Genomic DNA, 249,828 nt, shown 5'->3' with positions numbered 1-249,828 from the left:
TCGAGGCACAGCCACGGCTCAGGGCCTTGTAGGACAATCAGGAGCACAGTTGCTTTTTGTCCTTGAATACTTTTCCTTAAAAGTTCACTCTAGACAGAAAAATGAAGCTGCATGTGCCTGTGGTGAGAAGCAGTGCTGGGATGCAGGAAACCCTGCAGTGTGGGGCATTCAGTGGTTTAGAGAAGGACTCCTTCCCTCCCACTCTTCCCCCACATAGGGAGTGCTGCCCTTTGGGGCAAAAAACATCTCAGGAGCCCTTGCAGGAGCTTTGTTACAGGACTTTGATCTGTTGGATGTTTCCAAGTGTTTCCTCTGTGTTACTAAAACAGCATTGCAGGATGCAGCTCCATTAATTACCAATAATTCCTGAGTGAAGGAGTTCTGCTTACATAGAAAAACCTACATGCAAAAACATGCTGAATTCTGCTCACACATCTCCAGCTGTTCTCTGCTACAGCTCTCCAGGCACAGAATCACATAATGGTTTTCATGGAAAGGTTTTCACCTCATTCCTCCCTCTGCCATGGGCAGGGATACCTTCCAGTAACCCAGCTTTCTCCAAACCCTTTCCAGCCTGGCCTTGGGCACTGCCAGGGATCCAGGGGCAGCCACAGCTGCTCTGGGCACCCTGTGCCAGGGCTGCCCACCCTCCCAGGGAACAATTCCTTCCCAATATCCCATCCAGCCCTGCCCTCTGGCAGTGGGAGCCATTCCCTGTGTCCTGTCCCTCCATCCCTTGTCCTAAGTCCCTCCAGGTGTCCTGAAGCCCCTTTGGGTACTGGCAGGGGCTCTGAGCTCTCCCTGGATCCTTCTCTTCCCCAAGTGAATTCCCCCAGCTCTCCCAGCCTGGCTCCAGAGCAGAGGGGCTACAGCCCTTGGAGAGTCTCTGTGGTTTCCTCTGGACTGGCTCCAGCAGCTCCATGTTCTCCTTGTGCTGGGGCTCCTGAGCTGGAGGCAGCTCTGCAGTTGGGGTCACCATGGAAGTTAATCCCCCATCTTCCAGTCCCAGTATCTTCCCTGCCATTAGCTGAAGACTGGATCTTACCCATTGAAGGGAATCACTTGCTGTTGTTCATTCCTCCTGGAGCACACAGTCCCACATCAGCAGAGCTCTGCTGACTCCCAGCTGTGTCCCTGAAGCAGTGAGCTGCTGGGGGACAGCACAGGTAGTTACAAGCTGTGTGTTCTCCTGAAAGCTTGGATCAGCTTCCCATGGTTGGGTCAGTTTTCATCCAAAACCTTTCCCTGATCTGGCTCCCCCCATTGCCAACATGTGACGAGGGTGGAAGGGGAACTATCTGTGGGGCAGGGACCCCAAGGACCTCTTGTTTTGGCACAAACCTCCACATTGACCAAGCTCAAGAGGAGCCAGAACCTGTAGCAGAGCACAAAAATCCCCTGGAAACAATTTGGTGTTATTCCATGGCAAATCAGTGCATGCTTCAGCACCTGGGAGATGCTGGCAAGCAGGACATTCAGGCACAGCTGAGTACAATCAAATATTTCCCATTCCTGATGGTTGTTACCTGGTTTCCCTGCCTAAGCATTGGCATTACACTGAAATAAAAAAGAAATCAGGCCAGTTGCCTGACACCGTGTTCTTTCTATTTCAAAGACCTGCACAGAGTTTAACTGGAAGCTTTAGAGCAAGAATATCCAAAAAAAACCCCAACTCCCAGTATTCCTGCACATTTTAGCTAAGGCCAGATGGGCTCATCCAAATATACTTTGCTGCATGTGTGAATTTTGGGGAAGGGTTTTGTGCTTTAAAGCTTTTGGTGACTTGGAAATCTGACCCACAGTCAACTCAAAGAGTTTCTGTATAGGAGATCCAAGGATTTGACATGGATGTGTCAATTTTCTGCTTTTAAAAAAGACGTCAGCCTGCAAGTAAACTTGCCATGGCAGTGGTGTGTTGGAAGGCCATTACCTACTTATTTCCAAAAATTATTTAGCCGACTGGCTGGCCGCCTTTCCTTTTTCCCAGGCTCTTGGAGAGAAAGTAAGAGCTGAGCTACTTGGCTACAAGAGATTTTCTCCTCTGGAATTGGCAGCTGCTCATTCCGGAAGAGCAGCAGCATATTTGGCCACTGATTGCAAAAGAAAAGGGAAAACCATTATTTTTTCATTTTGCTTTTTTAACTCTCCAGTGGGAGACATTGACTGTATTTGGGTGACCTTCATTGCTACAGCATTGCTAAGGCTTCCCTATTCCTTAAAAGCTAAAAATTAGGATATTCAGTTGTTAAAAATGCATATATTCCCCTTGGCTGTGCTCGGAGCAAGCGGGTGCCAAGTGTCTCATTGTGTCAGGCCTTACACAGCAGCACATTCAACGTCACAGCTTCATGAGTCAGGATTTTCTGTCTGAAAAGGATCACGTCAAGAAAACCAGGACAAAATTTCCCTGAAGCCCAGCAACAGAGCGTGCTGTGTAAGAAGCTGTGTTGGGAAGGAGATGTGCGAGTCAGATCTGCCCGCCTGGGCATCCTTCCACGGCGGGGTGACGGTCAGCGAGGCTCCGTCACTCGAGTGCTTTGATGAGCTCCAGGAGGAGCTCAGCCTGGTCAGACCTGTGCCTCGGCTGATGTCAGGGCACCTGTGCAGCCGCTCAGCCTGGCCAGACCTGTGCCTCGGCTGATGTCAGGGCACCTGTGCAGCCGCTCAGCCTGGCCAGACCTGTGCCTCGGCTGATGTCAGGGCACCTGTGCAGCCGCTCAGCCTGGCCAGACCTGTGCCTCGGCTGATGTCAGGGCACCTGTGCAGCCGCCCCGCCAGCGGCTCGCCGCTGAGCGCCCCGCGGGTGCCGCGCTCCTGCTCAGACCTGCCGGGAGCGCGCCGAGCCGCGGCAGCTCCGGGCGGTGCCCGCCTTACATCACACGGGCTCTGTGTGCATCACTGGGGCAGGAAATGCTGCCCGTGGCCAGGCTGGGGTTTTTCTGCTATTTCCTCTGCTTGCCTTTAGTAATTCCATTAATCCATCAGCGCCTATTGCATCCACAGGTCACAAGGTGCTTTGTGAAAAGGTTGAATATTTCATGTAGGCAGGGCTTCCCACTGCCAGAGGGTAGGGTTAGGTGGGATATTGGGAAGAAAATCCTCCCTGTAAGGGTGGGCAGGCCCTGGCACAGGGTCCCAAAGAAGCTGTGGCTGCCCCTGGATCCCTGGCAGTGTCCAAGGCCAGGCTGGAAGGGGTTTGGAACAATCTGAGCAAGTGGAAGTTGTTCCTGCCCATGGCAGGGAGTGAAACAGGATTAGTTTTAAGGTTCCATCCAACCCTAGTTATTCTACAATTCTGTGATCTTTATGCCCATTATAAAGAGGGAGAAGCTGAAATTCAAAGTGACAGTGACTCTCCTGAGGTCACAACTCTGCCAGCCAGGAGTGATTTGACAGAGCTCAGTTCTTCAAGGTGCTCTCAACAGATGCTTCTCTGCAGTTTCTGATGATGTGTAGATTTCTGGGAGGAATTTGTTAGTCTGGAATATTACTGGAGAGCCTTGTGAAGCAGGATTTGGGGAAATTAATTTTCCCTAAATTCAGCGTTCTGCTGGAGGTCATCACTTTCTCCTGTGATCTGCACCTTACTGGTGACATTTGGCATTTGAGGGAGGCTTCAAGAGAGGTGCCTATGGAGGGATGTTGCTGAAGCTGAAACCCTCTCTGTTGGTGCACCCACTCCAGTGTGAGGTGTTTTGAGAGCTCTCACTGAAGGCCAACGGTCTTAAACTCCGTATTTGGTTGATGAAGAGAGATCAGCTCTTTCCCAGGGTGATTCAGAGTAGAGACATATTCTCCTTTTGAATCACTGAAAGAAGCCTTTCATCTCAGTTATCTGCAGAGGGACATCTTCCCCCTAACAATGGACTTTGAATGAGCTGCTGTGGATCCCCCCTGCATCCCACTGGTCTTGACCAACAAAGCCACTGGACTTGCTTCTGTGCCCTTGTGGGGGATATCAGAAGTCCTGCTCAGGCACTTTATTTGTGTCTGCACTGAGGAGGCTTTGCACCTTCCTCTGGAACATCTGTTGGGAGTTAGTGCTGGAGGCAGGGATGGGCTGGATGGGCTTTGGGTCTGATTCGGCCGTTCCTGTCTTCCTTTGATCTAGAATAATGTTTAGCCATCGCTTACTGCTGCAGGAAGGATTTTGCTGGTTTCGGTATTTCTGCAGATTTTTTGAGAAACAAAGAGGAGTCACTTTCCTTGGGTTTAGTGGGTCTGGAGATTAGCACTGATCCCCGTGAATCTTGCAGCGTGTGCAGCATTCCTGGGAGTTGTGTGTGGAGGGACTCCCTGGGTAAGCACAGCCTGCCTTGGGTGGCCATGAGAGATGGTTTGGTGTATGACAGTGGAGCAAAGATGGAATCACTGGAGGGCTGAGATTTGGCTCCTGTTCAGGTGATTTTGCTGTTTGTTTCCAGTTCCTCTGAAACTTGGTTTTCTGATGAAAAATCTAAATCAGGAGGATTTGTGTGAGGACACTCAGGAGCACACTGAAGTGGGGGACTGTTTTTTGAGCCTTATCTGTGGTATTTTCTGAAGAAGACAACAGGTGAAGGAGGGTGATAAAATTCCCCTGGCTCCAGGCTCTGCATCCAAGACACGGCGAGGACAGCACTGGCCTCCTCAAGCCAAGGCAGGAGGGAAAAACTTCATTCCTGGGAGCCCACCTGCTCTCCTGCTGCTGCTCCCTCAGCCAAGGAACATTCCTTTGCTCAGGAAAGCAGGAGCTCTGTGCCAGGCACTCCCCCCACCTGCGTGGGCTGGGAGGAAGAGGAGGCCAGACATGGCAGCTGCCCCTCGCCAGGCAGGAGCTTACAGGGAAAGCTGGATCCCTTCTGAGTAACAGTGAATTCCTAAGCCAAGCAAGGGTGCAGATTCCCTTTGCTAGGAGCAAGGCAAGTCTGTTCTTGGTGGGAAGTTCCTTGTCAGAGGCTCACCTGGGGAAGGAGGGGGATATGGGAACAGCCAGGCTGCGTGGGACTGCTCTGTGATGGGACAGGGAGCAGTGGAGTGATTTCCCTGCAATGCCGGGATGTCTCACTGTGAACATGAATGAACAAAGGTGGGGGAGGACCTTGGGTTTCCCCTTGCCCAAGCTGCTCTGATTCCTGGTGCTTTCCCACTGAGACTCAAAGAGAAGCTGCCTTGCTCCATCCTCCTCCCAGTGTGGGAAGGATCCTCATGGATTCAGGGACTCAGCTGTCTCCTGCATCAAGGGTGGGCAGCATCAAACAACCTCCTCTGCTCTTTTAATAGTTTGGGTTGAAAGTGACATTAAAGCCCATCCCATCCCACCCCCTGCCATGGACAGGAACACCTTCCACTGTCCCAGGCTGCTCCAAGCCCCATCCAACCTGGCCTTGGACATCCCAGGGATCCAGGGGCAGCCACAGCTGCTCTGGACACCCTGTGCCAGGGCCTCCCCACCCTTACAGGGAGGAGTTTCTGCCCAAAACCCACCTAACCCTACCCTCTGGCAGTGGGAAGCCATTTCCCCTTCTTCTGTCAGCCTTATAAAAGTCTTTTTTGTACATTCCATTTAGGAACTCTGAGGCTAGATTAGGGTGACAATTAGGTCACTCCAAAGGTTTTTTCTTTTCCAGGATGAACAATCCTTTCCTCACAGCAGAGGGGCTCCAGCCCTTGGACCATCTTTGGGGCCTCCTCTGGACTTGCTCCAGCAGCTCCAGGTCCTTCCTGTGCTGAGCCCCAAGGCTGGGGCAACTCTGCAGGTGGGGTCTCACCTGAGTGGGGCAAGACAGGGAGAATCCCCCACCCCCCACTGCCCATGCTGGGGGATCAGCCCAGGGCATGGGAGGTTTCTGGATCCCAGTGCACACATGGCCAACTCTCACCCACCAGCACCCCAAAGTCCTTCTCCTCAGAGCTGCTCTTGATCCCTTCATCCCCAGCCTGAATTGGTCCCGGGAGTTGCCCCAGCCCAGGTGCAGCAACAGCACTTGGTCCTGTTACACCATGTGAGATTCCCATGGACCCACTGCTTGAGCTTGCCCAGGTCCCCGTGGATGGTCCTGTCCTTTGGGTGTGTCACTACACCCTGAGCCCCGTGTCATCTGCAAAGCTGCTGAGCCCTCCATCCCCTCCTTTAGTTATTAATGCAGATACTAAATAACTCTGGTCCCAGTATGGTCTCCAAAAGCAGCTGCAGTTGGGACTGAGAAATGCTTAAGTTCCAGCGAACTGCAGGATTCCATACAGTGCCTCCCTCCTGCCCTTCACCATGTTGGACCAAATTCCTGGGCTGCAGACCAGGCCGAGCACCTGAAGGCTCCGTGTGCCAGCCCCAGCTGGTGGGCAGGGCTGGCTCTCCCCCAGCAGCGGGAGCTGCGGGCTGACCCCGCGGGGTGCGCCTGCCTCTGGCACCCAACACATCCCGGCGGGAATGGCAGGTGGCCACCGGCCAGGATTTCAGGCTGGGATGGAGCCTGTCCGTCCCTGCCAGCTGCCTGCAGTGCCCCGAGGCAGCGGCTTCGCAATTCCGAGCAGAGGAAGCGGCAGCGCACGTCGAACCGCTCCTGGTAGCGCCGCGGGTCACTGCCAGCCCCGCCGGCCGCGCTTCCTTCCCCTGCGGCTCCCGGGAAGGGAAGCTGCCCCAGCAAAGCGCCCATCAGCAAAAAGGCTGCGGGTGCAGCAGGGACACCCAGCTGCCTTTTGGATCAGCGCCCAAGGAACTTGGCAGGAATTGCGCCAGAAGAGTGGAATAGCAGAGTTGGGAGAGTAGGGGGATTTGGGAGATATAAACAGGATGAATCCAGCCACGGGGCTGGGGACAGTTGCTACCTCAGGTTATTTTCTGGAGGTGTTTGGATATTTCTAGGGAACTGCCCTGCCTGTGTTTTCTGCCCAGCTGGCTCTCTCCTCCCCTGTGGTTATGGAAAGATGTTTTTCAGCCAGAAGTGCCTCGGTTCCGCAGCGCTCCCCCGAGCCGTGTGACACTGCCTCCAGCGCTGGGATCGGCTCTCAGCGCTTTCCCACAATAGGCTGGACACCGCTGTGAGGACGCCAAAAACCTTCTGGCTCCAGAAGGGATTTAGCCCAGCAAAGCCTTTCTGCTGCCTGAATTCAACCCCTCATCCTGCCGTGTCCGAGCCACTCTTGCTTCCATCTTCTCTCAACTGAGCTGCCTGCACATCCCAGCTGGGAAGTTGAGGGTGGGAGAAAGTCTGTGGGATTGGGAAGTGAAGCTTGGAGATGCTGCAGTGAGCAGCTCCTGCATGGCAGCGAGGTGCCTGCCCTGCATCCCTGTCCTGTCTCTTCCTGAGGCTCTTCCACGGGCAGCGATCCTGGAAAATCAAGGAAATCTCTCCTGGATGTTTATTGCTGTGGTCAAAGCCCGGACTGTCTTGACCCATCCTCCAGTGATGGACACCAGGTCGCTCTGCCCTGCTCCACCACATCCCCTGCACCTCCCACTCCACCTTTTCAGGCTCAGCAGGCGCTGGGCTTCCCAGCCCCTCTGCCAGGCTGTTTCCCGTGCTGGGTCAGGGCTTTCTCAAAGTGATACCTCATCCATGGTTGGTGGCCAGCAGAAGAGTGGTTCCCATGCTCTGCCAGGAGCTGCCAAAGTTTCTACCAAATCCTGCTCATCCCTGCTCTGAAGCCTGCCTGCACCAGCTCTGCTTCCCAGTGCTCTCCCATCCCATCCTTGAGCACCATTTTGGTGGTCCCCATCCAGACCAGCCCCTAAACTGGTGCTGACGCCATTGCAGGCAAACAGATCTGTGCCCAGCAGTCCCCTCCAGCCGGATTCCACCAGCCATGTGCCCATTGGGAGAGGGTGGCATCTCTCCTCCCACCTCTCTCCAGGCGTTTGCTGCAGGGCTCGCGTGCAGGCAGCTGGAGGGAATCAGAGGAGCCGCTTAGAGAAAATCTGGGCAAAGACAAGGGAAAAAAAAAATCGTGGGACCTGGCAAGATCCTATGCAAGTTTCCATGAGAAATCCAACGTGGCCATCCAGCCCGTCTGTGCTGGAGCGTTCCCAGGCCTCTCCCGGGGTCAGCAGAGTTGCCAATACCCACCCAACTTTCGGCAGAGCCCTGACCAAGCCTGGTCTCCAGCCCATGGCTCCAGCGACTCCCGATCTCCTTCTCCCTCCCCTACTGCCAGTTCCCAGCCGCCCAGGGAGCTGCCTGCCTCCCGTTGCTCCCGTGACATATTTATTGCTATCAGTTTAGTCTTTAATTTCCTTTGTTTCAGAATATCTGACGGCGCAATTAAGAAGGCCCGAAGGGAAGCGTGTGTGTGCTCGGTCATCAGACCTGCGGTTACCGTCTGTCTGGAAGCGGCGCTGGAGCGGGGCTCGGGAACAGCTGCCAGGCTTCCAGGCTTGTTTTCATTTTCTAAGAGGTTAACTGAGAGCCCGACGCGAAGAGACACCCGAACACACCCAGAAACCCCGCCACACACACGGAGCCACACGCACCCCTACGGAAACACACACATAAACACAGATGCGGGCCGGCACGGGGACATGTAAACACAGCCCTGTGCGGAACCATCCCCGGGAGCGTGGGGTGGGACCTGTCCCGTCCCGGCTTTTCACAGCTTGTGCTGCGGCAGGACGGAGCTGCCGCGCGGGGAGCGAGGAGCCGGTCGCGCCCTGCACCTCCGATCCGTGAAGTGCGGTTTGTCCTGCCCCGGCTCCGGCACGGACGGGCAGGTCCCTCCCGCTGCTCGGCCCAGAGCTTGCAGGGGAAGAGCCCGGTCACAGTAGCTGCGAGGAGGCACAGCTGGGGCTTGTTTCCTCCCGGGCTTGGCTGCAAGGCGAGCATGCGAGGATGTGAATGACAGCGGGGTCGGGTTGTGGAGCTCTCCCTGCCAGCACAGGGAGCCGGGCTGGGCCCCTCTGCCCAGGTGTGCTGGAGGGGGCAAAGTAAGCTTTAGTATTAATTACAGCAGGGTTGGGAAAGGAGAGAACCTTTCCCTTTGTCCCTAGGGATTGGTAAATCCTGAGGGGCTGCAGGTCCTGGTGCCCTGGAGACTGGTGGTGATGGGGTGATGGGGGCCCATGGTACTGGGGTGATGGGAACTGATGGTACTGGGGTGGTGGGGAGTGATGGTAATGGGGTGATGGGAACTGATGGTACTGGGGTGGTGGGGAGTCATGGTAATGGGGTGATGGGAATTGATGGTATTGGGGTGGTGGGGACTCATGCTGGAGGTTGCTGGGATGATTTGGACCAGTGTGTCTGGGTGATGGGGACCAGTAGTGTCAGGATAATGGTGACCTGTGGTGCTGAGGTGATGGGACCAAAGGTGTCAGGGTGACTGTGAGCCCAGAGTGACGAACACCTCAGAGAGCCAGTGCTGCCCCACAACAGGCTGACACACAGCAGTACCAAGGTGAGGTGTTTGCCAGAACAATTTGGCAACACCAAGGTGGGGTGTCCACAGCTTCCGTGTGGAAAATCCCATCCCAGAGCCTGGCAGGTATCTCACCAGGGCTGCCAGGAAAAAACAGTCTTCACCCACCCATCACTACCCTTTCTGCCCCAACAGCAGAGCCCATGTGGGAGATGCCAGGCTGGGAAAAAAGCAAGGAGAAATCTTTCTAGGAGCAGGTTCTGCCTCACAGTGCCCAGCTGCAGAGGAGGAAAATCTCCGTTGGCTTTTAAGGGCTGGGTTCATGCTGCTGCCATGGGGCCTCGTTTGGAACTTGCCCCTCTCCTGCTCCTGTCTTCACAAGACGTGTAGGAACTTCCTATCTCTGGAGCCTCGGGCCCTTAGTCAAATTTGGTTGGCAGCCACAGGCGCGCACACGCTCGCCCGGCGGAATTGCACGCACACCTTGTTTTCTTAGGAAACGAGGGGAGCGTGACCCAGGCCGGGTAGTGCTTCATTCTGCTGTAATAAATGAACATGTCAACTCTTCTGGCCCTAAAGCCTGTCCCAGATGCAGTGAAAGCCAGGGGGAGAAGCTTGGCATCCTCGTGGTGAGCTCAGCCAGGTGAGGGAGGTGCAGCCGTGTTCAGTGGGACACCCAAGGTGCCCCTCGAGGCTCAATCCCTGCCTTGCTGTGGACAGGGGCTGGGGTCCCTCAGCAGAGGGGTCCTGCTGGTGTTGAGTGAAGCCCTGAACAGGGAAATAAAGTTTCAACTGGGAGTGTCCCCCTCGTCCCCTTGGTGCCCCTGGGCTGGAAGTGCTGCTGTTCCCTGGGGTCAGAGAGTGTGGGGAGAACAAAGAGCAGGGACAGACCCATCAGTCTCAGTCAGGGCTGTTGTCCATCTCCCCTTAATATCGAGAGTAACTCCTGCTTTCCTTTTCTCTGTTTCTCCAGGAATCTCTATTCCTTTTGCTGACTCTCTGAATTAGTCTTAGTGGGAAAAGGGGCAGCAGAGCTGCACTGATATGCAACAAAGGTGGCACAACGCCCTTGGGCCCCTCAGGGCTGGAGGCCACCAAGTGGAGCAGCAGGAGGGGCACAGGGGGCTTCAGTGGTGTGTGCCCTCTCTGCAACCCTGGCTCCAGGGACCCTGGGGACCTGTCACAGCTCCTGCTTAGTCCCAGGGCTGATCCTTCCCCACCATCCCCGTCATCATGGCGAGTCTTTGCCAGTGTCACCTGCTTTTCTGTGAGCCTGCTCGGGATTTGCTTCCAAGCACTTTTCTTCCCATCTCTTCACCTTTCCCAACCCTCTGCCTCATTCCAAAGTACTCTCCCTTTCCTTAGGTGAGATCTTTCCCTTGAGCCCTGATCTTCCCCTCAGGAATTATGTAGGTTCAGGCCATCTGAAATGCCTTGTTAAGCAGATATGTCTCAAACAGCTTCAACCTCACAGGTCCTGCTGAATTTTGGGATTTGGGCTCAGCCTTCGAGGCAGATTCCACTTCCCACGAGACCCGAGCAGAGCAGGGGTGGAAGATCTATGATGTTCACTCCCTCTTGGGCACTGATGACCGTGTGCTCTGCATGCTGAGGCTCTGGCAAAGCCTCTATCGAGGCTCCTCCATTAGTGCCAAGCGCAGCCGGGGCTGCGGAAGTGCCTCGGTCTCTGGTGGAGGGCGACAGCCGTGCAGAGATAACCTCGCTATCAGATCCCCGGGCTGGCCCCGCCCGTCGCTCTAAGGCAGCCCAAAGCGTTCCCTTCTCGAGGGAGAGGGGCCCCTAACCCCCGTCGGGGGGGCTCCCCAGCCAGCCCCAAGCTGGGGTGCAGCAAGGAGAGGGCTCTCCTGCAGCTGACCCCGCTCCAAAGCTCACTCACCATGAGACTAAACACTTGCTGACCAAAGCTGCCGACAGGGGTCTCGGGGGACCGCTGGGGATGTGTCATCCTGCTCCCGAGCCAGCCCCGAGCTCCAGCGGTGTCACACAGAGTGGCTCTGCCGGGGGGTCCGGATCCTGGCCCCTGCCCTCCCCTGGCTCTGGCGGGCCTGTGCCAAGTCCCCCGCTGGGCACGGGGGCGGCTCTCGGAGCCGGGTCCTGCGGCTGAGGTTGCGTTCGTCTCGCCTCCAGCCCATTGTCTTGTTTATTTGTCACGGTTGGTCCCCAATTAGGAGTTTGAGGCGTTTGGGACAAGGAACTGTTTCTTCCCATGTGAACGTGCGGTTCCCGCTCCGCCGGGCTGTGATGTGGCCGGCGACCCGCAGGAGCATCTGCTATTGCAGCAACAGTGCCCGAATGCGTTTCAGATGGGCTCGGCTCTGCTTTCCGTGCTCGGGCCGGCGGCCAGCGGGAGATGGAGCCTCCAGCCGGCCCTCGGGATGCGATGTTCCTGTCCTCGGGCACCCGGTCTGGGGACCTGCTGGGGAGATCGGCACCAGCCAAACGCGTCTGGCCACTGCCGAGCCTTGTTGGGGGAGCCCTTGTGTGGAGAAGGGGCTCTGCCGTGGGCACCCATGGGTCCGACCCCAGCCTGGGTGCACACAGGGGAGGGCGGGATGCTCCACCTGGCATCTCTCAGATGAGGTGAGCTCAGCCCCGCTGGGGATGCTCCCGCCGGCTCAGCCCGGGGGTGCAGCGCGGGTCACCCCGCGCAGGGGACGCGCAGCCGGCGGTGCCCCGGCCCCGCACCTGCCCCCGCGGACGGCAAGTCCCGTCCGGCCGGTGGCCCCGGGACAGCGCAGGGCCCGTCCGGCCGGGTTCGCGCGGCGTCAGGCAGCACATGATCCGCGCCGCGGGGCCAAGGGCTGAGGTCAGGCAGTCACACCCAGGCAGCGGCACTGACTTCACCGCGGGCAGGAGCGGCTCCTCACGTATCCCGCTCCCCGAAGGCAGCGCTGACCCGCCGCTCGGGGCCCGTGGTCAGGCCGCTCCGTTATCGGGGCGCGGGCATCGCTCCCATCGCAACGGGTGGATCCCCGGAGCCCTTCCTGGCTCTCGTCCCAGCCAGCATAGTTTCTCTGGTCCTGGGGCCGAAGGGGAGTCACTGACAGGGTCCTGCCGGTGCCGCCGGGGAAGCCGCGGCACCGATTCCTTCGCGGGGCTCCGGTCCGGCCCGCAGGCTGGCCCGCTTCCCCGGGGCGCCGGCTGGGTGGGATCAGCCCCTGGCTGAGGTAATTGAAAGCCCTTTCCATCTCTCCCGAGTCCGGGATGAACAGAGCAGCGCGTCCTGCCTCGCTGGGGCGATGGCACGAGCCGGGGGCTCCGACTCCAAAACCTCAGGGGAGAGTAGAGGAAGGGATTTGGGGAATTTTAGGGGCTTGTCCACGCATTTCCAGGGGAGGAAGAGTTAAACCCCCGCCTGCTGTTAATGAGCCTTAACTGGGAATGACCCGACACAGGGGAGAAGTGAACCCATTGTCCTCGCCTGTGTTTGACTGTCTTCCAGGGAGACTCATGAAACGCAGAGCCGGGGCGTGAGTTCCCGATTTATGTCAGGAGGCTGTGATTTATTCTATTTATTTATTTTTGCCATCTGGTTGAGGAGGGATGTTGAACGCAAGCGTGAGAAATCCAGATGTGCACAGCTCCTCGCTCCCGCGCATCCATCGTCCCCAGCCCCGCTCCCGGCCCCGCCGAGCCCGAACCTGCCCCGGGCCCTGACATCCCTCCAGCTGCCCCGGGCGGGTCGGTGGCACCCCACGGCACCTGCCACATCCCTGCGGGGATGAACTGCGGGTGTGGACATGAGGAAGGGCTAAGTTTGGATGTCCAGCACTGGACTTCCCAGCACAGGGAATGTTGGCCATAAAATGCCATGGTAACAATAGCCATGGGGACACCCGTGTGTCCCCAGGTGCAGGGTCAGGGTGACCCTGCTGACAAGGACACATCAGGGTGCCATGGTGACAAGTGCTGCAGGACTTGGCCCTGGGGCATAATGCCCATCTTAACGTGATGATGCCCTGCCCCATGCCTGTGTTTTTCAGGGGTTGTATTGCTTTGAGTACATTGTATACCACAGTACAGGCAGGAAATGGGCCCCACACATGGGTTACATGGGCTGCAACCCCAAAATGGGCATCCTTCAGGGTAGGGACACAAGAGACACCCGAGGTCCCTTCCCTGGTGGCAGGCTGGATGATGAAAGAAAGCTGCATCGTGCATGGGGACACATCATGACATCCAGGGATGTCCCTGGTGCCTCGGCTGTGGGATGGAGGAGCCTATTTTCTTTTGGCATTCACCCCTTCCATAAAGGGACAGCAGGGCCAGGCTGGACATGGGCACCAGTGGCCCTGCTGCTACCACTGGTGCAGCACGAGGCTGCCACTGGCACAGGGTGGTGCCAGTCTGGGGTCAAACCCACACCATGAAACCTCCCAGAGGAGCTGGGGAAGCGCTGGGCAGCACGAGACTGCAGGGCAGAGGAAGATGGGCTTAGGGGGCAACTTCTGAATTTCTGCAATGATCTTTAGGTCGGGGCTCCTCTGAGACACGAGAGATGATCACACAGGATCTTAGCTCATCCGCTTGCTGTCTCATGCCTGGGAGGTTTGGCCAGTGGCCCAAGGGCTCTGGAGGAGGAGGAAAATTTCATCATCCTGCTCCAACGTCTCCTGTATAATCGGCCTCTTGTTAACCGCTGCAGCCCCATGCGAGGCGCTCACTGAGGACCGGGCGCTGATGCAGCCTTAGGTGGTCTTGGCCGTGGCAGAGCTCTGCTGAGCCTCTCCCAGCACAGCCTGGGAAGCGGCTGTGATTTTATCTGGTGTGTCCCCTCCACCTCGCACATGCTCACTCAGCTCCCTCAGCTTCTTCCCAGCCTTTCTCCGTTTCCCCAGGAACTTCCAGTGTTGCCAGAGCGGGGCTCTCCACACCACGGTGCTCCACATGGTCCCCTCACCCTGGTGGTACCCACACCACACCCACACCCACTCCCCATGCCAGGACAATCCCTGCACCACGATGGCCCCTGCACCACTATAGTGTCCCCACATGGTCCCAGCACTTCTGAGCAACTGGTGAGTGTCAATTTTAAAATTCCCCCCACAGAAAAATACATCAGCTATCCAATAGCAGGTGGGAAGGGAGGAAGGAACAAGGTGACAGGGGATTGTGATTCACAGAAATACCCTAAGGGTGCTTTGGGGAAGCAGAGGTGTCTGAGGGTGAGTGGAAAAGGGACCCAATGAAGAGCAGCCAAATGCAGTCTGTTTCTATGGGTTTATTTTAAAAAAAGTAGAACAAGAATTATAAAAAAATAAATATTTAAATAGAATTCGATGAATATATTACCAGAGATCTTATTAATAATTATTAATTATTATTAACAATAACATTATTAAAAGTTAGAGCACTCTGGGCTTTCCACAGAGGCAATAAATAACCCTCACAGCCTGCTCCGGTGCCAGGAGCGAGCCAGCGCCACCTGCCACCGGCCGGGGGCCCATCCCTATGTCACATCCCCCCATGGCAGGGCTGCATTCAGCCTTGCAAAGCCCAGCTCATGGCAGTTAGTACTTTCAGATCCCTTCCAATGGGAAAGCACTTTTCCAAAGGAGCGGACATTCCGTGCCCCGCCGTGCCCGCGCGGGGGGATGATGCTCCACAATGAGGTGACTGTCCCACACAGGTGGCCTCGTCCCAGACGGTGGGACCCAGCCCCAGCCAGCACAGCCACCAGTACCCTCAGTTTGGCTCCTTGCAGGAGAGCCCAGTCTTAAAATGCGCAGGGGGAGCGTGTCCCCATGGCCCCACATCCCTGTCAGCCACTGCATCACAGTGTCCTTCCTCACAGTCCTTTTTCCAGGGAAGTGGCAGCTTTCAGACGGTGCTCGAGGGCATCTGTCCGCTTGCTCCCCTCGGTGTCACCGTCCTTGGGGGACAGAGTCCGGCCCTGCCGCCAGCCCCTACAGCTCCCCGCACCCCACGGGAGCGCGGGGATGGCTGAGGCACATCCTGGGACCAGCCCACGCCCCGGCATCTCCTCGGGGATGCGCTGCCTCGTCCCGCTGGATGCTGGCTCTGCCCTGCCCGGGACACTCCGGGCTGCAGCGTTCACCCCCTCAAGGGGCAATAAATTACCGGAGGGCGGATGAGGCCAGCAGGCTCCGTGCAATAAATAGGGAGGCGGGAACTGGGGAGGCAGCGGCGGGGGCCGGCCAGCAGCAGAGAGGCAGCGCAGCCGGGGCGGGCGCTCATGAGGGGCTGAGATGAGGTAGGAGGACACGTGCCGCCTGCCCGATGACCTGCACGTACTTCCTGAGCACCTGGCAGCCCTGCTGCTTCTTCTTGAAGGCGCTCTTGCCCTTGGAGCTGTCCCCGTACCTGACGTCCACCTGGAAGATGTTGTAGTTCTTGCAGAGGAGGCAAGTGAGGTTGGAGATGAGGCCTCGGGTGGTCTTGGTGGTGTTGTGGAGCCGCTCGAGGAGCTCTTTGGCCATGGGGTTGAGCTCCTCCTGGTCGCGGGTGATGTTGCCCAGCGAGGCGTTGAGGAAGGCGAAGAGCTTGTACATGGCCACCATCACCTCCTTCCTCTCGCTCGTCCGGTTGACGCGGAAAGCGGGGAAGAAGATGCCGGCGGGGTTGCAGAGCTTGTCACTCTCACTGCTGAACGGCTCTCCCTGGCACTTCAGCTGGGAGGAGAGGCCAGCGTCACCCCATGTCCCCTGTGTCCCCCCTGCCGCCGTCCCCGTGGTGTCCCCAGCCCTTCCCCTCCACGCACTTGTGCCTCAAGCTCCCCACGAGCCCCAGGGCCGTCCCCAAGCGCCACTTACGTAGAGGCTGAAGAGTTCCTGGGCGGTGGCGTTGAGCACGGCCACCTGCCTGCGGGTCTGCTCCTGCACGTTGGAGCGGCACAGGCCGTGGCTGGAGCAGCTGGAGCCGGTCACCAGCAGCGCCCGGCCGGCCACGGGCCGCCGCTGCAGCAGGAGCAGCGCCACGAAGGGAACGACACCTGTGTGGGGAGAGAGGCCGGCGTCACGGTGCTGGACAGTCACCGCTGGTGCAGAGCATCCGCCGAGGATGACCCCGCTCCCAGGCACCCAAAGGGAGGGTACGCAGCTGGAGCGGGACCCATCCCGCTCGGGTGAGCGTGCAGCTCAGCTGGAATCCCCAGACCCCCCACTCTGCCGTCCCGGCCGTGCCGCAGCTCCCAGCCCGCTGCCGTCTCCCTCACCTGCCCCCCGGCTCGGGCTCCCCCGCCTCCCTTCCCGGCGGGGGGCCCCGCAGCATTCCCACATTTCGCAACCGGCCCGGTGGCGACCTGGCGGGTTTAATCAAATGTGCAAGACGCTTTTTCCTCCGTTACCCTGGTCCGGGCGCTTCGGGAGCAAGGCCCCACCCCGGCCCGGCTGACTCAGCGGGGCTCCCTCAAGGAAACCTGCTCTCGGCGTGCCCTCCCTCCTCCCTCCCGCCCCCGGCCCCACCGCCTGCCTCAGTTTCCCAGTCTGAGAAGTGGGCGCAGCGCCGAGGAGCCCTGGGGAGAGACGATGCAGCTGCCAGAGACTCCAGCCAGGAAATCCCTGGACGCGGAACAAGGGGACCCTTGAGCCTCCGGCAGCTGGGTCGCCCCGGCGTCCCCTCCTCAGAGCGGGGCTCTGCAGCCCCCAACCCAGCGGAGACTCCCCCAGACCGGGATCCATCCCTGCTCGGGGAGGCCAAACCGCTCCTGGAGCCCGCACTGCGCTGGGCATCCTCGGGGAGGGTGGCCCGGGTGTCCCCGCTGCTGGGTGACCTGGATGCCACCGGCAGTGCCCCGTCAGGGTGGGGGTCCCGTGCCCCGCAGCCGCGGGGGTGCTGCCGGGTGAAGCCCCCGGGCCGTGTGGAGCGCCGAAGTCGCCCGCACTTGTCAGCGCCTCGGACGTGCCGCCGGTGCCGGGTAATCCAAGCCTCGATTTATTTACCCTGCCCAGGTGGGAGAGGACTTACCTGGGCGTGTTCCGATCCCTGCCCCACCGCTCCCCTCCCGCGCGGGACCCTCCTCCCCGCGCCCCCGGGCCCCGGCTGTTCCCACGGGATGCAGATTCCCTGATCCCTCACCAGCCCCTCTCGCTGTGTCCCCCCCGGCCGCTGCTTCTGCCCATTTCACAGCTGGACAGAGCGAGGGTCGGCACCCGCGTGTTCCAGGGGCTGGGTGGGTGGGGGGTCCTGGGTGGGTGCTGCCCCGTGGGACCCCTCAGAACGGCTTCTGGGGTGGGGGCTGCTCCCTCCAACCCCCCTCCTGCACTTGCACTCCTCCCCATCCTTCCAGCGCTCCCGACAGCGGCTCGCGGCATCGGGAGCCCCAGAAGGAGGAAAAGCAGGAGGGGGGGAAAAAAGTATTTTAAAGTACAAAAAAGAAAAAAAAAAAATCCCCCCCTCCTTGAGATTTTTTTCTTTCCTTGGAATCATTTCCAGTTATATAAGTGTCCAGATGTTGGCTGCACCGCGCCAGAGCCGCGCTCCGCTCCCGCTGCCAATTCCCAGAGATGCTCATCCCGGGGGGGACGCAGCGCGGCGGGAGCCCTCGCTCCGTCTCCAGCGGCTGCATCCAGCCGGGAACCGCTTGCACCCGAGCATCCCCGGCAAAAGGAGGGGAGGGGGAGGAAAAAAGGGGGAGGGGGAGAACGGGACATAGTATCCCCAAAGTCGGGTTTTTTTATTTTTTTTACCTGCCGGCACGAACTTCATTGTGAGCCGCGTCCCGGGAGCGACTTAATAGGGATTGGTGTTGGCAGAGGAAGTTTTCAGAAATTCATGTTCATACTGGGGGACTTCTCGGGGTTTATATACCGGTCCGGCAGCCAAGTCTGTGGTGTAAGAGGGGAGGAGAGGGGGGTGGGGGATAATCCACTATGATAACTTCTATTGAAACTGGAAATCAGGAAGTCGGAGAATTTGGAAATCATGAATGATTCTTAGAAATAAACTTCTGAAAAAACTTGATGTCACACGGAATTTGTGTCGTCTTTTATCTCGCGCGGGCTCGGTGAAGTGGGTGGGCTGGGAAGGATGAATTGAAGCCCCTCGAGGGGGGTGCGCGGCCGCACGTGGGGTTCGGGGGTGTCGAGGCGGGGTGGTGAGCGCGGGCGCTGACTCAGGAGCTGCAAGCACTTTCACCCCCAGGTCCCCCTCCCCGGGCTTGGCTTCCCCGCTGGCTGCCGGAGCAGGCAATAAAATGAAGGATGTTAAAAAGTCTGGTTTGGGTTTTTTGGGGGGTTTTGGAGGTATGGAAGGCGCGGGGAAGTGGTGGCGGGGTGCCGCACTCCTCGGACACGGTGGGATGGCAGCGGTGTCCCCCAGCCCGCCTCTGGCTCATCCCTTTGGGCAAAAGTATTATCAGCAAAGGGTGGGTTTTCTGCAGGAAAAAGGACAAACCCACCCAGGGGGAGAGGCCGGACCGGCCCCCCCAGGGTTAACCCTTCCCTCGGCGGGGCTGTCCCCTGCCCGGAGCGGGCAGAGGGTGCTGGAGCAGGCAGGAGGGCGCGGGGTCACAGCCTCGTGGGGATTCCATGGGACCAGGACACTGGGGCTGTTCGCTGTCCGATTTGGGTGAAAAACAGGTTAAAGGGATTTTTTTTTCCTTCTCTGTATTTTTTTCTCACCGGGGCCGAACTGAAACTTTAATCAGGTTTAGCAAGTTTGTGCCCCCGAGGGTGAACCGGTGGTGACAGTCCAGGAACGATGACGCAAGAGCCACCACGACCCCGAGTGTCCTCCCCTGGCGTGGGGGACACTGCGAGAGGGGACACGAAGACCCACCTGTGCTGTCGGGATTGGGCCATAGCTGCTGCGTGCCTTAGTTTCCCTATGCAAGGACCAGCCTGGTTTGCCGGTGGCATTGATGTCCCAGTCCAGTTTAGCCTAGTCTGGTCTTAGTGGGACATCAGGGATGAGCTGGGGACTACGGAGGGCAGGGACCATGAGCTCCATCTCCCTCCCTGCAGCCTCATCCCAGTCTTTTTGGGATACGGGGAGCAGCACATCACATGTTGATGGACATCTGATGGCCTGAGGCATTTAATTAGCTGAGGAATTAATAGCACTTAATTATTAGCATAGGGTACGTCCTGGAAGGGGGGGGGCAGTGTGCAGGGGTTGACATGGATTTGCCCTTTTCCTGGATTTCCCAGGAACGGCTGAGTCCAGGCTGGAGCTGAGCTGGGCTTTGGGACCCCTGGTCATGGTGGGATCATCAAGGTGACACCGGTGTCCCCACCTGCAGCTCGGCCCTTCAAGCAAAAGCTCTAGAATTGAAGGATAGGTTTTCTCTAGGAAAAAAGACAAACCCGCAGGGAGAGGCTGAACCTCTGCAGGGGGGTTGCTCAGATGGGAAAACTCGAATTCCTGGTCCAGACAGGCTGGATAGGGAGATGGCAGAATGGGAGATGGGTCATGCCAGGGTGGGAGGCTCGAGGATGGAAGATGATGCCCAGGAATATCCCCTTTCCCAATCCCTTTGGTTACAGGAATATCCCCGCACGGATGCTGTGCCGATGCCTCAGGGAGACGGGCAGCAGGAACGGGGATGCAGGAGGGTGAAGGGACGGGGGTCCCAGTGTGTCCCGAGGAGGCAGCGGGAAGCAGGGACGGGGAGAGCCAGCCCTCCCTGTCAGAAGAGACGGAGGCTCGGGGACCTGTGGGGTTTGGGGGCCTCAGGAGGAACTGGGGCAGGTTGGTCAGGGCACAGCTGTCCCTACTGTCTCCACTGTCCCCACTGCCCCCTCTATCCCCACCGCCGACCTACCCAGGGACAAGAGGACAAGCCCGGGGTGTTCCGAGGCCACCGTTGCCATGCTGCTGCTCTGTGCCCTCCGAGCGGTCCCCTCCGAGCATCCCTGCCCATCCCTGTCCTCAGCTCCATCGCAGACACCCCTCCCCGTCCCCTTCCCTGTCCCAATGCTGCCCCCCATCCCCATCCCTTTTCCATGCTCGCTCATCCCTGTCCCATCCCTGTCCCCATCCCGGTCCCATCGCTGTCCCCATCCCTGTCCCCGTGCTGCCCCCTGCTGCCCCAGCCCAGAACTGGTCCCTGCCCATCCCATAATTGCCCCCGCCGCCCCATCCCAACTCGGAACTGACCCATCCCCATCCCTCCGGAGCTGCCCCCTGCCCCTTCCCCACCCCAGACCTCTCCTCTCTCCAGCTAGAAGCTGTTCCCTCCTGCCCTTTCCCGTCCCATCATTGTCCCGCCTGCCCCAGCCCCTCTCAGAACTGCCCCCGCTTGCCGCCATTATTGCCCCATCCCATAACTGCCCCCCCCACCCCATCCTTACCCCCCTGGCTCCCCTCCAGATCTCCATTCCACAGTGTCCCGTGCAGAGGGGGCACTCAGATTCCAGAGCCACCAAAAGCTCTGTGTGTCCCCCAGGAGCGGAGATGAGACTGTGATGGGATCAGGGGTGTCTGGGGGCCCCTCCTGGGGGCTGAGCTGGGGCTGGGCTGAGGGAGGTGCTGCTGCCCTGGGGAATTTCCGGGCTGAATAACGGAGGGCACCGAATTCCCCTTTGACTCACGGCGGGTCCCTGCCGGGGCTGCCCCACCCCGTCACTGCCCCACCGGTGCCACCCCACCAGTGCCGCTCCGGCAGTGTCACTCCACAGGTGTCACCCAGAGGCTTTTCCTATGAGCGGGCATTGGGGTCCTCTTGGGGACACCAGAGAAGCCACCACCCCATCAGTGACACTCAGCTGGTGTCACCCCGTTGTTGGGGGCCCCCAGCCTTCCCCAGGTCCCAGGAGGTCACATACCTGCGCCTCCCCTCCGCAGCCCTCTCCAGAGCTGGCTGGGTGGTGGCACGGTCACGGTCACTGTCACGGTCACCCACAGCACGCCGAGCTGGCCCGGGCTGCCTCATGATGACATTGTCCTGGCACAAATGGCCCAGGTGGCCGTGGTGGCTGTGGTGGCCGTGCTGGTGGCCGTGCTGGCTGTGCTGGTGGCCGTGCTGGTGGCCGTGCTCCCGGCACTGAGTCAGGCAGTGCCGGCTGCAGAGCCGGCGGTCCGGGCGCTGCAGGGAACAAGTGACTCCCTGGGGACACATGACCAGGTCTCAGGATTTTTGACTCAGAGGGGCTGGTGCTGGTGGCAGCTGGTGGCCTGGCCAGGCTGCAGGACACTGCACTCAGCGTGGCTGTGTGAATGACCCAGACAGGACTGTGATATGTGGCACAAGGTGTCCTGTGGCCTGTGGCACATTCTTGGCAGTGCCAGGCCCTGTGGTGCCACCACAGCCTGTGGTGTCACATGCCCTGTGCCACATCCCATCGTGTGCCATGCCATGTGTCACACCATGTTGTCCCACATGTCCCACCATGTGCCACACCCCCCCATGTCACATCCCATGTGTCCTGGCATGGACATCAGGCACAACCTGGCCACCAGAACACAGCCTTTCCCTGCCCACAGCCACCAGGACAGACACAGGGACAAAGGGACACGGGGACACAACATTTTAGTGGTTCATGGGCCATGGAACTTTATTTCCTTCTACCATTGTACAAAAATAAAGAAGTGTCACATGGGTGGGGGCACTGCCCTCCTATGTGTACCAAAAATACATAAATAAATCTTTATGATAGTCATAGTTTAACACCATACAAAAAATATAATAAAAATAGATATTTACATATTAGAAGTGTACTTAAATACTTCTGCAAGCTGCAGGAGTTAACTTAAACACCAATAAATACAATGAACACACAAATATTAATGTATAAATTAGGGGGAGGCAGTGGGGGCTGTCACCCACTGTCACAGTGCATGGCCAGAGCCAAGTCCCTGCTGGGCACGGTCAGGGCTGTGGTGGCACGGCCTGAGGGGCTCAGGAGGGGACACAGAGGTAACAGGGATGCTTGGAAACACCCAATGTGCAGGAGTGAGCCTGGGGACACTGAGAGCACAGGGACACCGAGCACAGGGGACACCGAGCATAGAGGGATGAGGACAGGGATGTGCAAAGGGACACAGAGCTTGGGGACACAGAGGGACACAGACTGTGCAGGGACGCAGGATTCCACTCCCAGCTGCTCTCTGGGAGCAGAGCTCGAGCAGGGCAAGGCAGGGGTGACAACACCGGTGACAGTCGCCGGTGGCAGCAGCACTCTCCGTGGGCCCCTGAGTCGGGCGCTGGGTGAGCAGCTCTTAGTCAGGCTGTGTCACCCGACCCATTGAATCACTGGAAAATCCGGCAAGACTCGGGGACAGGGGACAGCTGCGTACCCGGGGGACACCCGGCTCCACTGGGGCCACCTGGATCCACAGGAAAGTGGGGCAGGATGTGGGAAAGCCAACCAGGGCTGTCCTGCAGCCGAGTGGTGGCACGGGGACAACAGCGTCCCCACGAGGAGCCGGAGCGGCTGGAGATGCTGTCAGTGCATCGAGCCCTCGCTCCGGTGAGGTGAGAGCGGCTCCGTGGTGCCATCGGTGCATCCCCATCCTGGGAATGGGGCCGGGATGGCGCCACATGGGATGGAGATGGAGATGATGGAGACGATGGAGATGCAGACGGGATCTCCGGGGCTGCGGGGCTGCCTAGGGGCGCGCAGGCAGCCGTGACCCCCGCTGCGATCTCCCCTTCTCCCGGCGCGTCCGGCGGCTCCCGGCGCTCAGCTCGACGCTGCGCTCGGCCATGAAGCGGGCGTAGCTCCAGAGGATCTGGCACCCCTGCAGCTTCTGTCGGAAGATGTCGAGGGATGTCGCGGGGCTGGGGAGGGGCCGGCGGCCGGGGCGGGGGTTGGGGGTCGGGAACAGCCCCGCCAGGTTGTTGAGGAGCGCTCGCACCTTACGGCGGGTCCTGCTCAAGCGGCGAAGGATTTCGGCCTCGGGGTGGTGGAGGTTGCGCTGGAACTCGATGATGCCCTGCAGCGCCTGGTCCATGTGGATCATGGGCCTCCGCAGCCTCCGCAGCCCCCAGGGCCCCTTCGCCGACCTCTGCAGCCACTCGGGGGCATTGTTGGTGCGGCAGATGTTGTCGATGGCCAGGTGCTGCTCCCTCTCCTGCCCAGAGATTGGAGGGGATCAGGTACGTGGAAGCAGCTCGGGGACCGCCCCCAGCTGCCCTGAGGAGGGGACAGGCGTGACCCCTCGTCCTGGGGAAGGGGACTCACGTAGAAGGTGAAGAGTTCCTGCGCGTCCTCGGCCATGAGCCTCACCAGCGCCTGGGTCTGCTGAACGGTGGGGGCCAGCGGGGACCTGCCCCCCTGGCCCGGCACTGCCCAGAGGATGAGGAGCCCTTTGGCGACAGCTAGGGAGGAAGAGAAGGGGCCATTGGGGCATCGCTGGGCTCAGGGACACAGCCCTCTCTCACAGGGTCACCAGGAATGCTTCCTGCCCCACAGCCCCTGTCCCCGCTCCAGGGGTGACCCAGCCCCTGCGCCAAAAACCTGCTGGGCACCCGGCGGGGAGGAGGATAAGATGCTGGAGGTGCTGTGGAACAGTCAGGATAAGCAGACCAACCACAGCAGCTCCCCCTGCCAGCGCGGGTCAGCGCTAAGGAGGGGACAGCAGCGACAATCCCGGCCGGGCCCAGTCCCGCTATCCAGCTCTGCCCAGTCACTGTCTCAGCGCCGCTGTCACGTACAGGATCTTGGATATGGCACTGGGGTGACACAGCCTTTGCCCCTTTGGACAAGCTGACCCCTGACCTTCTGCATTGGTCCCCAGACTGTCCCCTCCTGCCCACCTCTCCCAGCATCCCCTCTCTCCCAGGCTGCCTATTCCAGTGCTCCCCATGTGCCACAGCGAGCAATGTCCCCGTCCCCGCCAATGCCCGAGGGAGGCGACACTGCCGTGGGACACCCCCGGTGCCACCTGCCCCGGCACTGCTGACTCCAGCGCCCTGGGGGCCCCTCGGCCGCGCTCCCTGCGCTTCGCTCCGCGGTCGGGGCGAGCGAGAGGGGACACGGGGACACGGGGACACGTGGACACGTGGACACGGGCACACACGTACCTGCCAGCACGCCCCAGGGCCGCCCGTCGCACCGCATGGCCGGGGCAGGGTGTCCGCCCCGCGCTGCCGGGCGCGCAAGACACTTCCTTAAGTGCTCGGCGAGGGGGAAGTTCGGCTTTTAAAGCGTACCCGAGACACCCCCTTCTCCGAAGGAGGCACCCAGGCGGAAGGCAAGGAGAAGTGAAGCCATGCCCCGGGGGCCAATGAACAGGGTGACAGAGCAGGGAGGAAACGGGGCGGACGGGATGATGGGGATGTTCTTCGAGTCAGTTCCTCGAGGGAGTCCCGGTGGGTACAGCCTGGGAGGCTGCGGTCCCACTGCTCCTCCCGGATCCGGCAGCACCCTCCAGTCCTGGCTTCTTGGGAAAGAGACTTTTTGAATCACGCTGATGTCTCCGCACAGCACCCAACACTGAACTGAAACCGGCGCCGGCTGCCCCGAAACTACAATGCAAAAGAGGGCAGCGGCGGCTGGCAGCGGGGACAGGGATGTCACCCATGTGCCACCACGGGGTGCTTCGCATCCCAAATCCAGTTGTGAGAGGCAAAAATCTACCCAGGCAAGGAGGGAGGGGGAAGTGGGGGAAGGGCAGGGCACCCCGGCACTGCCTGATGCTCTGGGGATTGTTCTGTCCCCCTGCTCACACCCACCCGCACCTCTGGGGACAAATGTGGGTGCTGAACCAAGTGGAGGACACCAGGCTTAGCCTCTCTGAGCAGCAGCACCCACGGAAGCACCGAGGGCCGGTGTTGCCCAAGGCAGCGCTGCCCCTTGTGCAACACTGCCCTGGGAGAGCCCTGGGGCTCAGCACCGTCAGCAGCACCCAGGGCAGTGCCCCTTGTCACCCCTGTCCCCCTGGGCTCCCCTTCCTGGCAGGCACAGCCCGGCACCGACAGGGTTTTCCCCGTTCCTTAGCCATGAAAGTACCCGATCAGCATTTCGAGGTGTGGCGCAATCCCGTTGATTTTGGTGACCCTCGCCGAATTCACGCATTTGGAGAGTTCGGCTGTGACGCTGGGAGACGACCCAGAAATTAACAGCTCCTTCCAGGAGGAAGGATGCAGCAGTGACTCACAAAGTGCTTTCTTTTCCCAAAATTTCCCTGCCCCGGCCGCGCCACGACCTGCACGGTCTGCTTCCTCCACCAGCTGCTGCTGACGACTCCTCCTCCCGGGGCCTCCCCGGCAGAGGTGGCAGCTGGGGTGGGTTCCATGGGGTCGGGGTGGGCAGGGCTGTGCCCAGAACAGGCCTGGAGAGGTGGAGGAACCAGGACGAGATCTCACTCGTTCCACAGTAGTTTATCCATCCCTCAGCCTAGAAAGGCTGTCCATCCATCTGTAAATCCATCCACCTGTCTATCCACTTATCCATCCATCCAACCATCCATCATCGGTGTACCCATTCAAAAATTCCTCCACGTGTTCAGCTGTGCATTAACCTGTCTATCCCTATGATGAACCATCCATCCATCCATCCATCCATCCATCCATCCATCCATCCATCCATCCATCCATCCATCCATCCATCCATCCATCCCTTCCTCCTGTTCCATTCTTATCCATCCATCCATCCATGCCCCGCCCCGAGGGTGATCAGGGTCCCACCCTCAGCTCTCCCCTAGTCACAGGTGGCCCTGGCCCCTCACATGGCACTGTCACCCCCTGGGCTGGGCCAGCAGGACACTGCAGTGGTGGCCAGGACTGTGCAACACCCAGCAGGGACAGAAATAGCGCTGGTGACCACATGGGCCAGTGGCAATTTCTTCATCGCCAGGAGCACGTCACTAGTGTCCCATGACACAGGAATGAGCCACAGGAAAGTGGCAGGAAGCTGGTGGCTTCAAGTGTGTGGGGCTGACGTGGACGTGCCAGGACAGGGGCACAGTCTTTCCCGGAATGCAGGAGAGCAGGGGACACATTTTGGGGACAGGATGGGAGCAGAGGTTCCCTCCATGCTGGTGCTGGGTCTGGCTGAGGACCATGAATGCTCTGGGGGCACCCAATGGCTGCACCACCCCCAGGAGGGCACAGCCCCCACCCCAAAGTGCATCCCACTTTGTCACAGGATGCCATGCTGCCAGCAAGGGAATAGGATGTGGGGACACATGGGGAGCCAGTGGTAGCATGACAGGGACAGCCCCAGGTCTGGGGTCAAGCTCATACCTCAGTTCCTCCCCAGTCTGGCCCACTGTGGGGCAGGGAGAGGGCATAAATGTGGGCATGGGTTTCCTCAGGGCCAGTGATTACCTGGGGGCTGCAGCTTTAACCCATTTTTTCACCCAAAATACAAAGCAGAGAAATTTGCCATGTCCCAGTCACCTCACAGTGGGACTCTGTCCCTCTGTCCCATCCCAGCCCCTGCCACCAACACAGGGACCAGCTCTGGTCAACCTCCCTAGGCTACACAGATATAAAAATAATAAGAATTTTATTGACTTATCAAAAACTATGTGAAAATACAACTTGTGAGGGGCTGGGTGCCACTGTCACCCCTTGACGACAGGTGACAGCCAGGGCTGGTGGAGAACCAGAGCTCTCCCACTGTTCCCTTGGAGGTTTTTGGGGTGCCAGGGGTAACCCCAGATCCAAGAATGCTCTCCCCTCCATGGGCTTGTCCAGGGGTGTCCCTGAACATGGTGGCCACCCCTCCCTTCCCAAGGGGACACATCCCATAGTTCCCAGGCTGTCCCCTACAGCACCACAGTGGCACATCACTGCTCTTTGGCATGTCCCCTCCCCGCCCCCCTGTGTCCCCTCCACCTGGACACACCCACTCTGCCCTGGGCCACCCACCCCGCACAGGCCGGGCTAGAGGGAGAGGATGGCACACAGGGACTGACCCTCTCCTGTGGCACGAGGCCACCACGTCCCCAAAGCCACCACCTCCCCAGCACAGAGGGAGCCATGCTGTACCCAGCTCTCTCCTGTGCTGGAGGATCATTAAAATGAAAAATTAATGACTGTGGGTGGGGAGGAGGGGACACACCACGCTGGACAGTCAGTGTGGGATGGTCGGCGCTATCTGCCACTCTCCTGCCGCTGCTGCAGCAGCTGGATGACCTCAGCGATGCCCTCCTCGGGGACCTGCGGGGCACAGGGGGTGTCAGCCCCAGGGGACACCCCAGGGCTGCCAGGGGGAGGGGCAGGGCTCACCAAGGCGTGGTCGAAGTTGAAGGTGCTGATGTAATAGGCCGAGATGTCGGCGGCCGCCAGCGGCTCCGCGATCTGCGCCACGATGCCACACTCGTCTGGGGGGACAAAGGGGGGCTGGGGTCACTGCCATGGGGACACATGGGGACAGCAGAGCACCCCCTGGGTGGCAGTGGCACAGGAGGGGACACGCCAGCATGGTGACACTCACCGAAGCCGAGGGGCTGCCCCCCGATCCGCACCATCCGCCACAGCTCCCCTGTGGAGCTGGTCAGCAGGAGGTCACTGGGGAAGCTGAGGGGATGAAGGCAAGTGTCACCCCTTGAGCTCAGTGTCACCTCTGAGTGCTCAGACCCAGGGACAGACAGCCTCAGGATGGCACCTACCGCTTCTGGGTCTCAGCATCCATCACGATGGAGATGTAGCCCTCGATGAGCGAGAAGGAGAAGAAGGTGATGGAGTCGAGGTCCTGGCTGCTGGTGGCTGCATCCCACGGGGGGCTGCTGAGAGGGGACACAGGGAGGGGTTACAACCCTAAATGGGGAGGAGAAGGGCTTGGTGCTGGCTCTGGGTGTCTAAGCATCATGCTGGGGTGCTGTAGGGGGGAGAGAGGGGACAGGAGCAGGTGGTCCCCACAGGATCTGCAGCTCACAGGTGACAGACACAAGGTTTTGGGGAATTCTCAAAAGACCAGAGTCATTCTGGAGCAGGAGCATGCCACCAGAATGGACTCCATCTCAAGGGACATGGGAGGACCCAGTCAGGAGAATTTCATCCCCCAGCACCATCCCCACTGCCTTTTCCAAACCACACCCCCTGGGATTTGGTACAATAGTGGCTTTGTCCCTTGTGTCACCTCGGGGTTCCCACCCCTCACAGTGTAGCTCCCGGGAAGGCAAAACCAGTTTGGAAAACACACCCAGAGTCTGAAAATCCACTGGGACCAATGTCACTGCAGTTCAGGTGGCACCAGGCAAGAAGCCACCTCCCTGTCCCCATCCCCAGGACTCACCCGTGGGAGTAGAAGAGGACGTCGATGAGCATGGTGGCGATGGCAGGCAGCGTGTCGGGGGCCACCGTCAGGACACAGAAGCGGGTCTGGGGGCTCTGCACCGGGTGCAGCGTGGGGCTGGCGGCTGGCAGGGGAACGGCCGCACATCAGGCCTGGGGACAGCTCGGGGACAGTCCCGCAGTGCCACCCTGTGGCCACCGCGCCCACAGCCTCGTCGGGAGCAGAGGGGTGGCCCGGCCCAAAGGATGTGGGTACCACCGGTGGCAGCTGTGACATCTCTGTGGGGACTGGGTGGCCCTGGGTGGCCCCAGATGGGCATCTCCACATATTGGCGGGTACCCCAAATATGTATGTACCACTGATGGGAGCAGGAGCACCTTGGCAGGGACTAGGGTGGTCCTGGGGACAGGGTGACCATGGGGGGTCCCCAGGATATGGGAACCATCCATGGGAGCAGCATCTTGGCAGGGACTGGATGGCTCTGGGACAGGGTGGCCTTGGGGGTCCCCCAAAGATGTGGGTTCCACTGGTGGGAACTGGATCATCATGGTGGGAACTGGGTGGCCCTGGGATGACAGGGTGGCCATGGAGGTCCCTCAGGGTGGCCCTGGAGGTCCCTCAAGGACATGGCTACCACCAGCTGTAGCTGAAGCATCTGGGTAGAACTGGGCAGCCTGAGGGGACACAGAGCCCAGTGTCACTCACGTGGCTTGGGCTTGAGGAAGCCGTTGCTCACATCATCGCAGGTGACAGGGACACACTCGCCACTCTCCTCCCTGTAGATGTCGAACTCTCCAGCCAGCGTGTGGATCACCACGGGCAGGTCCCGCTCCCGCACCTGCCCCAGGGCACAGGGTCACTGCCACCCCTCCTGCAGGGCACAGCCAGCAGGTGCTACCGTGCCCGTCACTCACCAGGATGAAGTCAGTCTGGTATGTGGAGAGCATCAGCACCGAGACGTGGTGCTCAGCCAACGGCGCGATGACCGACCGCGCGATCTTGGTGACGCCGGTGGCCTGGCAGCCAGGGGCTTCCCGCCCGTTGGAGACCACACTGAGCACCAGCCACGTGGAATCCGCCACCTGCATGAACTCGGAGGGCGGCAGCTCTGCGAGGGACAAGGGACACTGAGGCAGGTGGCTCCACAGGGCTCGCCACAGCCAGACACAGAGCCAGTGCCAGCTCAGGCACAGGGTCACACTGTCCCCTGGGGATGAGTGACCCAGCACAGGGTAAGCTCCGGGTGTGAGGACACTGATTTGGTCATCCCATCCACAGGTGGAATGAGCTCAGCTCTTCTACATAGGGATTTGGTCATGGGGATAAGGGGGCCAAGGCTACAGCTTCCCCAAACATTCAGATGTGTCTTTCCTCCCCGTGCCAGCACCCCAGGCTGGGTGCATTGGGCTGTCGGCATTGCACACCAAAAACAGCACCACCAGGCCCTGGGGCTGCCCAGCTCATCCTCTGCCCCCCAGGAGCCCCCAGCCCAGTGCCCACCATCAGGGATGCTCAGGGATGCACAGGGGGCACTGGAGGGAATAAGGAGAGGGTCATCCCACTGTCCTGAGGGTCCCAGCACCTGGTGCCAGCCTGGTGGGGAGAGCCCAGGCTGGCAGAGGGCCACAGGTGTTTCCCAAAAATCTGCTGGTGTTGGCAGAGTGGGCATATGCCAGCTGTTCCAGCCTCCCACCCTCCTGCCCAGCAGAGGGGCTGGCACTGCTGGGGCACCCCAGGACTCAGCCAGGCTGCTCCCTCCTCTCTGGGCTCTCCTTCCCAGCAAGGGATGGGCCAGGGGACTCAGGAGGTCTCCAATCCACTCCTCCCATCCAGGAAAGGTGGGAGCAGTTCCCATGGGAGTCCACACAAGCCCCCAGCCCTTTGGGGGGCACCCAGTGCCCAAGCCCAGCTGGGACCCCAGACTCACCACAGCAGTGGTGGAGGGGAGGTGGCACGGGGCAAGGGTCCAGCACCCACTGAGGGGACCCCTTCACGAGCCAGGCTCTGTGTGCACCCTGCTCCCGAACTCGGCCCGGGCAGGGCGGGAGCGGGGCCGGATCCTCGGCGGGTGTTCCCAGCGCCTGTTCCTGTGCAGGAAGCGCCAGAACAGCCTCGGCTCCAGCCCAGGGCTCAGCGCTGGGAACAGAGGGGCGGGACAGGGACTCGGGGACATGGGGATCTGTCCCAGAGCTCAGTGTTTAATTGCTTTTCAACACCACCCTGGGCGAGGCTGAACGCAAGGGGACCCCGCTGTCCCTTTGTCACCCAGCCCAGGGCTCAATCCTGATCCCCAAGGGAAGAGGGGGTGCAGCTCTCCTCTGTTGGGGGTCCCCTTCCATCCCGGCAGCGGGGGGACACTGGCAGCCCCTCAGCCGAGGGGGGTTCACAGAGCACTGCAGGCTCACAGCACTATTGTTCAGCACTTCCCGCCCTCCCCTCGGGATCGAGGAATATTTGTCCGCAGGCCCCGAAATAAAACAATACATGGGGAACAGCTCTGGCTCTGGGAGCGGGCAGAGCCCGGGACGCGGGCCCGTTCCACAGCAAAGGGAGGCGAGCCTGGACCTGGCCCTGAGTGGCCGTGGCAGGAGCCCTGACCCTTGTTCCTTGGGTCACGGCCAAGGATCCGCGGGCGGCCTCGGCAGGAAGGTTTGGGCGTGGGCAGCCGGGCCGGGACCCGGACCCTCCGGCTCAGCCCGTTGGGCCGGTACCGCCGGAGCAGCGCGGTGAGGGCCATGCACAGCACGAGCCGTGTCACCAGCGGCGGGGCCGTCACCAAATGGCACATCCCTGGAAGACGGACTGGCTTGGAAGGGATCAAACCTTCCCAGGACACCCCAAAACCTGGACCCTGCTGCCGGACAGGTCTCACCCCTGCCAGCCTGGCTGGGCCTGTGCTTTGCCCTCTGCTGCCAAAACTCCAGCTGGCCCTCACAGGGCGGAGGGACGGGATGAAACTGGACACGGGAATGATGACAGGAGGACTGCGAGAGCCTGGAGCGCTGCCCGCGGGCATCTCGGGAGGTGCCTGCGCCCTGCCGGGAGCACCCGGGCTCCGTGCTGGCATCGGGCTCTCCGCAGCTCTGCCCGGAGCAGCGCTCGGAGCGAGGGCAGCCACGCCGGGAGAGCCCGTCCGGGCAAGCCGGCACATCCTCGGCGCAGGCGCCCAGGGACGGGATGGGCACGTTCCGAGGGAGCCAAGCACAAGCCGGGACTCGCTCCCTGCGGCCCAGGCGTGCAGCGTGGCTGGGGACGCGCACAGCCCGTGCCCGCCCTGCCAAGGGACACGGCCCCGTACCTTTGAAGCCCTCCTCGTCCAGCATGACTGTGTAGTCCTCGGGGGTCTCCGTCAGGCTGAAGAACTTGCACCTGAAGAAGAAGAAATTGGTGGCGCTGATCCCAAAACCGCCGCCGTCTCCCGAGGCCGGGAGTTGGGGGAAGAAGAGGAGGAGGAGGGTGGTGGGAGAAAGGCCGGTACCGGCAGCGCTGGGGCAGGAAGAGCAGCTTGAGCAGCGGGTGGGTGTAGAGCCAGAGCCCGCGGCGGGCCAGGCTCAGCACCCGCACCCGGTGCTCCAGGATGTGCAGGTCCATGGCGGCCGCGCCGCCCCGGGAGCTGCCGCCGTCGCCGCTATAAGGGCGGACACGGGACCGCCCCGGAACCGCCCCGGAACCGCCCCACATAGCCCCGGGACCGGCCCGGGACCGCCCTGCACTGCCCCGGCACCGCCCCGGGACCGGCCCGGGACCGCCCTGCACTGCCCCGGCCCCGCCCCGCATCGCCCCGGGACCGGCTCAGGACCGCCCTGCACTGCCCCGGCACCGCCCCGCATCGCCCCGGGACCGGCCCGGGACCGCCCTGCACTGCCCCGGCACCGCCCCGGGACCGGCCCGGGACCGCCCTGCACTGCCCCGGCACCGCCCCGCATCGCCCCGGGACCGGCCCGGGACCGCCCTGCACTGCCCCGGCACCGCCCCGCATCGCCCCGGGACCGGCCCAGCACCGCCCCACACTGCCCCGGTACCGCCCCGGCACCGCTCCGCATCGCTCCGGGACCGCTCCAGAACCGCCCCGCATCGCTTCGTCAACGCCCTGTGACCGCCCTCATCGCCCAAGGACCGAGCCAGGAACGCCCTGCATCTCTTTGGGACCGCCCTGTGACCGCCTGCCTGGCCCCGGGACCGCTCCGCATCGCTTCGGGACCTGACCCGGCGCCGATCCGCACCGCCCCGGGACAGCCCCGCACCGCCAGAAGCGCAACGAGCCGGGCCCGGCAGCCTCAGTTCAGAGCCCCGGAATGCCCGCGCTGGAAACCCGGGCTATTCGCACTGGAGCTTCGGAACCAGCCCCAGTACAGAATTTCATGCCTAAAACCAGCCCAAATTCAGCTCCCCGGCGTGCCTGGAGCAGCTCCAACTCAGCGTGCCGGGGTACCCCCGAACTGCAGCCCTGGGGGTGCCCAAATTAGCCTTAGTTCAGCAGCCCGGGGGCCCAACCAAAGGGAGATCCTCCGGGAGCCACTGTCAAAGCCCACCCTACCCTCCACCCCAGCACCCAACCAGATCCCACATGCTCAGCCCCAACACCCCTCTCCCCTTGGAGAGGGGATTCACCAAACCAGGGCCACCCCCGGGAAAAAAGGGTTTCTGGGGGGAGAAATGGAGGTTTGGGCAGAAGTCCTGCTTGCAGGAAGGAGAAGAGAGATGGCCTGGGCACCATTTTGAGATGGGAAGGCGAGTTCTGGCGTGCCATGGGATTAATTAGGGGTCCCCTGGCTCTTTTCAGCCACAGGAGCTGTGACAGTGGCAGAAGGGGAAAGGCCCGGGTGCTGGGATGGGAGTGCACCCCATGGCACCCGCCAGGGGCTGGTAGCCACCACTATCACAAACAGGGGCGGGTCTCAGCCTCCTCCCATTCCACTTCAAACGAGCAGCCCCAAGGCTGGGTGAGACAGTGGGGCTGGGCCACCCTCTGCGGTGATAGAGCAGTGACAGAGCAGTGACACAGCAGTGACAGCAGTGTGGCCCTTCCCAGGACACTGCCTTGCACCTGCCCCCCAGAACAAGGGCAGCCAAGGGGGATGGGACCCAGGGGAGGGTGCATGCCAGGGTCAGTGTCCAGTGCAAATGGGATGCAGGAGGGGTGCTCCCCAGGGACAGAGAACCGTGGGCAGGCTCCAGGTCAGGGTGACCCCCAAAGCTGGTACTGGTGCAGCAAATAGGAGGTGACACCCTTGCCTCCTGCCACCCTCCACCTCCCCATTCCAGACCAAGAGATGGGAGCCAGCACTGCGCCTTTACACACTCGCTTTATTGACCCCTTTGTACAAAACTGCTTTTCCCACTTTATTTTACAAACCCACCACCTGCCCTTGGGGAGGGCAGGGGGGGGCAGAGGGGACCCCACAACCAGGGAGCACCTGGCTACCGCTCACCCACCCCATCTCACCTGCCCTGGGGCCTGGGGGGGCGGCGGCAGTGGGAGTGAGCCCTGGCAGGGTAAACACTTCCCCTGAGCTGTGGGGAGCTTGGGGATGGGAGGGGATGGGATGGGGGGGCTTGGGCCCCAAAACTCGGCATCAAATCCCGCTGCCTCTAACGCATCCTGCCTCGGTCCCTGTCCTGCCTTGGAGGAATAATAAATAGGCTCAGTGAGTAGGTAAGTTGGGTACTACATATAGGGCTACATTTTGATATATCCTCACTAGATAAGGGGGGGCGAGGGGTGCCCGGCTCCTCGCGTGCCCCCAGTGCCCTGCGCCAGGCCTAAGTGCTCGGGAACCGGGGCTGGGGCTGCCCAGCTGGCGCAGGGTGGGGGCTACAGGAGGGACCCGGGGGGTGATGGGTTGAGGGGCTCTGGGACAGGGAGAAGGGCCCGAGGGGCAGCCCAGCCCCCCAGTGGGGGGAGGGAGATCGGGTGGCTCAGCCACCCTCTGCCCGGGCTCCCACCGCTCGCGGTGCCAGCACCCAGCGCAGACCCACGGTGTCCCCTTTGGTCACCACACCTGGCCAAGCTCCACGGATGCCCCGAGAGGGCCACGCTGTTCTCACGGAGCCACAGAGTCCCCCTGTCCCATCCCTCCAGCTCAGAGCCCCCAGCGCCGGGTGCCGGGGTCCCCTGGGTGTCCTGGCGCCCGGGTCCGTGCGCAGCCCTGCTGAGCCCGGCTGCCCGGGCTGTCGGCCGGGCCCTACAAGTACGTGTCCTCGCTCTCCCGGGAGCTCAGGCTCTCCTTGGACTGGTGGTGGGGGGAGGCCTGGGGCTGCAGCAGCTCCCGGGTGGTACCGGGCGCGCCGTTGCCCTCGGCCCCGGGCCCGTTGGCAGGACTGGCCGGGCCCTTCTCCCGGCTCTTCTCCTTGCTCTTGCGGGCCTTGGGCACGGGGGCGGGCCCGGGGGAGACGAAGATGGAGGGGACGGACTCGAGTGCCTTGCGCGGCGCAGGCTCCGCCTCGCTGATGGCCTTGGCGCCGTGCAGGCGCGGGGGCGACTTGCACTGCAGCTCCCCGTGCGTCTCCCGCCACTTCTTCAGCTGGATCAGGTGCTCCCGCTCGATCTGACGCTCCGTCACCGGCAGCTCGATGACCTGTGGGGACACTTGTGCCATCAGCGACAGTGCCAGCAGGGCTGGTGTGGGATCCCCTCAGGGCAGAGGCAAACGCTAACAAAGCTTTTTGGGGGCTGCTCCCCTTGCTCCGCCCACCTGGGGACAGCCCAGTCTGGCAGCACTGGCCAGCACGGCCCCCCGACCATCCCCAGCACCTCACCTCCTGCACCAGGAAGGCTTCCTGCATGATTTTGGGGCTGAGGGCCCTCAGCCTCTCCATGGTCTCATACTGGCCCTGGCAGGATTTGAGCTTGTCCGAGGAGCCCAGGGTGTGTTTGAGCAGCACCAGGCCCACCCGGAAGATGATCTTCACTCCTGCAAGAGATGTGAGGCAGTGAGTACCAGGCAGAACAGGGTGCTGCTGTCACCATATCCCTCAAATGCTGTGGGGCAGCAGATCCCAGGCCCACTAACAGTCAGGACATGCAAGAGGGTGAATTTGGGATATACATGCCTCCTAAAGCCCAGAAAGACAGCCTATCTCCACCCCAGGCATGTGGCTGCCCCAATCCTGCCCTGCTACAGGTCCCATGGCTGTGGGGAGCAGAAGGAGGATGGTGGGAGCTCCTACCTTCACAGAAGAACATGTCCCAGACACGCAGGACGGAGCTCCAGGGCAGCGTGCGGGAGAAGGCGCACATGAACCACTCCGTCATGTACAGGATGGGGTCGATCTTCTGCTTGCTCAGGTGCTTGTAGGCCACAGGTGAGACCTTGTGCAGCAGTGAGAAGAGGATCTGTCCATCCAGCTGGATGGCTTCCTGCAGGGACAGGGACCAGCATCCCAGTGAATACCCCAGCTCTGTAATCACCCCCAATGCCTGGCCCTGGTAGGGGCAGCCAACCCTCAACACCTGGTATGAGAGCAGAGCTGTGTCCCATGGATGCTACACTGAGAACCCCATCCCAGACTGTGGAATGTTTCTGGGAGCCACAGCACAACATGGAGACTGTGGGAATACCCAGCACCTCCCCAGACAACTTCTCTTCCCGGGGTGAGGGGCTGGACAAGTTTTTGACCTGGATGTGCAGAATCACAGAATGGTTTGGGTTGGAAGGGACCTTAAAACTCATCTCATTCCACTCCACTGCCATGTGGCACCTTCCATAATCCCAGCTTGCTCCAAGCCCTGTCCAACCTGGCCTGGAACACTTCCAGGGAACTAGGGTGCCACAACTGCCCTGGGCACCCTGTGCCAGGGTCTCCCCATCCTCCCAGGGAACAATTCCTTCCCAATATCCCATCCAGCCCTGCCCTCTGGCAGTAGGAAGCCATTCCCTGTGTCCTGTCCCTCCATCCCTTATCCCCATTCCCTCTCCAGCTGTCCTGGGGCACCTTTAGGCCACGAAAGGGACTCTGAGGTCTCCCTGAGCCTTCTCTTCTCCAGGTGAACATCCTTAGCTCTCCTAGCCTGGCTCCAGAGCAGAGGGGCTCCAGCCCTCAGAGCAGCTCCATGGTTTCCTCTGGACTTGCTCCAGAAGCTCCAGGTCCTACCTGTGCTGGGCCCCAGGGCTGGAGGCAGCTCTGCAGTAAGGTCTCAGCTGGGCAGGGTAGAGGGGCAGAATCCTCCCCTCCCCTCATGCCCAGAATGGGGGTTCAGCCCAGGATATACGGCCAGGGCATGGCCAACCCTGATCAACCAGCATCTTCAAGCCCTCCTTCCCAGGGCTGATCTTGATCCCTTCACCCCAGTCTGCATTGATCCTGGGCACAGCACCTTGCAGGTCCCTGCCACTGCTGAAAGCACCACGAGCCCTTTACTCACCAGTTTCTCGCTGTAGTAGCCAGGGAGGTACTTCTCACAGATCTGCACCAGGCACCAGAATGCTTGCTGCAAGGCAAGGGACAGCAGGTGAGCACCCAGAGGACATCCCTGCGGTCCCCTCTCTGCTCCCAGGGACCAGAGGAGAGGGTGGGAAGCAGCACTGGGGCACTCTGGGCTGCCCTGAGCCAGGCATCTCCCCCAGCAGCACCCCCCGAGGCTCCAGGAGGTGCAGCTGTGCCAGGGGGGCCCGTACCTCGGCCGGCATGTGCATGAGCAGGACGGCGGCGATGGGCGCCTGGGCCTGGCAGTATCCCTCCTCCGGCCGGTACAGCGTGTAGGCCTTCAGCACCCGGAACAGGTCCTGCTGCCTGCAGGGACACGCCACGCACTGCTGGCCACGCTGCACCCAGCTGGCCCTGCAGCCCTCCTCCAGCACACCAGGCACCAGCCTGCCTCAGTCCCCAGCTGGGATCCCTTTTCCACACAAACCCACAACAGCTCTGGGAAGCTCTGCCCAATGAGTACAGATCCTGCCTGGGTCTGGGAGTTGAGGCATGGAGACAACCATCTAGCCCAGAGAGAGTCACGGGGCACAGATGCTCCCCAACATCTTGGGAGCAGCATTGTTCTGATGAAATGGAGGCTGCAGGCTGCCACCTCCTCTCTCTGCTCTCCTGTCATGGCAATTCCCACCCCACTGGGTGTCAGAGCTGGTCTGAGCCACCCTGTATTTAGTCAGTGGATGCTTTGTGGTTGTGGGAGTATAGGGAATGTTGGAGGAATGGTGACGTGAGTGTGGCTCCATGAGCTGGGATAGACAGTGCCCACCCCATCCATAGCTGCTGAGGGCTGCACACACAGTAGCTCCACATACCCATGGCCTCCACGTGAGACAAACATCTCATGGAAGGGGAACTGCCGATGGAGATCCCGCTCGATCACATCCAGCCACTTTGGATCTCCTGTGAGGAGGTCCAGTTCCTGGGGAGGGGAAGACTGTGATGAGCAACACCCTTGATATCCCCCCAAGGTGTCTGAGATCCCAACATACATCCATGCCTGAGCAGGAGCAGAAGCCACCCCAGCACTGCCCCCTCCCTGGTGGTGCAGGAGGGTCCCCAGCAGGACTCACATCAAACTTGCCCATGTTCTGCTCCAGCTTGACCTTGCTCCCAGAGAGGTACTGCCAGGCACGGCCCCGCAGCGAGGGCGGGATCCCCTTCTGGCACCGCAGCCGGATCTGCGGGAGAGACACAGAGCACTGGGAAACACAGAGACTCCTGGGCCAAGGTGGAGCCAGGCCAGCACCACGGCCACAGGCTGCTCCCCTGCTGCATCCCAAACAAGGAGAAGTGTCCCTGAGCCCCTGGGAAGCAGGGATGCCAGCTGGAATGACAGTCAAGGCTGCACCAGAAGCACAGGGGAGCTGCCAGAGGCCCAGCAGAGGCTTGGTGGCTTGCAAACAGCTCCAAACAAGCCTGGCACTGCCTCAAAGCCAGATCCTGCTGGGAGCTGGAAAAGCAAACATTGGAGCCAAGGTGAGGAGCGGGTGGCCCTGTCCACATGGGAAGCACTGAGGACACAGGGGAGGCTCCCAGCTCCCAGTCCAGCCCCCTACTCCCCTGTGGGGCTATGGAAAGCAGGGATGGGCACCCTAACAGTTGTCTCAGCCCTCACACCTGCTCATCCTGGGCAGGAGGGCAGGTCTGGTCCTATCTCCACGCATGGCCAGATCCTGAGGCCCCTGGGGCCTGCTCCATGCCCAGACTTTCTTGTGCTCCTGGTTTCCTTGGCACTGGACACTAGCCAGGACCAAAGTCCAGGCGAGGCAGTTGGTGCCTGCTCTGTGTGGGGAGCTGAGCCAGCTTAGCCCTGGTGCTGCCTGCACCAGCAGGGACTAAAACAGAGCCCCAGCATCCCACTCTAACTCCTCACACAGCAGCAGCTGCTGTCACAGAATGACAGAATGGTTTGGGTGGGCAGGGACATTAAAGACCATCTCATTCCATGGGCAGGAACACCTTTCACTATCCCAGGCTGCTCTAAGCCCTGTCCAACCTGGCCTTGGACATTCCAGGGATCCAGGGGCAGCCACAGCTGCTCTGGGCACCCTCTGCCAGGGCCTGCCCACCCTGCCAGGGAACAATTCCTTCCCAATATCCCATCCAGCCCTGCCCTCTGGCAGTGGGAGCCATTCCCTGTGTCCTGTCCCTCCATCCCTTGTCCCCAGTCCCTCTCCAGCTCTCCTGGAGCCCCTTCAGACCCTGGCAGGGGCTCTGAGCTCTCCCTGGATCCTTCTCCTCTCCAGGTGAGCACCCCCAGCTCTCCCCAGCCTGGCTCCAGAGCAGAGGGGCTCCAGCCCTCAGAACATCTCAGTGGCCTCCTCTGGACTTGCTCCAGCAGCTCCATATCCTTATGTGTCCTTCTCCCCACAGTCTTTAGCCAGGGCATACAGTGAGGTGGGCCCCACAAGTCTGGTGTTTTCAGCACAGTCACCCTCCACAACACCCTGCAAAACCCCAGCACAGCCTCCACGCCTCATGTCCCTGCTCGGGTGGCACATGCCAGCTGTGCCAGGACTCTGAGAGCAGTGGCCAAAAGCTCCCAAATTGTCCCCTGGCCTGTCCTGCCTGACCAGGGCTGTGTTTCCCTGTTTGCTGGAGCAACTGGGGAGCAGATGGTTGTTTCCAAGCACAGTACCATCACTCCCCAGGGGGTTTGCTGCTCCCTTACTGGTTGTTTACACGGGCAGGTCCCTTTGTGCTGGCAGGAAACACAGTGAACGATGCCCAGGGCTGCTGTGGGCAGCTCCATGGCTGCTGACAGCTCCCATTTCCAGGCAGCTCCCCTTCCTGCCCACTGAGCTGCCAGGAAGGAAACCACCTCACTGGGTTTTGGTTCAGCAGCCCCTCCAGCTGGCCGGGCCAGCACTCCAGGGCAAGCAGCTCATCATCTTGGTCCCACACGGGGTCCTGCCATCAACCCCACGATCCCACTGTGATCTCCCAGGGGCTGGGAGCATGTCTGGGCTGAGGGATGTTGAAAGCAAGGTGAAGTCAGAGTGCTGTCCACGCCAGGAGAGCAGTGGGAACTGCCCACCCACAGCTCTGCCCTCCTTCCAGCACGCAGTGCTGGCAGTGCTGAGCACCATGAAGGATGTGGGGTCAGGCTCTGCTGGGATGGGGGCCAGGCAGGGAGCGGTGCAGGTGTGAGCAAGCCTGACAGGAGCCGGCCCAGGGATCCCTGGGCTGCCTGCCAACCCTGGTGAGGCAGCCAGAAAAGTACTGGGGTTTTTCAGAGGCTCAGGGAGCTCCCCCAGAGCAGCAGGGACTTGCACCAAGCAGGCTCCTGCCAGACCAAGGATAGTTGACAGCATCCAAGGCCAGGCCTGGCAGCCTTCCCTGAGCAGCCCAGGGATCCAGGCACAGAGCAGCATTCCGGAGCAGCCTCTCCAAAGCTCCAGGCATGGAATTTTGCTGCAGGACAGACTATACAGCACATCAGCCCCACCGAGACTCTCAGAGGCTCGACCCAAGCACAAGTGAGCTGCAGTGCCAGGCCCAGGGCTGCTGGGGCACTCACCCCATCCCAGAGGGCACCTGTGGCACACGGCCGGAGAGTGGTGGAAACTGTCTGTGGAACAAAGCACCCGCCTGCTGCAGCCCAGAAAACTCTCCCAAACCCTTTAAGAGCAGCCAAGAAACAGATGAGGGATTCCGGTGTCATTCACCAGGCAATGAGTAGGGACACTGGGCACACTGAGGGGTGCCAGGAGACTCTGCCAGCATGAAGAGGAGGAGAAGGCCCTTTGGCCACTCTCTGGCACTGCTGTCCCATGCCAGCAGTCTCACTACTCCCAGCAGACACACAGCAGCAACCCTGGACATGCTGCATCCAAGTTCCCACCTCATCTGCAAGCTCAGGGGATCAGGGAGCACTGCAAACCAAGCCACGGAGCCAGCACACCAAGAGTCTCCCAGGGACCCCAGTTGGCAGACCAGTGTCACGCGCATCAGGCTCAAACATTTCCTACACGGAGCTTTTTTTGGTCTGCAAGATGCTCAGAACAGAAGTTTCCATGAGCAAACAATTCCCATGGCTGCCTGCAGGCAGCCAGAGAAGCCCTAGGAAGGCTCCAGCCTGGCAGGGAAGAGTTGGAGGCAGAAGTGAGCTGGCTCAGAACCACTCAGCCCCCCCAGGCTCCAGTTTCCAAAGGGAATGAATAGCCCATTCAAGCCAACAGCATCATCCAGAAGCATACAAATACCTGTCTGCAGGGAACCAGTGACACCAGGCTGCCCCAAAGGGACACTGCTATGCCTGGCTGTCCCTTGCTGCCACCTCCCAGAGTGGACACAGCTGTCACTTACCTTCTTGTGTTTCTTGGCCATCCACTTGTCCCAGTTGTTGAGCATATCCAGCCACTTGGACTCCCGCTGCCGGAGCACCTCCAAGGGCACCTCCTCCAGCCTGCAGGACCAGGAGGGAGAGGCCGGTCAGTGGGTGCCTGGCCCTCCATAAGGTGCTGAGCCCGTGGCCTCCCGAGCACCCTGGGTGCCCCCACACCCAGGTGGCTGCACCCCTCAAAGCACAGGGCTCAGGACACGCTCGGCAGAGCCGCTGTTTCGGCAGCTGCCGGAAGCGCTCGCCACCCGTGAGTGAAGTCACTGCACCAGCAGAGCAGCTCAGAGCTCTCGGGAGCAGCCTGCACTGCACACACCACGTGCCACAGCATCCCCAGAGACCACCAGGAAGGTGAGGGATGAGCAAGACCTGGTCCCTGTGGCAGGGGCCAGCTGCACACGGAGAGAGCTGGGGCCATAAGCATCGTGTCATCTGCACAGCTCCAGCCACGCTGTGCTCCCAGCGCCTGGCGCTGCTCCAGGCCCGGCGCAGAGCCCGGACCAGGGTCCCTTAGGAGGGAGGGGAGTGTTTTCCAGAAACGGCTCAGCCTAGGCAGGGAATCCGATTTAACCCTGCTGAAGCAGGGGGGATGCTGCTGCAACGCTGAGGCACCACAGCCTCCAACCCCCCCATGGCACCGCATCTGCGCAAAAATGGGTGACAGGGAGCTTAGGCAGGCCCAGACAGGGACACCCAAGGAGAGCAGACACTCCTTCCAGCCATCAGTGAAGACTCGATGCCTTCCCAGGCTCTGCTCCACACTGTCCTGTGGCCATGCCAGTCTCAGGAAGAGTCGGATCCTTCCTGAGGACCCGAGGACAGTGGCCTGGTGCTGAGCATCCTGCAGCACCCAGCCCCACTACAGGACATGCAGGCCCTGCTCCTCTCCCCACATTCCGAGCCGGAAAGCGAGCGGCACGCCGAGTCCAGGGCCGCATCCAGCTGGCAGCGCTGCCCTGCGCCCTGCCCAGCCCTTCCCCGCCGAGTCCCACCCACCGCAGCGGGTGGGACGGGGCGAGCGCGATTGTTCCGAGAGCAAACCCGCTCCCAAAGGATCTGCTTTGCTTGGCTCCCCACCCTCCCCGGCACGGCCAGGCATAGCCGGCAGCTCCACAGCCCGGCACAGGGATGGAGGCAGCGCTGGCCTCCAGCCGGGGCTCCGAGAGGCGTGGGAAGCTCGGGAGCGCGGGACGCTGGATACAGGAGCTGGCTGTGGGCCTGCTGGAGCTCTGCCAGCACAGACTGGAAGCTGTTCCCAGCTGATGGCTGCTTGGCAGCGGGCAGGGAGCGAGGACCGGCTGCATTTCATATGGCCCAGGCGGGAGGGTGGGGGCACTCCGGGCAGGGAAGTGATGGGATGCTCTGTGCCAGGAATGTGCTCCTCTGCATCCACACTGTGGCTGACATCCCCACAGCTCGGCCCTTGGCGCTGCCCTCAGACCCTCCATGGATTCTGGGACACCCTGTTTGCCCTTCCTGTGCTTCCCCTCCCAGCAGGGCAATCCCAACTCTGCCAGCCACAGCAGGAGGTCATGCATTCCTCTTCATCCCCTGCTCGACACTCAGTGAGCCAATAAAGCCCTGGAGCAGGGCAGGATTGGGCCCCAGCACATCTGTGGGGTGCTTCAAGAGGCTCAGTCCCCAGTGACTGCAGCCACCACACTGTCAGCACCCTTGGGAGCAGCCACTGCCTCCAGCATCATGACCTTCATCCAGAGTTGCTGCTGCCTGCTGCAAGGACAGGGACATCCACCCCAGGGACAGCCACAGCAATGACAGCCAGGGCAAGTGTCCCCTGAATGTGGTGTGTGGCCCGGACAGGGTGCAGCACCACAGGAAGGAGAGGTCACACCACTCCCACAGTGCTGAGGGACAAGGTTTATAAGACGGAGTGATGCACCTTGCCCAGCAACAACATTCCAACCTAAAGCACCTTTTCACCCCATAGACTCACCCAGTAACACCCTCAGGGTATGGAGGGTGAGCACTCTGCTCCTCATAGACAGGGAAACTGAGGCACAGCTGGCACCAGAGCACTCAGTTGGACAAAACCCAGGGAGCTTGCTCCAGGCGATGTCCCAGCAGGAGAGGAGCTGGCTGCCACACACTGTCCCCACTGTCATCCCGACTTTCTCTGGGCGTTGCTGTGAAAGCAGGGCCAGGAAGGCAAACACCAAACACGCTGCCGAACCAGCTCGACGGCAACAGCACATTCCTGGGTGTCAGCACCGCCCTGGGGCCCAGCGCCTCGGGCTAGCCTCACTTCCTCCGAGGGTTTCCTCCGCGGAGCTGAGCGGGGTGACCACCGCGCCTCTGCCAGCACTACCAACACGGGACCCTTGGAGGGACACCACGGCCTGGCCTCCTTGGCTTGAGAGAGGCCAAAAGTCCACTGGAATCAGTGCCTGGAGCTGACCAGACACTGACCTGGGTGTGCTGGCAGCTTCTGGATCCCAAATGGGGTGGACACCCTTCTCAGCCAATCCCCCTCTTCAGAGGGAGATCTAACATCTGGAACAGCTTTTGGGGCTCTGTAAGAGCCATCACAACATCATGGAATGGTTTGGGGTGGAAGAGACCTTAAAGCCCATCCAGTGCCACCCCTGCCATGGGCAGGGACACCTCCCACTGTCCCAGGCTGCTCCAAGCTCTGTCCAGCCTAGGCTTGGACACTGCCAGGGATCCAGGGGCAGCCACAGCTGCTCTGGGCACCCTGTGCCAGGGGCTCAGCACCCTCACGGGGAACGATTTCCAGTATTCCATCTAACGATTCCCCAGTATTCCATCTAACCCTGTGCTCTGACAGAAGGAAACCAATCCTCCTTATCCTGTCCCTCCATTCCTTGTCCACAGTCAGGAGCCCAGCTTCCCTTGCAGCGCCTTTAGGCAATGGAAGGGGCTCTAAGCTCTGCTCGGAGCCTTCTCCTCTCCAGGCTGAACAGCCGCAGCTCTCCCAGCCTTACTCCCTTGTTCACATCCCGGCCGCTGCGGCCTCAGCCACGGGCACGAACGATGCTTGACAGCGGTGCCGGGCGGCCCCGCGCCCAGCCCGGGGGCGGCGGGGACAATCCCCCCGGGCGGGGAGAGCCGCGGCCGGCCCGGCCCAGCCCCAGGCCCGGCCCTGCGGGGGCCGAGCGGCCGGAGCAGACTGCGCCGGGCCTGGGGCGGCTCCTCTGCTCCTCGATGCCCCACTGCCCCCGCTCGGCCCCTCACGGCCACAGCCCCGGCCCCCCCTCAAGGCCCCAACTCACGTCCCCTCAGCGCCGCGGCTGCCCACGATGAAGCCGAACTTATCGACGCGCCGCTCCTCGGGGCCGCCGCCGTTGATTTCGGAGTCGGAGCCGAGCGAACTAAGCTCATCGCCGCCAGGGTCGGCGAGGCTCTCGCGGGTGCCCGCCAGGCTGCGCCCGCCGGGCGAGCTGGGCCCGCCGCCCCCGCGGCTCTTGGCCATGGCGGCGCCTCAGCGGCGGCGCGGCCGCTCCGCCATGCCGGGACACGGCGGCGGCCCCGCCCCGCCCCGGCCACGCCCCCTCCCCGCACTGCCATTGGGCGGGAGCAGGGACTCGACCAATCAACAGCAAGGGTTGCGGAAAGGAGAGCCCGCCCCCAACGCTGATTGGTCAAGAGCACAGGGCGAGCTGTCCGTCAAGTGCCGGCGGATGGCGGTGAGGGGCGGGGCTCCGTGCGCCGGCAGTGGGGCAGCGCTGGGCTGGGAGGTACTGGGAGCAGTACGAAACATAATGGGATGGACTGGAACAGTATGAGACATAACGGGGCTGTATTGGGACCGTTCGAGACATAATGGGACGGACTGGGACCAGTACGGGCCATGTTATGCTGTACTGGGATCTGTATGAGGTACAAGAGAGCTGTACTGGGATGTGGATGAGATATAATAGGGCTATACTGGGACCAGTGTGAGATAAAATGGGCTATACTGGGACCAATATGGGCCATAGCAGAGCTGTACTGGGACCTGTATAAGGGGGCTGTAGTGAGACCAGACTGAACCACAGTGGGGCTGTGCTGGGCTGTACTGGTATTCCAGGAAGGCTGGACACTGGGACTGCAAGAGGCTTGTGCTGGGAAGCACTGGGGCATACACTGCAACGGGGCAGTGGTGGGATCTGTTTCCCTTTCAGAAGGGAAAGTCTCCCAGCCCTACAAATCCCACAGCCAGACCACTGCTGTGTCACCACAAAGTCCCAATCCACAGCACTCCAGACAGGTAAAACCAGCCCAGCTCTCCCAAAAATAACACACCAAAGCATCTGTAGGAGACTGGGATGTGCTGGGACCTGTCCCAGGTAAAACCTTCTGGGGCAGGTCCACCCAACCTCCAGACACTTCTCCAGAGCCCAGAGCTCCATTTCCTCCCTCTTACAGCAGAGAAAAGGGGGAATTGGAAGGATCCCTTTCAAGGTGGTACCGTGCCAAAGGAAGAGGGAATGAGGCTCCTTAAAATCAGCAACTCAACCTACTTCCAGATTTTTCTGGCAGCTGGGTCCCAGCAGTCCTTGCCACTGAAGTGGAAGGCTCCGATGGCGCTTGTTTTGTACCAGATCTCCACACACAGAGTCTGTTGCAGTATTCATCCCTCGGATTTAGATGGAAACAGGCTGGCAAGGCTCCATGCAAGTGATTTCCAGGGGGAAGTTTTCTTGCTGGAGTGCTGGTAAAGGGGTTTGAAAGTGTTACTGAGGGAAGAGAGGGAACAGCTCCCACCGGGAAGCTCTGTGGGCACAGCGGGAGGAGGAACACAGGGTGACCTTCAGCACAGCTGGGCCCAGCCCCGGATACAAACACAACTTCTCCATTTCAGACTCTCTTGGCAGTTTTTTTTTTTTCTATCCGCTCTGGAAAACCCCACTCACTGGCTGTTTTCTCCAGGACTGTACCTATTGTCTGGTTTTGGAGAGCAAAGGGAAGTGACTATCCCGCCTTCCTGCAGGGCAGGAGCACCCTGCATCCACCATCCAGCCATTCCTGCAGCAGGGAGGGGAGCAGGCTGTGACAGGGACACGTGGGGACCTGTCAGAGACAACAGCTGGACACTGTGGCCAAGGAACACTGGCCACCTGGGCTGGGCCAGTGCCAGCCACCTTCCCCACAGCTACAGGGCTTCCTCCAGATCCCAGGGGAGCACACCAGAGGCAGGAGGATCTGGCTCTTCCCTCCTGCTTCATCCCTCTCTCCTCTCCTAAGCACAGAGTAAGGTAAACAGGATGTTCCTGCACTGCCTGCCCATGAGTAAAAATATATATATAATAATAAATCTATGGCTTTGGGTTACCCAAAAAACAAGGTACCCAAACCCCAGACACCTGCCTCTTCCTGGGCACCTAATTCCATGGATTACCTTTACTGTGTTGTGTTTCTATCAAACCTGACTTGAAGGCCCAGGAATCATCTGTTTTCCAGACCCAGATGCTCTCTAGGAACATGACATTCCAGCTATAGGATATAATTGTTAAATCACATTTTCCAACAAAATTCTTGCTAAGTTCAAAGTATTTTCCCCCCGCCTCACACACAGACATAAGCATTCCTTTAGGAATGACTGAGGAACACCAGGGAAATTTCAACAAGCCCCTTTTCTTGCAGCTTTTCTCAGAAAATAAGAGGATTTCCTATTGTAAACTGCTTAATTACAAATCCTGATGTATTTCCCCATCTGAGTGCTCCAAAACCAGGCACATCTCCATTTAAAACCCCAAATCCAAGGAAGGAGAGCTGCATGTTTATTAGAACCAAGGAAGGAGAGCTGCATGTTTATTAGAACAAATCATTAAAACAAATCATAGTCTGTCCAGAGCAGATCTAGACCTCCTTTATCACAGGAACAGCAACACAAGCTCATGCTAAGGGAGGAAAAACCTCCAAGTCAGGGTCAGTACAAGAACCAAGACAGGGAAAGAACAAGAACAAGGGGGTTAAATAAGTGTGTGGAGAAGAAGTTTTCAATTAGCAGGAGGTTAAATGAAGCAGTGAGTGCTGAGGGCAGACAGATGATGCTCCTGGCCACCATAAATCCCTCAAAGATGGATCTAAACTAAGCTGGGCATGACCTTGATGATGTCTTTTCCCGAGGGGATTCAAGGGAGAGCCTGCACTCAAGCAAAGCATTGATCACTACAGACTACTCACTACACTGACACATTTCAGAGCTATATCAGCTTCTCCCCTCTCCTCAGTGGGGGTCAGAGTCCTTCTGTTCAAACTACTGCTGGGGGGCAGTGGATGCAGCCCCAAAAAGGCCAGAATGGAAACAGAATTGGGAGGGTTGGGGGCACAACACAGACACTTTACATCTCAGGGCTCCACAGCTCCTATTTCTTCCTGCCTCCTCTCTCTTTGAGTGCCAGGTGAATCAGAGAGCCACTCGTCATGTTGTAATAAGCCAGGGAGTTGGAATCCTTGATGAAGATGCCCTAAGGGGAGGAAAGAACACAGAGCATAAACCTCAGTGTTGTCTTCCCACACAATCCCACCCAGATCCCAACCCTCCTGGCTGTACACTGCAGGCTTTGAAGACCTCAGAGAGATTCCAGTGTCCAAGATGGACACTGGGGGTGGGTACAGAATCCTAGAATGGTTTGGGTTGGAAGGGACCCTAAAGATTCCCCCATTCCAGCCTTCTTGCCATGGGCAGGGACACTTTACACTAAACCAGCCAATACAGACAACATGGATCCTACAACACAGAGTCACCATAAGGGGAGTTATTCAGGATCCACTCTCCCCACACCTTTTCTTTTCCCCCTGAAAAATTATCAGCTCAGCTCCTTTTCTTGTTAAGGGTTAACAGAGTATCTGCCCACAGATGAACTCTGAGGAGTTAAGTGCACAAAGTTCACTGCTTAGGCAGCAGGTTGTGCCTGCCTGGGCACATGCATGACTAGAAATAAGTCATTAAAAAGGAACGGGGCCTTTCTCACAGCTCTAGATTCGAGAGGAAGAGAGAGAAGAGAGAGTGAGCTCTTCCCTTCCCTGTTTTGGAGAGTCTTCCCTGAGCTGCCAGGGTTCCAAAGCATGCCCGCCCACCTCCACAGCAGAGCTGTGGGAGCAGGCTGCTGCAGCTAAATGTCAAAAAAAAACCCCAAAAAAAACCCCAACTGTAATAAAACAAGAGGCTAATTTCAGAAAAAGCCACATCAAGTTTGGAGGACTCATCTGCAGCAGCAATGATGTGAAAATCCACTGATTTAATCACCTACTAAAAGCCTCTCCTGCTGTAACAGAGGGTAGTTCTGTCACAGCTGTGCTGTGCAGGCAGGAAAAACATTCCCTTTGCTCTTCCAGTATCTCATTGTGCATTAAATTATACACTATAGCTTTTTGTTGCAAAAAAGTCATGTGAGAGAAGGCACTGAAGAAACCACCAGCATTTGAAGGGCTTATACCCACCTCATACTGCAGCTTCTGCTTCCCAGCTGGCATCCCTGTGGCCTCGTGGATCTTAACCTTTATAACAGACACCTGGGGAGGATCAAAGGGCTCCTTCAGTACTTTTGTCCCAGTCCTGCTCCCCAGCCCCGTGGAGCTGCAGTGTGGGGAACAGGCTGAGCTCCCAGCTGCTTTCTCACAGGCAGCACATGGAGCAGGGCAGGGCAGGAGATGAGCTACATGCCTGGTCTGACAGGGGCAGGGTGAACACCAGCACTTGGCCATTCAGCTTCCATTCTGTCTTGTCCTGCATGTTGGGAACCTGGACTTTGACCGTGACCGGGCCCTATGGGAAAACACAGATAAAGTCTCTCAGGGCTGTGATAACACACTACCAGACTAAGTATTTATTTCCATATCTTGGCTCCTCAGTAAACACGCTGAAATGTGTTTACAGGTTACTCCACTGCTCCCACAATAAAACATTTAGTTGGATTTCTCTTCCCTTCGTGTGCCATCTATTGAGCACCACATGCACTGACGGCGTCACAGGGTGAAGGTGTGAAGCACTGAACAGGAGACAGCTTCTCTGAGCACATGAAATCACAGAATCACAGACTGTTTGGGGTTGGAAAGGACCTTAAAGTCCATCCAGTGCAACCCCCCTGCCATGGGCAGGGACACTTCCCACTGTCCCAGGGTGCTCCAAGCCCCAGTGTCCAGCCTGGCCTTGGACACTGTCAGGGATCCAGGGGCAGCCACAGCTTCTCTGGGCACCCTGTGCCAGGGCCTGCCCACCCTCACAGGGAACAACTCCTTCCCAATATCCCATCTAAATCTCCTCTTTTACTTTTAATATTCCCAGAAAAACCATACAGCCCTTCCTAAGAATTTATAACTCCTCCGGTGATGCTGGCACTCCTCAGGAAGGAACTGAGGCTCACATTTAGCTCACCTTGTTATGGAATACACCACATTACCCTACTATCATGCTGGCATTGATACTCTAATCTCTTTGCATCTCCAGCTTAGCCCTCCTCTCCTTAAAAGCTCATTAGCAACTTTAGTTCTTCTCTGCATTATAACCTACCTCTCACTGCCCTTAATTACAGAAGAGCACAATCCCACTCTGTGTAGCTCTCCCCAATAAGAGACAAATGAGCTTGGTTTGCTCAGGAATGACAGAAGAAAGAAAATACCTCAGGAAAGCCCTTTTTTGGCAGGTATTTCTGCCCCTCTGTGGAGGGAATTGGCTTTACAGCCCCTCTGGAGCTGGAGTGGAGCAGCCCAGGACTCTGACCCACACATGTACCTTGTTCCTGCGCAGGAACTCCTCCTCTGGAATCAGGCTGTCCTCACTCTTCAGTTTCTTGGAGACAGGCTCATCCTCCATGGGCGGCGGGGGGTGAACCGGAGGCATCGGCGCCGGCGACGGGACCGGAGCCACGGGAGGAGCAGGGACAAAGGCTGCAATGGATGGGGGACACACAGCACAGCCCACAGTCACCCCCTGAGTGCACAGCAAACACCCCCTCACAACAAAAACACTTGGAGTACAGTGGCACAGGCTGAAAATAAATGCCACAATACATGGAGGAAGTTACAACCGACAGCAACATGCAAACTTCAAACATTCAGAGAGCTCTTATGTTGGGAAGCATTCCAGGAAGAGATAACAAGGCATGAGAGCTTCCTGCAGATCTTGCAAAAAAAGAACACGCTCTCAGTTTGGCAGGCAGCGGTGCCAGCTCCTCCAGTTAGGGAAGAAAAGATGAAAAAAAGGAAGAATTGCCTCTTACATCATGCTTTTTAACTTCAAAGCATCTAATGAGGAAAAGGGCCAGCAAACAGCTTTTTCTCCAGCAGCAGCAGCTTCTGTAAGGAGCTGTAACCCCCCACTGAGGTGCTGGCAGCTTCTTTTTACCCTGCATTCTTAATTTTCACCTGGGCAGGCTCCTGGGACCACAGGATTCCCTGCATTTCATAGTGCAGGAAGAGCCTTGAGCCCAAAAGCAGGACTAGATAAGCCATACCAAACACCACAACTTAAGGTCTGCAGTCCCCGTTACACACCAGTACCAGGACACAGGGGGAAAAAGACTCCAAGCTGAAGCCCACTAGAAAGGAATTGCAGAATTCCCCAGAAAAGCTGAAGTCACTGACCTGTGGGGACGATCATGGGGGGCGGGCGGGGGCTCATGATGGGGGGCGCCGAGGGGGGCATGGGCACCACGTTGATGCGCGGGGTGTGGATGATGGGAGGCATGGGCGTGGCAATGACGGAGCCCGGGGGCAGCCGCACCACCGACGTCATGGGGGGACGCGGCATCACCGGCACGGCCGAAACCACGGCGGCACGGACCGGAGGGGGCATCTGGGGAGAGAGGCTCAATTTCCTCAGCAGGAATGCCCAGGGCTGGCCACAACCCCAGTTAAAGTAACAGGGAGAAACAACCACGGGTTCTGCTGCCCAGAGACTTGCAGGGCGTCTTAGTGGCCCCACCATATGGGCAACCCAAGCTGCTCTGAGCAGGCACAGAAGCCTCATTAACAGATTAAAGGGGTCCTCCTTCCCTCCCCACTTCGGGATCACACCTCCCAGGCACTTAATTCCTTTGCTAAATTGCTGTTTGGGACCCACAGCAAATCGCTTCTAATCTTGGGCTGCTTTTGTCCAACATCACTCTACATCTACAAAGGCCCCCAGCCACCCCTTTCTTAGCCATATTCTCTGCCTCCAAGATCCCACTGCCCAGCTGATCCCAGTCTTTTTGGTACCTCCACCTAAGTATTACACTCCATTTTTAACAGGAAGTTCAATAAGGTTATCCTAATATTTCCAAACTACTCTTAAACAACAAAGTTTCCACAAAATCCTCTTCTGTGCCAGCACCCTTGCCCTCCATCAGGACCCCTCCTAATTAACTACAGCCCCAGTAATTGGCTTCTGAGAGCCCAAACACTCACGGTGGGTGGACGAGGTACAGATGTGATGGGCTGGGCACTGGCAGGGGGGTTGGAGGCTGAGGAAGGAGGGGGTGGCTGGGGTATCTCATTGGGTTTGCTGGGCCCGATCTTCTCCTTGCTGTCATCCTCTGGCACCAGTCCCTTGGCCTTGTGGATGGCTTCAATTTGCTCTTGCAGAGTGATATTGGCCTGAGCAGCCTGCTGTGTGCGGGCCATGCTGCCTGAGTGGCCATCCCAGGTCACCTGAGAGAGTAAAATAAATCAGATTAATCCAACCTGGCCAGACTGCACAGAAATCCAGAGAGCAACTTGATAGAAATTTAAAAATTCAAGACTTTTGAGTCTCTGAGCATTCACAATGCTACAGGGAGCTATTATTAAAAAAAACCCCAATCAAACAAAAATTCCCAATTTCTACTCTACCTTTTCCTCTGGTTTCTGGATCTCTTCTTCACCAATCTTTTTACCAATGGCAGTCTCTTCTACACCAAAGATATCAGTACGACGCTCAGCCAGCTGCTTCAGGCTGCTCTCAATATCCAAACCTGAGGGGAAAAGAGCAATTCTTATCTCAAGGAATATATCCAAGCCCCTCTTACTGATCTCTCTATTATTGGATACCCAGTGGTTGAGTGATGCTCTTTTTACATGGAATATTCTGAGTTAGAAGGGACCACAAGGACCATCAAAATCCAACTTGTGTCCCCTTTCTTTTTTTTTTTTGAAAGATACTGGCCAGCAACAGCTGACAAACATACCCATGCCATAATCACAGAAAGGGCATCACACAGAGCTACATTTCAGACAGCCCTGGTCAGTGAGGGACTGTGCAATCAATGCTCAGGCTGACCTGGGGCATAGACCTCGTCATCACTCTGCTTCTCCCGGATGGATCGATCCCGCTGCTCCAGCCACCGTGGGTCCAGGAGCCCAATCCTCATGTGCTCCTGCATTTTACTGGCAGGAATCTTTTCTCCAGTGATGGGAGACACCAGGTACTCATCCGGAGCCGGGGCGGGCGGTAACGGTTTTGAGGCTAGAAGAACAAAACCACACTGTTGGCTCAGCCTGGAAACAAATGGTTTGGGATTCTTCAGGAAGAAATCAAGGTGGTTTTTTAGTTTGGTTTACCTTTGGGATCGTAATCTTTCCGCACAATGACCTGATCTGGTGTGGGAGGGAGTGGGGGAGGCATCGGAGTTTCTGGAGGAGGAGGAACCTTCTGGCCTTCATCTTCATCATCTGACCCCTTTTTGAAAAGGAAACAAAAATCATAACCAAGTGCCAGTGGTCAAATTCCTTTGAGAGACATTAAACCCTACACAGTGCTGGAAGAATGGATTATGCAGCTTCAAAGCAATGGAGCTGTTTTGGACACCTATGGCATAGTGGCTCCTCTGGACCATGATTCAGAAATTCAGCAGAAGAGGAAGCAAATATTCCTCAGCTTCCACATTACAGCAGCCTTGCATGCAGGGGCTTACAGTTAACCACACTCTTGTTCCCTGTTACCAGAAAACAGCTCACAGTGGGCAGAGCCTAAGATGAGTCATCTTTCAGTGCTCCAGACTCTGGGCACAAAAAAGCCTGAAAAATTTAAAACCACAGAAATATAAAATCCACACCACTGGGTGCCAAAATTACTAGATTTCTCTCTTTGAACATGCATTGTCATGGCAAACATTTTTAAAAACAGCAATATTACAGCAGTAACAGATTGTTTGGAGATTTCATCAGAGCGAAATTTCATTTCCTCAAGAAATTGAAGAACTATTTACAGTGAAAGTGGGGACCATCACAAACCACAGGAATTTTAGGAGACAAAATCCTATTGTCCAGTTACCTCATCCATATCCTGCACTTGTGTGTCTTGATCCAGCTGGGCTGGAGGCTCATCTGTTTTCTCTTGCTTTTCATCTTCCTCATCTGATTCCACCTCCATCTCCACCTCCTCACTTTCCCCAAACTTCTCATAGCGCTCCTGGATCAGGATTCGAGCTCCCAGCTCTTCTGGAGTGGTGGGAGGAGGGAAATTCCCTACAATGCAGAAAACAAAGCTTCTGTTTCTCTATCCCATGTCATTACTCATCACACACTGACAGATATACCAATTCTTGAAGAAAAAGCAGTGGCAACAAAATCCTTGGCAGCCAGAGGATGTGGAAGGGAATGGATGGAATCTATACAAACACCAGCATGACACATGGAGATAAACTGACTTATAAATGGAAGCACTACTAGAAAGTGGCACAAGCTCTGCTGTCCTGGTGGAAGAGGAGAAGTGGACACTACTGCAGTCCTGGACTTCCTTCAAGGAGAACATCAGTGACTCCAGAAAAAAAGAACAGCCCTGCAAAATGTCACTGTAAGGCTTTTCCCTTCAAGGACAAAAGGCTGTAAACCCCAATGTTTGCCTAAAAATGGCACTTTGAGACACATTTCCTGCACAAAGGAGGCAGTTCCATAGAACATCAGTACCTTGCTCATTGGGCTGGAAGTCAACTGTTTCCACAACCACAAAGTCGTGCCAGTCAATCTGGGCATAAGCAACACGCTCCTTCTCCTTCTCCTCCTCTTCCTTCTTTCTCTCTCGCTCCTGGAACTTGGCCCACTCCACTCTGTAATAGACCTGCAGGAGCAGACAGAGCACAAATGAAAGGAAGAACAGCTGGAGCAATGTCAGGCTGGAGCTCAGGGAAAGGTTCTTCCCTGCAAAGGGTGCTGGCACTGCCCAGGCTCCCCAGCAAATGGGCACAGCCCTGAAGCTCACAGAGCTCCAGGAGCATTTGGACAGTGCTACCAGGGATGCTCAGGGTGGGATTGTTGGGATACTGTGGAGAACCAGGGGCTGGACTGGATGGTGGGATCCTTCCCACTCAGGATATTCCAGGATTCCACCTTGTAAGCACTTGGAAAAGGTGCTGTGTAGTATCTCTGTGCTGCCACAAACCACCCTCAATATAAGCAACTTTGAGTCCCCTGTACTCAGATGACAGCAAGTGACACATTCACTTTATTCTCTATTTGCTGCCAACAAGCCAAAAACATGGCAAGAAAAGAAATTCAAAACATAATTAAAATGCTTCAGCATTTTTTCAAATGTTTTTTCTGGAATACCTGATCCAGGACTTCCTTGGGATTTTCTGCCTCCTTCTTGAGCTTGAGGAGTAAACCCTTCGGTGGGATCAAGATCTGAAACACATTTTGCACGACAGTTGGTGACAATTCTTTGTGCCAAAGCCTCTTTCAGAGCAATTATTCTCTTTCGACACTGCTAAAAATACCAGCAGACCCCCAGGGCTATATCCCATTTACTCTACTGCAGCACTCTCATTACTTACTGCTCATCCCTGCACATCAAAACATTCACTTGTGGCCTTCCAATTATCCTCCAGATTAAAAAAACCCAACCTTTACTGAGATTACAATAGTGTGTGGTACATTTAGGTGACAGCCCACTGTGCTCAGCACAAAATCCACTCTGAAGAGTAGGATTCAAAGGATGGATTCCTGGATCTGTATTTCCAGCCCTCCAAGCTCATTCCTGCTGTGGAAGCAATCACCCTGCCCGGAGTACCTTTGTGTACTGCTCCACCAGCTTGGTGAAGTAGTTGAACAGGCTGTGCTGGGGGCGAAGGAAATCAAACTGGTAATTCCTCTGCTCCTTCTGCATGAGCTGGGTGAGGAACTGCCTCCCGTTGCGGGCCACGAACTGCGCCGTGAGCTTCACCACGTCCAGGTCGAAGGCCGAGATGGACGGAGGGTCGGCGATGAACTCGAACTCGGGCGGGGGCTCCTTGGGAACCACGGTCTCCTGGATCACCTGCGCCTGCACCTGCACCACAAGGACACAGCCTCAGGGACTTCCTGCAAGGAATGCTCACCAAACACTCAGTCTGTCATCCTGGCAGGTGCAAGGATGAGAAACCATCAGGTATAAAAATATTGCTCCAACAGCAAACAAATCTGGGAAATATCAGGACTTTGCTATAGCCCTCCCAGGGCCACCAATACCACAGTGTGGCTGCTGGCCATGCCAAGCATGGAAAAACCCTGGATTCACTCCATGCCCTTTTCCCACACAGTATGTTTAAAGGCACAGCTGAACAAGGTGAGCAGCATTTTGTATCCCATATTTTAAGGGATCCTTCTGGCAGAAAAAGTTTATACAGAACAGAACTCCAGGGGATTTCCAAGGCTTGCCTCTGCCACATCCAGTCCAAGTGATCCTTAGTGTAAGTATTTTGTCAGTCAATACAGAGCTAAATTTAATTAAAATGGGCCAATTACACTGTATACTGGCAGTTTCAAACAACTTTGAGTTACCAGCTCCTGGGAGATGCACATCTGCATCAAAACAAAGCCCCAGACACCCAACTCCAAGCCTGTCACTGATGGCATTTTGACAAGTGTATAACCAACTGCTCATTCTTGGCTTTAGAACTTCCTTCCTTCTCTACCCCAGGCCGTGACACCACTCCAAAGGGACCAAATCCTTCCCCAAAGTGATGAAAAGGAAGACTCACCTTCTGTGGGAGCTGCTGCTGGGCACTCTGCTGCTGCTGCATGACCTTGGGGATGGCAGCTGAGGGCTCCTGGGCTTTGCCCTCCTTGAACTCGCTGACCTTGTGCCGGTAGTAGGCATGGTAAGGGTCGTTGGGGTTCAAGAAGTTGAACTTGGGGTTATTGATCTCATTCTGACGAATTCGGGCTTCAAATTCTGGACCATTTCTGGGGAGCAACAGGAAAAATTGTTTAGGTCACCAGCTTAAATGTAAATGTCTGTTTCAGCAGTGTTGAGGTATCAGACTCTTGGAAGATCATTTTCTCTCACATGGGAGGAGTTTCTCTCAGTAGCTCACACCCAGCTGGACACACACAAGTTAAAGGCAATTGTCACCCTAATTTTGTCTTTAATGTGAATATTAAAAATTCACACTCACAAGTATTTGACAGTCACATCTATCTGCACTCAAAGATCATTTTCATCACTGACTGAAGTTTATGAAACATGAAATTCACAAGTTACTACATCAATTTTACCTGTTCTATTAACAAGTTTTCAAGATTAATTTTAGTTCCAGAATGATCATATAAGGAAAAAAAGCAGGTAACCATCAGCCTGTGCAGGGACTGACCATCCCAGCAGAGTGCTGCACTCAGGAGCCCAAGGCCAGGTAACATCCCCTCCCCCCACCTAAAACACGAGCCATTTATTTCAAGGCAGTTTGAGAAAATTCCCAGCTGCCACAGGGTGTTCCTCTTCATATTCTCTGGGTATCTCCCAGTCTCATTTAAACATTCCATCTCCTCCAAAAGAGGAGGTCTCTACAATCCCAAAGGATAAACACAGTCCCTTCCTTATGCTCAGAAGCAGCCAACACTCCTTGGCAGCACTTTAGAGATGAGTTACACAATAAGGATTTGACTGGAGCAGGATTTAGTAATTCTCTAAAACCCACCACATTTTAGCACTAAAATACAGCCATGACTCCTGTACCAAGGCTCCCTTTGCACCTGGAATTTGGTTTCCCTTCAGATCATTCAGAACAGGCCCTGTTACCCCATTACTGCAGCACCCACTGCACATTTGAACAAGGATTTCATTTATTTACTACCAGTTTCTCTACCAAAGAGTGTCTTACACCCTCTTCAGTAGAATATTGTTGTTTCTTTCCCAGTCTCACTGGTACAGCCTCAATCCTTAAAATTCTTCATGTAAAACCACAAAACTGGGACCTGCTTCAGCTTCTGGAGCTGCACTGAACAGCAGAAGCATGAAAATCCCAGGAAAGAGAGACACCACCAGTGTCACTTACCTGGCTACAAAGCTGGCAGTCTTGTCCACAATATTCCTGACCTCTGGAGGAGGGTAAATAATTCCCACCACAGGCTTGGCTGGTGCTGCTTCCTCTTTTGGCTCCTCTTCTGGCTGTAATAAAGATGGTTTCATTATAAAAAGTGAAGGGGTGTCAGGATTAGGCATTCCAAACACAATGCCAATGGCACGCAGGAACATTTAGCCATCCTCCTCCTCAGCCCCTCCATCACTGAACTGGTTGAAAAACCTGGAGCATCCATCCCACCAATTCCTTGGTTTCTTAGGGTGAAAGACAACCTTCTGCCTCTCAGGGGCACCTGCTGCAGGGGCAGGGACAGCAGAACAACAAGGAAACCTTCATGGGAACCAAAACAACTCTCACTATATCAGCTTTGACCCCAAGTATGTTTTCATCATTCCTCACCAGGTGTGGAAGCTCTGAATGTTCCTAGGAGCCTATAGGATCTGAACTATTAACACCACATGAAGTAAAACACAGCTTTTAATGCCAAAGTAGTTGCAACAGATGTTTTGAAGAGAAAATCTCCAACAGAATCCTCCCTGTGGAAGGCTCTAATTCAGTAAAACCAAAAACTGCTTTTGCAGAATACTACAGATGCTGTTTCTCTTTCCTCAGTAAGCAGCTTCCAAGAAAAGGTGCTATAAACCAGGACATATCTGCTAGAAATGTTTATAATCCAAACAGGGACAGTCAGGGATAACTTAAAATCCAGGTAAAGCTTCCAGCTCTACCAAATCCATGGAGAATCCAAGCCAGAAAATCTTCTCAAGTCAAACTTATCCCTGGCAGTGTCCAAGGCCAGGCTAGACAAGGCTTGGAGCACGCCAGGACAGTGGAAGGTGTCCCTGCCCATGGCAGGGGTGGGATGAGATGGACTTTGAGGTCCCTTCCAATGCAAACCATTCCACAAAATACAACCTTAATAAAGTGTGTTAAGAGAAAGGCACCATGAACATTTTTAGTTTTTATTCCCATCATTTTGAGCTGAAAGATGAGGCAACACTACACTTGAGATATTTTATTTAACAGTGATGCTGAGTTGCCTTGGTAACACTGGTGCATAAAAGTCACTGGGTTTTTGGGGGAGGAATCACAATTTTCCAAGGTTCTCAGTGGGATCAGCTCCAAGAGTGTTGATGTTGCTGTATGAGAGTCAAGACAGCAGCTCCAGCCCCGTGGGAGCTGCAGTCCCATTAGCAGGAAGGCTGTGAAGAACATGAAAGTGGCCAAGAGAGAGAGGATCTGGGAGGGTACTGGGATACACAGTACTGCCACACTCCCTCAGACTTGTAATGCTAACACACATCACTCCTGGAGCCAGGGCAGCTCCCACAGCTCCTGGCACCCTGCCATACTCACTGGAGTCACAGCCTGGGGCACTGCCAAGGAAGAGCTCTGCTCCTACCAGCCCCAGCAGGAAGGAATCCTGGAATGGTTGGGTGGGAAGGAAACCTAAAACTCATCTCATCCCACCCCACTGCCATGGGCAGGGACACCTGCCACTGCCCCAGGCTCCTGGCCTTGGGCACTGCCAGGGATCCAGGGGCAGCCACAGCTGCTCTGGGCACCCTGTGCCAGCCCTGCCCACCCTGCCAGGGAACAATTCCTTCCCAATATCCCATCCAGCCCTGCCCTCTGGCAGTGGGAGCCATTCCCTGTGTCCTGTCCCTCCATCCCTTGTCCCCAGTCCCTCTCCAGCTCTCCTGGAGCCCCTTTAGGCCCTGGCAGGGGCTCTGAGCTCTCCCTGGATCCTTCTCCTCTCCAGGTGAGCACCCCCAGCTCTCCCAGCCTGGCTCCAGAGCAGAGGAGCTCCAGCCCTTGCAGTGTCTCTGTGGCTCCTCTGGGCTCTCTCAGCAGCTCCAGGTCCCTCCTGTGCTGGGGCAGCTCTGCAGGTGCGCTCTCACCTGAGCGGGCACAGGGGTCAATGCCGCGCACCTGACAAAACTGCAGCTCCCCCAAGCCCAGCCCAGCCCGGTCCGTGAGGGCCACACTCCCAAATCCCGCGGTTCGCGCGATTCCCCGCTCCGCTTCGCTCCCTCACCACCACCTCCCCCCCGGCCCGCACCGGTTTGCTCTCGGCGGGGGGCGCTGGCTGCGCCGGAGGCACAGCCTGCACGGGTCCGGCGGGCATGGCTCCGCTGCGGCCAGGGGCTCCGCGCCGGGCGGGGCCGATCGGAAGGCGGGCGAGGCTCGGTCCGCACCAGACGCGGCGCCGGCACCGACTGGGGCGAAATGGCGGCGGCGGGCGCTGTGCCGCGCGTGCGCGCCGGAAGTGACGCAAGACAGCGGACAGCGCAGGCGCAGATTGGCGGGAACTGGGTGGCACTGGGAGCGCTGCGGGATGTACCATTAGCGCCCCGCGTGGGGGGGTCCCGAGGCAGGAATGCACCACTGCAGCCACTGTGGGAGGGGCGTGGTTGCCACGGCGACAGGGCCGGGACGCCGAGGCCTAGCACAGGCTTCGGGCCCGCGGCTTCTCCGCGGTTCCCTCCGGTTCCCCAGAGCGCCGGGCTCGGGGGTACCGTGCTGGTCCCTTGCCAGCAGCGCGTTCACTCCACCCCAGGCTTGGTGGCCCCATCGGTCTCTCGGTGGCCCCGTTGTCCCCAGGCCGCGTCCCCCCCGCAGCATGGCGCACCTCCTGGGCCACCGCGGCTGCATGGAGAGCCTGCGGGCCGACCTCCGCGACCTGCAGGCCGCCATCGCCGACGTGTGCTCCCGGGCCGGCGCCGTGCGCTTCCCCTCCTGGAAGTTCCCCGACAAGGTGTCCTGCGAGCTGGACATACCGCTGCTGCTGCAGCGCTACCGGCACAGCGACAGCGACCCCGAGTTCAGCCAGCACGCACACGTGGTGCTGCTGGAGCTGCTCATAGACAGGTGAGAGCCCCAGGCACCCGCAGCGGCTCCTGCCCGCGGGAAAGGGGAGCTGTGTGTGTCTGACGTGCTGAGCTTATCCCAGTTTTGGGCACCTCAGCACAGAAAGAACTTAAAGATGTTAGAGAGTGTCCAAGTGAAGGCTGAGAGGGTGGTGAAGGGCTGAGGGTGAGAGCTCTTGGTCTGTTCAGACCTCACTGGGGCTGCAGCTCCTGCCCGGGGACAGCGCTGATCTCTAGGATGGCTGGAGCTGTGCCAGGGAGGTTTAGGCTGGATATCAGGACAAGGTTCTGTCCCCAGAAGGTGCTGAGTACTGAACAGGTTCCCCAGTGAACAATCGCAGAATCAGCTAAGTTGGAAAAGACCTTGGAGATATCAGGTCCAACCTGTGACATAACACCACCTTATCAATTAAACCATGGCACCAGTGCCACATCACGGCCCCAGGGCTGCCAGAGCCCCAGGAGCCTTTGGACAATGCTCTCAGGCACAGGGTGGGATTGCTGGGGTGTCTGTGCAGGGCCAGCAGTTGGACTGGATAAACCCTGGATCACTTCCAGCTCAGGATATCCCATGATTTTATTAAGTAGTTTGGATGCTTTGTTGCCCATGTATTTCCATGGTCAACACCTCGGCCTCATGCCCTGCTGAGCTTTCAAACCCAACTCCTTTCCCTGCTTAGAGGTCCCAGCACAAACTGGCCATGAAAAAGCAGAGCCAGACATGCTCCACCCAGGAGCTGAGCTGGAGCAAATGGGACAGGCTTGTTAAACTGCCCCCGCAAAATCTTGGAAACACTTGGACACAGCTGTATCGACTGCCCTGGAAGGTCAAAACCCCTTTTGCAGTCTGGGTGAAATAAGTACAGCTCTGGTTGGAAACATGAACCATTCCCACTGTGCTCTTGGCCCTTAAAGTCAGGATTTGCAGTAGCATGAGTGCCCCAAATCTTTGTGGGGAGCTAAATCACAGCCTTTTGGAAGTGGCTGCTGCTGCATGCCTGGGGAGCCCCGGGAGCACCAATCCCACCTTCCTGCATCACCCGGCTTTGTCTGGGTGATGGGAGGGGCCGCATTCCCGGCTGCCTTGCTCCAAGCCGTGTTTTCCCGCCGGGACAGGCTGCTGCTGCTGCTGCAGAGCTTCACGGGCTTCGCAGAGACGCTGCTGAGCGGGCGCAGGGTGCCGCCAGCCCGGGGGCTGGGGCCCTGCATGTCAGCGGGGCTCACGGCCAGGACCTTCTGGAGCACCATGCTGAAACTCGGCGCCTTCTGCCAGCAGCTCCGGGACAAGGTGGGACATTTGGGGACGTCCCGTGAGCTGAGTCACTCCCCTTCCCCCAGGATTTGGATCGTGGTCCTTCTCAGCACCCTGTGGCCACACCAGATGTGCGTGCAGCCTTTGAGTGCTGATCCCTGTGTCACACATCTGTCCCCTCCCAGCCCGAGTCCCTGCCCTCCACCCCACCTCTCCCAGCTGTGCCACTGCATCCATCCTGCTCTAGGATCTTGGGATGAGTGAGCTGGGCTGCCTCTAGAGCTTGGAAAATATTCTCCTGCTGCTAAAATGCTGCAGCTCTGCTGATCCTGCTGCAGATCTGAGCTGCCTCAAGACAGTGAAATAATTGGTGGTAAAACAAACCTCTCCTGCGTTTTATTTTCCCCAAAATAATCTTTCTCATGGAAAAGTCTCAGAACAATCTATGTGGCAAAACCAGGAGGCAGTGCAGGGGGTGGGAAAGAAGGGATGGTGGGGAATTGGGGTGTAGGTTTTGCTGCTGAGGCTTGCCCTTGGTCACTGTCCCTTGGCTGCATTGCTGTCCTATCTCCACACCTGATTTAGGCTTTTATGGTCATTTCCACTTTGATCTGGGCTCTGGTTTTGTTCTGTGCTCTCTCTCTCTCTCAGGAGAACAACTGCAGGTGGGAGATCCCCCCACTGCAATCCACACTACCCTCTGCTGCCCAGGCTGGGAAATACCAGAAGGAGCACCCAAAAAGCTTCTTGCCCGATGTTTTGGAATCAGGAACTGCCCCAGAGGGTGCCCAGTGCAGTTCTGTGTGCCTGTGTCCGAATGTCCATGTGCTGGGCAGCTCAGGCAGCTCCCAGCCCAGGGCTGGCTCTGGCCAGGCTCGGAGCACCTGCAGTGTCCCCACACAGACCCCGGGGTCACCTCTGGGCTCCTGTGACACCTGCTCCAGTGCCCAGGCCAGCCTCCACGAGGTGGGCAAAGCCATCACCAGCATCTGCCAGAGCCAGAACATCCCTTCAGCTCTCAGCAAATTCCAGGAGGCGCTGGAGGATGGCACAGGGAGAAGGAACCTCTCTGCAGCAGACATGAGCTACTGGGCCACAGAGCAGAGCAAGGACCTCTCCCGGATCAACAAACACCTCCAGGGGCTGCTGCAGCAGCTGAACCCCGTGAAGGCTGAGCTGGAAAAGATGGGCAAACAGAAGGAGAAGCTGCAGAAACAGGTTGATGACTTTTCCAGGAAGCTGCAGGCAGAGAAGGACAGACAAGCAGAGCAGCAGAGCAAGGCTGAGCAGAGCCTGAAAGCCAAGGAAAAGGAGCATTCCGAGGCTGTGGCCAGGCTGGAGCAGGACAAGGACGACCTCAGGAGAGGTACAGAGCTGTTCCAGCATCCCCTCCCATGCCTGGGGGCATTTTCAGGAGAAGAACAGAGTCTCTGGGTGAATTTTGTCCCCACCACAACCAGCAGGGTGTTTTGTAGGTTCTGGGGGATTTTCCCTGCTGTGAGGCTAATCCTGGGAAGTGAGAGCTGGTTGGCTGTGTGCTATCACTGCCTCATCCCTGGCAGCACAACACAATCACTGGATGAAAACACTTTGGTGTGGCTTTAGTTTATTTTTTTTTTTTTTTTGTTTTGAGGAACTGATTAATGAGAGGGTTTTTGTGCTGGTTTAGGAGCTGCTCTGCTGGAGGAGCGACTCTCAGCCCTGAAGGAGGAGCTGGCAGCAAAGCAGGTTGCTGTGCAGGAGCTGGGTAAGGAGCTCACCCAGGGGCTCACCTAGCTCACACATCTCCCCCCTCACCCCAGTGTTTCACACCCATGTAGGCCCTAGCACCCCCAAATTGGGCTGTACAGCTCATGTAGAGCTCAGAGCATCAGTCTCTTTCACAGCAGCACCCTAACATCATCCAGTGCCAGAGTGGGCTGATGCTGGTGGAGGTTTAGGGGGTTCACAGGCCTCCTGTCAAGACCTGCCTCCCTTTGCCAGGGCCTGTGGAGGGCATGGAGTGCCCCTGAACCACAGAATCATGGACTGGTTTGGATCTGCAGGGACATTAAAGCCCATCCCATTCCACCCTGCTGTGGGCAGGGACACCTCCCACTATCCCAGGCTGCTCCAAGCCCTGTCCAGCCTGGCCTTGGACACTTCCAGGGATCCAGGGGCAGCCACAGCTTCTCTGGACATCCTGTGCCAGGGCCTCAACACCCTTACAGGGAATAATCTCATCCCCTATCCCATCTAATCCCACTCTCTGGCAGTGGAAAGCCATTTCCCGTTGTTTTGTCACTCCAGGCCCTTGTCCCAAGTCCTTCTCCAGCTCTTTTGGAGTGCCTCTAGGCACTAGAAAAGGTTCTTAACTTCTCTCTGGAGCCTTCTCTTCTTCAGGTTGAACACCCCCATCCCTCTCATCACCTCCATGGTGCTCCAGCTTCTCGCCCCTGCCCAGCCTGGGCCATGCTGGCTGTGTCTTCCCAGAGCTCTCCAAGACCACCTTGCTGGAGGAGATGAGGACCACAATGGTGGCCCGGAGCCAGGTGCTGGAGTTGGAGAAGAAGGTGCAGGTGCTCACAGGCCAGAGGGACAGCCTGGAGCAGAAGCTGAGTGCCAGCAGCATGCAGCTGGAAAAGGAGAAGGTCCGTGTGGAGAGCATGTTCCGGCACCAGGAGGTACGGCCGCTCCGGAGGGCTGAGCTGCTGCCCGGTGCCAGGGCTGTGGGGAGCGGCTGCCACAGCCCCACAGGGGCTCACCCCCACCACAGTCCCTGCAGGCTAAGCAGAGGGCCCTGCTGCAGCAGCTGGACTGCCTGGACCAGGAGCGGGAGGAGCTGCAGGCCAGCCTGGGAGAGGCTGAGGAGGACAAGGCCCGGCTGGAGGAGCAGCTGGAGCAGAGCCAGGAGCAGAGTGGGAAACAGCTCCAGGCACAGCAGGTGAGTGCTGCTACCCAGGAGTGTGTCAGGAGCCACAAACTGCCTTGTCCCACACCCACAGCCAGAATTTTCCCAGGAGGGATGCTCTGGGGCCTAGGGTGACATTGTCACATGGCCACATCCTCGTGGGACACCTTCTCCCTCCACCCTGTGCCAGACAAATCTCTGGGTGAGTCAGGGCAGAGGGGAGCAGCAGGAAGGGACATCTTGAAGTGCTTCCACATCTCCAGTGTTCTGTTCTTGAACACCTGGATACATTCCACACTTCATGGCTGGTGCTCCTGCTTCCAGCACACACAGGGATCTCACAGCTAAAATCCTGCACGTTGTCACTGTCCATTTCCCACTGTCATAGGACATCCTTATCATCAGGGTGGGAGCTTTCCATGAGGGGCTGAGTCCTCACTCTTCCAAACTTCATCTCTTTCTTGCTGTGCCATGCAGGAGCTGCTGGACACACTGCAGCAGGAGAAGCTGGCACTGGAGCAATCCATCCTGGAGCTGCAGGCAAACACATCCCGGCTGGAGGAACAGGCACAGGAGCTGAAGGAACGGGAAAAGCTCCTGGTGTTCTTCCCTGATCTCCACGTCCCCACTGAGATGCAGTTTGAGAGTAAGGGAGCAGATGGCAGCACAGTGGGTTTGTGCCTTGGGGTCTCCAGAGCTCCTAGGGCATCCTGCTTGTCTCAAACACTCCCACTGATAATCCAGGAAGGGCTCAGACCCCATGCAAAGCTGTGACCACCCCAACATGCTTCCCTGCATGGGTGCTCTGTGTCCCATGTCTGGGCCAGGATACACAGCAAGAGCAGGGCATGGCAGAGCTTCCTTTGCCCACAGGGCTTGAGGTCCCAGCTGCCACTTCCTGGGCTGTGCTGGTGCTCCCTGCCCAGGGCAGGCTCCTTTCCTTGGGAGGCAGGAGGAATGCCCACACCTCTGAGCAGCCAGGCAGCAGCAGCAGCTGAGCTCTCTTGGATTTTGTCTGCAGGCAGCGGGAACTTGACAGAGGACATGGAGAGTCAGCTGCAGGCCAACAACATCCGGATCCAGGTGCTGGAGCGGGAGAACGCGCAGCTCGAGGCTCTGCTCGCCAAGGTGAAGGCAGCAGCTGAGCAGGGCGTGCTCAAGGTGAGCTGGGTGCCACAGGGCTGGGTGCTGTGTACCCCAAAACCACAGGGCTGGGTGCTGTGTACCCCAAAACCACCCCATGGCCCCCAGACATCCTCTGGGGACCCCAGGAGGGCCAAGCCCAGGCTCATGCAGCTGAGAGGCCGCTCTGGTTTAACTGGTGTTGTCTGAGGTACCCGAGGCTGGTTCCAGCTCCTTTCCATCACTGGAAGGAAACCATTGTGGTGGCCAAGGGATGTGACTGGAGCTGAAGCTCATGGGGGCAAATTTCACTTCCCCTTCCCTAGCTTGTCCCACAGGATCAGCTGGGGTCCCAGCTCCACAGGGAGGCCAGCAGGCAGGACACTCCTGGGTGAGTAGGAACACAGAGGAAGGGGCTGGGGGCGGGTTCCCTGCTCTTCCTCCCCTTTACCTGCTCCCACCCCACAGGAAGCTCAGCAGTGGAAGCAGCAGGACCAGCCCAGGGACGCTGGGATGCATTGACAAGGCCTGGCACAGAGCTCCCAGCAGCCAGCACTCCAAGCAGCTCCAGGCAGAGCCCACATTCCAGGCCAAACCCTGCCTAACGCTCCCAGTGCAACACTTGGGGCTCAGCCTCCCCTCACACTACACCAGGGCTCACCGCAAATAAACAGATCAGTCTGAATTTCCTAACAGAGAAACTGTGTTCCACCAGCAGCCACCTGCCCGGCCCAGGGGACCTTGTTACTGGTTCTTTGTGCATCAGGAAGGCAAATTCCCTCAGGAAACCTGGGCTCTGCCTTGTTCCTTGGGGAGCTGCTCTAGGGACGTTCCTGAGCTCTGGAGCTCAGTTACCCATGGCTACGCTGCTGATGGAGTCCCCAGAAGAGCCCTGGGGCTGATGCCAGGGCACAGCGTGTGCTAGCTCCTGCTAGGAACCATTCCCAAGAGGAGATTGGGATGTGGCCACACTTGAACGAGGAAAGCAGAGCTGCCCTTAGCACAGCCACAACCTGGAAAAGTCCCCCCTCCATGAACACTCAGAAGGACTAGGAACCACCAAGTCACTGCCACAGGCTGGCCCTGAACTATGAGCTGCCTCCCCAGCACTGTGAGCCCCATGCAAGACCACACAAACCACACAGTCAGTCCTTGCTCCATGTTTAATATGAATGGACACGTGCCATGTTGCAGCCTGTGGGGCAGGATCCGGGCAGGGCCCATGGCGTGTCCCCAGGCACTGTGCTGGCTCTGCAGCCAACTTGTGTCACCCTTTCTAATAACTTACTATAAATAAAGCGTCTGACCCCTGCCCTCCCATGGTGAGGCCATGAGTCTCCTCACAGCCCTGCCATCCCTGGCAGGTCTGTCACCCACTTCCCAGAGGGGCTGGCACCGCAGCCAGGCTCTGCTTACCCTGCCATGGCCACTAGCAAATAGACAAAAAAGACAAGACTTAGAAAAATTGCTGTGAGCAGGGCAAGAGCGCAGCAGGACCAGGGCTCTCCCTGCCCCAGCCCCCCCATCCCATTACACCCATGAGTGCCCCAAATCTTCCCTCCCCAACACTGCCCATCTGGACCCCCCACCCCTCTACTCACACCCGGCAGGAGAGCCCCGAGTCCTTCCCTCTCCAAAGTCTGGGCACTGTGAGGGCACAGCCACACCAACTCTGCTCCAACAGCAAGCACTGCTTGCTGGGCAGCCCCTGCCCCCCTCCCTGTCCCTGGAGCAGCCGTGGGTCTGTGCCTGCAGTGTGTCCTCGGGCCAGCTAGCTGTCTGTGCAGCAGTTCCCTGCAGGGGAGGACAGAGAGCCTTGGCACTCCTCCCCAGCCAGTGCCCCAGGGTCAGCGGGGCTCGGCTGGGTGTCAGGGCGGTTCTCACCCAGGATGTTGCGTTTGCAGAGAGGGCAGGTCTGCTGCAGCAGGAGCCAGGGATCCACACAGTCCCGGTGGAACTCATGGGAGCAGGGCAGCACCCGCAGCCACTGCCAGCAGGGAAGTGAGGGCACACGTGAGCACAGCTGGGTGCCAGCAGGGACACAGCCCAGACCCTGGCAGGGACACCCTGGCCCTGGCCAGCAACTGGAGGCTTGGCCTAGGGGGGGCTCCAGTCCGCCCAGTCCCACCTGGCTCTTGTGGAACTGGTCCAGGCAGACAGCACAGCTGTCGATCTCACAGGCCTGGGTCCGGGGCGGCTTCCCAGGATGGAACCGCCGGGTCTTCAGTGCCAGCAGCCGCCGCCTGATGTGCTGCTTCAGGTCCAGCTGCGGGGCAGAGCCGAGGGTCAGAGCCCACCCACAGCCCCCAGCACAGCACACAGTGCAGATATTCCCACCTCGGGTCAGAGCCCACCCACAGCCCCCTGCATGGCACACAGTGCAGATATTCCCACCTCGGGTCAGAGCCCACCCACAGCCCCCAGCATGGCACACAGTGCAGACATTCCCACCTCGGGTCAGAGCCCACCCACAGCCCCCAGCATGGCACACAGTGCAGATATTCCCACCTCGGGTCAGAGCCCACCCACAGCCCCCAGCATAGCACACAGTGCAGATACTCCTACGTTCCCACCTCAGCATCCCGCTCCGGCAGGTCCTGCCGCGACTGGCGCTGGGCCTGCACCATGACGCCGGTGCAGAGCAGCAGGGCAATCAGCAGGATGGTGTTCCACAGCTGCTGCAGGTACTTCTGTGGGGACAGTGCACTGGGGACCCGGCCCCGCTGCCAGCCCTGCTCCCGGCCCCACCCAAACCCCCGCACCGTACCTGGACCTGCGAGCTGCTCTCCCCAGGGCAGATGACCCCCTGCCACTCCCCATAGAGGCCCCCTCGGGACAGGCCGCAGGTGGACCACAGTGTGAGGGTCACTCCCTGCAAGGCAGGACACGGCATTGCTGATGGCCGCAGGCAATACGAGCACACGTGTCCCAGGAGGAGGGACTGCTGCTGCCAGCTGCCCTGTTCCCATGGGTTCCCTTCCCTTCCTTTCCCTTCCCTTCCCTTCCCTTCCCTTCCCTTCCCTTCCCTTCCCTTCCCTTCCCTTCCCTTCCCTTCCCTTCCCTTCCCTTCCCTTCCCTTCCCTTCCCTTCCCTTCCCTTCCCTTCCATTCTCATGCATCAGGGAAGTTTGGCTGGGCACAGTCATGCCCTGCTCTCCCACTGGCAGAATGAGAAAGAGGAGGACAGACAAATATACCAGGTTCTCCAGCAGCACGGCTTGGTATGTGACCTTTGCTGTAGCCCGGAGACCACTGTGAGCAAAGAGAAAAGTGTCAATTCCAAGGACACAGCAGGATCCACGCACAGCTCCCCTCCTTACAGGGATGGGCAGTGACCAAAGGGGACCAGAGGAACACACAGGGGAGGTGACAGCAAGACACTTCCTTCCCAGCTGTGCCCAGCCCTCAGAGACCCTGCACAGGGCTCCTCCTCCCGACCTCATGCTTCAGTTTCCCCATGTGTTACACCATGGTGGCAATCCCAATGGCCCACATGTCAGGAGGATCGACAGGGTCCCACTGCTGCTGGTGGTGAGAACAAGCATTCTCAGAGGTTGTGGGGATGCCAGTGCCATGATGAGAACCAACTGTCTAGATAATTTCTAGAGAGTCCTAAAGCTCTTGGCTGAGGCCACCTGCCCCCACATGGGGACCCATGGTAGGGCTCCAGCCCTAGGGGAGGGCTGGATCTGACCCAGATCTCCCCTGGAAATGTATCCCAGCCCCAGCTGGCCTTGGCATGATGCAAGACCACCCCAACAACCATGATGGGCTGTGTGAGAGACCCCCAGGGTGGTCCCCGGGTGTCACAGCCTGCTGGGGGACAAGGCAAGGACAAGGTAGGGACAAGGCAGGGTCCAGCCCCTCCCACAGCCCAGCCCGTACCGCAGCAGTGCTCCCAGCAGCCTGGTGACATTGTCTGAGGACTGGATGACGATGACAGGCTTGGCAAGCAGCTGGGACACATCCAGCTGCACCGGGAGGGAAAGGAGCCATCAGTGGGGCACAATCCCCCCCGGCCCCGCCGCCAGCACTGTCCTACCTCACGGATGGCGTTCTGGTTCAGCGCCAGGATCAGAAGGGCAGAGGCCCCCAGCACCAGGGCTCGCTTCATCTGCAGGGGCAGTGGGGACACCATCAGGGGACTTGTTCCCAACAAACTCCTGTCCTGCTGCAGGAGGCACTCAGCAAAGGAACCCAAGAGGGGTCAGAAGCTGTCAGAACCCCCTGGCTACCACCCAGATCTGGCCAGGAGACCCCTGCAGGTGACACCCCTGCAGGTTTGTGACCTGCGAACACCACAGTGGCCCTCAGGCCAGGCAGGGGACAGGGTCAGACAGAGGTTCACCTTGGTGACAACAGCGGTGGTGAAGGACTCCTCCTTGGCACCCCGGGGGCCCTCGGCCGGCTCCTCGGCGCCCACGGGCACCACCCCAATCCAGCTGTCAGCAGCACTCAGGTCCGGCTCCACGTCACCCACCTGGGGACATGGCAAGGAGAGGGAGCTGGGATGGACCCCAAGGTTCAGGGCACCCCCAAAGCACCCCCATGCCCCCAGGGGTGCCGGGGAGCTGGGCACTGTGAGGGGAGGGACAGTAGCTGGGGTAACACAGGGCACACAGCCCGGCCCCACTGCCTCTGTGCCCCTGGCTGCATCTCCTCTCTGCTGCTGGCCACACCAGCAGTGGGCTGCCTGCCCTGCTCAGTCCCCTGCTGTCTCTGGCCTCCCCACCAATCCCCCGGTGCCTCCCAGTGCCCTTCAGTTCCCACTGCTCCCCTCCTCATCCCTTTCCCAATGCCCAAGGACTCACCCCACAGCCCCTGGCCCACAGTGCCCACCGACCCCCCCTCCCTCCCACACCCCAATGTCTCCCACTGCCCCCCCGTCCCCACTGTTCCCCTCCCTCCCTTACTGCCCCCCGCCCCCCCAGTATCTCCCAGTGCCTTCCAGTTCCCACTTCTCCCCTCCCAATCCCCCGCCAGTGCCAACAGCACCCCCAGCCCCACTCCCGGTTTCCCCGCGCTCACCAGCACCAGGCGCCCTTGGATCTCCGTCTGCTCCCGCTCCCCCCGCGGGCCCCCCCGGCCCGGCCCGGCCCGGCCGCCCCCCGCTCCCAGCACGGCCCCGCGCAGAGTGTACGAGCCGCCGGGCACCGCGCCCGCGCAGCCAGCCCCGCTGCCGGCCCCATCCCCGTCCGGCCCCGCCGCCCCGGGCCCCGACACGGCCACCTCGACCCGCGCAGGGGTCGCGGGCCCCGAGCCGGCCCGGCCGAGCGCCAGCAGCGGGGCGAGCAGCGCCGCCCGCACCGCCGCCATGGCTGCGCGCCCCGCGGCCCGCAGCGCCCCCTGCCGGATGGGAGGACCCGCCGCGCTCTCACCGCCCGCAGGGGGCGCCCGAGAGCCCGGACCGGGACCGGGATCGGGACAAGGGTCGGGATGGGGATCGGGACAGGGACAAGGGTCTGGATAAAGACAGGAACAGGTATCGGGATGGGGACCGGGACAGGGACAAGGGTCGGGATAAAGACAGGAACAGGTATCGGGATGGGGACGGGGACAAGGGTCGGGATGGGGACCGGGACAGGGACAGGGACAAGGGTCGGGATAAAGACAGGAACAGGTACCGGGATGGGGACTGGGACAGGGATCGGGACAAGGGTCGGGATAAAGATAGGGAGTAGGATCGGGATGGGGACCAGGATAAATAAAAGGACAGGGATAGGGGCGCGGGGGAGGGGGATGGGGATGCAGACCACGATGAGGACAGAGAGCAGGAGAGGTACAGCAACAGGGAGCGGGGACCAAGACTGAGACAGGGACAAGGATCATGATCAAGCTGGACACTGGAGCACAGCCAGAGATTCAAAATAAAGTGATGGGGACAGGGACGAGGATGGGGACCAGGAGAGGGACAGGGACAGCAAATGGGGACCAGGATAGAGATTGAGACAGGGACAAGGGCTGAGACTGGGATGGAAACCATCACTGGGACAGGATGGGGCAGGGAAAAGGACAAGAATGAGACCAGGGTGGGAACAGAAGCAGGAACCAGGTGGAAGACAGGAACACGGAGAGGCACTGGAAAAACAACAGGGAGTAGGACCAACACAGGGACAAAAGCCAGGACCAGGAGGATGATGGGAATCAGGAGAGAAATGGAAGCAGGCACTGGGAGCAGGAGCAAGACAGGGACAAGGGCTGGGACCACAACGGGTACTGCCAGCAGCAGCAGGACAGGGACAGGGATGGATGTAGCGACCACGAAACCAACTGTGACCAGAAGAGTGTCAGGGACAGGAGCAGGCATGGGGACACAGATACCGTGTCCACCATATCCCCACATGTGGATACAGGGACACATGGGGACACAGGGACATGGGCACCCAGAGCCACAGCACAGGCAGGGACGTGGGCACCCCCCCCACCCCAAGGTAACACGGACACACACCAACACCTGAGTACCACAAAACCCAACTGCCCCCTGCACTGGACACCCCTCAACACCCCCAGCCTGGTGGGTGCCAGGCAGCCTCCAGTGCCCCATCCTGGCCCCACTCCGGCCACGTGTGGCTGGCACATGTGCCTCCAGGGGATTTGCTGGCTGGATTAGCTGCAGCATGGGCCCAGGCTGACCTGCTTTTGGCAGGGGCCATGCTGGGGACGGGACCTGTGGCTGTAGGACCCAGTCCCCATGGCTGCAGGGTGCTGTGGGATGGGTCTGGGTGTGTCCCTGTGTCCCTCATGTCCCCATCCATGTTGTAAGTGTGGGGGTGTAATCACAGGGTGGGCATGGTCCCTCCTCCCACGGCTGCAGCCAGAGCCGGTTTAACCACATGGTGAAACATCCCGATTGCAACGGGTCTGGATGTGCCATAAACAACAGCCAGGAGCATGGCTGGCTCAGGAACCAGCCTGGAATGGCAAGGACACATGCAGGATTGTGTGGATTTAGAGGGGGGACACATAAGGGGTGTGAATGGCTCCATAGAACATCCATAGGTACATGGGATATGGATGGCTTCCTGGATATCTGCAGCTCCAGGGGACACTTCTGGGTCCACAGAACATGGATGGCTCCATGAGACATCTATGGGTCCCAATTCCAAGGGACACACACGACTCCATGGCACATAAATGGCTCCTTGGGACATGCACAGATGGGACACAGATGGCTCTGTGGGACATCCACAGCCCCCAGGTATATGTATGGTTTCAGGGGATGTTTCCACGGGTTATCCATGGACATATATAGCTTCACAGGAAACCAAGGGACATCCATAGCTTCATGGGACAAATATGGTTCTATAGCACGCGTGGAGCTCTCTGGGACAACCCTGTGTCCACTGGGGACATGGGCTCTGTAGGACATCCATGGTTACATTGGACACGCACAGCCCCATGGGCCCCCTGCTCCTGATCCCCATCTTCCAACCACTGCACCTGAGCTCTCAATCTGTCCCTGTCACCATCTCCCATCCCTGTCCCTGTCTCTTCTATCTGGAATCCTGCCCCAGTCCCTGCCCCCTCCACTCTCACCCTGTCCCTGCCCCACTTTCGATCTCTGTCACCACCTCCCATCCCTGTCACTGTCCTCATCACTGTCCCCTCCCCCTGACACCTGCCCCATATCACCATCTCCCACCCCACGGCAACATCTCCCTTCATACCCCAGTGTCCTCCCACACCCCCTACCCCACTGTGCCTCCCAAACACTCATAGGGCTCCCCACCCTCCTGTACACTACATAACCCCCAGAGCCCCCTATGCTCATCTCTCCCTTGCCCCCCCAAATCCCTATGTTCCCCATGCCCCCCAACGCCCCCTGTGTCCCCATAGCCCCTGTTCCCCATATTCCCCATGCACCCCTATCCCACATGTCCCCTGTAGACCCCAAGTCTCTCATACCCCCCACGCCCCCCCATAGCCCCCATGCCCCCGCACCCTCCATGCCCGCGGCCGGGGCGGCGGCGGCCGCTGACCGGGCGGACAGGGGTCGGGCAGGGTCCAAGGCCGCGGGGGTGGGCGGGGGGCCGGGCCGGGCGGGGCCGGGGGCGGTGCCGGTCCCGGGGAGGTGCTCGAAGCCATCCCGGCCGCCGGGGCCGTGCAGAGCCGCCCGCAGCGCACCATGAGCGGCCGCGTCGGGGACCTGAGCCCGCGCCAGGCGGAGGTGCTGGCCCAGGTGAGCCGCGGGGACCGGGGCGCTGCGGGGGGACCGGGGCCGGGCTGTCCTTCCCGATGTGCGTCCGCGTCCGCCGCGGCACCGGCATCACCCCCACCCCGCACCCCAAACCCACCGGCATCGTCCCCACCCCGCACCCCAAACCCACCGGCAGCACTTCTGCTTCCGGCCCCGGGGGATTCTGCAGCCCCCCTCCGCACCCCAAACACACCGGCATCTCCCCCGCTCCCGGGGCTCCCGCCGCTTCCTCCAGCCCCCCCATCCCTGGCTCCGAACCCACCGGCATCACCCCCGCTCCGGAGGGCTCCGCATCCCAAACATACCGCCTTCACCCCGATTCCTGGCCCCGGGGACGTCCCATCGCTTTCAGCCTCCACCCTGCCCCCTAAATCCGGCCCCAGGATGCCTCCATCCGTCATCCCGGACCCCAAACACACGGGCCGAGCCCCACTGTGGTGCTGCCCACAGGGTGGGTGTTGGGGGTCCCACTGGCTGTACCATCCCGCTGGTGGGCCCCCATCCCTCTCCCATCCTCCCCGGGACTCGGGAACCTCCTGCCTCACTGCAGGGCCCTTGGGACGGCGGTCTTGTGCCACCTCCATCCCACCCTGGACCCCAAGCCCCCGGGCTGAGCCCCCGAGGTGCTGCCCACCAAGCAGGGAAGGACCATCCCCGATGTCCCAGCAGACTGACACCGCCGAGCCCCATAATCTTCTTCCGCCCTTCCCAAGGGACTGGCAAACTTCCTCCCCTCAGCGCCGGGATTGCGGGCTCGGGGACACGCAGAACCCGTGATTGTCACCCACCACGGCCACCCCCGCTGGCCCTCCGGGTGCCAGCCGTTATCGGGGTTCAGCGCACCCCAGCCACAAGGGCACCCTCGTGCATTTATCTTATCGCTGCCTTTCAGACCCAGCCAAATTCCACGGGCGGGCGATGACCCCGCCGGGTGCTAGCACGGGGGGCAGGGGCAGGCGTGGGGCACCGAGCCCAAACCGTGCCCGGTGCCAGCCGTGCCCTGGGCGGGCGAGGGAGGCGAGTGGCCGAACCCGTTTGTCCACCACCACCGGCTTTGTCCCAGGGTGAAGGAGCTAATCCCGGGTTTAATTACCCCTAAATTCAGCGGGAGATAAGCTAATCAGGCTCATTAAGGGGAGGGCCTCGGCTGGTACGGATATTTGAACCGTAGCCTGGTTGGGGTGAGCAGGGCCACATGGAGAGGGGACCCTGGGTCCCCCTAACCTCAGTCCTGCACCCCAACACCTTCCTGTCTGTGCTGGGGGGCTGGGACCCACTGGAGTGTCACTGAAACTGGGGGATGTGGTGATCTGCTGGTGTCTGGCTTCATCCCAAGGATGGGAAGGGTGAGACCTGGTCTGCCTGGTACCTGCAGGACCCCCTCTGAGGGGCCCCAACTTTCCCATCCCCCCCAGTTTGCACCCCAACACCCTCCTGCCTGTGCCAGGGGAGCTGTGACCTACTGGAGCAGGGGTACACACAGTGACCGCATTAATCCATCCCAAAGGACCCCCCTGGAGGGGACTGGTTCACCCTGTCCCCGTGGGACACCCTGGGAGGAGTGGGGTGGTGACACACACTCACATCTTATGCAAAGACTTGGGGACACCCAGAGCATGGCAGCTGCCCTGGGGACATTCCCCTGACAGGTGACTGCTGGTCCTGGCTGCACGTGGGACAGGGAGGGGACACAGGATGACCCTTCTCCCCTGGGAATGTCCCAGTCCTGGTTGGCATGTTTTTAGGGGGACAAGAAAGGGACGACCCTCCAGCCTTGAGATTTTTGGGGAGGATCAGGGATCCCTTCACCAACTGTCCCTCTTGTTTGTCCCTGCAGTTCCGGGAGAAGCTGCAGGACGTGCTGCCCTCCCTACCCTCCCAGGACGACTATTTCCTCCTGAAATGGCTCCGAGGTAACCCCAAGTGGGGGCAGCCCTGGCGGGGTGGGAGCCCCCGTGGGGCTGGCAGGGGGCTGAGCTCTCTGCTTTCTTGCAGCACGCTCCTTCGACCTGCCCAAGGCAGAGGCCATGGTCCGCAAGGTGAGAGGGGCATCCTGCTTTTGGGGGGACCCTGCTGTGCTGGGACATACCTGGCATGGGACCCCCTGCCCTGGGGGACCCACCCATGGGGTTCACCTTGTCCTAAATCTCACCCTGGCCTGCTCTGCCACTCTACAGCACATCGAGGTCCGCAAGCACATGGATGCCGACAACATTATCGCCTGGGAGCCACCTGAGGTGAGTGTCCCTGGCCTCCCAGGGGTGGCCCTGGAGGGGACTGTCCCCCTGAGTCCCCTGGGCCGTGTGTGAGGTGGCTGACCCCCCGTGCCCCCGCAGGTGATTCGGAAGTACATGTCCGGCGGCATGTGCGGCTACGACCGGGAGGGCAGCCCCGTGTGGTACGAGATCATCGGGCCCATGGACGCCAAGGGGCTGCTGTTCTCTGCCTCCAAGCAGGACCTGATCAAGAACAAGTTCCGGGACTGTGAACTGCTCCGGCACGAGTGTGAGCAGCAGACTGAGAAGGTGGGAACCTGCCTGCACTCTGCTGGCCCCAACAGGCCTGTGGGACCGTGTCCCTGCCAGCTCCACGTGTCCACAGCTGATCTGCCCCTACCAGTCATCATCTTCCCCTGCCCTATGTGTCCCTGTCCTGTCCATGTCCCTGCTAGCCCCATAAGCCCATGTCCATTCCCACAACTCCAAGTCCTCCCCAGCCCCGTATGTCCATCTCTGGTCCATCCCTACCAGACAATGCCCTTGACAGCCCTGTATATTTACAGGTCCACCCCCCTCAGCCTGTCCTTGCCAGCCCATGTCCTGTCCATCCCCACCACCCAATGTCTTCCCCAGCCCCATATGTCCATCTCTGGTCCATCTCTCCCAGCCAATGTCCTCACTCACCAGCCCTACAGGTCCATGCCCAGTTCATCTCTGTCAGCCCCACAAATCCATGTCCTGTCCACCCCACCAAGATCCATGGCCCTGCCAACCCCCGATGTCCATCTCTGGTTCATCCTCTCACCCCATAACTCTGCATCCTGCCCATCTCCACCACTCCATATTCCCGATGTCCCTGTATCCCTGTCCCAGCTCCTGTGATGCCCCTTCTCCCCACATCAACACTAAGAGGAGGCTCTGGCTGGGGTGACCAGCCTCCTGGGGCCACCCCATCCCTGGACCTCCCTGTGGGTCCTGTCTGATTCCCCCATCCTCCCATCCCAGCTGGGCAAGAAGATTGAGATGGTGATGATGGTGTATGACTGTGAGGGCCTGGGCCTGAAGCACCTCTGGAAGCCAGCTGTGGACACGTATGGGGAGGTGAGGCCTCCTACCCGCCCCTCTTCCTGCTGGACCACAGGGCTGATCCCTGGGATGATGCAAGAGCAGGTCCCTGTAGTGCCCTGCAGTGTTCTGGGTGGGGTCATGGCATGGGTGACCTGAACTCCCCCCATCCTGCAGATCCTGTCCATGTTTGAGGAGAATTACCCCGAGTCCCTCAAGCGCCTCTTTATTGTCAAGGGTGAGTTCAGCCCCAGGGCCCTGCTCCCCTTACCCATGTGCTGACACCCCCCTAATGCCCCCTTTGCCCCCAGCCCCCAAGCTCTTCCCAGTGGCCTACAACCTGGTCAAGCACTTCCTGAGCGAGGACACACGCAAGAAGGTCGTGGTGCTGGGATGTGAGTTCCAACCCTCTCCGGGGTGTCCCAAATGGGGTGACACGCCCCCTCTGCTGTCACCCCACCCAGGGGGATATTCCAACTCACAGCCCCCCCAAACCTGTTCTCCCCCCCCAGCCAACTGGAAGGAGGTCCTGCAGAAGTACATTGACCCCTCGCAGATCCCGGTGGAGTACGGGGGGACGCTGACAGACCCTGATGGGGACCCCAAGTGCTCCAGCAAGGTAGGAGGAGCCCCCACTGGGTTCTTCAGGGCTGCTGGGCAGTTCCCCCACCCCACATCCTCCATCCCTTCCAGATAAATTACGGGGGGGACGTGCCCCAGCATTACTACGTGCGGGACCAGCTGGCGCAGAAGTATGAGCACTCGGTGGTGGTGAACCGGGGCTCATCCCACCAGGTCGAATATGAGATCCTCTTCCCCGGCTGCGTGCTCAGGTGAGCGGTGGCTCCGTGCCACGTGGGGGACAGCAGCAGTGTCCCCACCTGCTACAGCACCAGCCCCTGTGCCCCACAGGTGGCAGTTCCGCTCCGAGGGCGCCGACATCGGCTTCGGGGTGTACCTGAAAACCAAGGTCGGGGAGCGGCAGCGGGCGGGCGACATGACCGAGGTGCTGCCCAACCAGCGGTACAACGCACACATGGTGCCCGAGGACGGCTCTCTCACCTGCTCCACGCCCGGCATTTGTGAGTGCCCAGCCCTCCCCGGGCATCCCCCGTGTCCCTAACCCACCGTGTCCTTAACACCCCTGTCCCCGGCAGATGTCCTGCGCTTCGACAACACCTACAGCTTCCTCCACTCCAAGAAGGTGAGCTACAGCGTGGAGGTGCTGCTGCCTGACACCGCCTCAGCCCAGCAGATCCAGGGGGAGTCCCCCAACCACAGCCCCTGAGCCCCCCGGGCTGCACCGCGCCCCCAGGACACCCCGCAGGAAGATGGAGCCGGGGTTGAGCCCCGGGGCTGCCGGACTGAGGCAGGGACCGAGCGGCGCCCCCAAACTCTGTGCCTTATGTGGGTCCCGCACCCACCGCTGCTGCTGCCTGGGCTGGGGAGTAAAGGGATGGACTGAGCAGGGTCTGCTCCGCTTTGTGGCTCCCCGCACCCAGAACTGTTCCTGTTGCCCCCCCAGCCCCCAAACTGCCCCCTCAGACTCATAACTGCTCCCCCAGCCCCACAATTATCCCAGAACTGCCCCTGCTGCCCCCACAACTGCCCCCTAGTGCCATAACCACCCCAGCTGCCCCCAGCCACATAACTGCCCCCCCCAGTCTCACAGTTGTCCTCCCAGCCTTCTAACTGTTCCTCCGGACCGTAACTGCCCCCAGCCCCATAATTTCTCCCCCCGCCCCACAGCTGCCCCCGTGACCGCCGGTGACGCAAGGCTGCGGTGTCACGTGCGCGAGCAGGCCCCGCCCCTGCCGCCATGCGCGGCCCCGAGGGGTGGGATCATGTAAATCAACTCGAGTGGGCGTGGTCTTGTGACGTAAGAGGGGCGGGGCATGCGGCGGGAGCGGTGGCGCGCGCCATGGGGCTGGAGGAGCCCGACCTGTACCGGGACACGTGGGTCCGTTACCTGGGTGAGCACCGGAACCGGGCACTGACACTGAGCCTGACACCGCGAACCGGGCGCTGACATTGAGCGCTGACACTGAGAAGCGGTTACCGGCACTGGGCACTGACATTGAGCGCTGACACCGGGAAATGGGTCACACGGGACACCGGGCACAGGCACGGGGTCCTGAGCATTGACATTGGGCACTAATATCAAATACCGGCACCGGGACCTGGGCACTGATATGGGGTACTGTGGAAACGGGGCAGTGATACCGGGCACCGGCCCCTGTTACAGGGTACCGACACCGTGACCTGGGCAGTGGTACTGATCTCAGGAGCTGGGCTGCGGTGTTGGGCACCGAACACGGCACTGGCCACTGCTACCGGGTACCGACATCAGGCACCGCACCAGGAACCAGGCACTGACACCCCGCACTGCTTTAGGAGCGTGACACCGGACACTGTCGTGTGCTGAGTGCCAGCACCAGGCACCGAGCACTGATACCCCGCACTGGTCCCACAGAGTGCACTGGCTACTGCACTGCACCAGGCGCTGATAGGGGGTTCTGGTACCAGATACCAGCAGCACACAGTGGGCACTAGCACAGCACAGCGCACAGGGCAACAGTGCTGCACACCAACAATGGGCTCCTGTCACCCTCACCAGCACTGACACTGGCTAGTGGCATCATTCACCAGCACCAAGCACGGGCACTGGGCACCAGAAGCAGTGACAGGCACTGGGCACGGACACAGAGAGCAGAAGTGGGCACTGTCATTAGCACTGGGCAGCCACAGACACCAGCACTGGCAATGGTCACCCCAACCCAGCTGTGCTGGTGGCAGAGGGTCCAAGGAGACCCAGGCACTCCAAACACCCCCTGTGCAAGATCCATCCTGTGACACTGGGATACCCTGGAGAGGTGACATGGGGATAGTCGGTCTCTGACCCTACCATCCCCTCAGGTTATGCCAATGAGGTGGGCGAGTCCTTCCGCCCCCTGGTGCCAGTGCCGGTGGTGTGGGCCAGCTACGGCGTGGCCACCGCCTACGTGACCGCCGACGCCATCGACAAGGGTCGCAAAGCTGCCACCGTGAGTGCCACCCCCTCCTCACCCCCCGGCCTCTCTGTCCCCGCCCTCCCTCTGAACCCTGTGTCCCCCCAGGCCCACCCGCAGGACCCCACACGCGTGGGGGTGGCCGTGGTGGACACCTTCGTGTGGCAGAGCCTGGCCTCGGTGGCCATCCCCGGCTTCACCATCAACCGGCTCTGCGCTGCCTCGCTGGCCCTGCTGGGCTCTCTCACCCGCTGGCCCCTGCCCGTGCGCCGCTGGACCACCACTGCCCTGGGGCTGGCTGCCATCCCCCTCATCATCACCCCCATCGACAGGTAACGGGGACACCCCTGGGGCACGGGGACAGTGGGTGGCACCGCCCCATCCGCACAGCCCGGGGGGATGGAGCACGTTTGTGTCCTTGGAGACCGGTCCCAGTATGGACTGGGAGCAGAAGGTGGTGACGGGCTGTCTCCACTCTAAAAGGGGCTTTGCTGGGGTCCAGCCAGGGCATGTCCCTGCCAGGATGGGGATTATCTGGAGTTGAGCCGGGATTAGCACAGTGAGGCTGTGCTAAGCCTGGTTCTGGTGGCACTGCTGTCTCAGGGAATATTAAGGGCAGCCCCACCCATCCCACGTCACATGCACTGCCCCAGAGTGACCAGGACCCCGCTGACAGCCTCTCCTGCCGCAGGACTGTGGATTTCCTGATGGATTCCAGCCTCCGCAAGCTGTACAGGACACCAGGAGAGCCCCCGACGTCCCACTGAGCACCACCCCACGCATTGGGAAAACTGAGGCATGCTGCTGTGACCCACCTACTGTGACCTCTCACTCTGGTGACCCCCAGAGTGGCCACCCTGGTCCTAATAAACCATTTCAACCATGACCCCTGATGGGTGATTCTGAGATGTCACCATGGCCAGGCCATGTCCTCTCTTGGGGGACACATGGGTCTGGGTGGGTCCCAATCCGTCAGGGGTCTCCACCTGGGAGAGGGGGTCTCTGCCTGCCCAGAGCAGCCCTGCTGTCCCCACCCTGGAACCTCTCCACCTCCACAGCCTCATGTGCCATCCTGGGGACTGGCCCTAAGGAGCTGCCACCATGTCCATGGTCTTTAAGGACACCTAGCCAGGACATCTCCAGCACCACAGGCTGGGACAATGCCACAACACCTGGAAGCCACATGTTGAGGAACCTGGAGGAGTGGCTTGCCAGTGTATGGGCACATCTCCATCCCTTGGTGGCACCCACACACTACCAACCAGGAGAAGCTTTAGAGAAAGCAAAACCACATTTATTGGTGAGAAAGAGGCTCTGGTCCCATCTGGCCCTGTTTCTCCGTCTCCCTGAGGAGCAGGGCCCCCACCACGCTCTGCAGCTCAGCCTGGAAGGGACACCTCTGCCTCGGTGGCCGCTGTCCCTGCCGGGGTCTGCCCGAGTGCCGGGTGGCCAGGGCCAGCAGCCCCCCCAGCACGGCCACCACCAGCACAGCACTGCCGACCAGGGCCAGCCCAGCCAGCAGGAGCCTCTCTGCTGTCTGGCACAGTGCTGGGAATGGCAAAAAACACACCTGGGAGTCAGAGGGGGCTCAGCACAGGAGGTGGGGGTTTTGGGGACATGGGAGAGGGTTGGGGTGCTCCTCACCTTTGTACCATGGCACCTTCTCCTTCTGCACCAGCACTGGTCCAACTGTCTCCCAGTGGAGTGTCCCCTCTCCTGGGAATGCTATGGGAGGATATGTCCAGTGCAGTCCAGCCCAGGTCTAGGAGCCCTCTCAAGACCCCAGAATAACATGGGGCCACCCTGTCCCACCCCTGGTACCTGGCATGTCTCCAGAGAGGGTGTCAGGAGTGGGACAACCACTGTCACAGCAGTGGCATGGGGTGCTCTGGACAGGGTCCTCTGCATTGTGCCAGCTGGAAGAGAGCAGACAAGATGGGAACAGGTGGGGCACGACTCTAGGGGTCCCCAGACTCTACTATGAGACTCACATGGTGCCACCCCAGAGGAGATGTCTCCAAGCACCTTCCCAACACATCTGCAGCATGAGGGAGTTGGGGTCTGTGGCAATGCCACCAGCTGCCATCAAATAAGAGGGGAAATTCAGACCACAGTCTGGTCTTCCCAGAGGTGGGTTCTGCCCCCAGCACACCCATGGGGTGCTCATGTGCCCAGCATACCTGGCTGTGGTGTGGCTGTAGAAGCAGGACCTGGTGGCACGTCCCTGTCCCCATGCCATCAGCAGACAGTGCACATAGACCTGCTGAGACACCACATCCTTCCTCAGGGACCCTGCTCTCCTTCCACACCACCTTGTGGGGCTGAGCCCACCCCAGCAGGAGCACCATCTCAGGATGGACAATGTTTTGGGACATCCAGGCCACCCCCCTCCCTGGGACCTGCATCCCACTACAGGAGCATCTTCCCCCCCTCACCTGCTCTTCCTGGGGCTCACCCTCCAGCATGGGGGCCAGGATGGAGAGCTGGAGGACAGACCTCCCTCTCTGGTGCTGGACAGACACATTCCCCAGCTTCTCCCCATGCAAGCATCTGTGGCAGAAGAGTGACACAGGACATTCCAGGGCTGTCTCCAGGCTCTGCACATCCCTTTCCATCAGGAGGTGTTGCAGGACCCCAGGGGGGCTGGAGAAGGAGCCCCTACTTCCTGCCCCACGAGCACTGACCCACGGCTGTTCACCACCATGAAGATCCTCCTGGGGTGTGCTGGCTGCTCCATGGTGGTCCCGTAGCACTGATCCACATGGATCCTCATGGAGATGCTGGGGCTGAAGTGGACACTGGCTTCCAGGTGCATCATAGAGCCAGGGCTGAGCACTGGCAGCTTCTCTGGAGTGGCACTGGAGTCCTCTGAGATGTGTGGGCTCACCCCCAAACCTGTCCCACCAGAGATGGGGACACCAGACACATCCCAGACCACCCTCCACCACTGTCTTGCCCCTCATCATTACAGCTTCCCCCTTTCAGGGCCCACCCCCTGTCCTGGCTCTGCCCCCCAGGCCTGCCTTCCCTGCTCTCCAGAGTCCAGCACCTTCCTGGACACAGCAGGGAGCTGAGAGGGACCATGTCACCCATCAGGGCAGAGCTGACCCCAAACCCCACTGTGGTAACAGGCACAGGATTGGGAACATCTCAAAGCCCTACACCCCCCACAAGGACAGGGGGGAGTTCCTGCAGGGACAGATCCTGGTGGTCCTAGTACTGGGGCCAGCCAGGAGAAGGCACTGACTGCTGCTGATTGAACCCAAGGATTTGGGCTGGCACCATCCCATGGTCTCACCCCCCCAGAGCACTCACCATCCAGGAGCCTCAAGGTGAAGTTCATGATGGGCTCCTCAGAGTGGGGGTGAGCAGGAACCCTCCCTGTCCCCGTGCCTGAGGACATCCCTGGAGCTGTCACCCTGTGACCAGGGGGCTCTGAGGCAACTGGAGCCATGGTGGTGCCTGCAAGGGGAGGGCTGAGCCAGCACTAGCATGTCCCAGACACAACAGGGACATCCAGGTCTTCAGGTGTCCCCAGGACTTGTTGGGGAGAGATGGCAGCAGCACAAAGGCAGGGAGAGCACCCAGGAGCACATCAGGGGCTCCTCTGCCCCCAGCCCCACCCCAGCCAGAGCTCACCTACACTAGAGGAATACATCAGGAGCATTCCCAGTACTATGACCCTGCCCTAAAGGAATTACATCAGGAGCATTCCCAGCACTGTGACCCTGCCCAGGGCTGAGGACAGACCAGGAGATGCTCATGACCAGTCAGCTGCCACAGACCCCACCAGTGCCTCTGATTCCCCACCCACCAAAGGTCCCACCAGCCCTGCTGGGGCTTTGGAGGAGTCCCTGGCAGCCCCTTGCCCCAACCCTCAGAGCTTGGAATGATTTTAGGAAGGCTCTTCTAGCTCAGGACAGCCCTCAGATGGCCATCAGGAACCAGCACTGGGCAAAGTAAGGGGCACCCACCACCCCCTCCCCCAGTACAACCAGTGGGAGGGCTGAAGGTGGCCCCCAGCCTCACTTACCTGCCACCTCCAGCACAGCCCCACACACCAGCACCAACAAGCACAGCTCCATCCTCAGTGAGCAGCATCCCCACCCCACCAGCTGGGGCTCTTTAAGGACTTGGGGCTGGGTGTTAGGAGGTCCCAGCTGGCACGGATGAGGTTGGGGGTTTTGCTTGGTCTCTGCAGCCATCAGCAGCCCCACACCTGGGGCTGGTCCCACCTCTCACACCTTCCCATTCCCACCACAAGAGCCTGTGCCCATCTTGCAGTCCCCATTCCATCCCACAGTCCCAGTGCCACCACTCAGACCACTCCTGCAGGTGGTTCTGAGCCCATACCCACCAGTTAGTTCTAGTCCCATACTCACCAACCAGTGCTGTTCCTAGGTGTGATGTTGGGCCTCCTATGTCACTGTTGTGGTCCTGGTCCTGCAAATTGCAGATCCCACCACAAGGTCCCATTCCCACCAGTTAGTCCTGGTCCTGTGCATAGTACAGTTCTATGTCCTTTTACTCCTGCACATGGTCCTGATTCAATCAGTTTGCCCTGATCCCAGTTCACCACATGGCCTGGTCCCATCACTCAGCTTTGGTCCCACCTCATGTTTCCTAAGCCCACCACAGTTTTGACCCCACTCTTGCCATGATCCTGCTCCCACCAGAGTCCCAGTACCCCTCCTTGTCCCATCATAGCTCTGCTTCCAGCTCTGCTAGAGAGGAAAACCACCTGGGAGCAGCAGTTTGGTCACAGCCAGACATGGTGAAGTGCCTGTGTCCCTGGGTCCTCCCATCACAGTCCCAGTACCTCACCCAGTCCTCTGAGTGGGGACAGTGGTGGGAGCTCACAGAAGGAGCAGGGATTGCCTGAGCATCCTGCTGTGGCTGTAAGAACATCCTCACCCCATCCATCCCATATTGGAGAAGAAGGAGATGTCTGCAGACCAGCTGGGCCATCCTTATATCAAAAACTACCAAATATACAATTATATTACAAAAGTAAATAGTTTTTTTTTATTTCTGGTTTTTACAGAAGGAGTTGAACACAGGTGGGGGGAACAAGGGGGTCCCTTTGCTGGGGGTGTGGCTCAGCCACAGGTGCCACCTCTGTGCCCAGCCAGGGCTACTCTCAGTGGGACTCAGTGTCACCAGTGTCATCCAGCCCAGCTGGGATGCACGAGGTTTGTCCCCAAGGCAGGGTGGGGACTGGGGATGGCCCCTGCCCTCAGCATCCCCACCGTGCACAGGATGGCATCACTGGGACAGTCCCACTGCACCCACTCCCATCTCCTGCCTGTGCCAGTTGTCACCAGACCCTGTTGGCCTTTCAGGATGTCCCCTGTGGGGACCAGGGCCATGGGTCCCTCTAACTGGGATGATGGGGGGCAGGGAGAGGGTGTCCTTTGCCTCGGGGACCTGTTGGCTTTTGGGGTGGGTTTTCCAATCTCCAAATGGCTCCAGATGGCCCTGGGTCACAGCCTGGCATGGAGTGATGGCTGTGGATGGGCTGAGAACAAGCTGCACTCATCCCACCCATGGGCTGAGCTAGTGCAGCAGGTTCTGACATTCTCACACCCCAAAAACAGGGCTCAGCAGGGTGATTTGAGGAGCCTGTGAAGGGTTGGGTTCCCTGTGGGCATCTCTGCCCACCCCGGGCAAGGGAGACCCTCTACCACTGCTGTCCCAGCACATCCCTGCCTGCACCCAGCAACCTGGGGATCACTCAGCAACCCGCTGTGACAAGCCACATCCTTCACAAATCCCTCCTCCAGCTTTTCCATGCGGAAGGAAGAAGTGGATCCTGCAGGAAAGCACCACCCCTGAGCCCCCAGCCCATGACCCCGCTGACGGAGACAGAGTCTCCGCTCTTCTACCCAAGCTGGGGCTCTGCAGGAAGGACCCCCCAAAAGTTCCTGGGCTTCAGAGCCTCCAGCCAGTTCCAAACCAAGAGAACCGTGAGTAACAAAAACGAAAGCACCTGGTTCTTCCCCAGGGAAGTGGGGCACCTGCCAGCCCCTACCACTTGAGGAAGTCCCGCACGTAGCTCCACAGCTTGGTGATCCAGAGGTTGGCCCCCAGGTCAGTCAGGTACTGGATTTCGGGCGTCAGCATCTTGCGGCACAGCTTCTGGTGCTTCTTGCTGATCTTCTTCTTCAAGTTGTACCCTAGGATGGTCTTCTCCCCCAAGGGCTGCCAGGGCTGCATGGAGGACTCCTGGATGGCGCTGGCATCCACGGCGTGTCCCCCATCGATGCAGATGCTGGTCATCTTCTCATTCTCCCTCTGCAGCTCGGCCACGTCCCTGGCCATCCTCTCCCTCCCGTAGGCCTCCACCTTGCGCCAGAAGGTGGCATTGAAGTAGCGGTAGAGCTTGGCGTCGATGAGGTTCCAGGCAGTGGCCTGCTCGTACAGCTCAGGGGTCAGCCGGGACACGGTGGAGCCCTTGCGGGCGTTGAGCTTGAAGTAGAGGACGTCCTCCAGCTGCCAACACAGCAGGTCCTTGAGCAGCACCAGCGACTCATCGAAGTACTCGAGCAACATGACGAGGTGGAAGCGGCGGTCAATCTCCTGGATGTGCTCCTCCACCAGCGGGCTGTTGGCGTCCATGCTGCTGTCGTAGCCGAAGTCAAAGAACAGCAGGTTTTGGAGGTAGTGAGCGTTGAACCCGTTGGGGTCGTAGTAGTGCTGGGGGTCCCGCAGGAACTGGTCCAGCTTATCCTCCCCCGTGATCTTCCATGTGAGGGGGATGACGGGCCCGAAGTAGTGGAAGGAGGACTCGAAGAGGTAGGCGGGGTCCCGCAGCACGGTGACGAAGGTGGTGTCGGGCGGCAGGAGCTTGCGCACCTCCTCGTAGTGGAAGCGCATGTGGTTGCAGATGATGTTGAAGCACACCCCGGGCCGGTAGTGCTGCACCTGGCTGCGCTCGAAGAAGGACGGGTAGTAGAAGTCGTTGCGGCCGTTGGGGAAGGCGAATTTCAGGCGATGCTTCTCCCCAAAGCGGAAGAGGATGTTGAGGATGGTGCTGCTGGCGGTCTTGTGGGTCTTCATGAACATGACGTTGAGCTTGGGCCGGCAGCTCCACCCCGAGGCGCTGCCCGTGCCATTGGATGGGGACGGAGCCTGGACGGGGGACAGGTGGGAGGAGCAGGAGACAGGGATGGGGATCCTGGGGGAGAGAAGAGGTGGAGCGCCATGGTGAGAGTGGTATTGGCACTTTGAAGGCTTAGGGATATTCTGTGCTGGAGGAGCTGGATCTGGGCATGAGTTCTGGACCTGAGAATAGGAGCTGGACCTTAGGAATATATGCTGAACCTGGGAATGGGTGTTGGACCTGGGGGACAGGTGCTGGACCTGGGAAGAGGAGCTGGAAATGGAAATAGAGGAGGGGGTCTCCATGGCCATGGCTATGGTGGTCCTGGTGGAGGTGGTGCCATAAAGTGCATTAAGGGGAGTTCTCCATGGCCACAACTTCCTGGAGAGGAGCTGATAACATTTTTATGGGGTCTAAGACCTCTCAACCCCTTGTAGGATCCATGGAGGGAGGCCAGAGAGCTCTCAGCCTTTTGCAGGATCCATGGGAGGAGGCCAAGGACCTCTCAACCCCTTATAGGAGTAATTAACTCCGCATGGGGTTCATGGAAGAGGTCTAGGAGCTCTCAATGTTCTGTAGGAGTCACAAACACCTCATGAGATTTGTGGAGGTCTGGGACCTCTCAACACCTTGTTGGATCCATGAAGGATGCAGCCCCCAGCAAAGAGGGAGATAATTCCAGAGCCTGGCCCCACAGATGAGTTCATGGGCCCTGGAGGAGCACATGTTGACACATGGGACATTGTTGCCTAGGGCAACAAGCAAAGCCCACAAAGAGTGACTTTGGACACCTGTAACCAATTTGCCAAACTGATCCTTGATAAGGATCCCATCCAACAGCACTAGGTTATTGTAAGGCACGTGGACTTTGTTTGCAAGCTTGGAGGTTAATTTGATGATAGGTGGCACAGCTGGGAGCTGAGCCCTGTTAAGCACCGCAAGCGAAACGATCCGAGTCCTCTCCTCTCCTCTCCTCTCCTCTCCTCTCCTCTCCTCTCCTCTCCTCTCCTCTCCTCTCCTCTCCTCTCCTCTCCTCTCCTCTCCTCTCCTCTCCTCTCCTCTCCTCTCCTCTCCTCTCCTCTCCTCTCCTCTCCTCTCCTCTCCTCTCCTCTCCTCTCCTCTCCTCTCCTCTCCTCTCCTCTCCTCTCCGCAGTGAATGCCCCAGGGTGCCCTCAGCCCCACAGAGAGTTGGGGACAACTTCCCCCAGCCTGTAGGACAGGGTGCAGCCTCCAGCAGGAAGGGGACATCTTGTGGTGAGCCCACCAGGGCCCGGAAAGCCCCAGGGCCATCTCAATGTCCCCACCTCCAGCTGGGGGTTCCTGGTGTGGAGCAGGGAGGCTGAGCTGTGGAAGGGACACGTAGGGGACCCCAGACTCACTCAGTGACGCTGACTTGCAGCGGGGGCACGGCGTAGGAGTAGAGCAGCAACATGAAGCTGGTCAGGAGGGTCCCCAGGACCAGCCCCTTGCACATGGACTTCCAGGGCTTCCCATGCCGCAGCATCCTGGTCACCTGCAGCAGAGAAGAGAGATGCTGGTGCCAGGGACACGGGGACTAGGGGGTGTGTGGCTCACAGCAGGCGCGAGGCACGTGTACATTTCACGGGCACGGCAATTCCCAGGCAAGCATCTCGCTGGCGCCTGGCGTGACCCAGCCATGGGCACCACAGAGCCGTGGCTCAGCCCCAGCAGCGCTGTCCGCCCAGCCAACCTTTGCCCGCCCTGGGAAAACGGGCGACTCCCAGGGCGGGAGAGGCTGCAGGGCCAGGATTGGGGGAAGGGGAAGCTGGGCCACGGACAGCCCAGGACCAGAGTGGGCAACTGCGGGACAGAGTGGCCATTCTCCACTGGGACACCACCAGCACCAGCAGGAGGGCACTGGGATCCATTTTCCCAGGAAAGTCTGCAGGCTGGAGCAGGAGCTGCAGCAGCTCAAGATGGTTTGGGTGCTGCAATACCTTCTCAGTGCAGCCTCTCCAGGCCTTGGGGGGCCCTCTGGCAGCTTGGGCTGGCCCAGGGTGGGGGCCAGGGACACACAACTGGGGATAGAGAGGTGCAGGCAGGACTGCACCCCCAAACACACAAAACACACACACTCACACAGAGCACACACAGACACCCCTGTCCCCTCATGTGCTGGTATGTGCACCACGTTCAATGCATGTTCATATACACACACGTGCACACACAAAACGTGCACGCACAAAATATGAACATCAGTGTTGATACACACACACACTCATAGACACAGACACACACAGAAATAGACACACACACACTCACAGACACATACAGACGCACTCACAGGGCCCCTGTTCCCGCTGCCCCCTCCCCAGCGGTCCCCTCGTGTCCCCCATCCCTGTCCCCTCCCTCCTCCCGGGACACAGCGGGCACCCTCACTGTGGCACCGCATTGCAGCAGGGCCGTCCCCTGCGGCAGGACACGGGGACACGGGAACAAGGGGACACGGGACGCGCCACCCGTGACCGCAGCCCTCCACAGCAGAGCTCCGCGCCCAGGAGCCCCCCCCCCCCCCCCCCCCCCCGCGAGCTGGGGACTGAGCGCCCCCGGCCCTGCACCCCCATTTAGCGGCAGCAGCAGCATCACCTGCCTGCCCCAGCTCCCGCTGCTCCCGCAGCTCCACATCCTCCGGAATCCTTCGGCCAAGGCTGGCGGCACTCCCACTGAACAACACCCCCAAAAATACCCCCCCGGCCCCCCGCCTCGCATCACCCCCTCAGCGCCGCAGACCCCCCGCGGATATTGCGGCGGGATGAAATTGAGCTGAGCCGTGGGTCGCAGCCCGGCACATGCACCCCGAGCCCCGAGCAGAGCCCCCCCGGTTCCCGGTTCCCCGCTCACCCCCCACGCCGCGGCTCCCGCCGAGCCCGGGGTGCCGCTGCTGCCGCCGCTCCCCAGCTCCGGCCCCCCCGGCTCGGATCGCCTCGTGCTGCCGAGATTTCCAGCTCGATGAATAATGAATGGAAAATGCAACCGGAGCCCCGGGCTGCGGCCGGGTGCTGGGCACAGCCGCGGACAGGGGGGGAGCTGGCAGAGGAACACCTGCAGCACCCGAAAAGCTCATCCAAGTGCCCCCCACTTCCCCTGGAGCCGGGACCACTGGATCAGGCAGGGCTGGTGCATCCAGCCTCTTCCCGAGTGGTTTTCATGTGGGTGTGGGGGGGCACGGTGTCAGCGCGGAGGGAGCAGGTGGCTCTGACTGTATCCCAAAACCACCGTGTGGGTGGGAATGCCAGAGGGTCCCCATGTGCCCAGGAGCAGCTGGAGTTCGGTTTTAAGCGGTGGCTGTGATTCCATCACAGTCACCACCTGGAAAAGCCACCGGAGAGGGCTGGGGAGACACCCACTTTTGTGGGTGCTGCCAGGCAGGAGTGGAGCTGGCACCAGCTCAGGAGTGGGTGAAATGGTACCATGAACCCCTCTGATGTGTCCCAATGGATCCCAGTGAGTCCAGATGGGTCCCAGTGGATCCTGACAGATCCCTGTGGGATCCTACTAGGCGCCCAGGACCACACAACACCCCACTCTGGAGCTCTGGGATGCCAAGGGGATGCTTCGCTCCACCCTTTCTTCCTCCCTGGGGTGGTTCTGGCAAACACGTCCCAGCCAAATACTCTATTGACTTTGCCTTCAGTGAGCAGCTTAATTATTAATAGTTCGTTAGGAGAAACCTGGAGCGCTGGGTGCTCTCCTGGGGCTCCCACGGGTGGGGGCTGGCTGCGGCGCCAGCCGGCTGAGATGCCCAGCTGGAGAACACGGCTGCACCCACCATTTCCTCAAGAGTTACCCCCAGCCCACGCAGCTCCGTGTCCCAGCAGCTCCCCATCTCCCTGGGGGCATCCCAGATGCTGCTTCTGGGTTTTCCCTACGGGATCATTTTTTTAGGGCCAAGTCCCTGCCATACACCTGCTTGCTCTTGGTCCCACAAATCCATGGACACACTGTTTTCCACAGGCCCCCTCCCACACAGGCATGGTACTTCCTACCCCCCTGTCCCCTCTGTGCCCCATAGGTGTGCAACTCCCCCATCATTCTGCTCCACAGAGCTGCTTCCTGAACATCCCACTGCCACCCCAGCATCCCAACACCCTGCAGGCATCCCAACACCCCCTCAAGCATCCCACTACCTCGTTATCATCCTGCTGCCCCTCTAGCATCCCACTGTGTCCCAAGCAATCCAACAAGCATCCCGCAGTCCCCTTACCATCCTGCCACCCTCCAAGCACCCCACCACCTCTCCCAAGCATCTCGACCCCCCCACTCGCCCAGCACCCATCACCTTTTCCTCTGCCTGCACCGCTGGCTCTGGGCCGTGCCTCTGCTCTCCTGTGCTGACCGGGCTGCCAGGGGAGCGGGCGGCACGGGGCGGGGGTGCCGATGCTGCTCCGACATGGAATAAGCTCTTCCCGGGCAGCTCCCCTCAAATGCCGGCTTTTCCAAAGCCTCCCCACTGCACCGCGGTGTTTACGGCATCACCGGGATCGCCGGCCTGGGAAGGGGGAACGGGACAGGAGTGGGAGCGGCTGGCGGGGGGACGCGGGGCTGCGGCCGGGCACTGCCCGGCTCCCCGGGGCCGGCCCTGGGTGCCTGCGGCCACCCCGAGCCGCCCGGCCCCCACCCACTGCCGGGCACAGAGGAGCCATTCAGCCCGCGCCGGGAACAACGGGGACGTTTGTCTTCATCTGTGACCGCGGCCTCAACGGGGACATTGTCCCCGCGGGCCCCGCTTGCCGGCCCCTCGGCTCCTCGCCACCAGCCCGGCTCGGCCCCGCAGCCCTGCGCACGGTGGCTGTCCCTGGGCGGTGGCACCCACCTCTGGCCAGCCGCCGACCTCCTCCCGCAGCCAGAGCTCACCTGGGGTCTGGGGAGCTCGCTCACTCCGTGCACGGTCAGCTCTTCATTCTCCTGCAGCTTCCCCGCCCTCCTTCCTCCCTCCCACTAGGTTTCCATGGATTTATGGCCTTTATGACAGCAATATTCTGGCATCTCTAACCTTGGTGTGACAACTGTGCCATAGTGCCACCAGCCTCTCCACTCTCCTCTAATCCCAGCAGCCAACTGCTCTGTCTGCAGCAGGAGGGCTCAGCCCTGTCGCTGGCCCATCACCCTGAATGTGGCAGGGTGAAAAAGGGGCTCTTGTGCTCCTGGATCCAGCCTTGGCTCTTCCTGCTGCCCCCAGATCCAGGGCTCTGTCACTAAAGGGGTGGGTCAGCGTTGGGTCCCCAAGCTTGGCCATGCCTGGAACTTACCACCAATGTTGGAGGTGTTTGGGGTTCAGAGCTTGTCCCTACAGGATTTAGGGACATCACTTTGCAGTGAGCTGGCAGCTCTTGCCTTATCCCTCACAGCTGCCCCATCCTGCCTGACCTCATCAGGACCAGTTCCCACACCAGGGTAACCTGCACAACCCTCCAGGATCAGGAAAAGCCAGAACACCTCAGTTTTCATCATCATCATCACCATCACCATCACCATCATCATTGCAACAGAGGGGTGAAGACAAGTGATTACAGTCACAGGAATTGTGGAATTGGTGGTGTGGGAGCAAGGAGCTGTCCCACCCCTTCTCTGCAGGGCACCTCTCCCTGACTCCAGGTTTCTCCCTCTTTTTTGGGATGGGTGACAAAAAGATTCCAGGTTTCCCCTTTTATGGGGGTGAGTTATGAAGAGATTCCAGGTTTCCCCCTTGTTTTGTTTTTTGGAATGGGTCACAAAGTGTTTCCAGGTTTCCTGTATTTTGGGGAACGGGTTGTAAAGGGTTTCCAGGCAGAAGCAAGCTGCAGTGGCCGGAAAGTGGCAGCTCAACCATGGAATGCTGACAGCCTGGGGACAGCCATGACAGAACCAGGAACCACAACACCCCATTTCCCGCTTGCACCATGTCCCAATCCCACGGGGGGGGTGACCAGGAGGGCTCCACCACCTCATCCCCACCCGAGCTGGGGGCACAAAGCAGCACTCACTGAAAGGCGGGAGGGCCGGAACCGGGGATCCTGAGGGAGCTCCGGATCCTGAGGCAGCTCTGAGGGGAGGTGGCGGCTCTGAGGGGTCACACTTGGCTGGACACGCGCCTTGATCGGCCACAGGAGCCCCGGGCGGCCGGACCGGTCTGTGGCCACCAGCCCCGGCCCTGCCCGGCCCGTGAGGGAGGCCTGGAGCTCGGCTTTGCTTGGAGCCCGGCTTTGCTGGTAGGGAGCCGGGGTTTTTGGGAGCCGGGGTTGCTTTGTTTGGAGCTGCAGTTTGTTTGTTTGGAGCTGCGGTTTGTTTGTTTGGAGCTGCAGTTTGTTTGTTTGGAGCTGGGGTTGAGGCCCTGCTCGGGGCCTCCTGCTCTGAGGGGAGCCCCGGCCCTGCGGCTGCACCAGGGGCGGCTGCTCCTCTGGGGAGAGGAGAAAGGAAAAGAGGGGGAAAGGAAAAAAAAAAAGAGGGGGATGAGTGAAGGGGAAAAATAAAATGAAAAAAAAAAAGGAAATAAGAAATAAAAAGAAAAATGGAAAAGGGAAAAACTCAAAGAGAAAAGGGGAAAACGGGAAAAAAAAAGGGAAAGAAAGAAGGGAAAGAAAGCAAAGAAAATAAGGAAAGGGAAAAAAGAAAGAAGGGAAAAAAGAAAGAAGGGAAAAAAGAAAGAAGGGAAAAAAAATGGAAAACAAAGGGGGAGAATGGAAACAGTAACAAGAAACAAGCCAAAAAAAAAAAAAAAAAAGATCTAGGAAAAGAAACTAAATCTGCAAGGCCTTTGAGCTGGGTGTCCCCAGCTGTTCCCTGTCTGAGCTCACTCCCTTCCAGGGGCTGTCACTCCCCAGATCCTCTCTGTGTCACCACAGCAGTGCCAGGGCTGTCCTCCAAAAATTCCTCAGTGTGAGAGAGCCTTCACCATGTTTGGGGGCAAAGGTGTGCCCATGAACTCCATGAGACACCTTGTCCCAGCTGTGCTGTCTCCAGGGTGTTTTTGGGGGAAAACCCAGCACTGACAGATAACTGCTGATGCCAGGAACACATCCAGCAGATCAGCAGCCCTGGATCTGCACATCCATCCACATGACCCCCTGAGGAGCCTCCCCCAACCCAGGCAGAAGGAGCAGACAACAACCACCAGCAGGAAAACATCACATCCTTTACTTAAAAAAAAAAAATACAAGGAAATATGGTTTTCTTGTGGATACTGGGAAGCAGCTCCAGGCTCTGCACTCCTCTGCCCCAGGGAGCTCCTGGAGCCAGGGCTGTGCAAATCCACACGGACCCATCCCACAGCTCTCCTTGGCCTCTCCTTCCTCACACATGCGGCAGCAGCACGGACAGGACAGTCCTTGTAACACCCATTCTGCAGAGGGGAGCAGGGGAAAGGCAGAGCAGCAGGTGTATTTACAGATGGGAGATCTCTCAAATACAGCATTTATGTCCCAGGAGCAAAGCCAAAGGTTTTTCACCCAAAATCAAGTGGAAAACCATCCAGGAGCCACCGGGCTCATCACACTTGTCGTGCCTTCTTGCTCTTCTTCTTCTGCTCCTTGAGGGCTGCATCGTGGGCTTTCCTCTTCTCAGCCAGCTTGTTGGCCTGAGGAGAGACTCCCAGTCAGAGCAGGACAGGGGCTGCAAGCCCTCAGTGCCACCCAAGCTCCAGGTGCATGTGGAGGATGGACCCGGGACCAGGGGTGGGATATGGATAAAGGCCCGCAGGAGCCATGGCCCTGAGGGGGCACAGGGAGCTCTGCCCCAGCCTGGGGACAATGGGAGGGACCTCCACACCTTCACCAGGGACAGGGAAGAGTGGAGGGAGCGGGTGGGTTTGGGAAGAGCCCATCCCAGGATGCAGGTGGGGGCCCAGTCTCCGTACCTCACGGATTTTACGCTTCTTCCCAAACATGATCTTCTTGTAGAGGTACTTCTCCCTCTTCTTCATCATCATGATGGCCAAACGCTTCTCCTCACTCTGCTGCTCCTGCTCCAGGCGCTGCTTGTCCTCCACTCGCACCTTCCCTGCTGTCACCTTCACAGGAAGGGCCTGTGGGGAGCCAGGGAGCTCAGGATCCCAGGAACCCACTCTCCTTCCACAGGGACAGAGGCATTTCCAGCCCTTTCCCTGCAGGCTAGGGAGAGCCACAGCTCCAGGCCCTGACAGGGATGGGAGCTGCAGCTCATCATGTGGGGCCAGGAGCAGCCCTGGAAGTGTCCAAGGCCAGGCTGGACAGGGCTTGGAGCAGCCTGGGACAGTGGGAGGTGTCCCTGCCCATGGCAGAGGGTGGAACAAGATGAGCCTTAAGACCCCTCCCAAGCCAAACCATTCCATGACTGTTTTAATTTTCCACTGGTCCCAGGACAGGAGCACCCCTCAGCAGGGACAGGGACACTGAAGCTGCCTTCATGGGCTCCCACCTTGTTGCTCTGAGTGCTCTGAGTCTTCTGCTCTTCCATCTTCTGTAATTTCATCTCCTCTTCCTTTTCAGACTCATCTTCCTCTTCCTCCTCTTTGTCATTGTCACCTTCCTCTTCCTCCTCTTCTTCTTCCTCCTCCTCTTCACTCTCTTCATCTACAAGGAGACACCACGGTTACCCTTGGGATGCTCTGGAGCAGGCACAGCCCAGCTCCCAAACCCCTCCAAGATCTCCCAGCACCTGGATTCTCTCCCCTCTGCAGGGCCAGCAGCTTCAGCTTCTCAGGAGGAATGTAGTCACCCTCCTTCTCCGTCACGAAGGGCGAAAGGTGCGGGGGCAGCAGCACCCCAGGGAAATAATCGGCCACGGGCAGGCACAGCTTGGCATTGACTGAGTCAAACACCCACTGGGGCTGCAGGTAGTACCTGGGAAAGGCAGAGGGGTCCCACCTCAGGCTCTGGAGCCCATGGGACAGCTCTGGGATGGCTGTTCTGGGGAGGGCCCCCCTGCCTCACCCACCTGCCAACCACCTGCTTGTCCAGGCGGGGCCGGTCGATGATGTGGTGGGTGATGGATGCATCGGTGGCGTCGTAGGTGGCACCGATGCACAGGGACTTGTCCCAGGACACCTGGCCACCAAAGCACCTGTGGGCAATGCCATTGAGGGGTCAGGGAGCAGGACACCCACAGGACATCGGGTGGGCTGCCCCCAAAATTCCTGCCAGAGGGGGAGGCCAGGGCTGCCGAGGCTCTCTGGCCCACACGCACCGGATGACGAAGGCAAGCGGCTCCCGGGGCACCTCCCTGTTGAGGAAGAAGCGCAACCCCTCAAAGAGCTTCTTGTGCTTCTCCAGATCCTCCTGCTCCTTCTTCTTGGCATCCATCAGCTCTGCTGTCTCCTGCTCAGAGCAAAGCCCTCAGCCTCCTCCCCACACACAGCTCTTGCCAAGTCCCTCTTGGCAAAGGAGAGTCTCAGGAGCTGTCCCCAAACCTGGGGACACGACAGGATCCACTAAGGATCCCAGGGATGAGCCCCCCAACCAGGGTCTTACCCCCTCCACAGGGAATTCATCCATCTCCACCTCATCCTCGTGGGTTGGAGCCACTGCCCGGGCCAGGCTGGCGCTCAGACCTGAGAGTTTCTGCAGGCAGAGAACACAGAGTCACATCCAGGGGGTGGGAAAATGGGCAGCCCCATGGGGGAAGGGGATTTCTCACAGCAAGAGGCCAGAAGAAACAAGGGACTAGACAGAATTCAGCCTCCTCCCAGCACTACTCCCAGTATGGGACTCTGGGGGGCCCCTGTCCATGCAGGGGGAGGCTGGTGGTGCCCAAGGCCAAGCCCAGATCTGCCTTACAAGAGTTTGGATCAGCCCCCTCCACCCTGTAGGGATCTGGTTCTGTCCTTCAGTGCCACACCAGGAGGGCTGTGAGCAGAACACGAAGGCCACAGTGTCCCCATGGGTCACAATGCCAGCAGCGTCCCTCACCTCCAGGTAGCTCTCTGAATCCATGGCATACTCCTTGCCCTCTGCAGGCTTCAGCTCATCCTCAGCCTGGCTGTCAATCTGGGAAGGAAAAGGGAAGTGGAGGCAGCTCCCATAAATAGACATCCCAAAAATCCCTCATTTCCACCCTCCCTCCCACCAATCCAGGCTGTCACCACCCGGGGGGGGCACATGAGCCCGGGGTGGTGGCCTCACCTTGGGGGGGTACACCAGGTTCAGGGATTGGTAGAGGCGGAAGTTGACGAAGCCCAGGAGAGTGGTGTAGAACTCAGTGAAGGTGGCCATGACCCGGTAATCCACATCTGTGGGGTGCTGCCAGCACACGGGATGGGGCGACACAGAGATAAAGGACCGCCCTCTACCCAGCCCATCCCATCCCCAGGGAGGAGAATCACGTAATATCCCCATTTAGGAAGGCACCCCCAGGATCATCCAGCCCCTGTCCCTGCCCTGTCCATCCCTGGCAGCGCTGTCCAAACGCTCCTGGAGCTCTGGCACATCTGGGGGAAGAACCTTTTCCTAAAATCCAACCTAGACATGCCCCAATTGCAGAGCTGTCACAGCCACCACCAGTCCCTGGGCAGGGAGAACCCTGCAGGCTTCCCCCAGTGCCCTGCTGCCACCCCTTCCTATGCCTGGGTACATGGAACACTTGATCCCATCATGGATGAGGACCTTGGAGTTTGGTCCAGGGATTCCAACTCTGCAAGATGAAGAGTGCAGGGTATGGCAGAGATGGGCAAAAGCAGGACAAGGACAATGGGCAATAGCTTCCCCCTGACAGATGGCAGGGTTGGGTGAGATATTGGGAAGGAATTCCTCCCTGTGAGGGTAGAGGAGGCCCTGGCACAGGGAAGCTGTAGCTGCCCCAATCCTGAAGTGTCCAAGACCAGGCTGGATGGGGCTTGAAGCCACCTGGTACAGAAAAGGTGTCCTTGCCCATGGCAGTGATGGAATGGGATGGGCTTTAAGGTTCCTTCTCAAAACATTCTGATTCAGAACCATAAAACCATAAAGCCTCAACCCAACTGTGCCCAGCCCTGGAAATCCCAGGAGTGAATGGAGAGGACCCCGTTGTGCCTGTGATCTCCTGCAAAGGCTCAGGGAAGTTGACCCAGCAGAGTGGGGAATCTACCCTTGCCCTGCTGCCTGAGGTACACAGCAGAATCCCCTTGGGGAGGCTGCAGAATCTGACTCATCCCTTCCCTTCCCTCCACCAGCCTCGCTCCCACAGGTTAATCTTTAATGGCTGATAAAGGAGCACATTAATGATTGAGGATATGAGGGACTGGGGAGACTGGTACAGACAGCCCCAGGGGATCCCGAGGTGACAGACGGCTGTGTCCCCACGTGCCTCTGCAGCCAGGCCCTGTGCTCTCTCCACAGGCTGGGCACAGCCTCATCTGCCCCAGGATGGTTCCTCACCCCTTCCCTGGTGATTCCCCAGGCTCTTCCCAGGTACTCACGTCGTGGGCAAAGGCATAGGGGGTGATCCAGGTGATGGGCTGTCCCTGCACCTCTGCCTGGTAGTAGATGCCTTTGATGGAGAGGAACACCTGGCAGGACAGAGCAAAGGCTCAGTGGGAGGATGGCTGCTGTTCCCATCACTGTCACCCTCCCCCCTGGCAGGAGGCTCCTCAGGGAGTGCCAGACCCCAGTGGGATCTGTGATGTGCCATCCCAATGCCCAGCCCCAGTGCCCAGAGCTCCAGGCACACCATCCTAGTGGCTCCCAGTACCCAGCCCCAGTGCCCAGAGCCGCAGGCACACCATCCAATGGCTCCCAGTGGCCACCCCAGGCACACCATCCCAATGCTCCCAGTGGCCAGCCCCAGGCACACCATCCCAGTGGCTCCCAGTGGGCAGCCCCAGGCACACCATCCCAGTGGCTCCCAGTGGCCAGCCCCAGGCACACCATCCCAGTGGCTCCCAGTGGCCAGCCCCAGGCACACCATCCCATTGGCTCCCAGTGGCCAGCCCCAGGCACACCATCCCAGTGGCTCCCAGTGGCCAGCCCCAGGCACACCACCCCAGTGGCTCCCAGTGGCCAGCCCCAGGCACACCATCCCAGTGGCTCCCAGTGGGCAGCCCCAGGCACACCATCCCAGTGGCTCCCAGTGGCCAGCCCCAGGCACACCATCCCAGTGGCTCCCAGTGGGCAGCCCCAGTGCCCCAGGCAGGCTCACCTTGCGCAGGGAGCGGGAGGCAATGACGTAGTTCTGGAACTCCACGGCCAGGCGCCGGCACAGCTGGATGGTCTGCACGTGGCACTTGCCCGTGCGGGGGAAGGTGGAGAACAGGAAGCACATGGACAGGGCATCGTCCAGGTCCCGCAGGGCGTCTATGAACGTGGGGTACCTGTGCCCGGGGGGGGACAAGGGGGGGTCACAGCCAGCCACAGAGTCCTGCAAAAGCTGCTGGGGCTGGGGGAGACGCCAGCTGAGAATCCATCTCCACATTCCAGCAGAGCTGGTCAGAAAATGATGGAATATCCTGATTTAGGAACAGACCCAAAAGGATTATGGGGTTTTCTCCCTCCTGTGTCCCGTCCTTACTCACTGTCACCAAACTCACTAAAGCCTTGGCAGCATTAATCCCTCACCAGCCCTCTGAGGAAAATACCCCACAGAAAGAGCAGGAGAGTTCACTGTGTTTTCCTGGAGCTATCCAGGATGGCTAAGCATTCCCTGCTCCCATTCCTTCTTCTCCAGCCCAGAAACACAAAATTCCACCAATAACCCCAGAAATTACACACAGTGGTGAATCCCCAAAGACGAACAGATGTGATGAAAGATCAGAGAATCCCAGGATGGTTTGGGTTGGCAGGGACCTTAAAGCTCATGGCCAGGGACACATCCCACTACCCCAGGTTGCTCCAAGCCCCAACATCCAGCCTGGCCTTGGGCACTGCCAGGGATCCAGGGGCAGCCACAGCTTCTCTGGCACCCTGTGCCAGGGCCTGCCACCCTCCCAGGGAACAATTCTTTCCCAATATCTTTTCTATCCATAGGGAAGCCATTCCCTGTGTTCTGTCCCCAGTCCCTCTCCAGCTCTCCTGGAGCCCCTTCAGGCCCTGGCAGGGGCTCTGAGCTCTCCCTGGATCCTTCTCCTCTCCAGGTGAGCACCCCCAGCTCTCCCAGCCTGGCTCCAGAGCAGAGGGGCTCCAGCCCTTGCAGTGTCTCTGTGGCCTCCTCTGGACTCTCTCAGCAGCTCCAGGCCCCTCCTGTGCTGTGGTAGATGCTCCAGGAAGCTCAGCCAGGGCTGCCTCACCTCTCCTTGACAATGTGGTCGAGTTTGTAGGTGGGTTTGTTGTCCTTCAGCCTCTCCACAGTGCCCCACTCGCTCTTGCCGTACGCCTTGCGCAGCTTCCGCACGAACACCTGGGGCAGGACAGGAGCACGTGGGGGCTCTGGGGCACAGGCTGAGCCCCAGGGGCCCCTCGCCTGGGATACTCACCTTGTACTCCCGGAATTTGTTGACAATGGGCTCATGGAGCAGGAATTTGATGTCCTTGAGCAGATAGAAGGTCCTGGGGGCGGTGGAGCCCTTGTTCACCTTCTTCTTGTGCTTGGGCTCGTGGGGGTAAATCCCCTTGAGGATGCAGAGGCGCCTGGGGATGGGGACAGGGCTGGGACAGGGGGACCACGGCCCCTCTGTGTCCCCTGGCACAGCCCAGGCCCTGCCCTTGCAGGGGGAACCCCAAACTTGGCAGCCTGAAATCCAGGACACACAGGACAGTGTTCCATGACCCCAAGGGTGTGCCACGGCCACCCCAAATCCCCAGCACAGAGCTCAGTCCCTCGGCTCCCCCAGGGGGGTTCTGGGGCTCCCAGGAGGCTGAGGAGGTGATCAGTGGATGGACAGAGTTCAGGGGTTCTGGGGCGCCTCGGGAGAGGCAGGAATGCTGTGGGGTCCCAGGGTAGTTCACGAGTCCCCCTGGGGGGTCCTGGGGACGGGGAGCAGGGGTGGGGGGGCTTAGGCTGTCCCGGGGGGAGTTCAGGGGCGCCGGGGATCCCGGGGGAGCGGTTTAGGGAGGCCCGGGGCCACTCCACAGACCAAGCACGGGATCCACCTCCCATTGCTCCCCTGGGGGGGTCCCGGGGGAGTTGAAGGGGAGCGGAGTTTAGGGTGCAGGGGCACCTGAAGGGGGAGGGGCGGTCTCAGGGGGTCCCGGGCGCACCTGAAGTCGGGCAGGCTCAGCTGCAGCTTCTTCCGCGCCCGGTTCCGGGTGATGTAGTTGGTGGCGGCTCCGCGCTCGTACTGCAGAGAGACGGAGGCGTCGGGGGGAGCTCAGGGGTGCCGAGGGGGCCCCGCAACCGCCCCGGGACCCCTGGAAATGGACAGGGAGGAGAAACGGAAGCCGGGGATGGAAGGGGAGACCGTGCACGGACAGCACGGGGGGCAGGAGCGGAATCGGGCACCGGGAGAGAGGGCGAGCACCACTACCAGAAAGGGCTGCAGGGGCACGACACCGGCACCGGAACGGGGAAGCAGGCACGGAGCGACACCGGGAGGGGGCAGGGAGGAGGGGGAGGAACGGCACGGGAGGACACCGGGCGGCAGGTACAGTCCCCAGGAGCGGGACCGCGGCCAAAAGGAGCGGCCGGGAAGGGGCCGGTACCTTCTTCTTCTCCAGCCCACCCATGGTTCCTCCACCGCCGCCGCCGCCACGTGCCCCGCTCTACGCAGGACCCCGCGCTGCCCGACTCCCGCCTGCGCCCGCCACCGGGCCTGCGCACACCGGAGCGGCCCCGCGCGCGGCACGAGGGCAGCGCGGACACCGAGAACAACGCGGGAAGAACGAGCGGTGCGGGAAGAGCGAGCGGCGCGGGGGGGCCGGGGCAAGCGACAGGAGGCGACTCAGTCAGGCGCGCCGCAGGCAGCCCAGAGTCCTTGAAGCAGGGGTCCTGAGGCGCAGAGCGCACTGGGATACTGCGCTGCCGCGTAGGGCATGCCGGGATATAGCGAGGCGAGGATGGCGCGAAGTACGCTGGGATATACCGAGGCCTAGTAGCGTAGGAGGTGGCGGGGCTGCGCAGGGCATGCTGGGACATAATGAGGCAGTGTGGCACAGAGCACGCCGGGATATAGCGAGGCAGATATGGCGCGGACCATGCCGGCATACACCCTGGAGGGGCTGCGCGTGGCATGCCGGGATCTAGCGAGGCAGGAGGGGCGGGCCTGGGTCGGGGGCCGGTCTCATACCGGAGTCGCGGCCGCGGATCCCTGCACTCGTGTGGTCCCTGGCGCCGCAGCACCGACCGCAGGCACCGCCCTGGGGGTGCCCGTCCTGCGAGGCCCACAGCCGGAGGTGTTTGGGGAACACCCGGGCACGGGGGGGTCTCGGTGGCTGCGGATTCCCCGGGCCCGCCCCCGGTGCTCGGGTGCCCCCAGGCTGAGGGGAGCTGAGCCCCAGCGCTGCCCGGGATCCCTTCATGGCATCGGGGATCCGCTGCTGGGGCTCAGGACTCCTCGTCCCTCCTGGCAGGGGTTTTACCCCGTGAGGCTCAGGACCCCCACACCACCCCAGGCTTTAGGGGTTTATTTTTTGGGGTTTGTGCCTCCTCTCCCCCTGTTCCTCGGCTCCTGGGTGGGGCTGATCGATCCTCTTTTTCTCAATTAAATTATAGTCGAGGTGAGCGTGGGAATTCCCGTTTCCAAAGGGCCGGGTTTGGCCGGGTTTCACCTCTGTCTGCTTTCGGGCAGTGACCGCCGGCTTTGACCCCAGCAGCGGCAGCGAGGGTCGGGCTGTCCCGGGCGGGGTGTCCCGGGCTGGCCGGGGGTGCAAAGCTCTCGGCCGAAGTTCTGCCCCGTTTGTGCTGACTCGGCCCCGGCGTGCGGAAGCGGCCTCTCGCCACACCTTCCTTCCCGTGCTGTCCCCGCTCCCAGGCTCATCCTGCCGCTCCCGGCTGCCCGGCGGGGCTGTGCCGAGCTGTGTCCCCCCCGTGTCCCCACCCTGTCCCCCCTGTCCCGCTCCAGCATGCGGCTGCCGCTCGTCCTGCTGCTGTTGCTGCCCGCGGTCCTGCCCGCCCGGTGCTGCGGTGAGTGCGGCCCCGGCCCCCAAAGCTGCCCGGGACCCCCTGAGCCCGGGGGGTACCCGAGCAACGGGGCTGGGAGTGATGAGCCCCATCTCCAGACCCTCGGACGGTGACTCGGTGGCAAATTCTCCGGGGTTCAGATCCCCCCAAGCCCTGCCCGGAGCCAGCCCGTGCCCCCCCACCCCTCCACGGGTCCCTGGCGACAGGGGTGTCACCCCAGACCCTGCCACCCCCTCGAGTTCTTTGTGCTCCTGCTCCATGTCACGTCTCTTTGTTTCTTCCTCTTTGCTTTGCTGGATGTTATGGGATTTGGGGGGGACGCGGAGGGGTGGGTGCCGGGGCCCCGCACAGCTCTGGGGGGCTGTGGAGCTGCAGGGCCGTGCCTGGGGGTGTCCCGGCCCCCTGGTGCCCCTGACCTGCGCCGCCTCTCCGGGCCGGGGCAGGGGTCCCGGAGGGCTCGGCGGGCGCCGTGCGGGCGCTGGGTGCGCGGCTGCTGGGGCTGGCGGGGGACCCAGCGCGGGACCCCGACCCCGCCGTGTACCTGGCCCTGCGGCTGGCCCGCGAGCACGACCCGCGGCTGGAGCAGCGCTACCTGGAGCGGCTGCAGGACGCCTTCCAGCACCCCTACGGCAGGTGGGTCCCCGGGGGTTCCCCCACGGGCATTTGGGGCCGCCCCTGTTCCCCGTGCTGACCCCCTGTCCCCGCAGGAGCCTGCAGGCCCACGGCCACTCCCGGTGGGATGCTGAGCACAGCACGTACGTGTGGGTGTCCCGGGGTCCCCTCAGGGCAGGTGACACCTCAGGCAGTGTCCTGGGAGGTGACCGGTGCCTTGCAGGAGCGTGGCAGAACCCCCGCAGACGGGCAGGCTGGCACTGTACCTGCTGGGGCTGCGGGCTGCCTGTCTCCCACCCCGTTCCCATCGCACGTTGGTGACCTGGCTCAAGCACCATCTGGAGGAGGACTGGATAGGTGAGCATGTCCCTGCGGGGTGAGCGCCCATTTGGACCTACACGTCCAGCTGTGGGGCACCGGCTCAGCCCGGTGACACCACGTGTTGTCCCCAGGCTCCTGGCAGGACGGCCACCCCCTCACCAGTTACTACCAGTACGGGCTGGGCGTGCTGGCGCTGTGTGTGCACCACAAGCGGGTGCGGGAGGGGGTGATCCGGCGGCTCCTCACGGCCCAGAACTATGGAAGACTCGGGCACCATGGCAGTCTTGTGGGTAAGGGCCCGTGGGCACAGGTGGTGGCACCCTGGCATGCGTGTGACTCCAGGGTGACACCGGCGTGTCCCTGCAGACACCAGAGCCGTGGTGGCACTGGCCTTCACCTGCCTGGAGCAGAGGAAGTTGGTGGGGACCGAGCTGGCGGCCGAGCTCCGGGAGGCTGCACGCGTTATCAGTTGGGACATTGCCGAGCTCCAGGGCTCCGACGGCATCATCGGCAACATCTACAGCACCCCGTGGGCCCTGCAGGTGGGTGCCACCTGAGGGGATATCCGGGCTGGCACTGGCAATGGGCGTGGCAGGAACTGGGTGCAGATGTGGGTGCCCAGGCAGGGGCGGCTGCCTCGGGGCAAGTGATGCTCAGCAGTGCAGTGCCCAGGTGCCCAACCCTTCTCCTTCTTCCCGCCACCTCCATCTCTCCTGTCCCAGGTGTTCCTGGCCACAGGCGCGTGCCAGGAGTCGGAGTTCAGCCGGGGCATGGCTGCACTGCTGGAGAACCTGGAGGCCTTCGGCACTGCCGCCACCATGGCCCAGGTGCTGCCGGTGCTGCACGGCCGCTCCTACCTGGACATTGCCTCCATGCACTGCCGGGAGGAGCCAGGTAGGAGTGGGGGTAGCAGCACTGGGGTCAGCGCTGGTGTCACCACAGCGGCTGGGTGCCACCAGCGCCGTGGTGGCCTCTCACAGACACGCTGACACCGCTGGACATGGAGCCCCTGGCTGAGGTGCCGGGGAACAAGACGGTGCAGCTGGTGGTGGAGTGTCCCCTGCCCTGGTGCTACGAGCTCCGGCTCTACGACCGTCCCGTGCCCGTGCCCGCCTCCGCCTCCCTGCTGGGCGTGCTCCAGGCGGCTGCTGCGCTGGAGCCCCACGTCTTCAAGTATGTGGGGGTCGCGCTGTGATGGCCTGTGCCCTGCACTGTGCCCTGTGCCGGGCTCACTCCAGTCCCACCGCACAGCACCCTTGGGAGTAGCTCTGGGCCAGTGCCAGCGGTGTGGAGGCCAGACCCTCAGCACCCTGACCCCGCTGTCCCACCCGCAGGTTCCACACCCAGGACACGCCCCACGGCCCCTTCCTGACCCAGGTGCTGGGGCTGGAGGCCCGGCTGGAGAAGCGGAACTACTGGCAGCTCCTGCGTGCGCCTGACACCCCCCTGCAGATGGGTGAGTGGTGGGTGGGGTCCCTGGGGAGCTGGCAGGGGTCCCCTGCATACCCATAGCTGCCGTCTCACCCCAAACTGTTGTCCCTCTCCCTACAGGTATTGCTGACTACAGACCCAAAGATGGGGAGACCCTCATTCTGCGCCTCAGCGAGTGGTAGAGGGTGGGGGGTGATGGCAATGAAACCCCAACTGTGGGCACACGACCAGCCGGCTCCATGCCTCCTGCTTTCCACGGGCCAGCACTCCAAATCTGCCAGAGGCAGAAGGAGGGGACATACACTATGCCCTTTGTCCTGCAGGTGCAGTGGGGTGGGAGAACCAAAACCAGCAGCTCCTCCAGTCCTGGTCTCACTCGGGAATGGGGCAGGTGGCCGCTGGAACAGCCGTTTTTGGGGGTGTCCAAAGCATTTTTGGGACGGCCAAAGATCTGGGGAGTCCGAGTCAGTGCTGTTCATCCCCAGCACGGGGTGAACTGGGATCCTTCTCTCTTGTAACCCCCCGGGGGGTACTGAGCCCCCATTGTCCTGGGGATCGGGAACCGCGGTGCCCAAGGGAGACCCTCAGGCGTGCCCAGATCTGCATGGTTCCCCCGGGAGTTTAATCCAGCCCCCAAAATCACCGGGGCAGCGGCGGGTTGGGCTCGGGGGCGATGACGGCGGGGTCCGGGCGGGGTCTTGGAGGCGGCCCCGCTGTCGGCACGGAGCCCCCGCCCGGTGAGAGGGCCGGGGTGCCCGGCGGCACGGCGGGCTGTGTCCGGTGTCCCGGTGCCACCGAGCCCCGCCCGCCCGGCAGTGACGCGCTGCCTTCGCAGGGAGGAGCCTCCGCCCTCCTCCCGCCATCGCCAAACTTTCCCCGGGCTCTGGCCGCCGCCGCCGCCTCCCCGGCACATGGCGCCGCCTCCCCGGCGCTGAGCCCCGGAGCACCCCCGGCCGGGCCCGCCGCACAGGGAACGGGGACAGCGCGGCCGCCACCGCCCAGCGCCGCTGTCGCCGCCGCTGTCACCGCCGCTGTCACCGGCAGCCATCGCGGGGCTCTCGGGAGGACGGGGCAGAGCGGCGAGGGGCGGCCGCAGGCGGCGGAGCCGGCGCCCATGTGCCCGCGGTCGCGGCGGGGCGATGAAGCCGCGATGAGCGCGGCGGGCGGGGGCGGCCTGCGGCCCTGGAAGCCCGACCCGGGGCAGGCGGGCGGGGGGCGGCCCGGGCCGGGCCCGGGGCTGCCGCTGACCCTCAGCGTGCTGGCCTGGCTGGGCACCGGCAACCACCATGGCCGGCCTCAACAAGTGGATCTTCGCGGCGCACGGGTTCCGCTACCCGCTGCTGCTCTCGGCGCTGCACATGCTGTCCGGCGCGGCCGTGGGATACCCGCTGGGCTGGGCGCGGCCCCCGGGCCCGCGGCCCCGCGCCAGGATCTACCTGCTCAGCCTCACCTTCTGCACCAGCGTGGCCCTGGGCAACCTGGGCCTCAGCTACGTGCAGCTGGACGTGGCCCAGGCCGTGGCCACCACCACGCCGCTGGTGACGCTGGTGCTGGGGGTGCTGTGGGGCCGGCGGCCGCGCCCGCTGCAGTTCTGGGCCATGGGGCCGGTGTGTGGCCGGGGCCGCCTGCAGCATTCGCCGGCGGCCTCTGCTTCTCCCAGCCCGGCTGCGGCTTCCTCCTGGCCGCCACCGTGCTCCGCGCCCTCAAGTCCATCCAGCAGAGTAAGTGCCACCTGTCCCTGTCCCTGTCCTGCATGTCCGCCTGCCCCTGGCACGGCCCCTGGGGCACGGGAGTGCAGGGGGTTCTCCCTGCTCGCCCTGCCACCCACTGTGCACCCTGGTGTCACCCCAGCCCCACTGCCACCCTATCCGATCACTGGTGTCACCCCAGTGCCACCTTTGTGCTGGTGACACTCCCTGGCCACAGTGTCACCCCAGCCATGGTGGCACTTGGGCTCCCAGTTTCACCCCAGTCCTGGTGCCACCTGCTGTCCCTGTTGGCCCTGGTGCCACCCCTTACCCACTCTGTTCCTTTTGCCACCCTTGCCCTTCTTGGGGCTGTGTCGTGCTTGTGGCCCTGAGGTGGCGTGACTTTGGTTTGTCAGTGATGACACCAGTAGTGTCCCTGTGGTGTCCTTGGGCCATAGGGGGTAGAAGCGCCCTGGCTTGGCACAGGGTCACCCAGCCTGTCCCATCCCTGTGGCTGCTGGACTCCCTGTGAATCCCCCCCTTCCTGGGGACTCAAGTGATCTGGTGCCACCTGGCCATGGTATCCTTGGCAAATGGCAGTGAGGAGTCAGCTGGAATGGTTTTGGCTGGGAAGGAGGATTTCCTCTGGAGCCTGTGAGATATGGGGCCCTGTGCCCACCCCAAGGTCTCCAGGCTGTACTGGGGTGCTGTGACCCCCCCCCTTCAAGGGACACCACTGGTTATCATGCCACTGCCCTGTCACCTTTCCACCCCCAGTGGGACATGGGCAGTGTCCCCGAGGAGGGTGGAGGCATGTCTGTGTGTGGCAGCCAGCCCTGCTGTGCCTGCTGTCCCCACTGTCCCTCAGATGACCTGGAGGGGGGTGACAGCTGGGAGGAATGCCCTGTCCAACTCTCCCTGTGACGCTCTGACCCCAAACACAGGCACCCTTGAAGCGGACACCCTCTGAATCAGGGCATCCCCAGAACGGGATACCCCGTGAACCAGGGCACCCCTAAACCAAGGAATCCCAGTAATGAAGGACTCCTGAATTCCTGAACAGATGCATGCAAACCAGGGAGCCTCTAAACTGGGACTCCCCAGAGCAGGGCAACCCAGCCCATGGAAGGAACTGCCCACCCTCCTCATTTTCCCCCTTCCCAGTGACGTTTGGGGATTTCTCTCCTGCTTGGTTTGGTGTTGGTGGGTGTCCCTGCGGCAGGTGGGTGTTTCCCCGTGGGACGTCCCCCTGACTGGTCCCCTGTCCCCCAGGTGTGCTGCTGGCAGGAGGATGTCTGGACGCGCTGTCCCTGCTGGGCCTGACGTCTCTGGCCCAGCTTCGTGCTGCTGTTCGGGGCGGCCGTGGCGCTGGAGCTGGGCCCCTCGTGGCAGGGCGTGCTTCGCCCGACGCCGCGCTCTGGGGCTGCGTCCTGCTCAGCTGCCTGGGCTCCGTGCTCTACAACCTGGCCACCTCCTGCCTGCTGTCCCTCACCTCGGCCCTCACGCTGCACCTGCTGGGCAGCCTCACCGTGGTGGGCAACCTGCTGCTGTCGCGGCTGCTGTTCGGCACGCGGCTGGGTGCGCTGGGCTACGCCGGCGTGGCGCTGACGCTGGCCGGGATGGTGCTGTACCACCAGCCCCGGCTCCTGGCCGCCTGCTGGGGGCTGCGGCGGCACCCGCGCCACGAGTAGGGACCCGCGGGGGTCGGGGCCGGGGGGCTCTGGGGGAGTGCTGTGCCTGGGTGTGAGTTTGCACGTGCTTGCCAGGGTGTGTCTGGCATGTGTGTCAGTGTGCACGGCTCTGTGCACACAGGAGCACACACGTGTCAGTGTGCACACACAGGTAGCACACATATTAGTGTGCACAGCTCTGTGTGCACACCCAGGTGCTGAGGGGCACACACGTGTCTGTGCACAGCTGTGTGCACATGTGGTTTTTGGTGTGCCCAGATGTGGAGTGGACACGTCCTGCTTTGCACAAGTTGCATGTGTGCTGGTGTGCACAGCTGTATGCATGTGTGTTGAATTGCACATGGTGTGAGTGGCAACCACAGTGCAGCTCTGTGCTTTGGGGTATGCACAGGCTCTGCCAGTGTGGCCAGTGGCTCTGTAGGACATGCGTTGGTGATGTGTATGACGCTGCACACATTGGTGTGGCATAGCTCTGTATGCACATATTGGTGTGCACAGGTTCTAATTGCAGCAGGTCAGTGCTTGTGGCAACGTGTGCATTGGTACAGACTGTCCATAGGTGGGTGTCTGTGTGGCACAGGTGTGCCTCAGAGTGTATGTGTGCAGGTGTGTGCTGCTGACAGGCACTGCTGTAGCCAGGGCTCTGTGCAGGTGAGCAGGTACCTGTGTGTGTGCACTGGCTCTGCACGTGGCACACCCAGGGTTGTGGCTCTGGATACACAGTTCTGTGCATCCAGCTGCTGTCCCACCTGGGAAAACAGGTGTGTCTGTGTGTGTCTGTGTGTGTGTGTGTGTGTGTGTGTGTCTGTGTGTCACTAGTGAGCTCTGCTGGCTGGAGTGGCCCCTGGCTCTCTGTGTACACTCTGTTCTTGTGGATGAACTGAATGCCCAGGACAGGGCGGGCACATGTCCCCTCTCCTGTTCCCGTCCCCACCGTGTCATGACAATCCCATGGGGCTGCTGGTGGTGCTGCCAGTGTTGTCTTTGTCCCCACCATGCCCCTCAGCCCCCACAGCTGTCTCCCCACCCCTCCCAGCTCGCTGCAGACTGGCATCCATGGCAGAGATGGTGAGAGCCCAGCCGAGGGGACAGGAGCATCCTGGACCAGCTGCCATCGCTCCAGGACAGTGCTGGGCTGTGCCACAGGACAGTGCTGGGCTGTGACACAGCACATGCTCACCATGGCAAAGGGACAGCCAGTGTGTGTGCCTGGCACCGCTGCTGGGCTCCGGGGTGGCTGTTGCCACACTTGTATCTCCACACCAGGGCCGAAGGACCCAGCTCTGATTGCACTTGTCCCAAAAATAAGCTCTATTTTGTTGTACTCCACCCTACGGCTCCCAGTGGATCTCCTGGCCAAGAATGAAGGAAGGGAGGAACACCCAGCGCGGGATAGGAAACTGAGGCACAGAACTGTCTCAGGATGTTCCAGCTCCTGGGAAGAAGCTGTGTCCAGCATCTCCAGGTGCAGCAGGGTCAGCTTGCTGACACTGGGACACCCCACAGCACACGGGAGGGATGCAGTGACGTGGAGAGCAGTCACTGACCACAATTGTCTGGAACAGGGCTGGGAGCTTTGCCCTGCCCTGGGGTGGTATGACGGTGGAGCTTCCTGTCCCTTGACTCATGGAATCATGGAATATCCTGGGTAGGAATGGACCCACAAGGATCATGGAGTGCAGCTCCTTGCCCTGCATAGGACAGCCCCAAAAGTCACACCATGTGTTGCTTGTCCCGTCCCTCTCCAGCCTAGTGACTCACTTGAACACACAAGCACAACCTCACTTCCCCTGGAAAATCCCTACTGGTTCCCGCCCTCTTTCCCAAACAGTGATTTTTTTTCATTGTTAGGGCAGTGATTTGAGGGCTGTTTGCAGCAGCACTGAGGAACAGCCCCTTCCCAGCACTCAGGTGAGGGGCGGGGCAGCTCTCCGCTTTTGCCAGCTGCCGCCTTTGCCAAGGTGCCCCAGGTGTGCCTGGAGCGGTGCCCATCCCAAATGGACACAAAGGGCCCGCAGTTATCAGCCAACGGCCCCTGCTCTAGCCGGGAGCCTGTTTGCTTTCTGGGCTCACATTCCAGAGGCTTTTTCATAGTGAGGAGTGTTGGAAGGAAGGAGTGGAACCTGCAAACCTGCCACCTGCAGCAGAGCTGGCCCAGGGCGCCTCCCCCGGGACTCCCAGCCTTTCCCAGCCCCCTGACTCATTTGCTGGCACTGGGTCTGCCTGGCCCTGGCTCCATCCATGGCTTTGCCTTTCCTTGGATTCAGTGCCCTGTGGTGCTGCCGGTGCCCTGCAGCTCCAGGGAGTGTGGCTGTGGTGGCCGGGTGTGTCCCTGTGCAGTGTGACAGTAGCTGGGGGCTCCCGAGGGCAGCACTCCTGTGGGATTGGGGCTGGTGTTGCCCATGGAAAGCCCAGCAAGTGGTGGGAGGAGTGCTGGGTGTGGTGACCCTCTCTCCTGGTATTCCAGGCCATGATCTCAGCCTGGTGTTATCCCTCTGCTCTGGCCCCAGGAAGGATTTGGTTTCCCACCCCACTGACAGCTGCCCATGTGCTGAGTCCAATGCTGCTCCAGCCAAGCTGGATGAGGGAAAGGCATTCCAGCTCTGGGGTTTTTTGGAAGGGGAGAAGATGGGACACCCTCCTGGAGAGCAGCCCCTGGCACAGGGGAGAAGCAGCCCAGCTGGAGCAGGGAAAAACAGGCACAGCCCTCATGTGGGCATGGGGAGGGATGGCCCCTTGTGAGGAGGGGTCACAGCTCTGAGGGATGGGTGGCATAGCCACATGCTTGGAGGTGCTGGCTGACAAAGAATCATGGAATCACAAGATGGTTTGGGTGAGAAAGGAGCCTTAAGGTCATCTCATCCCACCCCCTGCCATGGGCAGGGACAGACACTTTCCACTGTCCCAGGCTGCTGCAAGCCCTGTCCAGCCTGGCCTTGGGCACTGCCAGGGATCCAGAAGCAGCCACAGCTGCTCTGGGCACCCTGTGGCAGCCCCTCCCCACCCTCCCAGGGAACAATTCCTTCCCAATATCCCATCCATCCTTGCCCTCTGGCAGTGGGAGCCATTCCCTGTCCTTGCTCAAAGGTCCTTGCTCAAAGTCCCTCTCCATCAGGGAGCTCCAGGTGAAGTGTGAAGGTCCAAGGTGGGGAAATAAGTGGGACAGTGTAGTTACGACATTGGGCAGACAGTTTTCTGTGCATCTGCAGCTGAACCCTTCCTTGGAAGAGGGGATGGAACGTGCTGGGATGGTGCTGCAGCAGGAGCAGCATGAGCCCACATGTGCAGGGGAGAGGAAATCCAGGGTGGATTTGCTGTGTGCCTGGAGCACAGGGTGGAAATGATCTCTGTTTCAGGACAGGGATTAACTGTTGCCCTGGGGCCGTCGGGAGCTCACTGCACTGGCACACTGGGATTTGGGATCTGCCACAGGGACAAAATGCTTGTTAAGCTGGGGTAGCCTGAGCCAGGAAATTATATCCTTCCAGGATATGCTGGGCTGTGCTATCAAACTACCACATCCCAGTCCTTAAGCAGTGTCAGGGACTGTCCTGGGCAAGGAGCTGGAATTATGACAAAGCCATTTTTCAGGCAGATTTCAGGAAGATTGCATATTTCCTTGTAGGACAGCCTAGCCCAGAGAGCTGAGGGCATTTGAAGCTGGCCAAATGAGACTGGAGGCCAGGAGATGGACAGGATGACCCCTTCTAGCCCCACAGCCTCTGCTCCAGCACCCAAAAATCCTCTTCAGGCTTTGTCCTTAACCATTTGGTGGCTTCACTGCTGGTTTCACTGCTGGCTCTCTGTGTCACAGGCTTCTGCCCTGTGCTGAGCAGGCTCTTGGCTGAGTAGCTGAGTTTCTAAAAGATGAAATCACAGAATCTGAAAAAGATGGAGTGGTTAAGGTTGGATATGCTCTCTAAGATCACCAAGTCAAACTGTTCCCTCAGCACTGTCAAGGTCAGCACTAACCATGTTCCCAAGTGCCACATACTCACTTTTTTTTAAAACATTTACAGGGATGGGGACTTCACCACAGCCCTGGTCAGCCTGTTCCAATGCCTTACTATCCTTTCTGTGAAGAATATTTCCCTAATATCCAACCCAAACCTCCCTTGGTGCAACTTGAGACTATCTCCCTTGTCCTGTCTCTTATTCCCTGGAAGAGCCTGATTCCCCACCTGGCTCCAGCCCCTCACATCTACTGGGGCTCTGGGGCCCCACCAAGGAATGGGTTTCTTCATGATCAAGGAGTAGCTTGCTCAAATCATAAGACATGGAATGATTTGGGTTGGAAGGGACCTTAAAGTTCATCTCTTTCCAACACCCTGTCATGGGCAGGGACAATAACCAAGGATCTCCCAGGGCATCTCCTGGGAAAGAGTTGTGGCAATCAGGTTGGGGAAGACAAAGGGTTGTGACATCTTTGGGTCTCTCCCAGCCAGAGATGCTGGAGGCTGTGCTCTTCCTTCCCTCTCTGGAAGGCAGCAGATGATGGGCTTTGAGTTGCTGTCTCAAAACCCAAAGCTGTATCCCAGTTAGGAAAAACAAGTGTCAGTGACATTCCAAGTCTTCTGACTCACAGCAAGTTGCTGTCCTGCCTCAGCAGCACATTGTGTGCTGGGATAAAACAACACTCCCTGAGCACGTGGTGGTTTGGAGTCCCTGTCAAGGGCTGGTACAAATGAGATGTGAAAACTGTGCTGATTTTATTAATAGTAAAATTCACTACTTGCTGGGGTATCTCAAACCCTCTGTACTTTCAGCAGCACAGACTTCATGTTCAGCTCCTCAGATGTGAGTTTATTTTCAGTGCTTCAGCATGGATCTGGAAGAACTGCTGCTGGCTTTCCCTGGAGTTCTTGCCAAGAGGTCACAACAGCTCATTTGTCCTTGAAGCAGCAGTGTTTCTCCTACTTGTTTCCATAAACATGGGGCACCACCCTGGCTGGAGAGCTGAGCATCTGGGTCTGTGGGTGCTGAACTCTGCTGCCAGGAGCTGCTGATGGGCTCTGTGCTGGACTGCAGGATCTGACCATGGAAAAAGCCACTGTGTGTTGGGCTGATGCTCCAGTGTGGGCAGCAGGGGAGAGGGGATTCTGCACCTCTGCCCCCCACAGGTGAGACCCCTCCAGCGGACCTGGAGCTGCTGGAGAGAGTCCAGAGGAGGCACCAAGATGATTAGAGGGATGGAGCAGGAGGAAAGGCTGAGAGAATTGGGATAGCTTGGCCTGAAGAATAAAAGGCTTTTGGGTGACCTAATTACAGCCTTGCAGTAACTGAAGGGAGCCAACAAGAAAGATGGAGAGAGACTTAGGATAAGGGTGTGAAGGGACAAGATGAAAAATGGCTTCAAACTGAAGGAGAGTAGGTTTAGACAGTGTATTTTGAAGAAATTGTTCCGTGGGAGGGTGGGCAGGCCCTGGCACAGGGTGTCCAGAGCAGCTGTGGCTGCCCCATGCCTGGCAGTGTCCAAGGCCAGGCTGGACGGGGCTTGGAGCAGCCTGGGACAGTGGAAGGTGTCCCTGCCCATGGCAGAGGGTGGAACAAGATGAGCTTTAAGGCCCCTTTCAATCCAAACCGTTCCATGATTCCATCATTCCATCATTCCATGATTCTATTCCCATAGGGGACATGAATGGTGCCCCACCAGGCCAAGTAGCCAGTGGGGACTGACTCATCCCTGTGTCCCCACTGTGGATCCTGGCTGTCCCTGAGCCCAGCAGCTGCAGGTGCAGGCTGGGGTGTCCATCATGGGGACACTCAGGAGCTCCATGTCGGAACAGAGCCTGGTCACTGCTCCAGGCAGACAGCAAGGATGGCACTGGTGTGGTGGGTGAAGGGCAGGAGAAGCTGTTGGGGCTACTGTGTCACTGGGGGAGCATTCAGAGGTGTCAAGGTCACCATGACAACCCACCACCAACAGCACAGGCCGGGGACATGGAGGAGCAAGGCCAAGCATGGCCTCGTGTCACCATCTTCCCTCCACCCCAGAGCCACCAGAGCAGCAGGCCCCGGTGCAGGGCTGGGGAACCCTCACACTGCCCTGGGGAACACTCACCCTGCCCTGGGGAACCCTCACCCTGCCCTGGGGAACCCTCACACTGCCCTGGGGAACCCTGACCCTGCCCTGGGGAACCCTCACCCTGCCCTGGGGAACACTCACACTGCCCTGGGGAACCCTCACCCTGCCCTGGGGAACACTCACCCTGCCCTGGGGAACCCTGACCCTGCCTTGGGGAACCCTCACCCTGCCCTGGGGAACCCTGACCCTGCCTTGGGGAACCCTCACACTGCCCTGGGGAACCCTGACACTGCCTTGGGGAACCCTCACACTGCCCTGGGGAACACTCACACTGGACTGGGGGCCCCTCACTCTCCAGGAGCAGCTCCTTGGGCTCTGACACAAATCCCTTTCTCCCAGAGCAGCCCTGCAGATTGGGACCTTGACTTGGACTATCCCCTGCCCACCTCCAGCAGCCTCACCAGTGCCCAAGAGATGCAGCTCCTGGAGGAGAAGGTGAGGCCTTCTCTTCCCTGGGACAAAGCTCATGGCTCCCTGTGGCACAAGAAGACCTTTAGGTCTTCAGCCTGCTGGATCAGGAGGGGGTGCCAAGGCTCTCCCCAATGATGGGAGAGGCAGTTTTTGGATTTGGGCCACCTTTGACACGAGTGGCTGTGCCTCCATCCTAATCTCAAGACACAGCCCTGTCTCCCAAGTCACCTGTGGTTTGAGATAAGATAAAGGCATCATGGCCATGGGCTTAACCTGGACTCAGATGTTGTTCCAATGATACCAATGTTCCAGTGGAAGAGAATACATTTAGATTGGATATTGGGAAGAGATTCTTCCTGTGAGGGTGGGCACGCCCTGTCACAGAGTGCCCAGAGTTATGGCTGCCCCGGAATCCCTGGCAGTGTCCAAGGCCGGGTTGGATGGGACTTGGAGCAATTTGGTCTGGTGAAAGGTGGATTGAAGCAAGATGAGCTTCCAGCCCTGCCAGCCCAAAACATTCTGTGATTCTGTGTTTCTGTGTTTCTGTGTTTCTGTGTTTCTGTGATTCTGTGTTTCTGTGATTCTGTGTTTCTGTGATTCCGTGATTCTGTGTTTCTGTTATTCTGTATTTCTGTGATTCTGTTATTCTGTGGTTCTGCATACTGGAGCTTTTTGCTCAGAGATCACCTTGGCCATAGTGAGGGATGTGGTGGGATCTGTCTCTTCCTGAAGACAAGCACCACTTTGGAGCTCTTTATTTTATGGTAGGAGATTGGCAATAAGATCTTGTGTTTGCTCTCCCAAAGATAAAAAGCTTTGATAAGGCCAAAAAGAAAATCCGTTGTATGCACAAACAGTTACAGCAGCAGTTTCTGAAAGAACAGGAGAGAAAGATGACGTTGAGAAAGAAGAAGGCCGAAGAGTTTCAAAAGTGCCTGGAAGCGTTCTACCGCAGGAACGCGAAGGTGCCAGGGGCCAGCCCCGCTCTGCCTGCGGGCCAGGCGGAGCCCGAGGAACAGGCAGCAGCTGCTGACCATAAAAACAACCAAGAGCCGCGTCCGGAGAGCTCCTCCTGCAGGCCGAGCCGGACCCGGCCACGGCTCAAAGCACATAGAGAATTTAGGGAGCCAACGCTCCTTTCACAGCAATAAACCAGGGCAATCCCTCTGGTGTCGCTGCCTTTAAATCCATGGGAATGGGGTCGCTGGAGAGGCTGGGCTGGGAGGGAGCAGTGAGGCAGCTGCAGGAGTGAAACACCTGTCAGGAAAATTAATCCACAAACATCAGACGTTTATGTCCAGAAAGGAGACAGAGGAGTCCTTTTTTGCTTTATTTGAATAAAGGGAGAGGCCATGGGACATTCCCCTGGGATCTCTCACATTTTTGGAGGACACAGCCTCCTTTTTATCCCAATTTCCATCTCTCTTTCCCCATGAGCTGAGGTACTTGAGACGTCCAGACTTCCCTGAACACTTGATACCTGAGATCTCCCTATAATGTATAACCCTCCCTTTTAATTTTTAATTCTTATGGAATTCATGGCTTTTCCTCATTGCTCTTTTCATCTTTCAATATCCAGTTTCATTTATCAGCAAACCTGCAGTTTGTTTGTAAAGGCAAATATCTTTTCCATTCATCAATCAGTGGAATCCATCCCATTGTTTCTTTTATCTCTCAGTGCTAACCTTATCTACCAGCAAACCCACAGCTTGTTTGGAAAGACAAATCCATCATTCCTCTCCCACCTCTTCAAGGGACTGCTTTCCTGTGAGGGAGTGGGAGAGTGATGTGGAAGGGATGGAGTTTTTCCTTGGCTGTGGCTTTGGGGATGGCTGGGCCAGGGCAGGCTCAGGGTGGAGCTCAGGGAAAGGTTCTTCCCTCCCCCAGAGGGTGCTGGCACTGCCCAGGCTCCCCAGGGAATGGGCACAGCCCGAGGCTGCCAGAGCTCCAGGAGCTGCCAGGGATGGACAGGCTGGGAGTGCTGGGGGGTCTGGGCAGGGACAGGGATGAGATGGATGAGCCTGTGGGTCCCTTCTAACTCAGGATATTCCATGATTCTGTGTCCTGGTTTTCCAGCCATCATTGCAGTGTTTGGATTTCATAACATAAACCTTTTCTGCTTGAAATGAAGCTGGTTATTTTTATGCTTCCCAGTGACCTTGAGGGGATAATTGGACCTTGGAAGATATCTTCCACGTCCTCAATCATGTCATGTCCTCAGTCAAGTGTTTCCTTCCACTGGATTAAAAAAATGCTCAGTGCCTTCAAGCTGTGCCCCTCAGCTGGGATTTCTGAAGGGAATTCTCAAAACTGGCAGGAGAGGTGTAGCTCAGGCACCAGGACAGCACAGGTAAGTCACACCTCAGTGCTCAAAAATCAGGAGCCATCAGGCCCTGACAATAAATTGTCTATTTACTGTTAAAAATGTTATTTAAAGAAGCACAAAACTTTCCCCTAACTTCTCCATAGACATAATTCAGGTGCTGCAAGGCTGTAGAAATACTGCATGGAAAATTAGAGTTTGGCATCTGAATTGGTTTTAAAGCAGATCTACCAATTCTTGCTTTGCCAGAGTATTTAAGGTATGTTCCTGTCTTTTCTCCTCCCATTTGTGATAAATCTGCTCTGAATCCTTTCCTCTCTATGGGCAGACCCTTCTTTCTTGATCTCAGTTTTTGGCTGCTGGGTTTGATGAACTGGAGGATCTTTAAGGTCCTTTCCAACCCAAACCATTCCATGATTCACTGTGACAGCTGCTGGACAGGACAGACAGGGAACATCTCTGGTCATGCAGGCACCAGTGCCAGGCTGGTGTCTACCTACACCAGCTGGTGACTGAGACCAAAGAAGAAATGTATTGAGATGAATAAAAATGAAATGCAAAAAGCAAATAATGCCAGAAGTTTTTAGAGCCAGGGAGCAGCTGGCTTTGCCTGGGAGATGGGAACTTGTGACTTGCTGCAGACTCAGGGAATCACAGAATCATTAAAGTTGGAAAAGCCCTCTGAGAACATCAAGTCCAACCATTCTCCCAGCACTGCCAAGGCCACCACTGACCCACGTCCCCAAATGCCACATCCACACAACTGTTAAATCCTCCAGGGATGGGGACTCCAGCACTGTCCTGGGCAGCTGTGCCAGTGCCTGACCACCCTTTCCATGATGTAATTTTCCCAAAATCCACCCTGAGCCTCCCCTGGCCCAGTCTGAGGCCGTTCCCTCTCCTCCTGTCCCTGTTCCCTGTTCCCAGAGCCTGACCCCCCCGGCTGTCCCCTCCTGTCAGGGAGTTGTGCAGAGCCACAAGGGCCCCCTGAGCCTCCTTTGCTCCAGGCTGAGCCCCTTCCCAGCTCCCTCAGCCTCTCCTGGGGCTGCAGCCCCTTCCCCAGCTCTGTCCCTGTCCTGGACACGCTGCAGCCCCTCCAGGTCTCTGCTGTCATAAAGGGCCCAGAACTGGACACAGGATTTGAGGTTGGGCATCAGCAAACTCACCCACTCTGGTCTCAGTGCCCTGACAGCTCCAGGAACATTTTCCTGTGCCACAGCTGGCTGTGTCCCTCTGCACTCCTGCTCCTGGCACCCATCTCCAGCCTGGTGCTGTCAGAGCCAGCCCAGCACCTCCAGCCCTCCCATTTTCCTACTGGGTCCTTTATCTCAGAGCTTACACCAGCCTCACTACACTCATTCCTTTGGCAAACTCTGCAGGGACTCCCTGGTTTCTCTGTGCCCTGTGTGGGTCTCCCTGACAAGCTCTGGGGATCAGGGAAGTACAAACTCCTTCCCACCTGTTCAGGATATGAATGCTGTCATCCCACTGACAGCATGACATGGGAATGAGGGAACAGGCAGCCAAAGCTGCAGGAGGGATGTGGTCAGGGATCAGTTTGCCCTGTGGAGTCCTCCAGGGCTTGGTGTGGTGCCAGAGCTCCATGTTCCCAGCAGAGCACAATGTAAGGCTACAGCCAAAGGACCATGGCAGGGGCAGACTGTCCCTGCAGTGACAAGGTGGGGTGCTGCTGCCTGCAGCAAGGCTTCATTGTGTGCTTCAGCTCTTTCACATCATTTCACAATCAGTTCAAATCATCTCCCTCCTTAATGTCCCTTCCTAGGTCCCACAAAAGGTGGGTTGTAGCAGGAGCAGGGTAATTATTTGGGCAAACCAGGCTGGGGTGAATGATGGTTTTCCAAGCAGATCAGTCAGCCCGCTCCCATGCACTGAGTTGTGCTTCCCTTTGCTGCAGAGGAGCAGGATTCAGCACCTGGAGAGGGGTTTGGGTGGTGGGTGAAGCCAACTGGGGCCAGGGAAGCCTCTGGCCTTCAGGTATCTGTCACAGAGTCCTGCTGTTGGAGCACAGCTGGACTCAAACTGTGGGGGACAGTGTGCCCAGGCTGTACCAGGGGCTCTCCTTCCCTGCTTGGACATGCCCCACATACTTCGGATTCTTGGGCACCTCTGGCTCAGGCAGTGATGCAATCTGGTGGGTTTGGGTGCAGAGAATTGTTTGACAATAGATCTGAGGCTTTTCTACATCCTGGATGAGGTGGGATTGACGCAGGTGATGTTTCATCCAGCTCTCAAAGTGACTCTGTTTTCTTCCAGGCTGAAGAGCTGCTGGCCTGGAGCAGTGTGTGGAGCTGCAGGACGAGTCAGGGCTGCTCTGGACATGTGTCATCACCCCCATCTCCTCCTGCAAGATGGGAATGTCTGTAATTACCCAGATCCAGGAGGGAGCAGCAGTGATCCACAGTCTTCCATCCTCTAGAGGAGGTGTGGATGTGACCCACAGCTCCACCCCTTTCCTTCCTCTTTGCCTGGATGTTACAAGGACTTGCTGTCCCTTCGTGCAGGCTGTGCACACCAGGACACAGGGGACTCTGCTGACAGTCACTGGCCTGTTGATGCCATCTCCAGGTCATGGTTGTCAGGAAGTCCAAGTCTGCACTTCTTGGAGAGCAGTGGCACATTTCAAATAAATCTATCAGGACACTCCTCGGTTTTTGGAAAGACATTCTTTTCCTGATGGATTTCATTCCAAAATATCTGCAGGGCATGTGGCAGCATTTCAGGCGGGTCAGGATCCCTTCTGGAGTCCTTGTCAAGAAAAGCAGCAGTTCTCCATGTCTCAAGGGCTGTTCTCTGTTATGTGATGGGCTCCATGAGGACACATCCAACTGACAGCACACCCCTCTGGTGCCTCAAACCACAGCTCTGCTGTGCTCTCAATCATAGTGCAGCCAGGGACTCCAGAAGATTTAGATGCAGTGTGATCCCAGTTGCCAAATTAGAGCCTGAGAAGGTGTTCCTGGGCAGGTCAGTGCTTCCCTGGAGGTTACAGGACAGCCTGGCCCAGACTCCCAGTTCCAGCTGCCCCTTCTTCCCACAGTGGGCTGGGCATGTCCAAACCCAGACTCGCTCAATCCCATTCTTGATTCAAATCAGTCCCTTGGCTGAGCCACATGGAGGTCACTGCTCCAGGTAAGGAGCCTGGAGGAAAATGACTTGTGGGTGCTGGAGATGGTATGAGAATTGCCCAGGGGGCAGGAAGGCCAAGTGTCCCCTCATCCATCCTCACCAGTGCCACAGCAGAGAGCCCAGCATGCTGATCCCACTGCATCTCCCAGCACCAGCCCCTCATTTGCTCTGTGTGGGAGGCAGTTGGGACTGCAGATTTATTCACGGCCTTGGACAATCCCTGCACAGCAATAGAGCAGCTGCTCAGGCTGGGATCCAGGACAAGGCTGCCCGTGAGGGCACAGCCACTCCATCACTGTGCTGTGCTGTTCCTGTGAGGGACAGAGCATCACTGTGAGCACGGCCTGAGTTCAGCATTTTCCATGTTTCCTGCTGGAAACCAAATCCTGCTCTCCCGAGGGCATCCGTGTCACTGCCCGGGCACAGGGTGAGGGAACTGCTGGTGCAGCATTCAAGGGCCATCATGTTCTTTGCAGACACCATCAACTCACAAGTAACCAATTAACTCAGCCTGTACAGCATCTTCATCAGCTGAGGTTCACTATGGCTTTTATGGCCCCGTAAAACCCATCACGTTAACAGCGCGGCTTAGGGGAACTCCCTTGTGTTTTAAAACAGCCACCTCGGGGCTCCTGGGCTGACCTGCGCCTGGCAGATGTGAACTCGGGGAAATAGAGTTTATTCTTCAGGTTACTTGTTGTGCTTTCAGGAACACAGATCTGGGCAGCCCAGAAGAGACCCCACCTCCCTCAGCCCCCACAGCCCGCTGGGCGCCATGACGGACCCAGCCCCGGGCAGCCACCGCCGCGGGACTCTTCATTGGACAGCAGCGCTGCCAATCAAGCGATGGGGGCGGGGCCAGCGCAGTTTGCCATAAATTACTTTGAGGCCCCCCCCCCCCCCCCGCCCCCTCTGGTTACCTGGCAACAGGAGGCGCTACGAGCTGGATCGGGATCGGGACCGGGATCGGGATCGGGATTGGGATCGGGATCGGGATCGGAACCAGCACAGAGATTGGAACTGAGTGCGCTGCAGGGGGTGGAGGCCGCCTGGGGCCAGCATCCCCCAGTAACCCCGAGACACCCCCGGGGTCCCACAGAGCCTCGGATCCTCCCGCACCGGCCCCGAGCCCTCGCCCCTCACACGGGCTACTCCCCACCCGGAATCACCCCCGGTCCCTGGGCTCCTCCTGCTGTCCCAAACCCGCAGCCGAGGGGACTCTGCACACCCTGTCGGCCCGCCCGCCACAGCTGTCCCCACCCCCTCCCTCCTGCTCTTTCCTCGGTCCCTGCCAGTCCTGCCAGACCCCCTCTCCCACCTCCTCCCTGACAGGGACATGCCGGAAGGATACAAGTTTTTCCATAGAAAAGGTTCCCACTTGGAACCTTACCCTCCCCCCAGGGTGGCCTAGGGCTCTCCAAGCCCCTCTCCAACACCGCTGGGGACTGCAGAGCTGCACCTTGTGCTGCTCTACCTCAGCTCCTACTCAGAAGCTGTTGGGGGCTTTCTCTGCACCACCCTTCAAAGCCAGGAATCCATCCTCTCCTTCCCATGGGTGTTTGGCAGCTTCTCTGGGACAGGGATCAGCTTTAATCCACAGCCCCATATCCTGACCCCCTGCCCAGACTGGTAGAGACCTGCGGGGTAATCTCTGACTCTAGTGTTTCCCCAATTTATATTGTTTCTCTAATGCTGTCACCATGTTTTCCTCTTAGAGAGAAAACCCAAGAGGGGAGATTGACAGCAGCAGCACAGGGACGTCGATTTTCTTCCAGTCTCATCTTGTGTAAGAGCTGCCTCTAGACCTCAAACCACCCAAGCCACTGGTGTTTAACTGAATCCATGGCAACAGGGCATTCCAAGCATCCTCATGAAGAAAAGAACCTTGGTGAACAGGGCATGGCAACTCCAAGGAAGGCAGAGATCCCATTAGGTGTCATGAAGGTGTTAGATCCACGCCAGTTAAAGCCTGATAACACGGAGACAGAAAGAATCCTGACTGTCTTGGATGAGACCATTGTTAAGCTGGAGATCACCAGGCTGATCCTACGAATTATTGGCATCCTGGAGAGGTATGCTAAGATGCTGGGACCTGAAATCACCAGCAGCCTTCTGGAGCATCAGAAGCTTTCAATGGAACTACAGCAGCTGCTCTCCAGCCCTGGAGATGAGAAGAGCAGGATAGCTGTGGAGCAACAGCTGAAACGTTCCCTGAGAAATATCCTGAGGCTCTTCCTGGCCAACCCCTTGCTCTACCATGGCCTGAAATACGAAGTTCGGCTGCGAGAGTCAGCAGCTGATGTGTTCATCAAAGCCTTTGTGGAGTTCCGGGATTTCACACTCGAGAGGCTCCTGACCAGTCCTGAAGAGGAGAAGGAAAAGATTCGATTCATGGAAGACATTTCCCTCCAGGTGGAGAAAAACACAGAAATGATCTCAGCTCTACAGGAAGAGCTCGCAGCAGCCATCCAGACTCGAGATGAGGAGGTATGATCTTGTGGGAATGTGTTTTCCAACCAAGTGTTACTGGAGCAAAACCTTGGGAAATATAAACGGATCCCTTTATTGCAGTTCCTAAAGAGCAAGTTCCAGAAATCCTTTCTAAACCAGATCTAAAACTTAAAAATATTTTTATTGTAAAATACAATGAAAAATGCTTATTGCATACTTGTTTGATTTTTTAAAAAACTTTAATTTGGCTTGTTTTGAACCTGTCATCACCAGCCAACTTAACCAACATAAGTCCCTGAATTCCAGAGGAGTGGCAGGACAGGCACAAACTGCTGTGTTGGTATCCTGGCAGTGACAGTGCCAGCTGCATCATTCCCTGCTGCTGAAAGAATGAAAAATCATTACAGAGAGAGATTGCTCTGATTAAAATCCATTTTTAATATCTGCTCTGTCTTCACTCTTGTTAAAATGAACATTTCAGTGAATCCCAACAGCTGCCTTGGAGCATTTGTGATTAATCAGTGATTATACAAATTACATGAATCTTTAATTTTATCTGCAGCTGAGGTGCAAATAATTGACTGGGCATTTCCCAGGCACTTTCCCAGCCTGTGTGCCAGACCCAGAGCTCCTGACAACAATCCTTTGTTTTCTACCTGTGCTTCTCTTTCTCCTCCCTGCAAGAGGGGTTGGCTGAGAAGGTTTTGCCCTGTGCTCACTGCTGGCAGAGCCAAGGGTGTGCTTTCCCCTTTCCCCCTGCTCCATGGAGTTCTGGGAATAGAGATTTTTATGTGCAATTTGGCAGCTGGTCCAAGACATGGTGAATAAATCTGCTTCACTGATCCCTGCTGGGGATTCCCCTCTCTGAGCTGTGTCCCCCAGAGAGTCACTCAGAGCCTCATCCAGCCCCTGAAGCAGCCACAGGGTTACTCCAGGGAATGTCTTGACTGCTCCTCAGGTGGCAGTGCCAGTGGGGCTTGGGATGGTTTGTTCACTCTGTGCCCTTACTAACAGATTCCCAGAGGAGCCAGGGGAAGGCTTCCAAAGCTCCTGTGTAAATGTAACTCTTCCCTCAGCCAGCAGTGGCAGGTCCTTGGTGCTACCTGAGCCAGCCCCTGAGAGTCTCTTCTTGGATCTCCTCCATCTTTGCAATGTTTTTTCTTCTCCTGCCCACCATCCTTATGCCTCAGGGGCATTTCCCAAGGGTATTCCTCTTGTTTTCTGGTCTAGATTAAGAGGAAGGACGAAACAATCGAAAACCTCAAAACCAGCATAGAAAATCTGGCCAAGGGCTGCAAGGCTGAAATCCAGCAGATCAAGATGGAAGCTGAAAAGCAGCAAAAAGAGGATGAGGAAGCCTCCCAGGACAGGTGTTCCAGGCTGAAGCAGGACATTCAGCGGCTGAGAGCACACTACAATGCACTGGTGCTGAAGCATCGAGCCTCAGAGATGGTTCTCAGGAAGGTAAAGGGCTCTGGGAGAGGAGGTTGAAGGCTGTTTGCAGAGCTGTCAGCTCTGGCTGCTGCCTGCTGCAAGGAGCTCCTTGGTCCCTGCTGGATGCTGGCAGGATGCACATGGTGTTTGTCAGGGCACACCCGCCCTGTCCTCATGCTCTGCTGATTGTAGGGACAGCAGGGACAGCCTGTCACAGGTCCTGCTCCTGGGCTCTGGGAACACCTGCACACGGTGCTGTGACACTGGGCAGAGCTCAGGGCAGCAAGGCTGGAGCAGGAAAGCTGTGGGGTAGTGAGAAACCAGGGATCTGCAGCAGGGGGAGCAGAGCAAACAATACTGGTTTGGTAGAAGGCATCTCCTAGAACTGATTTAGTGTTCAAGGTGGAATGGGGCTGATGCTGAGGGCTCAGCAGGTCCTGCTCTGCCCTGCTTGGCAGAACAGACAAATCAAGGAGTCAGGCTGGGCTACATGAGGAGGAAATGTGATTTCATAGAATCATTCCAGAAGAGTTTGGGTGGGAAGGAACCTTTAAGCCCATCCAGTCCAATCCCCCTGTCATGGGCAGGGACACCTGCCACTGTCCCAGGCTGCTCCAAGTCCTGTCCAGCCTGGCCTTGGGCACTGCCAGGGATCCAGGGGCAGCCACAGCTGCTCTGGGCACCCTGTGCCAGGGCCTGCCCACCCTGCCAGGGAACAATTCCTTCCCAATATCCCATCCAGCCCTGCCCTCTGGCAGTGGGAATCCATTCCCTGTGTCCTGTACCTCCATCCCTTGTCCCCAGTCCCTCTCCAGCTCTCCTGGAACCCCTTTAGGCCCTGGCAGGGGCTCTGAGCTCTCCCTGGATCCTTCTCCTCTCCAGGTGAGCACCCCCAGCTCTCCCAGCCTGGCTCCAGAGCAGAGGGGCTCCAGCCCTTGCAGTGTCTCTGTGGCTCCTCTGGACTCTCCCCAGCAGCTCCAGGTCCCTCCTGTGCTGGCCCCAGGCCTGGGGCAGCTCTGCAGGTGGGGCAGAGGGGCAGAATTGCCCCCTCCCCTGCTGCTCACACCAGGGGCTCAGCCCAGGGCATGGGGTTGGGGCAGGTGCAGCCTCACCCACCAGCACCCCAAAGTCCTTGCCCCAGAGATGAGCAGATACAGGAGGAGGAACAGAAGCAGCAGGCAGGCTCAGGCCCCTGCAGCAGCAGCCCTGCCCTGAGCAGAATACACTGGTGACACAGAGAACTGAGAACTGGAAAAAGGGTATTTTCCTTCTCATTTTGCTCATCGTGGCTATCCTCTCTAATCCAGCACAGCCTCCCATGGGCAGGAAGGCCCCATGGTGATGGGGCATCTGTCACTCTTGCATTGGGTGGTGCAGCATGAAGGGCTGGCCACTGACAAACATCAAACCCAAGTCAGAGCTGCAGTACAACCCCCAAAAATCTTTGGCAGAGTGGCTGTGTCAGGCAGTTCCTGCCACAGCAGGACTGCTTGTGGAAAGCTCAGCTCATTCCAGCAGCCCAGCAGATGCATTTACTGACCACAGAGGCCTCCTTTCCTCAGCAAGTACAAGTTGTACTTGTGGTCTAAATAACTCAGGTGGGACCTCGTGATGGCCTGGGAGCCCTTGGGACATCCTGGGGCAGTGCCACACAGGAAATGGAGCAGGAATGATTGCACAGAGCACACATCCAGGGCTGGAGGTAAACTGCCCCAGGCTGTGCACCAGTACAGCCACTGCTAAACTGTTTTACAGCCAGAAATATCTCTTTATTTGAAAAGGCACCATCTTCTGAGTACTTTCTGCCCCACATTCATGTTTTGCTGTTCTCTCTTGCTTCAGTTTTAAGCTGGTTGCCTCAGTTTGTTGATGACTTGCCACATTCCATCAGACACCTTCATTTCCTCCTGCAGAAAGCAACTTCCAGGTGCTGTTCAGTCTCCCAGCTCCATGCTGTAAAGCAAATAAAGCCCTTTGGGAATGTCTCAGGAGAATCCTCAAACCAGGGCAAACCACATATGTGTCAGCTGGAGGAAGCTTGTCACAGGGAGGAGGTGAAATACTCCTCCCTGATATAATAATAAGATATAATGATGCTGTGGCTCAAAGTTTCCCTGTTTTCTCACTCAGGATACTTCTTACCAGGCCTCAGATGTCTGCAAGGATGTGATCTTGTTTTGTGTTTCAGGAAAAGTGCAAAACTGAGAGGGAAATTCAGAAATGGGTCCAGAAATACGACACAGACATGTCAGAAAAACAGGTATTGGTTTTAAGTGCTTTGCTCTGCCATGAGGTGATTTGCTCAGGTAGATTCGTGTCCAAAGGGACACAGGGCTCTTACCCAGGAGGCCATGGAAGTGAGAGGCAGTTCTGCATTCAGGTGAACTACAGGAAAGGGATCTTTGTCCTGCCTTGTGTCCAGGAGTCCTCTGCTGCTTTGACTTTAGGAAAAGTTACATCCACTGCTAAATCTCACAGTATCTGGAGGCAAATGGGTCACTTTGTTCTGTCTGGGATGCCCACCTGATGCCAGAAAACAGGTTTTTCAGTTTTGCTCCAATCCTCAATCCTCACAGCCCTACCTGGTGTCCAAATCCTGCTCCTGTTCCTGCTGAATCCTTGGGGGTTGTAGTGGGTGTTAGGAAACCCAACAACCTGCACCCAGCTCAACTATAACAGGCTGAGGGTCACATCAACACCCTAAAACTTGCCTCTGGAAAGGCCTATTCTTGCAGTATTTATGGGGGTTGGATAAAAGCTACTGGATTCCTTACAGAGCAAAATGCAGGGAGGGGCCTAAAAGCTGCTACTAATGGTAAGGAATGATCACCCTGTCAGATGTTTAATAATGGGATTATTTTGGTTTCCTGTCCATGGAGAGGCAGGTGATTCCTGGTGATTTCCCCCCCATGTTTGGGGCAGAATTTGTCAAGGCAGACCCACCTCCCCACTGCTGATTCTCCAAATCTTCCATTGTGGGAGCATTTTTCAGGGCAGCATCAAAGCACCCAGCATCTCATTAAATTCCCTGAGTACTGGGCAGAATCCCTTTGGAAAGTCTCCAAGCTGTTGAAGTTCTGTGACTTAGTGCTGGGTTCCAGGAGCCTCAGGTGGGGATGTGAGGAGGAGCTGCTGGCCTGCTGCTGATGGCTGTGTCCTGCCAGGCTGCCTACGAGGAGCTGCAGGCTGCCCACAAGGAGGAGAAGGAGCAGCTGGCGGTGCTGCTGGAGAAGCACGCGCTGCTGCAGCAGGAGTACGCCGAGATCCAGGAGGAGCGCAGGCTGCTGAAGGAGAAGGAGGAGGAGGCTGCACGGCTGCAGGCCAGGAGGAACCAGGCTGCCACCTGCATCCAGGCCTACTGGAAAGGCTACTTGGTGCGCTCCATCTACAAGTCAAAACTGAAGAAGGCCAAGGGCAAGGGTAAAGGCAAGGGCAAGGGCAAGAAATAAAATCTCAAATTCCTTTTCTCTCCCTGGGAAAGCTGCTGTGTCTGAGCTCTTCCAGATAAAAACATTTAATTTTTGACTTTTAAGGTCATCAAATCCCATCATGTTGACCACTAACCCATATCCTCAAGTGCCCCAACCATATGTTTTATGAATACTTCCAGGGATGGTGACTCTACCACTTCCCTTGGCAGTGTGTCCCAGGGCTTTAGGACCCTTTCCATGGAAAAAAGTTTTGTTAATATTTAATATAAATATCCTCTGGCAGAACTTAAGGCCATTTCCCCTCATCCTGTCATGTCCTGCTTGTGTGGATTTGACAGCCCACTCCTGACTTTAGGGCCCTTCCTTGCAGCCTCCCTTCCCAGGAGGGCATTGGTGAGGCCCCTCTCCTCAGACATGGCCAAGGAAGGTGTGTTCCCTTCTCGGCAGCCACAAGAGATACTAGGATCCATGAGACTTTGAGAATTTGGTACCCATGTGGATAGTTTGGGGTGTAGTTACATCAAGGACATTCCCTGTCCAGACAGGCTTCAGTCCCCAAACCCTAACAGGCTACAGGGAGACCTTAAAGCCCTTTCCAATGCCTGAAGGGGCTTCAGGAGAGTGGGAGAGGGACTTGGGACAAGGGGGAATGGCTTCCACTGGCAGAGGGCAGGAATGGATGGGATATTGGGAAGGAATTGTTCCCTGGGAGTGTGGGCAGGGCTGGCACAGGGTGCCCAGAGCAGCTGTGGCTGCCCCTGGATCCCTGGCAGTGCCCAAGGCCAGGCTGGACAGGGCTTGGAGCAGCCTGGATGGTGGAAGGTGTCCCTGCCCATGGCAGTGAGCAGAACTGGGATGGACTTTAAAGTCTCTTCTAGCCCAGCCCATTCCATGGCTCTCTGAAAGCAGCCTTCGGAGTCCAAAGCACTTTCAGGCTGTTGTGGACCCAGGAGTGGCCCCACAGAGTGCAGGTCCTTGTTGCTCCTGGCTGAAGCACTCCCCAGGGAGGGATCACTCAGCCAGCTCCAGAGGGCAGAGCATGGAGCATCCCTCACCCTTGAACTGCCCAGCCCGGACCCCGAGGCTCTGAGCCCAGTGCCCTCTGCAGAGAATTCCCAGGGCTGGGGGAGCCTCCTGAGGCTGGGACAAGGCTGGGACAGTGTGTGAAGGTGATGGGTGAGGATAATGGGATCAGGGGGATCAGAGTGGATCAGGCGGATGAGTGAGATGTGATCTATGATGGGGGGGGGGGGGAATGAAGGGGAGATGACAAAAGGGGAAGAAGGAAGGGGAAAGGGAACAAGGAAAGGGCAAAAAAGGCTGAGAGGAGAAAGTGGAATGGGTAAAGGGAAGAACCCTCAGGAGATGTGGGGACACCTGGCCAGGTAGCAGCTGCCACAGGCCTCCACACTGCCTGCGGGCAGGCTCGTCCTCAGGCACAAAGCCCAGGAGGGAGCGTGTGAGCGGGACAGTACGATGGGGCTTCTCCTCCGAGCAAGGGCAGGCGGCACGCAGAAGGATTTTCTACGGGAAGATTTACACGCAACAATTTCCAAGCTCCCCCCGGCACGAAATGGCGGCAGGGGGCCAAAATGGCGGGGGAGGGGGGAGAGGGCGGGGGCGGCGCGCGCTGCTCCCGCCCCGCTGCCGCCCCGCCGCCGGGGGGCGCGCGCCGCCCCCGCCCTCGCCCCCCCGCCCTGCCCGTGGCGGTCACGTGGCGGCGGCGCCGCCCCCGGTCGGTGTGGACGGGCCGGGGCCGCCCCGGGAGCGGCGGAGCCTCGGCTGGGCCCCGCGGGGTCTATGGGGAAGGCAGCCGCGCTCTGCGCCGGCGGCACCCGCGGGCTGATCTCGCTCCTTAGCGCCGTCCCCTGCCTGGCTTGCCACGAGCTGCCGGCCATGAGCGCCGATCCCGGTGGCCGCGGTGGCGGGGGCCCGGCGGGGGGGCCGCCCGCCGCTCCCCCGGGCTCCGACACCTACAAGGGGTGGCTCTTCAAGTGGACCAACTACCTGAAGGGCTACCAGCGCCGCTGGTTCGTGCTCAGCAATGGGTTGCTCAGCTACTACAGGTACCGGGGCTGGGGGCCGGGCAGGGGCCGCCGGGAGGGGGGACACACAGCGCAAATCGCCTCGTGTTGCATAGTTTGGGCTTTTTTTCCTCTTTTAAAGCCAAACTGAGATTTTGATGCTACAGAGCCGCGGCGGGGTCCGCTGCGGGTCCCCGGGATGATGGAGCGCGTTGGATCTCCCATCCTTCTCTGTCTCCATCCCTCCGCTCCTGCCGCAGCGGCTCCGGCTGCTCCAGCTGCCCGGATCACAACCCTGCAGCCAAAGAGCCCAAACCTCCTCCCTCAGCTGGGTCACCTGCTCCTGCTGAGCCGGGGGATCCTGCCCCAGCAGCGGCACTGGCTGCGGGCGCTGCGGTGGCGGTGGGAGCTCGGCCTGGCAGGTTGTGCTGGGAATGTCGGGCTCGGGAAGGGGCTGCGCTCCGGGGCCGGGGGGAAGCTCCAGCAGCGGTGCCGAGCCGTGCCTGGCTCCCTGCGCACTGCAGACGGGCTGTGCGCTCGGCCGCCAGCGTGTCAGACACCCCGCGGCCGCATCCGAGGCGGTGTCATCGTGTGGAGCTTCCCTTGTGCTGCTTGTCTCACTGGTGGTGAGAATACAAACAGGGATGTTGGTGTTTTTATCCTGCGGGCAGGTGTCCCTGTGTATGGCAGGGGGTGGAACGAGAGGAGCTTTAAGGTCCTTTCCCACTCAGACCATTCTGTGATTTGGATCATGTTTATTCTTCTCACTCGGAACACAAGTGTTCTGTCACCCTCAGTGTTGTGCAGCAGATGTTGGCCGTACTTCAGGACACAGAAACAATCCTGGCTATTAGAGATGATTGAGCTTTATAAAATAATAAGTCTTCAAAGTGCCAAATCCCCTGAGACAGGAATTCTCTGTAAAGGTTGTATGTCAAAGCTGTTTTTCCTCCCGACATAAAGTTCATCAGTTGATTTCCTCTCACCTCCAGCTGCTGACATGTAGCCTGAAGTAGATTGTAGAACTCCAGCTCCCTGTCAGATGGGAATATAAACTCTTCCAGCTCTAAGAGAGACCTGGGTCCTGGGGTAGGACCCCAGCAGGTAGCAGTGCAGGAAGTAAATAATGTGTTCATCTACTTGGCGTTGTTGAAAATCCTCAAAGAACTTAAACCAAACAACCTCCCCCCAAAAAAATGTAATTACCTCTCAGTAATTCACCTAATTTACTGTAATCCTTTCTGGAATGCCTTAACTCTGCTCAAAAATGCTGTTGGAGTTTAACACCTTATTTGTAACCATGTCAGAATATTATTTTTGCGTGTTGATGCAGAGTCTGTCATGAGCGAACAAGCAGTTTTCTTCAACAATTATTTTGGATGGGAACAACCAGCTTTATTTTAAGACCATTTGATCTGTTTTAGGCTGAAACAACAAACAGAAACACCCAAGGAAATTATTCTGAGCAGCATGTGAAGGAGTTGAAACTTTTTGAAGCTTTCAGGCAGGGCGGACCTTCAGCAGCTGCTTAGGGAAAGGGATGCTGGAGGGTTTTGTGCTTCTTTTCATCACTGGGCTTGATGACAACTGAATTAATTTGGTTGTGAGTCAGGAGTACAAAAATACAGTGCAGGACACGTGGTGAAATGTTTCTTAAATGGAGAAAAGCCTCCATGATACTCTTCAAAACCAGCGCTCTGAAATAGTGGCTGTGTCAGCTTGAATGAGTGCTCATCTGGGAGCACTCCTTGGAGACAGTCTGGGGTAAAAACTGGCAGTTCTGTTTTGGTATGAATTGCAGCTCCATGACAGGAGCCAGGCAGGTGTCAGGCTGCAGCCTGTTCACTGATAAAGAGCATGTATCTATATTTGTCTGTCTCCGTTCTACAGAGGTCTGTGGCATTCTGAGAGTCACGGGTCTTGCCTTCTGCTGTCTCTTTGTGCTCATCCCAGCTCAGCAGCTCCACACCTGAAGTCTCCTTTCCTGCCCTTGCAGGTGAACTGCTGTGCTCTCCTTGTGTTGTCACCTTTGTAGCTGCACAGCACCCCTGATTTAGTGGCTGCTCAGGAGTAGCTTTGTAGAAACCTCGTTTTGCTTGTCTGCTGAGATCACCTAAGCTGGGAAAGCTGTCCCTGGTGCCTAAGCTGCCTCCTTGCGTGGATTGATTTCGTTCCAGCTTGAAGCTTTTTGTTCCATTTGGATTTCCTGCTGCTGGCTCTTTAGCTTTAAACCCCAGGCTGTCACGTTGCCTGGGAGGATTTTGGTTTGCAGAGTTGAGCTGCTGGAATCTCGGGTGTCCCCTTGGTGTCCCTGGTGGTGCTGGTGCGTGGGTGGGTGCTGTGCCATCCTTTGGAGCTGCTCTGAGGGGTTTGCTCCAGCAGCCTGTTTGCTGCCCAGTTGGTTTCACAGGGACAGTTTGCTGAATTAAAGCTTCTAATTACAGCATTTTCCCCAAATGGAGCATTTAAAGCCTCCTGTAACTTGGCTACATCAATGAAGACATCAAGTCTTGCTGCCAGGGAAACTTCATGTGCCTTTGCTTTGTATTCCCTGCTCTGAACCTGTGAAAAATAACAACTGCTGAGGAATTCTTGAGGAGTTCCTGTGTAATACCCTCCTCTGGAGCGAGGTGTGTGGGTTTAGGAAGTTCCTAAATCCACAGCAGTATGGTTAGACCATTTTGCTTGCCCTTGATTGTTATTCCTGGGTTGTTTTTTGACCAAGTTTTTTGGCTGATTCAGTGATGCTGGCGTGGGAAGGCAGTTTGGGGATGCAGGACTAGTCTGCTTGACTTGCTAATGATCCAAACTCTCTGAACTCCTCTTGCAGGCTGCCACTCAGATTAATCATTATCTATAATTAGCAGCTCTGTATGGGAGAATCTAATCACCTTGAACAGATAAGTGTTTTCAAGGAGATTAGAGAGGATCTTCAGGTGAGTATTAATTCATGGAAGATTGGTGTTGGCTCATGTGACCATGGATGCTCCAAGAGTGTTGTGTTCTCCCAGCAGCTCGCTGACCTTTCTTCAGGGCTCTGGGCTGTTGGCTCCTCTGTGGGATGGGCTGGAGCTGGGTACCTGTGAGTTGAGTGTCTGGAGAGCCTGAAGCAGTGCTTTGTGTGGGCACAGGGTCTAAGAATGAAGGCAATGGCAAGAGGAGAGGGGAAAACCATGTCATTGTTGGGCAGGGAAAAGCTTCTCCATCCGGCAGCATTAGATCCTCTCTTAGAGCAGTGATGGGTGCCTGGGGCATTTCAGCTGTCTTGTCTGGGTCATCCTGCAGCTATTTCCCTGGAAAAGCTTCTTTTCACAGAGCAGCATTCTTCACCAGCTCTGTTTATCCAGCAGTTAACTCTTGGTTGGCATCATAAGGGCTTGACCACAACCCAGAGGTTTTTTTCCTGTTTCTTGTGCTGAGACTCCCCTGAAAGCTGAGGAGGGGACTTCAGGAAGGAGCTTGAAAACCACTGCTGATGGTAGAGATGTGGGGGGATTGAGGGGGCCCAGGGGAGACCTCTGGAAGCTTATGATCCCCCAGCACTGCCAAAGCCACCACTGCCCCATGTCCCCAAGTGCCACATCCACGTGGCTGTTAAATCCCTCCAGGGATGGGGACTCCAGCACTGCCCTGGACAGTTGTGCCACCCTCACCACCCTTTCCATGAAGAAATCTTCCCAATATCCAACCTGAACATCCCCTGTGCCTGTTCCCTGGGAACAGAGGCTGACCCCCCCCCCCCCCTCCTGGCTGTCCCCTCTTGTCAGGGAGTTGTGCAGAGCTACAAGGTCCTTGTTGAGCCCCTCCAGATCCCTCTGCTGCTCCTCATCACACTTGTGCTCCAGCCCCTGAAATCTCCAATGTATGAGCTTGCAGAGCCTCTCCAGGCCCCTCTTCCAGTGTTGGACCACCCTTGGAGGGGAAAACTTTTCCTTACCTTTAGCTTGTACATGATAGAATGTGCCAACATGCTCTCCTGGAATAGTTTTTGTGACACCCTGTCCTTCTGCAGACAAATCCTGGAGTGTTTGGGTGCTGGAGCACACAGGTTTCCAGGAGAGCTCTGCAGTTCTCCTGACTTTCAGCTACTTGTTTTTAAACAGTGATGAGTAATTGGTGTTCCCAGTCAGCTTGTTTGCCCATGGCACTCTCTGGATCCATATGCTGCTTTGCTGTTGCTCCTTGTTATTTGCCCATTCTGGAGGCAGCTCCTTGCTGTGCTCTGTTGCTGGGGACACGGTGCTGCCACAGCTCTGTGGGGACACTTCATGTCCAGATGGCACTTGAGGGGTGCTGTGGGGGTGGAGGGGATGCTCTTTGGGCTGCTGGTTCCAGGCTGGGTTGCTCTGTTCTCAGCTGAGTGCTGTGGAGGAGGTCAGGCTCACTTGAGTCCAAACAGCAACTGCTGCTGACTCTGCAGGGGGTGTGAGACACGGATCTTTTCCTTGGGGATGTTTCCATCATGGCTTGGTTGTAAGTGCTGGGTGAGGGGATTTACAGCTGTTGCCTGATTCTGCTTGATGGTTGCAAACTGTGACAAGAGCCATGGCCCATCTTTTTGCTTTATTTCTATCCATCTCATCTTCATTTGGCTAGATGGGATTGATGCCATCCCTTGTCCCATCCTTGCAAGTTCCAGGCTGAGTTGGACTGGGCTTGGAGCAGCCTGGTCTTGTGGAAGATGTCCCTGTCCACTGCAGGGGAGTGGAGCCTTTAAGATCCCTTCCCACCCAAACCATTCCGTGATTCTATCCTGGCCAAATACTTAATTTGATGTAATTGTCAAAGAAATAACTGGTTTGTCTTGTGCAGAACCAAACTTTGAGGGGGCAGAGCACTCTGGATTTGTGTGGAAGCACAGCAGCCTGTGCTGCTGTCTCAATGTTGTTCACATGGGGATCCCTCAGGTAGCTTGGCTCCCATGGCAGTTTTCACTCCTGGAGCTGTTTGTAGGTGTGGAGGGTGTTTATGGGCTCAGCTGCCTGGGTCCTTACTGAGTGAGGTCTCTCTTACCCCTTCCTGGTGTGCCCTGGTCCAGCTTCCATTGCTGGAGCACACGCTGGTGTAGTTCTGCTCTGCTGTCCCAGGCAAGGGCAGAGGGTCACTGTGCAGCCCTGCATCTCTCCCACATGCTGCTGTGGGAGTGGGGCAGCTGGGGCTGTGCTGGCCTTTAGGAGCAAGGTGGGTGTGGACTGGCTCCTGCTCCAGAACATCATCCAGGACTGTGTTTATCCCTGAAAAACCCTTACCAGCCCTTGGTCTTTCTGCTGTCGTGTTGCTCCAGGGGCAGGATGGCTGTCCTTTGCCTGCAGAGGTGACTGGCATCACCTGCCTCATCCTGCAGCTCCCTTGCCTGTCTTTTTCCAGGGAAATATGTATTCAGCTCTGACTTGGCTTGCTCCAATTACAGGTTTAAGTTGGTGCTTGTGTGGCCTGTCATCCTTTGTACCCACAGTGAGTCACGGGGAAGGAGCTGATCGTTTTTGTTGGGAGTATTGTGAGGAACCTGCTGTGCTTTTCCATGCAGTATGTCTTGTATCCTGCCTCATTTTCCCCTGAAAAGGAGTTTCCAATAAGTGCAGTGTGCTCTGAACTCACCTCTGAACAACGATGACATTCATATCTGTAGGTTGAGTTATGCTGCAGCAGGTCATACTACTGAGTTTCTCTGTTTTGTGCTTGCATATCAATTATTGTAGCTGGGTAACTCAGCCTGGTAATTTTAGGTGCCTGAACTCTTATCAGTGATATCAGAGCCCTCTGCTCCCTGTAGGTCTGTTCAGCTGATGACCAGCAGCTCAGGTTGTCTCCCTGAAATGTGAGTTGTCTCAGCCTGCTGTCAGGAGGGCAGGCAGCATCCTAAATAAAGATAATGCTTTCAAACCTGAGCTAACTGGAGGTGTTAAATATCCCTTCTGGTCCTCATTATACTGTTCAATTATTGTGGTAGTTCCTACAGCACCGTGACAGGGATCTTTCTGCACTTTGCATCAGCCTTTGTTTGGTTTCGATCAAAAAGCTTGTTTAATAATTAATGACATAATATTCCCGTGTCTGCTGGCTGGGCAGGCAGAGCTGAAGCTGGAGGAAAACAGAGCAGGATGTGTGTGTGGTGCTGGGGCCGTGGCTGCTGACTCACAGCCGTGTGTGCAGAGCCTTGGGCTGCGAAGGGATCAGCGCTGGAATGAAACATACAGATGGGGAGCGTGGGACTGCGTGTCAGCGGGGCTGGGCCGTGAAAGCAGAGCAAACGGCAGCACATCTCCTCTTTGGACCCTTCCAGGCACTTGGGATTCTCTTTCCTCTCTGCAAGCCAGGGCTCCTGGCAGGGCTGCTCTGTACCTGGCCTGTGCTGTCCCCAGGTGATGCTGCTCCCTGCTGTGAGCATCGCCGTGGGGCTGGAGCTGCTCGCAGGTCACATTGTGACAGGGGCACTGAGAGAGCTGCTGCTGTGTCAGCACTGACTGTGGCCAAACCCCTTGTCACCTCTGTTTTCCCTGCCCTTCCTTTCACACCAAGCTGTGTTAGTATCTGCTTTCCTGACTTTTTTTAAATTTTATTTTTATCTAACTCTTCAAGGCTATTTCTGCTTTGAATCACGACCGGATAGATGTATGTCCCTGCAGTGACTCGGGGGAGGTGCTTCATTCCCTAAAAATAGTCTTAATTCTCCAAATCTTTCTGGATGAGAGCACTGTCTGGGCACGCGTGGCTGTTTAAAGTGTCTTCTGCAATGCATGTGGGGGTAAATATGGTGAAGTGGGAGTCAGAGCCTTTCTCTTTTCCTTCTTTAACACAGAGCAGTGATTCTTAATCTGTTATTAATAGCTGGAGCAGGTTTCTTCTAGGAACTTTGTAAGAAACAGAGCAGGAAAGTGTTGTCCTTGGGGCTTGCTGATTGTGTATTGCTGTTGTGATTAAGTTGCTCTCACTTCAGGCTGGTTGGTTGGCACAGGCAGCTAAACACTGTGCCTGGGTGGGCTCTCAAAGAACAGTGAATTCTCCTTCCCATGGCACAGCCATGGATGTGACAGCAGGGCTGGGTAGCCTGGATGGGAGCAAAGCTCCTTTGGGGAGTCACTTGGCCTCCTGGTGCTGGTGATGTTCAGGTGCAGGGCTTAGTTTCCTCAGGGATGCTCCCAGAGACGTGGGGCTGTGTGTGCTGTGTTCCAGCCGTGCTGTGTTGCTGTTCCCAGCTGACTTGGTGCTTTGTGCCTGTCACTCACCCCAGCACGGAATTAGAGTATTTGTCACAGCAGCAAATATCCATGGCAACTAATTCCCCAGCTCTGGAAATCTTCATGATTTTTGAAGTTTCTCTTTTGCTGTGAAATGCACAGGGGTGGTTCCACAAACTTTTTTTTTCAGGTCTTCTGCAACTGTCAGGAGTGGTGGCTCTTCTTGGAAGCGCTTGAAAAATACACCGGTCCCAATTCGGAAGATGGGGTGAGTTTGGGTGGATTTGGCTGGAGCATGGACATGGGTGACTGGGATGTGCTCGTGGCAGTGGGGACACAGACATGCCCCTCCTCTCCAGGACTATGCAGGAGTGCAGACCACAAGATTAAAGAGGCAGATTTTTGTCTTTGAGGTGTGGAGATGCTGCGCAGCAGGTGGGGGTGGCATCTGTGCCCACAGCTCGTGAGGAGTCAGTGAAGTTGTATCAGGGGAGGTTTAGGTTGGATTTTAGGAAAAATAAAGTACCAAGGGGTGCTGGGCACTGGCCAGGCTCAGGCTGGAGCTCAGGGAAAGGTTCTTCCCTCTCCCAGAGGGTGCTGGCACTGCCCAGGCTCAGGCTGGAGCTCAGGGAAAGGTTCTTCCCTCCCCCAGAGGGTGCTGGCACTGCCCAGGCTCCCCAGGGAATGGGCACAGCCCGAGGCTGCCAGAGCTCCAGGAGCATTTGGACAGCACTGCAGGGATGGACAGGGTGGGATTGTTGGGGGGTCTGGGCAGGGACAGGAGTGGGACTGGATGGGGGCCTCTCTACTCAGGAGATTCCATGATTCTGTGATTCAGTATTCAGTTTCAGCCTTTGGTTTGAAGCCCTTTTTGGCAAGCTCTGTCCAGGAGTGCTTGGGTGGTGCCTGGTATCAGGGCTATGCTCCTCAGCAGCCCCGTGCCTTGTTTTTGGAAGACTGAGACCTTCCATCTTTTCTGTTTCCAAGCATGCACATTTCTGTGACTGATGCTGCATGCTGTTTATCTGCTGTTTATTATTCCCAAGTTGCCACTGTGGTGTTTCCCAGCAGGGCATGTGGAGCAGAAGGTGCTGCAGGTTTATGGTGTGTGGTCAGGTGGAATTGCTCCATGGCTTCATTTAACCCCAGCAGTGTTCTGCATTCCTTGTCAGTTGTGTCTATGTGGTCTGTACTGGGGAGAGTCTGCTTAAGGCTCCCTGGCTTTCCATCACTGATGGAATTTTTATATAAGCAGGAGGAAGAGAGTGTTCAAACCAAAAGTAATTTTGTGCTGGTACAATGGTGACAATCATCTTAATACCTCATGATTTACATTTGGTACACATGACACACTATCAGCTCCCACTTTGAATTGTACACAGTGTGCAGGAATCCCTTTGGGAGCTGGGGGGGTGGTGGTGCTCCAGTTAGCTGTATCCTCTCAGGCATTGATTAGGAGCACATATAATTTGATTGGTTTTTGGTAGCTGTGATAAGATCACAGTTGATTAGTTGCAGTATTTGCTGTGTAATGTGGTTATTAACGGGTGAGTGCTATTGCAGCTCAGCTGTGGGTGATGCCAAGTGAGCAGAGAGGTCACAGGTCTGGATTTCAGAGGGACCTGACAGGCTGGAGCAGCAGGGTGATGGCAGCCCTGTGATGTTCAGCACAGGCAAACACAGCCCTGCCCTGGGGCTGCTGCTTGAAGCAGCTTTGCAGAGGAGCCCCTGGGGACAAGAAGGTGGCCAGGAGAGACCAGAGGTCAATGGTGGCTTTGGCTGTGTTAGCAGAAGTGTTGAGGGAAGGGACTGTCCTCTCTGCTCAGCAGAGGAGGGCCCTGGCTGGGCCATCAGTCTGGGGTTTGCCAGGATGAGGCTGGAGCAGAGGAGACAGGAGACCACAGCTCCATGGTGGAGGGGATGAGAGAGGGGACAGAGCCTGGCTCTGCTCCTGGCAGGGTGAGGCACAGGGCTGGGAGAGCACAGGGAAATCCTGCATGGACACATGGCAGCAAGTTCACTTGGGAGTGAGGACTGAATACTGGCATAGGGATCTGGAGAGGTGCAGGAAACTGGAGGCTGTTGCAGCTGTGGATAGGCAGGGTCATGGGCAGCCTTGGCTGGCTGCAGAGCAGGGGACTGGACCTGAGGCCTCCTGAGGTGACTTCCAGACACATTTCATGGACCATTCTGTGGTTATTCCTGATACTTCTTGTGAGTTTGCCTTCAGCTGTCTGGGTGCTGATGGGGGATGAGGAAAAGCCATGTCCTGCCTATGGCTTGTCCTGTCAGTCAGGGGAGTCCTGGTGGTTTGTGTGTCTGAACCCTTCAGGCTGTTCCACAGACCATCCTCCACATCCATGCACTCTGAATTGAGGGGGGACATGCCTGACACTGGGACAGCCTGAGGATTAGCAAGCCAAATTTATGGCATTAAGCTGTGCTTTCCTTCTCTATCAGGCTTTTATCTGTTACAGCTTATTTTAAGTACAGTGTTTTGCTGGAACACTTGGGAGGCAGACCCAGTGGTATTTCTGATCCTTTTAGGAGTGGGATTTGCTTAGGAGCTGATGGACAGGAATTTTCCTATTTTTTTGCCTGTGCAGTCTCTGGGATGACCCAGCTGGGTGCTTCCCTGGAACTGTTTTCCCAGGAACCTGCATTTTTTTTGTGGGCAAACACTGAGTATGTGCTGGGTGAGGCATCTGCCTCTCCCTTTCTGTCCTCTTCCTTTTCACCACAAGGAAGGAAGTAAAAATTTCTGCTTCAAAGTGTAGAAACCTATGGATGCAAGCTCCTTGAAAATTTAGTTTTACATTTGAAAGTTGACTTGTAAAGGTCTGGAAATTTGTGCTTTGTTGCTCTGTAACAAGCCCATTTTTTCCTCCTTACAGTTGCAGACATCCAGCCCGGAATTGTTCCTTGTAAGTACCTTGAGAGGCTGCAGCTCTGTATCCCAGCACAGATAAGGTCTGTAATTACTGGATTGGATTGAGTTCTGCTGCACAATTGCAGCCCTAAGGTGCCTTTGCAGTGCAGGAATGAAACCTCTGGCTGTCCATAGCTGGTATTCCCTATTTTTGGAGTGTTGTAGGTTAATTGAAACACAAAGCACAGGCCGTGAGAATGGGATTGATTCCATCAAGATTTGTGCAATTGATTTCCAAGTGCCCAATACCTGAACAGGCTTCATGGTTGTGAGAGTCACATTCTGCAGGCAGTGGAGACTGAGAGCTGTAGGAGGAATCCCTGTGGATGCTGCAGGGGGGCACTGATGTGTTTGTAGGAAGCAGTGGGATCGTGGATGGAGCTGGAGCTTCTCTCTGTTATGAAGCTAAGGTGTGTCACAGGGTCAGGCTTGGGGGGGGAACAAAACCTTTAATCATAGAATCATGGAACCCAGGCTGCTCCATGCCCCATCCAGCCTGGCCTTGGGCACTGCCAGGGATCCAGGGGCAGCCACAGCTGCTCTGGGCACCCTGTGCCAGGGCCTGCCCACCCTGCCAGAGAACAATTCCTTCCCAATATCCCATCCAGCCCTGCCCTCTGGCAATGGGAGCCATTCCCTGTGTCCTGTCCCTCCATCCCTTGTCCCCAGTCCCTCTCCAGCTCTCCTGGAGCCTTTGGGCACTGGCAGGGGCTCTGAGCTTTCCCTGGATCCTTCTTTCCTTGAGGTTGAACAATCCTAATTCTTTCAGCTTTAATAGAGTGAGGTTAATGTTGGCAATTTGGTCCAAGGTGTTTCCATGAAGATTTACAATTTCTAGGGTTTTAGGAAGGATGAATTTGTAAAGTAACTAAACATCAATATGAAGTCAGGCATTACCCTGAAGTGAGGCATCCTTGTGGGTACAGAGGGAATTAGAGTTTTGTTTGACATTCAAGATACCATCCTCCAAATATTTCTGCTGTTTTCCATTTGCCTTGTAAAGGAAGTAAGTAGTGAGCCCTTTGTCCCATGGGACAGATACATGAACTCCACTATTAGCATTAGGTGTGGCTTTGATTTCCAAATTCAAAATGTATCATTGCCATTCTACCATATAATAGACCATTAGGTGTAGTTTTAATTTACAAATTGGTTTATTTATAGAATTGCTGGTTTGATGCAGAGGTGCTTGAAGTCCCTGTGTGGGATTAGTGCAGTCCTGTGCTGGCAGTTTGTGGGGACACATCCTGCTGCTTCACCTTTATCCCTTAACACAACCCCATGAGAAGTGTTTGTGCTGTGCCAGGTCTCTATAAAAAGAATCTGCTCCCATGTGGAAGTGTTGGGAGTCAGAACAGCTTAGCTTAAGTGAGCCTGGATGTGATGTGATCTGCTCCCACATTTGGGAAAAGGGCACTGTGCTGCTTTTCACTGCTCTGTGCTCCTTAATATCAGAGAGTCATGGAATATCCTGAGTTGGAAGGGACCCACAAGGATCATTGAAGTCTTACTCCTGGGTTATGTTCCTATGAGAGAATTCCTTACAGTGGCCTGGCTTCTGTCCCCTCTTACACAGTTTTTAGAAATCTCTGATAATGTAAAAGGATACAAAGTTGAATGTTTAAACCTGCTTTTCTTCCTGCAGAAGATTAAAGAAATAAAAATGGGTAGAAAAGGTAGAAAAAAAAGAGTTTTCAAGCAGTTTGGATCCTGGGAAGAAAGGAGGTGGATGGTCATAGCTTTATTTGTCCTCTACTTGAAGTCCTGCTTGGGAAAACCAGCTGAGCACTGTTCTGTTCCTCTGCAGCTCAGCTGGCCTCTTCCTCTCTAGACATATTTCCTATGTCCTCTCTTGTGTGCTTGGGCTCACTTGGTGGAATCCTTCCAGCTGCTGAACCTGCCAGGGTGAGACCCCCAGGGCTGAGGGTCCTGCTGAGGAGAAGGGCCATGAGCCACTTCTTGGAGCATTCAAGGAGCACATGGATGCACAGAGTGACTTCCAGGCCAGCCTTGGCCTTTTATCTGTTAAAAAACTTGTATAAATAGGTACTCTTCACCACGTGGGAGTTGAAAACTGGAGAGCAACGTTTCATCTCCCTGCTGTTGGCTGGAGAAGATGAAAAGCTCTGGAGAGCTGGATTGCTTGTGGTGCTGGCTGCACTTGTGGTGTTTGTTTGTTGTCTCACACCTCACTGGGAGCGAGGATCACTGCACAGATCCTGCTGGCACATATGGCAAGTGTCTCTCCGCTTCTCCCATTTTCCTGTTTTCCTTTACTGGCAGTGCACCCAGACTGTGTGTGGTACCTCTCTGCTTCCTTCCTTGGATGGGATTTGTCCAACAGAGCAGCCAGAGCCCTGCATTCTGTCCCAGCAGTCTGGTTTTGCAGTTGTTGCAGAAGCAGGGAGGAGGTGTTCTGTGGAAGGGAGCATTGGCTGCTGCCCCTATGGAAATGAAAGATGCTGAGGACTAAAAATAAATAATTCCCAGCCTTGTCCCTATCACAGGAACTGCTGGATATGAGCTCCAGGGGATGGAGGCTTTCAGTGTCCTCCATGAAGCACCAGGGCCTGGGCTGCAGGGATTTTGGGACCTCCTGGCACAATCCTGCTGCTACCCAGGAGTCTGAGCAGCTGAGGGGGTTGTGGTGTTGTCTGGCCAAGCATTGTGTAAAATTGGGGTTTTTCTCATGAAGAAACAATAGCTAAAGGGGCTCCAAAAGAGCTGGAGGGAGTTCAGACAAGGCTCTGGAAGGACAGGACAAGGGGGAATGGCTTAAAGCTGAAAGAGGGTCGATTTAGATTGGATATTAAAAGGAAATTGTTCCCTGTGAAGATGGGGAGGCCCTGGATCCCTGGCAGTGTTCCAGGCCAGGTTGGATGGGGCTTGGAGCAAGCTGGGATAGTGAAAAACCCTGTCCATGGCAGAGGGTGGAACTGGATGAGCATTAAGGTCCCTTCTGACCTATTGCATGATCCTATGGATTCCTTGGTTGCCTTTGTGTGTACAGCAGGCTGCTTTGGAAGCCCCTTGGCTTCCAGTGGGAAGGAGTGCCTTTGGGTAAAGTGCTGGTGCTGCTTTTGTGGATGTGAACCTCTCCTGTGTGGAGCAGAGGGGTGGGATGGTGTCTGTGCAGGGAGATGATGGCCAGGCTTGGGGAGCCAGGGGAGCACGAAGGGGTGAGAGTGAAGGACTCAGGTTGTCCTGAAACAACTGAAATGTTTCTGCATTAAACCCTCTGAGCATTTATTGCACCACACAAGTTGTCTTGCAACACAGTGCACTGAAATGACACAGAGAGTCTGGTCTGGGCAGTTGGGAAATTCACTCTTGTCTATGTGTGAGAGCAATCCCCCCTGAAAGTCAATGACTTTGCCTTCCCTCTTGGCTGTTCCTGATAACCCACAGTCAGTATCTGTAGGGTGCTTGCAGAAAATGTGCAGCCCTGAACACTGATCCCCCAGAGCATGTCTTGGATTAGAGATTCATGGAGTGATTTGGTTTGGAAAGGAATTGAAATAGCATCTTGTCCAACCCTGCCATGGGCAGAGACACCTCCCACTGTCCCAGGCTGCTCCATGCCCCATCCAGCCTGGCCTTGGGCACTGCCAGGGATCCAGGGGCAGCCACAGCTGCTCTGGGCACCCTGTGCCAGGGCCTGCCCACCCTCCCAGGAACAATTCCTTCCCAATATCCCATCCAGCCCTGCCCTCTGGCAGTGGGAGCCATTCCCCTTGTGCTGGCACAGAGACTCAGTGCAGAAGGATGTTGGGTCTCACAGTGAAGCAGCTGGGATGTGCCAGGCATGTCCCCAAGTTGGTCAAAATCACTTGATGCACCTGCAGGATTTGATTTAAAAGCACCCTCAGTCCCAGTCATGGCCCAGAAAATGGTTAACTCTTGATTTCTATTTTAAATGAAACTCTTGGCATTTCCAGCATCTGGAATGCCAGCTGCCAACATTTTTTATTTTATGGCTGGTGTTGTAAGGGCTGGGAAAGGTTTTGCACTGTGCCACACTGCCCCTTGCTCAGACTCACACTGCTACCATATTTGCTGTGCTGCTTGCATTTCCCTCTGTTTCCTCAGTTCTCATGGGAAACCTGCTCTTCCCAGGGTTGCTGACCTCCACACTCCTCAGGAGCATGTCCTGCAAGGATCATTTCCTGGGTAGTGGAGGTCACAAAGGCACCTTGCATGCAATACTCAAGTTCATGCTTCTTCCTTCTGCTCTCAAGTAGTGATTTCCTGCCCACTGGAATCTGTTCTGTTCATGAGCTGCCTGCACTGACCACTTCCCCAGGGGTGACTGCTCCAGAAGGAGGATGTGCTGATTGTAGAGCTGAGCATGGATTTGTCACAGAATAAAGTTCTGGGTGGTCACAGGAGGCTGCAGAAATTGCTGCTGTTGGCTGATGTTGGGTGTTTGCCTTGAGCAGAGGCAGCTGTGTGTCATGTTCAGGGAGAAGATGGAACTGAAGGAACCTCTGTCTGTCCTGGACACACAACTGAAACCTGCCTCTACATAAACATGTAGGAAAGTGCTTTTGAACTGAGGAATTCATAGTCAAGGGCTCAGAAGCAACAGTTCTGCTTTTAAAGATGAATTTTCATCTTTCTTCTCATGCCTTAAAATAGAGGAAAACATATATTTATGCACCCATGTGGGCTTTGCATCCGGATATCTGTCCTTAAGGAATATTTCATCCAGAAGGAAATTCTGCATCTAGATATCTGTCCCTAAGAAATATCTCTTCCACACAGAGATCCTGAGCTATAATTGAGCATTGTTTGAAAGCTGGCAAGAAGTCAGGAGTGTGATGACTTTAGAGTGATGTTTGAGGTCACAGACTGTAATTCATGTGCTGTCTCTGAGGGAAATTTATTGGGTACTGAAAACATTAACATTGACAGTAACTTGCAGAAAAGAGAGATGCTTGCAGCATGGAAAAATTTTTGGAAGTGAGCTCTTCTACCCACCCTCAATCTCAGAAAGATGGGATAAGTCTTGTGCTTGAAGCAAACACATTCCTAAAGTCTGTAGTCTGGAGAACAAGGATTTTTTTAAACAGTCTGAATATTGCAAATGAGATAGGAATTGATGGGATAGGAATAAAAATTGGGTTTTAATGTTGACTCTGTGTGCCCTGTGTCCTCTTATGTCCTTGGCTGGGGTGGTGAGAAAAGACAAACATGAGTTGACTATGGCTGGTCTTTATGATGATCATTTAACACAATTCCCAAGGGCTGAAGCACCAGTAAAAACTTGAAAGCAGAGGCTGGACTGAGAAAAATGACTGCTTGAGCCTCTCATCTGCTGCAGTGTGTGTATTTCTTGTGTAGAAAAGAGCATTTGTCAAATGACCCTTGTATATGGTCACTCCTTGTTTGTTCTTGACTGCAATTGAGCCACTGAGCTCATTAGTCAGGCCTGGCCCCAGCCTTGGATTATCCTGCTAGCTTTGGAGGAGACAGGATTTGCACCAGAACATGCATGATTGGTGTGATATCACTGATGCAATAAACTCAGCAGCAACTGAAACTACTGGTGGCCTTTTGTGCCAAAGTTGTGGTGAGAATTTCCATCTCTGGATCTCTAGTATTTTTGGAAAATCTGTGTGCCCAGCCTGGCTCCCACAGCCATTCCCAGCTCCGTGTGCCCAGCCTGGCTCCCCACAGCCATTCCCAGCTCCATGCTCAGGATGTGGCTCCCACAGCCATTCCCAGCTCCATGCTCAGGATGTGGCTCCCACAGCCATTCCCAGCTCCATGCTCAGGATGTGGCTCCCACAGCCATTCCCAGCTCCTTGCTCAGGATCTGGCTCCCACAGCCATTCCCAGCTCCATGCTCAGGATGTGGCTCCCCACAGCCATTCCCAGCTCCATGCTCAGGATGTGGCTCCCCACAGCCATTCCCAGCTCCTTGCTCAGGATGTGGCTCCCACAGCCATTCCCAGCTCCATGCTCAGGATGTGGCTCCCACAGCCATTCCCAGCTCCATGCTCAGGATGTGGCTCCCACAGCCATTCCCAGCTCCATGCTCAGGATGTGGCTCCCACAGCCATTCCCAGCTCCATGCTCAGGATCTGGCTGCCACAGCCATTCCCAGCTCCATGCTCAGGATGTGGCTCCCACAGCCATTCCCAGCTCCATGCTCAGGATCTGGCTCCCACAGCCATTCCCAGCTCCATGCTCAGGATGTGGCTCCCACAGCCCATTCCCAGCTCCATGCTCAGGATCTGGCTCCCACAGCCATTCCCAGCTCCATGCTCAGGATGTGGCTCCCACAGCCATTCCCAGCTCCATGCTCAGGATCTGGCTCCCACAGCTATGCCCAGCTCCATGCTCAGGATGTGGCTCCCCACAGCCATTCCCAGCTCCATGCTCAGGATGTGGCTCCCACAGCCATTCCCAGCTCCATGCTCAGGATGTGGCTCCCACAGCCATTCCCAGCTCCATGCTCAGGATGTGGCTCCCACAGCCATTCCCAGCTCCATGCTCAGGATCTGGCTCCCACAGCCCTGCTCAGTGGTTTTGCTGAATCCACTCAGCTGGTGTTGTGGTTTGAGGCACAGCATTGTCTCTGTGCTGGGTCAGCTGAGAGCCACTGGCCACCAAGAATATTTTCTTCTGGTCACGTACTGAGATGCTTTCCTCAACTCCCACTTCTCTAATTCTGCTCTTGTGGGAAGGGAAGCAGGGAAAGCCCTTTTTGGGTGGTAGTGGGGCTGGGGTCATTCTGTGTCACAGCAGCTCAGGGAGCAGCCCGTGCCCTGCAGAGCTGGGAGATGGTGGAGCAGGTGAGCCCCAAACCAGTGCCTCCAGCAGCTTCTTGGGTGCCCATGTTTGTAGGGCTGATATCCTTATCAGCCAGGGCCACACAGGTCCCTGCAGAGGTGCAGAGGAGATAGCACCATGTGCTGGGAGGAGTGGGAGTGCTTGTTAGTAAGTTTTGTAAGATTAGGTTTTTTGCTTTTTTTTTTTTTTTTTTTTTCCTTTCCTTTATTTTTTTCCCATAAAATCTCCAACACAAAGTCTCTATGCTAACCATATCTGCTGATATCTGCACTATGGCTTAGCTTATCTCCTGGCAACTGCTGAGGTGTCCTGGTGGAAAACCTGCACCATGCACGAGAGAGGCAGAAATGTGATATAAAAAACAATCCCAGAGGTGTGCAGCAGGATGGGCTGACTTCAGAGTATCTTTGCATTTGGGTGGGAGTCTTGTCAGTGAGAGCACTGCAGAAACAGCATTGAGGAACGAGGGGAAGGGAGCTGTGCCTTTTGCTGTGATTCTGATTTTGGCAGGGAAAGCATTTGGGGGTCTGAGTGCATATTTGCAGGTTTTACACAGCTTTTCAGTAATGAGCCCCTGTACTTGGCACCCAGCTTGGATATGTTGTATATTGGGAGGAGCTTGCTCTGTGATCCTCAGCCACCCAGCAGCTCTACCTCAGTTTTATTTAGAAAAAGAGGTGAGGGGTGGTAGCTGGGTGTTATTTTCAGAGTCCTTTCAGCTTGGCAGTGTTGTTTTCCTGCCCTGAGCACATCTTACACTCTTGCACTTCCCCAGCAGATGTTCTGATGGAACTCTCTCACACTGAAGATGCTTCTGAGCAGGAGGTGCTGGTGTTGGCAGAGTGTCCCATTCTCTTACATAGAACCTTCCTGGCAGGCTGTGCCAGGTCCTGCACTGTGGCTCTGAGGGAATTTGTCTGACAAATTGCCTGTCCTGAGGTCCTCTGGAGGTTTTTTTCCCCTCTCTGATGCACAGAGAGACAAGGGCTGTTAGTGAATGATCTGGAGCAGAAGTTCCTTGCTTGTCTCTTTGCTGGGGTGGGTATTGCAGCCAAATTAAAGTGGAAAAGCCCTGGAGAAAGGAGTGTGAATTCCAGATTGCTGTGCTTATTGTCTGCTTACAGAAGAGCTGTATGGCCAAATCTTCCTTAAATCCATGCTTGGGTGGTGTTGCTGAGGCTCTCTGGTGTTGGGTCCTAGTGTGAGCAGGAGTTTGTCCTGGAAACCAGCTTGGGAAGCTGCTGGATAGGTTGTTGGGGAATATTCCCATCATCTGTGGAGCTGATGAGTACCTGAACTGCAGACATCCCTCAGGCTGGTGAGGATTGCAGCCTGGATTGCATCCCTTAGGTTGGTGAGGATTGCAGCCTGGATTGCAGCCTTTCCTTTAACCCTGATTATTCCCAATCTGTGCCCATCCTGACTGGAGTTACAGATTAGATGGCCTTTAAATAGATCTAAATCCTATGTTTTTGCAGCAGTCTCAGCCCAACACTTGCCATGTGCTTGTTTGGGGTTGGTTTGTGCTTCCTTGGTTTTGGGGAAGAGGAAAAGAAGCAGCAAAGAGGAAATCTGAGCTGTTTGTCACATGGACCTTGTGGCTTGTGAGAGCCCTGCTAACTAGCTGTGGTGTGTTGAACTCACTGGGAAAATACCTCTGGAGCCACACGCCTGCATCCCCTTGGGTATTTGAGTTCTGGGATTGAGTTGTCATAAACTCCCTTTTTCCTTGAACCCAGGGAGAGCAATAACCCCAAGAGGGCTGGTTTCAGTGTTCCATGCCCTGACTTCAGGCGTGTGAGCTCAAATTCAAGTGTTTTTTGGGTTTTCTCATGCCTAAAAGGGAAGCAGAGATTTCAGTGGTTTTACACCCCCAAAAATGGGACAAAGGACATGGGAAATCTCAGTTTATTGGGAAATGTACCTTGGAGCACTTGTGCAGATGGGCTCATCTAATATTTCAAGGATGGAGTGTGGGCTGGGGTTGACAGGGAATTCAAGCTCCAGATGTGGGCATGGATGCTCTGAAGTGGGAGCTGAGCCATGAGGAGCTGTTGTCCCTCATGGTGTGGGTGATGCTGGGAGGGGGTGGTGATACAACAGCCTTTTGTTGGCACTGAGCAATGGGGAGTGCAGCTCCTGTCCCTGCAGCCTGTGAGAATGCTGTGAGGAGTGGGTGAGCTCTGCCTAACCCAGGGAGCCCTGTAGACTCCAAATTCCACATGGAAATCCTTGTGCCTTGCCTGCATCCTGTGGGAAGAGTGAGCTCTGCTGCTCAGGCACAGCAGGGACTCAGGACTGTGGCATCTCTTGTGCTGCCTCCCACTCTTGGGAAGGAAATAAAATACTGTCCCCAGCCATTGAATTGTCCAATTCTGCCTGGTTTGTTCTCTGTCCTTGATTTATCTCCTTCCCTCTGTTGCAGCAGTCCTTGCACCTGATTCCAAAGAGCATTTCCCAGTTGGTCATGGGTATAAATATTTCTTTATGGCTGCAGAGCCCTTACTGTTGCAGTATTTTCCAGTATGGTGAAGAAATAAATTTTGTAAACTGGTTTCTACTTAATCCATAAAAGAAACAGTAGAAAAAACAGGTCTTAATCTTTGAGTCTGGAGAGGTGAGTGGTGTAAGAAGCAGTGAGGGTGTCACAGAATGATGGAATAGATTGGGGTGGATGAGACTCTAAATAGCATCTTGTTCCACCTCCTGCCATGGGCAGGGACACCTCCCACTGTCCCAGGCTACTCCAAGCCCCATCCAGCCTGACCTTGGACACTTCAGGGATCCAGGGGCAGCCACAGTTTCTCTGTGGGAGGGATTCTGCCCCTCTGCCCCACCTGCAGAGCTGCCCCGGCCCTGGGGCCAGCACAGGAGGGACCTGGAGCTGCTGGAGAGAGTCCAGAGGAGCCACAGAGACACTGCAAGGGCTGGAGCCCCTCTGCTCTGGAGCCAGGCTGGGAGAGCTGGGGGTGCTCACCTGGAGAGGAGAAGGATCCAGGGAGAGCTCAGAGCCCCTGCCAGGGTCTGAAGGGGCTCCAGGAGAGCTGGAGAGGGACTGGGGACAAGGGATGGAGGGACAGGACACAGGGAATGGCTCCCACTGCCAGAGGGCAGGGCTGGATGGGATATTGGGAAGGAATTGTTCCCTGGGAGGGTGGGCAGGGCTGGCACAGGGTGCCCAGAGCAGCTGTGGCTGCCCCTGGATCCCTGACAGTGCCCAAGGCCAGGCTGGACATTGGGGCTGGAGCAGCCTGGGGCAGTGGCAGGTGTCCCTGCCCATGGAATGAGATGAGATGGTCTTTAATGTCTCTGCCAACCCAAACCGTTGCATGATTCTATGATGTAGAATCAGGTGTGCTGATTTCTGAGGCTGATAGCAAAGTAATGGCTTTGAGATAATCAGGGAAACCTGTAGGATGAGAGTATGAACATTTTTCAGGATGTAACTGAAACTGTATTTGGATTTCCCTGTGGAGGTGCTTTAGGACACGGGTGATATTGGAGACTGGCCTTGCCAGCTTTGGAAGGGACCCTCAGCCCAGTGTTTGTGTGGCTCCATGCTGGGTTTCAGGTGGACAATCCAATTTGGAAACCTGAGTGTTTCTGGCCCCTCATGATGCCAGATGCTCCCAGCCAGGACAGAATGTCACAAGGGCCCTGCAGGTGTCACTCCTGCCCTGCTTGGCTGACCCGGGGCAGCTGGAGCTGCCAGGATTGCAGGAATGCCTCTGGTCCTAGGGTTGGGCTGCTGGGAGCTCCCTGACCTCCTGTGGATGCTCAGGCTGGAATTCTGCTGTGCTTGGGACACCAGGACAGTCTCAGCTCCCTGCTGGGTTCCTCTGCCTGATTCTGTCAGACAAAAAGTCGAGTTTTAGGAGGGACAAGGCTACCCAGAATGGGGCAGAGCCTTGTTGGTGGAAAGAAAATGGTAAGAGAAATTCCATGGGCATCCCTTGTGCTTGTCAAGTGTTGGGAGCAGAGTGAGCTGGGTTTTTTATTCCTTGCTGTGTCCTGTTAATTTCCAGCAGAGCCACACAGTTATAATTACAGATTCTGTGTAAACACCATCTTCCCAGCATCCAGAGCTCAATATTTGACTGTTGGGATAGCACCAAAGCCACAGGTGTGGAGCTGGCAGGCAAAAGCCATTTTATTATCTCCTTTTTCACCTTCTCTTTGCTCTGTAGATAAACATGTCCTGTGAGCCCTTACAGGGAGATTTGTTGTTTCTATCCAGGGAGATTTGGTACAGTTGTTAAAAATTGGGAGCATCTTTCTCTTGCAGAGCACTAGCATGCTGAGAAGCCTCCTGGAGCTCAAGTGTCCCTTCAGAAGTATGAAGCAGGTCTTTAAATTATAATTTGCTGCTCTTTTATGGCACTGCAGTGTGTCAGGTTGTAGAATCCAAGTCACTGAAAATCAGACTCCAGGAGTTTTAGACTGGAACCCTTTTAAGGAACTGATGCTGTAAATTGTCTTGTCAAGCTCTCTGTGTTTAGATTTGTGGTGTTAAGGAGCTGAAGCAGCTTTTTAGTCAAAAAAGGGGTGAAGTGCTATAAATAATATTTTAAAAAGAAAATCTTTCAAGATTTTTGCAGAACCTGTCATTGTGAGTGGCTGGGATACAAGAGCTGTTCTGGGCTGGTAGGTAGGGTGGGTGATGGATATGCCAGAATTTTCACCAGTCTGAAATTTCTATGATTCTGTTGAAATAAAAAAGGAAAGTATATATTCTGAGCAGCAGCATCTGTTGGCTTAGACAAAACCCACGTGGGAATTGGGACCTGTGTGTCCAGAAGAGGTTGGAGAGGAGGTTGAAATAGGGTCTTGCTGGCATTGTAGTAAATGATATCCATGGTTTTAGAGTAAGGAATCTCCTCTCTGATGGTCTTTGCACATCCATAACAGCACTGGTCTTGCCACAGGCCTGATTTTGGGGATAAGCCATGACACCTGTCAGTGATTCCTGTCCTGCCCTGGAGCTGGGTGCCTGGGCTGATCACTCAAGGCTTCCATGCAGTGTGTCCTGGTGCTTTGGCATTTTGCTGCTGGGAGAAGGGACATTCTGATGTTGATATGATGATGTTTGCTGTCCCCTGGCTGGGTGGGTGGGTGCTGTTGTCCTCCCTGTGGTATTTTGGGATATTTTTTCTCTCTGGTGTGTCCTGGCCAGGACTCTCTCCAAGGCTGTCATTCCCCCCAGCCTCCCATGCACAGCTCTAATTCTGGCTCTCCGAGGGCGAATCCCAGCAGTTTTTGTTCCCTCACAGAGCTAAAAAATCCTGGAGGCTCAGCTGTCTCCACCTCTGTGTGCTCCATGTCCATGTTTAACCTCCCTCAGCCAGGTGTTTTCCAAATGCAGCACTCCAATTGCTGTGGGAAGGGGAGGACTGGGAGACCTGCTGGGATCACGTTATGTAAGAGCGAGTGATGGATAGGCAGATCCAGCTGTCCACGAGGGCTCTGAAGGGCACCTCTGCTTCTTTCCCCATGTGTGGACACAGGAGATTGCTGTTGGCTCCAGGCTGGGTCAAGTGCTTGCCTCGTGTGTGGGTGCTGATTGATAGGAATTGATTTCCTGTGCAGATTGGCAGGGAAGGGAGTGGAGGGAACAGTTTCCTTGGGTGGGAGAAAGTCTGCAGTTGATTTAGTGCAGTCACCTCGGAGACCTTTGCTTTGTGGAGAAGAGAAAATGATTTTAGCAGCTCTCTCAAGGTGGGAAGGGATCCCTCCTGGGAACACAGTATGTGCTGCAGTGTGAAGGGATGACTTGGGAATGAAAATTGAGGCTTGATTCCTTTGGGGCCAACTCATCCCCTGCAAAAAGTGTAACCACAGTGTGCACTGGGTCTGAACTTATCCTGTGGTGCTGAGAGACACAAACTGTAAGTCTTTAGGAGGCACCTGGAAGAATTCATGTCCTCATGTCAAGCTTGGATATGGCCCTGGGATAAACCTGTCCCACAAAGCAGCATCAGTCAGGTCTGAGCAGGTGAGAGATGTACTTGAGATGTTTAGGGGCTTTGGGGACTTGAGTTCCTGGTCAGGCAGAGTGGCTTCCTTCAGTGTAACAAGCAACCTCAGGAATCAGGTTGGCAGTGGGTATCCCTGGATTGCTGCCCATTCTTCCCTGGGAGGGACCACATCTCCATCCCATAGTGAACTTGCTCACCAACACTTTCTGAGAGCAGCTCTAGGCTGTGCCTGTAAAACCTCCCTACTCCCATGTTCTTGTGGATTTACAGAGTCTTTGAGGTTGGAAAAACTCTCTGAGATCACTGAGCTCAAACATTAACCTGCCACTGGCAAGGCTGCCACTAATCCATGTCCCCCAGTGCCACACAACTGTTAAATCCTTCCAAGGATGGGAACTCCAGCACTGCCCTGGGCAGCTGTGCCAGGGCTGAAAAACCCTTTCCATGAAGAAATGCTCCCAATATCCTCCCCTGGCCCAGCCTGAGGCCGTTCCCTCTCCTCCTGTCCCTGTTCCCTGTTCCCAGAGCCCGACCCCCCCTGGCTGTCTCCTCCTGTCAGGGAGTTGTGCAGAGCCACAAGGGCCCCCTGAGCCTCCTTTGCTCCAGGCTGAGCCCCTTCCCAGCTCCCTCAGCCTCTCCTGGGGCTGCAGCCCCTTCCCCAGCTCTGTCCCTGCCCTGGACACGCTGCAGCCCCTCCAGGTCTCTGCTGTCAGGAGGGTTCCAGAGCTGCCCCAGCACTGGAGGTGCCCCAGCAGGGCCAGACCAAGGCAGGGGCACTGCCCTGCTCCTGCTGCCACCCAGGGCTGGCACATATGAGATCTAAGCACATTTGGACTAAAACAACGATGGAAGGGAGAGGGTAAAGAGAGCCACGAAATGCTGGATTCTGCTGGAGGTGGGACAGCTGGGAGAAGGGAGAGAAGCAGCAGTAAAATGAGATGAGAAAGACAGTTTTGTGTGCAGTAAGCTGTAACTCCTTCCTAGCTGTCTTTAAGAAGGAGTTAGGCACTGCATAGGATGAACAAAAGATCAAAAGAGGCTTCTTGCCTTTCTCAATGTTCGTAGTTTATTTTATGGTGGTCCCAGGGCAAAAGAGGAGGAGGATCTCAGATAATGGTCTTTTCTAGGAAAGGGTCAGGGAGGGGAATTTGGCTCTCTGCCAATAGGATAGGGACAGGAGGGAAGGGTTAAAGCATTCCTTATACCCCTGGTATTGGGTTACAACAGTTGTGTATTTGGTAACTTAGCTTTTAGAGCAGCCAGAAGCAGCGCACACAGTGGGATGTGAGTGTGTAAGGAATGTGTAAGGGAGCAAGCTCCATCTAAACACAGCCTGTCCTTACTTCTCTGTTTGAGGATCTTTTCCATCTTTAGTGGATAGCATGTGAGTGTTGCCAGCTTGTGATGTCCCCACAGGTCTGTGCTGTGCAGCAGGATGCCCGGGAGGTGATTTGGGGTCAGGTACAGGGGCACTGACACTTCCTTGTCCCTCTGTTCCCCTGCAGGACACAGGCAGAGATGGCCCACACGTGCAGGGGCACCATCAACCTGTCCACAGCCCACATCGACACGGAGGACTCGTGCAACATCGTGCTGTCCAACGGGGGGCAGGACCTACCACCTGAAGGCCAACTCGGAGGTGGAGAGGCAGCGCTGGGTCACGGCCCTGGAGCTGGCCAAGGCCAAGGCCATCCGCATGCGCAACAACCAGTCAGGTACTGCCCGGGCCAGGCACGCCAGGCATGGCCAGGAAACCTTGCAAACAGGATGGCCCAGGGATTGTGAGGGTATGGAAAACAGCAGGGAGATGGAGGTGAAAGCGGTTTTTGAGTGGGTGAAAGCTGCAATGTGGATGCTGGTCAGATAATGCTGCAAATACCACAGAGCAGCAGAGATCCCCTCCTGGCATGACAGGAAGGGTCCCAGATAAGGTTTAGAGATAAGAAAGCAGTAAAACATGGTAATGTAGCAATTCCTATGTTGTATGTAAATGTTAGGGAATTTGCTTCTTGTATTAGATTGGTTAGTAGAAATTAGAATATTCAACATAGAATATTCAACATTGATTGTGTTAACGGGAAAATCGCTCTCTTACTTTGCTCTCTTACTTAATTCTCTTACTCTCCCCTCTCTTATGTCATAGAACTCCTGCCCCCCCACTCTCTTTCTGCCCTGCTCAGAACTGCAGCTGGCAGCTCCCAGCAGGGCCCTTGTTACTCACACTCTATGCAATAAACTGCAAACTGCAAGACCAGAATATAGAGAGCACCCGAGTTTGTCCTGACCACCATCCCCCACCAAGGCTCCCACACTGCTGGGCACCCAGCACCCAGCTCCTCTGTGCCTGGTCAGTGGTGCAGGACCCACCCAGATAGGGGCTCATGCATAGCTGGAAGTTGCTGGAAGGCAGAATGACCTGGAGACTTTGTGCTGGGAATGCTGTGGTCAGAGGCCTGGGTACCACATGGGATGTGTTCCATAGTTTGAGGAGGTTTGCTGGATGAATGACACAGATATTTAGTTGGGCTGTTTCTGTGTGCATCTCCCTTTCTGCCCCTTTGTTGGGGTGTTTATTGGAGTAGGTTTGGGACAGCTGCATTTTGTAAAACTGTCAGAGCCCTCTGCCTGGTCCACAGCTCCTCCCCAGGGTGACATTGGTCTGCTATGTAATCGGTCAGTAAGGCTTGACAAACAGAATATTTTAGAAATATTTCAGTGATTCTATGAGTCTGTATTTCAATGTTTATAACTCTGCTGGGATTAACATTAGGTTTTCTTCTGCAAGCAAGCACAGCTTCAAGCTGCAGTAAACAAACTTCAGAAATGGAAGAGAGAAGGCTCCAGAGAGACCTTAAAGCACCTTGCAGTGCCTAAAGGAGCTCTAAGAGAGAGGGAGAAGGACCTGGGACAGGAGTGCCAGGACAAGGGGGAATGGCTCCCACTGCCAGAGGGCAGGGCTGGATGGGTTATTGGGAAGGAATTGTTCCCTGGGAGGGTGGGCAGGCCCTGGCACAGGATCCCTGCCAGGATCCCTGGCAGTGCCCAAGGCCAGGCTGGACATTGGGGTTTGGAGCAGCCTGGGGCAGTGGGAGGTGTCCCTGCCATGGCAGGGGGTGGGACTACATGATACTTAAAGTCCCAACCCAAACCATTCTGTGATTGCTGTGAACTTTCTGTCCCTTAAAATTCCAGCTCTGGAATATACAAATACTGTCAGAGAGCCCAGCTGATACAGGAGAAGGGGGAAGTTTTTGGGCACATTATTTTAGCTGGGCAGGGTGGGACACTCTGCTGGTCCTGGCTGCACTGAGGTGGCTGTGGGGCTGTTGAGTCCTTCAGCTGGGTGGGTGTGGGGGAAAGGATCTCCTGGAGAGGTTGTGTGTGGGTTTACCTCCCTTGGGATCTGTGGGGCTGTGGCAGTGGTGGCTCAGGGTGCAGTGGTCACAGGGGCTGTCAGCCACGCTGCCTCCTGAGTCAGGCACAGCTATTTTGGTTTGTATCTGCCTGTAAAAATAGCAAATGCAGAGCCTGGCTGTGCTGAGCTCCTGGCTCTTGCTTCAGGGTTTCCAGGCTGAGGGCAGTGAATGTGGCTGCAGCTCTGCTGACTCAGCTCTGATCCAGGCCACAGAGCTGATGGGAGAGACAATCCACACCAGATTCCTGCTTTTCCAAGCTTCCCTGATCTGATCAGAGGGGATAAGACACTCTGTAAATGGGTTCTGGATCCTTGTGCTGTGGAGGTAGAGCTGAGCACATCAGTGAATTACTTTATGCCTTAGTGTTCACCTGGCTGATAGTTTGTCCCAACTGGAGATCTTTTTAATTATGGTAAAGAGTGACTGTGTGTTTGGCTTGAATCAAAATAGAATTCCTGATGTTGTGCCCCTATGAGCACTGGGTGGATGTTTACAAGTAAAGGGAAGAGGTTCTGGATTTGCTGGAAGTCCCCAGTCCTTCAAATCTGCTCATGTGCAGAATTGTCTGAATTGCTGCCTCTTGCCCTGAGGGATTCTCAGAACCTGTGTGATCCCCAAGGGCTGCTCTGCAGAGCCCAGGTGGCCTTCAGTGACTGCAAGGGATGGTGAGCAGCTGAAGGGATTTGTGTCCTCAAGGAGGAGCATCCATGGCTCTGGGAGGCCAGAAGGTGAGGAGAGGGAGGCAGAGGGGGCTGGTAACGTGGGCAGAGGAGCAAGTTTGTGTCTGATGTTGTCTGTCCTTCTGGGAAAGGATAGAAAGAGCATCCTTGTGGCCATCTGTGCTCATGGGCACTGCCTGCTTCAGAGGCCAGGGCCTGCCCACCCTGCCAGGGAACAATTCCTTCCCAATATCCCATCCATCCCTGCCCTCTGGCAGTGGGAGCCATTCCCTGTGTCCTGTCCCTCCATCCCTTGTCCCCAGTCCCTCTCCAGCTCTCCTGGAGCCCCTTTAGGCCCTGGCAGGGGCTCTGAGCTCTCCCTGGATCCTTCTCCTCTCCAGGTGAGCACCCCCAGCTCTCCCAGCCTGGCTCCAGAGCAGAGGGGCTCCAGCCCTTGCAGTGTCTCTGTGGCTCCTCTGGACTCTCTCCAGCAGCTCCAGGTCCCTCCTGTGCTGGCCCCAGGCCTGGGGCAGCTCTGCAGGTGGGGCAGAGGGGCAGAATCCCCCCTCCCCTGCTGCTCACACCAGGGGCTCAGCCCAGAGCATGGGGGTTTCAGGGTTGGGGTAGGTGCAGCCTCACCCACCAGCACCCCAAATCCTTCTCCCAGGGTTGCTTTCAAGGAGTTCCTCTCCCAGTCTGTGCTCATGGCTGGGATTGTCCTGACCTGGATGCAAGATCTGCACTTGGACCTGTTGAACCTTGTGAGGTTCTCCTGGGCCCTCTCCAGCTCTCCACCCCCCTGGATGCTCCCTGTCCTTCTGTTGTGTCGTCTGCCACGCTCAGCCTTGAATCACTCACAAACCTCCTGCAGCCTGAGCTGGGATTCCATTCACTGTTCCTGCAGGAGTCAGTGATCCCTCAGTGCTCTCAGGGTCTTTGAGATTTGATGGGAAATTTGATGGGTTGAAGGACTGGAGAATTGTTGCCACTGCTGGGTCACCATTTTGGGGTGGATGAAAAGGGTCTTTGCCCCAGGAGTTCTTCTGAACTGAACAGCTGTGGAAGTGTTTTTAACTGGGCTGCTGGCTGGAGCTCTGCAACCAGGAGCCATTTCACAGAACTGCTTTTCACGTCTGTTTTTAACAGCAAAACCAAGTATGGAACAGGAGACTTTGCTGTTCTGTGCATGGGAGAGCTCTGGTTTCCCCTGTGCAGTCAGGAGAGCTTTAGAGTGAGCTGTGACCTGGGACTGTCCTGGGAGATGTGAGCTGACTCCCTGTGCTCATCCTGCTCTGCAGGGAGAGCCTGCCTGGGGATTAGCGGCAGAAAGTGAGAGCGGGGCTGAGCTGCTGGCTTAGCTCTCCTCAATTAGCACAGGGCTTAATTCTCTCAAACACATCTGAGTGTCACAGGAGGACAGGACAGTCCCAGACCAAGCTCTGCTCAGCTGAACCTGACATTCCTCTTCTAGGTGGGATTGCAAAGTGTTGGTGAAGTTGTAGCTAACTCAGTTTGTCCTCATCCAGCTCCATCACCTGACTGTGGCCCTGTGATCTTTCCTGGCCTGAAAATCAGATTTCTGTATTCATCCTCTGTGTTTGGTGACTGTGGATAAATAGATATAAAACTATCTTTTCTTTTTAGAGCAGTATCATGACATCCAGGAATTGTATGAGTGCTGAATATATGAGGATTGTTTTCTTGGCTCTGTAATAAGGGGGTCTTTGCAAAAGTGTGCATGGGAAGGGTGGAAATATGTTGTTGATATTTTAAACACTAGGAAAACTCCCCAAAATGGACTTGGGAGTGAGTTGGTGACTCCTTTTGGTTCCCTGCTCAGGGATCCCCAGCAGGAGAGGGAGTGAAAGCCGTGCTGTGATTCCAGTGCTCGCCTGATCCAGAGCAGATTCCAGGCTGACAGAAAGTGATTTTGGTGTTCATGGGACTGAAATCCAGTTCACTGGACAGGTCAGTGCTGGTGTCTGTGCCAAGAACAGCTCACCTGCCAACCACTCTCAGAGGCATCTGGTTCCTTTGGCTGAGGCTGGAGTCAGTGCAGCAGAAAAGCTGGGAGTTGATAATCAGAGTGGAAGAGAAGGACTGCAGCTTTGCTCTGTGTGCTGCTGGGATCTCCTTTCTGGAGATGCCCTGTCTCTCCCCACAGTGACTCACAGGGTTTTCAGCAGAACTTGAAAAGAAAAACCAAAGAACCAAACAGGCACAAGATTAACCAGAGAAATAAAATCGCTGACAAGGGAGGGAGGATGATGGCAAGTAAATTTTTCATCTGGAAGGACAGCTGAAGGTGCCACATGGATGATGGTCAGTGGTGCAGAAAATGTGCTGGAGCCCCAGGAGAGGCTGAGGGAGCTGGAAAGGGGCTCAGCCTGGAGCAAAGGAGGCTCAGGGGGCCCTTGTGGCTCTGCACAACTCCCTGACAAGAGGGGACAGCCGGGGGGGGTCGGGCTCTGGGAACAGGGAACAGGGAACAGGAGGAGAGGGAACGGCCTCAGGCTGGGCCAGGGGAGGCTCAGGGTGGATTTTGGGAACATTTCTTCATGGAAAGAGCTGTCCAGCCCTGGCACAACTGCCCAGGGCAGTGCTGGAGTCCCCTTCCCTGGCGGGCTTTAACAGCCATGTGTATGTGGCACTTGGGGATGTTGGTCACTGGTGGCCTTGGCAGTGCTGGATTAATGGTTGGAATTGATCTTAAAGGTCTTTTCCAACCTCAACAATTCTGTGACTGTCTGAGTGTAGGAAAAGTTGGGCACAAGTGCTTGTAACAAGAAAAAAGGAAGGAATTATCAGGTCATAGGTTTAAATGGAGCAGGAATAATTAATATTTTGTATAACCTCCAATTAAATGGTGGCATTTGCTGCCAGGAGCCAGAAAATCCAGGGAGACTCAAGAGATTTGGGCAGAGTTTCATCCCTTGGGGTACAAGCTGTAACTATCTGGGTGTGGAATGTGACCTGGGGGCTCCTTGTGCAGCACAGCTGTGACAGTGAAGGATCAGTGCCCAGAGGAACCTTTGCCTGTGCCCTGTCCCAGTATCCTGTTTTCAAAATACCAACTGCAGTTTGCTTGCTGGGGAGGAGATGGAATTTCCTGGGGGGAATTCACTTTGAAACCAGCACCCTGTGGTGTGGGTCAGTGATCTGGGATAATGGGGGTCGATTAGTTAGGTTACCTGGTCATTCTTCCTGCCTTAATCCATTGTTTTCCAAGAGGAAAACAGGGAGGGATTGCTTTTGGGGGCTTTCTGTGCACTGCAGGAGGGTGGGAGCTCTGGACATGGGGAAGGAAGATCCTTGGTTGTGCTGGTTTTGCCCTCTACTCTGATTCTGGGGTGAATTCCTGTTGCAATAGAGTGGAAAGGGCAAATCCAGCTCTGGAGAGGGACACTGCAGCCATAGAGATCCCACTGCAGGGTTGGGGTGCAGCTGAGTGGGTGGAAGCCAAGGGGCAGCTCAAGCCAGCAAGGAGTTCCCCTCTGACATCCCAGGTCCAGACTTTATGGCAGCATTAAAAAATAGCCATAATTAAATATTCCTCAGCTTTGCCTTTAATCACTCCACTGATTAAGTCACTTTTGTTGCTCAACTCATTTTAGCTGTTTTTTGTCCTTTTTCCAAGGCAGGTGTTTGTTTGAAAAAGCCATTTTGATTTGGGCCTGTGACACTGCAAAGCATCTGGCACCTTCCCTGTCCCATTCCATGAACTATCCCCTTGTTGCTCCCCCAGCCTCACAGAGGCTCCTGGCCAGGTGGCCTTGGCTTGTGGCTCTGCTGGGGTTGTGGCAGGACAGGACAATCCCTATCATTGTTGTCCCAGCTCATGCTGGCTGTAACAGTCCAGCTATTCCCAGCTCTTTTGACAAGAGCATTCCCTTTTCCCCTCCTCCCAGTGAGTTCCCCAGCACTGAGAGCTCCTTTCCCTGTGCTGGAGGCTCGTGCCTGGAGGCACTGGCTGCCAGTGCTGTCACCTTGCTCTTCTAATTGTCTTTTTATCCTTGGAACTCTGATTTTCCCAGGATAGCCAGCTGCTGTTAGCTATGCCAGGAGCTGCTGCCTTGAGAAATAGAATTGGCAGTGCTGCTGATGGAGTTGTTTGCTTGGATTTCCCATTCCTAATGACTCCTGTCTCCTCTCAGTGCCTCCTGCTCTCACTCGTGTTCCCTCCTGCAGCTGGCAGGATGCTCTGGCTCCCCAGTTTCCTGATGGATTGGGGTGGGCTAGTCCATCTCAGCCATCCCCAGTGAGCTGCAGCTAACACTTCAGCTCATCCTGCCACAGCCACAGGGATGCTGAAGGGCAGGAAGGGTTTGCAGAGGGATCTGGACAGGCTGGATCCTGGGAACCTGTGCCAGGGAGAGGGGCTTTGGACAAAGGCCTGGAGTGACAGATTAGATGGGGTACTGGGAAGAAATTTTTCCCTGTAAGTGTGCTGGGGGCTTAGCACAGGGTGCCCAGAGAAGCTGTGGCTGCCCCTGGATCCCTCCAAGTGTCCAAGGCCAGGCTGGATGGGGCTTGGAACAGCCTGGTCTAATGAAAGGTGTCCCTGCCCATGGCAGGGAGTGGGACTGATGAGCTTTAAGGTCCCTTTCCACCCCAAACCAGTGTAGGGTTCTCTCATGTACACAGCCTCCAACTTCTCCCTTCTCCTGGCTGCTGCCTGCTGGTGCAAACATGAGGAGGATGGGAGGAATCGTTGGATTTTTCTATTTCACAAGCCAGGAACCACTTCCCTCCCCTCCCTCCCCCGCCTTGTTATTTTTCTAATCTGTTTTTAATTCCCTTGCTGCTGTTTTCCTCTCCTCTTGCATGTGGGGATGGAGTAACCCCAGGGCTGAGCTCCCCTCCTGGCTGTGGTGCTGCTCATCCCATGGTTCCCAGGTACCACTCCACATTCACTCCTGTTGTTTTGCAGATGTAATCCGTGATAATCACTCCCAGCAAAGGAGCCCAGAAAACAGTACTTACATAACAGCAGGAATTAAACATTCCAGCAGGAGCTCAGAGCAGCCAGCAGTATTTAGGCCATTCCTGCTGCTCCTGCCTCATCCTCCAGTGTGAGCAAAGGAGCCCTGGCTGCTCCTCAGCACTGGATGGTGAACATGCTCCAGTGCAAGGTGTCCCTGCCCATGGCAGGGGTTGGAACAAGAGGAGCTTTAAGGTCCCTTCCAACCTAAACTATTCCATGATTCTGTGACAGGACACAGGGAATGGCTCCCCACTGCCAGAGGGCAGGGCTGGATGGGATATTGGGAAGGAATTGTTCCCTGGGAGGGTGGGGAGAAGCTGTGGCTGCCCCTGGATCCCTGGAATGTCCAAGGCCAGGCTGGATGGGGCTTGGAGCAGCCTGGGATGGTGGAAGGTGTCCCTGCCCATGGCAGGGAAACTGGATGAGATTTAAGTTCCTTTCCCACCCAACCCATTCTGGGATTCAGAAGTGGGATGGGAATTGATGTCACAGCCCCTGCTGCTGTCCAGTGCTGTCCCAAGGGCAGAGGCACATCCCCCCTGCCTCCACTGCCCTGTGCCACTGCCCAGGGAATCCTGGTGCTCCATTCTCTGGGCAGTCACCCTGTCCTTTCACCCTCTTGGCATGTTTTAGGGCTCCTGAAGTGTCTCAGCAGGGTTGGTGTGTGGTGAGCCAGGCCCTGTGGCAGTTTCTCCGTGGAGCTTTTTGGGCTCCTGTGTTTTCAGCATTCCAGGTGAGGCTGCAGCAATACCCCCCTGGGAGCAAACACAGGAATGTGACAGAGCAGAGGAGGGGTGGGGGTGAGGCTCTGGGCAGGGCTGGCCCAGCAGGGGTGGGCAGGAGGCTCTGTGCCCACGCCAGAGCTTGGGAAAACACTCCTGCCTGAGGAGGGGGTGGGATGTGCAGCACGAGGATCCTGGGGGAGGTTCAGATTGCATGTTGGGGAAAATTCCTGCATGAAAAGGGGGGTCAGGCTTAGGAACAAGCTGCTCAGGTGGTGGAATTGCCATTCCTGGGGGATTTAGCACTTGGGTATGTGGGTGGCCTTGGCAGTGCTGGGGAACAGTTGGAGTCGATGATCTCAAGAGGGCTTTTCCAGCCTGAGTGATTCCACGATTCTCTGAGCTCTGCTGGCACACCAGGCTCCTTCTTTCCTCACCAGGGTGACCTGGGACAGCTGTGGTGAAGGAAAAGCTCTTTTTTTGGCTGAGCTGGTGCAGGAACACCAGGAGGAGAAATCATTCTGGGTCCTTGCTCAGTCCTGCCGGGTGCCTGTGGGAGCTGGGAGGGTGGGCAGAACCCAGGGGCTAAAATATCATATTGTACACAGGGCTCAGTTCACTGTGTGGCAAATTGGAGAGCAGATTCTTCTCCAGCAAAAATGGGAGGGAGAGAATAAATTCCTGTGGTGAGGACTGTGCTACTCCTGGAGTTGATAGCAGGGAAAAACTGGTTATAAATTGATAAAGTGATAAATACCAGGGCAGAATGGTCTCTGCTGTGCCATGTTTGTAGGTAGCACAAATCCATTTTTATTTCCAAAAATGCTGTGGATTGTGTTACCAGTTTGTGTTTCTCCCATGTCCATCTCCTCTGTTTCTTTAAGTCTGTATTTTTCCCTCATTTAATTATTTATGGCCCTTTCCCCCTGTGCCCTGCACAACAGTGTGAGTGTGTGGCCTGAGTAAGGGGATTTCCATATTTTCCAGCTGTGAGTGAGTATAAGTGAGTGTTTCCTTTCTCCTTCTCAGTACCTTTTTTGTTGTTGTTTCCACAGGATCTCCTTTCCATACATCTTTTTGACTACAAAATTTCCCAAGGTCATTTGGCAAGTCTGCAAAGCCCAAACCAGTGACCCCTGGGCAGCTGTGCCCACATTTCACCTTAACTCAAGGCTAGTTATCTCCCTTGGGGGAATTGCAAGTGGTGCTTTGTGACCTCCATCCAAAGGGGGTGGAAGAACCTTTGCAGGGTCATAGAAGGGACCTTAAAGCTCATCTTGTCCCACCCCCTGCCATGGGCACCTTTATCCCAAGCAGGCAGAGCATTCCCATTCCCAGTGCCCAACTGGTGCCCAGCAAGGAGGGACCATCTGTGCTGAGTTCATCCCAACCCAGATGAAAAGTTCCCAAAATGACAAACCCAGTCAATATTAGCAAGTGCAGCAGGGAAGGAACAACAAGGATCATCCTTCCCACTTCTGCACCCACACAAGAAGCGGGGTTTTTAAAATCCCAGGGAATACACAATGCTTGCTTGCCTGGCAGGGAACCAGGAGAGACTCACCCTTGGTGACAAGGCTTTGGTGTTTGAGCAAAAAAGCACTTTTATATACTACTAACTTGTTATTTTTCACAACAGGCAAAAAAACGTGGTTTCCCTAAGTACCAGTGACATACCAGGTTTAGCTTGGGAAGAATTTCAAAAATATTTGTGCTAAAAATAATAGCAAAACTTTCAAGCACTTCTAGTGCTGTCTAAAATGGGAGCATGCATTGTATTAATATACTGGAAAACCTTATCCCCACACTAAGATTCACAAGTTTCTGGAAAAATGGCACAGGGGAAGGGACTGGAATCACAGAACCAAAGGATGAGAGTACCTGAATGTAGAGTGCAAAAAAGATGGAGAGGGACTGAGGACAAGGGATGGAGGGACAGGACACAGGGAATGGCTCCCACTGCCAGAGGGCAGGGCTGGATGGGATATTGGGAAGGAATTGTTCCCTGGCAGGGTGGGCAGGGCTGGCACAGGGTGCCCAGAGCAGCTGTGGCTGCCCCTGGATCCCTGGGGGTGTCCAAGGCCAGGCTGGATGGGGATTGAAGCAGCCTGGGATGGTGGAAGGTGTCCTTCCCCATGGGATGAACAATTCCAGTGCAGGGGTTCCTGGTGTAGTCAGAGTCCTCATGGACATGGGGCTGCAGGGAGGGGACAAACCCAGGTCCTTGCTCACCCTGGCACTTGTGCCCTGAACTCTCTCTCAGTGCTGGGAACAGACTCTGGTTGCTGATTTTTAAGGCAAGTTTCACCTGCAAGTATTTAATGCCACATTTATCAGCACAACAGGGATTTACATACAATTGGGAGCACCAAGGGGGCGATTCCCAGCTCAGGGAGTCAGTTCAGTATCTCACTGTTATTGTCAGTCATTCAGAATTCCCACGGGCTTTTTTCTTTACCTGGCACAGGAAAAGGCTCTTGGAGGTAAATCAAGTGTAACTCTGGAAACAAACAGTCCTTGCTAATTAGAAATGAGTCACTGAGTGAAAAGTGATCCTTCAGTGGGTCTGAAGGCATCTCTGGAGGTTGTGCTGGGGCAGAGGGGAAGGTGCAGAGTTGTTGGACACTGAGGAATGAGGGACTGGCAGGAAACCTTGTGGTGTTTGTGTCTAATGAGGCCCAACAGCTCCTGCTCCTGGACACAGAAGGGAAGAGAGGATTTGGATTGGTGGTGGGACACAACAGCTCTGTGCAGCTCTACTGGGCACAGGGAGTCCCTCAGGGTTCTCCCTGCACTTAAAGGAATTTGGGGAGGATGTTCATTTCTTACTCAGGTGTCAGGGACTCATAGCTTGAGGGAGAAGAGCACCTGCAGAGCCACGTGTGGCTTTCACCCCCTGGGACTTCTGACATCCCTCTGGACAAGGTGCATGGCATATCTGAGCATCCTGCAGTTACAGAATCACAGAATTGTTTGGGTGGGGAAAGCCCTCAAAGATCACCCAAATCCCTCCCTTAACCTTGCAATGACCCACGTCCCCAAGTGCCACATCCACATGGCTGTTAAAGCCCTCCAGGGATGGGGACTCCAGCACTGCCCTGGGCAGTTGTGCCAGGGCTGGACAGCTCTTTCCATGAAGAAATGTTCCCAAAATCCACCCTGAGCCTCCCCTGGCCCAGCCTGAGGCCGTTCCCTCTCCTCCTGTCCCTGTTCCCAGAGCCCGACCCCCCCGGCTGTCCCCTCCTGTCAGGGAGTTGTGCAGAGCCACAAGGGCCCCCTGAGCCTCCTTTGCTCCAGGCTGAGCCCCTTTCCAGCTCCCTCAGCCTCTCCTGGGGCTGCAGCCCCTTCCCCAGCTCTGTCCCTGCCCTGGACACGCTGCAGCCCCTCCAGGTCTCTGCTGTCAGGAGGGTTCCAGAGCTGCCCCAGCACTGGAGGTGCCCCAGCAAGGCCAGCCCAGGGCAGGGGCACTGCCCTGCTCCTGCTGCCACCCAGGGCTGGCACAGCCCAGCTGCCCTTGGCCTCTGGGCCACCTGGGCACACCTGGGCTCCTGTCCTGCCCCTGTCACCAGCACCCCCAGGTCCCTTTCCTGCTGGGCACTCCCCAGCTCTGTGCTCTCCCTGCTCCCATCCCAGGCCATGCAGCAGGAGCAGGATGCCCTCTCCTGGCTCGCTGCTTCCATGAATCCCTGGCTGCCTGTGGAGTTTTCCCAGCTCTTACATAAGCCCTGTCCAAGCCCTTGTCCAAGGCCAAGCCTGGCCTTGGAGGTGCTGAGATTATTTGCTGCCTGTGCTTGACTTTGCAACTGGCCTTTAATGGATATCTTGGGGAACAGGGATTTACCAGCCAGACCTTGCTTGGACACTCCAGTAGGGCAGGGGAGTCACCTTTCCCGTGTAGAACAGCTGCTCCTCCCCTCCCAGCATTCCAGCCCCTTTCCCTGCCCCTGACAGAGCCCTCAGGCTGCTCACAGCATGTGGAGCTCCCCAAATTGCCCTCACCCACACTCCAGGCTGGCAGGGGCTCATCCAGCTGGGCTGTGCTGGCACCTGGTGGTGCCTGTGAGTGTCTCTTCAATTCAGCTTTGTCAGCTCCTCTGCTCCTCCCAGTGTTGGAATCGGATGCCAGCAGAGGCTCCTTTGGGCTATTTCCCCCAATCCACCTGGGAAATTTAGAATTCTTGTGGAGTTTTAGGAGTCTTTAAGCTAAAATTGTCACTCTTAAGGAGAGAAGATCAACTTGCAGAGGATATAATGTCACTTTTATACTGCTCAGCTTTTTATTTCATTTGAGGAAAATCTCTGTTGTGTAATAACCTGGAGCTTCCCCCAGAGGCTGTGCTGGGGGTGAAACACAAACCTAGTGTGGAGTGCAGAGCCACTTCTCCAAGGATGGACACAGCACCACAGCCTGCCTTTTCCCATGGAAAATTACCTCTTGTGGTGCTGTAATAGCATCATATTGGCAGGGATGCTGCTCCTGAAGATGGATAACCAGGGGGTTTTGACCTCAGTTATTAGATTTGTAGCTTGAACTAAAAATTTAGCTCTAAGGAGTGTTTCCAATTTAAAATGAATCTCCTCAGGGAACAGCTCTCCCTCTGGCAGTAACTCATTCATGAGGAACTCAAGTATTCATTTACAGTTAAATGAAGGCAAGGGAAGGGAAGACAAAGAGAACTGAAAACATGACAAGATGATAAACACCCAGTTTGGGATTCTCCCTGAAATGTGCTGGTGGGAGTTTAAACTGCTGCCAGAGCTTCACTGAGGGGTGTGGTGGGTGTTGGATTTGGGAGCAGAGTGGTGGCAATGGCACACTGGACTATCCCTCAGCTCCTGACAGGATGGAGGGAGGAAGGGCTGAACCCTCGGATGCAGAGAGCAGCAGCAAAAAGGATCTGATGGTGTCAGGTGGTGACACTGACATGGGAGAGGATGGAGGGGTACAAAAGCTGTTAATCCTTTATAAACAGATCCTTAAAGAAGGATCTGATGGTATCAGGTGGTAACACTGACATGGGAGAGGATGGAGGGGTACAAAAGCTGTTAATCCTTTATAGGCAGGGTCCTGGGTGCTGCAGATGGAGGTTTTGCAGCCATGGAGGTTGGTTTATGAAGAGGAAATTCAGGCTGGACATCAGGAAAAACTTCTTTCATGGAAAGTGTTATGAAGCACTGGCAGAGGCTGCCTAGGGAGGTTTGGAGTCCCCATCCCTGGGGTGTCCCAGGAAGGGCTGGATGTGGCACTCAGTGCTCTGGGCTGGGCACAAGGTGGGCATCAGGCACACCCTGGACTCTGTGGATCTCTGTCCCTGTCCGTGTGACTGGCTCTGGAATTCCCAGCTTCCCTTCTCCTTCTGTAGCTCTGTCTTAAGGCAGCTCCTCCCTGCCCTGGGGAGCCTGACCCAGAGGAGCATTTTCCTTCTCCCTTTCCCTCCTTGGCATCTTGTTAGTAAGCAGTTCAGAAGAAATGTGCTGGAGGGTGAATATCTAGCTTTACACAAGGAAAGGAGTGAAAAATTTCCCTCCAGGTTCTGCCTCTGCTCTCCAGCCCCTGGCTGCAGGATGGAGCTCCTGGATGAACCAAGTTTCTCAGCAGTCTGGGGGCAGAATATGTGATGGAAAACTTCTGTATGAGCTCTTCCAACTGCCTATTAAAACAAGGATATTTTGATTACTCCACTGATTTCCTTCTCAAGGATGAATTGTGTAACTGAAGAATCCAAGATTTCCATAGCACACAAACCCAATGGGATTCAGTGTCACAAGGATGGGGCAGGTGGGAGTTTCTTGCACTCCAGCAGCACTTTTGAGAGGAATAAAATAAATGGAGTCAGGAGCAAACTGTTAAAAACATCCAGTTGTTGGGCAAAGCTGTTGAAGAGTCTTCAGGGAGCTGTTCCTCTGGAGAGAACCTTTGTGGTTGACCTTGGACCACGCTGGATTCTGGCATCCCTGGGCTGAGATCTGCAGCCTGGCTTAAACTGCCCAGGACCTGCAGAGGTGTTTCCTGGTGGTACCCAGGGGCTGGAGTTCTTCTCAGGTAGGGAGGAAAATCTCCCCAGTTTAACTGGTAGGTTTTTTTCTTTACTTTGTGAATAATTCTTTTTCTTAGTTCACACAGAGCAAGAGAGTTCATGCAGTGTTACCTCCTTTCCCAGAGAAGGTTTAAAAGGCTGAATGGGTTTCCTTTTGGGAAGTCCTAGAAGTTTTCTGACAGTGCAGGCACTGGGAGACTGGCTTTTCCTGGGAGGGAGGAGAGGACCAGGAAGGGCTAGGGAAGAGGCCCTGGCACAGGTTGCCCAGGGAATTTGTGGATTCCCCTGGATCCCTGGCAGTGTCCCTGGACAGGGTTTGGAGCAGCCTGGGATAATGGAAAGTGTCCCTGCCCATGGCAGGGGTGGCACTGGATGGGCTTTAAGGTCCCTTCCCACCCAAACCATTCCATGAGTCTGTGATATTTAAGACATTCACTTCACTCCTGTGCATGTGAATTTACATGGGGTGGTTTTGGGAATCATACTTAAAAAAGACAGCAGGAATTTGGGGAGTTGAGGGACACCCACCCCTCTAGGAAATACTTAAAAGAATCAAATTGTGTTAAAAGCCACAAAAGCAGCAGAGGATGAAGATGTGTTGAATGTTTTCCAATGCAATGAAGGTTTTTGCAGAAGGAAGTTCCACTTCTCCTTTGTGTCTGCAGGGGGCAGGGACAATCTCTGCAGTTGGAGCAGGGAAATAATTTGAATGTTGGGAATAACTCTGCCTACAAAACTCAACAATGCCAAAGCAGGAACACCTGGAATCAGCCCAGCTGTTTTATTTTGGGATATTTGGGCATTTCTGAAAAGAGCATTTCAAAGAATATCGGGAAGAGTATTTCAAGGCAATATTGAGAGGGAGGAGGAGGAGGAGGAGGCACTCCCAGCCCTGAGCACGGGGAATGAGAGCTGTGGAGAGGGGGAGAAATGAGGATATGGAGCCTGCAGAGAGCAGCCCGGGGGAAGACTGATCCCACACCCCCTGTCCCTGTCCCTGCCTCCCCTCTGGAGTGCTGGATGAGGAAGAGGTGCTGTGGGAAATGCAGTATGTAATTCCCTAAAAGCAGCCTGGGGAAGCAAGAGAGGGGCTGAGCATTCTGGGTGCAGCATGTGGGGCCCTTTTGGGGTGCTCAGTGGGTCTGGCAGTGTTTGGAGAGCCCCTGGAGTCTGTGAGACACTTGAGTTGATGATAAATGGATGAAGTGATGGGTGCTCCCATGTGTGAGGGGTCCTCCAGTGGGGCAGCCCTTCCTGCCACCCTGCCCCTTGCTTGGGCTGGATGGGGCTTGCAGCAGCCCCATGGGGCTGGAAGGAGATGGGATTTAGGGTCCCTTCCCACCCAAGCCATTCCATGATTCTGCCTGGTGCAGGGAACCTCAGAGCCAGGGAGAAGTTACTGTAACTGCTCCAGGTAAAGCATTTCCAATCTATTTTAATGGATGAGCTGGAGATTGGGGTGATTTGGTCCCACTAGTCCTAGCAGGGTTTTGTAACAATGACCTGATGTTTTTGTAAGGTGGTTTGGGAGGTGGATGTGGCAGAGCTGTAAAGATACTAGAAAATTAGGGATTATGGGGGATTTCAAGATGAACTAGATAATGATAGAAGAGATGCCAGGTGAAGAGTGCAGTGACTGCAGCTGAGAATGCTGTAGGGAACACTTGGGAATGGGAAAACAGAATTCTTGAAGTCCACCAGTTTGTTTTGGAATTTCATCAAACTTAGAAAAGAAGTCAGATCAAACTCAGACTGTAGTCATCCTCTGACCTACCTGCCTTGTTTTCTTCCAGGCAAAATATTTGGAAGGTAGAAGTTATATTTTTTAATGGCTTTTAAAATTTGGTAGAGTTTCTGGAAGTTGAATGACTGGTGTTGCTGGGGGACCCGTGGTCTGGGAGTGTGTTCTGGGATGCTGTGTGTGCCATGAGGAGATGGATTGTCTCCTCCTGGTTCCCCTCATTCCCTGTATTTATCCCAGCCTTTCCCTGGCCCCTCATCCAGCCCTGGCTGTTCCACCCTCACCCCTGTTGCCATCTGAGCCACCTCCTGAGTTTCAGTTGCTCAGCAAGAAGTAACATCTTGATTCCAGCAGTTCCCTTGGAAAGAAATGGGAAATCTCATCTCCTGACACAGAGCAACAGGGCAGGGAGCCTTTCCCAGGCACCTTCTTCTGTTCCTGGGACCCAGGTAACCCCTGATTTGCAGCAGAATGAGCTAAATCCAGGGACATACCTGCAATCTGTTGATAAACAGGGAACTACAGGACTGATTTCTAAAAATTAAGATGACTGGGGGTGTGACTTAAATATTAGCAGGAGGAAGCTGGGGTCAGATGGCAGAAAAGATGCAGAGCTGTGTCAGTTTGGGAATGTGATCCTTATGGAGAGAGGATCTTAGGGGTTTTGGGTTTTTTTTTCCATGATCCTGCCTTGGTTTCCTTGCAGCAGGAGTGGAGCTGAGTTTTGTGACCTCCATCCCTGCTGATCAGGGGGTGGGAATGAGAACATAATACAGAATATAAATGTGTGTGTGTGTGTGTGTATGTATTGCCCTGTATAGGTATTTATCAACTCTGGTCTCTGTGTCAAAACCCAGATCCTTCCTCCAGCTGGTCCTTGGATCTGACATCAAAGCAGGAAATGTTTGTTTTGAGCTAAATCCCATCAAGACCTACCTCTCCTCTCCAATTAAAAATCCAATCCCTTGTGGTGATAATTTTCCCCTTAAGAAATGCTGATTCTTACCCAAGGCATCAGTAAATGTGCCAGTAATTTAATAAAATCTTTGTGTGTATGTGCACTGCTAGCATTAGTTCCCCTGGCTTTAATGCACTGAGTAAAGATAGTGTGATCTGGCTGAATTTCTCCTTTTTCCACACGGAATTCTTGCACAGTCCCTGCCTTTTTATTTCAATGTGTCCACAGAAAGTGGTTCCAACTTAAAAGCTGGAATTAAAAAATTTCCTTCTTGCTGTAAAATCCTCATAATCCAGCTGGAGTTGGGAAAAAAAAGATCATATGCAAACTCTTAATCCATGTGAGTCCTGGAGATTCCCAATTCCCACTCCATGCTCTGGATCCCAGTGCACACATGCAGCAGCTGCTGGGCTCTGAATTGGGATTCATGCCGCATTTTTCCTCAGGAATTACTCATTCCCTCGAGACCGGGAAAATTAAAGCTGGGAAAATCCAATGTTTTTGGAGTGGAGGGGTGAGAAAATGGATCCGAGGGAGGACAGGGCGGGAGGAGCCTCCGGGCTCTGTTACTGTTGGAGCTTTGGGATGTAAAATGTGACCGAGTGACTAAGGTGCATAATGGACTTTCTGATTTAAAAAAAAAAAAAAAAAAAGGAATTCTGATCTTTATTTTAAGCCAATGTCCTAAAAATAACCTCCAGCAGCATTTAAAGGGACAAGCTTCCACATCTCCCGCTCCCTCCCTCCCCAAAAAGCAGCATCGCTGTGTGTTTGGGGCGGGTGTCCCAGCGCAGCGGTGCCAGCCGAAGCTCCCCGGGCTGGGGCCGCTGGTGCCGCCCTGCATCCCGTGTTTTGGGCAGGACGGGGAGATTCCCGGCAGGGATGGAGTTAAGCCGCTCCGTGGTGCATGCTGGTACGAGGCTGGTGTGCTGATGGAGCCCTGGTGCCCCGCTGCCGGGGATGGAGGATGGAATAAGGACAGTGCCCCGGGCTGCTGTCTCCATCCCGGAGCCATGTAGGATCCCGCGCTGGGGATGAAGGGGAGGGGCTGCTGGGACACTGGATCCCTCCGCTCCTTCTGCAACGCCGCCTGCCTCAATCAATTCCACAAGGGTCAGTGGCCTTCCCACGGGTCCCCGGGCTTCCCCACGGATCCCCGGGCTTCCCTTGGGGCTGCTCTGCTGGGGTGTCTGCCCGGGATGGGGAGGGGCTCTTCCACCCCACCAGGAATATTCCTGTGCAGTCTGCCCTGCAGGCATCACTGTGCTGCATCCCTGCTGGGCTTGCCTGGAGGTGGACAAAGAATGGACTTCCTCCTTTATTTAAAAAATACAGATTGACTCAGTTTTAATATAAAAACCACCTAAATTTGCTGGTAATTTGTTCTTTTTGAGCACCTTTAATTGCACAGGTTATTGGTCTGTCATAGGTAAGTCAGTCCCTGTGTTGGTGGCAGGATGTATTTTTTTAGTTCTATGCCAAATTCCTTTGGAGTTGAGATGGAATGAGGTTATTGTTGTTGCCCTGTTCTCCAGGAACACTGAGCTGTGATTTAAGGTGTGCATTAAAATATCCTGTCTGTTCCTGCCCTCTGTGTTATTCCAGGTGTTTCCCAGTAGAGCTCAGTGCTGGGTGTGCAGGAGTGCTGTCCTTTATGGGATAAAGGGTGCTCTGCCCAATTCTGCACTGGTTTGGGACAGAAATCCCCATTTTGGTGGTTTTTTCTGAGTGGGATGAAGCAGGAAGAGGCTGGGGATGGGTTCTGGCTTTCAGTGCAACTTCTGTGTTGCTTCGTGGCAGCACAACAATTCATGGAAGTGTTCCAGGCCAGGCTGGACAGGGCTTGGAGCAGCCTGGGATAGTGGAAGGTACCCCTGACAGTGGCAGGGAATGGGACTGGGTGAGCTTTAAGGTCATTCCCAGCCCAACCCAGCCCATGATTGATCAGTGGAGGGGCTGAGCAAAATCCAGTGTCTCACAGTGAAGACTGATGGTGAGAAATGAGGATTTGCAGGATGCTCTTTGCTTCCCTTGCAGACCAGAGACAGATTCCCTGATCCTGGGCACTGGCAGCTCATCACATCCCATGTTTTATTTCTATCCCTGCTGTGTTCCAAGGGTCTGCCTGCAGGGACCTGGGAACACTTGGTGATTCACACCTAGGCCTTGTGATGGTGAAATCCAAATGTTGCTTCTTTGATGTAATTTGGGATAATGGCAGGACACAGGGAATGGCTCCCACTGCCAGAGGGCAGGGCTGGATGGGATATTGGGAAGGAATTGTTCCCTGGAAGGGTGGGCAGGATATTGAGGCTTGGAACAGCCTGGGACAGTGGAAGGTGACCCTGCCATGGCAGGGGTGGCACTGGATGGGCTTTAAGGTCCCTTCCCACCCAGCCCATTCCATGATCCCATGGTCCTGTGTCATTCCACTATCTGCTATGGTCCTGTCCTGCTCTCAAGCTTCACTTCACAATAAATTATTTTGTCTAAATGCAATTTCCTTCCCCCAGAAAAGGGTGAAGAGAGGAGGAATGCAAATAGGTCAAATCAAAATTCAAGCAATTGAGGATTTACATCTGGCTTCGGATGACTAAAAAAAAATAAAATCTTTTTTATCAAATCCAGATTGCCCCCTTCCCTTTGCTTTGCTTCTGGAGCTGTTTTTCCAGCTGGGTGACGTAAGGACATGTGTGTTCCAGGAGTTCTGCACAGAGCTTTACATAACGAGGCTTCAGTGGAGAACAAAATGCCCCAAACCAGAATTATTCTCATCAAAAGCTGAAACCAGCCTTGTGTGAAAATTCGGGGGAAGGTGAGTGGTGAGCACTGGAGAAACAGGGAGTGAGTTTGGGAACTGCAGGGAGGAACATGGGGAGATGTTTCCAAGGGGTTCTGAGGTGAGTTTGGGGTCTCTCTCTGTCCCCAAAGCATCTTTCCCCCCGTTTTATGGTGGTATTTTTGGAAAGCTTTGCAGTGACATGGAACACCCTGTCTGGTGGGAGAACATCCATTTCACACATGTGGAACAAATTTGACAAACCCAGAGGCTTTGGCCCTGCAACATGACAAGCAAATATTTGTCATGTTTCAACAGCAAACTGAACACCAAAGCTGGGAAAGTGTTGGCTTTAAAAACCAGTTTACTGTAAAAACAGTGATGTGCAAAGTGTGTTGCTCTGGTAAGCACATTCCCCTTTGGAAATGCAATATTTTGGATGGGAAAATACATCCCAAGGAGGCTTTGCTTTTCATTTGGAAATCCTCACGCTGTGATTTTTTCTTTCCCCTACCAAAATTTTGTCCTTAAATTCACTTATGTCCTCAAAAGGAGCTGTCTGAAGCATGTTTAAAATGCTGATGACTTTTAATGAGCAGCCCAGGGAAAAGCTGGGCCTGGCTCTGCTCAGCAGGAGATTCCTTGGGAACAGAAGAGCTCAGCCTGGAGGCTTTGGGTGGCTTTAGGAGTTCCTTTTGTGCTCATAAGATAAAACCAATTATTGAATCTTTGAGTTGAATGATTCAATATTCCACAGTGATTGGGTTGGAAGGGTCCTTAAAGCTTCTCCAGTGCCACCCCTGCCATGGGCAGGGACACCTTCCACTATCCCAGGCTGCTCCAAGCCCTGTCCAGCCTGGCCTGGGACAATTCCAGTGTCCAAATTGTGCCAGTGCTCTTTAGATTATACAGAGACAAAGGGAGGTGAAGGTGGATTTAAGGAGATGTTTTATTCTTTGTGTGTTGAGGGGCTGATCTGGCTCAGTCAGAGCTGACTGGATCTTGGGTTTTGGGCTCATGGCCAAATTGAGGAAGGACTGGTGCTGAGGTCTTTGGAGAAAGAGCAATGCAGCCACTTCACTTGCTGTGCACAGAAAGGTCTGTGGGTAGCTTACAGATAAAGATAATTAGCTTATCATTAGTTAATTTTGAGGATCTCAAAGCTCTTGCCAGTAGCAGCAGCACTGTTCCTGCTTTCAGAGGGCATTTCCATCAGGAATTTCCCTCTCCAGCTCCATGCTGTGTGTTTGGTGCTTAGTTTCTTAGCATGCCTAAATGCAACCTGTCATTAATATTTGATGGTAACATGGATGATTATCCTCAAAGGAATGTCAGATCCTGGGCTGCACCTGGCCCACGGCTTCAGCACACAGAGGGGACCATCAAATAGAGGGAAAAATGCATTTCTCTCCCTGCAGACATGCAGAGTGTATTTATTTCATGGCCCAGCTAGGAACCATTTAAATGAGTGTTTAAAGTCTGCTCAGGAATGAGCTGGATTAAATTTCCAGCAGGACCAAGCACAGGTGGCTGCTGGAGCATTGATGATGGACAGGCTGTATCCTGCTCCCAAAGCAAATATGTTAGTTCAGCCTTTCTCCAGATGTATTTAGGAATTTCTTGAGTTGGGGAGCTCTTTCCTGAGAGTTTTGGCACAGGGAGGTGTTGAATCCATCCATGGCATCCTGGTTGTTCAGCTCCTGGGTTAAGGGTCTGGAGTTTGGGCTGGGGCTGTGCCTGGCTGGAGCTCCTGGGGAATTTGAGGTGTTTTGTTGCAGCTTTAGCAGTTGATTTATTTGTGAAAAGCACTTAAAATCTGTAATCAGGGCTGGTGGTTTCACCTCATTTAAAATGAAGCTGTGGCTGAGTCATGGGTCACACAGGGTCCATTGAATGGGTCCTGCCTGGTTTCCTCAGCTGTGGGTGGTTTTTCCAGGTGAAATAATAATGTGGGAATGTCCATGGCGATTTTTGGAGATGTTTCACATTGTGGAATCCTCTCTCTTCAAGCAGTGGGAGCTCAGGGAGCTCAGTGTAAGGTGGGCTGGGTGATGCTGGGGGTCAGCTCAGGGTATTCCATGGTTCTATTCCATGATTCTCACTGGGATGGGCAGTGAGTGTCCGTGGGGCCAGCTGGGAATGTCACAGTGCCCCGAGCTGGCCAAGCCCATCCTTGGCAGCAGGGAGCCCTCAGTGCTCAGCCAGGCAGCAGATCATGTGCTGAGGGCAGAGCATGTTCATTTTCTTCCCAAATGATGCCCTGTCTGCCCTGTTCCCTCTCACTTTTAGCAGTTGTGAAGGTGGATCCCTGCCCAGGAGCACACCTGGCTTGCCTGTGAGAGGATGCATCCCACGGATGTGCAGGTGCCATGGAAAGGGGTCAGGACATGGTTTGGAGTTGGACCAGCAGGTGTTGAGGGGTTAAGGGTTGGACTCAATGACCTTAAAGGGCTTTTCCAACCCAAATCATGTGGGATTCCATGACATGGATGCACTGCCTAGGAGCTCCTGGTGCAGGCACAAGGCAGGAGCTGCTCTGCACCTCAGAGCTGATCAGCAGCAATCACTAATAACAGGAGTTTATTAGCTGTATCTTAATTACAAAGCACAGTAATTAGGGAGGAAGTGGCCATCTTGACAGCCTGATGGTGTTAATTAGAGACCAGAAATGCTCTTATAGGATTGGAAGGGAGATGAACTCCCAGCTCCATCAAAGGGCTCTGCAAATAGAGACCCTGGCTGCAGCAGGAGTGGATTTCTTTCTTTTCCTTTTTTCCCTGATCTGTCTGCACTGACAGCCAGCACAGCACTTCCTGGGGGGACTGGGCAACATAGAGTGCCCTTCTCCCTCTCTGTGCTGACCTCCTGAGACATTCCAGGGATTAACTGGTTGTTCTGAGGGGCTTTTGGCAGTAAATCTTTGACAGGACCTGCTGTGCAGGGAGCAGAGCATGGCCTGGCCTCAGCCCTGCCTGCTCTGTGTCCTGCTGCTGGAGCAGCTGTCAGTGCAGCCAGTGCTGCTGTGCTGCTGCTTCCTGCAGGGATCAAACCTGGATTTGCAAGTGTTCCCACAGCAGGACCTGGAGGGGGCTTGGGGTTGTCCTGGCTGTAAAGGAGGTGGTGCCAGGTATGGGGCCCATGTGGGATGGTCCATGGCTCACCACAGGCAGTGGAACTGTGATTTTGTGCTCTTACCTGGGATATGTGACAGTGTCCTGGCCTTGGGGACAGGTCTGTTATCCTGTGACACCCTTAAAATCACCTGTCCTTGCAGGGAGGTGATCTGGGGACAGAGGGGCTGGAAAGCTGCTGGTGGGGAAAGCCCTGGGGGTGCTGGTGACAGGGGCAGGACAGGAGCCCAGAGGCCAAGGGCAGCTGGGCTGTGCCAGCCCTGGGTGGCAGCAGGAGCAGGGCAGTGCCCCTGCCCTGTGCTGGCCCTGCTGGGGCACCTCCAGTGCTGGGGCAGCTCTGGAACCCTCCTGACAGCAGAGACCTGGAGGGGCTGCAGCGTGTCCAGGGCAGGGACAGAGCTGGGGAAGGGGCTGCAGCCCCAGGAGAGGCTGAGGGAGCTGGAAAGGGGCTCAGCCTGGAGCAAAGGAGGCTCAGGGGGCCCTTGTGGCTCTGCACAACTCCCTGACAGGAGGGGACAGCCGGGGGGGGTCGGGCTCTGGGAACAGGGAACAGGGACAGGAGGAGAGGGAACGGCCTCAGGGTGGGCCAGGGGAGGCTCAAGGTGGATTTTGGGAAAATTTCTTCATGGAAAGAGCAGTCAGGCATTGAAAGGTTTGGAGTCTCCATCCCTGGAGTGTCCAGGGGGGCCAGGATGTGGCACTCAGTGCTCTGGGCTGGTGACAGGATGTGGATCAGGCACAGTTTGGACTTTATGGGCTTGGAGGCTTTCCCTGCCTGTGGGTTCTGAGGGAGCAGGATTGAAATCCAGAGGTAAAAGGGATGGAAATTGGATGCCCTTTTTGGGGTGCTGCTGCCCTGCTGCCATCCTGCCTGAGGCTCTGAGCAGAGCAGGGGGCTGGGAGACTCCCAAGTCCTGCACATCTCTGCATGTCCTGACCTTTGGGAATGGGAACAGGGTGGATATCTGACACCCTGGATCCTCTTACCCCGGGTAAGCTGAGCCCTGGCAGCTCAGGAGGGTTTCAGTGCCCATCAGGATGTGTCTCCATCTCCATGGCTCAGCCTGGCTGCTTCTCCAAAGGCTGGGGTGTGCTGAGCCCTGATCCTGAGGCAAGGGACACTGCTGGGTGTGGGAGGAGGGAGGCTGAGGTGCTGTCTTTGAGGTGCTCTGTGTGGTTTGGGATGGCTGCCCATGTCCCAGCACACCATCACTGCTGTTGTCCTGGTGCTGCTGGGCTCTGCTGATCCCCTGTGACCCTGCACAGCTGTGGGTGTGACAGGGACAGGGCCATCACAGCCTGTCCCTTCCCTGCCTCCCTCTCCCTCTGCTCCCCCTCCCTGGGAGTGAGGGCCCTTGTCATCCCCCTCCTTGTCCACAGGCTCAGTGAGCAGGGAGGGAGCTGGCAGGGGTGTCCTTGTGTCCTTTGCACATCTCCCACTGCTTTCTGGGAGCAGGAGGAAGCCTAGGGCTGGACATGTGTTCCCTGCTGCTGGGAGACTTCCAGAAAAAAAAGCTCCTGGTAAAAAACATAAAATAAAGAAATCCTGAGCCAGATTGACTGTGGTGAGCCCCTGGGAGTGGTGCTGGGTACACCAAGGATGATGTTATCCTCAGGGATGGCAGCTCCTGGAGCTCTCCAAGGCTTCCACATCTCCTTCCCTGATGGATGTCAGGGGGAGAGGCCAGCCCATCTGTGAGCTCCCCTCCTCACCCTGCTGACACTGGAGATGGACCTAGGGCTGGAAAATGTTTAAACATCATGAAAAATGGATGTTCAGTGATGCAAGAGGAGACATCCAAGACCTGTGATGGTTTTGGTGGCAGCAGCCAGGGCTTGCTGTTATCTGGGTAAGAACAGGGTGTCACCCCCATCTGTGACAGAGCTCACTTCTGTGAGTTTCTGCTCTGAAAAAACCTCATTTCCTCTGAAATATTTGAATTGTAGTTATTTTTGGGCTTGTTCCTGGCTAAGGAAGCTGCTTGTGCCTGGCCTGGTGTCCTGCCTGTCACCTCTTCAGGGACTCAGGGACTTCTTGTCCCCAAGCTCATGGTGCCACCAGACTGTGGCAGCTGCTCCATTTCAGTGTGGGGGAGTGATGCAAATCCAGAGTAATCACTGGATACTGAAGGATTCAGGGACTCAACGAACAGAAACAATTAATTAACAAGTTTTGTACATTTTCTGACGTGCTTTGGACAAGAACAAGTGACTGAATTATTTATGATGTCACTTGTGTCCATGGGCTAAATATTCCCTTGGAGATGGTCCTGGAGCTGCAGGCAGGGCAAGTCCTCCCTGCTGGGGTATGTTGGATGAGATGTGGGCTGTGAGTTCAGGGGGTACAGGGACAAAGGAGCAAGGGTGGTTTAGTGCAGGGCAGATGGGAGATGTTCAGGTTGATGTGGATTTTTGAGAGGCTCAGAAAGGGACCCAGAGGTGTCTGTGCCTCTGTCCTGCTGGTGTGGGTCTATCCAGGGATGAGAAATGCTTTCACAGGCAGCTTTGGGAGGGGCTGGTGGGGAGGGTAAGTGGATATCCAGGCTGACTGCAGGATTTTGGAGTGATGGGGCCTCCTGCAAGGTCACCACAGCTCAGAGTCATGGAGTGGGTTGGGGTGGAAGGGACCTTAAAGCTCATCCAGTGCCACCCTTGCCATGGGCAGGGACACCTGCCACCATCCCAGGCTGCTCCAGCCCCAATGTCCAGCCTGGCCTTGGACACCCCCAGGGATCCAGGGGCAGCCACAGCTGCTCTGGGCACCCTGTGCCAGCCCTGCCCACCCTGCCAGGGAACAATTCCTTCCCAATATCCCATCCAGCCCTGCCCTCTGGCAGTGGGAGCCATTCCCTGTGTCCTGTCCCTCCATCCCTTGTCCCCAGTCCCTCTCCAGCTCTCCTGGAGCCCGTTTGGGCTCTGGCAGGGGCTCTGCTGGTGTCCCTGGGCACTTCCTGAGGAGCTGGAGGTGGTGCTGCAGGCCCTGGGGCTGTGTGCTTGCCTCCTGCCAGTGGAGCCAGGTGCAGCTTCTCTGCAGGGATTCCTGGCAGGGAAGCATTTTCCAGGTGTGACAAGAGGCAGTCACTGTCCCTGGCCCCAGCTCTGCATCCCAGCTTTTTCTGGAGTTCAGCACTTTGTGTGTCACTGCTTTTCTGAGCTGCAGAATGAAGAATTTTCTATTTTTATCAAACCATTATTTAATTTTTTTTATTTTCTCTCCTGGCAATGAGCTGTGCTGCTGAGCCCCCAATTATCTGCTAATGAGCTGTTATTTCCCTGTAATCACTCCTTCCCCACCACGTTTTTGGCCATTGCTATTCACAAGTGCCCAGAGGGGACAGGGGGGACATTTGGCCATGTCCAGCAGGACTAACTGTGACTCCCAGTGCTCCCACAAAAGCATCAGCTGGGTTCATTTTATCTCCTCTCAAGTTCCCTGCTAGCTCTGCTCCTCATTCTCTGAGATTCCTCTTCAGGAGGTTCCAGGGCTGGATCCATATTTTCCATAGGGCTTCCCAACTTCTTATCCTGTTGGAAATAGAGAACAGAGTATTGTAGTCAAAAGGCAGAGCAGAAAACCAACCACCAATCTTCCACCTCCTCCAAAAGCCAGCAAAGTGGTATCTTGAAAAGTTCTCTTGGCTCATCCTGAGAAGAGTTTTGGAAAGATAGTGAAGAAACTCACTGGGAAGAATTGTGGAAGTGTTACTGATGCCTGCCTGTGTTTCAGCCCACACACATACATACATATATATATATGTAGGTATTTATGGAATCACAGAATGGTTTTGAGGTTGGAAAAGACCCCTGAGAGCATCAAGTCCAACTATTCCCCCAGCACTGCCAAGGCCACCCCTGCCCCATGTCCCCAAGTGCCACATCCACGTGGCTGTTAAACCCCTCCAGGGATGGGGGCTCCAGCACTGCCCTGGGCAGCTGTGCCAGTGCCTGACCATCCTTTACATGAGGGAATTTTTCCAAAATCCACCCTGAGCCTCCCCTGGCCCAGCCTGAGGCCGTTCCCTCTCCTCCTGTCCCTGATCCCTGGAGCAGAGCCCGACCCCCCTCCTCCAGAGCTGCTCCATTTTCCAGCTTTGCTTCCCCAGTATCTCGAGTTGTTCCTTGTGGATTGTCAAAATCTCTCCAGTGGACTTCTCCCCCTTGTGCCCAGCCCTGTCCTCCCAGTCACTGTCCCTTTGGGATGTGTTTCCCAGCCCCAGTGCCATCAGGGGTGTCCTTTCCTGGGACACTTTGGGAGTTCAGGGTCCCAAAGCAGCCATGGGCTGGGGAGGACTTAACAGAAACCACCTCATGTCTCAAATTTGCCTTCTCTGTTTCTGTAACCCTGACTTCCTCTGCTCTTTTTAAGTTTTTTAAAGTTCCATTGGGATTTGTATGGATTTAGAAGTAGCCATGACCAGTGGCTCCCAGGGCTGCCTGTTGGGTTGGATCTCTACACTCCCACCTCATGGAGTTTTGGATTGATCACATCCTGCATTTCATCTCCATTTCTTTGGTGTGTCCATCCTATTTGTAGTTTAAACCTTGCCTTTTGGTGTGTTTTAAATTCAATCTGTGTGACTCTGTAGCCTGAATTTCGACTCACAGGGGTTGTTCAGGTGTTTGGGTGTTGGGAAAATCCCATTTGTGCTGGGAGCTGCATGACTGCAGTCCAGACAAAGTGCAGGATTATTGACCAGGAACATCATCATTTTGCAATTGCAGCAATAAAATGTTCAATAGCCAGGCTGGGAATGCTGCAGTGGTGGGAATGGAGATGCTTTGTGCTTTCCCACATTTTTGTATCCTGCTTATTTTTTCAGAATCATGGAAAAGTTTGGGTTGGATGGGCTTCAAGCCCATTTCCTTGCACCCCTGCCATGGGCAGGGACACCTCCCACCATCCCAGGCTGCTCCAACCTCAGTGTCCAGCCTGACCTTGGGCACTGCCAGGGATCCAGGGGCATCCACAGCTGCTCTGGGCACCCTGTGCCAGCCCTGCCCACCCTGCCAGGGAACAATTCCTTCCCAATATCCCATCCAGCCCTGCCCTCTGGCAATGGGAGCCATTCCCTGTGTCCTGTCCCTCCATCCCTTGTCCCCAGTCCCTCTCCAGCTCTCCTGGAGCCCCTTTAGGCCCTGGCAGGGGCTCTGAGCTCTCCCTGGATCCTTCTCCAGATGAGCACCCCTAGGAGCAGTGACCTTTGATCTCTGGGTTTGCTCTGCTCCCGCTGAATATGACTTCAGGATATGTCACAGCTTGTCACAAGCAGCCAAGTTTCCCTATTTTTAGGCTCCAATTTGCCTGTGCAGCTTTCCCTTTGCATTAGCAGGAAGAAGCAACAGCCCTGCCAGGTTGGTGGTAATTGCTGAGCGATCGCCCGGATTTGGAGTGATTTATGAATGATTATTTTCCCTACTATTTTGATGATTAATTCTCAGTGTAATTCTTTCTAACCACCAAAATTCTGCCTGTTCCTGCATCTGCAGCTGCTATAAACCTCATCCATCTCCCTGGCAGCCGGGCCAGGCTATTAAATATAGATCCCTGCTCCATTTAATATTCATAGCGATTAAAAGTGATGAAAGCAGCTGGGTCTGCCAGAGCCAGGGTGGAAATTGCTCTGCTTCAGGAACCATGGGTGAGCAGCACATCCCAGAGATCTGGATAATTCCACACAGGAAGGGCTGGTGATTCTGAATCATATAGCCTTGCTTGGTGTTGGGATATCTGGAAGGGAGGTGGGATTGATTTCTGTGGATTTACTGTGAGGAGAAAGAGCCTGGAATTTTGGCTGGGATGGATGCAGGATTTGCTGCTGGCTAAACCTTGTGGACATCCTCCACTCTGTGGGAGGAGAAAAGGCTTTTCCCAGTCAGTGGGATACTTCTCATGCTTCTAGATCCAAAATTCCCAGACAAGTGTGGGAAAAGGCAGTTCCACAAGAGGTGGAATTGGGAATAGAGGGATAATCTGTGCTGTGCTGGTGGTTGGATGATCTGGGCACCTGAAGGCTGCTTGTTCCAGGGATTGGGAACAGCCAGGGTTGGGGCTTCCATGCTTCCAAGCACAGCTCCCCCTGCTTCTGATGGAAAAATCAGCTGCTGAGATGCCCCATTGTCACTGCTGTGATCTCTGGTGGCTTTGGGGCAGCCCAGGAGTGCTGGATTTGAATTAGTCACCAGCATTGCTTCTATCCCATCAGAGCTTTCCCTGTGGGCAGCACTCAGGGATCTCTGCCCTGGCTCAGCTTCACTCCTGCAGTATTGATCCCACACTTCCAGCTCCCCCATCAGCTCATCCCAGCTGCCTCCAGGAGAAAGCTGGGTTTAATTTCCAGCACAGGGCACTCCTGCCTTTGGGAGGCTCCAGTGGAGTGGGAGGGAAGCAGCTCAGGCTTGCAGGAGGACTGGGGAGAGGTTCAGGATGATGTAAGAAGGACAGGAACTGTTGCTGAAAATGAGGATACTGGGAAGGGAAGGTTTTCCACTCACAGGGAGAAGAAAGGTGAGGGATGGAAGGTGAGGGGAGCTGTGCTGGACCTGGAGAGGAAGATTAGTAGGGGTGAGCTCCCTGCCCCAGCCACGGTGTGGGACTGAGGAGCTGTGGTGCTTTGGGCTGGAGACATCACAGCCAGATCCTGGATGCAGTTTGGGAATTTTGGAATAAAAGGTCTGATGCTGAACCCTTCAATCCCTTCTCCTCCTCCTGGTTTATCCCAGCTCTGCTCATCCACAGGCAGCACTGGAACAGCCCAGCCACGAGCAGCAGCAACCTGGGATTGCTCCCAGGTGTTTTGGGGTGGGAGCTCAGCGTGGCAGTGCCTCCTGTGGGGTCCCTGTCCCTGGGATCCCCATGCACTGCACTGCAGAGCCCCAGCCTGTCCCCAGAGCATGGGGATGCTCTGCTGTTGTGCCTCCAGCCAGCAGCTCTCCCACCAGCTCTGGAGAAATTTCAGGCAATGCAAAACATTTATCTGAGGGAAGATTTCAAGCTGGAAAAAGGGGGTGTGAAGGGAGCTCTGCCTTGGTGGCTCTGGCAGGATGCTGCTCCAGGCACTGAGGTTTGTGTTTTCTGGGCTGAGAAACAAGCCAGAGGAGGCTTATGGACAGTGGCTGCTGATCCATTTCCCATAGATTAAATTGCATCACAGCTCCAAAAATAATCTGCCCAGTTTACAGTGAGGCTGCCTGTTCCTATAGCAACACTGCCAGCCGGTGCCCTACAAACCAAACCCAGGGCTGCTCCCCAGTCCACACACAGCATGAAGGGCTGGGCTTGGGGAGCCCTTGGCTTTGGGGGTGCTGTAAGGCAGGGCCTGGAGTGTTCCTGGAGAGGGGATATATGAGAATCTGCTGTGCTTTGTGTCTCTGGGATGTGAGCCTGTGCTTGCAAATGTTCCCCAAGTGCATGAGAGGAGAGCAGGAAGCTGCATTTGTGGAGCCTTCCTGGAGTGAGGGGGAAAGGAGGAGGAGGAGGGGGAGGGGGTGTTATGTGGGTTACTGCAGCTCCTGGGGCCAGTCCTGCTGTGCCACACTTGTGTTGTGGCATGAGGAAGAGGGATGGGTTGGGCTTGGGTGGTGATGGCTGCTCCCACTCTGCTCAGCCCAAAGGCACTGCTCCAGCCCAGGGTCCTGGAGGTGTTGGCACCAAGCCCTGCACAAGGCCAGGACAAGGCTTGGCTGTAGGATGGAGAGGAGGATGAATTAAAATCCAGGCGAGCACAGGGAGGTCTCCAGTGCACATTGGGAGTGCAGGAATCCTTAGGAGGATGCTGTGGAGGCTGGGCTGCCTCATCCACAGCACAGGAGCCAGAGGAACTTGGCAATTTGTTGTCAGATTTTTCCTGCCAGCCTTTCATGTTTGTTTTCTTGAGGAGCTTTTGTTCCCTGGGGAAGAGTGACAGGAATTCCTGCTGAATGTCTGCCTTTCATTCTGAGCAGGAGGAGCTCTGAGGAGGAGCAGGGTGAGCTGGGGTGAAGCTCCTGAGCCAGAGATGTGCTGCTTCCTGAGGGGATCCAGGCCCACCTGCATCCCAGGCTGGGACTGGGAGCCCCCCACCACCCCTGAGGGTTTGCTGCTCTAGGGAGGCTCTTCATTCCATGGAGAGCAGAGGGCAGAGCTGGAGCACCACTGTATGTCCTATGTGGAAAGAGGGAATCCATCACTGAGCCCATCCCTCTGCAGGGCCAGGGTGTGCTGAGGGCTGGGAACCATGGAGTAAAATACCTCCAGGAATAGGGACTCCCACGCTGCCCTGGGCTGCTGTGCCACCCTGACAGCTCTTTCCATGAAGGGATTTTCCCAAAATCCACCCTGAGCCTCCCCTGGCCCACCCTGAGGCCGTTCCCTCTCCTCCTGTCCCTGTTCCCTGTTCCCAGAGCCCGACCCCCCCGGCTGTCCCCTCCTGTCAGGGAGTTGTGCAGAGCCACAAGGGCCCCCTGAGCCTCCTTTGCTCCAGGCTGAGCCCCTTTCCAGCTCCCTCAGCCTCTCCTGGGGCTGCAGCCCCTTCCCCAGCTCTGTCCCTGCCCTGGCTGTGCTCCAGCCCCTGAGCATCCTCACCTCAGCCAGTCCTCACTTCCCCTGTTCTGGTTCCTTCTCATTCCCTGCATGTTTGGAATTCCCATCCCTAAAACTCCTGGGCTGTGCTGGAAAATGTTTCAGTCAGATTCTGCTGGGTGCCCCTCACCATCACTCTGTGGGAGTCATGTTTCCCCTCTCCCCCTCCTCCCTCTCCTAAATCCTCCCAGGTATTGAGGAATCTGTGTTTCTGCAGCTTCCAGGAGGTTCTGGGACCCCGAGCAGGTGCCTTTAGGAATCCCCCACTCAGGCTGAAGTCCCAGTGCTGTGATCTTGCTGGGCCTGCTGCACTTTGGCTTCTTCAAATCTCCTGTGATCCATCCTCAAATGATGAGCCCTGGATAGACTCTCTCTGGGTATTTCCTGACCTTCAGGCAGTTTCCCAGCCTTAGCAAAGCCAAATCATTTTTTCCCTGTCTGAGCTGATACAAAAGCTGGAATAAAGGCAGGATCCTCAAAGCTGTGGTGTTTGGCTGGGCTCCAAGCAAAGACCTCCAGGCAGAGGCTTGCTGCTTTTCCACCTTTCTGGATGAGTGAATCCTTCATCCTCAGAAATAGGATAAGTATTTCTGCAGCTCTGTCCTGCAGCCCTTCATGATAATCTTCAGCTGTGACTACAGGAGTTGTTGTGTCATGTGCAAAGGTTGGTCAGAGGTGGGACATGATGGTCTTGGAGGTCTTCTCCTGCCTAAATGATCCTGAGAGTAGCCCTGATGGGGAGTGAGGGATGCCAGAGCCCAGAGCCCCTGTCCTGTGCTGTGTCACAACATTCCCATGGCAGTTTGTCCTGCTGAGAGCTGCTGGGGATGGCCTGGGGGAGCAGGGCTGCTCTGCTGGGACCTGGGGCTGCTGCTCTGAGTGGCTGCTGCTTGCTGCAGGAAACAGAAGGATTCCTGTTTCTGTGGATTGGGGATTTGGTCAGCTTTCCCAGGAGCTCCCAGGAGAAAGGTAGGAGCACCTTCAGAGCCAGTGTCAGAGCTGCACCTTGGGAATGGCAGTGAGGAGGTTTGGGTGCTCTGTGTGATCATTTGTACTTTCAGCTGCTCTGATTTATTTGACTGTAGCTGTGACATTGGATTTCCTTCTTCCCATGCTTTGATTTAATTGCAACAAATTATGTTGCTTGAGATATTTATATTTTAAAAATATTATATAATTGGTTCCTACTCTAGTGGAAGGTGTCCCTGCCCATCTCAAGAAGATGGAAGAAGGTGAGCTTTAAGTTCCCAACCCAAACCATTCCATGATTCTATGATTGCAGTTGCCCAGGCAGGAGGAGGAAGGTGGGGTCCTGCTGCCCACCCTGGCAGCATTCCAGCATCCCACAGCAGCAGCTTTGGGACAGCAGGAGCTGCTGAGGGATGCTCAGCTGGAATGAACAGCATCACTGGGCTGACCCAGGTTCCTTCCCCCTTTTCCTGGGTTGTGAGGCATTTATATAATTCTGCACAGTGATAAAAAATTAGGCCATGCTTCATTCCTGCCTCAAGCTGAGCACTTGGGCAGGAATTGTTCCCACAGCCTCAATCAATGGGCAGGAAATAATGTCCTGGCAAAGTGCAGAGCCCGTCCCTCTCCGTGCTCTGCCATCCCTGTGCTGGCACTGCCCAGGCTCAGGCTGGAGCTCAGGGAAAGGTTCTTCTCTCCCCCAGAGGGTGCTGGCACTGCCCAGGCTCAGGCTGGAGCTCAGGGAAAGGTTCTTCCCTCCCCCAGAGGGTGCTGGCACTGCCCAGGCTCCCCAGGGAATGGGCACAGCCCTGATGCTCCAGGAGCGTTTGGACAATGCTGCCAGGGACAGGGTGGGAGTGTTGGGGTGTCTGGGTGATCCTTGTGAGTCCTTCCCAGTTTAGGAAGAATCACTCACCTGTGGTTCCCCTGGCTGTAGTCTGGGATTGCACCTGGGCAAGGTGATCCAGGCTTTGCTATGGAAATCCCAGAGCACCGACAGCCCACGGGAGCCAGGAGTTTGGGACAGCATTTTGTGTAAGGCAGGATGGGGGAAAAATGAAAAGGAGGGATTTGGGGGTTAAATGTTGCCTAGGGATTGGCAGAGAAGCACTTTCTCTTGCTTGGCACAATTTTTGCATCACTTGTAAGCAGATAAAATTGTCTTTGTGAATTATTTTTGATGTCTGCAAACAGAGAATTGGGAAATTTGGATTGTCCCCTGGAGTCCCTCAGAGATGGGTTTTGCCATGTTCAGGCTCCTGTCGGCAATGGCAGCTGAGCCAGCAGGGTTGGCTTCTGCTCCTGGGAGCTGTATAAAACATGAGAGTTTATTATGAATTGGCTGTTAAAGTCCATCCTCGTTAGTGATCAGATCCCAGAGCTGTGTAGGAGAGGCTCTGCATTCTGGAGTGAAGGCCCAGCCTGCAGAGACTGCTGGGCTGCTGGTGGGAAGAGCACAGCTTCTCACCTGGAGAGAGATGGTGAGGGAGGGCCCTGGACAGCCCCAGGACACAGCTCAGAGCAGCAGGAGCAGCTGGTGCCCCTCTGCCAGTGGGTGTCCGGGGTGTGGAGTGCTCTGTCTGTGGCAGCCCTGCCTCAGGACAGGTGCAGAGACAATATCCAAGGCCAGGGAATGTGCCCACACTGCTGGAGAGCCTCTGTGTGCCCCAGCACAGGTGGAATACTTGAGACTTTTGTATCCAAAAATGGACCTTGAGGAGGTTTGGTTGTTTTCTGTATTAGTAGAAAAGTGGCTTTGATTTTCTGACCAGGTCTTTGGAGTTGTCCTGTGTTGTGAGCCTGTGCCATGGCTGTGGTGCCTCTGCACCCTCCTGGGATGGAGTCCTTGGAATCCTGCCTGTTCCTATTCCCATTTCCCTACCAGCTGTTCTGGACACTTCCCTGATCCCGGGTGTGTTGTCAGACCTCTGGTGCTGTCCCCTGTCCAGGCTCAGCAGCTCCCCAGCCTGTCTCAAACTCCTCAGCTGGCAGCTCCCCTTGCCTGGGTAGCTCTCAGCTAGTTTCTCTGGGAGCTCTGATTGTCCTTGGTGGCCTCTTCCTCTCCTGGCTCCAGCAGCTGCTGCTTGTGTTTGTCACAAGGGACCAAGTGGTGGCATTGGGGAATGCTGTCCTGGTGCTTCATGAGCCACTTGTGGTTTGCTCTGTGCCCTGTTTCCCTTGGGTTTTCTCTGTTGTCATTGGGCAGTGAGGCTGGTCCTGCTGTGGAGGATCAGTGCTGTCCCTGAGCTGTGCCTCCTGTCCCATCACTTCCATTCTGGGGAGGTTCACCCTGAGTGCAGGTGTGACACTGTGCTGTGCTCTGCTCCTGCTTCCACTCTGGGTTAATGATCCTGTCACAGTTATCCAGATCCTTCCCTTTGGGTCACAGTAATCAAAGGGTGCTCTGCCTCTGGTTTCCTTGCTGTGGATTCAGTCTGAGCAGTGCCTGAACACCTCTCCCAATACCCACAGCATTTCCAGAGCTTCTATCAAGGAGCCAGGAATAGCAGCCAAACACCCACCTGCTGGGGAATCACGGGTTTCCTTCTTCCCTCACAGCCCTGAGAGGGAATGTGCTGCTCCCCCATTACACCAGAGCCATGCCTGAGCTCCGTGCCTGGATTGTTTGGAGGATGTTCTCACTCCCCCAACTCCCCCAGACCTGGCAGAGAAGCTGCAGCCAGGTTTTGCTGGTGCCCATCTGTCTGAAATCCAGGAACAGAAGATTGAGGGGAGATACAGGAGCTGCTCCGTGCTCTGCTGCCTCAGTGGGTTTTGGGAGCACCTGAAAAGCTCTCAGCTAAACTTTGGAACATAAGGATGGGGCACAGCCCCTGCCCAGGACCTGCTGCTCTCTGTGTTTGCTTTGGGTGCTGCTTTTGGGGGAGCCGTGGGGTGCTCAGAAATGCTGTTAACCCCACTGAGTGCATTTGGGTTACTTTCCTAGTTTTAAATGTTCTGGAGCTGCAGGGCCTTTTGCTGTAGCTGAGGTGCTGATGGTGGAGTTTTCTCCCCTCTGAAGATGTGGTGGTTTTGGGTAAAGTGTCACAGTGATTTTGGTGTCTGTGACCTTTATCTCAGGTGGCACAGTTCACCCTGCCCTGAGCAGAGCTGGCAGAGCCCCCAGTGCAGGGTGGATCCACCCCAGTGAGCTGGGAAGGGTGGGTTTGGTGTGTGGCACCCCCTGTGCCACCCCACCACCCAGCTCTGAACCAGATCTTGGTGACAGCCACAGCAGCAGCTGCTCAGGGCCCTGGGTGCCACCCCCACCACACTGTGCTCCGGGGGCACCACGGTGGCAGGAGGCAGGAGGGGAGGTCCCTGCTCCCTGATTCCTAGTCCTGGTTCTGGTCCCTAGTCTCTGCTTCCTGATCCCTGGTCTCTTGTCCCTGGTCTGGTCTGGTCTCTCTCTTCTCCCTTCTTTCTCCCTTCTTTCTCCCTTCTCCTTTCTCTCTTCTCCCTGGTCCCTGGTCCCTTCTCCTTTCTCCCTTCTCCCTTCTCCCTGGTCTCTGTTTCCTGTTCCATTGTCCCTTGTCCCTTGTCCCCGCTCCCTTGTCCCCGCTCTCTTGTCCCTGGTCTCCCTTGTCCCTTGTCCCTGTCCCTGCTTCCTTGTCCCTGTTTCCTTGTCCCTTGTCCCTGCTCCTTGTCCCTGCTCCCTGCTCCCTGTTCCCTTGTCCCTTGTCCCTGTCCCTGCTCCCTGCTCCCTTGTCCCTGTCCCTGCTCCCTATCCCTGCTCCCTGTTCCCTTGTCCCTTGTCCCTGTTGCCTTGTCCCTTGTCCCTGTCCCTGTCCCTGCTCCCTGCCCGTGGCGCTGTAGCCATGGAAACGCTGTTCTCTCCATCCCTCCCCGTGCAGATGACTCGGGTGACGAGGAGCCCGCCTCGCAGTCAGACAAGAGCGAGCTGCACGGCCCCCTGAAGACGCTGTCGAGTAAGCTGGAGGACCTGAGCACCTGCAATGAGCTGATCGCCAAGCACGGCGCGGCCCTGCAGCGCTCGCTCAGCGAGCTGGAGAACCTGCGCCTGCCGGCCGACAGCGGCGAGAAGATCAAGGCGGTGAACGAGCGCGCCACGCTCTTCCGGATCACCTCCAATGCTATGATCAACGTGAGTGCCGCCTCCCCTGCCCCTCCTCCTCCTGTTCCTCCGTCCTGCTGCCCTCCCGGGTTGCTCCCCTGGCTCGTGTTACCGCGGGGATCGGGCTCGGCACCGCGGTGCGGGCGTGGGAAGGTGGGAGGGTGCAGCTGGGCATGGCTATGGGCTGCACTGAGACACGGATCGGCTGCGTCCCTACAGAATGGCATAGGTCGGTTTGTAAAGCTGGAAATGTGGCTGTTGGGGATGTTGAGGGGCTTCTCCTGCTCCATGGGGGGAATTCTGCCTGGCACAGCACTTCAGAGCCCGCTGCAGGTTGAGACCCACATCCCACATGCCTCACATCCTCACTGCTTCCATGAAGCTGCTGATGTTCCACACAGCTGTGGGATTTAACCCCCTTGGGGTCTCACGCTGGCTCTGCTCTTCAGCTGGCTTCTTGGAGGTCAGGAAGTGGTGCTGGTACTGCTGCAGCTCCTGCCCTGTGCAGCTCCTGCCCTGTGCAGCTCCTTGTGCTGCTCCTGCCCTGTGCAGCTCCCAGTGCTGCTCCTGCCCTGTGCAGCCTCCCAGTGCTGCTCCTGCCCTGTGCAGCTCCCAGTGCTGCTCCTGCCCTGTCTGCCCTGTGCAGCTCCCAGTGCTGCTCCTGCCCTGTGCAGCCTCACAGTGCTGCTCCTGCCCTGTGCATCTCCCAGTGCTGCTCCTGCCCTGTCTGCCCTGTGCAGCCTCACAGTGCTGCTCCTGCCCTGTGCAGCTCCCAGTGCTGCTCCTGCCCTGTGCAGCTCCTTGTGCTGCTCCTGCCCTGTGCAGCTCCCAGTGCTGCTCCTGCCCTGTGCAGCCTCCCAGTGCTGCTCCTGCCCTGTGCAGCTCCCAGTGCTGCTCCTGCCCTGTCTGCCCTGTGCAGCTCCCAGTGCTGCTCCTGCCCTGTGCAGCCTCACAGTGCTGCTCCTGCCCTGTGCATCTCCCAGTGCTGCTCCTGCCCTGTCTGCCCTGTGCAGCTCCCAGTGCTGCTCCTGCCCTGTGCAGCCTCACAGTGCTGCTCCTGCCCTGTGCATCTCCCAGTGCTGCTCCTGCCCTGTGCAGCCTCACAGTGCTGCTCCTGCCCTGTGCAGCTCCCAGTGCTGCTCCTGCCCTGTGCAGCTCCCAGTGCTGCTCCTGCCCTGTCTGCCCTGTGCAGCCTCAGTGCTGCTCCTGCCCTGTGCAGCCTCAGTGCTGCTCCTGCCCTGTGCATCTCCCAGTGCTGCTCCTGCCCTGTGCAGCCTCAGTGCTGCTCCTGCCCTGTGCATCTCCCAGTGCTGTTCCTGCCCTGTACAGCTCCCAGTGTTGCTCCTGCCCTGTGCATCTCCCAGTGCTGCTCCTGCCCTGTGCAGCCTCAGTGCTGCTCCTGCCCTGTACAGCTCCCAGTGCTGCTCCTGCCCTGTGCAGCTCCCAGTGCTGCTCCTGCCCTGTGCATATCCCAGTGCTGCTCCTGCCCTGTGCAGCCTCAGTGCTGCTCCTGCCCTGTACAGCTCCCAGTGCTGCTCCTGCCCTGTGCATCTCCCAGTGCTGCTCCTGCCCTGTGCAGCTCCCAGTGCTGCTCCTGCCCTGTGCAGCCTCAGTGCTGCTCCTGCCCTGTGCAGCTCCCAGTGCTGCTCCTGCCCTGTCTGCCCTGTGCATCTCCCAGTGCTGCTCCTGCCCTGTGCAGCTCCCAGTGCTGCTCCTGCCCTGTGCATCTCCCAGTGCTGCTCCTGCCCTGTGCAGCTCCCAGTGCTGCTCCTGCCCTGTGCATATCCCAGTGCTGCTCCTGCCCTGTGCATTTCCCAGTGCTGCTCCTGCCCTGTGCAGCTCCCAGTGCTGCTCCTGCCCTGTGCATCTCCCAGTGCTGCTCCTGCCCTGTGCAGCTCCCAGTGCTGCTCCTGCCCTGTGCAGCCTCACAGTGCTTTCCAGTTGTTTTTTTGAGACAGCTTGTGTTTGGAGTGTGGCTGTGCCTCCATGGAAGTGAGATAACCCTTCCTGAGAAGCTTGGTTTACTCCAGGATGCTCTGAGAGAGAACACAACTGAATAAAATATTTAAAGGAAATTTAAAAAAAGCCAATCCCAGAGCTTTACTGTCCTGGAATAATGTATGAGGGCAGAGCTCAGGGAATTGTGAATGGAGCAGTGCTGTCACCGTGCTGTCCCAGCCCTGAGCAGAAGGAGGTTGGGTGCTGTTTGATTTAGGCTTTAAGAAATAACAATAATTCCCAGCAGGAGCTGGAGGGTGCTCAGAGCCCCACGGTCACAGCATCATCCTCTCTTTTGGGATTCTGTAATCACGGGGGAAGGGGCTTCCTGAGTATCTCTTTTGTGTTTCAGAGCAGTTTGGGGATGCTTGTGCAGCACTCTCCCCACAAAGAATTTGTCTAAGTTTTGGGAATGGGGTTGGCAGAGTGGTGGGAGGTGCCAGCAGACCCTTGGTGCTGCCCAAGTTTGCTGTCAGGAGCCAGAACAGCAATGGGATGTGGGCAGAGAATTGCCAGGGAGAGGATTCTCCAGCAGCATTTTTCCTCTTTGGGAATGGATAAGCAGAGCAGTATTTGCTGTGTCCAGCCCAGAGAGGAGGAGGAAGAGAAGGAGGAGGTTGTGGTGATTGCAACGTGATAAAAGCTTGAGCAGGACTGTGTGGAGGGTGGGAAATTCCACAAAAACCATTGTGCCGGGATAGAACAGCAGGAACATGTCCTGTCCAAAATCCCAAGCAGGTAAGAGGGGCTGAGGGGTGACAGGGCATGTTCTCACGTGGATGCTGTGGATCTGTGTCCAGCAGCATCCTTGGTACTTGGGCTCTGGATGGGCATCCTGAAGAGATGCCTGAGGGCAGGGCTGTGCCCTGAGGGGCAGGATTGGAAAGAGCAGGGTGGGAGATGCCCGAGGGAAAGGCTGTGCCCTAGAGGGCAGGATTGGAAGGAGCAGGGTGGGAGATGCCCGAGGGAAAGGCTGTGCCCCAGAGGGGCAGGACTGGAAGGAGCAGGGTGGGAGATGCCCGAGGGAAAGGCTGTGCCCTGGGGGGCAGGATTGGAAGGAGCAGGGTGGGAGATGCCCGAGGGAAAGGCTGTGCCCTGGGGGGCAGGATTGGAAGGAGCAGGGTGGGAGATGCCCGAGGGAAAGGCTGTGCCCCAGAGGGGCAGGACTGAAGGAGCAGGGTGGGAGATGCCCGAGGGAAAGGCTGTGCCCTGGGGGGCAGGACTGAAGGAGCAGGGTGGGAGCAGCATGGCAGCTCCGGGAGGAGGTTGTTGCTCTCCCAGATCCCTGCTGAGCTGGTTGTTTTGGGAGGAGGTGATGGAGCTGTGGGCAGGGGGACAGTTGAGGGGCTGGTTTAGAAAGGCAGGAGAGGGACAAGCAGTGTCACAGGGAATGGTGGCTCCAAGCCACACTGTCACCGTTTCCAGCACGGATCCCTTTCTGTGCCTTGATTACTCCTTTTAGATGGGCTGATGCCTTCTGGAGCTGTCAGGAGCCTCTTGTGGGGGCTTGGGGGGAGCCCTGTGCAGTGCAAAGGTCCCAAAATCTTCTGTAGAGAACATGAAACATTGCTCCAGGGAGGCACGTGGAGCTTCCTGGTAAAAACACACCGTGCTCATGCCCACCTCCATCCCTGAGCACATATCCCATGGGAACACAGGGTGCTTTTGCCAGGCCAGGAGTTCGTTGCAGGAGAAATTAAATTGTCCTTGCTCATCAAGTTTCTCCTGGGGAGATCCCAGCTGGCAGCACTGGGCTGGTGGATGCTCTGTGTCCTGGCTCTGCCCTGGCTGCAGCACCAAAGCTCATGGATCTGCTCCAGGGGAGTGGATTTGGATCTGTGAGGTTTGGTGCTGGGGCTGTGAGTGGAAAGGGTGGCTGCTCCTGGGAAGAAGGGATGGGTGCTCTGGGGAAGGATCAGGGAAGAAGGGATGAGTGCTTCAGGGAAGAGAGGAGGGCTAGGGGAGGAAAGGATGGGTGCTCCACAGTGAAGGAATGGGTGCTGTTGGGAAGGAATGGGTGCTGTAGGGAAGGAATGGGTGCTGTTGGGAAGGAATGGGTGCTGTAGGGAAGGAATGGGTGCTCCGGGGAAGGAATGGGTGCTCCGGGGAAGGAATGGGTGCTCTGGGAAAGGAATGGGTGCTCCGGAGAAGGAATGGGTGCTTGGGGAAAGGAATGGGTGCTGTAGGGAAGGAATGGGTGCTCCAGGGAAGGAATGGGTGCTCCGGGGAAGGAATGGGTGCTCCGGGGAAGGAATGGGCGCTCCAGGGAAGGAATGGGTGCTCCAGGGAAGGAATGGGTGCTCCGGGGAAGGAATGGGTGCTCTGGGAAAGGAATGGGTGCTCTGGGGAAGGAATGGGTGCTTCAGGGAAGGAATGGGTGCTCTGGGGAAGGAATGGGTGCTCCGGAGAAGGAATGGGTGCTTGGGGAAAGGAATGGGTGCTGTAGGGAAGGAATGGGTGCTGTAGGGAAGGAATGGGTGCTCCAGGGAAGGAATGGGTGCTCCGGGGAAGGAATGGGTGCTCTGGGAAAGGAATGGGTGCTCCGGGGAAGGAATGGGTGCTCCGGAGAAGGAATGGGTGCTTGGGGAAAGGAATGGGTGCTTGGGGAAGGAATGGGTGCTGTAGGGAAGGAATGGGTGCTCCAGGGAAGGAATGGGTGCTCTGGGAAAGGAATGGGTGCTCCAGGGAAGGAATGGGTGCTGTAGGGAAGGAATGGGTGCTCCGGGGAAGGAATGGGTGCTCTGGGAAAGGAATGGGTGCTCTGGGAAAGGAATGGGTGCTGTAGGGAAGGAATGGGTGTCCCAGGGAAGGGAAGGGAAGGGAAGGGAAGGGAAGGGAAGGGAAGGGAAGGGAAGGGAAGGGAAGGGAAGGGAAGGGAAGGGAAGGGAAGGGAAGGGAAGGGAAGGGAAGGGAAGGGAAGGGAAGGGAAGCAGGCTGGGGGCTCTGGCTGGCGTGTGCAGTTCTGTGCAGCTGCCTCTGATCCGATTATGTAAATGGCCCCGGAGCCGCAGGGAGTGCAGCAAGCACAGGAAATAAATAAATAGAGATGGAAATGCAAGAGCTTTGCTGCCAAGGTGACCTTCCCTCTGTGGTCTGGGTGCTCCTCTCCAGAGGCTGGGGGCATCACCTGGACAGGTGGTGCTGGGAGTGATGGGAAAAGGTTTGGGTGGGACAGAGCAGGATGTGCTGGGCTGTTGTGCTGCAGGTGAGGATTTCAGACGTGCTGGGTTTCACACTGGCTGTTGCAGCTCATAAACTGAAGCCCAGAGCTCTCTGAGCCTCCTGTTGGCTCTGCTCCCTATTGGAATCTCACCAGGCAGAGTCCAGGCTCGCTGGGATGGAGGAGCCTGGTGTCAGCAGGGCTGGGCAGCAGACAGGAAAGCCAAGGCACAATCTGCCACGGGGGAGGAGTGGGAGATGTGTAAAAATAAGAAGTAACAAATTACCAGGATGAGAGGCCCCGAGGATCCAGAGCAGTGCACTGAGTTGTGCACACTCATCCAGGAGTGGGGAAACTCTGTCTCATCATTCAGCAGGAGACAGCAGGCAGGAGGGACGTGTGGATGCTCTGAGGAAGCCAGTTTGGGCGTTGGGAAGAGCTCACAGGGCTGTGGGTGGTGATAGAAATAGGTTTTTAATGGGAATGGGGATGCTGTGGCAGAGGTTTGTGCTTCCTCAAGGAACTGGAGCGTGGAGAGCAGCAGGGCTTGGACTTGCCTGTGTCATTCCTGGGCTGGTTTGTGTTTTCTCTTGAGGTTTTGGAGGAGCAAGGGTGCAGGAAGGCTCTGCCATGCCAGTGCAGCCCAGACAGGGAAGGGTGGGAGGAGCAGGGGTGTGTTGTTGGGTGGGAGATGCTGGCTCCATCAGGATTTGGTGAGAAGGGACTGCCTGGAGCAGGCAGTCCCAGGAACAAGGGGCTCACTTGCCCTTGAGAGGCACTGCTGGCCACCCCAGCCTGTCCTGCAGGGCTGCCAGCACGTGCTTTGAGGCAGGCTGATTTCCCATCCAGATTTTCTTTTCCCATGGGAATGAACCTGTCTGGAGCAGCAGCACCTGAGACAGCACAGAGCACCCTCCATCCTTCAGGCCTGCCAGGAGGGTTTCTGAGACTGGAGCTGGAGCCAGAGTGAGGTGGACAGCATGTACTGTCTCTCTTCCAGGAAAGGGCCCCCAGGTTGCCAGTTTAAGCCCCTCCAGGACACCCAGCAGCACCCCAGAGGCTGCATCCTCCAGTCCTGGCAGGATTTCTATGGATCTCTCCAGGGCAGTGCTCTGGTTCAGCAGCACTTTTGGGGTAGCCCCATGCCATCTGCCAGTGGCTCAGGGAGCCTCTGGCCTCTCCCTGCAGCCACACTGGGCTCCTTGGGGACTTTGAGTGGCATCTGCATAGTGGAGTTGATTTATCTGGAGCCTTTCGGGTGCCTGTGCTGGAATGAGCTGCCTGGGCACAAGATGTACTTCCCCAGAGCTGCTCCTCTGCCTGCAGCTTCCCTGTGGAGCACTGAGCCCCCTCTGCCCCATGGAGATGCTGCTGTGATTGATCCATACTCCCCAAACTGTTTCCATGTTCACTCTGGTGATGCTGAGCACCTGCTCTGAGCAGCCTCAGGTTGCCCAGCACAGCCTTTAGCCTGGTGTGTGTGTTCTGGGTTTATCCACTGGTAGATGATGGATACACCCTGTGAGTGTCTGTGTCTGCTTGGGGAGCTGCTCAAAGCTGGGAGGCCCAGAGTCCCTGGGGTCACCTGGCTGGGGTGATGCTGTTGGTCCCTCCCTTGGGCATGTCACTGTGCTGAACTGCTTCCTATGAGGATGGATATGTGGTCTGTCCCTTGGCGTCCCCAAACCCATTGTGGCACAGACAGACTGGTGGGACTGACCTCCTCCCTCTGGGCAGCAAGGAGGGACCAGCAGCCTGCTGGCTGCTCCCAGTTCAGCCCAGTCCAGCCCTGTCCATTCCGGGGTTAATTCCAGCATGCAGTGACAAAACTCCCTCTTTAACCCCTGGATTTGCTTCTTCAGAGCAGGGATTCCCTGTGAGCCCAGCAGCTGCTGTGCTGTGCAGAGCCCCAGGCAGACCCCACCAGACAGGGCTCATCCCTGCCCCTGTGAGCAGGTGATGGTGCAGCCGCTCTCCCGGGCTGTGTTAATTATCCCTGCTGTGTTAATTATCCCTGCTGTGTTAATTATCCCTGCTGCGTTAATTATCCCTGCTGCGCTAACGACGCGCACTAATCAGCGCCTGCAAACCATGTCAGTGACCCAGAAAAGCCCCGGCAGTGGGATTAAATCCTAACCCAGCCCTAATCCCCCGGTGAGAGGGCTGCAGCCGGGCTGGGCTGTGCTGCGCCATCCTGCTGCGGAGGGGCCGGCCAGGAAATCACCGGTGGGTGCTTTGTCCTTACCCGGGGGGAGGGAGGGTGACAGTGACACCCTGGGCTGTGTCCCTCCTCTGTGGGGCTGGGGGAGTGGAAATGGGGAGATGGGGAGATGGGGAGCCTGGCCCCTGCTCTCGGAGCTGCTGTGCCTTTCCTGGAGCATCCTGTGATGTTTTTAAATGTAGAAGTGTGAGGATATCTCTGATCAGATCTGTTCAGACAAGCAATGCCTTCCTTCCACTCCCTCCTCATCTTCACTCCCTGAGTGCTTCCAGCTGGATTTTATCAGGTGTGTGGGTACTCAGCCTCTGTGCTGCCTGGGCTTTCAGTGGGTGCTCCTGCTCACCCTGCTGCAGGGGTTTTCACCTTTCTTCCCCCTCTTCTGTTTCCTTCTCCTCCTCCGTCTGTCCATGTCACCCCCAGGAGGTTTCAGACAGTCCCAGGCTCCCCTCAGAACCTCATGCAGGCGTAGGGAGGATGTATCTGTCCCCAGCATCTGAGGGTGCCTCTTGCAGCTCTTCCCTCGTGGATGTTTCTGGCTGAGAGGGATGAGTGTTCCCCTGAGGAGAGCTGGGAGTGTTTGTGCCATGCTGCTGGGTCAGCAGGGCTGTGACAGTGGGCCCAGCACGGCCCTGCAGCGTCAGCAGTGCCTGGGGTTGAGCAGCTGCTCTGCTGAGCTGGGAGCCAGCCCAGCCAGGCACCACCTCTGCCATTAACCTGTGCCCAGGGATCCTCCTGGCAGCCCTCACCCCTGCCTGGAGGCTGGGGCAGGATGGGGCTGTGGGAGAGGCACTGTCAAAGCGTTGCTGGGTGATCCCTCTGGGCTGTGTTTGCTCTTCCCTGGGCTGCTGCCCCGAGATGCTTCACTCCAGCTCCTTCCTCCAGCTGAGGGAAAAAGTGGAATGGCAGCTCTGCTGTCCTGTGGATTTACCCAGGAAGAAGCTGGGAGATGAGGGGATTGTGGACACTAACCTGCAGCCCCTCTCAGGCGTGGGGAGGTTTGCATGATGCTGAGTGCAGGGGACAATCCGAGGCAGCTTCTGCAGATCCCGGGGCTGGAGCTGCTCACGGGCAGTGCCAGCTGCTCCTGCTGCCGAGTGCTTGGACAGATGCTCCTCCAGCCTGAGATCTGCTCCATCAGGGGGTGAGGGAAGCAGCCAGGGAGAGCCTCAGGAAATCTGTCATCCTGGAGCCATTGGCAGGACAGAGCTCTCTGGGCACACCAGCACCAGGGCTCCAGGGGCCTGGGGTGGAGATTGGAGCTGCTCTCCTCGTGTGCAGACCCTGGGAGGGTCCCCCACTACTGGGGTGGGTTTGAGGGCTTGGGCAAGCAACCAGAATGAAGAGTGTGCAGCAGCCACCTGGGGGTACCTCCGTGCAGGGAAAGAGCCAGTGCTGGAAGCTTCCCAGGGAGGGGATTTTTGGCACAGGTGGCTGTGGAGAGGCCCTGCAGGGACACAGTTCTGTGATGGCCACTCTGCAGCAGGAGGTCCCAGCACAGTCTCAGCTCCCAGGATATCTTCTGTACTGGTTGCAGCATGTCCTTGGCACCCTCTGGCATGGCCAGTGGAGGCTGCTGGGTGTTACTCAGTGAGGTTTGGGGTGAAAGGGTCAGCACCCCTGAGTATCCAGCAAATTCTTTTGTTGTTTTCCCACCAAAACCCAGACCCAGATCCTTCTTGTGGCACAGTTCCAGGCTGGCATTGCCTTGGTGTGTAACCCATGGGCAGTGTTGGCTGGTTCCCCTTCCCAGAGCCTCACTGAACAGGTCCTGCTCTCCTGCCTAGTGCTGCTGGTTGTGGAGCAGTCTGTGATTCCTCCTGTGTGGAGGCCATGTGGGGCTGGGATTAGAGCTCTTTGCACAGCCAGCCCGGCGGATTTGCCACTGTTTCCCACTAATCCCTCTTTATTGCATGGGGGGAATTCCACAGTGCTGACAGTGGTGCTGCAGCGGGTTCTGGATGCTGTGCCAGCCCTGGTGGTCAGGGTGAGCTCGGCTCTGAGGAGCCCCTGAGCAGGGTGGATGTGGTTGGAGCACTGGTGTGTCTGTGGCCTTTAGGCAGGTGGCCCAAAATAACATGGTAAGGTGGAAAAATTCCCAGATTCACAACCAGGATATAAGATCTGGCCCCACTGCAGTGTGGGTGTCTCCATCATGGACATACCTATCCCAGTCTTGGCCATCTCCATCGTGGACATCTCTGACTCCCAGGGAATCCATGAACCCCAGAGAGAAGCAGGCACTGCTGGGGCACAAGGTGCCACGTGGGATGGGACTGTCAGGGATTTTGGGAGCACCTTGTTCAAGCACTGAGGGTGTGGCTGAGCTGCTGTCAGTGGCATTGAGGGTGGGCTGGAGCCTTCTCATTTCCCCTTGGGTCACTGAGGATCTTTTCCATGTCTGTGCTTTTTTGTAGCACCCATTCCCCGTGGGTGCAGAGGGAGTGGGCTGATTTTCCATGTTGAACTCACAGGGTTTTACGCCATGTCACCTTGGTTTCTCAGGGTGTCAGGACATGCTGAAGCTCAGCCCAGCTCTCCCCACCAGCCCTGCCCCAGGGAGGAGCAGTTCCTGCTCCTGCATCCTGCTTCAGACAGCTGGGATGCTGGCTGAGGGTCACTGCAAGGATTTGGGACAGACTTGCTCATTTTAGCAGGCTGTGTTGGTGTGGCTGAGCAGCAGCTTGGCCTTGGGCCCTGGCATGGCTGTGGGTGCCATCGCTGTCGAGCAGATGACCACACTCCAGACCATGTCTCGTGTCCATCTGACTGTGTGGGGGATGATTTGGGATTCAGATTGGCTCTATCCCTGTATTTCCCCTTTGCTTGCTGCTCCAAGTGCTTTTTGGGGGAGGAAGGACAAATGAACCCTCCCTGGGTGCAGTGGCAGATTGTGACTGTCTCACCACTCTGAACCCAAATGGCTTCAGCCCCATCCCTGGGAGTGTTGAAGGTTGGACAGGGCTTGGAGCAGTCTCCATTCCCACGGAGGGGGTGGAATGAGACAGCTCCAAGGTCCCTCCCCACCCAGCCCATGATGCTGTGACTCTGGTTTCCTGCTGTGCCTCGCTGTGTTCAGAGCCCAGCAGAGGCTGTGCAGTCGCCCTTCCCTCGGGGGGCTGTTCTGCAGCAAGCAGCAGCCAGCTGTGTCCCAGGCTTTTGATGACTCCAGGAAGGAAGGGAGCACTTATCTCCCAGGCAGGCACTCCAACGCAGAGCTCTGTCCCTGCTGAGTGCAGTGACAGCTCCTGCTCTGTGATTCACCCAAGAAAAGGAGATGATTGAACACATCTGCCTCTTGCCTCCTCTCGTGTCACTCCTGGGTCATGAAGTGGTCCTTGTCCCATCCTTGAGGAGCAGGAGGTGTTGGTCCCACAACAGCAGGCACTTCCCTACTGGATTTTTCCTGCCCAAAGGTTGGATTTGTGTGGCTGATCCTCTGGGACTGAGGTGTGAGCCTGTTCCCTCGGCATCCATCAGTTATGCTGGAGACTGGGAATGCTCAGCTGTGCTGGGGCTGCCCCAGAGATTGTCACCCTGTGGTGACCCCAGGCAGAAATTGTTCCCTGTGAGGGTGGGCAGGCCCTGGTACAGGGTGCCCAGAGCAGCTGTGGCTGCCCCTGGATCCCTGGCAGTGCCCAAGGCCAGGCTGGATGGGGCTTGGAGCAGCCTGGGACAGTGGGAGGTGTCCCTGCCCAAGGCAGGGAGTTGAGACAAAATGAGCTTTAAGGTCCCTTCCAGCCAAACCATTCCATGATTCCACGAAGTCTGGCAGGTCTTGCTGTAATCATTTACCCTTTCAAGCTAATTAACCTCATCTCTTTGTCCCTTGCATCCGATTGTGACTGTTAGCTCCACTGAGGAAGCAGAGATCCCCGCGGGTGTGTGACACCACCACCTTGGGAGGACATGGGTGACCTCGGGTGATGGTTTCCCTTTGCAGGAATAATCTGGGGGCTGTTAACGACGTTCCCATTAGCCAGCAGCAAGCTGTGAAATTGGGATATTTGCCGTGACAAATGTGTGAAAGGTGTTAAATATGCCCTTGGCAGCGGCAGCTGCTGGGCTCAGGGAGGGGCCGCAGAGCTGATGGCACCAAGTCTCCTGCTCCTGGGCAGGATCTCGATGGCACTTTGCCTCTTCCTCCACGGGAATTTGCAGGAGCCTGGGTGGTGTTTTTCCATTTCTTTTGGCCACCTTGGCTGTGCCTCCCTGTCTTGGCTGGGATTTACAGTTCCTTAGTCAGTGCTGGATTAGGACTGACCACAAGATTTTCCAGCCATGGAGAGGAAGAGAACCCACCTGTCCCCCCTGCCACATGGCTGCAGGTAACACTGGGCTTCCCGGAGGTCAGGGGCTGCACATGGATGGAGCTTGCTTTTATCTCAGGTCACTGGTGACCTGTGAGCCTGGCTGCTGCTCTCCTGCCCTGTCTGTGTGGTGATGCTGAGGCAGAACAGCCTTCAGAACTTCAGGATTTGATCCAGCTCTGGACCTGGGGCAAAACCCAGGTCATGTTCTGTCACCTCCTGTACCTGCTGCCCCTCTGTGAGCAGGAGGCAGCAGTTTGGATGCTGTGAAGGATACACCCAGTCTCCTGGTGGGATGAGAAGCACGTGGGCATGGGCACAGCATCCTCTGCCCTTTCCTCTTCTCCCCTCTCCAGAGGAGGGATCCTGGGAGAGCTTTGAGAAGGGTGGTGCCTCTCAAGGTTTCATGGCCTCAACTCCTCAGCCCTACATCTCACTGGGGAATCACTTTTCCTGTACTTTATCCTTCAGCCTGGGCTCTGTGCTCCCCTTTGGGTGTATTTTACAAGGAGTCTCTTCCCACTGTCCTGTGTCCCTGTGCCAGCCTCGTGTGGATCTGTGGCTGAGTCTTGCTTACATCCCTGAGCAAGTTCAGCTGGAACTAAATTTAGCCACCTCTCCATGAGAATTTTATAAGCTGGATTTTGAGGTGTTGCTCCTGCTCAGTGGCTGGGATGGTTTGTGCCTTGGGAGCACCAAGGTAGGGGATTAATGCTAGGAATAAGTGGTGAGCTGGGATATTCCTGTCTGAGCTCCTCACCCCAATGCCCTGCAGCCCTTGTTCCATACAGGGAAGAGTTTTGGCTCAGGACTGAGCTCAGTCAACAGAGACTGTAAGAAAATATTCCCTGATGTCTGTTTGGTGCTGCTGCCACCTCCAGTGAGCATCCCTGTGGAACTTGGCACTGTCTGGCTGTAGGGGGTGTAAACCCAAATTAATCAGTTTAATTTTCTTGGCTGCTGGTGGCAGCCATGGGGGCTGAGTTTGGCAGATCCCCCTTGCAGGATATCCTCCCCTCTCCACCCTTGACATCACAAGGAGCAAACAGGATTGTTGTTTGGGTTATCCTGGATCCTTTGATCCGGTTTGGATCAAGCCATTGTCTGAATTACAGAGGAAGAGGCTGCAGAGAGGGGCCCCTACAGCCTTTCAAAACCAGGGAATAATCCCTGTACATATCCCAGCTCCTAAATCCACATTGTGGGATGCATTGTGGACTGTGCATTGTCCTGACCTGCCCCTGGAAGCTCCACAGTCCATGGTGGGGTCTGTGGCCTCATGAGGATTATCCTGCTCCTCTGCCCAAAACTTCCCCATGCTCTGCAATGCTGACAGCTATTCTTCATCACTTGGATTTCTTTATATGGCTGTAAATGAAGCTCAGTGGTGCAGATTTCCCTTTGGGATACAGCATGGAATCCTCCTTGAAGATTTGGGGTGAGAGATTACCTGCTGTTTTTCTTTAGATGTTGATTCCCATCAGCTGCTGGAGTAAGTTACCCTCCCAGCTCCCAGCCCTGCACCTCCATGGCTCCTACATAATTACTTCCTTTCCCCCTAATTCCCTGTTACACCTTCCAGCCTTCCTTCCAGTGGTTAATTGCAATGGGATAATTACAGGTGATCTCATTTAAAGTGCTCAGACCCTGAGCTGGGAGCAGCCAGCAATTCCCACCCTTGGTGCCAAACTAGGCATTTTTTTTGCCTGCTGCCTGTGGAACTGGACCTTTGGAGCAAATAATGAGCTTTGCTGGGATGGGAAGGTCATGGCCATATCTCATTATTTGCCCTGGTTTCATCCTCTTAGCCCAGTGCACTCGTGGGACACAGAGCCAGTGGCCAGCCTGGGATGGTGTCACTGGGAAGGGCCAGGGCAGGGTCCCCGTGGGCTTTGGGCCATGGGTGGCTCCCAGAAGGATTTTGGGGTGGGGAGGAGCTGAGCTGTTTCCAGAGGAGGAGGTAAAAGCATGGCCTGAGAATGTGGGATCTGGTGTGGCCCTCTGAGAGCAGAGTCCAGCCATTCCCCAGCACTGTCCCTGTCTCCTGGTGCCACGTGGCTGGGAAATCCCTCCAGGGATGGGCACCTACCCCTGCCCTGGGCTGCTGTGTCATTGCCTGATCACCCTTTCAGTGAAGGAATCTTCCCTAATACCCACTCTGAGCCTCCCCTGGCCCACCCTGAGGCCGTTCCCTCTCCTCCTGTCCCTGTTCCCTGTTCCCTGAGCCCGACCCCCCCGGCTGTCCCCTCCTGTCAGGGAGTTGTGCAGAGCCACAAGGGCCCCCTGAGCCTTCTTTGCTCCAGGCTGAGCCCCTTTCCAGCTCCCTCAGCCTCTCCTGGGGCTGCAGCCCCTTCCCCAGCTCTGTCCCTGCCCTGGACACGCTGCAGCCCCTCCAGGTCTCTGCTGTCAGGAGGGTTCCAGAGCTGATCCCAGTTTTGAACACGTGTAAGATGGAAGCACAGCCAGGAATTCTGGGGGGACAGAATCCTGAGCTCTCCCTGCCTTCAGTGGGAAAAGCATCCAAGGAATGAAGGAGGGGACACATGTATGGTCTGGTCACTCCATATTCCAGGTGTATGTGAAGCAAAACCTTAAAGGAAAAGCTTCTTTCCCTGGATGAGTCTCAAATCCTGCTCCTATCCAAAGGAAAGGTTTGATGAAGTGATGAATTGGAGCTTTTCTTGGACAAATCCTGGTAAAATAAGAGCAAGTCATGGAAGCTGAAACCCTGAATCTTCTGCTTGACCAGGAGTTACCTTGATCCTCAGGTGCCACCTGCAGCCCAAATACTGAGTAACCAAGCCAAGAGCTGGATGAATCATCTGTGGAATCCAAATAGCTGCAGACAGAAAATAAGCAAGTCCTGGGAATGCTGAAAGTCTGTCAGACATCCAAAACTCCCTGGTTTGAATAGGTTTGAGTTTTTCAGTTAGCATTTATTCATTGGACTTCCTTGGTATGACAAGGAGTTGCACAAGCACAGTTGATTTCCCTTCACGTTGCCAGCTCCTGGAGAATAAGCCATAAAAATCCTGTTTTGAAACATAAGAAGAAGTTCAGTGTGTTGCATCTGGCAGAGATTTGGGGTGGGAGGAGCAGCCCTGTCTCCGTGCTCAGCTGCACGTGGGGCTGATGGCAACGGAAGCAGCAAGGTCAGGGTTTCATCCAAGATGGAAAATATGCTAAAAATAGAGCTGTGAGGGCAGGGCTGTGCTGAGAGAGCATTGTCTGGGATGAGGCAGTGTGGGACAGCCAGCAGTGTCCTGCTGTCCTGGCCCTGGAGGATGTCCTGCTCCCAGAAATCTCCTGCTGGGAATCTGGTGCAGCTGGGGCTGGGTCCTACCCGTCCTGGGGGGCTTTGGGAACGGGGCTGGCACCAAGGGGTGCTCCTGCCAGCCTGGATTGTGGTGTACCAGCTGTGCCCTGCCTGGTGGCACAGGATGGGGGTGCTGTGTATACTGCAAGGCTTCACTTGGAGCACTCCCTGAGCCCTCCTTCCCTGTGCCCAGTGGGTGGGTGGGGTCCCCATGGCTGGGGGGTCTGCTGGAGGGGAATGGGGGGTTCTGGCCATTGTGGATGTGCTGCAGGGGCCAGGCCAGGCCCTGTGCTGTGCACTTCTGGGGAGGAGCTGGGCATCCTTCCTGTGTGCCTGGCTTCTGGCTCCTGGCTTGAGTGGCCCAGAGCAGCTGTGGCTGCCCCTGGGTCCCTGGAAGTGTCCCAAGCCAGGTCAGACACTGGGGCAAGGAGCACCCTGGGCAAGTGGAAGGTGTCCCTGCCCATGGAACCAGATGATCTTTAGGTCCCTTCCCACCCAAACCATTCCACGATTCTATGATCCTCTCCTGCCTGTGGCTGTCACCCCAGGCACCACTGCCCCATCCAGCTGTTCCTTATTTGCTGAATTTGGGCGTGCAGGTGCCACTCAAAAGCTGTGGGCTCGGCTGAGGGCTGTGAGAGCCCAGCCTGGGCTCCTGGGGACCACAGTGGGCTGGGGACAGGCTGTGGCAGGCTGTGGCAGGTGTCCGTGCTGCGGCCGCCTCCTTGGGGACGGTTCAGCGCTGCACGGCCCCAGCCGGACAGGGAGAGCAGCGGGGCGGGTGTCACCGCCTGCCGCGCCCGCTCCCCGCCGAGCCCGCCCTTCCCTCCGCAGGCCTGCCGCGATTTCCTGGAGCTGGCCGAGAGCCACAGCCGGAAATGGCAGCGGCTGCTGCAGCATGAGCGGGAGCAGCGGATCCGGCTGGAGGAGACCATCGAGCAGCTGGCCAAGCAGCACAACAGCTTGGAGCGCGCCTGCCGCGGGGCGCCCGGGCTGGCCCCGGGCAGCGCCAGCAGCGCCGCCGCCAGCAAGGGTCAGGGGACGGGGACGGGGGATGGGGGTACTTGGGGCCTGGGGGGATGGGGATCCTGGGGTGGGGATGGGATGGGATGGGATGCTGGGGTGGGACGGGGCTGTTCTGGAATCCTGGGGATTGGACAGAGCTGTTCAGGAATCCTGGGATGGGATGGGGCTGCTCAGGGATCCTGGGATGGGATGGGGCTGCTCAGGGATCCGGGGTGGGGGGACGGGACAGGGCTGGTCAGGGATCCTGGGTGGGGGGGGGGAGGGGCTGGTCAGGGATCCTGGGATGGGACGGGACTGCTAAGGGATCCTGGGGTGGGACGGGGCTGTTCTGGGATCCTGGGGGAGGACAGGGCTGTTCTGGGATCCTGGGCTGGGAGGGGGCTGTTCTGGGATCCTGGGATGGGATGGGGTTGTTCTGGGATCCTGGGGTGGGATGGGGCTGCTCAGGGATCCCAGGGGGAGATGGGGCTGCTGGGGATGCCTGGGGTGGGATGGGACTGCTCAGGCATTAGGATGGGACACCACAGCTTGGAGGCTCCGGGATTGACCAGGACTGCTCAGGGCCCTCCTGGATGGATCAGGGTGTTCCATTTGAGGGCCTATGGGATGGGACACAGCTGCTTGGGGAGCCCTGGGATGAACCAGGATCTTCCACTTGGGGACCCCTGGGATGGGACAGGACTGCTCTGGGACCTCTGGAATGGGATGGATGTGCTCAGGCCTCCCAGGATGAACTGAGGTGTTCCACTCAGGGACCCCCAAGGTGGGACAGAGCTCCTTGGGGACTCTTGGGTTGGACCAGGGCTGTTGAGTGACCCCTGGGATGGGACAGGGCTGTTCAGGCACCTCTGGGGTGGATCAGAGCATTTTGTCTGGTTGCCCCCAGCAATGGAAGGATGCCCAAGGTAATGCCCTGTATCCCCATGATATTGTTTTGATGGATCTCATTACACCATAATTTTTCCTAATGGTCCTTGTTTGGATGTCCCCAAGATTCAGATGAGAGAGGGCTGTGTCCCCAGATCATGCTATTGCAGGCTATTTTGGGAGCTTTAACCATTGTGGGTGGGCACGTTTCTGGGTGTTGGAGGGCAGCATGGCACTGGGAAAGGGCTCAGGGTCCCCTGGCATTACTGAGTTGGCTGCATGGGGTGGCAGTGGAGCAGCCAGGGCTCCTTTGCAATAAGATCCAACAGCTTTGCAGATTCTTGCCAAATGTCCTTCCCCCAGGGAAGCATTAGTTACAGCCACAAAAACTGCTAATAGTGCTGGGTTTTATTTTTAAAGAAAATGCAGACTCGAGGGAGAGAGCAGTGGCTGCTGGAGGCGGGTGATGTTGGTGCCCTCATTCCTCCATGGCCTCAGCAGAGGTTTAATTTGGATTTTGGGGAATATTTCTTCATGGAAAGGGTTGTCCCGCTGTGTCCCCATCCATGGAGAGATTTAACAGCTGTATGGATGTGGCACTTGGGGACACAGGTTGGTGGTGGCTGGGCAGTGCTGGGAGAATGGCTGGGCTTGATGTGATCCGAGGGATTTCACAGCCTGAACAATTCTGAGGTGCAGCTGGCTGGAAATCGCTGCAGGGACAGGCACAAATCTGCCTGAGGTGGTGACCCTGCTGCTCTGCAGAGGGGGAGGAATTGGGATTGGCAGGGAATGGGATTGGGACTGGCAGGGAATGGGATTGGGATTGGCAGGGAATGGGATTGTCGGGGATGGGCTGGGAGCAGGGAAGCTGCACCGGGGTTCAGCCATCGATCCCTCACTCCCACCATGGAATTTTTGGGAATGCGGGGCTGGGAAGCCTCTCCCGGCATCACCTGAAACACGTGGCTTTACTGTCCTGCGTTAATGCAAAGCGGATTTCCCGGCGCACGGGGCGGGGCTGGATCAGCGTCAGCGGGGTGGGCACGCCCGTGTCACCCTGGGGCGCCTGGGGACATTCTGGGGCTGCTCTCGGGCGTGGCAGGGTCCGGGCGGCCTGGGGACATTTTGGAGGGGACAGCAGCACAGATCTCAAAGTGTCTGTGCCAGCAGGGACTGTGCAGTCTGCCAAAGGAGAGGCCAGTGATGAAGATGAGGAGACGGAATACTTTGACGCCATGGAGGATGCACCAGCTTTTATCACTGTAACTGCAGACCCCAAGCACCACAGGTACACCCCCTGCCTGCCTGGGAATGGGGAAGGGCTGGGAAGAGCTGGTTTTCCTGCAGCAGCCCCTCCCGTGGGCTCACTATGTGGCTGTGTCCTCCTAAACTTTCTCAGCCTCTGTCCAGAGGTCCATCCTGGTCTGGCTGCTCCTGCATTCCTGCAGCAAGGCTGAGGATGGCCCCCAGTTGTAGTGGAGCAGGCGAGGAAGGGCAGGTGTCAGCCAGGGCTGTGGGAGAGCTGAGTCCTCTGCCCCTCAGCTGATGGGAGCAGGGCCTTGGAGGGAAATCCTTCAGTATTGGGCAGAGCAGGGAGCACCTTGGATTGACAGCCATGGGATGGGTAGGGCTGGAAGGGGTCTTAAAGCTCCTCTCATTCCTTACCCTGCCATAGACCTTCCACTGTCCCAGGCTGCTCCAGACCCTGTCCAGCCAGGGCTTGGACACTGCCAGGGATCCAGAGGTTGCCACAGCTTCTGTGAGCAACCTGTGCCAGAGCCTGCCCACCCTCACAAGAAAGAATTTTTTCCCAATATCCTATCAAACCCTGCCCTCTGTCTGCTGTCACCTGCTCTTATTCCTCCATGGACATCTGGGCTGGAGGAACCTGTGGTCTGACCTACATCACTGGGCTTGGTGACAAAAGCAGAATATCTCTGTGTCCCCAGGGCTGCAGCTGAGAATCCCCTTCTGGAGCATCCTGTCCTTAGAATCCCCTCCTGACACCCATGCATAGCCCCTTTTCTTTCCTGGCAGTGGTCTGGGGTGGTGCAGGGAGATGCTGTGGGGTGATGCAGCAGCAGCCCTGGGTGTTCCCTGCCCTGAGCTGCTCAGCAGCTGCTGTTCCCTTCCACAGGCGTTCAGGCAGCAACCTGAGCGGGGCCAGCGAGGGCCACCCCGAAGACTGGAACCTGGAGGACAGTGTGAGTTGTCAGGGCACAGTGGGAGGGGTGGTCCTGCTGGGGTGGGGCCAGGGAGGGGGGATGGGTGTGAAGGGACCCTCCACCTGGTTCCAGGTGCTCTGTGGTGGTTCCTCTGTGAGCCATTTCCCTGGTGAACAGCTTCCAGCAGTGCTCCTCAGGTGTCTCCTGAGCTGTGGTTGCTGTTCCTGCTGGGTCTGGTTGAGTCCAGCTTAAACCTGAGTTCCTTCTGTTGCTTCCACAGGTCTTTGAGAGCTCAAATCAAAGCAGCTACAGCGAGTCCATGGGCAGAGATCTCCTGCCCAGGAAAAGGAGGCGGAGCCGCATTCCTGACAAACCCAACTACAGCCTTAACCTCTGGAGCATCATGAAGAACTGCATTGGCAAAGAGCTCTCCAAGATCCCCATGCCCGTGAGTCTGAGTGTCCCTGGCAGCCAGGGCTGCCCCAGGGGCTGTGTTTGGGCTGTGCACAGGCTTTGGGTTACAGCTCTGGATGGTGCTGTGGTGGCACAGAAGCCCCAGCAGGGACAGGAGATTGTCACCAGGGGCTGGGTTTTGTGCTCAAAGAGCCCTCTGCAACTGCTGCATGCTTATCATGGAACTGTGGAATGGTTTGGGTGGGAAAGGACCTTAAAGCTCATGGGCAGGGTCACCTTCCACTATCCCAGGCTCCTGGCCTTGGGCACTGCCAGGGATCCAGGGGCAGCCACAGCTGCTCTGGGCACCCTGTGCCAGGGCCTGCCCACCCTCCCAGGGAACAATTCCTTCCCAATATCCCATCCAGCCCTGCCTCTGGCAGTGGGAGCCATTCCCTGTGTCCTGTCCCTCCATCCCTTGTCCCCAGTCCCTCTCCAGCTCTCCTGGAGCCCCTTTAGGCCCTGGCAGGGGCTCTGAGCTCTCCCTGGATCCTTCTCTAGGTGAATAGTCCCAGCTCTTCCAGCCTGGTTCCAGCCCTTGGGGATCTCCATGGCCTTCTCTGGACTGGCTCCAGCACATGATGATGAGCTGTCTCTTCCTTGTGCTATTTCCAGCTGGGATGGACAGCCCAGCACCATCCAGTTCTGCAGCAGCAGCAGATCATGGTGTGATGGGCACAGGAATAAGCTCAGGATGTGAAATCCTAGAAGCTGCTGGTGTCTAGAGAGAGAAATTTGTACTTGTCCTATCAATCAAATCATCCTGGGAGCTGCTTAAGTCCAAACCTGAGGGCAGTGTGGAAGAGAGGAGGTTTAGATAAAATATTTAAAGAAAAAATTGTTCCTCATGAGGGTCTGAGGTCCTGGCACAGAGAAACTGTGGCTGCCCCTGGATCCCTGGAATTGTTCAAGGCCAGGCTGGACAGGGCTTGGAGCAGCTTGGGACAGTGGAAGGTGTGCCTGCCTGTGGGACTGGATGGGCTTTAATGTCCCTTCATCCCACAGCATTCTGGGATTCTGTGAAATTTTGAAGGATTCCACAGTCACTATGAAATGAGAAGGAAAGTCCTGTCAGAGATGCACCAGGATCCACCCCACAAGCATGTGGACATTCTTTGGGGAGATTCCCAATGAATTAAGAGCATTTCTGAGGCACTCTGAGGTGTTATGAGATCCATCCCACTCCTGGGGGTGTTATGGACTGACAAACCTCTTGTGCAAGCAGCTCCTTGATTTTCCCTCTGGATGAACAAACCTGCAGCACAGAAAAGAAGGAAAACAGTTGCAGGAATTTGGAATTTGGGTGGATTCATCTTCTTCCCCCATGAAAGGGTTTTGCTCCCTGTTGCCTGAATAGTGCTGAGGATGTAGCTGCTGACTTTGTTCTCTGCATCTTTCCTGAGATTTATCCCAAGTGATTTGCTCTTTATGTGGATTTGATGCTGCTTTTTCTCCCCAGCTCTCTCTTTCTCTGATGCTGTAAGATCCCTGCCACTTACAGGTTAAATCCCTGAGTGGAGAATCTCAAAAAAGCTAAATCCTGGTATCCGGAGTTAGTTTTTTTTCTACTATGAAATATTTAACTTGGCTTACAGAAGTGGTTCTTCAGCCATCTGCTCCTCTTCAAATACATTTCTTTGTTTTGAACTGAAGTTAAAAAGGCAGAAGACCTTTCACAGCTCTGTCTTGTTTTCAATTATTTTTTAATTGCAGTATTTTCAGAGTGAAAGCTAAGGTGTTGCCATGGCACTGGAGTGCCAAGAGTGGGGAGACCCCAAAATGGGTCTTGGCTTTCACAGCTCCGTCTTGTTTTCAATTATTTTTTAATTTAAGTATTTTCAGAATGAAAGCTAAGGTGTTGTCATGGGACTGGGGACCCCAAAATGGGTCTTGGCTTTCATGGCTCTGTCTTGTTTTCAATTATTTTTTAATTTCAGTGTTTTTAGAGTGAAAGCTAAGGTGTTGCCATGGGACTGGGGACCCCAAAATGGGTGTTTTCCAGGTTTTCTGGGCAGCTGTGTCACCTGGCACAGGGATGGCTTTCCCTGGGCTGGCTGGGGAGCAGCAGATCCTGTCCTGTGGCTGGTGGGGTGCTGGCTGGCAGGCAGCAGGGGCTGATCTCATTGCTGAGGCTCATTCTGTGCTCAGGTGATAACCTGGGGTGATCCCTGGTGATCCCACAGGCCCACCCCGAGCCTTGGTGCTGGCTGGCAGGGGTCAGGCAGCAGAGCACACACTCCCTGTCCTTTGCCCCTTGTGGATCCCTGCTGCTTTCTCACCCTGCAGGTGAACTTCAACGAGCCCCTGTCCATGCTGCAGCGGCTGACCGAGGACCTGGAGTACCACGAGCTGCTGGACAAGGCGGTGAAGTGCGAGAGCTCCACGGAGCAGATGTGCTTTGTGGCCGCCTTCTCCGTCTCCTCCTACTCCACCACCGTGCACCGCACTGCCAAGCCCTTCAACCCCCTGCTGGGGGAGACCTACGAGCTGGACCGCCTGGAGGAGCTGGGCTTCAGGTCCCTCTGCGAGCAGGTCAGCTGGGGGCTGGCAGCACCTCATCACTGCTTCAGCTCCTCTGGAGGGTCCTCACACACAGCAGGGTTTAGCAGCACACTGATTGTCTCGTGTTCAGGCTTGGTTGTTTATTAAATCTTATCAGGAGTACACAAAGTTCAGCTGGAAGTGAGTAAAATGGAGACATCCTGCTGCTACAGGGTGTCTTAAACATAGACAGTCCAATAGGGAATTAACAGCTGTGTTATATATACTGTTAACCCGTGTCCCTCAGAGCAGCACTGACTGTCCAATCAAAAATTACCACCTGAAACCCATGGAGAAGGAGGAGGAAGGACACTGAAGGAGACACCACACAAAATCCTCCATCTTGTCCCATACCTATTACTACACTATAAAAACCTCAAATTCAAAACTCTTCACCATGTGAAATCACCCACTTCTATTTAACTACACACCTGTGATTTTAACTCCATCACTCAAATTTGGAAGCTTCTCCAAGGCCTCAGGTCAAAAGCAGTGTTCTCCTGGGGCTCAGTGCCAGAAAGCTCAACAAACTCAGGTTTCTGGGATCCACCACTGGTGCTGCTGGCCTGCTGGGGGGAACCAGCACCTCCCTGAACCTTCCATGGACTCTTCTCCCAGCAATGGCATCAGGACAAGGTGGTGGAGTCGCCACCCCTGGGGGTGTCCCAGGAAGGACTCAGTGCTCTGGGCTGGGTGACAAGGTGGGGATGGGTCACAGGTTTCACTGGATTGGCTTGGCCCCTTGTCCCCAGGTTTGGAGCAGTTGCTGCAGTGGTGCCAGGCTCTGCCACCAGCTCCTTGCAGAACAGCCAGGGGTTGGCAAAGCCTTCCCTGGCAGTGAGTGCCCAAACTTGTTAGACACCTGTGGAGTGCTGGCTTGAGGCAGGACATCCCCATTCCATCCCATCCCCATCCCCAGCCCAGCCCAGCCCAGCCCTGGGCCACTGGAAGGGATGATTCCTGGCCAGGATCCATCCCTTAGCCAGTTGCAACCTTCACCTTCCTGGGGTGCAGTTGGAACTCCTGGGTGGATTTATCAGCCTCATCCCAGCTGTGGTGCCCAGCCCAGGGCTACCTGTTGGGTGCCTCTGGATACCTCAGGCCACAGCAGTCCCAGTACTGCTGGACAGCCCTGACTGTATCGTTCCCAAACTCATCCCTCTTCTCATTCTTCCATCCCTTTTTCACAATGGTTCTTTGTCCATCCCTATTCTCTCCCCAGTAAATAACTTGCCTGGAATTAATTTCTTTGGTTGGTCCTCGTTTTCCTCTCTTTTTACCCAAATATGATATTCCTGACCAATTCCAGACTCCTTTCCCAGTGCTCTGAATTTTCCTTGGGTGCTGCCTGTGCTGCTCAGCCCACCAACACACCCAGCCAAGCAGTGATAATCCAGTGCCTGAAATCCAGTTATCCAAATAGGATTTCTGCTGCTGGTGACTGGGATTTAATGGCAAGGCCTTGGCCCTGCCTGTGTGTGTAATCCAGAGCTTGGGGTGCTCAGCCTGTAATTACAGCAGGAAATCATCTTGGAGCTCTGGGGATCGCTGGGTGCCTGTGCCAGGCTGTGCCACAGCTGAGAGCCTGCCTGGGGACAGATATCTCTGGGATATTCCTGCTCCCACCTTTGTTTGGGACAGCTTTTCCAGGGCAGGGTGGTGTGAGACACTCAGGATTTAGGATGCTGTGTCCACTTTTGCAGCCTGGTGTGTGAGAGAGGGAAAAGCCAAAGTCTTGCTGTGTGTTTTGGACAACTCTGTGTCCTCTGGGATTTCCCAGGTGCTGTTCCACTGGAGTGCCAGCACATCCAGGTTTCTCAGGCAGGATCCAAGGAAAGCAGGGCTGTGATCTGGGATCACAAAACAACAGGATCTCACAGCAGTGGTTGCTCAAGTGAAGATTTCATGGATCATGCTTTGAAAAGAGCCTTAGCAAATCCTGGCTGCCAGGGCACCATGGGGGGGTCCCAGGGGTGTCCAGAGCCTGGAGCATCCCTAGTGCTGGGCTGATGTGGAGCTGTCCCCTGCCTGAGCTGTCAGCTGGGCTCTGGTGGCCATGTCCTGACGGGCTGTGTGTCCTGTCCCCAGGTGAGCCACCACCCCCCAGCAGCTGCCCACCACGTGTACTCCAGGCGAGGCTGGACCCTGTGGCAGGAGATCACCATTGCCAGCAAGTTCAGGGGCAAATACCTCTCCATCATGCCACTGGGTAGGTGATGGATTCTGGCATTTTCTGGGATTGATGGCCTTGCACTGTTCATGCAAACCCCAGCAGTTAAAGAAACTGCTTCCTTAGCCTTTGGGATTCCTGAGGTTCACCTGGGGCACTGAGAATCCCCTGGGCTTCCCTGGGACTCTGGGAGTTCCTAGGGTTCACCTGGGGCACAGAGATCCATCCCCTGGGACTCTGTGAACCCCGGGAACTCCCAGAGAATCCCCTGGACTCCCCTGGGACTCTGGGAATTCCTGGGGTTCACCTGGGGCACAGAGAATCCCCTGGGATTCTGGGAATTCCTGGGGTTCACCTGGGACACAGAGAATCCCCTGGGCTCCCCTGGGACTCTGGGAATTCCTGGGGTTCACTTGGGGCACTGAGAATCCCCTGAGCTCCCCTGGGACTCTGGGAATTCCACCCCAAGCAATTAAGGAGCCCAAATTTGTGCTGCTGATCCAATGATCCAACAATAACCTGTCTGCCCTGGAAGTGGAAATGATGCCAGCTGCAAAGGCTCCTTTCCTTTGGAAATACCTTGCTGGCCCAGGAACTGATTTCTCTTTCCATTTTATTAAAAGTTAACTTGCTGCCTGTTTTAACCCTCTTCCTGCCAGGCAAGTGCAATAAGCTGCCTTCTTCCAGCATTTTATTTTCCTTTTGCCTGTCCCTGGGCTGGGCAGAGTGGTGCCAGTGCCTGAATCAACCAGGCAGCACATTTCTGACCTGCTTTTAAAATGAGTACTTTGGCAGAGGGCCTGGCAGGAGCTGCAGCTCCCTTCCTGGAGCACACAGAGGGAGGGATGAATGCAGAGCCAGAGCTGGCTTGGGGATGCAGGGGAGGGATGAGCACAGTGCTGGGGTGGTGGTGGTGGGCTCTGGGGAGCATCTGCCCCTGCTGAGCTCAGATCATTGCTGTCTCTGCAGGAGCCATCCACCTGGAGTTCCACTCCAGTGGCAATCACTATGTCTGGAGGAAAGTCACCTCCACTGTGCACAACATCATCGTGGGCAAGCTCTGGATTGACCAGGTGGGTGAGGGGACAGTTCTGCCTGGCTCTGGGGGCTGGAGGAGCATTGCCCTCCTGGGGTGCATGCTCCTGCCACAGACCTTCCCTGGCTCTTCCCCAGCCAGCAGGTGGGGGTGGCTGGTGAGGGGAGCAGCAACTGGTGCTGCTGTGCCCAGGGGTTACTGGTACCTGCACTGCAACTAACCTCCTCTGTCTCTCCCTGCTGTGGTTCTGTGTCTTTTATCCAGTCTGGTGAAATAGAGATTGTTAACCATAAGTCCAAAGATAAATGCCAGCTGAAATTTACCCCCTACAGCTACTTCTCCAGGGATGTTCCCCGCAAGGTGAGTATCCAGCAGGGACTCTGCTCCTTCAGGGGCACACCCGGCTCTTCCAGGCTCCCAGCAGCACTGGGATGAGCCCCAGCATGGGCCAGGCACCTCTAATGTGGGTCACCAGGGAGGGCTGGGTGGCACCTCCATGTCCTGTGGTTTGATGTGCTGGAGCTGCAGCACTGACACCTGGGTGGGGTTTGGTGGGTTGGACACCCGCCTGCAAGGTCAGGGATGTTTCAGAGGACACAGCACCACCTCCAGCTGGGCACCTGGAGGCTGTGGTGTCCTCCTGGGCATTCCCAAAGCCCAGCAGAACCGTGTCCTCCTGGCAGGTGACAGGGGTGGTGAGTGATGCTGATGGCAAAGCCCACTATGTCATGTCTGGCACATGGGATGAGAAGATGGAGTGCTCCAAGATCATCCACAGCAGCCATGGCAGCACCAGCACCGAGGGCAAGCAGAAAACTGTGTACCAGACACTGTCCCCAAAGGTGCTGTGGAGGAAATACCCACTGCCGTGAGTCCCTGGGACTGGAATGGATGGGATGGGATGGGATGGGGATGGGGATGGGGATGGGGATGGGGATGGGGATGGGGATGGGGATGGGATGGGGAGGGATGGGGATGGGATGGGGATGGGGATGGGGAGGGATGGGGATGGGGAGGGGATGGGATGGGGATGGAATGGGGATGGGATGGGGATGGGATGGGATGGGGATGGGGATGGGGAGGGATGGGGATGGGGAGGGGATGGGATGGGATGGGGATGGGGATGGGGAGGGATGGGGATGGGGAGGGGATGGGATGGGGATGGAATGGGGATGGGGAGGGGATGGGGATGGGGAGGGGATGGGGATGGGGATGGGGATGGGATGGGGATGGGGAGAGGATGGGATGGGGATGGGGAGGGGATGGATGGGGATTAGATGGGGATGGGGATTAGATGGGGATGGGGATGGGATGGAGATGGGGATTGGGATGGGGATGGGGATGGGGAGGGGATGGGATTTCCCAGAGCCTTGTAGAATGGGAGCCTCATGTGCCCAGGCCTGAGGAGTTGAGGGGCTGAGTGGCTTTTTCTGAGGTGGGAGAATAGGTCCCTGCAAGGGCAGGGTGGCTTTGGGTACTCTCTAGGGTGGGTTTGGATCACTTGTGGGGGCTGGTTGGTTTTTTGGGGCTGTGGGATCTGGCAGGGAGGGCTGTTGAGGTCATTGTGTCCCTGGCCATCATGTCCCACCAGTGACTTTGTCCCATGGAGACAGTCCCCTCTTGTCACTCATGACCACAGCAGGGCTGGGCTCAAATCAGTCCCTGAGCTCTGGGAGCACCAAAGCAGTCACTGCTTTGGGCATATTCTGTTGGGATGGAGACTCCACCAGTGGTCTGGGCCGCCTGTTCCAACACCTGACCACCCTTTCCAGCAAGGAATTTTCCCTAATATCCAATCTAAAACAGCTGTGGTGCAACATGGGGCCATTTCCCCCCATCCTGTCCCTGTTCCCTGGAGCAGAGCCCGACTCCCTGTCAGGGAGTTGTGCAGAGCCACAAGGGTCCCCTGAGGCTCCTTTGCTCCAGGCTGAGCCCCTTTCCAGCTCCCTCAGCCCCTCCTGGGGCTCCAGCCCCTTCCCTGGACACGCCCCAGCCCCTCCAGGTCTGCTGTCAGGAGTTCCCAGCGCTGCCCCAGCAGCGCCAGCACAGCAGGAGTGGGTCAGTGGGGCTGCAGTGTGCTGAGCTGCCCCAGCCCCGTGCTGAGCAGGCTCTGTGGCTCAGGGAGAACGCAGAGAACATGTATTTCTTCTCGGAGCTGGCGCTGACGCTGAACGAGCCCGAGGAGCGCGTGGCGCCCACGGACAGCCGGCTGCGCCCCGACCAGCGGCTGATGGAGAGCGGCCGCTGGGACGAGGCCAACGCCGAGAAACAGCGCCTGGAGGAGAAGCAGAGAGCCGTGCGCAGGCGCAGGGAGGCCGAGGCCGTGGAGGCCCTGGAGGAGGGTGAGCGCTGGGGCTGGCCTGGGGTGGTTCAGGGTGGTTCAGGGTGATTCAGAATGGTTCAGAATGGTCCAGGATGGTTTGGGATGGTTCAGGATGTAGGGACTACACTTTGGGATGGTTCAGGATTATTTAGGATGGTTCAGGATGGTCTGGGATGGTTCAGGATGATTCAGGATGGCTCAGGGTGATTCAGAATGATTCAGGATGGTTCAGAATGGTCCAGGATGGTTTGGGATGGTTCAGGATGTAGGGACTGCACTGTGGGATGGTTCAGGATGATTTAGGAAGGTTCAGGATGGTCTGGGATGGTTCAGGATGGTTCAGGGTGGTCCAGGGTGATTCAGAATGGTTCAGGATGGTTCAGGATAGTTCAGGATGCAGGGACTGCACTGTGGGATGGTCCAGGATGGCCCAGGATGGTTCAGCGTGAGTCATGATAGTTCAGGATGATCCAGGATGGTTCAGGATGGTTTGGGATGGTTCAGGATGTAGGGACTGCACTGTGGGATGGTTCAAGATGGTTCAGAATAATTCAGGATGGTTTAGGATGTTTCAGAATGGTCCAGGATGGTCCAGGATGCAGGGACTGCACTGTGGGATGGTCCAGGATGGTTTGGGATGGTTCCTGGTGGTTTGGGATGGTTCAAGATGCAGGAACTGCACTGTGGGATGGTCCAGGATGGTTTGGGATGGTTCCTGGTGGTTTGGGATGGTTCAAGATGCAGGGACTGCACTGTGGGATGGTCCAGGATGGTTCAGGATAGTTCATGGTGGTTTGGGATGGTTCAAGATGCAGGGACTGCACTGTGGGATGGTCCAGGATGGTTTGGGATGGTTCCTGGTGGTTTGGGATGGTTCAAGATGCAGGGACTGCACTGTGGGATGGTCCAGGATGGTTCAGGATAGTTCATGGTGGTTTGGGATGGTTCAGGATGATTCAGGATGGTACAGGGTGATCCAGGATGGTTCAGGATGATTCAGGATGGTTCAGGGTGATTCAGGATAGTTCAGGATGGTTCAGGATAGTTCAGGATGGTCCAGGATGGTTCAGGATGGTTCAGGATGCAGGGACTGCACTGTGGGATGGTTCAGGGTGGTCCAGGATGTTTCAGGATGCAGGGACTGCTCTGTGGGATGGTTCAGGATGGTTCAGGATGCAGGGACTGCACTGTGGGATTGTTCAGGATGGTTTGGGATGGTTCAGGATGCAGGGACTGCTCTGTGGGATGGTTCAGGATGGTTCAGGATGCAGGGAGTGTGTTGCCATTGCTGTGAGATGGTAATGGAATACCGTGCAAGGGGAGGTGGCTCTGAGGGACCCTTGTGGGTGGGTTTGGGTCACTTGTGGGGATTGGTTGGATTTTTGGGGCTGTGGGCTCTGGCAGGGATGGCTGTTGACCGCTTTACCTTGCTGGTCATCGTGTCCCTGCCCATCATGTCCCACCAGTCACTTTGTCCCCTGGAGACCATCCTGCCTTGGCACTCATGACCACGGCAGGGCTGGGCTCAAATCAGTCCCCGAGCCCTGGGAGCACCAAGAGACCCTCCCAGCTCGTGGGGCAGCTGTGGGGCTGCGTGGCTGTGGTAGGAGAAGCCCCCTGACCCGCTGTGTGCCCCCAGGGAAGGACTACGAGGGGTACAGCCCGCTGTGGTTCGAGCGCAAGGTGGACGCGCTCACCGGGGAGCTGCTCTGCGTCTACAAGGGCGGCTACTGGGAGGCCAAGGACAGGCAGGACTGGAGCGTGTGCCCCGACATCTTCTGAGCCCCCCTGCTCCAGGGACACCCTGGGACACCCTGGGACACGGCACAGCCCGAGGGACACCCTGGCACAGCCTGAGGGACAGCGAGGACACGCTGGCAGCGTCCTGCGGGCCGACACAGTCAGCACATGAGAGATCCAAACAGGGATTCCAAACCTATTTTTTTATGCACTAATAAATAGCACCCTTTTTTTTTTTTTTTTTTTTTTTTTTTGGGTTTTGTTTTGTTTTGTTTTGTTTTTAATGCTGGCTTTTCCAGAGCCTGCTTAGGAGTGAGGACACGTGGAGCTGGGTTGGGTTTAGGATGCTCATCTCTGTCTTGGCTCTGCCGAGACGTCGACTTCCAAAGATGTCCAGGATGTGGGAATGCCGTGCTTGTGTGAGCTCTTCTCTTTGCCATTTTTATTTTTTTGGGACCCCATTTCTGTGTGGACTTGATGGAATTATTTTTTTAAAAAACCAAATCCTGCTCCTGGTTCAGGTTTCCTTCAAAGACGGACACAAAGAGCTCTGCTTGGAAAGCTGTCCCCAGGAGCCATGGCACTTGATCCTGGAGGCTCTTGGTGGTTCCACCAGTCATCCCAGTAACACCAAGTAGGATATTTCAGCTGGTGACTTTGCGGTTTTTGACCTGGTTTTTGTTCTTTTCAAGAGCGTTGGAGGTGCTTCCCCCACAGTCTGATGTGTTCAGGCAAAGCTTGGGCCTGTCTTTGTTGTGTGGGAGTGGTTTGAGTGAGGTTAGCTTTGGTTTTCCTGCAACCACATCCGAAGGGGGCAATGGCCTCAGCGAGGCTGGGAGTGCCAGGCTGATGCAGTGAAGAGTTTTCATCCCAGTGATGCTACTGGCTCCATGTCCCTGCTCCATATCCCTGTACACAGGGGCTGGGTCTCAATCCCAGCTTCTCCATCAGTGTCTCCCTGCTGAGCCTGGTGCTGGGTGGGAGAGGAGGGGAGAGATGCCATGGTGCTGCTGGGATGGAGCCTTGGTCCTGTTCAGCCACACAAGCCTGGCCACGGGCTGAGGCTGGAGGGTCCCTGCCTCCCAGCACCTGCTCCAGCTGCCATCCCTCTCCTCTGTCATGCTGGGCTCTCCCTGGAGCAGCTGCAGTTTTTCAGGGCAGGGAACCCCTTGTCCCCCTCACCCCTCCTGGGTGCCATCACCCTGCCTGGCCCTGGATGCAGCGGGAGAAGTGGAGCAAGCGCTGCTGGTGACAGATGAGCGCTGGGAGCACCGAGGGCAAGCAGGAGGTGGCAGCATCCCAAAGATGGGATCTGCTGGGCCAGGGAGTAGCAGGGAACACCTGGAGACGTGCACTGACCCTGCTGGATCTCGTTTTTGCTGTCTCCTTCTCTGGCTCTCCATCATATCACACTGATCCTGCCTCCAGGCCACCCCGAGCTAGGTCTGTCACACCCACGTGGAAATTAATTAGCAATAACGAATCTTGAGGCAATGGTAACTGGAATATCCAGGCTGCACACGGGACACTTATGCAATCAGGTTCCTCATCCATCAGTCTCCTCCTGATCAGCTTCCAGCACTTCCATCCCTGTGATCCCCACAGTGTACAGTCCCGGACGGCATCACCGTGCTGCGGGGCAGCCCCCACTGCTCTCTGTGCACCCTTTCATCTTATTTATTTGCTTCTAATTTATACATATATATATAAATATATATAAAATTATTTTGCTTAAATTTCTATGGTACACAATAGATGTAAAATGATGAAGACAGAAATGTCTGAGTTTTTACAGCACGAGTACGATTCCCCTCGGCTCGTCCCTGAGCTCGGGTGATAGTGATGGAATGATTCCCATTGCAGGGAAGTGAGTTTGCTCCAAAGCTGGATTCTGTAGCGTGGAAAAGGTGTTCCAGAGACATTCCCACCTGGAAATGATGTGTTAGGGGTTGGAGGAGCAGCACCAGGGATTCCTGGGAGTGCGATGCTCCAAGCTGCTTCCCAGTGTCCCAGGAGTTGCAGCAGCTGCTCTGGAATGTTCACTCCTTCCTGGAGCTTTGCCCTGGCTCTGGAAAGCTGATCTTAAATGATCCAGCCTGGGATGTGGCCTGTGCAGAGCTGGCCCCAGGTGTCCTGCCTGGGGAGGGAGAGTGCTCCCCTCTGATCCCTGCTGCTGCTGCCTTGGGTTGTGGCAGCACCAGAGTGTCCCGGGGGATTTGTCCTGCTCGAGGGCTGAGTCGGGTCTGTCAGTGGCTGAAATGGAGCTCTTCAGAATGCCTTATTTTCCTTTTTGCTGTGTCAATGCAAGTGTCACCTGGGAGCTTGGAGCAGGGAGAGGCTCCAGCACAGGCTGTTCCCAGCTGGATTGGGGTGTTCCAGGTGGAGCAGAGCAGGGAGTGGGATGCTGCTCCCTAAGCGCTGGCACCGAGGGTCCTGCTGGGCTCTGGGGCCCCGAGGGGTCCCCTCTGCTGTGACCCCATGGCCTCATCAGTCTGGGAACCCCTATCACAGACCCTGCACAGCTCCACGGAGTGTGGGGAGCACAAGGAGCACCCCAACCCAGGAATCCCCTGGATTTTAGGCTAATGGAAAAAATTGCTCCATCTTCCAGAGATCATCTTATCAGCAGCACTTAACCAGAGCACCATCTCCTGGTCCTTCTGTTCCTCCTCGAGGATTTTAATGCCATTCCACTATAAATGCTGTTGAATGTATTTTCTTTTTGAACAATAATATATTGTGAGTGATCCCTCTTCTCCTACACAGAAATAAAACTTGGATTCGGGAGTTTTAAAAGCTGTGGTGCTGAGATGGTCACTGGCTCCAGGCTGCAGGTCCTGGAGGAGCTCTGGGTGTGAGAGGGGACAGGGACACGGGCTGGGGGACAGGGAGAGATCCTGGAAGGAAGGAGGAGATCCAGGGCATGTTGCTTAGAGGAGGAGGTTGCCCAGAGGGAAGTGGTGACTCAGGGAAGGAGAAACATGCGGGGGAGAAGCTGCCAAGGGGAGGAGATGGTGCAGGGAGGGTGGCTTGAGGGGCAGGAGGGGAGGTGATCCAGGGGAAGTTATCCAAGACAGGAGGTGTCCAAGGGCAGGAGGACCAGGGAAGCAGGAGCATGGAAGGAGATTATCTGCGAGCAACAGCCTGAAGGAGGAGAACCAGGGCAGGGTTTGGCCCAGGAGGGAGAGGGACCAGGAGAGGAGATGACTGGAGTGGAGATGCCCAGGGGAGTGTGGCCCAGAGGAGGAGGAACAGGGAATGAGGAGCAGCAGATGGGGCTCAGGGGGAAGGCAGCAGACACGGAGATTCCCCGGGGATGGCGGGGAGGAGCTGGAGCAGGGTCCGGGCGATCCGGGCAGGCTGAGACCCGTCCCGGGATGTTGCCGGGAGACAGGGACACACAGCCCAGCCCTTGCGGCTCTGCCTGCCCTCACAAATCACCCTCACCTGCCGGCCCCAGGTGAGTCGGGGCTGCTCTGGGGGGACCCCGGCACTGGGACCCTCCTGTGCGCTGGGCACGGGGACCTGCAGCTCCCGAGGGCAGCTCCAGGGCCGATGTCCCGGTTCTAAGGACAAACAAGCCCCGGGCTCCATCACCCGCTGGCACCGCGGCTCCGGAGTTGGCCGGGCTGGGCTGGGCTGGGTCGGGCTGTGTCGGTCTCAGCGCCTTCACTGAGCCCTGGCTCAGCACACCTGGACCAGCACACCTGGACCAGCTCACCTTTGCCCCGGCACGGACTTGCCCCATTCCCCCATCCCAGCGTGCAGCGCTTTGGGAGCCCAGGGTGGTTCCTGCCCTGCCCGGCCCCACTGGAGAACCCCCTGAGGATTTCTGGCTCACTCACTTTGAGACCCTCGGCACTTCTCTCCTCCTCTCTGCAGCCCTGGACCCCGGCGTTTTCAGGATCCTGGATCTGGACCCTGCTGGTGCCCGGCAGATCCAGGTGTGGGGTGTGGGGTGTGGGAAGGGGGGGGTTCCTTTGCAGGGCTGCAGATGCAGATGCAGCACCAACACTGGGGCGCTGCTGCCTTGTCCCTCCCGGTGAACACATCTGGCAGTGTCCCATTCCCTGTTCCACCCCCCGCAGCACCCAGGTGCGGCTGTGTGAGCGCTGGTGGCAGTGGGGACAGTGACGGTGACATCCCTCCCAGCAGTGTCCCGGATGGCCGGTGAGTGGGGACGGGGCGCGTTGGGGCTTTCTCAGCTCTGCTTGGACCCAGCCCCCTCTGCCAGTTCTGCAGAGCAATTCCTGGCTGGGAATGATGGGGGGAGCTGGAAAGGGGCTCAGCCTGGAGCAAAGGACGCTCAGGGGCCCTTGTGGCTCTGCACAACTCCCTGACAGGAGGGGACAGCCGGGGTGGTCGGGCTCTGGGAACAGGGAACAGGGACAGGAGGAGAGGGAACGGCCTCAGGCTGGGCCAGGGGAAGTTTAGATTGGATATTAGAGAACATTTTTTCCTGGGGAGAGCTGACAGCATCCCTGCCCCATCCTGGATGCTGCCAGCCCTCCCTGGCACTGCCCCCCCCCACCAAGCTGTGCCGACCCTGGGAGCATCAAGGTCAAAAACGACCTTGGTTTTAAATGAAAACAAGGATGATATTGTGGCTTTTCCTGCTGGAAGCAGCTGAGGATCTTGCAGGAGAGGGTGGCATGTGTTCAGTGTTGGTGCTTTGGTGCACCCTGATAAGAACGGGAATTGCCAGCCCCTTCAAGGGCGTTCAGATCCAGCAGGATGGGATGGCTCCTGGGTGGGCTCATGGCTCTGCTGTGCCCCACAGCGCTGTCAGGACGTGGTGCTGGGTGTGCCCGGGGTGACAGCCCTGCTCCAGGGGAAGAGCAGCACTCCTGGGCTCAGCTCCTGCCCTCCCAGCCCAGCCCCGGGCACTGGAGCAGCTCCAGCTCCATCTGCACCGAGGACTTTGCTGCCAGCTTCTGGGAGCGAATGGTGGAGCCGCTGCTGTGCCAGCAGGAGCCTGCAGGGGATGTCCCTACGGAAGGAGCTCGTCCTGGGCAGGATGAGTCCTTGTTCCCCACAGGGAGAAGCCTGGACACGCAGCCACAGCTGGACAGACGCCCCTGGCAGGACAGATCTCCGTCCTGGAGCAGGAGGGAGAGTCTGGAGTCCCTGGGAGCGAGGATCTCCCGCCTGAGCCAGAGCCATGAGGGGGTGGCCTGGGGGGTCCCCTGGGCACCCCCCTCTGCCCAGCCAGCCCTGGGCTACAGGGACTCTCCCTGTGGGCACCTGGTGGCCACAGCCTTGCCGGGGCATTCCTGGAGAGCTCCAGGGATCTCTGCTGGCAGGAGCAGGGCTGGGACAAGGACAAGCAGCAGTTTGCACAGGGCCAGCAGTGCCAGAACCACGGGCCACCCCACCCTGGGCATGAGGCGACAGGAGCCACCAGCTCTCTGGGGACGTGGAGGGAATGTCACCTTGGTCATGGATGGCAAGGACAGGGAAGGAGCAGACAGCAGCAGGAGTGAGTCTGACTGGCTCTGGGGCACTGGGAGGGGCTGGAGGAAGCAGGGGAAGGGATGTGGAAGGGAACAGCCCCAGTTGCCTGTGGGGTTTTTTGGGTTTGTGGGACCCCCTCCCTCAAATGCCATTTTCCCCACAGGAGCTGGAACAGCCATGGGAGCCCCCGGGCAGTGGGGGTCACCTCTGTCCCCAGGGCTGCCTGGGGACCAGAAAAGGGGGCTGCCCTGCAAGGTACAGCCCTGGAGTCTGGGGTTTGGGCTCTGCCACAGGCACAGCCCCAGCTGGGACTGGATGCTTTGGTGGGGGCAGGGATGGATACAGAAATGCTCCTGGCTCTGCTTCCTGCTGGGATCTGGAGAGCAGCAGGACAAGGCCAGGAAACCAAGCTTGGCCCTGGTCCTTGTGTCCCATGGAAATGCATGAGGAAATGCAGTGGAAAAGGGGAAATGGGTTTGTAACCCGAATGCTGGATGCCAGGGGGTGGCAGGGCAGCCAGTGCCACCATGCTGGAGGAGCCAGGAGGGGACACGAGAGCTGGGAGCTGCTGCCAAGCCTTGGAGCCAAGGGGACAGAGCCAGGTAAGGGGGCTCAGGGATGGGTCCTGCACTGGGGCTGGAGAGAAGGTGGCACTGGAAGCCCAAGAGGAGATGGGCACCCTGAGGGCAGAGCCGGGCTGTGGCGTGTCTGGGGATGTGGGTGATGGTGTCCCTGGCACAGGACTGGCCTGGCACTGCTGGGACACACCTGGGACAGCCACCACCGGTGCCACAGGGACCTGCAGAGCACGGTGAGGTGACCCTGAGGTGGCCCAAGCAGGGGGGGCCTGGCTCTGCTGTGGGTGGCAGGGACAGGCTGGGGCTCTGCTTTGCTGCTCCTGGCTGTGGTGGGAGGGCCAGAGGGCTCCTGGAAGAGACAAAGATGTGGGAATGGGAAAAGAGGGGCTTTTCCAGTCTTGGCAGGGGCAGGGAGCTTGTGTGGGCCAGGAGTGGATGAACAAAGAGAGGAGGAGAACAGGATCTTCATTCGAAGAGAAGCTGGAGCTGCTGGAGGTCAGTGCACTCCTGGCTTCCCAGAGGGACTGTGGGAATGAGCACACATATCACTCCCCTGTCAGCAGCTCAGCCCCTTTTCCAGCCACACACATCCCATGGGAAACATTCCCTGCTGCACAAATTCCTAAAGAGACAGACTGGATTTATCCACAGGGACGTTTTATTGAGGGACTGAGGCTTTTAGAGAACTACCCTTGCAGCTGTGGGCAGTCTGCAGGGCAGAAGGTCCCTGGGGGGCACTGACAGAGGCAGGGAGGGCTGGATTTGGGAAGGGCAGAGGAGCAGGGAGGGCTTGAGGCCGGGATGAGAATTCCTGGGCACTGCCCACAAACCTCAGCACTTTCCCAAGGGGCATCGAGGCTGGGTAGTGCCACCCTGGCAGGAGGGACCTGGGCACCCTGCCTGGACGCTGCCCTTGGGAAGAGCCCCCGGGAGCTGCGGGGTGCCCCGGCAGCCCGAGGTGACTGTGGCTGTCCCGCAGAGGCTGCGGGAGCTGGAGCGGGGCAGCCGCTCCCTGCTGCAGCAGCGGCTGCGGGTGATGCGGCGGCTGCGGGGGCTGCTGCAGAGGGACGCGGCCGAGACCCTGCGGCAGCTCCGGGAGGCCCTGGAGCAGGTCAGGGAAGGCAGCGGGGCACGGGGGATGTGCGGGAGCTGCCGGGACACAGCCAGCCCCAGGGAGCCCGCAGGGAGCACAGCAGCCCAGATGTGCTGCTCCTCTAAGGCCACCCCCGGGTTTTGTCCCCTCCAGGCTGGCGGGGATGGGACTGCGCTGGGGGTGGCGCGGGGGTCACAGCAGCGCTCCCGGGTGTTTCTGTGCTCGTTCCGCTCCTGCCAAGCCTCTGCCCAGCCCTGGCGGCTCCAAGTGTTCCAGATGTTCCCTGGCAGCTGTGACCCGGCTCCGGAGCTTTCCGAGGGGAGGCTGAGCGGGCCGGGGGGCAGAGCTGGCGCTGCTCTGAACTCTCTCTCCCTGCTCCTGCAGGATGGGCCCGGCAGGAGCGCCGGGCGGGAGCATCTCCCGAGCCGCCCGCGGGACCCGGCGGGGCCGGCCCTGGGGACCCCCCCGTGGGGACACGGCCCCCGCCCCAGCCGTGCCCTGGCCCCGGGCCCCTCGCCGGCTGCTCTCGGGTGGGTCCCAGGAGCTGCCCGGGGGGACACGGAGGTCCCACTGGTGCCACCCCCCCCTCCGTGCCTGTCTCCCCAGCTCATCGCTGCGCTCCCCCAACCGCGCTCTGCTCATCCTGCGGGGGCTCCGGCAGCAAATCCAGCGGCGCCTCGGGCACTGGCAGCGGCTGCAGGGAGCCCTGGGCGCCGCTGGACTGAGGAAGGAGGTGATTTGGGGGCTGGGAGGGGGACACGGGGTCTGTGACAGCATCATTCCTCAGCATCCCTCCGTTGCGGCGCAGGGTGGAGTGCCAGCCCCTCTCAGCCTGTGCTGACAGGGGTGGGCTCTGTGTCTGTCCCCTCAGGAGGGCGGGCAGAGGCAGCAGCCGGAGAAGGGCCCGGCCCCAGGAGCCCAGAGGGAGCCCCCGGCCCGGGTGAGCGCCCCAGCTCCTGCTCCGAGCCTGGGCGGGGTTCAGGTGGGTTTGGGGTCTCAGAGAGCCTGGGGGACCCGCAGATCAGCTGCAGCACAGTGTCCAGCACTGTCCATCAGTGACGGGATGTGTGTCCTGCACCTGGAGCTGCCCCGTGCCCCTGGCGGATCAGCCAGAGCAGCCAGGATCCTCCTGGAGCCCCCAAACCAGGGCTGAGCTGACCTTTGCCTCTCTCGTGCAGGGACAGAGGGGCCATCCCCATCCCTCCCCATCCCTGAGCTCCGTGCCCGGGCTCTGCCAGCGTGCCCGGCGCTCCCCGGGGCTCCTGCGCCGCCTCCAGGAGCTGCAGCTGGAGAAGGCAGGGGGGAACCCGCCTGCCCTGGGGGGACGGCTGGGCACCAGGGGCAGAGGGGAGGGACAGGGACAGCCCGGGGTGGGGACTGCCCCTCTGCCACTGCCCTGGCGCTGATCCCGCGGGAGGCAGGGGCAGAGCCCAGCAGGGAGCACAGTTCCTGCTGGAACAGCCCTGCAGCGGGGCTGGGAGCTCAGGCGGGTCCCGCCACCATGGAGCCCCAGTGAGCCCGGGGGGGTGTGTGGGTCCCGAGGGAACCGGCTGGGATGGCCGTGCAATGCCAGGAACCCTCTCCAGAGCCCGCCTGGATCAGGCACAGGGCTCCCACTTCCTCTTCCCACATTCTCTGCAGCTCCTCCTCTGCTCAGTCTCCCCTTTCCCACTCTGGGATAGAGCCAGGGGCAGGTGACGTTTCCTCTTCCACCCATTGGATATTTGGGGAAAATTCCAAGCTGAAAAGGAGGTTAAACACTGGTCTAGGCTGCCCAGGGCAGTGGTGGAATCACCATCCCTGGATGTGTCAAAAAAATGGGTCTGTGTGGCACTTTGGGATGGATTTAGTGGGATTTGGTCAAAGGGACTTGGTGATCTTGGAGGTGTTTTCCACCCTTAATGATTCCAATATTCTGAGTTTTCTCCCTGGACACTGGGGTCCCAGGTATGAACAGAACAAAGCTCCTGCAAACTCATCCTTAAAAAGCACCACGAGGTTGTGACAGATCTTGAAGCTGCCAAGTGCCCTTGGACAAATGGGATCTGCCCACAGAGCCAGGCTGGGATTGCTGACCCTGGGATGGAAAGGTTTAATGGAAAAAAACCCAGGGAATTGTTCTGTTTGGGTGCTTTAATTTAATTTGGAAAAGGAGAAACCCATTCCTCCATCTCTGCACGTCTTGGGAAATGCTGGTTTTAATTTGTAGGAGAATATCCAATGAAAATTTCTCCATGTGCAAAGGAGAAAATGGGAGTTTGCAGGATTTTATTGCTGTGCCTCATTCCAGGGGGAGGGAGGGGATGAGGATTGAAATATATGTGTGCTTTCTTTCCAATGAAAATAAAAGTGGGTTTTATTATGTTTCTCTGCAGTGTGGGATCAGGGAAAATCTGGAATCCCTCAGGATGCTTGGCCAGTCCTTGGCTGAAGTTCAGGATTTATTATTTTCCTTTTAAGTTTCACAACCAGAACAGAGCCACAAACACATTTTTATACAGAGCTTTTAATTAAACCCCAAATGTTTGCAAGGCTCCAGGAATGTCTCTGCCAAGCTCAGGGCTCCTGGGCACGTGGATGACACCAAGGGACACCAAACTGATCCCCCAGCTGGAGAAATGTCTCCCAAATCCCTGAATGGTCACAGCCAGGACTTCATCCTGGGGGATTTCCCACCCTGTCCCAGTCCCAGGAGATCCCTTGTGGTGTCACAGAGCCAGGGAATGCTGGGGACACCTCTGGGGCACAGCCTGGGGTGCTGGGGCAGGGACCCAGAGCTGGGGTCCCAAACAGTGCAGGAACCCAGTGCTGGGGTGCAGGGTCCACTATTGGGGTGCAGAGCCTCAGATAGTGCTGGGACCCCATTTTGGGGTGCAGACACCCAGTTTTGGGCTGTAGGGCCCTGGTGCAGGGTCCTGGTGCTGGTGCCCTGTGCATGGTCCCAGATCCTTTGGAGTCTTCCCACTGCCACAAGAACCTGAGATGATTCCCCAGGGGAAAGGAAAAAAATGTAATAAAAAGGATGTGATTTAATGGAGGTTTTGGTTGGGTTTGATGCTGGAGTGGGATGTGTCCTTTCCAATGGGAAGTGAGCTGGGAGGGCTCTTGGGATGGATCTTTACAGCTCAGTGCTGCCATTGGGATTTTGGAATCAATTGAACTCTTTCCTGGGAGGAACCTCTAAAAGAGGCATGAGGCAGCAGATGGAGTCAGACTTCTAAAAATATCCATTATTCACCTTTCCCCATCCCTATTTTGGCCTTTTTTTTCCATCCTGGGATGGAATTGGAATGTGCTCAGGATGGACACCCACAGCCACTCCAGAGCATCCCAGGGATTGCTTTGCCCCCTGGCCAAGTGAAGTGTTCCTGCTGCTGTTAAACAAAACAGCTGGGAATTCTCATCCTCTGCTCTGGAGCCAGGCTGGGAGAGCTGGGGGTGCTCACCTGGAGAGGAGAAGGATCCAGGGAGAGCTCAGAGCCCCTGCCAGGGCCTAAAGGGGCTCCAGGAGAGCTGGAGAGGGACTGGGGACAAGGGATGGAGGGACAGGACACAGGGAATGGCTCCCACTGCCAGAGGGCAGGGCTGGATGGGATATTGGGAAGGAATTGTTCTCTGGCACAGGGTGCCCAGAGCAGCTGTGGCTGCCCCTGGATCCCTGGCAGTGCCCAAGGCCAGGCTGGATGGTCTTGAGCCACCTCATCAGCCCCAAATGAAAATGAACCTCCCAAATTCCCACTTTTCCTGGACAATCCTGGCTGATCCCCTGGATTCCTTTGGTGGTGATGATGCACTCCAGCCATGCCACAGGGAACAGGGAGGGATATTGACCACCTGCTGATTAATTCCTACGATTCCAAGGCTATATCAGCCTGGAAAAGACATTTTTATTCTCCTGGTTAATTATTACCCACAGTAATGAGGTGCAGCAGTGCTGAACTGAAGGTGCATTTGCTGTCTCTTTCCTAATTCCAGGAATTCCTGTAGGATGCTGCTCCAGCAGGGCTTTTATTCCCATTTTAAGATATTTTGTAACTAAACCATCTGAAAGGCACAAGTGGCCACGAGTCTCTCACTACAGAGGGTAACTGGAAAAATTCCCACCCAACCTGGAGAATTCCACTCCTCCCCCTCCTCCCCAAGGAGTGCTGCTCCATCAGGTGTGTGCTTTGTCAAATTCCCATCATTTCCATGGAATGGCTGGGATTGCTTGTCCATTATTCTCCATTAAGCAGGGCCAATTAATCCTCTTAATTTCGGTGTAATTAAATTTATTAGGTGCATTTTATACTCCCACTGAGCAAGCCCTGCCATCATTTATGGCTCTGGCAGCCAATTCTTGGGTTTTCTTCTCATTCCCACCCTCTGGATGCTCCCAGCTGATTGTGCCCATGGTGAGAATTCCCACATTTTATCACTGGGCTAATGAGGGTGGAAAAGGAGAAATTTGCCATTGTCTGATCCTGGAATCCCTGGAAGTGTCCCAGGCCAGGCTGGATTTGGCTTGGAGCAGCCTGGGACAGTGGGAGGTGTCCCTGATGGGATTCCTCCCATCAGGAATGTTCTTTCATCCCTTTTGGAAAGAGAATAAAAAAGGGAAAAAAAACCAACAAAAACCAAAACAAACCAAAGCAAACCCACCCACTCAAGCAGGAGCAAAGAAAATCTTTTTCCACTTGGGTGATGTGAGAAACTGGATGGAAAATTGAATGGGAAAAGGAAATGAAAACAAAAGGAAAGCACTGAAATCAACACAAAAAGATGGAAAATGATGGGAAAGAAATGAGAAAAACAAAAAGCAATATGTGCCACCATTTTGTCAGGGGATAAATGATAAGGAAGGAGATGAAAGCTCTGCTGCCCTGCTGGGATTTAGGATTTTGACAGCCAGGGAGCAGCAGAGCAGGGAAATTGCCCCATTTCCCAATTCTAGAGGGGAAAAATTCCTTCACTTCCTCTCCTCCTGGAAAAAGTAAAGCAGAAAAAAAATAAAAAAGGGAAAATCTGGTGAAAAAACTTTTCCACACTTTACTGAAACAAAGGGAGAAAGTCTGAAGAAGATGAGGGAACAAATGGGAGAATCAATTAGAAAAGCTGTGGAAATAAGAAAAAAATTCATTTCATGGAATGAATTCCATGGAGAGAATTCCAGATGCTTACTGGACACAGATCAGCAAATTGTAACACCTGCCAAACCTTTTCAAAATGTAGGATTCTCACAGAAAGGCAGAGCTGTGGGATTCCCATCAGGAATTGCAGCCTGAGCATCTCTGGGGGTGTTTGGGGGAATTTGAGGGTGTTGAGGGAAGGGTTCCCCTAAGGCTCAGGGAGCACCCCTTGTGTCCTGCTGATTTGTAGGGAAAGAAAAGGTTTAAAACTTTTTTTTTTTTTTAAATCCAATTCCCTGCAGGAGCTGCATCCAATGGATGTTGGAATCACGCAGAGCTCCTGTTTTAATTAGAACCCTGGAAAATCTGGCAATTAGGGAAGGAGTCAGAGCAGCTCTGCAGTCACTGAATGCTGCACTGGATCTGCAGCTGCAGCCTCAGAGCCCAAACCAAGTCACAGACAGGCAGAAAATTCCCAGAAGTGCATCCTGGGGCTTTTCCTTCCCATGGTGACACACACTGAGGATTCATCCTGCCGAAAATTAGTGGAATAAAAGCAAGTTCAGGGCTGAAAGTGAGGTGGGGTTAAAGCTGGGCATTTAATCTCTGCACAGTTTGCAGGTGGAGAGTGGTGGGACATCGTGGGGGGCTCTGTGCTCATCCCAAGGGAGACCAATGTTGGATTTGTCTTTACAAACAGCTCTGGGTCTGCTGGTAGATAAAGCTACCAAGAGATAAAAGAAACGATGGGATGGATTCCACTCATTGATGGATGGGAAAAGATATTTGCATTTACAAACAAACTGCAGGTTTGCTGATCAATGAAATTGGATATTGGAAGATGAAAGAAGCAATGGGGAAAAAAATGAATTCCATAAGAATTAAAAGTTAAAAGGGAGGGTTGTACCTTATAGGGAGATCTCAGGTATCAGGTGTTCTGGGAAGTCTGGACCTCTCAAGTACCTCAGTCAATGGGGAGATGGAGAAATGGAAATTAGGATAAAAAGAAGGCTGTGTCCTCCAAAAATGTGAGAGATCCCAGGGGAATGTCCCATGACCTCTCCCTTTATTGGAATAAAGCAAAAAGGACTCCCTGTCTCCTTTTTGGACATAAACTCCTGGTGTTTGTGGATTAATTTTCCCGACACAAGGGTGGCCTGGATGCTTTTCCTTTCGGGCAATTCCCGCTGGGGCTCTGCAGGGATGCTCTGCCCCACTAGATGGCAACTGCGCTCTGCGCAGGGCTCGGAGCGCTCGGGAACCGCAAGGGAGATAAAACCCAGCAGCTGCCGCTTCCCTGCGCTCCTACAGGGGTTTTCTGCCCCGAAAGCAGCGGGACCCCGCCGAGCGGCACAGGGACAGCTCTGGTGCAGAGCAGAGATGGAGCGGGAGCGCGCACATCCCAAACATCCCAAAAAAACATCCAGCCCCCCTGTCCTCGGGAAAACTGCTCTTGGACCATTCCTGCTGGACAGAGGCTGCTTTAACCTGGCTCAACCCTGCTTGGAGTCAAAGCCAGCAGCAGGAACAGGGAGTTGTACCCCACCCTCCATGATCCTCATCCCTACAACACATGGAGGGAGTTCCCTGAGGTGTTTCCTCTTCCAGGGCATTGCTGGCTCCTGTGCACCTGGAAAAAGGGGCTGGAAAAGTGTTAAACACTGCAGGTATCAATCCTGATCCTCACTGGCACTCAGGGGCTGCTCACACAGAGCCCAAGGGGAAACCTGAGGCTGCTCCATCCTCCAGAGCAGGGGGAAGGAGGCACTAAAGGAGCAGTGGCACCTTCAGCGGCGGTGACACAGTGACCAGAATGTTAATGCTGGCACAGCTCCCTCTCCCAGGCAGGAAGTGCTCCTAACAGCACAGCAAATCCAATTTCTGCTGGGTACAAATTCCACCAAGCAGGCAAAGCCTCAGTGAAATGCTCAACGAGGCTGGAATTGAATTGGAGCTGTGGGAGACAGGGAGCAGCTCAGAGCTGGGAGGGGCTGGGGGAATGGGAGCTTGGGACAGGGCAGGGAGATTTTGGGAGCACAGCTGAGGCTGTTGAAGGAGAACGGGATGGAGGAGAATCTGGATCTGCCTGGGGGAGAGCAAGGGGGTGTGGGGGAAGTTGAAGCTGGGTCTGCCCCATCCCTGGAAGCGGCAAAAGGCCAGGGGTCATTTGACCACTTGGCCACTGCTGCCTCCAGCCCTGCCTGGTGAGCAGCACATGGAATAATGGAATGCTGTGGGTTGGAAGGGACCCTAAAACTGAACCTGCCCCATCCCTGCCATGGGCAGGGACACCTTCCACCATCCCAGGCTGCTCCCAGCCCCAATGTCCAGCCTGGCCTTGGGTACCCCCAGGGATCCAGGGGCAGCCACAGCTGCTCTGGGCACCCTGTGCCAGGGCCTGCCCACCCTCCCAGGGAACAATTCCTTCCCAATATTCCATCTAAATCTCTCACCTTTTAGTTTAAAACTTGATCTATCCTCTCTGCCCATGTAAAAATTGTTCCTCCATGAAGATTTGGCAGCTGTTCCTGCAGGATCTGGGTTACCCCAGTGTTTATCCTGGGGTAAAGGAGGCAGCAGAGGAAGCAGGATTGGATCAAAACAATTTCAAGTCCTGGATGCTCCATGAGGCTCATCCTCCACACCATCCATAGGACCCTGCATCCCTGCAGTGCCCACTGGAAGTTCAGGCATTGCCTTCCAGGGGTATTTTCTTTCCCAAACACACTGAGAAGGAAGCTGGAATAATCCAAAGCATGGAACAAAGAGGATCAAACTGCAGCAGAGAACCAACTGCAGGTTTCCAGGAAAAAGGAGTTTCCAGGAATCCTCAGCCTGGAAACCTTGACAGGGGACGAGTCAGAAAATGTGGCTCAAAGCAATGTCTCGGTGGATGAAGTTATAAAACAACCTGACAAAATAAATGGTAACACTTGGAGAGTGCCAGCAGGTTCTCATTCCAGAGCTCCAAAGGAACTCAAGGATGAAATAGCTGAGCTATTAACAGCATTAACTCCGCTGTGAAAGCTCTCACTTAACATTTCCTCACCATCAGAGGGAAAGAAAGCAGCAAGACCTTGATTGGAAAAAATGCTCCTGAGCTGCTCCAGAAACAGCAGATTATTAAAAGTGATGTTCAAATGAGGTAGAACTGCACTGAAGAGGGGAATTAAGGAGACCAGTTCCTGGGAAATCCAACCAGGTTTTGTCCTGAAGTTTCTGAGGGAGGCAGCAAAGGAGGACATCAAGTGGGCCAGAGACCCAATGGGCAAAATCTACTTGACTTTCCTAAATATTTTTACCAAGTTCTGTAATCAAAGGACCTGTAATGACTTCAAAGGCACATTGTCACAGGGTCATGGAGTGACAAGGACAAGGGAGATGGATTAAAGGTGAAGGAAGGAAGGTTCAGACTGAATATTGGGAATAAATTCCTCTCTGTGAGGGTGGGCAGGCCCTGGCACAGGGTGCCCACAGAAGCTGTGGCTGCCCCTGGAATTGTCCAAGGTTGGACAGGGCTTGGAGCAGCCTGGGACAGTGGGAGGTGTCCCTGCCCATGGCAGGGGTGGAATGGGATGGGCTGTAAGGTCCCTTCCAATCCAAACCATTCTGGGATTCTGTGGTCTTGAAGAATCCCAAAGTCCCTGTGAAATGAGAAGCAAAGCTCTGCCAGAGGAGATCAGGGTAAAGTCTGGGAAGCAGAGAAAGGGTTCAGGCTACACAGGGATGAGCTCCACAAGGCTTGATCTTCATAATGTTCGAAAGTCTAAGCTCAGACTGAGCCCACAGCTGAGACATGAGTGAAGATGTCCCACATTTGGACAGAAGACACAATTAATCCTGAGTAAAACACAATTAATCCTGAGTGAGTGCCTGTGAGATACTGAGCTCAGACAGCCTCAGCCAAGTCCAATGGATGAGAGCTCCATGTTCTGGTTCTTCCATGATCTCTGCACTCCTCTGGCTCTGGATTATCCTGCCCAGGATCTCATTCCCTGGAGCAGCAATAACCACATTGTCAGTGCTCAGGGAAGTTTTGGAGAGCAGCATCAGGCTGCAGAGATGAGAATTCCCTGCTTCCAGCTGCCTGTGCCTTGGGGATTCCCTTTGGCCTCTCTTCAATAGCTCTGCACCCAATAATGTCTGGTTTTCCTTTCTTACTGCTCCTCTCAGTAAATCCTGTGCCCTGTGCCTCTGGAAGTTGGGATGAGGACAGGGAGGACTCCCAATTTCCTGCTTGCAGCTGAACCTGTGCTTTACCAGGATGGTTCCTTTTCATTCCCTGCCTGTCCCCACCATTCAGTTTTCCCATTTTTCTGACCCCTGCAAAGAGCTGTACTGACATTTCCTCTGAAATGTCCCTCATAACTCCAGCCCTCCTTCCTGAGTGGAGATTTTTCAGAGCCCATTATGGTCCATTTGGAGTCAGGGTTTGTTTCCTCTGTGTGCATCCATTTCCATTTGTCTCCACTGAATTCCAGCTGCAGTTCTGTCACCCTCTCACTCACCATTAAAGCTCCTCATGGAGCAACTCCTGCCTTTTCCACCTCAGTAACTCAGCCCTGCAGATCTGGTTATGATTCCATCCTTTCTTTCACAAGACTGTGCCTTCAGCAGAGATCCCTTCACATTCCACTTCCTTGCACTCCAGGAACCAAGAACTTATGCCTGTCCTTTGCTTCCTGCTTTTTTGGATTTTTTTAGAGTTTTTAGACTTTGAGCCATTTTAGACATTTATCTATGAGGACCTTCTCTTATCATCTTAGATCTCCAAGGCTTTGGGGATACCACATTCCTGCTCCAGCAGCGGATTGCTGAGCCTGATGAAGAGTCCAGCACCCCTTGGTGCATCTTTCCCAATTCCTCTCCCACTTTTTCCATGGGCCCACACAGGATTTTAGCACTTGCAGTTTTCCTTGGTAGGGAGTTCAGCAAATCCAATACTTGCAGCATGAAGAAAGAAGGTTTCTGTTTGTTTTGACCTTGATTCCTGCTTGTTTCCACTCTCCCTTCTTCAGGAAGGGAATCAAAAGCTGAGTCCTTGACGTCCCCTCATGATTTTGTTGACTTCTTCCATGACTGTTACAGCAAATCCCTTTTCTCTACTGGACAATCTCATCCTCCAGTTTTCCTCATGCAAAACCATTCCAGACCTTTGACCACCTCCTTGTGCCCCTGTTTTCCTGGCTCTGGTGTATCATGGAATGGCATAGAAGGGATCCTAAAATCCATCTAGTGCCATGTGTCTGAGGAGAGGAAGTGACAATGGCACCAGAGGCCAAGGACATGATCCAGCCATGGATTTACATGGCACTGAAAGTGCATTTCCATGGATCAGATCAGATCAATTCCATAGATCAGACAATTTCTATGGATCACACCATTTCTATGGATCAGATAATTTTCCATGGATCAGACAATTTTCTATGGATCAGATAATTTTCCATGGATCAAATCACTTCCATGGATCAGATAATATTTCATGGGTCAGATAATTAATTTTCCATAGATCACATCACTTTCATGGACCAAATGATTTTCCATGGATCAGATCAGATCACTTCCATGGATCAGACAATTTTCCATGGATCACACAATTTTCCATGGATCAGATAATTTCCATGGATCACACAATTTTCCATGGATCAGATAATTTTCCATGGACCAGATCACCTCCATGGATCAGATAATTTCCCATAGATCACCACCATTCCCTACAAGGTTTTCCAGGAGCAGCACTGGTTGTGTTGCCATCCCTGCTGATTGATTTGATCTGGAGATGCTCCCTGACCAAGGATCTCCTCCACCCTCGGGGAGTTCTGGGCTCCTCTTGTCAGCCCCAGCACTCCCCTCCCAGCTCTGCTCTGTGATTTCATCCTGTGATTTACAGTGCTCCTTGTTCCTCTCCCTGCCCAGAGCTCTGCTCTGACTCCTCTTGCCCTCAGCATTTTACAGCTTTGGGGTCCCTGTTCTCTTCCCAAACCAATCTGCAGTGCTGTCCACTGGGGTGCTTTGCTCCCTGCTTGGGAAAGGCATCGATTTCATTATTAATTTTGGCACTTTTTAACCACAGGATGTGAATCCCTAAATCACATCTCAGTCTCAAGAGCAGAGTGACTCCCACAAGCTGTGTCTGGCCCAGGTCATCTTTCAGGGGACTCAAATGCTGCATTATTTGGTGCCTGATGGGGTTCCACAGCCTCTTTATAACATCTCAGTGCTAATTTGCTGCAGAAAATGGTCCCTCATGGGAGGCTGGAGGGGATTTGTGCTGGGCACTTGGCACTGAGGAGGTGCAAGGAGATGCAATCAGTGATAAAGCTGTAATTCCTAATATTGCAAGAAATGAAAAGAATATCTGAGCTGCTTGGGCTGAGCTGCCACCCTTTACAAAGTGGATGAAACCTCTGTTTCCATCCTCAAGATGTTTTTTCCTCCTCCCTGCTGAACTGGTAATGGCTCCTTTGGAACCTTTGGAATGGAAGTTTCCTTACCAAGTGACCTGTGAAATATTTCACTGAAAGCTCCTCCCAGAGCCAGAAAATTGATCTTCAGATGTCTCAGCAATTCCTCTGAGAGAGCAGCTCTCCAGGACTCCTTATTTTTGAGATATTCCAACATGGAGATAACTCTGCCCATGGAGACAGAGTTTGGCTGACCATATCGTGATAATCTCATTCCTTAAAACCAGGATTACTCCCTGCTGACCCCCTTTGTGTGACCCTCAAGGGAAGGGAGGGGATCCCTCAGACCTGTATCAAACTCCTTGTCCATCATTAAGGAATATTTGAAAAAAATCATGCAACAGAACATGTTCAGAGCACTCCTATAGGAGATAAATTGTTGATATGCACAAAATCCATGTGGGAAAAAAATGATCCAAAGGATGAAGAAGGTCCAGAACCCAGGGCTTGCATTTATTGAAATATCTTTTTTATGGATACATCCTCCTGCTTTTCAAAGTGGAGGATGCCCCCAAACCAAGCCTGTGGCTCTGAGCTGCCTGCAGAAAGGTTTGAACTGACCACACGGAGCCTCTCCTGAGATGTGATCCAAAATTCAGGTTTGAACCTGTGCACTCAGCCATTGGTGCTGCCTTTGGACTGAGGGTTTTCTCAGCAGCTCGAGCTCATGGAGAGTCTGAACCTCTCAGGGTTGTAGTTTGTTCTTGTCTTTGCCTCTCACAGAGTCTCACACAAGGAGAGGTTGGGGTTTGGCCACAGATGCTCAGTGTTCCAGCTCATTCCACCCACTCAGGTTTGGTATTTTCTGGGAATACTCACAGGAAACCCCTCTGTCTCTGGCCAGCCAGAGCTGTCCTGGCTCAAGGCAGTGTGAGAGCCACAGAATTATGGAAAAGCTTTTCCCAGCACTGGAGCTGTTGCTGAACCTTCCATGGGGCCATTCTGTATCTGTCACCAAGGCAAAGCTGTTCCACATGGAATGATGAACCTGTTTGTGCCAAAAATCCCTCTGAGACCATCACTCCAACACTAGCCAACACCACATGTGGGGTGCACTCCAGAGACTAAAACCTTGGCCTAAGGCTGCAGGAAAACCCTTTTGTAGTCATGGTGAGCACAAGGTTCACTCCCAATATCCCCCTGTTCAACTGTAAATTGTTACTGGAAAGTTCTGAGTGCTCTTTGTTACTGTTGGTTACTTTTTGCTGCAGAAATTATAATATTCTAAATCACTCCTTCCCATTGGATCTCTGCCTCAGACCCTGCCTTACCCCTCCCTGCCCCCAGTGTATAAATATCCCTGCCCTAGCCCAGACCCTGCTTTTTTTCTGGTTTGTTCCTGGTACTGTGTGCACCTTCCTGTTGTTTTCACCTCTAAATTAAAGTTCTGTTTCCCAACAATCAGATCGGAGCTGTCTCTGTCCATAAAGTCCCCAGAGCCCTTTCCTGGGGTCAGACTGTCCAGGCTGGCACTGGGGGATTTCACACCAAATGTTCCCCACTGGCCCCTACCCCAGGTGTCACATTCATGTCACTTTTAAATCCCACCAGGGATGGGGGCTCTGCCACTGCCCTGAGCAACTTATTTGTGTCTGACCATCTTTTCCAGGAAGGAATTTTCCCAAAATGCATCCTGACCCTCCCCTGAGGCCGTTCCCTCTCCTCCTGTCCCTGTTCCCTGTTCCCTGAGCCCGACCCCCCCGGCTGTCTCCTCCTGTCAGGGAGTTGTGCAGAGCCACAAGGGCCCCCTGAGCCTCCTTTGCTCCAGGCTGAGCCCCTTTCCAGCTCCCTCAGCCTCTCCTGGGGCTGCAGCCCCTTCCCCAGCTCTGTCCCTATCCTGGACACGCCCCAGCCCCTCCAGGTCTCTGCTGTCAGGAGGGACCCAAAACTGACCCAAGATTTGGGGTCACAGGGGACAAGCACTGCCCTGGTCCCGCTGCCACCCCAGGGCTGGGACTGTCCCTGTACAGAGCACAGGGCCACCAGCATCACTTTGCAAGGTAAATTACAGACACACCTCCAGTGTTTCTGTACTAGAAATCCCCTTCTCTTTTTAACAATGTAAATCCTTGTACTGGAAGCTTAATTCCAACTAATGGGGGAGAAATGGTGTCAATATTTCCCCTTTTTTTGGAAAAATGATCACTTTGAGAAGTGCAAAACTTGGAAATAATATGGAAAAAAATTGTATTCAAGCCCAAACACAAAAACCACAACGAGGAACATATCAGGGTTTCTCCTGTAGCTGCCTCGTGAGGCTCAGCTCTGAAGGATGCTCTGAGTGTGTTCCCTGCCAATGCTGGCAGTGCCCTGCTGCTGCTCCTGCACTGCTGGGACATGCACTGGATCATCCCACCTCATGGAAAGATCCTCCAGGACCAGAGCTAAGCCTGCCTGGGCCCTTCCTGCAGCTGCATTTTGTGGTGAACACCTCATGATTTTTGCTCTTTTTGACTCCCTCCAGGTGTGCTTGTTATCCCACTGAATTCCAGTGGGGTTGAGGTTCCAGTGGAAGAGCCAGCTGAGCTTTTTTTGGGGGTTCTTTGGGGGATTTTGGAAGGTGACCTCAATAAGGAGCATCTCCCCAGTGCCTTGGAATGATCCCTGGCACTCATTTGGGCTCAGGTGATCCCAGCTTCAGCTGTTTGCACCCTGTTTGCACCTCTGGACTTCCCAGCAAGATCCTGCTTCTCCCTGCTCTCTCCTGTCTTTCCAGCTTTGTGGAATCCCAGCAGCATCCTGAGCTGGACCATCCCAGGCTGACCTTGTGGGCAGCTGCTTCTCCCTCCCTGGCACAGGGAGCTGTGGGGAGACTGTTTTCCCTGTTGTTTTCCCTGTTTGTTTTCCTGCCAAGGGTTAATTCCCCCTTCAGTGCCAGACCCAGGAGAAGTTTCCAGGAGCAGCACCCACACCATATGCCCAGGATTTAGCTTTATAATCATCCTGGCTTTAGCAGCAAAGCTGAAAAGAGAAGCATTTTTGTGTTTATTAGACATAAGAAGATCTCGGTGGTTAAGAATCCACGGGGCTGAAAATGGAAAAAAAAAAAAAGAAAGGGAAAAAAAAAGCGCAACAAACTCTTTGATAAGCCTGAAAGATTTAAGAGCTGGAATCTACATCTGTGTTGCCCAAAATATCCTGGATAAAGCTGCTGGGATAGGGGGAGCCATGTGAGTTGTGCCACCCCACTGGTCCTGCCCAGGAGCCCCAATCCCTTCATCCTGCCAGGATCACTTTCAAGTGGAATCTAAGCCCAGGTTGTTTGTTTTCACCCAGTGTTTTCTTCCCTAAATGAATCCTGATTTTCTCAGGGAGAATCAGGTGTTGAGAGCACACAGGTCTCTCTTCCTTCCCCATGCTGAGGAAATTAATTTGGTTGGATTTTCTCACTCTCAAACCCACACATCCATAGAGAGCAGCACAGAGTGGGTGCCCCTTTCCCCATCCCACCCCAAAAGCAGGAACAGAATCATGGGATGGTTTGGGTTGGAAGGGAGGTTAAAAACCATCCATTGTCACCCCAGCTGTGGGCAGGGACACCTTCACTGTCCCAGGCTGCTCCAAGCCCTGTCCCACCTGGCCATGGACACTGCCAGGGATGCAGGGGCAGCCACAGCTGCTCTGGGACATGCAGGGATATTCCTGCTCCACCAGCCTGAAATGCTGTTTGCTGTTCTCTACTTCTGGAGAATCCAGGGATCCCAGAGTGGTTTCATTCCAATGGGTGTCATTGAAACAAAAGGGCTACAAATGAGAATAAACTCATCAAACATTAATGGCATTTTCATGGCTGTGCTTGAAGAATTGTCCCCCTTGTCCAAGGAATCCTGTGCTTGCTTCCCTTTCCCTTTCCCTTTCCCTTTCCCTTTCCCTTTCCCTTTCCCTTTCCCTTTCCCTTTCCCTTTCCCTTTCCCTTTCCCTTTCCCTTTCCCTTTCCCTTTTTTTCCAGGTGATAAGGTTTGATTTCACAAATTGTAGGCCTTCTTAAAAATATTAAAAAGCATTTGCAGCCCTCAGACAATGTCTTTATGCAAAGTCACACATTTATCCTCTGGAAACCCCTCTGGAGCACATTCCCAGTGGTTTCCAGAAGCACCAGGCTGTGCCATAGGTCCCTGGAGCCACCCAGGGCTTTGGTCACCTGTGCCAGGTGTTCCCACAGCAGCCCCAGTCCCTGGAGCTGATGGAGACAGGCCCTGGATGTGCTGGTTGTATTTCAGGACTACTGTGTTAAAATAAACCTTTAATACATATTCTGTGTCAATAGCCAATTAAATTTGGGAACAGGATCTTCCTGTTAAATTTTTCAGCCTTCTCCCTTCAGTTAAGACATAGGAAAGTTTAAAATCTTTATTAATTGTAGCTTCCTTTCTTCCCACTGTCCTCAGCAAAGTCTTGGGATTGGAGTTTTCCTCTTTTATATTTAAATGGATTAATCTTTTCCAGTGGATCCACCCAAGCTGTTTTTTCCCCACTGAGCCAAGTTTTCCACTCCATCATCCTGTTTCTCCATCCCTGGAAAGGCTTGAGGGGAATCCATGACTCTGGGGTGAAAATATGAAAATATCCCCCATGGCCACTTTTCCTGCTGTCCCATCCCTGTCCATGCCCGTGCTCTTCCCTGCTGCACATCCCAGCTGTGGCTCAGAGATGCCAAAGTGCAAACCAAGGATCCTGGTGTGGGAGAAATGCTTGGGAATCACCCCCCACCTTCCTGGGATTGCAGGATCTCCTTCCTTCCTTCCTCCCAGATCCCACAGTGCCCACACTGAAGGGGGCTGATTCTAGAGTGGAATTCAATAAAGTTTATTTGGAGATGGGCTGGGCATCTGTGCTTTGTTCTAAAGCAAAACTCCTGAACCAAAAAATGAATTCTTTCCATATCACATTTATTATCCCCTCCTTTATTTTTACATATATTCCATATTCTGGTCAAGCTTGGATTCTCCACATTGCCTCACTCTCCATTTATCACCTGCCCATGCAGGATAAATTTTAAGTGGCATTCCTTCAAAATATTCCTGGGAGCTTCCCTGTGGGTGGCTTCTGTCCCATTTTTGGGTCCCTAATTCTTGCTGGGCAGAAGTGACAGAAACAATTTCCACATGAGTGTTGGGGGTTGAGTGTTTTTCTGTTACTGTGTCAATTGAAAGAATTTTTCCCATTATCATGCCAATGGAGCTGGCCGGGTTACACCCAGGGTCCCTGATGGTTCCAGACAAAGGGGTGGGTGGGGACGGCCCCGGAGGGGCCTCTGAGGCTTCCGGGAGGGCACTCGCGTTTCCGGCGAGCTCGGAGGAGGACGCCTGGGATCGTTCAGCCACGCAGCGGAGCACAGGAGAGCCAGACCCTCTGCGATCACCTGCCCTGCATCTGCCCCGTTCCAGCCTCCTGCCTCTGCGGACACAGCTGATCACCCAGACACACACGGTGAGCGAGGAGCCGCCGCTAAAGCCCGTTCCCGCCCGGGACCGGCGTGGCCGCTGCTGCCCCTCCCCCCTCCTTCCTGCCTTTGTTCCCGTCTGCCCTCGGCAGATCCGGGCTCTGGACTAAGCACAGAGACAGCGTGCTTGCATCTAAAGGGACTGACACCGAGTTATCTATTTCGTTCTGTTAGCAATTTTAACTGTTATTATTTTCTGTTTGTATAGTTAGATATATTAGTAAAAGAGCTGTTATTCCCACCCCCCTTATCTCTGCCTCAGAGTCCTTGATTCAAACAATTATAATGCTTGGGGGGGGAGTGGAACCAAAGTCTCTATTCCAAAGGGAAACTTCTGCCCTTACTGGCAGACACCTGTCCTTTCAAACCAGGACAATGAGGTTGGGTAAACCTTTCCCAAATGGAGCCTCTCTCTCTCTCCTGCTTTATTTGATCTACAGTCCTTGGATATCTCTGATTCGCCTCCCTGGAACACTTTGCTGGGGATGGAATGTCCCCAAAAGGTCATCAAGCTGTGCCAAGTTGTCACAAGTTCCTGGGAGGCTGCTGGGAAAATCCTGATCCTCCTCAACAATCCTGAGCCTTAAATCATCCCAGGGATTTTGCACATGGCACAAACTGGTGCTCAGGGACAAAGGGGTTTGTTCAGAAATGGGAATTATGTGAGAAAAGGGGCCATGGTGAACATGGATTTTTATCTTGGTAAATGCAGGTAAGACCTTTACCGTTGTTAGGGAATGAAGTTTATCCTTGGGAAGGGAAGGAGAAAAAAACTGGGAGGGGTCTCAGGGTGCTGAGGCCCAAAAAAATGTGCAGGGCAGGGACTGCAGAACTGATCTGGTCCATGAAAATGCAGGTGCAGGTGGTGATCAGCAATGAAAGAAAAAGGATGGGAAGAAGGACAGGGAGAAACAGTGATGGCCTTGTACAGAAAATGTTGCTGCTATTTCCCTTTATTGTTGGCAGAAGAGGAGTGCCCTCAATCCACAAATAGAAATAAATTGCTGGAAAGTGGAAGACCACAGAATCACAGAATTCCAGAGTGGTTTGGGTGGGAAGGGACCTTAAAGCTCATCCAGTCCCACCCCTGCCATGGCAGGGACACCTCCCCTGTCCCAGGGTGCTCCAGCCCCTCAGACCTGGGCTGGGACACTGCCAGGGTCTCTCCAGCCCCTCAGGACAGTGAGGAGAGGGGCAGGGCTGTAATGAGACAGGAGGAGAAGACACCTTGCCAGAGAACAACTCCTGCAAGCTTGGCCCAAAAGCTGTTTCCTGACAGCTGTTTCCAGCTGTGCTGCCCCTGGATCCCTGGCAGTGTCCCTGGACAGGGCTTGGAGTAGCCTGGGACAGTGGGAGGTGTCCCTGCCATGGCAGGGGTGGCACTGGATGGGCTTTAGGGTCCCTTCCACCCAAACCATTCCATGGTTGTGACTGGTGGCTGAAACAGGGACAAATGAAAATCCTGTTTAAAATGGAGAATTTTCTATTCTGTTCTGGACAGGGAGAGTGAGTGCAGAGCTCCAGGTAAAAGCAGTGACCACCATGGGCCTGGCTCTGCCCTGGGGTCACTCAGAGCCTAGGGGCTGAGGACACACAGCACTGGCTGTCCCTGGATGCTGCAGCATCCCTGCATCCACAGGGAACACCCCCATGGCCAGAGCTGCCTGCTCTTCATCCCTAAACCCTCTGACATCTCCTGGCTGCTGCTTTCTCCCCCCCCTGACCCATCCCTGGGTCTGTCCATCCCATCCCTCTCCATCCCCTCCCCCTGAGCTGCTCTGTATTCATTTCCCACAGATCCCAATCCACGGCAGGAGGGGGGAGCTGTGTGTGGAAAGAGAGTTTCAAATTTGCACATCAAAAGGAGGCCACGTCTGCTATCAGGAAAATTAATAAGAATTAAGACCCTTTCAAGAGCTGTGCAGCCCAGTTTTTGAAATGGAACCAATTAAAAATATTCTGGAGATGGGAATGCTCTTGTGGGCTCGGCCCAGGCTGAATAGAAATTTCATTGATGAAAGGAGCTCTTCCCCCAGCTCAGACAACTAGGAAAGCATCCAAGCCCCCATTTTTTAGGGAAGAATAGACATCAATTTCTGCCTGGGAGCATGCAGAGAATCATCTGCTACGAGAATAATGAGGAGACAATTGTGGGCACCAGCATGCAACAAATTAAGAAAACAATTTGTTTATAGGGTGAAAGAGCAGGAAGATGATCCTTTGTGACAGGGCTTGGAGTAGGGAAAAAAGTGAATATCTGTCAGCCTGTGAGAACAGAGACTTGGCTTGAAACAAGAATATTCTGGAAAATGCTCCACTCTGGTTTATTATTATTGTTATTATTTATCTGCTAGAGAAACTGAGCTGGTTGCTAAAGCTGGATTGCAACATCTCTGATTTTTTCTGGGAGGGGCAGAAATGTATGGAAGCAGTGGGATAGATGTGGAAAAAACTTTGGGAAGAAGGAAGACAGAGTTCTGAAACAGCCCTGACATTCCTGGGTTCTTGTTCTTCCCTCAGCTGGGCTCAGCTCAGTGGTTTGGTGCCTTTCCCTTTCCCATTTTCCTTTCCCATTTCCCTTTCTCATTTTCCTATTTCCCTTTCCATTTCCCATTTTTCTTTTCCCTTTCCCATTTTCCCTTTCCCATTTCCCCATTTCCCTTCCCCTTTCCCATTTTCCTTTTCCATTTTCCCTTTCCCATTTTCCCTTTCATTTTCCCATTTTCCCTTTCCCTTTCCTTGCTCTCCTTGGAAGGAAAAAGGATCTTTTTTCCCCGGTTATTTCCTATGATGCAATGGAGGAAGGACCAACAGCCCAGCAGAGTAATGAAGACACACATTTGGAGAAAAATCAGTCCCAAATAAGAAAGAATGTGGAATAGGAGAGAACAGAAGAGAAAAGGATCCATTTGTTCCTCTCCTGATGTGCAGCTGTTAACCCAGCATGGGACATCCAGGAAAGGGAAAAGGGGCTGGAATGGCAAAGGAACCTGCAGCACAGGGGGACAGTCCTCACCTGGCCACTCTGGTCCCTAGAGGACACAGAAATGTCCCATTTTCCCTCAGAGCTTTGCCTCGGGGTTGGATACAATTCCTGGAGCTGGGATGGGCTGTGGCACCAGTGCTCCCATTCCTCTGGAAGTGCCCATGAATCAGGAAGATCAGGGAGTTTTAATGAAGTGTCCACACAGAGCTGTTGTCCCAGGAAAAAAACAAAACAAAACACATCCCAGGAGCTAGAAAAGACACATCATCTCTCAGTGACACTTTGGGACAATCCAGGGTAAAATTCAATTAAATGCAAAATCCAAAAGAAGCCTGACAGAGTTTCAGGTGCTTTTCAATTCGTCACTTTTCAATATTTCTGGAAGTTCCCCAGGAGCAAATATCCAGAGGTCATTGCAGAAGCTGCTGTGAAGAATGAGCCACAGGAGCTTTCCTGGGGACCCACACTCGTCTTGTGATGGAAAACTCTCTCCATGAGCTGGGAATTTGGGAGCAGACAAATGTTTGGTTGTGTCATTACACCCGTCTGCATCTTCCCTGTGCATTCTGATTTGCCTGGAGCTGATGCTGGGTTGGAACCCACATCTGATTTTGGGTTTTCTGCCATCCCCATCTCCTGGAATTTTGGGATTCTGATCCTTCTGCACCCAGGGAAAACCTTCACACCTTGGGGTGACAATTCTCTTACATTTACATGTTAATTAAATAATTTGCATTTTCCTTTGTGTTTGGAACACCAAATAGTGGGAGGGTAAAACCCTAAACTCATCCCAGGGAGAATTAATCCTACATTTCAGTATATTCCTATTTTCAGTATTTTCCAGGGAAGGCCTGCTTGTTCCACAGATTATCCCATGATGTATTCCAGCACCAATAAACACCATGCTGCCAATCCCAGTCCCTATCACAGCTGTATTGGCTGCAGTATTGATCACCTGCAGCAGTAATTGCTTCAATTTACTGAAGAAACATTCACAGGAAACAAGGGCAAGTTGTTAAAATGTTGTAAATCTGTAACTCCATGGAGAGGAAGCAATGGATAAGGACAGATCCAACCCCAATCCCACACTGCTTAATGTGTAAGTTTGGTATCAAAGCAGCACAAAAATTGTGGGGCTGGCAAATAACAGCTGAATAAGTTTGCCAGGGAGTAGAGGACAGGGATTCTGTTGAAATTCAGCCCCAGAAAGATTGAGAGGCTGATCATGAAAAACATCTCCCTTAAAACCACTTCCTGACATTTTTGGGATCATCTCTTTCTCAGTTCTGCTGGTCCAGGGGGCCCTTGGTCTCTTCTGTACCATCCTGAGGCTCACTCCTATTCTAAAAGCAAACAAGCAAACAAAGAGCTCTCAGAGGACAAATATTTACATTTAATTCATCTGCAACCTCCTCCATCCTCTTCCTGAGCACAGCAATTTGTGGGAGAGCTCCCTGCAGTCTGTGGGCTCACATCCATTGGGATGACTTGCTGATTTCCACAGCAATTTCAGGAGAAGGGAGATTTCATCACTCCTGGGGAAGGAGCATCCCTCCCTTCATCCCTCCATCCTTCCCCTCATCCCTCCTGACCTGCTCAGACTCGATCAGGGAAAGGAATCCACTGCCTGAGCACAATTAAATAAATCACACCTCCCATCTTGTGGGATCCAAGCAATTCAGGGCATCTCTGCCCATGGCACGGGGTGGAATGAGATGATCTTTAAGGTCCTTTCCAACCCAAACCATTTTGCAATTCTGAGCTTGGAAATGCAGAGGAGCTGCCCAAAAAAAAAAAAAAAACCAAAAAACCCAACCAAAAAAACCCCAAAAACCTGGTTGATATTTATCTTTGGGATAAATCACCTTTCCTGATACAGATGTGGCATCACTTCACTGGGAACTTAGTTCAAAATCCTTCTCTGCTGATTAACTCCTGGTAACACTGGGGAGACAACCAACCTCTGAGCCATGTCCATTAACTCAGCAGTTTTTTAATTGGGCTGAGAGCCATTATTGGGCAGCTGGGATGTGTTCATCTCCTCCCTCCCTCTCTCCCTTCCTTCGCAGGCACCAGGGCAGAAGAGGAGAGTGTTTGGGAGCAGGTGAATTATTGCACACATCCACTTTTCCTGCAAAACCTGCACATTGGGCATTGTATTTTAGTGTTCTAGGGATGCTCAGTGAGGCAGCTTTATTTGTCCAAAGCCCAGAGATGTCTGTGGAGGGATAAACCCCACAAAGCTGAGAGCAGCTGGAGCTGCTGCACTCTGTGCTGTCCCAGCTCCTCTGATGATCCCCAGCTCATTAAAAGTGGTAACTGGACCCATTTTGCTCTTCTTAGCAAAACCC

The 249,828-nt window shown here is 56.3% G+C and overlaps 16 protein-coding genes and 3 long non-coding RNA genes across 33 annotated transcripts; 10 read left to right on the top strand and 9 right to left on the bottom strand.

Annotated features, from left to right (window-relative positions):
- Positions 1 to 14,818: 14,818 nt before the first annotated feature.
- LIF (LIF interleukin 6 family cytokine) lies at positions 14,819 to 18,118 on the bottom strand. Of its 2 annotated transcripts, none has more exons than XM_079322338.1 (3): positions 18,000 to 18,118; positions 16,125 to 16,303; positions 14,819 to 15,983 (listed from the first exon to the last, which is right to left on the bottom strand). In XM_079322338.1, exons 1-3 carry the CDS (start codon positions 18,016 to 18,018, stop codon positions 15,546 to 15,548), a joined length of 636 nt encoding a protein of 211 aa, XP_079178464.1. In that variant the 5' UTR covers positions 18,019 to 18,118; the 3' UTR covers positions 14,819 to 15,545. The 2 variants fall into 2 exon arrangements, with proteins under 2 accessions (XP_079178464.1, XP_079178463.1); XM_079322337.1 differs by lacking the exon at positions 18,000 to 18,118 and adding an exon at positions 16,526 to 16,738.
- Positions 18,119 to 22,822: 4,704 nt separating this feature from the next.
- LOC306810429 (uncharacterized protein) lies at positions 22,823 to 25,781 on the bottom strand. Of its 3 annotated transcripts, XM_079323018.1 has the most exons (5): positions 25,677 to 25,781; positions 24,278 to 25,629; positions 23,436 to 23,572; positions 23,110 to 23,325; positions 22,823 to 23,001 (listed from the first exon to the last, which is right to left on the bottom strand). In XM_079323018.1, exons 2-5 carry the CDS (start codon positions 24,312 to 24,314, stop codon positions 22,861 to 22,863), a joined length of 531 nt encoding a protein of 176 aa, XP_079179144.1. In that variant the 5' UTR covers positions 24,315 to 25,629; positions 25,677 to 25,781; the 3' UTR covers positions 22,823 to 22,860. The 3 variants fall into 3 exon arrangements, with proteins under 3 accessions (XP_079179144.1, XP_079179142.1, XP_079179143.1); XM_079323016.1 differs by having other exon boundaries at positions 22,823 to 23,325; XM_079323017.1 differs by having other exon boundaries at positions 22,823 to 23,325; positions 24,278 to 25,601; positions 25,642 to 25,775.
- A 907-nt stretch (positions 25,782 to 26,688) lies between these two features.
- On the bottom strand, positions 26,689 to 32,120 carry CASTOR1 (cytosolic arginine sensor for mTORC1 subunit 1; the record flags this gene model as incomplete). 5 transcript variants are annotated; one of them, XR_013776395.1, is made up of 9 exons in its annotated part: positions 31,918 to 32,120; positions 31,738 to 31,808; positions 29,354 to 29,547; positions 29,145 to 29,277; positions 28,440 to 28,591; positions 27,814 to 27,930; positions 27,639 to 27,721; positions 27,431 to 27,525; positions 26,689 to 27,361 (listed from the first exon to the last, which is right to left on the bottom strand). XR_013776395.1 is itself a non-coding variant. In XM_079322335.1 (9 exons), exons 1-9 carry the CDS (start codon positions 32,028 to 32,030, stop codon positions 27,296 to 27,298), a joined length of 996 nt encoding a protein of 331 aa, XP_079178461.1. In that variant the 5' UTR covers positions 32,031 to 32,116. The 5 variants fall into 5 exon arrangements, 3 of the variants coding, with proteins under 3 accessions (XP_079178461.1, XP_079178462.1, XP_079178460.1); XR_013776396.1 differs by having other exon boundaries at positions 27,814 to 27,927; XM_079322335.1 differs by having other exon boundaries at positions 28,440 to 28,563; positions 31,918 to 32,116.
- Positions 32,121 to 33,726: 1,606 nt separating this feature from the next.
- TBC1D10A (TBC1 domain family member 10A) lies at positions 33,727 to 44,739 on the bottom strand. The gene is made up of 9 exons (XM_079322829.1): positions 44,460 to 44,739; positions 41,175 to 41,274; positions 37,937 to 38,044; positions 37,679 to 37,785; positions 37,058 to 37,172; positions 36,805 to 36,870; positions 35,610 to 35,799; positions 35,199 to 35,353; positions 33,727 to 35,017 (listed from the first exon to the last, which is right to left on the bottom strand). Exons 1-9 carry the CDS (start codon positions 44,657 to 44,659, stop codon positions 34,625 to 34,627), a joined length of 1,434 nt encoding a protein of 477 aa, XP_079178955.1. The 5' UTR covers positions 44,660 to 44,739; the 3' UTR covers positions 33,727 to 34,624.
- Positions 44,740 to 46,958: 2,219 nt separating this feature from the next.
- Positions 46,959 to 59,666, bottom strand: SF3A1 (splicing factor 3a subunit 1). Its single transcript, XM_079322141.1, has 16 exons — positions 59,470 to 59,666; positions 57,381 to 57,493; positions 56,088 to 56,292; positions 55,139 to 55,396; positions 54,679 to 54,753; positions 54,040 to 54,190; positions 53,405 to 53,598; positions 52,693 to 52,810; positions 52,412 to 52,597; positions 51,985 to 52,106; positions 51,562 to 51,804; positions 50,758 to 50,968; positions 49,907 to 50,061; positions 48,839 to 48,940; positions 48,616 to 48,687; positions 46,959 to 47,639 (listed from the first exon to the last, which is right to left on the bottom strand). The coding sequence occupies exons 1-16, from the start codon at positions 59,533 to 59,535 to the stop codon at positions 47,538 to 47,540; spliced, it is 2,373 nt and encodes a 790-aa protein (XP_079178267.1). The 5' UTR covers positions 59,536 to 59,666; the 3' UTR covers positions 46,959 to 47,537.
- Positions 59,667 to 59,708: 42 nt separating this feature from the next.
- CCDC157 (coiled-coil domain containing 157) lies at positions 59,709 to 66,242 on the top strand. 2 transcript variants are annotated; one of them, XM_079322142.1, is made up of 10 exons: positions 59,713 to 60,278; positions 61,394 to 61,565; positions 62,181 to 62,895; positions 63,199 to 63,276; positions 64,002 to 64,192; positions 64,285 to 64,452; positions 64,897 to 65,065; positions 65,441 to 65,580; positions 65,868 to 65,932; positions 66,010 to 66,242. In XM_079322142.1, the coding sequence occupies exons 1-10, from the start codon at positions 59,788 to 59,790 to the stop codon at positions 66,209 to 66,211; spliced, it is 2,391 nt and encodes a 796-aa protein (XP_079178268.1). In that variant the 5' UTR covers positions 59,713 to 59,787; the 3' UTR covers positions 66,212 to 66,242. The 2 variants fall into 2 exon arrangements, with proteins under 2 accessions (XP_079178269.1, XP_079178268.1); XM_079322143.1 differs by lacking the exon at positions 63,199 to 63,276 and having other exon boundaries at positions 59,709 to 60,278.
- A 900-nt stretch (positions 66,243 to 67,142) lies between these two features.
- RNF215 (ring finger protein 215) lies at positions 67,143 to 70,862 on the bottom strand. 2 transcript variants are annotated; one of them, XM_079322144.1, is made up of 10 exons: positions 70,569 to 70,862; positions 69,889 to 70,020; positions 69,583 to 69,654; positions 69,426 to 69,511; positions 68,738 to 68,792; positions 68,309 to 68,413; positions 68,115 to 68,231; positions 67,670 to 67,807; positions 67,426 to 67,528; positions 67,143 to 67,335 (listed from the first exon to the last, which is right to left on the bottom strand). In XM_079322144.1, the coding sequence occupies exons 1-10, from the start codon at positions 70,854 to 70,856 to the stop codon at positions 67,313 to 67,315; spliced, it is 1,119 nt and encodes a 372-aa protein (XP_079178270.1). In that variant the 5' UTR covers positions 70,857 to 70,862; the 3' UTR covers positions 67,143 to 67,312. The 2 variants fall into 2 exon arrangements, with proteins under 2 accessions (XP_079178270.1, XP_079178271.1); XM_079322145.1 differs by lacking the exon at positions 68,309 to 68,413.
- Positions 70,863 to 73,568: 2,706 nt separating this feature from the next.
- SEC14L2 (SEC14 like lipid binding 2) lies at positions 73,569 to 78,487 on the top strand. The gene is made up of 12 exons (XM_079323090.1): positions 73,569 to 73,719; positions 75,575 to 75,650; positions 75,733 to 75,776; positions 75,915 to 75,974; positions 76,074 to 76,262; positions 76,962 to 77,057; positions 77,199 to 77,259; positions 77,333 to 77,416; positions 77,534 to 77,640; positions 77,715 to 77,854; positions 77,934 to 78,103; positions 78,179 to 78,487. Exons 1-12 carry the CDS (start codon positions 73,666 to 73,668, stop codon positions 78,307 to 78,309), a joined length of 1,212 nt encoding a protein of 403 aa, XP_079179216.1. The 5' UTR covers positions 73,569 to 73,665; the 3' UTR covers positions 78,310 to 78,487.
- Positions 78,488 to 78,899: 412 nt separating this feature from the next.
- On the top strand, positions 78,900 to 80,913 carry MTFP1 (mitochondrial fission process 1). 2 transcript variants are annotated; one of them, XM_079323087.1, is made up of 4 exons: positions 78,900 to 78,994; positions 79,938 to 80,065; positions 80,138 to 80,361; positions 80,721 to 80,913. In XM_079323087.1, the coding sequence occupies exons 1-4, from the start codon at positions 78,943 to 78,945 to the stop codon at positions 80,794 to 80,796; spliced, it is 480 nt and encodes a 159-aa protein (XP_079179213.1). In that variant the 5' UTR covers positions 78,900 to 78,942; the 3' UTR covers positions 80,797 to 80,913. The 2 variants fall into 2 exon arrangements, with proteins under 2 accessions (XP_079179213.1, XP_079179214.1); XM_079323088.1 differs by having other exon boundaries at positions 80,633 to 80,766.
- Positions 80,914 to 81,301: 388 nt separating this feature from the next.
- Positions 81,302 to 84,118, bottom strand: LOC306810427 (uncharacterized protein). 4 transcript variants are annotated; one of them, XM_079322994.1, is made up of 8 exons: positions 84,063 to 84,118; positions 83,345 to 83,491; positions 82,714 to 82,897; positions 82,465 to 82,579; positions 82,210 to 82,289; positions 81,851 to 81,945; positions 81,674 to 81,754; positions 81,302 to 81,577 (listed from the first exon to the last, which is right to left on the bottom strand). In XM_079322994.1, exons 1-8 carry the CDS (start codon positions 84,112 to 84,114, stop codon positions 81,324 to 81,326), a joined length of 1,008 nt encoding a protein of 335 aa, XP_079179120.1. In that variant the 5' UTR covers positions 84,115 to 84,118; the 3' UTR covers positions 81,302 to 81,323. The 4 variants fall into 4 exon arrangements, with proteins under 4 accessions (XP_079179120.1, XP_079179119.1, XP_079179121.1 ...); XM_079322993.1 differs by having other exon boundaries at positions 82,210 to 82,292; positions 84,063 to 84,117; XM_079322995.1 differs by lacking the exon at positions 81,851 to 81,945 and having other exon boundaries at positions 82,210 to 82,292; positions 84,063 to 84,117.
- Positions 84,119 to 85,873: 1,755 nt separating this feature from the next.
- Positions 85,874 to 89,218, bottom strand: GAL3ST1 (galactose-3-O-sulfotransferase 1). Its single transcript, XM_079322197.1, is given in 7 exon segments — positions 85,874 to 87,206; positions 88,511 to 88,652; positions 88,655 to 88,691; positions 88,693 to 88,719; positions 88,721 to 88,792; positions 88,794 to 88,858; positions 88,861 to 89,218. Coding segments are annotated over 7 exon segments (1,653 nt in total). The 5' UTR covers positions 89,021 to 89,218; the 3' UTR covers positions 85,874 to 86,056.
- Positions 89,219 to 94,169: 4,951 nt separating this feature from the next.
- PES1 (pescadillo ribosomal biogenesis factor 1) lies at positions 94,170 to 102,091 on the bottom strand. Its single transcript, XM_079322183.1, has 15 exons — positions 101,651 to 102,091; positions 101,210 to 101,289; positions 100,486 to 100,639; positions 100,300 to 100,409; positions 99,216 to 99,387; positions 98,497 to 98,586; positions 97,226 to 97,342; positions 97,013 to 97,090; positions 96,575 to 96,664; positions 96,291 to 96,421; positions 96,042 to 96,167; positions 95,763 to 95,947; positions 95,523 to 95,677; positions 94,984 to 95,151; positions 94,170 to 94,704 (listed from the first exon to the last, which is right to left on the bottom strand). The coding sequence occupies exons 1-15, from the start codon at positions 101,672 to 101,674 to the stop codon at positions 94,618 to 94,620; spliced, it is 1,767 nt and encodes a 588-aa protein (XP_079178309.1). The 5' UTR covers positions 101,675 to 102,091; the 3' UTR covers positions 94,170 to 94,617.
- A 719-nt stretch (positions 102,092 to 102,810) lies between these two features.
- On the top strand, positions 102,811 to 105,658 carry TCN2 (transcobalamin 2). The gene is made up of 10 exons (XM_079322986.1): positions 102,811 to 103,070; positions 103,511 to 103,700; positions 103,775 to 103,822; positions 103,903 to 104,036; positions 104,132 to 104,290; positions 104,367 to 104,542; positions 104,723 to 104,894; positions 104,981 to 105,173; positions 105,335 to 105,456; positions 105,552 to 105,658. Exons 1-10 carry the CDS (start codon positions 103,010 to 103,012, stop codon positions 105,611 to 105,613), a joined length of 1,317 nt encoding a protein of 438 aa, XP_079179112.1. The 5' UTR covers positions 102,811 to 103,009; the 3' UTR covers positions 105,614 to 105,658.
- Positions 105,659 to 106,377: 719 nt separating this feature from the next.
- SLC35E4 (solute carrier family 35 member E4) lies at positions 106,378 to 108,839 on the top strand. The gene is given in 7 exon segments (XM_079322985.1): positions 106,378 to 106,710; positions 106,712 to 107,044; positions 107,046 to 107,066; positions 107,068 to 107,152; positions 108,392 to 108,450; positions 108,452 to 108,521; positions 108,524 to 108,839. Coding segments are annotated over 7 exon segments (1,020 nt in total). The 5' UTR covers positions 106,378 to 106,545; the 3' UTR covers positions 108,811 to 108,839.
- Positions 108,840 to 114,743: 5,904 nt separating this feature from the next.
- LOC306810418 lies at positions 114,744 to 116,266 on the top strand. 2 transcript variants are annotated; one of them, XR_013776459.1, is made up of 3 exons: positions 114,744 to 114,827; positions 115,240 to 115,330; positions 116,113 to 116,266. It is a non-coding gene; the product is annotated as an uncharacterized lncRNA (long non-coding RNA). The 2 variants fall into 2 exon arrangements; XR_013776460.1 differs by having other exon boundaries at positions 114,756 to 114,827; positions 115,235 to 115,330.
- Positions 116,267 to 122,580: 6,314 nt separating this feature from the next.
- On the top strand, positions 122,581 to 128,155 carry LOC306810090 (dynein regulatory complex protein 10-like). The gene is made up of 4 exons (XM_079322193.1): positions 122,581 to 123,263; positions 124,458 to 124,691; positions 126,850 to 126,921; positions 127,826 to 128,155. The coding sequence occupies exons 1-4, from the start codon at positions 122,619 to 122,621 to the stop codon at positions 128,108 to 128,110; spliced, it is 1,236 nt and encodes a 411-aa protein (XP_079178319.1). The 5' UTR covers positions 122,581 to 122,618; the 3' UTR covers positions 128,111 to 128,155.
- A 1,646-nt stretch (positions 128,156 to 129,801) lies between these two features.
- OSBP2 (oxysterol binding protein 2) lies at positions 129,802 to 220,404 on the top strand. Its single transcript, XM_079322167.1, is given in 16 exon segments — positions 129,802 to 130,158; positions 137,485 to 137,562; positions 154,502 to 154,598; positions 154,600 to 154,711; positions 190,805 to 191,055; positions 206,862 to 207,060; positions 209,094 to 209,211; positions 210,061 to 210,127; positions 210,369 to 210,536; positions 212,828 to 213,073; positions 215,171 to 215,291; positions 216,222 to 216,325; positions 216,553 to 216,648; positions 216,972 to 217,156; positions 218,410 to 218,630; positions 220,251 to 220,404. Coding segments are annotated over 16 exon segments (2,472 nt in total). The 5' UTR covers positions 129,802 to 129,892; the 3' UTR covers positions 220,394 to 220,404.
- A 5,623-nt stretch (positions 220,405 to 226,027) lies between these two features.
- On the top strand, positions 226,028 to 226,629 carry LOC306810095. Its single transcript, XR_013776385.1, has 3 exons — positions 226,028 to 226,060; positions 226,307 to 226,407; positions 226,547 to 226,629. It is a non-coding gene; the product is annotated as an uncharacterized lncRNA (long non-coding RNA).
- A 1,494-nt stretch (positions 226,630 to 228,123) lies between these two features.
- LOC306810096 lies at positions 228,124 to 230,021 on the top strand. The gene is made up of 3 exons (XR_013776386.1): positions 228,124 to 228,209; positions 228,348 to 228,416; positions 229,852 to 230,021. It is a non-coding gene; the product is annotated as an uncharacterized lncRNA (long non-coding RNA).
- The last annotated feature ends 19,807 nt before the right edge of the window (positions 230,022 to 249,828 follow it).

This window comes from Erithacus rubecula, assembly GCF_903797595.1.
Source record: "Erithacus rubecula genome assembly, chromosome: 19".
Taxonomy (NCBI): Eukaryota; Metazoa; Chordata; class Aves; order Passeriformes; family Muscicapidae; genus Erithacus; species Erithacus rubecula.
The sequence above is the reverse complement of the archived record's forward strand: the minus strand, read 5'-3'. Positions and strand labels throughout refer to the sequence as shown.

Bases quoted from the DNA above. Each gene is read 5' to 3' on its own strand.
- CCDC157 (XM_079322142.1), top strand. From the start codon at position 59,788: ATGCACCACTGCAGCCACTGTGGGAGGGGCGTGGTTGCCACGGCGACA. The intron at 63,277-64,001 runs GTAAGGAGCTCA...GTGTCTTCCCAG, and splicing joins GGTTGCTGTGCAGGAGCTGG to AGCTCTCCAAGACCACCTTG. The intron at 64,193-64,284 runs GTACGGCCGCTC...CCCCCACCACAG, and splicing joins GCATGTTCCGGCACCAGGAG to TCCCTGCAGGCTAAGCAGAG.
- SF3A1 (XM_079322141.1), bottom strand. From the start codon at position 59,535: ATGCCCGCCGGACCCGTGCAGGCTGTGCCTCCGGCGCAGCCAGCGCCC. The intron at 52,811-53,404 runs GTAACTGGACAA...CTTTTCAAAAAG, and splicing joins AAGTGCAGGATATGGATGAG to GGGTCAGATGATGAAGATGA. The intron at 51,805-51,984 runs GTAGAGTAGAAA...TTACTCTCTCAG, and splicing joins TCCAGAAACCAGAGGAAAAG to GTGACCTGGGATGGCCACTC.
- TBC1D10A (XM_079322829.1), bottom strand. From the start codon at position 44,659: ATGGCCAAGAGCCGCGGGGGCGGCGGGCCCAGCTCGCCCGGCGGGCGC. The intron at 38,045-41,174 runs GTAAGTGACAGC...TCTCTCCCGCAG, and splicing joins TGGCCAAGAAACACAAGAAG to ATCCGGCTGCGGTGCCAGAA. The intron at 37,786-37,936 runs GTGAGTCCTGCT...TCCCCTCCCCAG, and splicing joins AGAACATGGGCAAGTTTGAT to GAACTGGACCTCCTCACAGG.
- MTFP1 (XM_079323087.1), top strand. From the start codon at position 78,943: ATGGGGCTGGAGGAGCCCGACCTGTACCGGGACACGTGGGTCCGTTAC. The intron at 78,995-79,937 runs GTGAGCACCGGA...CCATCCCCTCAG, and splicing joins CACGTGGGTCCGTTACCTGG to GTTATGCCAATGAGGTGGGC. The intron at 80,362-80,720 runs GTAACGGGGACA...CTCCTGCCGCAG, and splicing joins ATCATCACCCCCATCGACAG to GACTGTGGATTTCCTGATGG.
- SEC14L2 (XM_079323090.1), top strand. From the start codon at position 73,666: ATGAGCGGCCGCGTCGGGGACCTGAGCCCGCGCCAGGCGGAGGTGCTG. The intron at 77,417-77,533 runs GTGAGTTCCAAC...CTCCCCCCCCAG, and splicing joins GAAGGTCGTGGTGCTGGGAT to CCAACTGGAAGGAGGTCCTG. The intron at 77,641-77,714 runs GTAGGAGGAGCC...CATCCCTTCCAG, and splicing joins ACCCCAAGTGCTCCAGCAAG to ATAAATTACGGGGGGGACGT.
- PES1 (XM_079322183.1), bottom strand. From the start codon at position 101,674: ATGGGTGGGCTGGAGAAGAAGAAG. The intron at 96,168-96,290 runs GTGCGTGTGGGC...CATTGCCCACAG, and splicing joins CCGCTTGCCTTCGTCATCCG to GTGCTTTGGTGGCCAGGTGT. The intron at 94,705-94,983 runs GTACGGAGACTG...GTCTCTCCTCAG, and splicing joins AGAAGCGTAAAATCCGTGAG to GCCAACAAGCTGGCTGAGAA.
- LOC306810429 (XM_079323016.1), bottom strand. From the start codon at position 24,314: ATGCGGTGCGACGGGCGGCCCTGGGGCGTGCTGGCAG. The intron at 23,573-24,277 runs GTACGTGTGTGC...CTTCCTCCCTAG, and splicing joins GCCCTGGGGCGTGCTGGCAG to CTGTCGCCAAAGGGCTCCTC. The intron at 23,326-23,435 runs GTGAGTCCCCTT...ATCTCTGGGCAG, and splicing joins AGGAACTCTTCACCTTCTAC to GAGAGGGAGCAGCACCTGGC.
- LOC306810090 (XM_079322193.1), top strand. From the start codon at position 122,619: ATGGCAACAGGGCATTCCAAGCATCCTCATGAAGAAAAGAACCTTGGT. The intron at 123,264-124,457 runs GTATGATCTTGT...TTTCTGGTCTAG, and splicing joins TCCAGACTCGAGATGAGGAG to ATTAAGAGGAAGGACGAAAC. The intron at 126,922-127,825 runs GTATTGGTTTTA...GTGTCCTGCCAG, and splicing joins CAGACATGTCAGAAAAACAG to GCTGCCTACGAGGAGCTGCA.
- LOC306810427 (XM_079322993.1), bottom strand. From the start codon at position 84,114: ATGGAGCTGTGCTTGTTGGTGCTGGTGTGTGGGGCTGTGCTGGAGGTG. The intron at 82,580-82,713 runs GTCAGTGCTCGT...CTTCTGCCACAG, and splicing joins ATGGTGGTGAACAGCCGTGG to ATGCTTGCATGGGGAGAAGC. The intron at 81,946-82,209 runs GTATGCTGGGCA...GCTCTCTTCCAG, and splicing joins TACAGCCACACCACAGCCAG to CTGGCACAATGCAGAGGACC.
- RNF215 (XM_079322144.1), bottom strand. From the start codon at position 70,856: ATGGCGGCGGTGCGGGCGGCGCTGCTCGCCCCGCTGCTGGCGCTCGGC. The intron at 67,808-68,114 runs GTGGGAACGTAG...TCTGCCCCGCAG, and splicing joins TGCCGGAGCGGGATGCTGAG to CTGGACCTGAAGCAGCACAT. The intron at 67,529-67,669 runs GTGGGACTGGGC...CCCTGCTGGCAG, and splicing joins ACCAGTTCCACAAGAGCCAG to TGGCTGCGGGTGCTGCCCTG.
- TCN2 (XM_079322986.1), top strand. From the start codon at position 103,010: ATGCGGCTGCCGCTCGTCCTGCTGCTGTTGCTGCCCGCGGTCCTGCCC. The intron at 104,037-104,131 runs GTGAGCATGTCC...TGTTGTCCCCAG, and splicing joins TCTGGAGGAGGACTGGATAG to GCTCCTGGCAGGACGGCCAC. The intron at 105,457-105,551 runs GTGAGTGGTGGG...CTCTCCCTACAG, and splicing joins TGACACCCCCCTGCAGATGG to GTATTGCTGACTACAGACCC.
- LIF (XM_079322337.1), bottom strand. From the start codon at position 16,589: ATGTGGGAATGCTGCGGGGCCCCCCGCCGGGAAGGGAGGCGGGGGAGC. The intron at 16,304-16,525 runs GTGAGGGAGACG...CTCCCCACACAG, and splicing joins GAGCCCGAGCCGGGGGGCAG to GTGTCGTTCCCTTCGTGGCG. The intron at 15,984-16,124 runs GTAAGTGGCGCT...CTCTCCTCCCAG, and splicing joins AGGAACTCTTCAGCCTCTAC to CTGAAGTGCCAGGGAGAGCC.